At 46.1% G+C, this 260,391-nt stretch overlaps 2 protein-coding genes and 2 long non-coding RNA genes across 7 annotated transcripts; 1 reads left to right on the forward strand and 3 right to left on the reverse strand.

Moving 5' to 3' along the window:
• Window positions 1-5,856: 5,856 nt before the first annotated feature.
• Window positions 5,857-12,440, reverse strand: LOC122459089. Its single transcript, XR_006279553.1, has 2 exons — window positions 12,020-12,440; window positions 5,857-6,493 (listed from the first exon to the last, which is right to left on the reverse strand). It is a non-coding gene; the product is annotated as an uncharacterized LOC122459089 (long non-coding RNA).
• Window positions 12,441-16,799: 4,359 nt separating this feature from the next.
• Window positions 16,800-39,832, forward strand: ADPRH (ADP-ribosylarginine hydrolase). Of its 2 annotated transcripts, XM_043509903.1 has the most exons (5): window positions 17,003-17,051; window positions 20,097-20,262; window positions 31,809-32,154; window positions 34,793-35,153; window positions 38,026-39,832. In XM_043509903.1, the coding sequence occupies exons 3-5, from the start codon at window positions 31,842-31,844 to the stop codon at window positions 38,489-38,491; spliced, it is 1,140 nt and encodes a 379-aa protein (XP_043365838.1). In that variant the 5' UTR covers window positions 17,003-17,051; window positions 20,097-20,262; window positions 31,809-31,841; the 3' UTR covers window positions 38,492-39,832. The 2 variants fall into 2 exon arrangements, with proteins under 2 accessions (XP_038260992.1, XP_043365838.1); XM_038405064.2 differs by lacking the exon at window positions 20,097-20,262 and having other exon boundaries at window positions 16,800-17,051.
• Window positions 39,833-42,047: 2,215 nt separating this feature from the next.
• On the reverse strand, window positions 42,048-207,821 carry IGSF3 (immunoglobulin superfamily member 3). Of its 3 annotated transcripts, XM_038405027.2 has the most exons (11): window positions 207,639-207,782; window positions 206,445-207,218; window positions 157,033-157,410; window positions 99,233-99,643; window positions 94,206-94,595; window positions 92,028-92,429; window positions 87,447-87,851; window positions 59,187-59,597; window positions 55,560-55,967; window positions 47,588-48,019; window positions 42,048-45,103 (listed from the first exon to the last, which is right to left on the reverse strand). In XM_038405027.2, the coding sequence occupies exons 2-11, from the start codon at window positions 206,485-206,487 to the stop codon at window positions 44,853-44,855; spliced, it is 3,531 nt and encodes a 1,176-aa protein (XP_038260955.1). In that variant the 5' UTR covers window positions 206,488-207,218; window positions 207,639-207,782; the 3' UTR covers window positions 42,048-44,852. The 3 variants fall into 3 exon arrangements, with proteins under 3 accessions (XP_038260955.1, XP_038260978.1, XP_043365837.1); XM_038405050.2 differs by lacking the exons at window positions 42,048-45,103; window positions 47,588-48,019 and adding an exon at window positions 50,200-50,801 and having other exon boundaries at window positions 207,639-207,821; XM_043509902.1 differs by lacking the exons at window positions 42,048-45,103; window positions 47,588-48,019; window positions 207,639-207,782 and adding an exon at window positions 50,200-50,801 and having other exon boundaries at window positions 206,445-207,618.
• Window positions 207,822-229,726: 21,905 nt separating this feature from the next.
• Window positions 229,727-231,014, reverse strand: LOC119850179. Its single transcript, XR_005290749.2, has 3 exons — window positions 230,705-231,014; window positions 229,987-230,019; window positions 229,727-229,842 (listed from the first exon to the last, which is right to left on the reverse strand). It is a non-coding gene; the product is annotated as an uncharacterized LOC119850179 (long non-coding RNA).
• Between the last annotated feature and the right edge of the window lie 29,377 nt (window positions 231,015-260,391).

Here is a 260,391-nt window from a genome sequence, read left to right on the forward strand (position 1 = left end):
ATAATGGTACGTTTGTAGCACACAAGTTAAGACCCGGTCATGAAAACATGCAAATGCTCATTTTGTGCTATTGTCGTTGTGTTGAAACACGTTGAAAGTATACACTGGATTTTTTATGATTCTCCCTGCAATATAGTTTCTCACTTTAAATGCTTTTGTGATTTGGTGAGGTGGTTTGCAATTGTCAGTTTCCTCTGAGGGTCCAGAAGTACGCTGCATGTTTTGCAAGAGTTTCCGCCATCTTCAAATACCGGTCCAGGAAAATCTTTTATTCTCTTTTAGCTAGTATATTTGCAAGGTGGGACCTTTGTTATGGCATTTTGAGGCAAAATCGATGAATACTCCCTTGACTCTCAGTGTGATCCAACATTTCTCATGGTCTTTCTCTGTTAAGGGATATTATGCAATATTATGCTACAATGTATGGTCATACATTTTATGCATAAAATTATGTGGGTGCATAATTGCTTAATTCCCCACAGTCTAATAGGAAGTGCCTACACTATAACAGAAAAGCTGCAGCACCATAGCTTTGCTGCTGTAGTGTAAACATGGCCTTAGGCACTTAGAAACTTCGCCTGCCACCCCCACAAAGGTATGAGTGGGTTCAGAGTAGCAGCGTGTTAGTCTGTATCTGCAAAAAGAGAAGGAGGACTTGTGGCACCTTAAAGACTAACAAATTTATTTGAGGATAAGCTACAGCTCAAAATAAGCTACAGCTCACTTCATCGGATGTTTGTTTTCCCCAATTTGCTTCTGAATCAGTCCTGGCTTTCATTCATTACTCTTTGTATACACAATACAGACTTGGACACATTTACTGTTGGTGATTAATAATTTAAAGTATTGCCAAGTGTGGGTGGTCATTCTGTGCACAAACAGGCATGCACAATGCAACACTGAATTCAATGGGAGTTGCACCAGCGGGACAGAGTTGGAGTATGGATTATAGGTAAGGCTAAGATTCAGTCATGGGTATTTTTAGTAAAAGTCATGGACAAATCATGGGCAATAAACAAAAGTTCATGGCCTGTGACCTGTCCATGACTTTTACTGTAAATATCTATGATGACTAAATCTCTGCTCCTGAGGCCATGCTGCTCTGGGGGTACTCTGCTCCAGCGGTGGGGGCTGACTGTCCCCGGTGGCCTGCTGCTCTAAGGCCCCAGGGAATCACTCTCTCAACAACCTCTGGGGCTGCCCTTGGGACTGCTGCTGCTGCTGAGCCAGTCCCCAGGGCCAGCTGCCAGGACTGCTCAAGGGGGTGGTCCCTTGGAATGCCCCAGCGGCTGGCTCCAGGGTGCTGAGTGGCTGACCCCAGGGTGCCTGAGCGACTGACCCTGGGGCCAGCTGCTCAGGCGGCCCTGGGGTCAGCTGTACTGGCTGCTACAGCTGCGAAAGTCATGGAAAATCACAGAATCCATGACTTCCATGACCTCCGTGACAGAATCACAGCCTTAATTATAGGCAGACCTGGTAGCACCACCTATACTTAAGGTTGCCTGATATTTTCCATCATAAGTCCTTGTTTTAAGTTGCTTACAACTTTACCAAACTACCCATTTAGGCTAAAATTTTCTATGCTGTCTGCCTGAGGCTGACTTTTTTTTGGAAAGTTTCAGAAAAAAAACAGTTTATCCATTTCCAAGACCAAGATTAGGAGAAAAAAGACATTGTTTCCCCTGTGTTAAAAAAGTTTTTACATCCATTTCATTGAGAGGTTCTAGTGTGTCCATGGTTTGGGACAAGGAATTGAAATTTGGCGGGGGGTGGGTAGTTTGCATATGCTCAGTAGAGACTTGTTAAGAGTTTGGTAGCCACATTTTCTCAAGATTCTGTCTGCATTGAGCATGCAGTAATTCTGGTATTTCCTCACTTCTGAGTGTTTGAATTTGCAACCTTAACATTCTCTTAGCAGTGTATTTTTTTAATGCAATATACTATACAGTGGACTAAATGGTCAGGACCAGAGTCTGTGCTTGCTGATATAGCCACATTCACAACTCCCTTTGACATGAATGCAAGTGAACCGTACATATGGGAGGGTAAAACATGGTTTTCTGGAAATAGAACACACTTGGCCTCAATTCTTCCTTCAGAAATGTGAAATAAAACTTCAGAGTATCAACCCAGCAAGTTTTCTGAAGGTGGGAGGGGGAGTTTAAGGGAAAAAACTAAGAACCAAACCTGAAAACATGTGAACCTCAGCTTTGTTGTGGTGCTGAGCTTTGGATTTTTTGTTTTTTTTTAAATTTAAATGAAAGTGATTTTCTGTAATCTCAAGCCCTGGGACTTTCTACTTTCTTCATGCATCTGTGATTTGTTTTGGGGACCCTTTAAGAGGCATTCCTGATTTGTCTGCCTAGACTAGTCTGTGATGCTAACTTCCCTGGGAAAGAAACATCTTTACTTGGGCTGTTTCCTACCTGCATTTTGGGAGGCATCATTCACTTCTGAGGAAGGCCAGAGGAATCTGTGCTTTTGTATACCAATGCATCTCTTATTGGTAGGTGTTGCTTGTGGGGGAAGGTAAATGTATTTGGCCCTGTAAGGCCAGATCTTTCAATATACCTCTGTAGTGTCACAAGGCCATGAGATGAGAGAAAAATCTGGCCAATTCATTGTGTGTGTTAACAAGACTGCTCTGTGGGCACCCTGTCCACACTCAAAATTATACAAAATAAATGCCCTCTCTGAAGACCAGATTCTGACTAAGGGCCAGATCTTTCAAAGTGCTGATGAGTGCCCACAACTCCAGTCAAACAGTGGGTGCTCTGCACCATTGAAACTCGTGCCTGAAATGAATATCCTGCAGTGAGGCTTCCCCGTGTGTCTGAGAGACCAAATGACGACTTCCCATAAAAGTATTTCCTCCCTTATGTCCATTCTTCAGGCTCCCCAAGTGAGCCCTGCACTCACTCTGCTGGTCAGTCATCAGTCTATAGCCAAAGTTATTGTACAGTCGGACAGCTTATCAGCCCCTCAGTACACTGCCACATTTCCTTTCCCCCACAAGCATTACCTACCAAGTCCCCACCTAAAGCACTGTATAGCCCTGGAACCTCAGTCTCTGCTTCCATCACCCACTGCCTCTCCTGCATGTTGCAGAAACGTGCACAGATCATCAATTGATTCCATGCTCCAGCAATGTTATTTCTTGGTGGATGCACCTAAATCAATCCAAGTCTCACTGCCATGGTACGATGTCATGAGGCCAACAGAACATTAGCTATGCATATTCAGTGTGTATCAAATACTGATACAGCAGCACTTCAGTAACAGTCATTGGAAAAGTAAAAAGTGGACTAATCCTGCCCTTGGAAGGCTCCGGACACTGGGATGTGGAGCCTTTCACCTGTAGGACATCGTCCCAGTGCAGGCAGATGATTAACAGGATATGGCTAGGTGAGCAAGGCACAAGAACTGGGAAAACAACCTCATCTTAAAGGGTTGCTGTCAAGGCATTACCATTTTACTCTGCTGTTTGTACATTTCAGGTAACTCACTGGCCGAGGCCCAAAGCTCCACAAATTGATCTTGCAGTTTTCTAATCCAAGCTCTAAACTGCTCCGTGTCTTGAATTCCACACTGCATAGGACAGCAAAAACAGCCAACTAGGAAGCTAAAAGAAAAGGAGTACTTGTGGCACCTTAGAGACTAACAAATTTATTAGAGCATAAGCTTTCGTGAGCTACAGCTCACCATCCGATGAAGTGAGCTGTAGCTCACGAAAGCTTATGCTCTAATAAATTTGTTAGTCTCTAAGGTGCCACAAGTACTCCTTTTCTTTTTGCGAATACAGACTAACACGGCTGCTACTCTGAAACTAGGAAGCTGTTACTCTCATGCGTGTCACAACCCTCCAGTTATTCCACAGAGAGGTTGCCGCTCCAACTGATACCGAAACACAACACAACACACACTAAGGCAAAACCTTAACTTGGAGCATATCAGTGCACCACAAATGATGTCAGACAAGAAGTCATTCCCCTTGTCCACTGTTGACCTACACTAACATGGCTGAGGGTGGAGGTAAGGTTTTGCATTACAGCCCAGGCAAGCCTATTTGCGTGGATTGAAGGAATAAGGATTGTGCTGCACTAACTGCAGGCAGCTGAAGCTGTTTCCTTGTGGGAGTGCACATGTACAATGGGCAGCAGTCACTTTGGCTATATGGGCAGCACAAAGTATTGGAAATGCCACATGAAGGGAAAATCCTTCTGGTTTCCAAGGTTTCGTATGGTTGGGTTGTGTCCTGGTTCACCCTTGACTGGGTTTTAACAAGGTGTGCGCAAAGACAGATCAAGGTCTCTAGGGTCCGTGGGCCAGAGCAAGTTGGGGGGCCCCAGAGCCGGAATCGTGGACCTGCCCAACCCCTTCCACCTGCGGCCCAGCCCCTGTTTCACCCCTTCTGCCTATGGCCCTGCCCACAGACCCACCCAGTTCTGAGCTTCCCCTGTGGCCCCACCCCCGTTCCACCCTTTCCTCCACCGCCCTGACACCACTGTCTCCTTTCTGCCTCCACCCCCAGCTGCAACCCTGAGAACGGGGAAGTTTTGTACCCCCTGCCATGGCTTCGGGGCTGCGGCAGGGAGCGAGAACTCCTCCAGCCCCGGGGGCCTGGTGGGGGAGATTTTTCCAGGGGCCCCAAATTGGCAGGGGACCCTGCGCACAGGCTCCATGGACCCGTGCAGTAATCTTCCACTGGATGTGTGGTCTAGGATACAACATTGGGGGTTCCTAGAGCTCAAGGCCAGAAGGGACCATTGTGCTAATCTAGTCTGATCTCCTGTGTAAAACAGGCCATAGAACTCCCCCAAAATAATTCCTAGAGCAAAGCTTACAGAACACCACCCAATCTTGATTTAAAAATTGTCAGTGATCAAGAATCCACCAGTGCCTTAGTAAATTGTGCCACTGGTTAATTACCCATCCTGGTTAGAAATTTAAGCCTCCTTTCTAGTCTGAATTTGTCTAGCTTCAGCGTCCAGCCATTGGATCATGTTATACCTTTCTCTGCTAGTATGATTATTCCCATTTTACAGATGGGGAAACTGAGAATTAGAGGGACTTATCACGGTTACCCAGCAAGCCAATGGCACAGCCAGGAATAGCACCCAGGTCTCCTGAGTTATAGGCTAATGCTGTAGCCACCTGGTCATTCTTGATCAGTTAGATTTGTTTAATCCTAAACAGGTTTCCCCTGACATTGTCACTATAGCCGTCTTGGATGGCTTATGCTCAGTCTGTCAATGACTGAGGATCCTCTCTGACCCAATGTAGAATATTTTTTTGGTGACAAAAGGTAGCTTTGGGGGACAGCAGCTTGTGCCTCTGAGTGGCAAATGGCAGCAGTGGTAGGAGGAGAGAAAGCCTGTCTTTCAGCCAACCTTTGTGGCATATTGAGAAGGCTTCGTCCTGCCGTGAGCATGGGCACCCTTGTGTGAAGGAAGGGGAAGGCTGTCAGAGGGCGAGTGGTGTGCGTGGGATTTGGCAGTGAGTGAGCACATGCTCCCCGTGCAAGAGCTGCTGTGTGCGTTAGGGTGGCGTCATGGTTGAAAAACATCAGACAAACACCTAAATATGGAAGAGAAGCAGGAGGATATTTTTAGGGCTCTGTCAGATTGCTGGATAAAATGTACCCATACAATGACCCTGTTGCATTTGTTCCTCTTCTGGAGCCAACCAGCACTTCCCAATTCTCTGAAATGCACAGCATGGAGCATTCTGTCAAATACAGAAGTACCCGTTCAGGACTGCACCCTGCTCCCTTTTCCCTACTGCCCTTTATTTCCCAGGTGTTCCAACCTTTCGGGCCCCTTGGCTTCTGGTATAAGTCAAACCAATAGGCGATACTACCAGAATCAGTAGCATTTTACAATGAGCCAATCAAGGAAAAAAACAAAGAAATCCTGTCACTTCACAGCATCAGAGAAATCGGGGTGGAATACAGCTGTCTGGTCAAATAGCAGTCAGCCCAGCCCCTGGCCCTCCACCACCAGTGCGGGGCTGTTCTTGATTGCACTGTTTACTGATTGTCCAGTCTCAATATAAATGGCTCAAGCTGTGGGAGACTGTCAGTCCTCATCTGGAAAGGAAACATTCCTAATGGTGGGGTCTAACATCCAGCCTACATTTCTTAGTTCTACTCCATTCCTCCTTGTTCTGTGCCCGGACCCTTTCTAACCACTTTCTCTGCTGCTTGGTGTTTACACCCTTCAGATACTTGCAGATAGCTGGACCAGCCCCACTTAGCTGTCACATAACCAAACTAGATGTAGTGGGCCAAATCCATGCCTATTTTTACTCCACGGATCTCAACGGTGTTTCCCCTTTAACTCTTTTATTCTTTCCTCAGAAGTCCACCCTGGTAATCATCTTTTCTGTTGTGCCTCTCTGGATCCCTCTCAGCTGCTAGAGACCTTTGGGATGGCAGTGCTCACCACTGGCCCTTCCAGGCTGCATCTTTTTACATGGAAGAAAGGAGACTGCCCTGAAAGCAGAAACAAAACTTGGTTAACATTTTGCAACATGCTTTCCCCCCAATGTAGACAGAATCTAACACAATTGCAGTAGTATGATATTAAACAACCACTTAACACCCAGTGTAGCCAGGACAAGGTATGTTTAAAACATGGTAACTGATCATGTTTAAGACTTAACATCCTGTTAGTTAACACATTCTCCACCATGTTGTTTGTCACATAGTGTAGACAAGGCCCAAGAGACTCACAAGGTGTGGCCAAAGGGCATGACTTCAGCTCCTTTTCCAAAGGGCAGAAACAACTCCCATTTGTGTGCGTGTTAGGAGGCAGTGTCTTGACTTCTCTCCTCAAACTCAGTGAGATGGAAAGCCCTGCAGAATGCTACAACTACAAAGCATCTTAAACCAAAATGCCATTTTCTTTACATCATTTCATAAAGGGAAGAAGCTTGCTTGACAAATTTCCTCTGTGGCTTGAACCTAAAGTCCATTGAAAGTCAATGGGAGTCTTTTCATTAACTTTGGTGAGCTTTAGATCAGGCCTGGCAGCTGCAGAAGCAGCTTCCCCTATGCACCAACATGTACATTGTAAACCTAATGGAAAAAGAGAGGAAGGATGTTCTTGTAGTCAAAGGCATCAAACTTGAATTGGGAGATGTGAGTTCAGTTCCTGATCATAGAATCATAGAATCATAGAATATCAGGGTTGGAAGGGACCCCAGAAGGTCATCTAGTCCAACCCCCTGCTCAAAGCAGGACCAAGTCCCAGTTAAATCATCCCAGCCAGGGCTTTGTCAAGCCTGACCTTAAAAACCTCTAAGGAAGGAGATTCTACCACCTCCCTAGGTAATGCATTCCAGTGTTTCACCACCCTCTTAGTGAAAAAGTTTTTCCTAATATCCAATCTAAACCTCCCCCATTGCAACTTGAGACCATTACTCCTCGTTCTGTCATCTGCTACCATTGAGAACAGTCTAGAGCCATCCTCTTTGAAACCCCCTTTCAGGTAGTTGAAAGCAGCTATCAAATCCCCCCTCATTCTTCTCTTCTGCAGACTAAACAATCCCAGCTCCCTCAGCCTCTCCTCATAAGTCATGTGCTCTAGACCCCTAATCATTTTTGTTGCCCTTCGTTGTACTCTTTCCAATTTATCCACATCCTTCCTGTAGTGTGGGGCCCAAAACTGGACACAGTACTCCAGATGAGGCCTCACCAGTGTCGAATAGAGGGGAACGATCACGTCCCTCGATCTGCTCGCTATGCCCCTACTTATACATCCCAAAATGCCATTGGCCTTCTTGGCAACAAGGGCACACTGCTGACTCATATCCAGCTTCTCGTCCACTGTCACCCCTAGGTCCTTTTCCGCAGAACTGCTGCCGAGCCATTCGGTCCCTAGTCTGTAGCGGTGAATTGGATTCTTCCATCCTAAGTGCAGGACCCTGCACTTATCCTTATTGAACCTCATTAGATTTCTTTTGGCCCAATCCTCCAATTTGTCTAGGTCCTTCTGTATCCTATCCCTCCCCTCCAGCGTATCTACCACTCCTCCCAGTTTAGTATCATCCGCAAATTTGCTGAGAGTGCAATCCACACCATCCTCCAGATCATTTATGAAGATATTGAACAAAACGGGCCCCAGGACCGACCCCTGGGGCACTCCACTTGACACCGGCTGCCAACTAGACATGGAGCCATTGATCACTACCCGTTGAGCCCGACAATCTAGCCAGCTTTCTACCCACCTTATAGTGCATTCATCCAGCCCATACTTCCTTAACTTGCTGACAAGAATGCTGTGGGAGACCGTGTCAAAAGCTTTGCTAAAGTCAAGAAACAATACATCCACTGCTTTCCCTTCATCCACAGAACCAGTAATCTCATCATAAAAGGCGATTAGATTAGTCAGGCATGACCTTCCCTTGGTGAATCCATGCTGACTGTTCCTGATCACTTTCCTCTCCTCTAAGTGCTTCAGGATTGATTCTTTGAGGACCTGCTCCATGATTTTTCCAGGGACTGAGGTGAGGCTGACCGGCCTGTAGTTCCCAGGATCCTCCTTCTTCCCTTTTTTAAAGATGGGCACTACATTAGCCTTTTTCCAGTCATCCGGGACTTCCCCCGTTCGCCACGAGTTTTCAAAGATAATGATCTGATCTGATCTGTCTCACACTTCCTGTGTGACTGCGGGAAAGCGACAACTTCTCAATGCCCTGTTTCCCCAGCTGAATATCCTAAAATAAGAGAGTTCTCTCTCTGGTTCAATATTTGTACTCTCCACCGCCACTCCCCACAGTTATGTTCTGTACCAACATGGAGGGGAGTCGTGTCTGCTTGAAATCTGTGGGCTTTTTCTTAGATGAACTAGAGAGGGTCCCGAATTCAGATAGCAGATCCAGGTTCATACCTGAATTCATAGCTCAAACTAATTCCTATAAAGAATAGAATCCAACATTTGGGAAAGTTTGGATCCAGATTTCAGACACCCTGCAAGTTCAGGATATTTCGACGTACTGATTCAGGGAGGCACATCCTGGAGAAAGGAAGTTTGGGCCCATCTGGAATTTGATCCAAGACTTTCTACATCAATGTTATTTCAGTAAATACACCCTTTCCTCATTGAGTCACTTCATGTATAGAGGACACACAGAGTCTAGGATTATAGAGAAATACTTAGCACTTCCACAGAGCCTTTCACCCATGTTGTTCAAAGCATTTTCTAAATATTAATCATTCACTGTTGCCAAGTCTTATGATTTTATCATAAGTCTTGGGATATGCGGTGTTTTTTCTTAAAATCCCAGCTCCTGGAGTCAGGTGATTATCAGAGAATCTCAGCTTCTATTTTTTTTTACAAATAATGTAAATTTCTAGTCCTTATGCTTGCAGAGAGAACTTGAAATTGTGACCCATAAAGGCTCCAAAGCCAGAAGGCAAATAAAAAGACCCCTAAATTGGTTATTTTTAAAATCTCAATTTTGAGGCCTAGCTCATGATTTTTAAATGCATGAGGCTGGCAATACCACAAGCTTCATAATGTTCAGTAAGGCAGGGTATAAGTATCATCCCCATTTTAAGAGATGGAGAAAACGAGGCATAGAGAGCTGAAGTGACATGACCAGAGCGAAGGAATGACAGAACCAGGAATAAAAAGCTAGTTCTGATTCTAAACTAAACTTCTCCAAAACTGCAGAGAAGTGCCTGGTCACATGGGGCTACCACTCTGTTTCCAGCTGCTAAACTGCACTGAAGGAAGCTAAAATACATTAACACATCCCTACCATTACTTGTCCTGTGGCTGTAACTGCCACTGAGCTGTTATGTGATTGGGTACGATAGGGCAAATGTCCATGAGACATTCTCTTTGCTAACCTGTTGTCCACATTAAGTGAAACTTCAGGGATTCCCGATTTAAACAAAGCTATGACCGATGAAGAGGTGTCATTTGATTTGTAATTCTAGATATTCCCTCTGTCCCTCAGTGTAGTATCAATTAACTTACGGCTCCGCTTGTGCTAGAAATACTTTTATGATGTGTAAAAGGCTAAACAAAATAGTAAATTATATTTACGAGAAACCTTTTTTCAAAATAAAAATAAATAAATAAATAGATAAATAAAAGTCCCCACTCGAGAGCTGCAATGGGATGAAAAAGGAGCTCTTCCCTTTCAGTAATTGATACATGTGTATTAATAAATACGGACATGGAACAGAAGGGATACTACCTTTGCTATGGGAAATGATCCATTTGCTTCTGAGTTGCGAAGCACACAGTGTCAGTACTTCTTGGGATAATACCCCATCTGAGTTGTACTTACATCCAGATTTAAGCCTCTCATTTGAAGAAAGTAGCTGTGACTGCTATTCATTAATATTATTATTATTTACTGGCCACCAAAAGAGGAAGTTCCAACTCCTGCCTTACATGTAGGCTGCCAATATAGAGTTGGGGCACCCCCAGAAGTCTTTGCCTATTAAGAAACAAGAAAAAGTGATTGCATATTATTTAAAAAGTGCTATTAAAAGAGATAGGTGTTATTAATTATTAGTACTGATATTAGCACAAATCAAAATGAATGTGCTGTAAGGCACATGCTGATGGGTGGAAGATCCCTTGAAGGGTCAATTTTTAAACCTTGGGCCAAATTCAGAGATGATAAATAAGGTGATGAAAATTAGAATCCCTAACGGTCTCTTAAATTCCTTTCCACTCAGATCTACGGCTATCTAAAGGGATCTAAATAAGTGCTACTTGCATGCTTGAGAGCCAGGAAATGTACAAGTTAAAGTAGCTCCCAGCCTACTGTAAACTGCACCTTCTTCCAGCTCTTTAGCACATAACTGATACTAACTTGAACACTGGTGGAATTAAAGCAGCTCTAGGTGAGTTTGGGTTTCCTTCCCTCCAGCTGATGCAGCAGCTCAGGTACAGGGTGTGTTTGAAGAGAAAACACCATTTCCTTTTAAGTGACACACCAGCTTGATCATGCTTACAGAACTGCTCATCTAAAACTAATGATCATCTAAAAATATTGGCAGCAGGCACCAGCACCTCTGTTGCAAAACAGGCAACTTCTCTTCCCACTGATGCTTCTGGTCGTGGTGACACATACTGTGCCAGATGTCTCTAAAAACCCAACACACAGAGGTGCACAAACAAGCAGCAAATCTTTAAGTGTGCACTCAACATTAAACCACTGAAGTCCCAGGAGGCAGATGCCTGGCCCCTGTGCTGCACTCTCAGTTACCCTGAAATTCCCCAGGGCCCATGTCCAACCCTGCATTCTTAGTTGCCCCAAAATTCCCCAGGGACTCTGCTCAGACCCACTACTGAATTCTCAATTGCCCTGAAATTCCCCAGGGCTGCTGCCCAAAGCCACTACTAGATTCTCTAAGACAGGTGGGGGATTTTTAAATGTTATAGATGCTGATACCATCTCATGTGAATCTAGGTTGTCTTGGCACAAATGACCAATGGATGATGAAGGAGTCTAGTGGCCCTTTATTTGTACAATCAGGCAGAACCCCTCAGCCCTGGGTCATGTCCAACCCCATTGCACTTGAACCTGGCCTCGTACCTCTATTTCCCTCCCTCCTTTGCCTATTCACCATCCCCTGGATGATTGAATCATCATCATCGTCTAAGGTAGCTATTTATAGACTAATTATAAAACCTCTTACAGGTGATGATAATGGCACTGGCATGGAGCCACAATTTTAAAAAACAAGACAAAGCCAAAATAAGTCCAGAGGCACTGGATGGCTTGCTGGTAACAAGAGATGGAGCCCTCTTCTCCAAGGATACTAAACTCAGCACAGCTCAGCATTGTGATGGAGAGCACTCATCATATAATGGCTGTTCAGAAACGCTGGCAGCCCAGGGGGTGCTGCAGAAAACCAGAGACTGGAGGGAAAGATGAAGCCTTCAGAGGTAAGCACTGGAGACCAGGCAGGTAGGGTCAGTGGTCTCAGCCCAGGTCACAGTGGATAAGTGTCCAAAAAAAAAAAAAAAGGCACTGGTGCTAAATGACACACTGCTCTGTGATCTCAGCAGAGATTCCAACTGAGGAGGGCCTGGAAACAACTCTCCCACCCACAGCGCTTCCAGTCAGGGTTGAGAGCTGGTTTCCTTGGCCCAGTCTCTTCCATCCAAGGGAGCTTTGTTTCCTGGAGTTTTTAGGCTCTGCAGCAGCTTGGGGGAAGAGAAAGGCGTGGCAGAAAAGAAGGCCCCAGAACGACTCCCAAAGGCTGCTCCTGGGCAAGGGCAGGGAAAAACCCTGCAGATGGAACAAGAGACAATATGGTCATGGGGTAGACAGGATTCCCCTACTTATGCACATTGCCCAAAGATGATCTACTACAAGCTATTTCTTTCCCACCCTTCCCCAACAATATTTTACTGCCATTGCCTTGGAGTCCAGCAGTATTTGTAAACCAAGTTATCATGTACCATGGGTAGAATATCACACCATCTGGTGTGCACAGCGCTTTCTACAGAGTGAGTAAAGGCAGGGACTCTACCCCAAAGAGCTAAGCAGAGTATGGCAACATAGGTAAGGGAAATAGACAACAGGCACAAGGGGGAAGGAGGAAGGAACATCCAGGAGAGGTGATGGGATGCATAATACAGTGCATGTGCTAAGATTGATATATACTGCCCCATTTTTAAAAAATGTCACAGCTGCCAAACTCCTTCAGTCATTGCCATTAATACCCACTTTGAGTGCCGAAATGCCACAGTTTTAAAACATCTCAGTACCAGTACCGATTGCAAGTTCCCTGAATCACTTTGCTATCAAGAACTCAGGGTAAATTGTAATTTTATTCCAGCTGCAAGCTCAGTTTCATTTTAAATTTTCCTATTATGTCAGCCTCCACTGGGAATCCCTGAAGCCATGGTATCTGCCCACCCATATGGGCACACAACTTCTGCTTTGGGGAGAAATGCTAATCTGTCTCCTGATGAGATGTGTGAAGAGCTGTACCCCAGCTAAAGGATGACCCTGATTACCACTCAGTCTTGTGCTTTAAACACAAGACCGGGAGTCTGGAGACCTGCATTCCAATCGCAGTTCTGACGCTGACTCACAGAGTGACTTGGGACAAGTCTAGACAAAGATACAACCATGGCCTCCTCTACACAAAGAAGTGATTGATTACTATCTGTGGTCACTCTAAACTGCAGCTGATACCTGCTGGTACTACCAATGCTGTTGAAGGTAATTTAGGTGATGACATAAGCAAGACAAAGTCATTTATAATATTCGCAAAAACAAAAGGAGTACTTGTGGCACCTGAGAGACTAACAAATTAAGGTGCCACAAGTACTCCTTTTGTTTTTGCGAATACAGACTAACACGGCTGCTACTCTGAAACCTGTCATTTATAATATTGTTACAGGAAGCATGATTGACACCTACTGACACCGACACCATATTTTCCTTAACCGTGTTTTAAACAGTTTTACCCTATCTACACTAATAACTAGATCATTTTTACTAGAATGTCAGGGATCAGTGGGACCTGTTGCTGAAACCATGATCAGCAATAGTCTCTTCATGCTCTTGGTGCCTCAGTTTCTCATTTGCAAAAGAGGGATAATATATACCCAACCCACTCAGATGTGCGGTTGAAGTGAATTACTTTCCAACAGCCACTCACTATTGGTGCTAATATGTTGTTATTATTTATTATTACAGAAGCACATAGGTGAACCTGTCATGGACTAAGACCCCATGTGCTGTACAAACAGTGAGCTGTTCAGTTGTACAGGTCAGACCGGTAGCAATTTCTTTGATGTTTTCAAAGGCAGAAGAGAATCATAGAAACGCTGGGCTGCAAGAGCCCTTGAGAAGTCATCTAGTCCAGCCCCCTGCACTGAGGCAGGACCAACTAAACCTAGACCATCCCTGACAGCTGTTTGTCCAAACTGTTCTTGACAGGAATTCCCCAGCCTCCCTTGGAAACCTATTCCAGAATTTAAGTATCCTCAGAGTTAGAAATTTTTCCTGATATCTAACCTAAATCTCCCTTGCTGCAGATTAAGCCTTTAACTTCTTGTCCGACCTTCGGTCTCATACCTTTGAAAGCAACTCAGCTACAGGAAAAGGCTAGTTTGTGGAAGTGTCAGTTAGCACCAGTTATAACCGGACCGATCTTCCTTGACATGAAGACACATGGTAGAACCCAGTCTGTCTTTGCAAGATGGGTAACTGCCTATTATTGCACATGTCTGGTGAGGGAATTTCACTGTTCTATAGCTCTAGACCTAGCTATCCTTTGAATAGATTAATCAAAAAGAGTCAACCCAGGTCTTTTTTCCTAAGATTATTCAACGTACAACCTCATAACTCCTTCCCAGTGTCTGGGGGGTGAAGAGGAATTGCAAAGGGTTGCAGAACCAGCCAAAGCGATGTTTTTTTAATCAAGCTGCGTCAGTGAAGGATACACTTTAAGCACTGTCGTAGCAAAATTGCTGCTCCCAGATTCATAGACCCACCACTTTTGTCACACCATGTTAATCACTGCTGAAGGCTGCTGTGCGCTGTCTTTTAGTTTAGTGGAGGCTGTGAAGCTGCCCATCTCAAACCATGCCTTCTGATTGTAGTGCAAGGAAGAAAGAAGCAGATGGAAGTACTGCAGTTGAGTGCACTCAGTCTGAGCTTTAAAATCTATAAAATTACGAGCACACCACTATACGTATTGCCCTCACGCCCTGGTAACTTTGCAACATTCACCCTTGGTATTACTGCCTGGGCAATCCCCTGTTCTATGTGGCTTATAGTGAAGTCATCTGGGCAATCCTGTTCTGTGTGCTGTATATTGAAGTCATCATCAATGCTCCAGGGAGCCTTCCCCCCCTTAACTCAAATTCGATTCCTTAATGTTACTTCACTAAGAAAGATTTCAGAGTAGTAGTCGTGTTGGTCTGTATTCGCAAAAAGAAAAGGAGTACTTGTGGCACCTTAGAGACTAACAAATTTATTTGAGCATAAGCTTTTGTGAGCTACAGCTCACTTCATCGGATACATTCAGTGGAAAATACAGTGGGAAGATTTATATACACACATAGAGAACATGAAAGAATGGGTTTTGTCATACACACTGTAAGGAGAGTGATCACTTAAGATGAGCTATTACCAGCGGGGGGGGGGGGGGGGGGGGGGGGGGGAGGAAGAAAAGCTTTTGTGGTGATAATTAAGGTGGGCCATTTCCAGCAGTTGACAAGAATGTCTGAGGAACAGTGGGGAGTGTGTGTGGGGGAAATAACATGGGGAAATAGTTTTACTTTGCGTAATGACCCATCCACTCCCAGTCCTATTCAAGCCTAAGTTAATTGTATCCAGTTTGCAAATTAATTCCAATTCAGCAGTCTTTCGTTGGAGTCTGTTTTGGAAGCTTTTTTGTTGAAGGATAGCTACTCTTAGGTCTGCAATCGAGTGACCAGAGAGATTGAAGTGTTCTCCAACTGGTTTTTGAATGTTATAATTCTTGACGTCTGATTTGTGTCCATTCATTCTTTTACGTAGAGACTGTCCAGTTTGGCCAATGTACACGGCAGAGGGGCATTGCTGGCACATGATGGCATATATCACATTGGTAGATGCGCAGGTGAACGAGCCTCTGATAGTGTGTCTGATGTGATTAGGCCCTATGATGGTGTCCCCTGAATAGATATGTGGACACAGTTGGCAACGGGCTTTGTTGCAAGGATAGGTTCCTGGGTTAGTGGTTCTGTTGTGTGGTTGCTGGTGAGTATTTGCTTCAGGTTGGGGGGCTGTCTGTAAGCAAGGACTGGCCTGTCTCCCAAGATCTGTGAGAGTGATGGGTCATCCTTCAGGATAGGTTGTAGATCCTTGATGATGGGTTGGAGAGGTTTTAGTTGGGGGCTGAAGGTGATGGCTAGTGGCGTTCTGTTATTTTCTTTGTTGGGCCTGTCCTGTAGTAGGTGACTTCTGGGTACTCTTCTGACTCTGTCAATCTGTTTCTTCACTTCAGCAGGTGGGTATTGTAGTTGTAAGAATGCTTGATAGAGATCTTGTAGGTGTTTGTCTCTGTCTGAGAGGTTGGAGCAAATGCGGTTATATCGTAGAGCTTGGCTGTAGACAATGGATCGTGTGGTGTGGTCTGGATGAAAGCTGGAGGCTTGTAGGTAGGAATAGCGGTCAGTACGTTTCCGGTATAGGGTGGTGTTTATGTGACCATTGCTTATTAGCACCATAGTGTTCAGGAAGTGTCCATCTCTTGTGTGGACTGGTCCAGGCTGAGGTTAATGGAGAGATGGAAATTGTTGAAATCATGGTGGAATTCCTCTGGATACAATTAACTTAGGCTTGAATAGGACTGGGAGTGGATGGGTCATTATGCAAAGTAAAACTATTTCCCCATGTTATTCCCCCCACACACACTCCCCCTCCCCCTGACATTCTTGTCAACTGCTGGAAATGGCCCACCTTGATTATCACCACCAAAGGTTTTCTCCCCCTCCCCTTCCTGCTGGTGATGGCTCATCTTAAGTGATCACTCTCCTTACAGTGTGTATGATAAACCCATTGTTTCATGTTGTGTGTGTGTGTGTATATAAATCTCCCCTCTGTATTTTCCACCAAATGCATCCGATGAAGTGAGCTGTAGCTCCCGAAAGCTTATGCTCAAACAAATGTGTTAGTCTCTAAGGTGCCACAAGTCCTCCTTTTCTTTTTTCACTAAGAAAATATCCTTCCACCCAGCTGGGGAGTTACAAGTAGCACTGTCAGGCGGAGACTCTCCCCTGAATGGAATATTGCTCAGCCTCCCACAAACCAATTTGCAGAAGATGTCTGCTGACGGTTGCTGTGCTTTAGGCTGATGTACAGCATTTTAAGAGCCGCATTTTCCAGCCCCACCCTGTGAGCTTCTCCTTTCCCTCTGGCCAGCGAAGTCTCAGGTGAAACAGAGGTCAGCGGCTGCCTTCAGCAGCGGCTGCTGGCAAGAGATTGGCGGCTGCATCTGCACATCACATCGACCCCCTGGCCGCAGGGACGAAGAGCCCCGCGCTCCGCAAGAGGGCTCGGCCGCCGGACTGCAGGTAATTCCTGCCTCCCCAGCCACGTACCGCGGCCTGGCCGTCCCCAGCAGCGCGCCTCCAGGCAGTTTGTGAACAGGCCACAGAAACCCAGGCTAGCCGAGGGCAGCGCTCGCCGCTCAAATGCCCCGGCCCCCCCGGGCGCAGCTGGCTAATGGCTGCCCGCGGCATGCAAATGCCTCTGCAAAGGCCGCAGCGCGGCCCAGGCCCGGCACGGGCGGACCGCAGCAGGGAGTTCCCCCGTCCCGTCCCCCCCCCCCCCCCACCGGGCATGCTGCAGTTCGGAGGCGGATGAAGGTTTAGTGGGGCCCTGGGCACGAAGAACTTTCGGGCTCCCCACACCCTGGGGGCCCAGGGGCGCCAGAATGGGGGGAAATAGGGGGTCCACCCCCCCTTTTTTTTTTTTTTAAAAGAGAGACGGCTCCGCCCTTTTTTAACATAGGCGTAGTAGCCTCAGGCAGGCCCAAAGCAGCGGCTGCCTGGCCCTAGTGGGGGGGGGGGGGGCTCAGGCTAGCGGCGGCAGGGGGAGCGGTGTCGCATGTGGCTGCTGCCTTGGGCACCCAGCGCAGGCGGCAGCGGGGCGACCCAGCAGCAGGAGCGAGCCTGGCTGGAGCGCAGCGGCCGCCGAGGAGCTCTCTGCCCAGCCCCTCGCTGCCTGCCACCTTCCCACGGCTCCCTCCTGCCTCCCGGGCCGGGGCAGGGCTCCGCTCCCCACAGACCGTGGCTGTAGGCCCGGGGAGGGGGCAGGAGGCCGGCCCGGAGCCCGGCCCCCGAGTCCCACTGCGCGGGGACACGGGCAGGGGGCTGCTCTTGGACACTCCGGCCCCTGCTTCGGGCCGCTGCAGGTTTCGGGGCTCCCCCCCCCCCCCCCGTGGCCTGAGCTCCCTGGGCAGCTCTTACCCCTGCCGGCTCCAGCTTCTCTTCTGGCCTGGCCAGGGGGCGGGGGAGAAGGGGGGGGCAGGGCCACAGTTCTGGGGACAATGGCCCCCCTCCCACTTCTACCCAGGTTCCAGCGGGGGTCCCTGGGCCCGTGTTAATCCGCCACTGCCTGTCGATTAGCTACAGCCCAACATAGCCAAAGAGCCCATAGATGATCATAAAACCAAAGAGGCTGTAGAAGAATTTGAAAGGAGCAAAGCCAAAGGCTCGGGATGAGCAGGCCAACAATGGAGCAGGTCAAAGCAATCTGCCCGCTGGCAGAGGTTTGAAGTTCCCATATGATAAGTCACTTTCACGATTCAGTTTTAGCACTGGAGCAATTGCGTATGCTGGTACAGATTGGTCCTTGCCAGCCTGTTGAGTGTGATACGCCAAATGGAGAGTTTCAGTTTTTCCGTCAAGATGCCATTTTCCTGTCTTCATTTTACAGCATGATAAAAGCATTGCATGAAGATTTGCATGTCAAGTGGTTTAGCAGGCTCATATCTTTCAGATTACACATACTGTCACATTTGGTGATTGTCTGGGGATACAGAAGCTCAAAAATCAACGTGGGCAACAGGTTTCAATGATTGGAAGAATATGCTAAAGTTAATGGCTGTTCATGGGAGGACCAAACAACATCTGCAGTCACATCTGGCAGCTTTACAGTTTTGACCCTTCACAAGTATCAATACATGTTTTGATAAGCTAGCATCTGAAAAAATCAGGAAGTTGCAAGAAGTAATAAAAATACTGCATGACAGTCAAAACTTTAGCTAGTTTAGGTCTCCCTTTTCATGGCCACTGTGAAGTGTTGGAGAGCATCTGTTGTGGCATTTAGTTAACTATCATGAAGCTACTTGCCTGACCTAATACAGCTTTTGCCCGACATATCAGTGACACCAAGAGAATAAATACTTGAGCAAGAAAATTACAGATGAACACATAAGTCTTTTTGCCTCAGAAACCAAGAAGCACATATTTACTAGTTGCAAAGAAGCGAAATTGTTTACTGTCATTGCAGATGCAAATGTTGATCAAATGGCTTCACTTTTTTAATATTGACCATATCAAAGGAAAAGTAGATATAAAAGAGCATTTGTGGCAATAAGCGAGGCAAATGCTGAATCCTTGTGTGACAAGTTAACCGAAGTTTTATTTGACAAGTATTGGATCAGACCCCAAATACATGTCTGGGCAGGATTCAAAAAGTAACTAGATAAGTTCTTGGATGGTAGGTCCATCAATGGCTATTAGCCAGGATGGGCAGGGATGGTGTCCCTAGCCTCTGTTTGCTAGAAGCTGGGAATGGGTGACGGGGATGGATCACGTGATGATTACCTGTTTTGTTCATTCCCTCTGAGGCACCTGGCATTGGCCATTGTTGGAAGACAGGATACTGGGCTAGATGGACCTTTGGTCTGACCCAGTATGGCTGTTCTTGTGTTCTTATGACAGAGATATGTTGGGGTCAGGTTATGGCTGGACCTCGTGGAGAAGTGCAAGCAAAAGAGAGAGAATATCTTTCAGGCAAGGGAGGCAAAGTGCATGCACCATATATCCATTGCCTAGCATAGGCCTGCACAACTTGTAAAACGGCGAGGGCCATCTTACTCAAAAGAAAACAGCTGAGGGCCGAAACTCCACGGCCTTCTCTTACCTCCCCCCCGCCAGCGCTCCCCAGTCCTGCGGAAACAAACTCTCCTTCCCCAGGGCTGACCCACCGAAACAGCTGTGGGCCAAAAAGGAAGGTTGGGGGGTGGGAGGGAGTGATACTTTATTAAGAATTTTTCAATTAAAGCAAACTCTTTTTTTAATTTTATTTTTTTTATGAATCATGGAAAAACGAAAAACACCTGTTCTGGTGAAAGAAAATATGTGTACTTTTCATAATTATCTTGCAAATTTAATGAGAGATAGTACATCTCTTTTCAGCAACAAGCTTGTCGTATTCGGGGGTCATATTTTCATAATGTCTTCCAAATGGTCATCAGTCAGAGCAGAACGGTGCTTGTTTTTATTCATGTTCATGATGGAAAATGTTTGTTCACATATGCAAGTGCTTCCAAAAACGCTGAATGTTTTCAGTGCAACTTCGATAAGATTCTTGTATTTTTCATTGTCCAGACTTTTGTAGAAATCCCGCAGGCTGCTTTCTCTGTGCTTACTTTGGTAAACTGCTGAACATTGAAGTTCAATAACCTCCAACTGCAAATCTAGTGGAACTTCCTCTGGATCCACAGAAAAGGGATGTTCAATCAGCTTCAACTGGACGTTGGCTTCTTTAGACAAAGCAAGTCTTCTGTCAAATTCTTCAATCAAAAGATCGTGCTTTGTGTATTTTTCTTCTAACTCAGCTTGTTTGTGCTGAGGGATACGCTGTGCACAAAAGGGAAAGTGACACATTTCGCCTTTTGATAGCTGACTTCTGAAAAGTTTCAGTTTCATTTTGAAAGCTTTCACTACTGCATACATTTTTAATATAAGTTGATTTTTTCCCTGAAGTTGAATGTTGACTTCATTCAGGTGTGCTGTAATATCACAAAAGAAAAAGAGATCTTGATTCCAGGACTCATTCTCAAGCTCTGGGAATTTTATTGGCCCATTTTCTAAGAATTTTGCTACCTCCTCTTTCAAAACAATGAAACACTGGAGCACTCTTCCTCTACTCAACCATCTCACTTCCGTATGGCAGATTAAGTTGCTGCACTCAGCATCTACCTCTTCAAGAAAGGCTTGAAATGTCCTATGTTTTAGTCTTCTAGAATGGATGTAGTTTACAATGGAAACTACAACTCACATTACATGCTCAAATTTTAAGACTTTGCTATACAAAACCTGCTGATGTATAATGCAGTGATGTTTGGTTTTTTGTCTCCTGATAAATTCTTCAAGAACAGTAACTGCTCTAACATTTTTTCTGCACATAGTTGGAGCACCATCAGTACAAATGACCACCAAGTTTGTGAAATCTAATCCTGACTTATCATTCATGCACTTTATCACTTCACTGGAGATTTCTTTTCCGGTTGTGAGACCTGTCATGGAGCACATGTTTTTCAATAATTTCAAAATTTTTATCAATACCTCTAATAAAAATAAGAAGTTGGGCGGTGTCTTTTAAAGGGAGTAAAAGCAGAATTCACTGACTCTGCTTTAACTGATCACTTAGATTGGTAGAAAAGTCAGCTATTCTTCTCTGTACAGTCATGCGTGATAGACTGACATTCTCAAATATTCCCCTCTTTTCTGGACATAACTCAGATACAGAAATCAACATACACTTTTTTTAAAAACTCGCCTTCTATGAAGCATTTCCCAGCGGCAGGAATTTCCTTAGAAATTTGGAAGCTTACTCTAGTAACTGTATCGTTCTCAGTGCTCACTTTCTTGAAAATTTGCTGTTCTCCACTAAGGCTTTTTACTAAACTGGCTGCTTTAATTACTTTTTCATTTGGGTTCAATTTGGCGAGATTGGGATGTTTAGTTTCAAAGGGCCACCGAAGGTTGTATTCTTTTGAAACGACTAACATTTCACGACATACAAGGCACAGTATTTTGTCTTTGGAAAAAATACATGAGTATTTATTCATCCATTCAGTGTTGAAAACTCTGCTCTGATTCTCTTTTTCTCTTTTCTTTTCACTCATGGTATCCATTATGAAGCTCAAGTTCGTATTGAATAAATTCACACACAAGGGAAACACTCAGTTACACATAAAGAGAAGAGATATCTCACAGCGCATGGCACACTAACAAGGCACTGATGGTGTGTGGAAGCCTGTAGAGGGGGAAAGAAATGGCGTGCATAGGGTGACCAGATCACAGCAGTAAAATAGGACCCGCCCCTGCCCCGCTCAGCCCCACCATCACACCCCTCTACACCCCTAGCCCCCTGCTGGCTTGCTGCGTCCCTCCTAGTCAGTCCCCCACCCACCACTCGCCTCCTTTTGTATAACTTTTATATGACTTTGTATTGAACCTTGGTAATATGATATAGCAGGCCCTTAAGGTAGTATAATTAAGGTAAAAGAAAAATGTCTTTTTGCTAGAAGTAGAATAAGATCTTCCCCCCACTTTGTAATCAATTGCCCTGTTGAATGAATGAGGTGTGAATGAGGAAGGGGTGGAAGGCAGGCACCTCCAGACAGCTGCAACCCTTGGAGAGGTGATGGGAGCCAGACCAAGGACAATCAAACTTGTCAAGTGGGCTGAGTAGAGAAGAGCAGAAATACTGATGACCTCGGGGGTTAGAAGCAAGCACCTTCCTTTGGGAACACCCTCTTTGCAGCACTGGGACAACCCCCAGCCCAGAGAAAAGCAGCAAAAAGGACCAAGAGACACAGTGCCAGATTTTGAATCTGGGAGATTTGCATAAGCGGGAAGCTGCTATAAAAGTGAGGTGTCTTGCAGAGAACCCTGGGTTTCGTCTTGTCAACATCGGAGCATCGATCCGGATTGGCAGAAGCTTGGCTCCACCCCTCCCTCATCTAACTCACCTGGCCGGTGAAGTTAAGGGGAGCAACTCCTTGGTAACAACAGCAAGACGGAGTGTGTTTGTGTGTATATGTGAGTGCATGAGTGTGATATATATCATATGCATATGATAGTGTTGATTATTACATGTAGTACTAATAAATGTGGCGTTTTGCCTTATTCCCCTGAAAAGATCCAGTACAGTACAACACAGTAACAAAAATTAAAATACTGAAAATGGATGCCCCCCTCCAGCCACCGACTCACCGCTTGCCTCCTCAGCCCCCTTCCCCCGCCGCCAGCTCATCTGCCCCCACCCACAGGCCTCTTCACCACCCCACCCATCCACCCACTTACCAGCCGACCAGCCAGCCGTTGGCTTGCCCCACTCCGCCGCTTGCCTACACCCCTTGCGGGCAGGACAGTGAGCCCATGGGGGCCACATGTTGTGCAGGCCTGGCCTAGCACAACAGATTAACCTAGTTTTGGTTCATGCTTCTGAAGATATGGCCAGTCCAGACCTGAAGATTTTCTTCACAGCTTTGCAGGAAATACATAAATATATCACAGACTAGCCATCAATGTGGAAAACCTAATGATTAAGTCTAAAAATAATCTTTATCTTCAAACTCTTGCTTGAGAGAGTACAGTTTTACAAAGAGAAGAGAAACTTGATGATGCACTTTAGGCCCCTGAAGTAGCTGTCAGGACTGATGCAGCAGCTGAAATTGAACAGGCTTCTAAAGAAAGAAGGAGATCTTTATATCCAACAGCACTCTGCAAGACTAGATGGGCAGCTCAAATGAAAGCCATTGAGGCAACTATAGTAAATTTATTAGAATATTATTGAATGCCAAGAAGATAAAATTGTGACTGAATGTAGGAGTAGTGAGGACATATATTGAGCAAAAAGTAACATGTCTGATGGATTGGCTGTTCTACTTCAGTCTGTTATGGTGGCATAGGATCTTCATTATCATGGCTGCAGTCTCCAGAATCCTTCGGTCAAAGAAAATTGACCTGATCCAAGTCCTCCAACACAGTGAATGAGCTCAGCAATCTCAGATCTGAAAAAAATTATGAGGGAAATTGTAAAAAATCTCAGACCAGGTGAGAAGCAATGGGTTATGAAAATACAAACTATCCAAGCCACAGGAAGAGATGTGTACTATGCATGTATGATGCATTTGTACACAATTGTGTGTTAGAAACAAAGGAGAACCATTAAAGGAAATATTTTGAGGTCTTAGATATGATCAGTGAACTAAAATCTCAGTGTGAGGGAATTCAAGAGGTAGCTGCTTGATTTGATTTTATCCATCCCATGTGACTTCAATATAACTTTAGTAGAGTCAAAGTGAAAGGTCTTAAACTCCTGGGGAAATACTCATTTTTCTTTAGATTGGGTTCACGAGATTGTAAAATTATTCATCTTGAAAAACAAAGGACACAGAGGTGTTCAGTTTGTCCCATGGAGTCCAGAGCTACTTGAATTTCATAGTGTCAAGTTATCTCAGTGATGTTTTACCAGAAATGGAAATATTGTGTTGACTCTCACCCTACTAATTGGAGTGCCTTGCGCTGAATGTGAAATGAACACATTCAGATGTGTCAAAAATTATGTGTGTTCAACACTACCACAGACATAGTTGCGTGATCTTGTTCTGCTTCCAACAGAGAAGACAAGACAGCATCATAAAACAATTGGCCAAGGAAAAGTATTGCCATTGGTGCGAGATTCCAGTAACTGAAAATACGCAAGCCAACACAGTTTGGGTGAGATTCCACTTAGGTTTGGGCCTGTGATTTTTGTTTTATTTGTTTATTTTAAGCTTTTTATATTAAAAAAAGCCTAAGGTGATGTGACTATGCTGCATATTTGCTGACCATGTTCTGACCTTTAAATCTGCCCCTAAGTTTGGCCTATCCTGGTTCTGTTTTTGGATGGATTGTGGGTTTTATGTTGTGTTAAAGCACCTAAGGCTTGAGATGGGATTTTTTTAAAAATAAATCTAAAACCAAGTTTCTAAAAAATCCCTTGACTCACTTAGAATGACTAACTCACACAAGCTGATCTGATGCTGACTTCCCGTGTGATTTCTGCCAAGTTGTCAAACTGCGCTGTCCTTGGTCACAGAGTGTCTTAGGTAAATGTCCCCCTAAATTTGTATTAAATTATACCAAGGGTTGGAGCACTAGTGCAGACCGACCGCTGGAATTTTAAGCACAGAATTGTGTAGATCTATCCTGAGCATGGTCAGACAACAGGCTGGGTCATAGAATATCGGTTGAAAGGGACCTCAGGAGGTCATCTAGTCCAACCCCCTGCTCAAAGCAGGACCAATCCTCAACTAAATTATCCCAGCCAGGGCTTTGTCAAGCCTGACTGTAAAAACCTCAAAGAAAGGAGATTCCACCACCTCCTTGGGTAACACACTCCAGTGCTTCACAACCCTCCTAGTGAAAAAGTTTTTCCTAATATCCCAACCTAGATCTCCCCCACTGCAACTTGAGACCATTATTCCTTGTTCTGTCATCTGCTACCACTGAGAACAGTCTAGATCCATCTTCTCTGGAATCCCCTTTCAGGTAGTTGAAAGCAGCTTATCAGATCCCCCCTCATTCATCTCTTTTGCAGACTAAACAATCCCAGTTACCTCAGCCTCTCCTCATAAGTCATGTGTTCTAGTCCCCTCATCATTTTTGTTGCCCTCCGCTGGACGTTTTCCAATTTTTCCACATCCTTCTTGTAGTGTGGGGCCCAAAACTGGACACAGTACTCCGGATGAGGCCTTACCAATGACGAATAGAAGGGAACGATCACGTCCCTCGATCTGCTGGCAATGCCCCTACTTATACAGCCCAAAATGCCATTAGCCTTCTTAGCAACAAGGGCACACTGTTGACTCTCAAAACCCCTGGGCCCTGTCTACACTATTGCTCTAGCCAATGCTCAACCTGCAATAGACTCATAGATATTAAGGTCAGAAGGGACCATTATGATCATCTAGTCTGACCTGCACAATGCAGGCCACAAAATCTCACCCACCCACTCCTGCAATAAACCACTCACCTATGTCTGAGCTATTGAAGTCCTCAAATTGTGGTTTAAAGACTTCAAGGTGCAGAGAATCCTCCAGCAAGTGACCCGTGCCCCATGCTACAGAAGAAGGCAAAAAACCTCCAGGGCCTCTTCCATTCTGCCCTGAGGAAAATTCCTTCCCGACCCCAAATATGGCGATCAGCTGAACCCTGAGCATGTGGGCAGGATTCACCAGCCAGATACCCAGGAAAGAATTCTCTGTAGTAACTCAGATCCCACGCCATCTAACATCCCATCATAGGCCATTGAGCCTATTTACCATGAATAGTTAAAGATCAATTAATTGCCAAAATCATCTTATCCCATCATACCATCTCCTCCATAAACTTATCGAGGTTAATCTTGAAGCCAGACAGGTCTTTTGCCCCCACTGCTTCCCTTGGAAGGCTATTCCAGAACTTCACTCCTCTGATGGTTAGAAACCTTCGTCTAATTTCAAGTCTAAACTTCCCGATGGCCAGTTTATATCCATTTGTTCTTCTGTCCACATTGGTACTGAACTTAAACAATTTCTCTCCCTCGCCGGTATTTATCCCTCTGATATATTTATAGAGAGCAATCATATCTTCCCCTCAACCTTCTTTTGGTTAGGTTAAACAAGCCAAGCTCCTTGAGTCTCCTTTCATAAGACAGTTTTTCCATTCCTCGGATCATCCTAGTAGCCCTTCTCTGTACCTGTTCCAGTTTGAATTCATCCTTCTTAAACATGAGAGAAAACAGAACTGCACACAGTATTCCAGATGAGGTCTCACCACTGCCTTGTATAACGGTACTAACACCTCCTTATCTCTAGTGGAAATACCTTGCCTGATGCATCCCAAGACCGCATTAGCTTTTTTTCACAGCCATATCACATTGGTGGCTCATAGTCATCCTGTGGTCAACCGATACACCAAGGTCCTTCTCCTTCTCCATTACTTCTAATTGATACAACTTATAACTAAAATTCTTGTTATTAATTCCTAAATGCATAATCTTACACTGCTCACTATTAAATTTCATCCTATTACTATTACTCCAGTTCACAAGGTCATCCAGATCCTCCTGTATGATATCCTGGTCCTTCTCTAAATTGGCAATAGCTCCCAGCTTTGTATCATACGCAAATTTTATTAGCGCACACCCACTTTTTGTGCCGAGGTCAGTAATAAAAAGATTAAAAAAGATTGGTCCCAAAACCGATCCCTGAGGAACTCCACTGGTAACCTCCCTCCAGCCTGACAGTTCACCTTTCAGTAGCACCCGCTGTAGCCTCCCTTTTAACCAATTCCTTATCCACCTTTCAGTTTTCATACTGATCCCCATCTTTTCCAATTTAACTAATAATTCCCCATGTGGCACCGTATCAAATGCCTTACTGAAATCTAGGTAAATTAGATCCACTGTGTTTCCTTTGTCTAAAAAAATCTGTTACTTTCTCAAAGAAGGAGATCAGGTTGGTTTGGCACGATCTACCTTTTGTAAAACCATGTTGTATTTTGTCCCATTTACCATTGACCTCAATGTCCTTAACTACTTTCTCCTTCAAATTTTTTTCCAAGACCTTGCATACTACAGATGTCAAACTTACAGGCCTGTAGTTACCCGGATCACTTAGTTTTCCTTTCTTAAAAATAGGAACTATGTTAACAATTCTCCAGTCATACCATACAACCCCTGTGTTTACAGATTCATTAAAAATTCTTGCTAATGGACTTGCAATTTCATGTGCCAGTTCCTTTAATATTCTCAGATGAAGATTATCTGGGCCCCCCAATTTAGTCCCATTAAGCTGTTCGAGTTTGGTTTTTACCTCGGATATGGTAATATCTACCTCTATATCCTTATTCCCATTTGTCATGCTACCATTCTCACTAAGTTCCTCATTAAAGACTGAGGCAAAGTATTTGTTTAGATATTGGGCCATGCCTAGATTATCCTTAACCTCCACTCCATCCTCAGTGTTTAGTGGTCCCACCTCTTCTTTCCTTTTTTTCTTCTTCTTCTTCTTTATATGGCTATAGAAGCTTTTACTGTTGGTTTTAATTCCCTTTGCAAGGTTCAACTCTACATGACTTTTAGTCTTTCTCACTTTATCGCTATATGTTCTGACCTCAATAAGGTAGCTTTCCTTGCTGATTGCTCCCATCTTCCACTTCTTGTATGCTTTCTGCTTTTTCTTAATCACCTCTCTGAGATGCTTACTCATCCAGCTTGGTCTACAACTCCTGCCTATGAATTTGTTCCCCTTTCTTGGGATGCAAGCTTCCGATAGCTTCTGCAACTTTGACTTGAAGTAATCCCAGGTCTCCTTTGCCTTTAGATCCATAAGTGCTTCAGTCCAATCCACTTCCGTAACCAATTTCCTTAATGTTTTAAAGTTAGCCCTTTTGAAATCAAAACCCCTGGTTGCAGATTTATTTTTGTTTATCCTTCCATTCAGTTTGAACTGAATTAGCTCATGATCACTCGAGTCAAGATTGTCCCCTACAACCATTTCTTCTATGAGGTCCTCACTACTCGCCAAAACCAAATCTAAAATGGCATCCCCTCTTGGATTCCTTCATCAAGTAGATGCTGAACCAACATCAGCTATCGCATCTTGGAAAATCTGAGCCCTATTATTACTAGCACTTGTCCTCCAGTCTATATCTGGGAAGTTAAAGTCTCCCGTGATCACACAGTTCCCATTAGTATTTACTTCATTAAAAACATTAAAACAGGTCTCTATCCATATCCAGATTAGATCCAGGCAGTCTGTAGCACACCCCAAGCACTATTCCAGTGGAAGCTCTAGAAGCTTTCTTTCCCAATATGATTTTTGCCCAGACAGACTCTGTCTTATCCATTCCATCACTTCTTATTTCTTTACAGTCTACCTCATCGTTGATATACAATGCTACTCCACCACCTTTACCTTTATTTTGGTCTTTCCTAAACAGCACATACCCTTCAATAACTGTACTCCAGTCATGACTCCTATTCCACCATGTTTCTTTCTCATGAAACCTATAATATCTGGTTTCACTTCCTGCAGCAGTAGCTCTAGTTCCTCCATTTTGTTACCTAGGCTCCTCGCATTGGTGTACAAACATGGGAAGCTTGTCTAAAATTCTTGATGCAGATGTAGCTTCTATGCCTCAATCTGTAAGTTTTCCTACTTGTCCTCTTATTGCGTTTAAGCATCTTCAGTGATTTTGCACAGGTGCAACTGATTGGAACTAAGTATGCAAAGGCCTGATGTACAGAAAGGAATAGGGGCCAGCTCACACTTGCAACTGGGCTGGTTCTGCAGGGATTGCAGAAGTGAAATGTAGCAAAAAGAAGGGGGTTGTCACTAAATTAACAGATCCAACTCTGAATATACACACTGGGTAGATCGGGGCAATAAGGGGTCATTTCTATGAAATTCAATGGCAAAAAAATACATGCCGGCAGAGTAAGGGTTGCTTGGCGGCATGTCATCCCCTTGCAGAATGCTAATCGGAGCAAAAGTCAAACTTCTAAAAACCAGGAAATGTAGAATTAAGGCTGTCCATGCAACCTTAACTCTGCCTTCTTTCAGCAATGCTCTAATATGCCCTATCACACATACCTTTACTCTGCCAACCCCACAGTTGCTGAAAAATTTAAACCTTTCACCTGCTTTTGCAATCCATGCACTCTCACTCGCATGAATCCATCTAATGCTATTAAAGGACAAAAAGGGAAAAAGTTGGATGAGCACTAGCTCCCTCAGATCCTAGCACTCACAGAGGGGGCAGCGAGAGGGATTCAGATACCCCAAAGCAACAAGGCCTCCCACACCTCAGCTCATGAGAGGAAAAGGTGGGGGGCTCAGCTCCCCCCCACCCAAAGGGCAAGAGCCCTTCAGATTTGGGCACACACATGGAAGGGAAGAATGTGGGGCTGACAGGTGCCCGTCTGTATTCTCCCCCAGTCCCATGCCATTCACCTCAACAATTCAGTATCCTGCCCCTCCAATTCCCCTAACCCCCACGCCTCCCTCAACTGCATCCCCAACCTCTCTCCCCTCTATCACTCATCTTCAGGTATCCTTCTCCACTTGCTGCAGCCCCAAACCCCTCTCACCTTGTTCCCCCCACTGGTCTGCCCCTTAATACCCCTCCCTCCCAGGAAGCATTCATATGTTTAATTCCTGCCTCCCACCATCATGGAGTTTGTATGTACCCCATGCTGGCCCAACAAGCAAAGGGTAATACAGGCACTGGCTGACTGGCAGCCTTACAGCAGCTGGGAGGATAAAAGGGCTGGGAAGCAGAGGGGTGGGGTGGCTAACAGAGGAGCGAGTAGACTGGCAAAAGGAACTCCTGTCAGCAAACTGCTAGAGAGGTACCAAGGGACAACACCCCAGGAAGGGTGGAACAGACCAACAGGCTGAAGAGCCTGCAGTGACCTGGGGGAAGGTTGCTGGTGCCCTGAACTTCTTCCTGAGTCAATGAACTCGGATCCTGCTCGTCTAGCTTGAGGGCCCTGAGCTGGAACCCAGTGCAGTGGTGAGCTGGGTTCCCCTACCAACTCCCTGGCAGCCCTGAGAACAGAGAGGTTTTTTCAGATTCCTGGGCGCCAGGAATAGACTGATAGCCCTGCTAATGCTGAGTGATCCAGTGCCATGTCCCACTTGGCCAGGAGGGGGCACAGTTGCACTGCCGCACCAACTCCGCCCTCCCTCCCAAAAACCCCCTGCCACCTATGACTCTCAAATTGTAGCCACTTAGTCCAAACCTTTTGTTTTAGGTGGGGACTTATGATTAACTTATTCTTAGTTATGTTAATTGCAGGGTGACTTCACAGCTGTTTGTCTCAATGAGATCTGAGAGGTACTAATGACTGGATGAATCACAGTTGAACAGTACAAGGCAGAAGGAAATCAGTTTTGGAGGGGAGAGGCTGTAACTCAGCAACCCCTTGGTCAAAAGACCCCAAGTCTGGATCTCTAACACTAGCCTGTGCCCCCATGAGGCACATCAAATTTCAAAGCAATCTGAGTAACTGGATTTTAGAGCCCTTCCAAGCGTCGGCCTTTAAAGCCTATAAAATGGAAGGAAAGGAAACCCTCTAGCCATTGTTCTGTATTGGCGGGTGTGCACTGTAAATAATGTACATTTTCTCAAATCCTGTCCTCAGTTTGTATCCCCCAAAGATTTAGTGGGTGTCACCACTATCTTGGGTAAAACTAGACAGATTGAGACCAGTTTGAATTGCCTCACATCAATAGTTTTAGCTCTAGCTCTGCAAAAAAAACCCACCACCACCAACACAGCAATCAACTGCAGATAGAAACTTTTTGAAAAATGGTTATTTTTTTCAGATCCTAAGTCTTCATAGCCCCTACCCTGCACTCTCTTGAGGCACACCAAATTTCAAAGGACTCTTACTAAGCATGTCAATTTTAGAAGACTTAAAAATGTTGATCTTTAAATGGAAGTTGTAATATAATGTTAACTCTGGGGCGCTGCTGGACCACTATAATTACTCTTCAGAGTGCAACTGGACTTCATTTTTGTTTTAAATCACTTTCTTAACCTATAGCAATTGATTAATACATTAACTTTTCACTTTTTATATGATTTTCTTTTTGCATTTTTCTCAGACAATAAAAATAGACCAAATAATTTCATGTTCAGGCTCTTAAGCATTTATCAAAATGCTACTATAACAAGGTGGCAAATCCTGCAGGGGGATATATGTTGGCTGGTTTTTGAATAAAGAAATGTTGGGTTAGCTTTATTTAGCTACAGATTTAATACAAAACCACCTAACCAACCAACCTGAGGATGTTATATGGATCACACTTTTTTAAAAAAACAAAACCAATCAATCTAAATGTTAATACTTATAAATAACTTTATTCTCAATTGCATCTGTAATTTACCTGGGCTAGGATGGCAGCAGCTGACTGTAGTTGGGAATAAGAATGTGTACTTCGTCAGATCCTGAGAGAAACATGCTATAGGCCAAGGTGTAGAAGTTTGTATGATGGAAGGCTGGTGTGGGATTTACTCTTGGTTCAGAACAGAGAGTTTGAATTTATATTGGTTTCCCAGTAGAACACCGATAGGCCATTCCCTACTCAGAAGCTAAACTAACCCTACGGATTGTGAGGCAAATTGTGCAAATACTGCATTTCAGAGCTAACTTGCCCAACAGGTACAGAAAGGCTGAATGTTCCAGCTCTTAAGACTTTGAGTGTGGCTCTTGCTTGACCAGATATACAATGAAGCACCCTCCCAAACTAATAATTCTTGTTTGATTTTCAGAGTCCACGAAGCGGAGCCACCGTGAGGCACAGCATGAGTTCAGGTCTGATTGAGAACTATGTGGCAGCCATGGTGCTGAGCGCAGTTGGTGATACCCTGGGCTATTACAATAAAAAATGGGAGTTCCTGCAGAATGGCCAGGAGATTCACAGGCAGGTTGCACAGAAGGGAGGGCTGGGAAACATCAATATAGCGGGCTGGAAAGTCAGCGATGACACAGTGATGCACTTGGCTACGGCTGAAGCTCTGGTAGCTGCTGGGAAACAGCCAAGTTTTCCAGAGCTCTATTCCCTTATAGCAAAGCACTACAAGGACTGTATGGACGACATGGCTGGCAGATCTCCAGGTAATCCTTCTGAAATTGTATCTGTACCATATAAAACAACGTTTCCTTCCTCAGTCTAATTTTCTCTCTCTCATTCCTTCTTTAGTTAAGGCTGCCAGAGAGTTGCCATTGTTTATAGTTGCTTATAACTTTACCAAATTAAGTGTTCAGGCTGAAATTTTCCATGCGAGTTGTCTGCATCAGACTGATTTTTCTGGAAAGTTTCAAATAAAACGGTTCTGCCATTTCAAAGAACAAGGTTGGGGAAAAGACATGGTTTTGCTTATATGCTTACAACAGTTTCTTTGAGAAGTTCTAGCATCTCCATGTTTGGATCTGGGACTTGAAATTTGGCAGGGAGGTGACTTATGTCAGGGATATGCCTTTGAAATTCCTGTGAAAAATATGCCCACATATGGCCCAATTATAAGCCTTTTTTGGGGGGAAAAAATGTCACTTTTACATATGCTCAGTAAAGACTTGTAGAGTTTGGCAGCTACATTCCCTGAAGATTCTGTCTGTACCGAGCATGCTCCAGCCCAGGGTGGAAGGGGCTAAACAGGATATGACTGTCCCTGCAGTTGCTGCTGGGAGCCACTATGGGGCCTGGCATCAGACCTGAGAGCAGGAAGCCTTTTTATCCTGTGCTCTCGATACCTCCCCATCCCCACCCTGCTGGCACCCTAGCAGTGTGGAGGAGAAGCAGCCTGATCCAAATGCAGAGTTGACAAGAGCTGGATTGGGGAGGGGCAATGGAGGAAGTAGATTGGAACAAACTGCGCAGGGCTGGGGAGAAAGACTGGAACTGGCTGGGTAAATTGACTGGCGATATAAGTAATATAATCAAAATAAAATATTTCAACATCATCAGTGAAATTTTTGGAATTTCAGTTCCAAGGGAAATTTCAGCTTTTCATTTGGATACAGAACTAGTAGGGGGTTTGTTTGTTGGTTTTGGGAATATCCTGCGAAATTCCAGTGCCCAGGCAGCTGTAGTGACCATGTCATTAAAGATAGTATGATATTGCATATGCACAAGGGGGTCAAATTAAGATTTCATAGGCAACCTTAATTCTGGCTTTTTCTAACTTTTCAGTACTTTGCTTTGCATCCTTAATATTCTTTTAACATACAGTAGAAACTCAGTTACAAACTGATCAGTCAACCACACACCTGATTTTAAACCGGAAGCACACAATCAGGCAGCAGCAGGAGAACCCCCCCCCTCCCAAAGCTAATACAGTACAGTACTGTGTTAAATGTAAACTACTGAAGAATAAAGGGAAAGCAACATTTTTCTTCTGCATAGTAAAGTTTCAAAGCTGTATTAAGTCAATGTTCAGTTGTAAACTTTTGAAAGAACAACCATAACGTTTTGTTCAGAGTTACAAATATTTCAGTGTTACGAACAACCTCTATTCCGTAGTGTTCGTAACTCAGAAGTTCTGCTGTAGTTTTTGGTATGCAGTATACATCTTGTGCATACACATATACACAAAAATAAATATGCAGTGTTAAGGCTACAAAATTTAAACAGATATGATAAGAAATTAAGTACAAGAAAAGAGCCCCATCAAATATTTTTTAAAACCACAATGATCTTTACCGGTAACACCTTAGTTTAGTAAAATCTAAATCCCTTTTCACTGTTCTGCTGTTTAATTTTCTGCATTTTTCCTCAGCAGGACAATGAAAGTACAGCAATCACAGTTTAGCCAGTTTTACTTTTTTATTTTCCCACACTCGTACAATGTTGCACAGTTTGGGTTGCAAACGTTCCAGGGGAATATCTGTATGCTTGTGGAATGGGGAAATGGAGACACAAAAGTTACCACTGATGATTTAGATAGCCTTGCAGTTGTTAGGTTATAAATATGCTTTGGACCTAAACTGAGGAACACTCATGACTCTGGGTAAGCCAAAGGAAATAGCAGGTGCCTAGCAGCTTTGAAAATTAGGCCATCTCTGCTTAGGTAATAAAGTATGGATGGATGTACCTTACTTTAGGCACATTGACAATCTTTGCCATTGTCCTAGGTGGTTAAGAGAAAGAGTCTCTCTGTAGTTATGGCTGTAGCTAGCTTTCTGTTACAAGACTGATATTTTTACCCTTATCTTACATGTTCAAAACTTCAGTGAAGCTATTTGAAATATGTCATGTATGTGCTCCTCTGCCAGAGAAGAAGTTTTTAGGAGTTGTCTGACAAAATCTGTTGAGACACACAGTCTGGGGGCGGTGCTGATGGTGGGGCAATCAAAAAGATTGTTTAACTTTTTAAAATTAATTCTTCGTTTTCACACACTGAATTTGACCTGAAAATGCCAAACTTGTTTTATTTTGTGGGCCTTGACAAGGACTGAGACTTTGATGCTGTCTTATATATTACTCTCTCTCTCTCACACTCACACACACACACAATTAAGGTTAGTGTTGTAAGTGAGTTTGGTTTGGGATTATACAAGTTATTTCGGCAGTTGAAGTAGAGAGACATAGGTAAGTGAGGCAAATTAGGTCTTGATATGAAATTAGGAAAGGTACACAGGAAACCTCCTTCCCTTCCCTGCCTATCCTCTGGCCTTCACCATTCCTCATTCTAAATGAACATTCTGACCTATTGATCAAGGCTTCCCTTTATTAGTCTGTTTCCTTCCTGCACAGGTTTTACCTGCGTTCAAAATGCACTGTGCCTGCAGCCAGACCAACCAGATGGCTGGAGGATTCCGTTTAACAAGAATGAGGGAGGATGCGGGGCTGCCATGCGGTCCATGTGCATTGGACTGAGGTTTTGTCATGCTGAGCAGTTGGACAGCTTGATTCAAGTCAGCATCGAGAGTGGTCGAATGACCCATCATCATCCAACTGGCTACCTGGGATCCCTGGCTTCTGCTCTCTTTACCACCTATGCTGTGAATCGCAAGCCCCCTCATGAATGGGGGAAGGGATTAATGGAAGTGCTGCCGCAGGCTAAAGTCTACATCCAGAAGTCTGGCTACTTTGTGAAGGAGAACCTGAAGCAGTGGTGAGCCGGGCTGGGTTCTGCTGGTGAGATGACTGGAATTTGTAGGCCCCCAAATGTCTGGTTATCAGTCTCCCCAGACTATCAAATGCAAGGCATTCAGCAACCTCAGCCATGGGGTCTGAACGCCGTTCTTTGAAAGGAGTCTGTTTCATGGATCCCAACAAGGAGGGTTCACTTCATGGCCCTTTTAAACTGCCTTTGCGTCAATGAGAATCAGGCCTTAGGATAGGAAAGGTTTCTACCCGATGCCACAGCTTTCCTCTGCTTTGCCCACTCCTGCACGTTCAGGCCTCTCTACAGTCTTGTTGGAAGGTTATGAAAGTGCTTTACACACCCTAACGAACTAACTTTTCTAAACCCCTCTATGAGGGAGGGAAGTATTGCTGTCCCTATTGTTAGTGTCCAGGTGCTGGGGGCCTATGAGATACAGATTAGGCTAGATTATTTGGTGGTCGCTTCTGGCCTTAAACGCTATGACTATGTGACTTTACAGATGGAGAAACAGGGGATTAAGCAACTTGTCATCCTCCACACTTCAATTCTCTAATGGGGCCAAAAAGAGAACCGAGCTCCCTGCATCTCAGCTACAAGACCATCCTTCCTCCCTAGAGCCTGAATGACTAGAAATTGGGGCTGTTACACTAAATGTGGAAAAGGAGTACTTGTGGCACCTTAGAGACTAACAAATTTATTTGAGCATAAACTTTCGTGAGCTACAGCTCACTTCATCAGATGCAGAAATTTGTTTTTCTCCTTTTCTTTTTGTGAATACAGACTAACAGGGCTGCTACTCTGAAACTAAATATGGAGAACCTCAAATAGATTCAGAGCCAAACTCAACTCAGACAAGCCCTCAAGGGTTCTGATGTTTCTTTGCTAAAACCAATCCTAGAGTCTGCAAAACTTATGAGCGAACATGCTTCTCCATGAACTTTCTATTGGACTTCCTGCGAAACAGCCTCTCTGTTCAAACTGTACCGCTGATGTCACACAGAACTAGGGAGGTGATTGAAACAGAGAGGGAGGGAATTATTCATGCTTTTCAGAGTCTAACAAGGTTCTTTCTAAAAAAGAGGTGGCTTTGGGAGGAGGAAGGGGATTTTAACTTTATCCAAGCTAGGTCACAGTGTCCTAATTAGCTTAAAAACCAAACACTTGGGTTCAGTTCCTCAGCTAGAGTGATGCAGATTTACACCAGTTGATGATGATCTTCAACAATAGCTCATTGAATACTAAAGTGGTTTGTGAATATTTGTGACTAAAGAAACAGCACGTTTGGTTCACTATTCTTTGTGGAGTCATTCACTGGCTATTCAGATGGCTGACAACCATTTGTGAAATTTTTAAGAGTCGCACACAATTTTTAACACCAATGTTTAACACATCATTATTCAGAAATTTCCTGTAAAATTTGTCATCCAATCATGAGGCAGAGATACCAATAAATTCTTCAGTTAGGGTGATCAGATAGCAACTGTGAAAAAACGGGACTGGGGGTGAATAGGTCCTATATAAGAAAAAGTGCCTATAAAAATGGGACATCTGGTAACCCTATCTCCAGTGGACACTTCAAACAAACCATAGGCTGAAATTTGGTTGTGTAAACTGTTTGGCAAATACCAAAATTGGCAGTAATCAGGATTGATTCATCTGTAATTCAGAAAAGGACAGGGAGGAATACAGCTCTGTCTGCCATCACTAATAAGCTACCTCAGCTTGGAAGAAAGCAGTCCTGAGGCATCAGGCAAATTTATTTTTTGAGTTGGGGCTGAGGTGGGAAGTTCAGATATACATTTTGAAAGACCCCAGCACATTAGGGTTGGGGGCGGGAGGGGGGGGGCAGCTAAAATATTCTGATATGGATCCTGGTTTGGACTCTGAATCCATTCACACACAGTTTGTTGAGATTATCTGAGTGCAGGATTTTGGTTCTCTACTTATTTTCTGGTTTCAGAGTAGCAGCCGTGTTAGTCTGTATTTGCAAAAAGAAAAGGAGTACTTGTGGCACCTTAGAGACTAACAAATTTATTAGAGCATAAGCTTTCGTGAGCTACAGCTCACTTCATCGGATGCATTTGGTGGAAAAAACAGAGGGGAGATTTATATACACACACAGAGAACATGAAACAATGGGTTTATCATACAAACTGTAAGGAGAGTGATCACTTAAGATAAGCCATCACCAGCAGCAGGGGGGGAAAGGAGGAAAACCTTTCATGGTGACAAGCAAGGTAGGCTAATTCCAGCAGTTAACAAGAATATCTGAGGAACAGTGGGGGGTGGGATGGGGTGGGGGGGGGGTGGGGAGAAATAACATGGGGAAATAGTTTTACTTTGTGTAATGACTCATCCATTCCCAGTCTCTATTCAAGCCTAAGTTAATTGTATCCAGTTTGCAAATTAATTCCAATTCAGCAGTCTCTCGTTGGAGTCTGTTTTTGAAGCTTTTTTGTTGAAGGATAGCTACTCTTAGGTCTGTAATCGAGTGACCAGAGAGATTGAAGTGTTCTCCAACTGGTTTTTGAATGTTATAATTCTTGACGTCTGATTTGTGTCCATTATTTTGTCACTTTGAATCCCTTGCAATGCAATGGGTTATTTATCCCTGTCTGTGCACTACTGCCCTCTCCTGGAGGGAAGAGTAAAACACTTAAGTGTTCCTCCCTTTGCGAGTCTCATCCTCTCATAGCCTTTGTGTCGTGCAGCTAATGTCTCCAATTAGATAGGAGAGGTTTGCTGTTTGGTTTAGCAGGTGGGCTGAGTTCTCTCTCTCTCATGTTTTTTGCTGACAGCTGTGGTGTCCATCTAGTTAAATAGAAGTGCTACCTACTTCTGCCCTGGGACTTTTGCTTACTTTTCTCCCGTTTTGTAGGTCCTACTTTGAAGAATGGTGGAAAAAATACCTGGAGTCCAGGGGAATTTCAGATGGGGTGTCTGTTCCTACCTTCCCCCTCGTATATGGCGTGAAGGAGCGAGATGAATTCTATGTCTCCCTGAGCTACTCTGGCTGGGGTGGGAGCAGTGGGCACGATGCCCCAATGATTGCCTACGATGCCATACTTGCTGCTGGAAACTCCTGGACAGAGCTCGCTCACCGGGCTTTTTTCCACGGTGGAGACTCCGATTCTACAGCGGCCATTGCCGCGTGCTGGTGGGGGGCCATGTATGGCTTTGAAGGAGTCAACGTATCCCTCTATAGAGAGCTCGAATACAGAGAGAGGCTGGAGAAAATAGCTAAGGCCTTGTATGAGTTCAGCCAGCCACAGGGCTTGTCCAAGCGGAGAGGTGGTTCTAGAGGTCACAAGACAAAACTAAGTTGTACAAACTTCCCTGTATAGCTTGGGCAGGGGGAAGAAAGGGTTAGATTGATTTTGGACTGCACTTTACTGCCCATCTACCCCTATCTCCTGATCCACCCAGGTATTGCTTGTGCTTTAGCAGTCTGTCTAGCCAATGCCTATTATTAGAACAACAGGATTAAGGATGAAAGCGTGAGGGGGAAATCTGGCATAGCAGCTATGTTCACTCCGTTTTTTTCCTTTTTTTCTTTTGCCACTTTTAGGAGAAATGCAAATCTCAGAAACACCAGAGAGCAATGCGTGGTCAGTCAGGTTTGGATTTTGTCAGTAATTGTAAAAGAATTTGGTACTGAGTTTGAGTGAAATTTAATATTTCTCCACAGAACAGAACCAGCACAGAGTGCTAGTGCGAGCCTTCCCTTCTCTCACATCCCAGTGCACCTCCCTCAGACACATAGTGAACATCTCGACAGCTGAGAAGGGAATACAGGCTCTAGGGCCCATTCAACCCCGGGTCCTAGGGGACCAATTAGTACGAAGCACGAGGGTGGATTTTCACACCTTTAGTGTAGGGAGACACATTTTTCTGCTTTAAGAGTGGTCGTTTGGCATTTGTTTAAAACCTAATTTCACAGCGTCTCTAACCTATTGCAGGATTTCAAGACCTTTTGTTATGATTAAATAAAAATGTCATTGTTATCTCTTGCCTACTGCAGTTAAGGGGGAAGTCAAATCCACATACAGTCTTGCCCTTCACTTAAAGGTAATTCTAACATTAGGGACAGAATTTGCACCTTATTTCATCAAACTGGATCTCGTTATGAAGAATTAGAAATAGGAAATGCCACTTGCTACCATATCCCTGTTAAGAGCCGAGATCTTCAGAGCTGTTGAAAGATGTTCTTTTCTCGAAATGTTATGTAACTGCTGATAACACCTTTGAAAGTTTCTTGCTTTTCTGTGCAAACAGCTGACTTCTGTGCATCTTACTCCCAAGATGGCAGCTTTCAAGCTGATCATCATTTATCCTAAATTATAAATCATAAGATCCTTTACAAAAGAATAAAATCACTACAAAATGTAATCTGATAATGCAGAACAATTCTGCTCTATGTGAAACCATCTAGATTTGCAAATGAATAGAAGATAGCTGCTGCTTCATCATGTCAGAGGTTTGCTATTGTGCCTTTTGATGAATTTGCAGCAGATATCAAGGAAATGCTGGAAGCGTATGAACAAGTTTCCAAATGAGAAGGAAAAGAGATTTGCAGTTCTGTACCTTTTGCCTGGGGTAACCTCTGGTTTTTAAGTGCTCTGTCTAGAATGAAATAAAAGCATATATTTGGCAAATGGAAGATAAAAGCACTTATTTCTCATATGTTTCCGTTTATTGGTGTTCCATTTTGTCCTTCATTCTCACATGAAGGAGTTGTATGAATTCCTGACCAAACCCAGTGCTCAGGTCACTGAGGGTACATTTATTCTTCCCTCGAAGCGCTGCAAAGTAACGCAAAGAGCTTTTGTGCTTGCATTGAGGAGACAGGACCCCTGTGCCCAAAAGAACAAAGGTGAAGGCAAGGAGAAAATGGACAGATACTGTTAGGAAAGTGAAGGCCATACACCACTCTTTGTTAAGGAACTATGCTGAAGTGACACAGAATATAAACTCAGAGCTGAGGTGGTTTGTTTTTGTAAGGTAGCGCGGATGCTACTCCCCCCCGCCCACGTATTTCTGCACAAGTCCGGTCTCCCATTGCTATAGCAGTCATGGAAGGATGCATCTGCCCATTTATCAAATTCAGACTTGGAAAACTATTTCCTACCCCCAAACCTGTAGAACAAACCTAAACTAGTACCACAAGAGCAACGTACCTTAGTACAGATTCCTTCCTCTCCAGAGTCCTTCTCAAGGGAACTGCTGAGGAAAACTTTAGTGGTGCACTTGGTCCATGGATCCAGAAGCCCTGTAGTTTTGTGTTTCCATTTATTCATCAAAATGATATACCCATAGCCTCTCCTTCCCAAAAGAAAGCAAGGGGCTACTATCACTGGGAAAAGAGAAATGACAAGAGAAGTCATGAGCCAGGGCTGTATGGGGGAGGCCTCTGTCTGAGAGATGCTTTATCCCAGTTACATAGTGGGCAGGGGATAGACACATGCACATGTGGAAAGCATACATTCAGCAGCTAGACAATCTGGACCTCAGTGCCCCCTCACCTGACTCCTCCTGCCAAAGAACCTCAGGAGACATGAGTAGGACTGGCTGGAAAAAGCTAGTATTTCATGACCATTTTTTTAAGAAAGAAAAGTTTTTGTTAAAAAACTTTTTTTTTTTTTTAAACAAAAAATGTACGTTTTGTTGCAGTCGGAACAAAACCACATTCTAACCTCCCAACCTAAACCCCACCTTGTTTCAGTGTAAAAAAACAAAAGTGAAAGAAAATGGGTGTTTCTGCCAACAAAATGAAATTTAAAAACAAGCTTAGCTGAAAACCAAAACATCTCAACCAACATGAATTTTCCAGACATTTCTGACCAAAAAACCCACTTTTTTTCTTTAAATTAAAAAAACTGCTCTAGTTCTGAGTGTTTTAGGGGAAAGCAGCTGCATCCGGACCTCAGTATAGATCTCACTGGGCACATCCACGGTGTTCAAGGAGTAAGCAGGTCTCCAGGCCACATTGTGCAGTCTGGGGACTGCCCAGTGTAGAACTCCCACACGGTTCTCTGCTACACACTCAGCATTGCTCTTTGTCCCACAGACCACTCCCCCTTGCACTTTAGTTGCTACCTCTTTTGAGCTGCAGTGGAGGATCTATCCCCATGGCCCTGCACATGCACCCACCCACCTGTGCATGGCCATCCTGCTGCAGATACTCAGTCCCTGTTTTAGAACATTCCATGCACTAAAGGGAAGAGGAATTTGTAATTGTGCAAACTCCTGAAAATGCGATCCTTAAATGTGTGCTTCAGTTTCCCCGGCCACAGAATGGAGGTGCTGACAAAGCAGTTTTACAAAAGGTTGGCCAGATTCTTAAACTGTCAGTAAAAATTATTTTATTACTGAGGTGCCACCCATGTTCTTTCCGAGATTGCACACAAATGAAGAACCAGGAACACAAGGCCAAAGAAATGGGTGGCTCCTTCCTGTTTTGAACTTTGATGGGATCTGTAGGAGTGTGATCTAAGGCAACTTCTGTATTAGCCAGCTTTCTGAGCAAGTTATTCTGCCATACCACAGTGGCTGTGCACACTGGGACCCAGAATGAGAGCAGAGCTATGTCAGCAGAAAACCTAAAGCCAGAATTCACCTAGAAGTGAGTGGCTCTAGAAAATTCTGGGAAGTCAACATTAGCCTTTCCTCTGACCCCATTATAGCTGCCAGCCTCCTGGGTTGCTTATTACATACTTTCCTCACCAAAACCGTGCCAAATGCACGGTTAGAATCCAAAGGTCAGATTACATCTCAATTTGACACAGCTCAGATGCCATTCGGAAGCTACCTCTTGGCCAGCAGTACGAGTAGGTGTGCATGAAAGAGGGAAAAAAAGCAGGTTGAAAGCCCCTATAACACAAAACCAGCAACAAACATTCATCACGATTTCAACACAGTTTACTACAGCTCTCAGGTGTGTTGTATAAAACATGTAGTGCAACATAATACAAAGCTCTTTTTTTAAAAAAAAATCCCAAACAGGTTTTCCACATCATGCATGGACAGAGTTTTCTCTTTGCTTCTTGGCTCAACAGAAAGTTAAGCAGAGAAAAGGTTGTTTGAAAACAGGAAGAGTCTGGTTTATTAAAAAAAAATGAGGCTGGGCAATATGTTGCCAGCCCAACTGATAAGTTATATTCCAGGTAAACTGTGTAACCACAAACGCTGCTGAGAGGGAAAGCCCATCTCATGGCCCCCAGGAATGCATCTGCTTAAGAGAGCCGAGCCGTGGAAGGGAATGTTTCTGGCCACTGGAGGTCACTGTGGAACAGCTTTCCATGGGAAGAGGGAAGCAATGCCAATCAGAAAGGATGGGGAGAGATGTAGAGGCTCCTGGGTCAATACAGCAGATTTCCAGTGCACAGTTGAAATGCAATGTTCTCTTAGGGCAGGAAAGGCTTCTCTTGATGTCTTTTTTTCCTTTTAAAACTGAAATGAGTTGCACTTCTTGCCCTGAAGCAGTATGTACAGGAGATTTTACATTTATAAAACAATACCCACTGGTTTTGGGGCTGCTGTTTGTTTGGTTTTTTTTGTTTAGTTCTTCATTTCCATTCACTTTTCAATCCTCCCTTCTGAGCAGACCCTCTGGATATCCAAGGGGGAGGAGTGTCTGAGTGTATATTAGAGAGCAATATTATACACACAGTGGGGCTGGTAAGCCATAACAATTTGATGGAGGGAGACTTCAAGAAGGTATGAGTGAAATGGAGCACAGCAAATTCCTTCCTCATAAGGAAAGGGATCTCTTAAAACTAATGTTCGGTGAACTCTCCCTCCAGTTGAGTGAGACTTTTATGCACATGTATGTAGTATAGACACACGCCCCCTCTCCTCCATCTATGGAGAGATTATACATGGTGTAGATTTCTGTGCAGGCTCTTCACCTGCACTGAAACATCAGAGCATCGTGGTTTAACCTACTAGCCCTGCAGAGTTCTCCGAGCGGGGCTGCTCTATCATGGACCTGCCAGCTCCTTCTCTCTTGAGGAAGGATAGCCCTATTGGCTTGCAGAGGGCAGAGGCTGCGGGAATGGCCCCTCACAAACACACAGGGATGGGGAAACAGGGTGTGCGGTATATCCCCACTTGGATTTAGCCACTCCACAAAAGACAAACAACGGCCAGGTTTGCCAGGAAGACATCAAGGAAGACACTGAAAGGCCATCATTCCCCCTTTCCCCCCCGACATACGCCAAGGATGTGTTAGAGGAGGTGGTTTCCTACACCGGATGTGCTGGGGTACTTGGCTCGCTGAGTAATGGAATTTGGGTGCTCCAATTATACAGAACCCCCATTTGGTTTTTAACCGCTGTATCTTTCACGGAAAGAACAGCACTTACTGCCCCAGCACTTGCTTACAATAAAGATCAGGTGACTTTGGGGGGGTGCGGGGAATAGAGTTGTTCTCCTAGAGAAATAAAGCCAAAACAACAGAAAATGGCACAAAAACACACAAGAGAAGGGAGAGAGGATCTGTTTCTTTCCAGAGGGCATAGTAGCATCCGGGGAGCAAATCCCTCCTTGCCTGGTTTCAACTCACATTGGACATTAGTGCAAGTCATTAGAAACAAAATGAAACCTGTCATTAATTCCACACTCCCATTGCCCAGTGCGTGGCTGTAACATACCACCCTTGCAGAATCATTCAAATGTAATGAATCCCAGTAAATGGAGCCTCCCCCTCCCCTACTTCCTAAAGTCATTACTTTGGTCCAGCTGACGAGGTTGGATCCAGTTGTCAGGCCCCGTGTGACTGGAGCATGCAGGCAGCCCAGTGTCAACCCTGTCACCTCTGAGAGAGTGGCAGTACTGTTTAGTAAAACCGAGGGGGAGGCTTTTGTCCCTGGTAAGCTGGGCTGTCTGGGAAGTCTTCTTCTGGCTAGCAGCAGGGCCAGAGTGTCTCATACACCCCAGGCACACACAGTCCTTTGGAGCAAACCAGGCTCTTTTAGTCCTGACTGCAAGTAGCCCGAGCATCCAATCCTGTCCAAGGACAAGACGACACCCCCCAAATGAAGCCCCGCATTCATGCTAAATCCTCAAAGAAAGGAGAAACATTTGGGATGGAGAAGCGGTTGAGCTAGCCTCATCTTCGAGATGGACCTCACCGAAACCCAGCTGCCCTCAAAGCGCAGTTCTGGTCCTGTTCACTTCAGGATGGCAGCTGGCTCAGTTCACCTTGGAGAAAGATTTTGTTCACTACAACATGAAGTCCAAGGAGGGGCAAACAAAATCTATTTCAGAAAATTAATACTTTTACTCCAAAAAGGGCCCCAGGACACCGAGACCAGAGCGCTGAATGAAACTGCTCTGGGAGCTGCTCACGGGGCGATGGGGAGGGAAAGACGACAGTCTTTGGGGAACAAAAGCATAAGCCCAAAGGACAACAACTGATGAGAACAAAAAGAGGAAAATACACTATGTACAGCAAGCACGTGGACTGTCCATCCATCTCTGGACTAGTTTTGTTATCACAGGTGCTTGAGGAAGACTCAGACCCTCCAATCCCAGAGCTGGGGGACTCTGAAGGGCTCAGTCGCGGAGTCAAAGAACAGATGCTGAAACAAACTAAACAAGAACATCAAAACCTCTCCGTTCCTTTGGGTTCCAGGTGTGTCTTTGCCCGTCTCTCTCTCTCTCTCTCTCTCTCTCTCTCTGTGGGTCAGTCTCGGCCTCTCCCCTTTAGTCTATAGTTCCTGGGTGGATGCTGAGGACGGGCGGCTCCAGGCAGGTGGGAGAATAATTGAGGTGTGGCTCTTTGATCCACAGCAAAGGGACCCCATTTTTGCCCTCTGAGTTCTTGCTGGAGTTCCTGCTCTTGAATCGCACCAACAGGATGGCAATGACCAGGATGCCGAAGATGGGGAAGGGGTAGAAGAACACAAAGTAGAAGAGGGCATCGTTGGAGCAGATGGTGGACTGCAGAGTGGAGCCTGAAAGCAGAGACAAAAGAAGGGAAAAAAATACCACCAGTGAACACTGAATCTTGGTCGTCACCACCACTAGCCAGAGAACTGTCAAAGAGACGGTGATAACAGACTAGTGTGGAGATGGGGAAGCATCAAGCTCAGAGTGGATTTTCAAATCTCCCCCTCCGCACAAAGGTGCTCTTTCCCTCAGTAAATGTCAGCTGGAAGGGGCTCGTTTTCCTTGCCTGACATTTATTCCTTTATATTAGACTCATATTCATCTCTGTACTCAAGAGGTGGGGTCAGGTCATATTTTACTCCCATTGTGCAACCATTCGAACCTAGGAACTTTTTTTTAAACGAAAGCTGAGATTTTCACCAAACCCCACGACTCTGGGATCTGGGGCTTCAAGAAAAATACCAAATATTACAAGACTCGGCAACACAAAGCAACAATATCTCAGAGAAAATTTCACCTTTTATTCTGTTCACCAGAATAAAGTAGCTGAAGCCTGCAGCTTTCATCAGGAGGACTTGCACCAAGCTAGTTTAGTATGAAGAGCCTCTGAGTTTGTGGATGCTGGGGTTTGACTGAAAGGAGACAGTGATAGCTCTGCTCTCTCCAGCTCCAATCCCAACGGCTGCACTGATCTACCTTCCAGACAGGGCTCAAATCTTGCTCTACCACCTATTCTGGAAGAGGTTTCTATTTAAAGGGACAGTGCCCCAATGCAATACAAAATCCTATTTATGGAGATTCCTATACGAGTCACACCCATGGCTGGGTGCTCTGCTTTGTCTTGCATGGCAGAGAGAGATGATGGAATAATGTACAGACACACCACAGCACACAATGCAACTGGCTCATCCAATAACTAGCCTGATAATCTTAACTCTGATGCAGGCGCATGATTTGGTACTTGAGGGAGTGATTTACCTAGAGCAGATATTTTTTGGTATATTTATGTCCCATGTATTCCATGCCCAGGTGACAGCAATCCTCCTTGGGGGGAAATGGAGGGGTTGGGGAAGGGATGTGGTGCAGCCACATCTTAATTCTCCCTCCTTACCCTACACATGCATTTAAGTCCCTTATTTGAAGAGACAGACCTTGGTCTCAGTGACACACAGGGATCTACCACTGTGGTGTGTCCCACTTACCACATTCGTAAGTGGCTTTTTTACTTCCATTCCACTGGGAGCAAGAAAGGGCAAAGTGGGTCACCAGCATGAGTGCTTAATACTCAGCCTCACTCATGTTTCCACTTCTGCGATCCATTCCCCGATCTCCAGTGGGTGTGCCCATGGGGCCTCGTTGCATCACATATTCCAAAGGACAGGGATAGCTTGAACTAAGAATCCCCATCCTCAGCTCCGAAACATGTCCTACCGAGGAAATCCAGCAGGGAAACCAGAAAGGATAGCTGGCATGCTCAAAGGGCCCGCCCCTGTGCACCTGAAATGCCAGGGGTGACAAGTGAGCTGTCTGCAGCTCCAAGCACTGCAAAATCCACAGGACTTGCATCCAAAGCCTGTTTGCACCTTCTCACCCTATGCGCTGGAAAAGGAAACTGGAAATGCTGGACAGTTCAGCCCAGTGCACACTGGCTCTCAGAGCAGAAAAGAAGAAAGCAGCATGTGTGTCAAGCTCCCCAAAAGTTCCCAGCAAGTCAGTCAGGCACAAGCGTCTCCCCTACAGAAGACAGTGCAGCCTCCCACTGTGCAGCTGACCTATAGGATGCTGGATTTCATGATGATGTACAGTAGCTTGTCCCCACTGGGAGTGCCTGGGTCACTAGAGATTGAGGAACAGGCTCATCCTAAACCCCTATGGACATTAGCCAGTGTCAAAGCCAGCCACCTCAATTCAGGGCTTCTGGCTGTTGCTCATCAGGGATGCGGGAGGGGTCATGCAGGTCAGTGACAGGCATTACGCTCCCAAACCCCAACACTGCCCGGCTTTTAATTATGTTTCTGTCTTTTTTGGTTGTCAGTGAATACAGTGCGGGTGAAAGGCACCAGGGTTAGACACTCTGATGAACAAGTCCCTCCTTACCCACCGGAAAGGCACAGCATAAGCCACTTCAACTGCACTGTTGCCTCTGCCTGCCTCACCCCTAACCTGAAGGAGCCTCTTCAAGGCAGGACAGGCCAATCCAGTCTCCATGGTCCATTCAATCCTTGGCCTCTCTGCCTTGACTGCCAACAAGGGGGGCCATTGGTGTCAATGGTGGACAGGAGTCCCCTACAAACTAAGTTGAAACCCACCAACTCACAACATAGGGGACACCAGACAGGAATGACTTTGGATTATTCCCCATCTGAATCTATGGCAGAAGTGAAAGGCTCCATTATTAGTCCCCTAGAATGATGCCAAGAATGTTGTAGGGTCTGGGGAGAAAGTCTGCGTAGACACATTAACATCCACTTCTCTGCACCGTCCCATGCCTCAGTCTCCCCTGCGGCCCCGCCACACCTCCCTGTTGGAGCCGTCTGACGTCTTCTCACCTGTGTCCTGCACGTGAATAGTGACAGTGCCAGACTCCTCCTCAGCCAGCCTGTACCACACCCCTTTGGGATCAGGCAGCCACTCCTCCACGTGGCACGAGTAGTTGCCAGCATCAGCAGCGCCTGCCTGCAGCACCGTCAGTCGGTAGAGGACAGAGGAGAGCCTCTGGAAGCGCAGCCTGCCTTCAAAGCGGCCTGCCTCCTGGCCAAACACTGCATCCGGGCCTACGCTTAGCAGGGCCTCCCTCTCCTCCTCTTCCTCCATGCCATGGCTAACCCGGCCTTCTCCCTCTTTCATCCTCAGGTTGTACCAGGTCACAGCGAAGTGGGACTCTTGGCTGGAGCGGGACAGAATGCTGCAGTCCAGCGGGAAGGGCTCCTTCTCCAGCACCGTGAGGTTGGAGATGGCGGTATCCACCTGCAAGGTAGGATCTGACAGTTCGGAGACATTCATTAATGAAAGGGGAGAGAAAAACAGAACAAACACTGTCTGAAATGGCTACCCTTTTCTCGCCCAAGTGCACAGCCACATTGGGGGTGGGTGAAGCACAGCCCCCAGGCTAAACGCAGCCTATCCCTGGCCACTATACCATTTGTGGCCATCTCGTGCACCCTCCGAACAATGCTCCATTTTGATCAGAGGGTCGAAATGTGAACTTTCCTATAGCTCAGTTAGGCCTTGTTTGTGCTACCCAGACAGACCCTGGCAGCAACCTTCTGGAAGAAATGTGCACGTGTGTATACAGTCACATGGAAAAACGGTTACATCACGGTAATTCATTTAGATGCATAAAGAAATAAGGTACTCCAAAAATTACAGTTCTCCTATATTCACTCACATTGTGAGTATTAAGGAACAATGCTGCTCCATCATTAATGTTGCAAATAAACTTACATTATAAGCCTGATTTTTTTCTCCTGAGTTCTAAAATTTACATAAGCCATCATATATTTGGCCTCAATACTGATAAGTCTGATCTGGGGCCAAGTTGATTTTTTTTGAAAAAGCATTAAGTGAATCAGACAATGGGTTCCTAAATCATGATGATCCCCCAAAACAGAGGTGTTAAATATAGTTCCAAGATTCTCAGGCTTATTGTTTTCTGGGTTGGGGTATATTTTGTTTTTGTTTTTTTTGGCCACTTTGCAACAAACAAAGGGGAGGGATAAAGCTAGCTTCACCAGTTCCTCTAGCTGAGATCCAGGGCCCAGGACCTAAATTTAGTTGATTAAAATCTAATTTCAAGAGCAATTAACATTTGATTTAGTAACATCATTAGGGAACATGGGCTCTGGAGAACCTATCACAGTACCCCAAAGAGCTGCTGGAGATCTAAGTTTCCATTTAAAGATTTAAGAATGCAGCTTCTAGCCCTTCTCTTTACACAGACTGACTTCAAAGTGCAACCAACTACAAGGGAATCTTTTCAATAGAACAATAATTTCTCCTCAAAAGCTTGGCCGGAGGTTCCCCCTCCTGGAGACCTCAGCAGGTCCAAAGGAAATAGGGGACTTCCCCTTTGATCTCCTCCTGTGCAAAAATACACCTTTAAGCCCCACTCAGCTTTTCTACCCTGTAGGCCACTTAAGTTCCATTTAAGGGAGCACTGCTCCTGTGTAGACTTCAGGAGGCTATTTTGGCTGGCTCCTGGGTTCAGGGGCTAATTTTGGATCATTTTGGGTGGGAAGCCTGTTACAGGCTGAGTGGGGATCTTCCTGGAACCTACCAAAGTCAGCAGGGAGCCCTTAGGAGCCCTGATAAGCAGCCCAAGGTTCATGGGATCAAGGGAAGTTCTGAGATTCCTAAAGGCCATGTCTACACTACCAAGTTAAGTCGATTTTATGTAAGTCGACATCGAACCTCTGATTTAAGCAAGTTGATCTTGCGTGTCCACGCTATGCTCATTTTATCGGCGGAGTGCATCCTCACTAGCAGGGCTTGCATTGATGTCTGGAGTACTGCACTGTGGGTAGCTCTCCCACAGTGCATGTAGTGGAGTGGAATTTTGGGTTGGGCTTGCAATGCCTTATGGGACCAAACATTTGCGCGGGTGGTTATGAGAAGAGGGTATTAGCCTCCCATGATGCACTTTCCGCTTTCCCTCACTGAAATCAATCGCAAAAAAACCAAGCCTTTTTCACGCCTTTTTTTGGTAGGCCTGGGTTACCCGTGCAGATGCCATAGCACGATAAGCATGGACCAGCTCAGCTGTACACTGTTGTTGTTAGCATTACAAACACCTCGCGCCTTATCCTGCAGTATTTGCTCAGCCAAAGTAGGAGCCGCCGCGTGGAACAATATGATACTGCGTTAGCAGTCCTGCTGGAAGACATAGAGCGGAGCAATTAGCAGTTGCTGGAGACAGTCACACATCATCTTTACATGGTGAAGCGCCGCTGAAACGAGAAGCCAGAAACCAGGCTAATAAGAAGAGCACATTGCGGGCTCTGTCTTCCCGGGAGGCTTTGAAAACCAGTTTCAGCAATGAGCCAGAGTAATGTGACACTTATCTGTGTTCCTTACCAAACTGTCCACTTCATTGCATTTTCTCCCTGTAAATTCCACCCCCCACTAACCACTGTGTGTCGAATGAATAAAGAGCCTTTTCTTCTCAATCTGTTAAGTTTTATTATAAGCACAAACACACAGAGACAGCAAAGAAAAGTAAGATAACCTGGGGCAAAAGGGCTGATAACACCGTGCGGGGAGAAACAAGGACAGCTTGCTTACAGATGCACTGCAACAACAATCAAAGGTGTGGGAATGGGCGCCTTCTGATCCTTGTACCCTCCCCTGGTGTTGAGTGCAAGGGATACCTAACTTTCCTCCCCCGTCTCATAGGACGTTTGGGGGAGGACGTAGAACTGGGCGATGATGGCAACAGGTTCAGCATAGGCTGCAGAGGGACTCTAACATCCAGCTGCCTTTCTTGAACCTCAACCAGATGCTTCAACATGTCTGACTGCTTCTTCATAATCCGCAGCATCTCTTCCTGCTTGGCACGCTCTTGTTCCCTGCATGCTCTCCTGTCCTCCCTGTCGATGCCCACATTCTCAGACAGTGTGATCCTCCATGCGCTGCACTCTGTCTTGTCACTCTCGAAGGCGCGCATTAACTCATGGAACATGTCCTCCTGAGTCTTCTTTTTCCGCCTTCTAATCTGGGAAAGTCTCTGTCCCAGTGTGGAGGATGTGCTGACGGACAAGGTTTCAGCTGCAAGGAAGACAAATCACAAGGGTAGCATTAACAGTGGAAGGCTAATTTTTTTTTAAATTAAAAAAACACCCCTCAATGCACTTCCCTGCAAACCACAACATAATCACAACCACTGGCTACTGCAAGAGTCAGTTTGCTGCTCCAGCCATGGTGAGTAAGGCCATGAGGCATGGGCGAGATGTCTTGTGCTGCAGCTTTTGTGAAGACATCCTTGGGATCACTGGTTGGAACTTGACAAAAGCCCCCTTGCCCCTAGAAACCTGGATGGTGCTTGAGGACAGGCCGCAGCGTAAAGCCTCCCAAATAGTGTTTGTGGTGGTGGTTTTTTTTGTTTTTTGTTTGTTTTTTTGGTTTGTTTTTTTAAACAAAAGTGGCTGGGTTGGGGTGGGGAGGATGGAGACAACTAGGAAGCCATCCTCCCCGCCTTTTTTAAATACCGGTTGCAATACGCAGTGATTCCTTCCAACCACAACTACGGCACGTTTGACAAAGCATGGTTGTATGACCCAGATTTCACCAAATGGGGGGCGTATTACTTGTTGAATTGTTTGTGGTTTAAGGGCTAGCATTGAAAGCTTCCCCCGTTTCCCCTAGGTGACCATATGTAATATCACTCTCCTGAGGGTAACAGAGGCGGCAAGGGAGCAGATGCTGCAAGTGTTTGGGAACAGACCTGGTCCTTATGCTGCAATGATGCCAGCAGAGTTAATACTGGAGTGCCACAGGAAAGTGTCCTACTGTGGTGAACAAAACAAGGCAGCCCTTCCCAGAAACCTTCTGCGAAGAATTGCAGAGTACCTCCATGAAAGCTTCCTAGAGATCTCCATGGAGGATTCCCGGGCCATCCCAGGGCACGTAAACAATCTTTTTCAGAGAGCACCCTCTGTGTAGCTGGAGTGGCCATCGATACCCACTACACCTACCTTTTTGTTCAGATTAAACCTAAAAAATAATAGCATGTAACCCCTACAGGTTGATTGGAAATGTGTACTCACCAGAGGTGCCATCACGCTCTGCCGCTGACTGGTGCTGTGAAGGGGGTGGGCTCCAGGGTTAAAAACAGTTCTTGGGTGTCGGGGAGAATGGATCCTCTACTTGTCTGCCTCACATTTCCCTCCAGCTCATCAACATTGTCCTCCTTGTTGTTGCTTGAGGTCACCCGGGGCTCCTGGGAGGTATCCACAAAGTGTTTTCGGGGTAGTGGTGGGGTCGCCACTGAGAATCGCATGCGGCTCCTCTTAAGAGCGGCATGTCAGTGGGGCAGAACCAGAGCGACTGTTCACCTCCCTTGTCTTCTGGTACGCTTGCCGAAGCTCCTTTATTTTCATGTGGCACTGCTGCGTGTTCCTGGTGTAGCCCTTCTCCCCCATGCCCCGGGCGATCTTGGCACAGAGGTCAGCATTTCTTCTGCTGGATCGGAGCTCTGCCTGCACAGACTGTTCTCCCCACACAGCAACAAGATCCATCACTTCCTGTGTACTCCATGCTGGAGCGTGTTTGCAACCTTGGGTCTCCATAATCAGCTGTGCTGTCGAGCTCTCCACGCTGATCAAACAGGAAATGAAAATTTAAAAGCTCACGTGGCTTTAACAGGGGAGCGGCTGTTTCCTGAGTACTTGGCTGACGTGCAGTGCAGTTGAAAGTGCTCTCCAGAGCAGTCACAGCAGAACACTGTGGGACACCTCCTGGAGGCCAATTCATTTGAATTACACAATGCAGCGTCTATACTATCCCCAGGTCGACCTGTGGATGTCGAATCAAGTGCTACACCTCTCGCAGAACTGGAGTACAGAAGTCGACTTTACAGGCCATTTAGGTTGGCGGAAAGGATTCGGTAGTGTAGACACATACATTATTAAATTGACCTAATGCGACTAAGTTTGTAGTGTAGACCAGGCCTAAGGCTGACAAAGCGGTGGAATAGGGAAGAAAGTCTCCACTACATGTGATCCCCTTCATGGACAATGGGGAGTAGCTGAAGTAGGAGGGACTTTTTCCCCTCATTTTATCAACCCTCAAAGTCTGCCAACTGCATTTCCCTCGCCCCACTTCCTGCAGGCATTAAGCACATAATAGGAATGTGGCTCTCCTACAACTCTCTACAGCATCCTGAGAATCTAAAGAAGTTCACAGATGTGGGACTCTTTTTTGTGGACCTGAAGTCTGTAGCATCAGGACTTCCCTCTAAAGGGCAGCAATGGTGTTTACAGCTAGCAGGATCACCTCCCACTGGCCTCCCAAGCATTGCTGGATCAGGGCTCTTAGGTTTGCAGGAATAGGGCACCTTTCTAGCAGTTCTTAGGTATTTGAGATGGTCCTAAGGAAATTCTCATATAAGAAACTTCATGCAGGTGATGTAAGGCTGCAAGTACATGTCAATGGTTTGAGTTCATGGTCCTTCAGAGAGGCCGCAGGAGGAAATGGAGAAGACAAGCCTTGAGATTCTTGAGATTTCTAAGATAAACACAAGCAAAGCAAATCCAGGCCTCCTCATAAAGCAGCAAATATAGAAATGGCAAAATCCCAGTTTTCCTCCTTTTTGCAAGTTACCTACAAGAGCATTTTCCAATTGCTCACAACTACTGATTCCCAAAAAATAAGAACAAAGAGATTCTTTTTCATGGAAGAATGAGTCACATGCTAAGTTTGGAGCTTTTGTTCAGCTATTTTTGAGTTACTTGTGAGCAAAAAAAAAAGTTGCTTTTCTTTAAACCTAAAACACTGTAGTCCTCTTCCCCTATCTCCCCGCACCCATGCAATGCAACACACACTTACACAGCTCAAACAGGGCTGAAGGGATTTCCTTCTACACTTTGCTAAATCATTCATCTCAGGGTTTAGATCAGGTCTGGGAAGTTTCAGCCCAAATGGAGATTTATAAGTAATCTTAGTTATAGTATGTGTAATCTACATAGTAATCACCTGGAGACATTAGGACCTTTCTGCTCAAGCCATGTGATTTGGAAAAATTTCCAAAGCCAAGATTTCATGAATATTATTTTCATAATCCCCGAGACTGCATTTTCTCCCTTTAGGGCACAAACCCTCTCCACAGGTAATTACATCCCTGCTACAACCTTTCCAGTCTCCTGACATTTTGCCAGAAGCATTGCACATCCCCAGGGAGAAGTCCCAATGAAATATCCTGGGGATCTGTGTAAAAACAATCAATGAATGTATTCCCGGGGGGCTTAAATCCAGAAGGGAATATTATGATCGTCTAGTGTGACCTTTTGTCTAGCACAGACCAGAGAATTTCAATCAGTGATTTCTTCATCAAGCTCAATAATTTCTGGCTGAACAGAAGCATTTCATTTAAAAAGACATTCTGTCTTGATTCAAACACTTCAGAGGATGGAGAATCCACCACTTCCCTCGGTAAGTTGTTCGTTACCCTCGCTGTTCAAAATGTGTGTCTTATTTCCAGTCTGAATTTGTCTGGCTTCACTTTCCAGCCAGGGGCTCTTGTAATGAGTGAAAGGCTTCAGACATACACCTCCTGCAAAGCAGGCACAGGCTCTGGAAAGGCTAAGGAAAGGTTCTGTTCCCACTGTCACTTTGCTGTACATGGCACGAGTGTGTATTTGGCAGCAGCAGGGAACACAGGAAGTGCCAGACCAGATCAGACCAGTGGCCCATCTAGCCCAGTACCCTGTCTCTGACAGCAGCCAGCACCAGATGCTTCAGAAGAAGGTGCAAGAAGCGCCAGAAATGAGCAGTTATGAAATAATCTCCTCCCAGGAGAAATTGCTTCCTAACCCCTTCATCAGGTAGAGGGCCAGGAGTTCTGTTCCCAGACTGGACAAGTCACAATATTGCTGTGCTTCAATTTCTCCATCTGTAGTATGGCGATGATCCATCTTGCTAAACAGCTTGGATAAAAGCTCCGATCTGAATGCCTGAAGAGGCTTTCAACCCATGTAATTATTTCCCATCAGATGCTCATGCAAGATCATAAGGTCCCTTTAAACAGATCATGATGTCACACAAGGTCGCATTTTAAACTAGAACATTAACACCGCGTAAAATATATGCAATGTAAGTCATCTGAAGGATTGAAATGAACAAATATCTAGATATAAATTCCACATTCTCCATCTCCACCCCCTTGCTGCACTTGGGGTCAGGGTGGTGCTGGTGTTTTAAAAAAATTCATAGGCCCTCCAGCAACATCAGAGAGGAAGACAACCAATCCCCAAATCCTATTAGAGGATTGCTGTGTCTGCAGTACCCCTGCGTTCTCCCTCCAGATTAGCATGGTGACTATGAAGGGACACAGAAACATTAGGCTCAAGCTGTTGTTGCTGCTGCCAGCCTTGCTCCCCCGAGCTCAGCTGCAGTGCATGGGATGAGGGAACAAAGCAGAGAAACAAAGAGGGAGTTGGCAATGGGCATGAAAGAGTCACATGGCCACCATTCCCCTCCCTCCCTACCCAGCATGCCCAAATCAGTCCTCAGCTGGTGGATGAACATGCAGGCTAGAGTGAGATATGGCTCCCTCACATGCCCACTGGAGATGGGGCTGCCAAGTGGTCTTGTTTGGGGAGTGCTTTGAGTGGTAGATGTGCCATTATAACAATGAATAGTCAGGTACGCCATTTCTCACTAGGTGGAAGATTTTTGGTTTCAGGGGGGTGATGAGGAGAGGCCTGGCAAGCCAGGTTAGAATCCTCACAATTTGGGAGAGAGAGGAAGGGTCTCTCTCTCTGATGCAGCCCCAGAGCCCGAGGAATGTGACCCAGAGGATCCAGTTACCTGGCTGTTTCACAGTGACAGTAGTCAGCCCAGAAAGGTCTTCTGCCCTTTTGTACCACTGGTTGCTGGGATCCAAGAGCCACTCCTCGACGCGGCAGTCATAGGCTCCGCTGTCTTGCACCACCACATTCTGGAGGGTGAGCAGGTACAGGCCTGGGGAAGGGCTCTCCAAATGTAGTCTGCCCTTCAGGTCGCTCAGTGCTGCCAGGTCTCCGTACTGCAGAGTGGCCTGGCGGCTCAGCCGTGCCACTGCCTCTTTCTCTGGGTGGCCAGATTTCCACACGTACCATTCCACCGAGAGCTGCGAAGTGGGGCTGGTCCGGTTGGTGACGGCGCACTCCAGTGTCACCCACTGGTTCTCCAGAACCGTGATGTTCTTCTGGGTCTGGTTCACCTGTAGATGATTGTCTGGGGGGAGGAGAAAAACAGAGACCAAAAAAATAGCACAATGACATGACTGCAACAACCGCTGTCCTTCCTCACCCCAATCCCTTCCCAGCTGTGTGTGCCTCCTCATTCACATCTAAACTCAGGCTCTCAGCTCCCCAAGAGTTTCCTGTTTGTTCTGTGAACCATCTAACACAATTCTGGGTGTGGTAAAAAAGATAAGGCTAGGATTTTCAAAGAAGCCAAAGGAAGTTTGAATCCCTTTGAAATTCAATGGAATTTGGGCACCTGATTCTCTTAGTGCCCCTTTTTTCTCAGGTGAAATAAATACAGTCACCCAATCCCCATGGTGTGGAAGGCTAGAGACGTACTGGGGAGACAGCAATCCTCTAACAGGATCTGGGGATTTAGAACGTGCCAACAAGACTATCTGGAGCTGAAGAGGTCACACCTGGTATCACTAGATTAGGAATTTCTCCTCAATTTGACCTACAACTTAATTGACACCGAGGGTGGCTGCAATCAGCTGTGTATGCACATAATGTGTATATCCCAGCCTTCTACCAAGCTGCCAAAGCAAACCCTCAGAAAGGGCAGGGTTTGAGCTTCCCTGGTACAATAAATGCTCTGTCATGACAGAACAGAGATGGGCGCTAAAGGGTCTCACATAACACTGAGTGGCATAAGGTTTAGGGGTGTAAAGTCAATAGTGGGTTATAACCCTCCTCCTCCCATCACATATAGGTCCCCAGGCATGTAAGCCCCCTCAACCACCCGTTGAAATCTGTACTTCTCTGGACCAGAGTTTGAGGATCCATGGGGTACTGTGAACAGCTGGGTCTGGTGACCATTTGGCCCTCGGGCCATATACTCTCATCTGTGGTGTTTCATGGCCTGGGTAAATAGACATGTCAACACCTGACCTAGAGGTTGGAGACTTGCTACACTATAGCTGTAGGATAACTCCTCTGTCCTGCCTAGGCCCAGACTGCTGAAATGCTGAAGGACTGATTACCAGTCAAGGATTATGAGCTGAACCTCTCACCTGCATATTATCATCCTTCGGCAGATCTGCCTCCCAGCGGTGCTCTTCCCTCCTCCTCCCCTAGACCTAGAGGCTATTCTTCCTCAGCTGCAGCCACCCCCACAGGGTATTCTTCACATGCAGAGGAAGCTGGAGTCCTCTAGCTGTCTGGGCAAGGCAGGTTCCTCCTCCAGGAGGAGGCCCGGATAATATGCCTCTGGAGTGAGACCTTGATGGGGGAAGCTGTCAGCCTTTAAAGATCCTCCCTCCCCACCCCACTCCATATAAACAGCCCTCCTCCCCTGCATATCTATGGTTGAGGACCACTTTGGCAGAGAGGGGCAGGACCCTGATTAATTCAGTACATCCTTATTACCTCCGTTTCCCATCTCTGCTGATGACATCCTCTGCCATGGAAACCACCAGCAGAGCAGATCTCTCTCTCCCTGGCAGCCAGCTTCCCACCTCATTAAACTCATTACTCATCTCTCGTGCAGAGTGCAAGAGAGCCGAGACACGCTCCCGTTGGGATATTGGCAGAGAGTAAAATCAAATTGGATATGAAAAAGCCCTGCATGCAGAGCTCTGCCAGGCACACACACACCTGTTCCCTCTCATTAGGTGACTAGTTGCCACTCCAGCGGCAGGACACTGTCTCAAACAGGAGTTACACTGAAGGAATTACACTCTTACTTAACATTGACATAGGAGGAGCTGTCCCGTGTAGCTAAGCCCAACCTCAACTTGATCACTTTTCCTTGTCAAGACAAAGCCACCATCAACTAAAGGCGTCTTCAAGCCCTTCTCCAGAGAGATCTACCCAAGGAGAGCTGTGCTGATCCCACCTCTCTCCCCCAAAAATTGATCCTCTACTTTCAACACAATGTAAAATGCCCCAGCCTGTCCACACTTCCCCCTTCAAGGCAGATGCCCTTCCGTTGTGTCCTCAGACACAATCCAGCTTCTTCTCTCCCTAACCCTGCAGACGTGCTCCCAATGCCAGTGTCCATTTTGTTTGTTAATGACTGAACGGCTAAATCAAAACATAGCAGTGGGGAGATGGGGTTGCATGGAGAGTGCAGGCCATGGATAGCGTGAGGTAGGGAACTGTGGAGGCACGGCAGGTCAAGGCTTGTACCAGGCAAGACTACTGCCCACCCCACTTCTGCAAACATCCCCCATCCCAGCATGGTGTCTCTTATCCAGTTTCCTGCAAAACTCCATTTCCAGTTGCCAGCTATGTGGAAAGTAGCCAGTTCTCAAAGGACTACATGGATTTATGCATATGCCTGGAGAGGGTAAATCACACTTCCTTATTCCTGTGCAAGGCTCTGCTGTGGGAACAGGCAGGCTGTGTAATACCCGATACAGAGCCCTTTATCTCCTCCCTTTAACACACCGTTAAAGCTCAGGAGGATGGTAAAACATCTCTGGGTACATTCCTTATCCCAGCAGTCTGCTTCCATTCCTAAAACCCCTTGGGCTTTCCTTGTGTGTGTGGGCGGGGGAAGGGGCAGAGGGAGAACAGCCCCTGAGGACAGGGTCCCCATTTGAAGGGGAAGCTGCAGAGCCCCGCGTGGTTTGGACACAAATCAGTTCAGGGAGGAGACAGACATCACGAATGCAGTTGATACAGATGAGAGTAGAGCAGACTCAGGCTGTGAATGTGATACACATGCGTAAGCCCCGGGTGCTCCTGGGGGTAACAGGAAGAGTGACAGTGGCTCCAAGCTTCAGCATAACAGAGTAAGGCTGAGATGTTTCACTGACTCTAGCCCAATTGTCTGTGGGTGACGGAAACAGGTGTGGAACCTATTAGCTGCCCAGGTCCAGTGGGGAATGAATGACCTTTATGCAGGAACATCTGCACCGCTTGCTAACCACACATCACCCCAACCGGAACAGAGAGACTTAACCGGATTCCAGCACTCTGTCTGGGAGGGGAGGCGCATCCCAAGAGCACGCAACAAGCAGGGGGATGTTTGGCAAAGTGGGAAGAGAAGCCTGGCTTCCAGTCTGGGGACAAAGGCCTAGGCTATGAGGTGAGGAAGGTGTGATTGGGTCCAGTTTGGGGACAAAGATTTAGTGTGGGAGAGGGAGGAAGGGGAGAAGGATTTAGCTCAACAATATTTAGTTCAGCTGCAGTTTTAGGGCAAAGTTAACTGCTGGGGAGAGGGTTTGCCAGGGGAATGCCCTGCCGGTATAGTCCATGTTACCTGGCTGCTTGACGGTGACCTCGGTTCGCCCAGATACCTCCTCCGCCAGCTTGTACCAGGCGTGGTTGGGGCTGAGCAGCCACTCCTCCACATGGCAGTAGTAGCTGCCACTGTCACTGACCTCTGCCCGCTGGACAGTAAGGCTGAAGAGTCCTCCAGAGGAGGATCGCTCGAACTGCAGCCTCCCCCGTAGCCCCTCCTCCTCGGCGTAGGTGCCATACTCGAAAGCAGAGCTGTGGGTTGTCTTCAGGATGAGCTTGCCATCGGCGTCGGATGGCTTGTGGACATACCACAGCACAGCAAAGTGAGAGTCCAGGCTGGTCTGCGATTTCACGGAGCAGTTCAGGGGGATGGGCCTGTTCTCCACCAGGGTGATGCTCCGCTTTGATTTGCTGACCTGTAGCTTGGTCACTAAGAGGAAGGAGAAGGGAGGATGAGAAGTGGTAGGTCATTAACACAGAGAAAAAAACCCCACAGTTAATTTAAAAAAAAAAAAAAAAAGATGACAACCCTCCCCGCACATGCAGTCTCATCCGTTATCTCCTTGTATAAGACTAAATAGGACCACTGATCCACAGGAATTTAAAGACCCCTGTATTGAATCTTCTTCCCAGTTTCCTCCTTCACCTCAATGAACTCCTGAATCCTCCCCACAGCTCCCCCAGCAAGAGGCTTGGTTTCTCACAGCTGCCTCAGGCCCCTTAGAAGGATCCTAGATTAAGGCATCCAGTCTAGCAGGAGATTCACACATATCATCCGTTCTCCAGGGACTTCAGATTCCTCCGTCCCTAGGGCTGCACTTGTTGAATGAACACTTGTTTTTCCAAAGCTTCCTGCACAAATCTCTGTGCTGCTGACCCAGTCCCCCAGAAAGCCACCTGCAGATAGAGCATGTACTTGCCACACCCTGTTCATCTCACTGAACTGAAAGCTTTTTAAAAGGCTATTTGGGATCAGATCAATGTGGACATTAAAACATGAGCAACATGAGAAACAGACACTTGACTGGAATGGAAGAGAAGGGAAGCATAGTCTGGTTTGCAGTCAGAGCCCATGGCGAAAAGTCAGGAGTTCTGTGCCAAGTTCTGCCACATGCTTGCTGTCTGACCTTGGGCAAATCACAGAGACAGTGACTCTCTCAACTTCCCACCATTACCTCCATCAGTTTAGCTCCCCGAGTGGTAGCAAAGGTGGCTGCACTAGTGTATGCAAGGAACAGCACCCACTGATATTTTAGCCCTGTTCAGACCCGCCCGTTTAAAACCCCGGTGCCCTCTTTATGCTGAAACAAGAATCATGGAGTGACAGTCTTTTTATTGTATGTGCATGGGCTATGTCTAATACAATGGTCCTTAATCCCTGACTGGTGCCCCTAGGAACTACTGCAACACAAACAAAATAGTTCAGTGTATTTACATCTGTATGAAGGTACCAGTGCCTTTCCTGCAATTTTGGGGCTGTCTGGGATTTGGCATGCCCTAGATCCTACTGAATGAAGATTTGAAGTGAGGAGCAAGGTCTGAGTAGACACAGCGAGGCCCAGGCAACTCTGACTCAGTCCATCTCCCTTCTTCCCCGGTCTAGGAAAGTGGGGCATAGTTCCCCCTCAGAACTGCTGGCACAGGAAATGGATTGGCACACCCAAGTATTGGTTAGGCCAGGAAGAGGAAGGGATATGGGAAACCAGACCACATAGTCAGAAGGGATTTACCCCAAGTTTCAGCACTGAGGGCACTACTGAATCTCATCACACCACACAAGCTGAACAGGGTCAGACCCATAAGTACTCATATAGGAGACCTCCAGGTGACGCAGGGAGTGAGTGTTGGTGCTTCTGGCAGATGGCATCTTTCCCTCAAAGTCAGCACTGAACTGGTTCCGCAGCATTCAGTTCTCTTTGCTACTGGAAGTGCCATCTTTCAGAGCAGATTTATAAATGCTGCTCCTGATGCTTGTGAAAAGTGCCACTGGTTCTTTAATGGCCACAAGAGCCTGGTACCAAAGTCCAAATCAGATAATTACAATCTCTACCTAAATTTCATCTGCAGTTTTTGTTGCCAAATGATGATCTGCAGGTCTTCTCCTGAATGGCTGTGTAGTGTCGCTGTACATGGTAATACCACTGCTGTGTTTCACTCCAGAAGTGGAGGCATTTTTGTGCTGGGAGAAGGGATTCTGTACACAGTTTTTAAATCTATTATTGAAGTTTACAAAGCATTCTGGGGACAAGAGGCATCACAGAAATACAGGGATTGCAAGTCAGCACAGCTTCATTCAGATCAAAGGCGGGCTGCAGATTTACACCAGCTGAGGATCTGTCCCACAAGTTCTATTGATTAGGATACAATGGGGTCTCTTCTGCCTGGGGCAATGGATCTCCATTTTACATTACTTTTTACTTCACCAAGCTACCACTGAATTCTATGGTCTCACTCGCTCAGTCAGTCAAACTGAATGTGTGTGAGGAGGAGCCTGGGGGAGAGAAGGGTATATACAAACAGCATCAAATGGAAGGAAGAGGCTCCGACAACAACACTTTTCTGCTCTAAGACAACATCTGAAGATATGTATCCTGGTAGCACAGAAAAGTTCCCCTGGAGCCTGTACTGCCTTTGGCTTTAATCAGTATGCTAATAAAGACTAGATAACTGCGTTATGGGATGGCACATTCGGAGCTGGGGGTGGGTTGGGGGAACAGCCCCCAGCTTTCCTCTCTGGGGACTGACTTAATGGAGAGGTTTAGGCTCATGCTGCTATGTTCCTCCTAGCCCAATCCACCAAGCAGGTTGCACCGAGATCCACTTCACCTCCTTGTCTCATTCTATGTGGGAAAAGGTTATTTCAAATCGGAACCAGTCCTCCAGTGCCTGGGATAAAAACCAAGAGAAAAGGAAGGCAATCTCAGCAGCTCTATTTCTCCCCCTTCAGCCCCCTTTCCAACAGTTTATTTTTAATTGGTAAGGGATTATTTTCTGCCACTGTTGCTAAGGAAACCTCAGTTGCTATAGCAACTGTATATATTAAGTTGCTTGCTTATATCTATTAAAATACAGTATACACACATGCTGTGTGTTGTGGGGGCATACTGTATCTATATACACATGCCCTGGGCATATATTGTATCTATATTTAGAAATATGAAAAATCAGAAAGAGATCTTTAAGAATCCCTCCTAATTTTCTTCTCACATTATAGCATTTCAAGGGGAAGTGAGCTGGAAGGACAGAGAAGGGATTTTTTAAGCCTGGTGCTTCTGGGCAACAGACCCATATCTCACATGGACACGATTTATTCCACTGATGTGGCAAAAGTGCACTCCCAGACCAAAATACATAGTGATTCTCAGCACACACACGTACACCCTGATGTTACAGAGCACCAGGGCAGCCCAGAGTGTGGCTGTTCCTGCTTCCTCCAACACCTGGGAGTGTTTCCCAACCATTGCCCTATTTTTCAAAGCCTCTGATCTGTTTCTTACTGCCCTCCCATAATCGAGAAGCCGTACACACTGTAGACTGGAGGGTATGTTTTGAGATGTGTGTCTGAAGGGCCAGACAAGTAGTTCCAGCATCAGGCAGAGAGCTAAGGAGGAGTCTGGTGCTATCCCTGACACAGGATGATAAATCCTCCACCCTACATGCTGGATAGAAAGCAGAAAGTATTGTGGGAGTTTATTATATTTATGTTACCAGGTGAGAAGAGAGTTAAATTTTCCGTAACTGGTTTTCTTCGAGATGTGTGGCTCATGTCTATTCCATAATAGGTGTGCATGCTCACCACGTGCACCGGTGCCGGAAGTTTTACCCCTAGCAGTAGCTGGGGGGGAGGAAGGCGCCCCCCCGTGAACCCTAGAGTGGCGCCTGCCTGGCATGGTATAAGGGGAGCTGCGCGCTCCCCCCACCCTCAGTTCCTTCTTGCCAGACCAACTCCGACAGAGGGGAAGGAGGGTGGGATGTGGAATAGACATGAGCACATATCTCGAAGCACACCAGTTATGGAAAAGGTAACTGTCTTTTCTTCTTCGAGTGATTGCTCATGTGTATTCCACAATAGGTGATTCCAAGAGATATTTTTTGGAGGTGGGTAAGAGTTCACAAATTCCCAGGGCGGAGGACAGCCCTGCCGAACTTGGCATCATCCCTGGTTTGGGCGATGATCACATAGGGCGAGGTGAACGTGTGAACCAAAGACCACGTGGTGGTCCTACATATGTCCTGGATGGGGACGTGGGCCAAGAAGGCAGCCGACGAGGCCTGTGCCCAAGTCTAGTGGCCCTCACAATGGGTGGCAGGGGGACACCCTCCAGCTCATAACAGGAACAGATGCATGAAGTGATCTGATTGGAAAGCTGCTGAGTGGAAATCAGCTGGCCCCTCGTGCGCTCAGCTAAGGTGACAAACAGTTGCGAGGACTTTCTGAACGGCTTGGTCCGCTCGAGGTAAAAAGCCAGAGCCTACCGCACATCAAGCGTGTGGAGATGGCGCCCCTCACTGGATGCATGAGGCTTGGGGCAGAGGACCTGTAGAAAAATGCCCTGACCCATGTGGTAGGAGGAGACCACCTTCGGGAGGAACGCGGAGTGTGGGCACAGCTGGACCTTGTCTTTATGAAAGACCGTGCACAGCAACTTGGAGGTCAGGGTCCTGAGCGCCGAGACTCACCTGGCCAACGTGATTGCAACCAGGAAGACCACCTTCCACCAGTGGTTCAAACGGGGGCCCCATGAGATGAGCCAACACCACGTTTAGGTCCCACTGCAGGAGTGGGGGTCTAGAATATGGAAAAAGATGGTCCAACCCCTTAAGGAACCGGCCAGTCATAGCATGGGAAAATACCATGTGCCCTTGCACCAGTGGATAGAAGGCCGATATGGCTGCCAGGTGCACCTGGACTGACGAGGGCGCCAGGCCATGGGCCCTCAGGTGGAGGAGGTAATCAAGGATAAGCTGGATCGGGGCGGTCATCGGGGAAGACACCCTGATCCGCTGCACACCTAGAAAACCGGGACCACTTCACCAAATAAGCATGGCGAGTGGAGGGTTGTCTAGTTTCAAGGAGGATGCACTGAACCTGCTCTGAGCATGTCCTTTCCTCTCCACCTAACTACTGAGCAGCCATGCCGTGAGGTGAAGAGCCGCCAGGTTGTGGTGAAGGAGGCAGCCCTGGTCCTGAGAGAGCAGATCCGGGCTGAGCGGCAACTGCCACGGCAGAGCTACCGCCAGGCCCGTGAGGCTCTCATACCAATGTTGCCTGGGCCACGTCGGGGCAATCAGGAGGACCTGGGCCTTGTCCGTCTTTATCTTCTCCGGGACCCTGCCAATTAGAGGGAATGGGGGAAAGGCGTAGAGAAGCCGGCCTGGCCAGGACAGGAGAAAGACATTGGAGACAGCACCCCAGAGCAGAACTGGGGGCATCGCTGGTTCTGCTGAGTCGCAAACAGGTCCACCAGGGGAGTACCCCACCTTCAGAAGAGCTGGTGGGCCACTTCCGGGTGGAGGGACCACTTGTGTTGCGAGGAAAAGTCTCTGCTCAAGCAATCCACGCTCTCATTCCGGGTGCCTGACAAGTGGAAGGCCTTCAGGTGGTGTTGTGGGCTATACAGAAGTCCCACAGCCTGAGGGCTTTGCAGCAGAGGATTGGGCCCCGTCTTACCTGTTGATAAAGAACATTGAGGCTGTGTTGTCCATGAGCACTCTGACTACCTTGCCCTCCAGGTGTGAGCAGAAAGCCATACACGCCAGCTGCACCGCCCTGAGCTCCTTGACGTTTATATGTAAGGTCAGGTCTTGAGCCGACCACAGGCTTTGGGTCTGAGAGTTCCCCACATGGGCCCCCCAACCCAGGTCCAACACATCGGACACCAGCTCCAATGATGGGGCCCTGTCCCTGAACGGGACCCCTTGGAGCATGTTGTTTGGGGCAGACCACCCCTGCAGGGAGGTGATCACTGTGTTTGGCACGGTGAGGACTTTGTCCATCCTGTCCATGGCCTGGGAGAATTTCAAGGCCAACCAGAGCTGGAGGGGCCTCATCCTGACGGACCACGTACGTGCCCGCCGACATGTGACCCAGGAGTTGTAGGCAAAACCTGGCTGTTGTCACTGGGAACCTTGTGACTGAGTCCATGAGACCTTTCAGGGATTCAGATCTGTCTGGTGGGAGACAGGCCTTGGCTGACACTGCGTCCAGGAGCGCCCCGATAAACTCTATGCATTGGACCGGGACTAACGTGGACTTGGTGGTTGTTTACCAACAGCCCAAGGTGGTGCAGGTGGACAGGAGGAGTGCCATGTGATCCCCCACCTGCGACTGGGAGGTGCCCTTGACAAGCCAATCTTCCAGATAGGGAAATATCTGGACCGCCACACTGTCTGAGGTAGGCTGCTACCACAGACATGCATTTTGTAAATACCCTGGGGGCAGTGGACAGACCAGATGGGAGGACTGTGAATTGATAATGATTCTGTCCCACCATGAAATGGAGGAAGCGCCTGTGCCCCTCGAATATGTGGATGTGGAAGTATGCATCCTGTAGATCCAGGGCAGCGTACCAGTCCCCGGGATCCAGGGAGGGGATGATGGAGGCCTGGGAGAACGTTCGGAACTTGAGCTTCACCATGTACTGGTTCAGACCTCGGAGGCCCAGAATGGGCCTGAGCCCCCCTTTGGCCTTCAGGATAAGGAAAACAACAGAAGTAATACTCCTTGCCCAGGAACTCTTCTGGCACAGCCTCTACTGCTCCTAGTCCTAGGAGCTGCCCCACCTCCTGCTCGAGCAGAGCCTCGTGTGAGGGGTCTCCCAATAGGGACAGGGGTGGGGGTGGTGGTTGGGTGGGGAGGAAGTAAACTGGAAGGTGTAACCCCGGGAGATGGTGTTGAGGACCCATTGGTCTGAGGTTAGCCACGACCATTCCAGGAGGAAAGCACACAACCGGTTGGAGAAGGGACGCTTTATTGGGGGTGGATCCCTGATGAGGACTGGTGGGGTGCCCCCGAGCAGCCTGTCAAAAACACCTTTTCCCTGCCAGCTTGCCCTTCAAGGACCCTGGCTGGGGGACAGGCTGAGACTGCCTCTGAGGGCATCTCTTATAGTCCCACTGCTTCTTATGGGTGGCCTGAGTGGGAGTCTGCTGTGGCTTGAACTTAGGTTTTGCCGGAGCTGGGACATAGAGGCCCAGAGTCTGGAGGGTCGTGCGGGAGTCTTACATGCCATGCAGCCTTGGATCTGTTTCCTCCGCAAACAGAGCTTTCCCATCAAACGGGAGATCCTGCATAGAAGACCGTACCGCGCCGGACAGCCCAGAGAGCAGGAGCCAGAACGCCCGTCTCATGGACACCGCGGAGGCCATTGATTGTGCGGCTGTGTCCACAGCATCCGAGGCTGCCTGCAGGAACGCCCTAGCGGCCGCTGCCTCTTCCTCTACTAGCACCTTGAACTCCTTCCTATTGCGCTCCTGGAGGGAGTCCTCAAACTTGGGCAGGGAGCCCCAAGATTGAAATCATACCGGCCGAGGACAGCCTGATGATTTGCCACTCGTAACTGGAAGCTCGAAGATGAATAAACTTTCCTTCCGAAAGAGTCCAGTCTCCGAGAGTCTTTTTCTTTGGGGTTGGGGCTGGCTGACCTTGCCATTTCCTGTGGTTGACCGACTCAACCACCAGGGAGTTGGGCGCTGGGTGGGTATACAGGTACTCATGCCCCTTAGCGGGTACAAAGTACTTGCGTTCTGCCTTTTTAGAGATGGGGCCAACAAGCCCGGAGTTTGCCACAGGGCATTTGAAATCTTAGCCACTCCTTCATGGAGAGGCAAGGCCACCCTACCCGGTGCCAATGGGGACAACACGTTAAACAGGAAGTCTGAGGGTCCTCCATCTCCTCTGCCTGGAGGTGGAAGCTTGCTGCCACCCTCTTTAAGCGTTTTTGGTGGGCCCTGAAGTCCTCCTGCGGGACGGAGGTGGGAGGGGCTGCAATCGCCTCCTCCGGGCAGGGCGAAGAGGCCAGTGCAATGCTCTGGGTGTCGGCCGGCACTGGAGGGTCCACCACCTGGTTGGATTCCGGGCACCGTGCCAAGAACGCACGTCCCATTGCCTCCTTTCTCGGGGGTCTGGAGAGTGAGGCCAACAGTGCCTCCGAAGCTCCAGCCACCAAGCGAGCTCCCACCAGGGGCTGCGCAGGAGGCCATGGCGCCCACTGGTATCATTGGGCCGGCCACAATGTTCGGTGCCACTGCACCTGCTGTGGCACCGGCGGGGCCGACTGTTTGGGTTGGCTGGCCTGGCCCACCAAAGGACGGCTACGAATGGCGTAAGGCTGGCGTAAGATCTGCTGCTGTCTCTGGACCAGGAGGAGCGATGGTGCCGGGATCTACGATGGCCACGGGACCGTGATCTCAATGTGGAGGACCGGTACCGGCAGTAACAGCTGCTCTGCAAACAGCCTCAACAGGTGGACCCGTGACGGCGAAATGCTGGCGATCATTGCCCTGGGCTGCAATCTCTTGGCAGAGACTTGGAGTGGGAGTCAGAGCAGGAACAGCGTTGACAACCCTCTCTGAGACAAGGACCGATGGCGATGCCAGTCCCAGTCCTGCAGATATTCGCTCCTTGAGAACGAGCGGTGCCGCAAGTCCCAGCTGGCCAGAACCCAGCCAGACATTCTGGTTGGCGTCAAGGGTGATCCACCTGTACTCTGCCCCGAGCAATCTCTGGGCGGTGATAGGCGTTGGGAATGTTCTCTCGACGAAGACCGGTACCGGACCAGAGGCGACTGTGGAGATCGCAGAGGCGGCTTGCCTCTGGAGTGCAGGGCCGACATCAGCGATGCTCCGGGAACTGCATGGACATAACATCCCGGGCCCCCTGGAGGGCTTCAGGCATGGACGGCATCTGAACATCTGGAGAGGCCTGTCCAAAGGGCCTGGGCTACTCCGTTCAACATGAGTTGGAGGCCTGGGGCCCGGTGAGGATTGAAGACTGCCCGACATGGGCCTAGCCTCTGTCCCAGACTTCCCTCAGTGCCACTGCAAAGAGAGAGTCTTCCTGGCCCTCTTGGTGTGCCCCATGGACAGGGAGCGGTACCAACTGGTTGATAGCACCGGAGGGTCGCCGCATACCGACATTGGTGCAAGGTACCGGTTAGGAGCGGTGTGCTGGGGTCAGTGTCAGCGCCGACTCCATCAGGATGGCCCGGAGCCTAATGTCCCTTTCTCTTTTGGTCCGAGGCTTAAACAACGTGTAAATCTTGCACCTTTCGCTGATAAGGGTTTCTCCCGAGCAACGCAAACAGTCTGCGTGCAGGTCACTTGTTGGCATAGAATGCCTACAAGAGCCTCACGACTTGAACCCCAGGGCGCGGGGCATGCCCTGGCCTGGGCTCACTGACTAACTAAACAGCTAACTACAGGTACTAATGCTGAATGAACAAACAGTTCTGGGGACGAGCTACAGCAAAGCTGGAGCAGAGCAGTTCTGATGCACCTTCACTGGCGGCGAGAAGGAACTGAAGGTGGGGGGAGCGTGCAGCTCCCCTTATACCAGTGCCAGGCAGGCGCCACTCCAGGGGTCGCTGGGGCACGCCCCTACGGGTACTGCTCGGGGAAAAACTTCTGGCACCGGTGCAAGTAGCGAGCATGCACACCTATTGTGGAATACACATGAGCAATCACTCGAAGAAGAAATTGCTCTGATCACCTCCACTCCTGTCAGCCACCACCACAGCAGTGCATAAGGCAACATTCACAAAGCCCTTTTTGCACCCAGAATGGCTTAAAATACTTTTTTTAATGTTTAATTCTGCAATAGCTGATAGGGATGACAGAGAAGTGGTGGCACAGAGTACTCTGGGGTCCTGGCTCAGCTAGACGGAGCAGGTAGATTGTTTCAATACAGATCTGGGCTTTGCTATTTCTTTTGTGGCTTTATGGTTCATCTTTAGATGCGTTTGTGAGACATGGTAGTTGTATTGGCCTGAGATAGTGTTCATGTGGTTAAGGCAAGAGAGCACGGGTCCCAGGCACTGTATCCGCCATCGGCCAAACCTCAAAATCAAACCTTACTCAGGCAGAACTCCCCACTCCTTCAATGAGAGATTGGCCTGAACAGAAAGACAGCAAAGGGTTTGACTCTACAATTCTCTCTCTACAATTTGGCTCTACAATTCTACCTATCCGGGACTATTCTGATGTGGGGAGAGGTGGGGGGGGGAGAGGGAGGTCTGCTGTACTGAACTGCAAAACACCATGGATAGCGGGAGCAATGATGTGAAGACACACAGCTACATAGCATTTTCTGCTAAGCTGTCAAGAGACCAAAGCTCTCTTAATAGGTCTCAAAAACATCTGCTCGGGGAACCCTGGGAAACAGGTGTGTGTTTTGGTGAGATAGCGTAGAGATAAACTGCAAACCATAATCCAGTCTCCACTGGATTTCTCGGATTCCCTGGAAGAAGGAAGAAAATAAAGAGGATGGTAGCTTCATGCACTATCATGCATGGCTGTTGATACAACACTAACACATCATTTACACTGGCAATGAAACCAGTTTAAATCAATCATTGTTAAATCTGTTTCTGCTAGTATGGCTTCCTAACCACCAATGACCAAGCACAACAGTGTAATGTGTGTGAAATGCGTGTTTAAGTGACTTTTTGTAGCTGTGTTCTGTCAAACACAAGCCACTTAGCTCTGGGGTGGAACACAATAGCTATTTTGTTCAACAGCACAAAGCAGCACCACACACACACACACACACACACACAGAGAGGAGCAACTTTTATAACTTTATCCAACTGCAGCTGCAGAGGGAATTTAGGGAAGTTAAATGGGTAATTACCCAAGCTGGAATTTGGACTGGGCACCGGGGTTTAACATCCTTCTTCTTGGGAAGAATATGGTAGAGGAATTTTGATAACCACAAGAGGTCAGCATTTTTCATGACTCATGCAAGAGACACGCCTCCAGCCGCATGGTGCCCTTATACTACTTCCATGTTGGGGCATTGCTTCAGCATCAACTCACAAGAAAGAGCATCATCTACCGAGTCACCAGCATAACTTCCTGCAGCACCCTGTGCTTTCCTTCAAGGTCTCATCTCAGAGCTTCATGACCAGGCCTGACCCTCAGGATCAGACACAAGATGACATGGCTGAAGACGTACAGCACATACACACCACAGAACTGGAAATCATTCCCTTTTCAGCTGAAGCCACTAAGTAATGGATATAAACACAAATATACATAGGGAATGTATGTTTCAGGAGGCAATGAGTCTAGTAATTGCAGCAGGGGAGGCTGGAAAGAGGACTCAATTGGCAGCTTACCACCCCCCCCCCCCGATTTGCTGTGTTGGTTCAGTCAGTTAATTTCTGTGCCTCAGTTTCCTTATCTGCAGAAATAAAAAAAAGTTACCTACCTTTGTAAAGCACTTTGAAATCAACAGATAAAAATGCTCCATAAAGGTGATCTGTCAGCGCTGGTTTTTTTTAAGGCTGTTTAAGGCTCTCCTCTTGTAGAGCTCCCAAGAAAAATCAACACCAGAGTCCCACTGAGGGCAGACAGGAAGCTTTGCTCTTCTATAAAAAATTCTAGGAACCAACCTAATTAACATGGCTGAAAACACTCCCGGCAAAGTGTTCTCTTTTAAAGAGGGGGGAGGGGACATCAGCTAAGAAATGCAACTCTGCGCATTTATGTGAATTTTCAGGAAGTGCAAGTACTGCCAAGGGCATCCCAGGGAGTCCGCTCATCTGCACAGAGAGAGGAGAGGAGTTAAGGACTGCCTGGTCCCACTTTGAAGACTGTCATCCTTGAGGAGAGCTTCTGCAGAAACAGCCTCTCCCGGAGAGAGCTTACAATATATTACTGAGTTTCCCAGTGAGTGCCCTAGTTTTAAAAGCCTCTGATAGAATGTGGCTGTTCTGATGTGAGAGAGGGAAAGGGGAGAGGGTAGAAGGGGAAGGGGAAACAAAACCAAAACCAAAACCAAAGAGGGCTTGTGCACAATATGCTGATAAAAGGTCGATCCACCAATGGAAGTGTGATTGCATGAGCTCATAGTTGATGCCCCACAGGGTCAAGATTTAATTCTTACAAATAGGATTGTTTTAGGAGCTGCCTGTCTCCTCAGAGTGTTAGGCTAGTGGATTGTAAAGGGTGATTTACAGTCTGTGGACTGCTGGAAAGGGTGGGAAGGAAAACGGGGCTGTGACTTGCCTCCTGATAAGATTCCCTGGCTCAGGAACAGGACAATCGGAGCCAGTTCCACAAGAAGACTGTCACGCAAGATCAATGTATCAGTTCCTGCATCAATGGGGCTCCCAGAACTGCAGCACTGTCAGCTGCTCAAGTGCTGTGTGTCATCCAAGGTGAACCCTGCAGAGTGGGCTGAGCCTCTTGCCCGAAGGAAGCCCTGTTACCCCTCTCACTAGTGCCAGGCAGCCCCCAATACTGTAGACAGGCACTCCCACTGGAATCCACTTCCTCCCTGTCAGTTCCTCCAGAGAGGAAGGACAGTTCAGTGGGCACTAGCCTGGGACTCGAGAGCCCTGGGTTCAGTTCCCTGCTTGGGCACAAGCTTGGGCAAAGTCACTCACGTGTCTGTGTACCTCAGTTGCCTAAATGTAAAATGGGAAAAACAGGCCATCCCTACCTTATGAGGCACTCGAGCACTATGGTAGTGGGGGCCAGACAAGTACCTTAGACAGTTCCTGACTCAGGACTGGCAGCAGGAAGATGGGTGGGTAAGGAGGATGCAAGTCCACTGAATTAGCTGGCAGGGAAGAAGGCAATTAAGAACAGATAAAGGAGACGAGTAAAGAAAGGAAATGGCAGCAGAAGGAGTGGTCAGGTTAGGGCGCTTACAGGACGAAAGACGGGCCAGGAAGCAGGAGAAGGTTCTCCAAGGGTTTAAACATTAAATACAAATCACAATGAAGCAGAGACAGAGACTTCACCACGAGGGCCATCTCCCCGGAGATGCAAGGAACATGGCAACACAGCTCCTGCTACTGTTATTCTCTTTTAATAGAACACAATTCCTGCTGAAACTGGATTAGCAATGCTGCAAATTGCATTAGCCAACATGGGCGGCTGGCTGGTGCGATGAGCGCATGAGAAGAGGAAATAGCATTAGGCTTTGCCTGCTATTATTACTGCCGTTATTAACTTGTCACTTTGCTGTACTGTTCCTGTAACAATGAATTATTGCCTGAAAACAGGCCGACGTGATTGAATTACCGGGGAGAACAGCTCCATGGAAAGGTAAGACAACCTCTTTCCTGAGGATCTTTCAGTTGCTGCCCATACTGCCCAACACATACATGACACAGACAGAAGAGCCATTGAAGGTAGTTGACTGGCCATTCGGACTTCAAGCAATGCTAGTTTCAGAACCAATCTCCTTACCGCACAGGAGTTGTTTTAGTGTGTGCTGCACTACACACTGATCTCACCAAGATAAACACCTTATAGTTCCATGACCTTAATCACAAGGCAACAATGATTTGTTTTAATTCCAGTTTTGTTCCTCATGCACCTAGTTGGTGCAGAGACAACTCAGATACTCAGAACCTGATCCTAAGACGTGCCAAGCACCCAGAGCTCCTGTTAGTGTAACATCAAAGGCTCTTGCAGAAGCCCAGTATCGCCTAGGTCCCGGTACGTGATGAGCTATCACCCGTCTAAGGAAGATATACGAGGAACAAATAAGTGTCATGGGACAGTGGTAAAGAATCACAGAAAGAGCTGTTCTGTGTCCAATTCACTGCACATCTTCTTCCTAGAGCCTTCCTCACATTCCTTCTTGCTTCGCTTGTTACTGATTTAAAGGAACAGCACACGTACCTTTGCCGCTGCCCTAATGCATACAATCTTCAAAACAATTAAATATCCAGATGAGTCACTCATGTGACCACTTGTCTAGAGAGAGATGGATCTGCTCCTCCCTTCCCTCCCCCCCCAACAGATAGAGCCCTCTGTTAGTTCAGTGATACGCTCCACTAACTCCACTGTTCTCCATCCTGAGTCTTCCCTCTCCTTGAGAGGCATTGGGACTGGCACCCTCCAGACTATGCTGCAAAGGAAAAATACCCCCCCATCAATGGGATAGCACTGGTCCTCCATTTTCACCTAGTACCATCTCAGGTTCCTTTATAAGTTTTATGAGGTCCCTCTTTATAACCTTGGTTGGATCAGAATGGCTGGGCTTGGCTGTCTCTCCAGTAGCTCCCTGATTCACTTTACCTCTAACCGTTTTTAGCCTTCAAGTTCACATTGCTTCTCCCCATAACATAACAATATTCCCAGATATGCAGTATAAACAATACCCGCAAGCCCCAAGGGCAGCACAGCTGTGGCACTCCCATAGCAATGGGAAACACTCCTAGGATAGGATAGACAGGCGGGAACTGTGATCCATCCCACTTCCCTGAGAGAGAATTAATGACTGACAGACACATACAACAGTGCCTACCTCCAGCAGCATGTTACCCTCTGCAAACCTCGCTGCCTCCTCAATACAGCGAGCATGAGCCAAATACTTAACGTCCATATGTACCAACCTCACCTAAATCCACAGCAAAACCCCAGCTACCCAGACCTCTGCATAAGCATCCACCTCAGCACTGATAATTTTCCAGAAGTCAATTGATTAACATTGTATTTAGTGCCATGACAGTTTGGGTAAAAACAGTTTAAACTCCCATGTTTCTCAATCTTTGCTGCAAAGTGAATATATCCTCTCCCCCAATCCCTCCGGCTGAGAAGTTATCTGATCTCTGTGTGCCCAGGCCAGTTTTGAAAAGCAAGAGCTTCACTAGATAAATGCTAAGCTTTTCTGGAGGAAACTAGTTACAAAAATATTGAGGATAATTATGGTTTGAAAACTGCACATAAATTAACCTTCACCCGCTAAAAACAGAAGCCTTCATGTCATGTCAAAACCTGAAATAAACATAATATAAAGGCCATAGAAGAGGATTCCCAGCACAAGCTGTATCTGCCATCAGAACACAATAAACTGCTCACTGATCACTTGTAAATTAAAATATGGAGATAGAAAAGCTGGAATAGAGAATCTGTAGCAAGCAGCAGACACAGCAGGTAAACCCCATATATTGAGTAATTTAATCAATGCCCCATCGAAAAGGTTTCAAATGAATAGCACTGGCACAAAGAGAAAAACATTTAATTAAACTCTGCACAAAGAGCAAGTTACATACACACCCCTGCCTATTTAATTTTGGAGCTAGTTCATTAATGGTCAGGGGCTCCAAAAGGTGCCTGCATTGCATACACAAACCAGGCAACTGGCTACCTGATTAATATACACTGTTATTTGATTGCACACATCAATATATATGTGATTCAGAAGCTTCTTTTGCAAATGTGGTTTTACATGGCTTATAGACGGATTGACAAATAGAAGCTGGAATTTTGGTGGTGGTTAGAGAATTCTCCTCTCCATAATTAAGAGAACAATTTACCATTATAGGAATAGCTTAGGAGCTGAGAGATCTAGGGCTATATCTATGCTACACTGATGCTACAGCAGCACAGCTGCAGCTATTCACTGTAATGTAGGCACTTCCTACATTCACAGAAGGGTTTTTCCCCGTTGATGTAGGTAATCCACCTCCTCAAGAGGCAGTAGCTAGGTTGACGGAAGAATTTTTCCATTAACCTAGTGCTTTTACACTGGGGGTTAGGTCAACCTAACTATGGCGCTCAGGGTAGAAAATGTTTCACACCCCTAAGCGACGTAGCTAGGTGGATCTAATTTTTGAGTGTGAACCAGGGCTAGGAGGTTCCACTCTCCAGACCGAATAAGTCTGCAGTGTTTCTAGTACTGCCATCCTAGACGGTTTCCTTGATTTTGCTGTCTTGGTAAATCATTTAGTCAGGCATCTAGAACATGTAACAAAACACTACAAATATGTAACTCCCCACAATATATTTATCAGGAAATTATCATCCGAAAAGGGGACACATGGGAACACAGGAACAAACCAAAGGTCCATTGAATCAGGTACCCTGCTTTCCTGCTGTATTATTTTTTAAATGGGTGCCTGAAATTAGGCTTCTAGATTCATTTTTATGCACTTAAACATGGATTTGGGAGCCTAAATAGGTACCTATTGTGACAGATTGATAATATCCTAGACATGCCCTATGGAATTAAGATAAACTTTAATAAATAAGAGTTAATGTCTTTGATTCCACTGAATTAAAAATGCAATTGTATGCAACTTCTCTAGAAGCCTGACTAATGCAACCTCTGGAATTATTATTAGGAATTCCAAAGAACCGTTTGGGACAATACATGTGAAGTGGGAAATGCTAATTTTCCTTCCAAACACAGCCTTTTGAAGCTATGACCTGGGAAGAGACACCCATTGTCTGATAATTACCGGCTCCTGGAAATTCTACATCTTGATCAAAGATGCCCAAACTGTATAAAAAGGAACTAAACCATTCATGGGGGTGCTAGCTCTGAGCTGAGGATGTGTACTTGTGACCACAAAAGAGAAGGGAGGTGGGGGAGGACTCACCCGCCAGAGCCCAGTTGGAGACTGTTTGGGGGAATCTCTGGTAAGCTGATTAGCATGTATGCAGGTTCTTTTAGTGTTTTTAATATGCTTTCGCTGTAATGCTTATACCTTAAGAATAAATAGGCTTGCATAGGAAGTGTTGCATAGTAATTTATAACTATGACAAAAGGAGAAAGGCAAAGCAGGCCTGCTCAGCTAGTCTGACTCTGCTGGTGAATTCACACCATATAATCAGGGAGATTTGCAACCTGGAAATACTCTGGTCAGGAAGGAGAGAGATGTATGTCTCCACCCAATAGAGGTGACAGTCCAGGGAGCCAGAAGCCAGAGAGTGGGTGCCCTTGCTGGATTATAGAGGGGGAATATAAATGCAGCTGTCCTGAACTGTGACATCTTTTTTTAAAAAAACATTGGATCAGGTGCCACAACCAAACGGAGCAAAAATCCAGCTAGTCTAGTACTGTATCGAGCCTCTGACTGATGCCAGATGCTTCAGTAGAAAGTGAAAAGAAAAAAAAAAATCAGCCCTTTACACTTGATTATTAACCAATGCCCTGGAATAATTTAAAAGGAAAATTGCACTAATTTGTTTTACTCGGCACAGAGGTATTAAAGTTCACAGTGTAAAAAACTCGCTACTGGGAAAAAACAGTGAATTCCTTACTTTATTTACACAGTTTTCCTTACAATTGGTATTTCTGCGCCTAGCGTGGCAAGTAGCTGTCTGAGTGAAGAGTAAAGCCACCTGCAACACTCCCAACTACATAAGCCGAGAAGAAAACATTGTGAACCAATGTGTTAAATCAATATTCAAGCAGACTGTAAACTGGTGTCACACGCCAGGATGTTCAGCACTAACCTGAAGGAAAGGGTGAAAAGTATATTGACCATCTGTGCAGAAGAATAAAAGAGAGGGTAACAGAGGGAAACATTCAATGTGGCACAGTGATTAAAAAAAGCAACTATAATCTGCATTGCATATATATGGGGAGCATATTAAAACAAGGGAAAAAGAGTTCTTTCCTTTTACACAGCACTATAAGGTAACAGCTGGTGTTATCAGCTTATGAGTGGAAACCTTATAACCCAGGGTGGGCAAACTTTTTGGCCCGAGGGCCACATCAGGAATGCTAAACTGTATGGAGGGCCAGGTAGGGAAGGCTGTGCCTCCCCAAATAGCCTGGCCCCTGCCGCTATCCACCCCCTCCCACTTCCCACCCCCTGACTGCCCCCCTCAGAACTCTGATGCATCCAACCCCCCCGCTCCTTGTCTCCGGACTGCCCCCTCCCGGGACCCCACCCCCTATCCAACCCCCTCGCTCCCTGTCCCCTGACTTCCCCGACCCCTACCCACAGCCCCGCCCCTAACCGCCCCCCAGGACCCCATGCTCCCTGTCCAACCCCCCATGCTCCCTATCCCCTGACTGCCCCCTGGAAATCCCTGCCCTTTATCCAACCCCCCGCTCCCCGTTCCCTTACCATGCTGCTCAGAGTGGCAAGAGCTTGCAGACACGCCGCTGTGCTCCCCGGCGGGAGCAGCGGGCTAATGGGCTAGCCTCCCCAACCGGAAGCTCAAGGGCTGGGCAGGACGGTACCATGGGCCGGATGTGGCCCGTGGGCCATAGTTTGCCAACCTCTGTTATAGCCTCACATTTAGAACAAATGCTTGGGACTTAGGACACTCACATTCTATTCCCTGTTCTGCCACTGCTTTAATGCATGGCATCTGGACAAATCACAACCTCTGTGGCTTAGTTTACCCCATCTATAAAATGGATGTGAACTTTGCCTCACAGCAGGTGGGGAGCTCTAAGGATTAATGTCTGTCAAAAGCTTTGAAGATGGACAGCACCAAGTATTTTGCACACAATAATTCAGAAGTAATATGGGTGCTGACAGGGGAGAAATGAGGATGATAAAGCATAGGGAGGGAAGAAACACAAGAAGAGATGAGAGGAGTTCAGTATACACAGCCGGTGATGGAGGCTACAGGGGGCTACGATTCTGGTTCTGATGTACATGCTGTAGGCAAGGCGGGAGAAAAACTGCCCATTAGATAACAATGAGAAGAAAAGACGATGATTCTAAAATTAAAAGAGGAAAAAAATCAGTTTAAATAGCAGAAAAAAAAATCAATTTGAGAAAGGAAGCAAGTTCTGGATTAAGGGGTAAAACTAGGGCTGTTGATTAATCGCAGTTAACTCATGTGATTAACTCAAAAAATTAATTGTGATTAAAAAAATTAATTACGATTAATCGCACTATTAAACAATAGAATACCAACAAATGTATTAAATATTTTGAGTGTTTTTCTACATTTTCAAATATATTGATTTCTATTACAGCATAGAATACAAAGTGTACAGTGCTCACTTATTTTTTTATCACAAATATTTGCACTGTAAAAATGATAAACAAAAGAAATAGTATTTTTCAATTCACCTCATACAAGTACCAGAGTGCAATCTCTTTATTGTGAAAGTGTAACTTACAGATGTAGATTTTTTTGGTTACATAACTGCACTAGGTAGAACCCAAGCCCCAGAAATCCTTAAGTCTTAGCCAGACAAGCACCAGATGAGCTAGCAATAAGCCAGGTAGGACATGGACTTAAGTGACCTAGTATAGGGACCTTCTAGCCCCAAGAACTCTGATTCACTCTCAAAATATCCCAGATGCTTCCCAGACATTAAAGGACAAAATTTTGGCTCTCAAACTCCTAATGTGTTTTCCAGACTCCCAGTAAAATCATGGAAGCCCCCCCACATTATTATTGTTATCGATAACTTTATTATACCTGGCTCTTACAATGCTTTTTCACGATCAGATCTTGAAATATTCTGCAAAGGAGAAGTCATTATCCCTGTTTTACAGATGGGGAAATTGATTGAGACAGAGAAGTCATCATCCTGCAGGCCAGAGGCAGGAATAGAACAAGGTCTCCAGAGTCCCAGGCCAGTGCCCTAGACGCTTGACCACACTGGCTCTGCACAGATATCTGAAGGCAGAATTTGGGCTTGTATCTCTAAACACAAAGTGAAGTCTGTGGATTATAGCATATCCTACCAGCAGCATCTGCAGAAGAGAGAGGGCAAAGAGGAAAAAGGACTCAACAGGTAAGTGGGAGAGAAAATGCCAGTAGAGGGGAGATGGGCAGGAGTGGGAGAAAACAGGATTTGATGCATTATTGTGGGGAAAGAGTGTTGGGAGTCCTCGGCCAGGGAGAAGAGAAGTATCCATGGATGGAGGACGGAGCCAGAGCAGGCAAGCTGCATGTGTGAGCTGCATGGGAGGTAGAACTCCCTTCAGTAAATCTGCAGGCTTGGAGGCTGTCTCTGCCGCAGAGGATGAGAGGTATGGAAAAAAAGAAAAAAACTCTTGTACTGTTGACAAAGAATGCAAGGCCACTGGTTTTGTTCTCTTACGAATGAGCTGAGATAGAGCACAATTATGGGTTGCACAGAGGCTCAGTCACTTTATTTTGGCTGTTAAGTGTGAAGGTCACAGAGAAGCAGCAGCTTGGTGGCAGGACAGGAGGTTTTATTACTCCAGTGATTAAGGGAAAGGAGCAAGGCCCTGAGCCTCCAGCAGAGAGAAGGCCATTCTGCATCACAGTTACAGTCACCATTAATCAGCCCCTTCCCGCTGTGTGGAGCCTTGGCATTCACAAGGAGGGGTTTTCTCAAGCATCCTTTAACCCCTTCACCACTGAAGCATGTGTATTGCTGCACACAGCTTTTCAGAATACAGGAGTTAAAAGTGTCCAGAGTAAAATTGGTTTAAGATCAAAGCAGCAGAATTAAGATTGTATCCAGTCATGATGTCAGTTATGGTAAGAGGGCTTCATATCAGCGGTTCTCAAACTGTGGTTTGGGACCCCAAAGTGGGTCGCGACCCGATGTTAATGGGAGGCAAAGTGCAGGGGGACATGGGATCATGTGCCTCACCTCTCCCCCCAGATTTCTACCTTCCATTTAGCACAGAGGTTTTCAAACTGTGGGGAGCACCTTTTTATGGGGAGCACACCCCACAGTTTGAAAACCATTGCCTCCTGCCAGGAGCGGGTGGATCAGAAGCTGGTGGGAGCTGCCTGGCCTGCTTAAGCCCCTGGCTCTTCGCACTGGGGGAGCTGGGGCGCTGGCTGGCTGCCTGCCCGGCAGCCCTCCCTGCCCTGCTCCCCAAGCCAGGCCACCCCTGCACAGCTGGGCACTCCCGAGGGAGGGCGGGCAGCACAGCTCAGAGTTGCACTCCTGAGGCACTCTTGCCTCTCCCCCGAAGGAACCTGGTGCTGGCTGGCAAGGGGCCCCCTGGAGCTGGCTCCCCGAGGCGCTGGCTCACCGCTGCCCTGGTGCTCCTGGCTCTATGACTCCTCCTTAGGACAGAAATGCACTTCAAGTTAAGAACTTTCAATTCTTCAGCTAAAATTAAACCTTTAAGCAAAAAATATTTGTATGTGACTTGTATGGTGGACAGTTACAGCATTTAAAGTGGAAAATCTATTTCACATTTGAAAATAACTGGCTATTTAAACTGAAATTATTATTGCAATGTTTTACATGAAAGCTGTAGACAGTTACAGTCATTAATAAGTATTGATAAAATATAAGCGTCTTGTTTTTTCAGCTCAAAGGACCCGTGATGAGCTATTAACATGAAGTTCTACAATGAGAATTAAACTGGTCCTCAAGCGAATTACTGTTTCTTGTTTAATTGCTGGGTATAAGGTCACACAAGCCGCCTCATCCTCAGAAGTGACGCATGGGGCAGTTAAGTGACCCCCCCACCTTTAAATTGTGCCTCCCCCCATTGAAAACATTGCCTCTGCGAGACACTCTATAGGAAGGCAAACTATTAGTACAGTAGCAATGTGGAATACTCAGTACCTGTCTCAGGATTCCTTACCAAGACAAAGCACAGCTCATCACTGTGAAGCAGGCTCTCAAAGTAACATTAATGGACTAGTTCAGCTCAGCAGCCTCCCCTACCCATTGACGGGTTCATCCTGACAACCCCTAATAAACTAAACTTTATGAGGCAGCCTCCAGAGAGCCCCTGGCTGCTAATTAACGCGCTAATGAAGAGCCTGGCTGTCTTGTTTGCTCGACAGCTCCCTGGTCAATCAATCTGCCAGGGCCAGGCTTGCGAAAGGGACTCCTGGAGACTGCTGCGGTATCAGCCCCCTCCGCCCCCCTCCCACATTCATTGCTGTCAAAACCCAAGCAAAAGGGGGAATTTATAGGGAAGAGCTGCAATCACCCCATGTGCCTGCTTCAGGATTAGTCATGAAAGAACTGGCAGGCAAAGACGGGGTACAGGAGGTGGGAGAGGGAATGGGAAGGGCAAGAGAGGACAACGGTAAAAATCAACCCACAGAAGCAGATGCTGCTGCACTTTTATTACAAGCTAATGGCCCACACGTATTACGGTCTCCAAGTCCAGTCCAGTGGTGGAAAGGGGACATGTGGCTGTCAGAGGGCAAAGGACACCGTTAATGGTTTTTTACTTCAATGACCCCCTATACACAGGAGACAAACGGCAGTTGTGCTTCCTAGTCCATTTTATTATGCAGGGTCACTGGGGTGAGAGGAGGTGGCCAATTATGAATGGATTGATAGCAAGGAGTTTTCTACCACTGGCATCTAGATACCGGTATAGTCAAATGAAAGCAGCGGGCATCAGGAAGTCTGAGCATAGCCGGTGAGAGGGGCGTTCAGGAGAGCAAAGGTCACTTGAGCGCATGTTTGCTGGGACCAGGTAAGAAGAGGCTGTGTAAATAAGAGGAAGGGGAAGTCGTTGGCCACCTCTGCACACCAATCCCCTTCTCAAACAGCAAGTTCCTGGTTAACCCTGTGGCCTCTGCCAGCCTTCCTACAGTTCAGCGTTGCTAGCCTGGATGTCCCCACAGGATGCATTAATGCACTCATGTGCCTTGGGGCAGGCCAAAATTCTCAGTGGGCCCCATTTCTTCCCTTTGGATAAAGGGGCTCTTACCCTGGCTGCTGTGCAGGCTCAGAACTTCCCTTCCTAGGAGGAGAGCAGAGGGCCTTTTCCGCTGCATGTGCACATGCACTTGTGTGACTAAGGATAAGACTGCTAGTAGGCTTGCTACAACCCACAGCCCTGATTTGTATGGATCTGTAGCAAAAACACTTCTTGATACTCAAGTTCTGGGTACTCTCAAAGCCAAAGGTCCTCTGCCAAAGGACCTCATCCTTCAGCCACAGAGGACAAAGCTAAGTGTGTTAATACACATGAGGACTGTGACAATTTAATACCACCACAAGACTGCTGAAACCTTCTTGCCAAGAAGAAAAGGAGTACTTGTGGCACCTTAGAGACTAACAAATTTATTTGAGCATAAGCTTTTGTGAGCTACAGCTTATGCTCAAATAAATTTGTTAGTCTCTAAGGTGCCACAAGTACTCCTCTTTTTTTTTGCGAATACAGACTAACACGGCTGTTACTCTGAAACCTGTCTTCTTGCCAAGAGTCATATTCAAATGTCCGAGCCTGTACAGACTGCAACACAGTCACCCATTGTGTACTGCATGACAGAAACAATCTGCTGTCCTTTTCTGATCCCATAGACATGTCACACCTACATGCTGCTCGGAAATGTCGCACTTTGAATTAACAGTTCCCTTTGCCAAAAACTTGGCGGAAAGTTGCCCAGTTTGACAAAGCAAAGGGAATGGAGCAGAATCTCCCTGTGTCTACCAGCCTTGCCCTCAAGTTCCACCTTGCCTGTCCCGAATCTCCTCTCTCACCCAGAAGTCTATCCACATCTCTCTTCTGCCCCTGGCTGGGTCTTGACAATTTTCACCTTCAAAGTCGCAGGAAGCAGAGGGAACGGAACGGGCTAGGGCTCCACTCATCTGAAGCAAGTCTCCTCAGCAAGTCTAGCTGGGCCAATAACTCAGCCCTGTACTGAGTGCCATGGAACTGCAGGAGGGTCACTGGGGTTCACAAAGAACCTTAAGACTCCTCTCTCCCACTCAAGCCGGAGAGATTCAAGTGTGCCAAAGAACTACCGTGCCTGGGCTCTGTAGGGATGAATCTGCCCTGAATGATCACTTACTGGCCAGCGTGGCAGCGCTGTCAGAGGGGATCAGTCAGCACCTCCTTCCCAGCTGGAAAGGGGCGGAGGCACTGGAAGTGAGTGCATAAAGGAGAAGATGGTGGCTTTAGAATGGAGTGGAGCAGGGAGAGAGCACCTTAAGGGACCTGCCTTTGGGACAGAGAGAACACGTTTCAATAGCAGGAGAGAGCCAGTGACAAGAGGAATGTCCCATAGGAAGGGCACAGGTGAAGAGAAATCCCCACGTGCATATCCAGGGCTTATTTCAAGTTCAGACAGAGCTCTGAAGTCATCAGGAGTGCTGCAAGCTGTCTTCGGGGAAGGAGCTGGCCTTGAGTTGTCTTGTTTTATTGTTCTTTCCCGACCATTGGACAGTGTGCTCATGCCACCGGAAAGCAAAGGGAGCCTTGAGAACTGGGAGGAAATGAGGGGAGTGTTGCCATCACTGGCAACACAGCAATTGCCATAGTGGGTCCATCCTGTCTCTGACAAGAGCCAGAACCAGACTGATTTGAATGCCAGTCTGCAGTGACAGGCCAGTGCTTAGACTGCATTACATTACAGGACCTCTTCTTCTCTGAGAGGGATATCTAATGTCTTAACCTGCTCACTTGACTTGCTCATATGCCAACTGGGAGAGAGTGCATGCACAGGAGTGCAACCTTCTTGTGGCTTTAGATCTCAGAACAGGATTTCCTGGGCTGTGTAATTGCACTGATCCAGCCCAGTTCAGTGAAAGAAGCACAATATCCTGAGTCTATCACAACAGGCCTGTAGAAGCAGGCAGGCCATACAGATGAGTTAATGGAAGTTTCCACTCTACCTGCCAATGCACCCTAGAGCAGCGTTTCTCAAACTGGGGTCTGCAAGGGCATTCCAGGGGGTCCATAGTAGAGTAGTACATGGATGTGTGCATTCTGCTTTCATTATTTAGATACATCGGCTGCTGAAAGCCACAGTGAAGAGGTTTTGCATCTGGGAAGTGATAACCTCCCTTATCTTCTTAGCTCTCATAAGGAAGCTGGGCTGGGCCTGGACATTAGCTGGTTGGCACCATCCCAGGAACATTCAGAGCACTGCGGATTTAGTAGGTGGCATTCTTACCTCTGTCAGCAATAAACCAGTTTCCCAATGTGGGGTTGTAAGGTTCTGAGCTGTTGGCAGGATTATCTTTAGGATAAGACATACATCCCCATCTCCCCAATGAGACAAAAAGTGAGATCCTGACCTCCTTTGGTCATTAAAGATCTCACAGTCCCTTTTTACTCTAACTCTCCTACTCCTGCTAATCACTCACATTCGACTGAACTCCAGGGCTGTCTTCCTGAATTCTCAGGGGGATACAGCATTCTTCACTTCACGTCCCTCATTTTTGTAGCGATTCCATGCATTGATAAACAGCATCCATTATACCTTTATAGCCTTTATCTACTGACTCACATACTAACTATTTAGAAATTGTTTTGAAACAGTGCTGAACGGTAAATTAACACCAGTTGTCAGAGTGGTTTAGAATTGCTGACACTTGGCCTCTAAGAACTGAGCCAAGATCACTTTTAGTCACTAGTGGACTAGCTGGTTTGGATCTGAACTGATGACTTGGAGATTAACTTCAGTGTCACATTATTATTTTGAGCCATCCTGGTTTTGCACTTCCAGTTTTGTGTCCACTAGGCCAGTGGTTCTCAACCGGAAGTACACATACCCTTAGGTCTTCCAGGGGGTACATCAACTCATCTAGATATTTGCCTAGTTTTACAACAACAGGCTACATAAAAAGCACTAGTGAAGTTAGTGCAAACTAAAGTTACATATAGACAAAATAAAAAAAATAAGCAATTTTTCAATAAGTTTCTGTGATTCAAAATCAGACATAAAAGTACAAAAGTAAGCAAGTAGTTTTTAAGTGAGGTGAAACTTGGGGGTACACGAGACAAATCAACCTCCTGAAAGGGGTACAGTAGTCTGGAAAAGCTGAGACCCATTGCACTAGGCCGAGCAGCTCTGCTGTAAAAAAGCTGTTCCTCCATACGTGACCTGATGGTTGAGATATGGCTGTGGATAGCTCACTAAGTGCAGAAACTGCCTGACATTGCCACTTGCTTATAAACGGTTATCATTGCAGCCACACACAAGTTATCTGAGTCTGCCAAGCCCTGAGCAGCAATCAGATCCAAACAGTACATTGCCTAGCTTTCAGCCGTATTGCCTCAGGTGCACACTGCTGATCTCTTGCCTTTCTATAGCACCTCACCTCAACACACTTGACAAATTTATTTATATATTGATCACAACTCCCATCACTGTAGACAGTCACTTTTGGGGGAGGAATGAAACAGCCATTTAGTTTAGGACAGGAAATGATAAATAGGATTTTTTTTTAATATTTAAGTTCATTTTGACAATCTTTGACAGAGCTAGGATATTATGATCTCAGAAAACTAAAGTTCAAGATTAATGCACAAGCTGAAGAATCTTGGAAATACGTACTAGCCAGATTTGTATACAACTTATAGATAAGACTTTAGTAAAAAGCTGCATTAGGTTAAAAAAGAGGATGGTATCCTGTTGAATTTTGGTAAACAGGATTATTTACTTGAGTTAGAATTTGTCCAGGGCACTGTGGCTGATGCCCTCTCTCTTGTACATAAGTAGCCATAGCTCTATTTTACTGTCATCTGAAAGCCAGCACCTCAGCAGTGCAGGTCTCACTAGCAGCAGGGTGAGACATTGGTTAAGTATTGACTGAAGGAAGAGGGCTGCCTACTGAATCTCGTATACTACCTGGGTTTTCTCTGGTTTCAGAGTAGCAGCTGTGTTAAGTCTGTATTCGCAAAAAGAAAAGGAGTACTTGTGGCACCTTAGAGACTAACAAATTTATTTGAGCATAAGCTTTCGTGAGCTACAGCTCACTTCATCGGATGCATGAAGTGAGCTGTAGCTCACGAAAGCTTATGCTCAAATAAATTTGTTAGTCTCTAAGGTGCCACAAGTACTCCTTTTCTTTTTGGGTTTTCTCTGGAGATCATCCAGACAAAGAACCAGCAAGACCTGACCTTATTTAGCTTGTAAGAGTGAATGGAATCACAACACAAACGAATGTGGTTTCAGGCAGTGGTTAAGGAGATGGCTTGTGTCTTGGAGGCTGCCTGAGGCACAGAAATGAAACGTGTAAGAGAATGCAATATTGACACGAGGAGCTCAGCAAGAGGAAATGGGAGAGAAGGGACACGCCCTCCTTCCCTTTATTCCCCTATGGGCCATAAACCCACAAACATTACACAATGCTCATTAGACCAGACTTACAACTTGTCTGGAGGTTTGCCAAGCAGCGCTCCGGCCTCAATTAGGAGATGGGATGTGCAACAGATCACAGACACACATTTCATATGCCCTATTAATGCACTAGTAGAGCTTAAGCGCCGCAGGAAGGAGGTGGTAGTTCCATCATGCAAGGCCTCTAGCTGGCCTTTAAATCTCCCCGTGTGTTCTGTGACATGGGTTTCTCTTCTCGGATGGCATTACTAGGAATTCACTCACACACAGCTGCATTACAGAGAGGTGTGTTACTTCAGGGACTATCTCCAACCAAACTTGCTTCCCAGGAAAAAGAACTAAGAAGATGAGAGTCCCCATCCTGACCTCCGGCGTACCCCCGACAATAAGGCACTTATTACAAGGCAGGATAACAGTATGGGAGTCAAGACAAAAAGGAAGGGATTACCTGCACATAAAGAGAGGGATAGTGGAGGTAATGAGGGCACAGGCACTGCAAAAGCAGACTCTCATACTGCAGAGTGTCTGCCGACTAGTCCATGGATAGCCACTCTCGAGTTGGGGAGGAAAGAGGGAAAACCCCCCACAAGAGCAAGGTGTCTGGCTGCACAGGAGTCTAGGGGAGAGGGTGAATGAGTGGAAGAAATTTCCAGTGCAGTAAGAACCTGGGCCACGATTTTCAGAAGTGACTAGTGATTTTGGGTGCCCAAGCTGAATGAGCCTGATTTTCAGAGGACAGGTGCCCAGCACTTTCTGAAAATCAGGCTGCTTTTTGACAAGGTAAAGCTGGGCACCCCAAAATTGAAGTATTCCGAAGCAATCATCCCTTTTGAAAACCTGGGCCCTGCTCTCGAGCAGAGCTTGGCTCTGGATGCAACATATAACCGGAAAAAGCAACTGCACACCACTCACTGAGAAATGCATGCAGACAAGTCTTGGTGGGTGCGTATACACAACTCTCATAATGTCTGACTCCATGACTATGATTAGTACAGCAATATCTAGGGTTAGAGCCCCACCGTGCTAGAGTAAGATATGAGATGCAACAGGTGGGAATAAACGAACAGAGGGAGGAAGAGTAGCAGTGAGAGGAAGGCCCGGTTACATGCACTGTTGTTATGTACAACGTGCAGGTCTGAGGTGTTTTTTCCTTGACATGTAAAGGGACAGTAATGTTAGTAGTCCTTGCTGGCAGCCATAGCTGTATCATCACATCGTTGTTAAAGGAGTTTAGAGCTAGGAGGTTTTTGCCTCTGCCCTTTGGGGAAGGAAAGAGGGCAGAATTTGAGTCATGAAAGTGAGTTTAGTCCTGTTACTTTCATGAGTTCTAATCCTTCAGGACAATGACCGTCAGGGCTCTTACCTGGCCGCAGGACCCGGATCTCTAGCAGGTTGGAGGTCCTGTCTGCCAGTCGTGTCCAACTGCTGTTGTAGTTCTTCCGCCACAACTCGGCCACACACTGGTACTTGCCGGCCTCAGTGTCGCTGGCTCGGCTGATGCTGAGGCGCACGTTGTTGCTGGACTCTGCTTTTTCAATAGCAGTGCGGGTCCGGAAGCCCGTGTACCTGTCTCCCCATTGGACCCCACCGTCCCGAGTGAAGGTGACCAGGTCGTGGAATTCTGTGGTGCCCGCTGGCTGGAAGCGCCATGTCACAGACACTGGGACCCAGGATGGATAGTGCGGCTTGATGATACACTGGAGGTCAAATGATTCATTGTAGGTCACTCCAGGGGTTCTGGATATGGCTGTGACAGCAAAACCAGCCTCTGCAGAGAGAGAGAGAGAGAGAGAGAGAGAGAGAAATGAGTGAGACTGAAGAGAGTTTGGAGAACTTTGTCAAATGAGGCCTGCCACAATGCTATGAATGAGAAATGGTTATAGCAGTGGTTCTCCAATTACACTACAGGGAAAGCTACTGGTGCTTCTCGTTTCCCATTACTAAGTTACCTTAAAAGCACCTAAAACACTTCAAATTCAGTACTTGCTCCACAGGAACTCTCCACGTAAGCCACTGCTGCAGTGCGACAGGGATGGTATTTCATTTCCAACAGGAGAGGAGGTGGCTCCTACAGCCCTGAATGGGAGGGGAAGTGTCGGTGAGAACCTCTCTTCTAACATATGGTCCATACCAGTGGTTTTCAACTCATGGGCTTCAACCTGTGGGCCACTTGCAGTCCAAGCAGCACACAGCTGTGGCCCATGTGACATCTTCATGGCCATACAGGTAGTAATATATATATTATATATATATATAGTGTAGCTGTGGCCCACATAACACACAGAGAGCTGCATATGCAGCCCACAGTGGTAAATAGGTTGACAACCGCTGATCCACACTACCGAAGTACTGAAGAAAGGAACACTGAGCGAATAGGGAGGAAGCTAGTAATCACGGAGAGCCTACACAATAGCCAGACCTAAACTGTAGAAACTGGATGAATGTTTGGTCACTAATCTCACAGCATTCAGACCTGGATTCAATACCCACCTCTTGGCCCAGGCTTTCCTGCAATAGTAACATCGTTCTTTTGTATTAATAATTTTTCCCTGCCCCCAAATCCAAGCCTACCTCCTGGTGGCACCGAAGGGATGATGGGAGGGGAAAGAAGGGACAGCTTGTTGGCATTTATACTCTTGAGAAGTGCCCATCGCTCTAGTATTTGAGCATCAATATAAAAACCCTGAGTTAGAGTGAGGACTCTCTGATTTTAGTCTTCATGTGACGCAGTCACCTAGGCAGCGGCTTTCATTGTCTCTCAATTATAGCTATATTTGGACAATATATAATTTATATACCCATCCACACCCTATATAATACATATTTTCTGGATTACATTTTTCAGAGTTTTTGTTTTGCTTCAGGGTGTTTTAAAACTAACACATTAAGGTGTGAGGACAATATAGTCTTAATTAACTAGTGTAAATTCTGAATTTACACATTTTATGAAGCCCTCAATGCAGTCCCGAGGATGCAGTCCCATACATGGATCCAACAGAAGCAGAAATATTTGATATGTCAGAATAGATTATCAGCCTACTAGGTGCTGTAAATTACTGCCAAAGAGAATTCTTCATTGCCTTGAATGCAATATCAAGACAGATTACAAACCTACGGAAAACTGGCCAGGTGTCAAAAGGAAGGAATATTCTTTGCACTCAGACTACTCAGGAGATGGTACCTTCTGACCTTAGGGTTAAATAGATATTAATTAACAACAGTAGGCAGTTCAGACATTAATTGCAGTAAGCAGATTAAATTCCACATGCCAGACTTGCCAGAGAGCAGCCACTGAGATCTCTGCACACTTATAGCAAGAGGGCTCAGGAATCCTAATAATCAAAAGATGTCACCATGGCAGGGTTCCAGGCCATGTAATTACTGCAAAAACAGGTCAGCCTTTGGGATTAAAGCTTTTAGAAATGTGTTTAATGATTATCCAGGAGAAGAAGAAGAGGCCCAGTGAGCTGCCCGCATTGCAAGATCTCTGCATCTCATTACCACATAAAATGTGGCAGCCATCCTACACAGGGAAGTACATATCAGGCCCAGTCCAGAGCATTGCCAAGACGTCAGACCCTAGTACTGGAGACTGAAGGTTTAATTTTTACAAGGTCATTTGGTCTTGTATAGTTAGGCCTGGTCTACATTTAAAAATTAAATAGACCAATCTTGGTCACTCAGGGCTGTGAAAAATGTTGTGAGAGCCATAGTTAGATTGGCCTAACCCCCAGAGTAGATGCAGCTACGTGGACAGAAGAATTCTACCGCTGGCTCAGCTATTACTTTTCGGAGAGGTGGCAGAAAACCCCTTCCGTTGATGTGAGAAATATCTACGCTACAGCAGCATAGCTGCACCGCTGTCGTGGCTGCTGTAGCAGCTGTAGTGCAGACATACCCTTAGTCTGGGCAAAGGAGCATTATGAAAGGACTTCTCGACTGCCATGCAGGAATCAGATCTGCATTCTCAGGCTCTCAACTTTCATGTGTTCATTACATCCAGCAAACAGCTTTCTTCTACAGCGACCAATTGCCCTGACTAAATACAAAAGAGGAAGGGGAAGTGGGGCTTCCTTCAATGCCATGTTTTCTCCCCTCATCAGTTCCTGATCCAATGAATGAGCCCAGGGCTCTGTAGAAAGCTTTCCCCCTCTCCCCCACATTGATCTACCAAGAACACCTCAATCCTGGCCTGCAGCACACATGCTATTTCAAGCTCTGGGACTCCTCACAGCTTTCCCTGTGCCCCTTAGCTCCGATAGGCAGCATTTCTTACTATTCCAGCTCTAGGAGCACCCTTAACACAACTCTGTCCGTGTACACATCATCAGAGGACAGCTATTCCCCAACGGCTTGCAGGGGCCAAGATCTCTAGCATTCTGCAAAGGGTGGCAGGACCCTCACATGTTCAGACGCTTTTGGTCTCCTCTGGCTGTAGTAATAAAAAACACTACCCTCTTTAGCATGGGCCCGTCGAGTATCACAAAGCACTTTACAAATATTAAGAGGGGGAAAAAAAAATCAGACTTGTCAGACATTTTCTCCTTCAAATTTTATTGGGCTGTAGTAGCACCTCTTGGTTATATAAACAGGAACTAGTTATGACCTGTCAATCTGAGATTTCTCTGGAAGAGGGAATTGCAGTGGAAGGTCCATTTATTAACTTTTAATTTCATTTTCTGGAACTACTAGGAAGTTTTACACAGCTCACTTTCAACAAGTAGAATGAATTAATGAACGTGACACTCACATTTTAGAACCAGGTCACTCCAATTACAGTCTTACTAACTTCCCCATGCACACCCCACTCCATCCCCCTACTCTTCAATTCTGGCATGAAATTAGCTACCAGCTTCACCAGACTACACAAAGTATAAATTAAGATCTTCAGCTGATTCTCAGCTATGCTGATTTACACCAGCTGAGAAACTGGCCCTAATTCTTCATTACCCAGGAATCTTGCCAGCTTCTATAAGTTCGAAAGCAATGCTTTCTAGCTCTAGACAGAATAACTCTTAAGAACAGGTCAGAACTGAAGGGGAGGAGGGAAAAGCAAGATGCTAATCAGAATGTGATATGATTTTAAAGGTCTTCATTAATACCATATAGCACTGGAAAGCTGCGAATCCATCCTAACTTTCCAATCACAACATACTGCGATTGTTTATAGCCCTGGCATTTTGCATGATATCAGGCTTTCAAGAATAGTTACTGGTTCTTCAGACCTGCAGGGCATTTTTGGCATTGGTCTGGCATTTACTATAGCAAGATCTAGACAAGACCAGTGAGAGTCTAAATCCATGCAGTTCCCAAAATACCCTCCTTTAAACCGTGTGGTTTTTACTGTATTCAACACTCAAAGGGATTAGTTGTGAGAACAGGGCACCAGCAATCAGGACTCCTGGATTCTATTCCCACTTGGCCAGTAGACTCAACTGTGTGGTCTTAGGCCAGTCGCTGAGGGCCTGATTTTCAGATGTGTAGAGGGCAGCTACTGTCGACATCTGATGGAGTTGTAGGTGCTCAGAATTTCTGAGAGTCAAGCCCACAGCCTCCCTGCACTTTACCCTCCTCATCTGGAGAGTGGAGATAATATTTACCTAGTCCACAAAGAAGCCGGAAGGCTTAACATTCACAAGGTGCTACAGAAGTGGCAAGTGCCATTAACCATCCTACTTCCTACTCTGTCTCTCTAATGCCACACACTGGAGTTCCCCGGTAATATGACGTGCTGCACTCCTCCAACAAAGGCACAATGACTCCCACTCAGAAACAAGTTTCCCCCACCAGAAGCATGCCCCTCCCTCTAACGCTTAGCTCTGTAACCACACAGTGCAAGCCAGCAATGCCTGAGACCGCCTCCTGACTTTGCTGTAATCAAAACCCCAGGAGGGTGAGGGGCTGGAAAGCATTGCAGAGTCACCACAGCGCCTCTGGTACTCACCCAGAGCAGTGATGGATATGGGCGTGCTAGCGTGCCGCTCCCCAATCATCTGCCACTCCCCGTCTTGCGTCCGTGTCCACTCAGTCACACGGCACTCATAGTGGCCCTCATCTGCTTGGACACTGTTGAAGATCTCCAGGGTGAAGGAGCCAGGCCGCACCTGCTCCAGCTGGATGCCCCCATAGCTGCTACGTTCTGAGTAAGAGGGACCTGGCTGCAGCGTGCCATCCCGGTCCAGCCGCACAACATCACTGCGTCTGTTCTGCTCATCCACAAGTTGCCAGGTGACGGAGAGATGGCTTTGGGGCCCAAATCCCGAGCGCACACTGCAGCCAAAGCGCAGGCTCTCCCCCTCTAGGACATTGCTGGCATTGTTGGTCATCTCCACGGAGATGCTGGTCTCTAAAGAGACAGAAGAGAAACGTGTCACATGGAGGAGGGGGTTATACTCGTCCATTTGCCAGTATGCAAGACAGACAGACTTTGGAAGCAGTTCTTCCAAACATAGGTGTATGAAACGACACACACACTGGATCCGCATGTGGCTAACTCGTGTGTACAAATATCCAAAGCATGCACATGGCCAAGGACTCGCTACTGGGGAACTTGTGTGCCTAAGGGCAGGGAGGGCCAAACTTTGAAAATCTGTCCCATTACTGCCTGTGAGGAGTCGCAACGTCTTCTGATCACAGGACCAGGACAAGACTGTAGAAGAGGAATGTGCTGAAAACATGGGTGTCACTACTGGTACAATAACTCCTGGTTCTGCCAAAAGGCTTCCAAACCCATTTGATTGACAACCATCACAGAATTCCGATCATCTTGCTATTTCCAATTCCTACGCAGTTTTCGCAGTGTTCTCTCTCAAACTACCAGAGCTTGCTATCAATGTTTTATGCCATCAGAAAAGTGGGATCCTGAAGTTTCCAGAGATATGAAGACTTATGGCTTGATTTTCACAGCTGCTGAGTGCTGGTAATGCCCACTGCTTTTTGTGGGAGTTGCAGATGCTTAGCACCTTTGAATAAAACATTAAGTCCTGTTAGTTTGTTTCTAGCACTGGTGGTTATGAAATCTCACATATGAAATCTGTTATAGTTCTAGTCGAGAAGTGTTACTTTTTAGGCATCAATCCAATCCAGGACTTCTGGCTAGTGTAATTTTCAATCCCAAATGAACAAGAGTCCATGCTAAGAGAGTAAAGGACTACAATTGACCCTTATGTCAGGATAAATGGCTTCAGGACAAGCTGCACCTCACTACAAGATTAATAAATGGGAGGTAAAAATTACATAAAAGCCTTTCTCAGCTACTCCTTTGTTTGCTCAATATATATTGTTGGGTTAACTTTGAGGATACTTGCATGGCTTGTCACATCAAAGTTATTTGAGTTGGAGAGAAAGAGCAAGACAAAGGAAATGAATGAATCAGAGGACTAGCTCTTCTTGCCCTGTCTTTTCGGTATTTATCACACCCCCTCCGACACACAAAAGGCATTCAAACAGGGTCAGACAAGAATGTTTTCACTAGGCTGGCTGAGTGAGGCATCCAGGGACAGAGTTGGATCTTTGTGCTAAAGAGTGAATGGTGGCTTGGGAAGGATGCAGTTGTTTCTGATTCTTGACCCACGGCACATCTCCTCCGATCTGAGGAGCTGATGGGATCTCCTGCAAGAGCACCAAAGCAGGGGCAACTGAGCAGCAGGCACTAACACATTTCCAGTGGCTGGGCTGCTTCCTGGATGAACTGGGAGCTGGTTTAGAACCAGCAGCACTCCCGATTCAGCCTTTTAAGATGGGGTAACCCTTAAAGTTCCCAGCTTCCTGCTGGGAGGTGGGAAGAGTGGGAGAATAAAGACAGGGTCCCCATTCCCTGCTCCAGCAAAGATCCCAAACTCCCTTCTCTGCTATCGAGAACTACAACCTGGGGCAAACACCAAGACAAGGGCCAATTTTTCCAGCCTAAGAACCCGAGTAGTGGATACCTCCCTCCCTGGCTTTAAAGATCTTTTTGGCTGGGTTTCTATACCTCACCAACAAGCCTTCACTGTGCATGAACTTCTCTGGTTGGGGTCCCACCCCAGGTGACAACAGCTAAGTTTCTCAGGCAGTCTCTGCTTTGCATGGGAGGGCACACGCAGACACAGCACCTTGCAGAAGCATGCCAATCTCTACTTACTGAGGGGCAAGACCGTGATGGGCGTGTTCTTCGGCCGCTTGCTCTCCTTGTCAATGAAGTCCCCCATCACCGTCTTCTCCCGCTCCGTCACCCGGCAGTTGTATTTGCCACTGTCCTCCAGGCGGAGGCGGTAGATCTTTAGAACAAAGACATTGTCGCTCTCCTTGGCAACCTTGAGCTGCCCCAGGGCCTCACGCTGGGCAAAGTCACTGTTGAGGATGGGCACGGCGTTGGGCCCCAGGCTGGCAATCAGGGAGCTGTTGAAGGCCCATGAGATGGAGAAGTAGCGTTCTGGGATGTTCTGCGCCTCCAAGATACACCGGAACTCCACAGGCTCACCCACCGTGTATGTCCGCTTCTCTGTCTCCAACCGGACACTGAACTCCTTATCTGGAGAGAGATACACCAACGCGCAGCAGCGTCACTGCAGCACTGCACATATGGAGGGGACCCTCACCCAAGAGGCAGACTGGGCAGCAGGACACTTCCATGCTTCATTTTAACCCACTTCTCAGCCACCCCGCATCCCACATGTACCCTATGTTCATGCCCCTGCGTCCCTCCCTGTTACCTCTGCCATTAACATACAGTCAACACAGTACTTAAGCAGAGGTGTAGAGTGCAAGCAATTGCTGCCTGGGAGAACACAGTGCATCTCATCCTCAGGAGGAGAAGCAGCCAGGTGCTAGGTTTGCAAAAGCTGCAATCACAGTCAAACCAGGAGCAGGGGAGAGAAGGAATAGCTCATTTTTTTTCAGCCTTTTTATATTAGAAGCGCTGTTATAGTCAGAAGAATGACTCCAAAACATACTCTCTCAATAACCCTGACTTCTTATATAAAACTGTACAGATACCCCTTTGAAATGAGTACTAGTTCTGTTTTTTAGAAACTGGGATAGAGGGGTTCAGAGGGTGGGAGGGGGATCAGTGTGGGAAAGCGGGATACCGGGAGGAAGCACAGGCAGGAATGTCTGTGAGGGGAGGGCTCCTGCCTCATACTGGGAATGAGGGGCGATCAACAGGTTATCTCAAGTGCTTATATACAAATGCACAAAGCCTTGGAAACAAGCAGGGAGAACTGGAGGTCCTGGTGATGTCAAGGAATTATGACGTGATTGGAATAACAGAGACTTGGTGGGATAACTCACATGACTGGAGTACAGTCATGGATGGTTATAAACTGTTCAGGAAGGACAGGCAGGGCAGAAAAGGTGGGGGAGTAGCACTGTATGTAAGGGAGCAGTATGACTGCTCAGAGCTCCGGTACGAAACTGTGGAAAAACCTGAGTGTCTCTGGATTAAGTTTAGAAGTGTGTGCAACAAGAGTGATGTCATGGTGGGAGTCTGCTATAGACCACCGGACCAGGGGGATGAGGTGGATGAGGCTTTCTTCCGGCAACTCACGGAAGCTACTAGATCGCATGCCCTGATTCTCATGGGTGACTTTAATTTTCCTGATATCTGCTGGGAGAGCAATACAGCGGTGCATAGACAATCCAGGAAGTTTTTGGAAAGCGTAGGGGACAATTTCCTGGTGCAAGTGCTAGGGGAGCCAACTAGGGGGAGCGCTTTTCTTGACCTGCTGCTCACAAACCGGGTAGAATTAGTGGGGGAAGCAAAAGTGGATGGGAATCTGGGAGGCAGTGACCATGAGTTGGTTGAGTTCAGGATCCTGACGCAGGGAAGAAAGGTAAGCAGCAGGATACGGACCCTGGACTTCAGGAAAGCAGACTTTGACTCCCTCAGGGAACAGATGGCCAGGATCCCCTGGGGGACTAACATGAAAGGGAAGGGAGTCCAGGAGAGCTGGCTGTATTTCAAGGAATCCCTGTTGAGGTTACAGGGACAAACCATCCCGATGAGTCGAAAGAATAGTAAATATGGCAGGCGACCAGCTTGGCTTAATGGTGAAATCTTAGCGGATCTTAAACATAAAAAAGAAGCTTACAAGAAGTGGAAGGTTGGACATATGACCAGGGAAGAGTATAAAAATATTGCTCGGGCATGTAGGAAAGATATCAGGAGGGCCAAATCGCACCTGGAGCTGCAGCTAGCAAGAGATGTCAAGAGTAACAAGAAGGGTTTCTTCAGGTATGTTGGCAACAAGAAGAAAGCCAAGGAAAGTGTGGGCCCCTTACTGAATGAGGGAGGCAAGCTAGTGACAGAGGATGTGGAAAAAGCTAATGTACTCAATGCTTTTTTTGCCTCTGTTTTCACTAACAAGGTCAGCTCCCAGACTGCTGTGCTGGGCATCACAAAATGGGGAAGAGATGGCCAGCCCTCTGTAGAGAGAGGTGGTTAGGGACTATTTAGAAAAGCTGGACGTGCACAAGTCCATGGGGCCGGACGAATTGCATCCGAGAGTGCTGAGGGAATTGGCGGCTGTGATTGCAGAGCCCTTGGCCATTATCTTTGAAAACTCGTGGCGAACGGGGGAAGTCCCGGATGACTGGAAAAAGGCTAATGTAGTGCCCATCTTTAAAAAAGGGAAGAAGGAGGATCCTGGGAACTACAGGCCGGTCAGCCTCACCTCAGTCCCTGGAAAAATCATGGAGCAGGTCCTCAAAGAATCAATCCTGAAGCACTTAGAGGAGAGGAAAGTGATCAGGAACAGTCAGCATGGATTCACCAAGGGAAGGTCATGCCTGACTAATCTAATCGCCTTTTATGATGAGATTACTGGTTCTGTGGATGAAGGGAAAGCAGTGGATGTATTGTTTCTTGACTTTAGCAAAGCTTTTGACACGGTCTCCCACAGCATTCTTGTCAGCAAGTTAAGGAAGTATGGGCTGGATGAATGCACTATAAGGTGGGTAGAAAGCTGGCTAGATTGTCGGGCTCAACGGGTAGTGATCAATGGCTCCATGTCTAGTTGGCAGCCGGTGTCAAGTGGAGTGCCCCAGGGGTCGGTCCTGGGGCCCGTTTTGTTCAATATCTTCATAAATGATCTGGAGGATGGTGTGGATTGCACTCTCAGCAAATTTGCGGATGATACTAAACTGGGAGGAGTGGTAGATACGCTGGAGGGGAGGGATAGGATACAGAAGGACCTAGACAAATTGGAAGATTGGGCCAAAAGAAATCTAATGAGGTTCAATAAGGATAAGTGCAGGGTCCTGCACTTAGGATGGAAGAATCCAATGCACCGCTACAGACTAGGGACCGAATGGCTCGGCAGCAGTTCTGCGGAAAAGGACCTAGGGGTGACAGTGGACGAGAAGCTGGATATGAGAGTCAGCAGTGTGCCCTTGTTGCCAAGAAGGCCAATGGCATTTTGGGATGTATAAGTAGGGGCATAGCGAGCAGATCGAGGGACGTGATCGTTCCCCTCTATTCGACACTGGTGAGGCCTCATCTGGAGTACTGTGTCCAGTTTTGGGCCCCACACTACAAGAAGGATGTGGATAAATTGGAAAGAGTACAGCGAAGGGCAACAAAAATGATTAGGGGTCTAGAGCACATGACTTACGAGGAGAGGCTGAGGGAGCTGGGATTGTTTAGTCTGCAGAAGAGAAGAATGAGGGGGGATTTGATAGCTGCTTTCAACTACCTGAAAGGGGGTTTCAAAGAGGATGGCTCTAGACTGTTCTCAATGGTAGCAGATGACAGAACGAGGAGTAATGGTCTCAAGTTGCAATGGGGGAGGTTTAGATTGGATATTAGGAAAAACTTTTTCACTAAGAGGGTGGTGAAACACTGGAATGCGTTACCTAGGGAGGTGGTAGAATCTCCTTCCTTAGAGGTTTTTAAGGTCAGGCTTGACAAAGCCCTGGCTAGGATGATTTAACTGGGACTTGGTCCTGCTTTGAGCAGGGGGTTGGACTAGATGACCTTCTGGGGTCCCTTCCAACCCTGATATTCTATGATTCTATGATTCTATGATCAGGGCAGGGGGCAAGGGGTTGGGTCACAGGAGGGGGTGCAGGCTCCAGGCAACGCTTACCTCAGGCAGCTCCCAGAAGCAGCAGCAGCATGTCCCCACTCAGGCTCCTATGCAAAGGTGCAGCCAGGCATTTCTGTGCACTGCCCCCACCCACAGGCGCTGCCCCACAGCTTCCAATGGTGCAATTCCTGGTCAATGGGAGGTGCAGAGCTGGCGCTTGGGGCAGGTCCAGCATGCAGAGCCCCCGGCTGCCTCTTTGCCTAGGAGCTGGAGGGGGGATATGCTGCTGCTTCCGGGAGCTGCACAAGGCCAGGGCAGGCAGGGAGTCTGCCTTAGCCCTGCTGCGCTGCCAACTGGACTTAACTTTTACCCAGAGCTACCAGGGTTCCTTTTCGACCGGACGTTCCTGTTGAAAACTAGATACCTGGCAACCCTAGAATGTTCCCTTCTTCAGGATTTCTCAATTATAGAACATCGGTGCAGATCCAAAGCCTCTCTAGGGAGACAAATGCACTCCTGGGGAGGGGGAGGTCTCTGGACACTCCAAGGACAGAGGCCAAAAAGAGATTAGCCCCTTGCAATAGGAAATGTTGAGTGATAGGAAGCCTATTTTTGGAGGCCTCTGTTTGCCAGAAGCTGGTAATGGGCGAAAGGGAATGAATCACTATTACAGCACATCTAGTGACACCTGTCCTTCCTATCAGCAATAAAGCTGTTCTGGTGACCGTCTTGAGAATGTCCTGCCCCTGGCCACCTCAGGTTCCACCCAGGAAACTGTTAATGAGATCACCTCAGATGATTATAAACATTGTGACAAGCACAGGGAGAGAGTTGGATTTTGCGGTAGCCAAGGCCCACAACATTTATGGCTTTCTCCTGTCTAATGTTAAGAATGACTCTGGCAAGAGGGCTTTCATGACTTTCCTAAGGAGACTATTCTGTAGCCAAACCAAACTTCACTGATAGCAGCACACACAGGCAGCGAGGCTAGGCAGGCTGAGCTAGTCACCCAATGGCCTGCTCAGTACCTGAGAAGTCTCTTGTAAGTGGAGCTCTCACACATTCCCCACTCTCTTCCTTATTGCACCACCCACTGCTCCTCCTGATACCAGTCCAAGAGAAAGAAAACCCTGCAGATACCGACCAGTGGCTTGGACGTTGACGATGGTGCCCTCGGAGCGCTTGCGGGTCATGGCGTACCAGGACTTGTCAGGGTCCTGGATCCACTCAGCTGCCTCGCAGTAGAACTCGCCCTGGTCTGATGGCTGGAGGTTGTAGACGGTGAGTTTGGAGGTGGTCTCTCCCACCTTGTCTAGGCGGACATCGCCGGTGGTCTGCCTCTGCGCATAGGTGCTGCCCGCCCGCAGGACAAAGTCGCGGCTCAGGGAGATCACCTCCACTGGAGGCTCGCCCGCTTTCTGGCGGTACCAGGAGATGGAGAGGTGACTGTGTTGGGATGTACTCTTAGACACCTCGCATTTCAGCTCCAGAGAGTCGCGTTCCACTTTGTTTAGTGTCTGTGGAACTGAGGTCACCCTCAAGGAGTCTGGAATAACTGCAATAAAGAGAATGAAGACAAGGAGGAGATGAGAAAACAAATCTTTAGTGGTAGCAGCGTTAAGAAACCTCTGAGCCAAGGGAGCGACTAAAGGCTGGATTCTTTAAAGGAGCACTGGGAAGGTGGTTTCTATTTACAGTTCCAGCGACTCCGACATCAGAGATGGAAAGTGCTATTAGGCCACATCTAGTCCTCCTCAAAGCCCTCAGCCCATGCAGATTGTTACCAACAGCATATTTTCTGGTGCTTTGTTTAGTCCACTGCTAAATGCCCCCAAGCTACCATACAGGGCCTTCTATCACTTCTCTTGGGTTACTGTTGTGTAGCTTAATAGATCCTACTTACTGACAAGGACACTTATCAGATACAGCCTATGTGGTCCTCTTAATTCCATGCCTTCAATCCTTGTCATAAACCTCTGGACCACCCTTAATAATCACTCCCCCGCTCTCCTTGGCATTCCCATCCTTCAAAATACTTGTATGTCATTGCTAGGACCTTTGCCCCCGTAGGTCATTGTTTGGCCAAGTAGACATATTTAAGATCTTATAATTTTCCCTTTAAAAAAAGTCAGGAGACAATTCTTCTCTCCCTTGTTTATGTCTATCCACATTTTAACTCCCTCAGCAAAATGGCGTTACTGCATTTAGAGGAAGCTGGCTCCTCTGAGGGCAGCAGTGCAAACCCTCAATAGTCAATTGCCTGTGTCCTTCTTAGACAGACAGACAGACATCAGGGAATTGGCAAAAGGCTATTAGACACATGTCAAGTTGATATAGCAAATGGACAGGAAATAAATGCCATGTATCCCATTAAGAAATAGGAGTAATTTCCCCACTGTCTATTTCTACAACAAAGATTAGCTATGAAAGGGAAACACACGGAGATCCAGGGAGACGGAAAGATAATTAACAAAACAGGCAAAGAGTCCAACACTTGAGAGAGAAAAATCTGTTTGCACAGAATCCACATCTTCTGGCTACTTAACCAGAGAATTTCTCTCACACCTCCCCTGGCCCTCCCTTCCTTTTATTCCGAAGGATAGGTTGGGGAGGGAGATGACCACTGGATTTGAAGGGGCACTAATGCCAAGATCAAAAGCACAAAAACACGTAGAGCAACGCATCCAGTTACATCTACTTTTGAATTTATTTTTTAGAAACAGACTATTTCAAGTTGTTTTAAAAAGGGAAAGGTTTCTAGACTGTCTGCAAAGCAAAGGACCAAAGATGAACAAAAGGCAGAGTGGTAACAGTTATCTTCTGGAGCCTACAGATTGGCAGCACCAGTGACTCTGCTGCTGCTCATAGTTTTGATAAGTACCAGCAGAGTGAAATTAACATGTCTCTGTCCAGTTCCACAGCCGATACTGTGAGTTGCAACAAGTCAGACACTGGAGCTATTCACGGGTGAGGACTCAAATAATGAGAAAGGGGAGGGATTAGCAAGGAGGTGGAGGAAGTGAGGGACAGAGAACATCTCCTGACCAGCAGGGAGAGGGGAGGTGCTTTCAGTGTCATCAACTATTTACTAGCTAGAGACTGTTATGAAATGGAGTCCCCACAAGAGGGACAGTACCATGGTAGAAATCCCTTTCTTACCAGGTCACTGCCCCTGGATATCAGCAGCAATGCTGATCCTCTTCCCTTTTTCTCCCCACCCGTCCATTATTTTCTCACACATTGCCCACTAGGTAAAGACACTGGAACCTACTCCACTAGGTAGTTGGTGTCAGACACATTTCTCAAGTCCCATCCTACCCAGATGTCCGAGTGAAAGGGTCAGTTTCCCCTGGCCTTTGCTTTTAAGCTCAGCAACGGCCATGACAGGCAGCAAATAACTTATTCACCACTCTTTCCTGATGAGATTTAAATGATCATTTAAAACCCATCTGAATACTTTTCCAGAGCAGCTCAGTTCCTCCTCTCTGCCCTGCAGTCCTGGGGCTCTCTTGTAATGGTTTTATATTATTAAATACATTAAATCTGAGTGTCATCTTGCTCCAGTCTCTTTCCTGCTGTGGTGCCTCAAAGGAGGGTATCTTTGCTACGCTGGCCTCTGTGGGATATAGAGCAAGGAGTGGAAACAGTTTGGAGAAAGAAATAAAAGCATAAGACACTTCTCCACTAACATGACTGCTGCAATACCTCATGTTATTGCTTTCCTGAGTCCTTCCTTCACCTATGTATCTCCATATTTATAACACATCCATCACTGAGATTCGAGAGCTCTACATACCCCCCATTATGACATTCTTGAGTCCCCCCACAACTTTACCAATGTACCTCAATCCTGCCCAGCTAAATACACTGCTATTCCACTCCCTGCCTGTGAGAGCTTGCCTACACTTATGATGCCGTCAGCGTACCTCCCACCTGCCCGCGAAGCAGTAGCTATGTCGATGGGAGAAACCCTCCCATTCACATAGCGCTGTCTACACGGGGGATTAGGTCAGTATAACTGCGTCGCTCAGGGGTGGGGATTTTCCTCATTCCTAAACGACAGTTATACTGACGTAAGTTTGTAGTGTGGACCATGGCTTAGTGAAAGCCACTGCAAATCCTAACATACAGGCGTCACTCATACCGCGAAGTGAGCCAGATTACTCTCAATTAGGGTACATGGGCTGGGTCTATAAAGTTTGGGTCACACTCTCCCCATACACTACAGTAGAACTCCCACTGAAAACAAACAGGAGGCGTGTAAAAAAGATGGATGCTAAACTATAGCTTTTATATTAGTAACCACACTTGAAGCTACTGTTGCATTCAACATCAGTGGGGAAAGGATAATTCAGGGTACTTCTAGGACCATGCATGTCCTTTGTTTATTAAGCCACTATTGCATGCAGTTACAGATTTTCACACACAGTGTACCACTTATGGTCACAAATGCACACTTAAGTATCATATAATTAAGTGTAAGCATCACCATCATTTACAAAATTTATGAAGGATCCTGAAGAGGTGGGCCTTTCAGAGAAGTCAAATGCATGGGGAAATGGGGTTTTTGGTGTTCTGAGGGTGATATAATATTGTTTTGGTCATTTATGGCAAATGGTTAGACAAACACCTGTCAGGGATGGTCTAGGTATATTTGGGTCCTGCCTCAGCGTGGAGGAATGGACTAGATGACGTCTCGAGGTCCCTTACACCCCCATCTTTCTATAGTTCTATGCCAAGTCTCGGAGACCCACTAACGACGTATTATGGATGTTATCCACTGGAATATCTGTTCACCCGACAGAGTGGGCTGGAGTTTATTCTGACTCAGACACCGACTAAATCCCCGGATCGCTTTGGAGTTCAGAATATTTATTAATGATGAGACTGTACACGGCAAAAGTGATCACTTAACTCATTTTAAAAAAGCAAATTAGACTTGCAAGTAACAGAGAATAATGAATAGGGAACTCTTCTACAATGTCACTTTTGAAAGTCACTGTGAGCATGACGTCACACTCACAGGGGCACATTTCAGAAAAACATATTTCGAGCCCGTTTCCTTGCCCAGGTTTGATAGAATATGCTGGATAGCATCCTAAGAAGTCAGAGGTAGTTTTACTTGTCCAGCAGAATGAACCAGGGCATGTTGTTGCTGCAGAGTTAGCTTGAGTGACCAGCCCACAGATTAGCCTACCCTAGATGTGAGCAGCCACACTATCAAGCTATATCTGAGTTACTGTGTCCTCACTAGTGCTGTGTTCACCTGGAGGTGTGGCTAGGACTTCTGGGGGCAGATTCCATGGTTCTCTGTGCTACAGTTAAGATGAACTGCTCTATGATCCTTCCCAATGAATTATGGGAGAACCTGCCTGTCCTTCTGGGCACACAGAGGGGACTTGTGGAGGACTATCAATGCTTTAGCCTGTGTCTTCACAGCCAAGTGGGCAGGTTACTAGCCCAAGTGAAAATCTCACTGGGGCTTTGGCCTATACCCCAGACAGGATGGCTAATCTGGGGTTAAAGCACCACCAGCTCAGGTCAGAAGTTTGTGTGTGTGGACAGGATGAGAGCTGGGACAACAGCAGAGGAAAAGCCTGGGTTAACTTTGCATTGAAGACATGCCCTACAAATCTGGCCAACAGAGCTGTTGGCTAAAGAGTGGCCATTTGAATCCAGCAGGAATGGGTCAGAACACCAATGGACCTGATTCCAACAAGAATGCTGCAGTGAGGAACAGAGGTGAGGGAACGAAGGTGGGACACAGCGACAAGGCAGCTGGGCAGCATGTTAAGAGGAACAGGGAAAACACAAGACCAGGTGGCTGGGCAGTATGCCCAGGAAAGAAAGGCAGCAGAAAATCATGTGCACAGGGAAGAGGACAAGGCCCAGTCAAGAGAGGCTAGGCAGAAAAGAAGCATGTACAAAGGAGCAGGGACAGAGAGATTAATCAAACGGATTGAGATCTCCTACCGCCACTCTGGAGCCAAAAGATGCTTGGAATTGCTAGAGTAGACAGTGTCAATTTTTTTATTGAAAAAAAGCAAGACAGCTAAAAATACAGGGCTCCCTAATATTTTCCACACCCACAGTTGACACCACGTGGTATATAAATCACAGAGAGGAAGGAAGGTGGTCCTTGAGGCACACTCTTTCAAAGGTAACGGTCCACATTATGGAAAAGTTTGAGAGCAAGTGTAATAATAGGAGCTGCCACGAGGTGGCGTCAAGATTTCAGCAAGAATTGTGTTTAGGCAAGAGATTCTGGTAAAGCCCCTCTGCCCTACTGTGAAGATGAGAAATGCTGCTGAGAGAAATGCTTTAGCTTCTCTTGCAGTTGGACAAAAATATCTATCTCTTCCCAATAAATCCTGGAAACAAATTGTCCATTCATAAAGCTTCTAAACATGCCACAAAAGTGTAAATATTAGCCCTCTGTAGGATAAAACATTAACCCTATTTCACAGCTGGGAAATCGAGGCACGGAGAGGTTAAGAGACTAGTTTAAGGTCTCACAACAAGTCAGTGGCAGAACTGGGATTACATACAAGTTTCTGGCTCTACTTCCTGTGCTTAATCACAAGTCCATGGCATCTCTCGGATATTAATCTCAGAAGGGAAGAATATCATGTATTTTGCTACTAACCCCATCTGCAACAGTGTCCCCTTGCCCTGTGCTGATGCAGTAGCTCCATACTGATGGAGCTGTGGCCACCAGAGTGGTCATTCTTCCACATTTTCTCTCGGGACTCCACAAAAGATAAGTCATCTACAAAAGGAGGTGTGACCACGTGAGCTGCACACCAGAGGAAAACTGGGAATTCACCAACATTTTGCGGATTTAGGCAAATCAATAAACCTCAGCTTCCCCCTCTGTAAAATGAGGATAATGCAACTCTAGAAGCAGCGTGGGTTGGTGGACAAGACACTGGACCTGAAGGCAGGTCAGAGGCAGAACCAGACATCGAACCCATATTTCCTGTGGGTGACTGTGGGCAACTCGCATCACCTCTCTGCCATTTTCCCTCCCACACTTTGCCTTAACACAGACTATAAATGGTTTCAGAGTAGCAGCCGTGTTTTTCTTTTTTGCGACTACAGACTAGGAGTACTTGTGGCACCTTAGAGACTAACAGATTTATTTGAGCATAAGCTTTCGTGAGCTACAGCTACAGCTCACGAAAGCTTATGCTCAAATAAATTTGTTAGTCTCTAAGGTGCCACAAATACTCCTTTTCTTTTTTACAGACTATAAACTGTCCAGGGCAGGGACCCTCTCCTTACTGTGTGCATGCAGTGCCTAGCACATTGGGGACCTGATCTCAGTTGGGGGTCTATGAGTGCTATTTTAATACAAATAAACTAACAACCACCATCACCACCTGTCTTTTTCACATAACTATTTAATGTTTTTACAAATCTTCAAGACCTTTGACAAACAGTGTAAAAGTGGTATGTACTCTAGGACATTGTCCCAGGTCCATGGCTGCGTATTCCATATAGTATGGATGGGTCTGAGTTTTGCCAAGTGCCAAGCAAGGACTATTTAGCCAAAACATAACCCTTCTTCCCTACTCCTTGGAAACCATTCTCTGCCTGACGTATATTGCTCTGGATTCTAAGGGGAATTAACTTGAGTTCAATTCCCATCTGGCCCATTACATCCTGCAGCCCCACAGCAATCCCATCTCAGATTCACTAACCTCCTCCCTGATCTCTCAGGCTGTGCTAGCAAGACACAACCAAGCTGTTCAAGATGAACTGTAATGCTAACACCAATTTAGAGAGCACAGTCATGGGCTGAGTCACCTTATTAACCACAGCATAATGCAACTGGCACAAAGATTTAACATTTAGTTCTTAGCCCCTGAAAATTGCTCATCCTTCTGTGACCACCACAGATGTCCCACAATGCAACACTCTGTGACATCACTGATACCAGAGAAGTCTGCAGTAGTATGAGAATAATTGGTAGGACATTATTCCTGGGGTCATTCTGTGCAGAAATCCATGCTTACCTCTGCTCTGAAGCTATCTTTACAGTTTGCCTTATTGGACTTCATTAGCCCTTACCACTCTAAAATAAGAGTCATGAGGGATGGTGCAGCTGCCTTATAATGGCAGAGATTCAGAGGAGACAGGGCTCTGGCATTTGAAGTACATCAAAGTAAGTAGCAGGCATCAGAAACTGTGTTAGTAAAAGCACCTGCCTGCTACTGCCTCTCCTGGACATAATCCATACACCCATGGTATTGATTTCCATTCTACACAGTATCCAAAGTCTTGCGTACATGTAGGGGGGATGGTGAGGAAGGAGAGATACCTAGATTAGCATTGTAATCCTCTCAGCCCTTGTTTCTGGTAATTAGTTGTGTGTGTCAATCTATACCATCTACAGCACAGCAGACGAAACTACAGCTCTCCCTCCCTAACCAATCAAAAGACATACGCACTGCCTACAGCAGTGGGGAAAACACAGCTGCTTACACAGAGAATGCAATAAATTCCCTAGAGGTCATCACTGAGAGTCGATGAGATTGAGCAGAACACTCTACAGGGACATGCACCTGGATTGATTTTTTTGTTTTGTTTTCAGAAGTACAGTCCAACTAAAAAAAAAGATGGAACAGGAAAAGCTGGGCAGTTAAAAGAAAGCATTGTTCCTATTTCTACTGCACTAAAGTAAAATTGTCTTCACATGCAACATGTGGTCCCAACATCGCTTACACTTCAGAACCTCCAATCCAGGGGAGGGCAAACTATGGCCCATGGGCTGGATCCAGCCCGTCAGGGCTTTCAATCCGGCCCACAGGATTGCCAGCCTCGTGGTGCAGCAGGGCTAAGGCAGGCTCCCTGCCTGCCCTGGCCCCGCACCGCTTCCGGAAGTGGCTGGCACCACGTCCCTGCGGCCTCTGGAGGGTGGCGGGGGGGAGGGGGAGGCAGAGGGCTCCGTGCACTACCCTTGCCTGCAGGCACCGCCCCCTTCAGCTCCCATTGGCCGGGAACGGGGAACCGCAGCCAATGGGAGCTTTGGGGGTGGTACCCACAGGCAAGGACAATGCGCAGTGGAGCCACCTGCCCCACCCCACCACCAGGAGCCACTGTGCACCAGAGGCTCGCTGGACTGACATTCCATACCTGTGCACTTTGGAGGTATGCAGCAGCAAGGCTGCCCTTCAGCACATTAGCCTCCAAAGGCCAGAAGAAGAGGAGCGCTACATCTCATGTGCCTCCCAAAGTGCACAAGAGGGGAGCCCAGCTGAGAGGTGTGTGGGACAGGAGCTCCCTTTCTTCACATCTAAGGGGTTGTGTGCCTACCTTGCAAAGCTGTCGGACCTTGGAGTGTTCCTGGACCGTCGTCATCTCCTGCAAACTCCCTCCTATCTGGCCCCAGGACCTATGTGTAAAATTTCATGATTGACTTTTGGTATGTAAAGTGTTATCCATCCATGTGTGACGGCTGCCATTTTCTCTGTGACTCAGATGGAAATATTAATGAGGAATAATGAGGTGGGTTTTGGAATATTTTGTTTATAAAAGCCCAATCTTATGCATGAGATTTTGCATAGAGCTTTTTTTTGGGGGGTGGGGGAAGAGTAGGAACAGTTAATTTAAGTGAACTGTAAGCGAGAGGGAGCCAGAAGAGTGTTAGAAAACAGTTCACTAGAAGTCTGAATGGGAAAAGATGCTGCTTTAAAATAAACCAAACAAACAAAAAGCACCCCACTCACATAAATACTCAATAGATTCTCTTCAAACTCTCACAAAAAGTTCAACTTGTATTCTAAGAGCAAGTGGTGTAATTTTGGTGATGGTCAAAAACTTTGTTTTCATTCGTAGCAAGGAAGATCTAAACCTTGGGTCTAACTGAACCAGCTGAACTATGGAGTCATTACCAGTTCCTTCATTATGGCAAAAAAAGGACTCCACTACTGGGGAACCACCATTACCACTTTCAATAATGTTACTGCAGCATTCCATGGAAATAGTACAATAATGCTGCAGTTTGTTTTTTATTTAAAGGGTAGGGCATTATCTATTCAATTTCTGGCAGGGGGGCAATGGGGATTGAAGAGTGAAGTGAGACAGCAGGGCAATTGTTTCACAGCAGTAGTGATAAATCCTCAGATTACTATAGCATCCTTGTTTGTGCATTAAATATTGGAATGTTTACCTCAATAGAAATGCATCCATCAAAGCAATTGCATGAGTTCATATAGCCAGCAGGGAGGGAAAACAGGAAAAGAAGAGGGGAGGAAAGGATAAGTCAGTGACATTTTTTTTAAACTGCAAATTAGGTCAGTCTTTGACTCAAGGCCTGCACTCCTCCTCACATGATGCACAATCCCTTAGTCATGTACTCTACCTGATCCACATGCTTGTCAGAGACTGTTTTTTACACTCACAGGATTCAACAGGAGACTGCACTGCACAATCTGATCCAGCTCAAGAAATCAGAAGGTTCTTTGCTGAAGACAGACCCATGAGCTGTGCACTCACCTGTTACGGTGCAATGCTGTGACAGAGCAGATGCTCACCTGCCACCAGCAGGTCAGAACACATTGCTATACCTGCCAACTTTTGGGCGGATGGAATGTGGCTACACCTTTACAATCCATTGCCATATTAGACTAGGAGAGCTTGCAACCAGGACAGTGGAAAAACAACAAACAACCAACAAAATTCTCACTGGCACCTAGGGGCCCCAACTAAAACCAGAGTTCTACTGGGTCTGTACCAGGCACCATACATACACACAGTAAGGAACAGTCCCTACCTTAAAGGGCTTTCAATCTAAACAGACCACACAGACAAAAGGAAGAAGAGTTTATAGTCGGCACTTCTCTCCCACATCAATGAATGGCACACCTTCCCAGAGAAGTTCAGATAAAAGCCAGTGCCCCCTTCTGGAGCAGAGTTAGTAATCCTAGCGGAACACTCATTGCTATATGACAGGGATACTCAGGGACCATGTAGGCAACTTATGCAAAGCTCAAGGGCTCTGCATAAACGTTTTTAATAAGGAAATAAACCCACAAAGTCCTAACATCTCTTTGCACGCCCATCTTCCTTGGCAGACTGGCAGGAGCTACTTGTTTAAGTTTCCACCAGATATAAATTGATCAGCTGCATCTACACACTACTGTCATGTGACAAGCTACAGTGGGTGCCCCATGAGCTGCATTTGGCTCATACTCTGGCTTCTCCTCTATTAGTGTGATCACACAGCACCCTAATGCCCTGACAACACAGAGCTGTGCCCTGTGTTTCTCCCACTGATGAGCTATGGCTGCATTCAAAGCTTTGCCCTACTTCCCTTGACTGGCTCCGACATGTAGTACAGCAGGTGCTGGGAAGCAGGGTGTGAAAAGCAACATTTATGCTCAACAGCAGCCAGAGCTTTTCCAGTTTAGTTAACACAGCAGCATCTCACTCCCCTCTTCCCATCTTAGGAAGCTATTATTCCACAAGGAGTCTCCTAGAGGGGGAAAGAACAAAAACCCTCTTCCCTCCTTCTGTGCCCATGCCAAGGGCACCAAAAGAGCATGTTTGGTTATTAAGGCTACTAAGTTGGGCACAGTAGTTCAAATGACCCAATAAAGAAATTTGGGGAAGGAGCCACGGCGAAGGGACAATGTGGATTGGCAGAGGAATCTCTGAATCATCTCTTGCTAGCCAAGCAAAAATAAATTGAAACATTTGAGGAATTAACCCTGAGGCAGAAGCATCCAAATGATAAGAAATGCATGGCAAGCGGAGATTGTCAAAGGGCAGGTGTGTCACCCATCCCTGGGGACACAAGCCTATGGAAGGGGCAATGGCAGAGGTAGGGGTGTGCAAGTAAAATTCACTTAACCCCTCTGAGCTGCACTGAACTGTGAACTAGACCCGCTGCAGCAGGGACAGCATGGAAGCTAGCCTACAGCCAGGATGCATGACACGTCTTTTAGAAGGGAAAGGTGCATGACAATGGCATACAGAGCATCAAGAACAAATCCTAAGAGGGGTATGATACGATTTAATTAGCCAAGCAAAACAGTAGGCTGAATGTCAAGGGAAGGGTTTGCTACCAGAAGAGTAATAATGATCTCTCATGCTGACTGCATTATGGAAAGATGGTTGCTTCTCCAGAATAAAGGAGATGTAAGAGAATAAATGTAAGCCCTCTTCCCAAAACTTCTTAAAAACAGTCCTTTGTGCTTCACATTTTGCATTTATGCTTTGTAGGAATAATTATTAATATACAGCTCTTAGAAAGGCATGGCCCCAATAAAGGAATAACTTGATGAGATTCTAGGTCTCATGTTATACAGGTCAGACTAGATCGGGTTTCTTGAGTGTTTAAGGCTGACAACCCCTTATTTGCAGCAAACATTTTTTGCAACCCCCTTACATTTGCTAGGAAAGCAAAAGTAAAAACTGTCGCAGCAACAACAACACTAAACCTATAGAATGTGTGTGTGCATTTCAAGGGGTTCCGAGAATGCTTGACCTTGAAGGATAAGGGCATGTAGGGAGTGGGGGAAGCGAGATTCTTACGTTTTAGACAGTAATAAAAGAATCATCGTCTCACAACCTGCCACCCATTATTGCCTTATGTGAGCCCTTGGGGGTCACAAGTCACCGTTTGAGAAACATTGGACAAGATGATCTAGTGGTTCCTTTTGGCCTTAACAACCTATGAATCCATATGGCCAGCAGCAATTTATCCTCAAAAACTTAAGGGAGAGCCAAGCTTGGGATACGACATTTGTGAGCATTATTACTACTGATTATTTGTATTACAGCAGCACCCTGAGACTCCAAATGAAATCAGGGACCAATCACGCGAGGTGCTGAACAGATACAGAAGCTGCACCCAAGTGCTTACGTTGTAATTTGATGAGAGACAAAAAAAGATGAGAGGGAAACAGACACAAAAGAAAAGGAGTACTTGTGGCACCTTAGAGACTAACAAATTTATTAGAGCATAAGCTTAGGGTTTTTTCCACCAAATGCATCCGATGAAGTGAGCTGTAGCTCACGAAAGCTTATGCTCTAATAAATTTGTTAGTCTCTAAGGTGCCACAAGTACTCCTTTTCTTTTTGAGAATACAGACTAACACGGCTGCTACTCTGAAACCTGAGACACAAAAGAGGGGAAGGAGCTTGCCCCATGTCACTACACAGGTGAGTGGCAGAGCTGGGAAGTGAACCCACGTCTCCAGTGTCAAAATTCAAGGCCCTATCCACTGACTCATACTGCTTCATAAGCAGCATCACAAAACTACTTTTGTATTGTTCACACAAGGCTAGAGTCCTTTGGAATTTACTGGGCGCTGCTACGTCTTTGGCAAAAGACTGGGGAGCAAACAACCACCAGCATCAACAGACCTCAACCAAGGCAGCTGGACACCAACTTCCCCTGGACCCAGGCAGTCAGTAGGCATGCAGAGGCCCTAAGCTTCCAAGGGAGACAGAGTTAACATGCTGAAGTTCTGCCAGGCAGAGGGAGGGGAGAAAGCGTGGAGGGGATTGGAAAACAGAGTTGAATCTGAACCTGCTTGTCTTTCAAATGGCAGCTAAGGGTGGGTCAGGTGAAGGGGATGGTGAAAATCTTTAAAACTGAAACACACACATGTACTGGGCATTTAGAAAATATTTTACTTCTGCTAATAGTTTTGTTTAAACCTTAAAAATGATTTATAATGTAGGATTCCATGAACATACATCTTCACAATGCAACATACCATTTTCTGAATGGCAAGATCAATGCTTGTTGGAGGGTTTTCTTTTTTTGTATTCCTTCGTTGCCGATTTTGGCAGCTCAAAATTGTTCCTTTGAGCAAACTTCACTGCAATGATCAAAGGGAAAAGTCATAGATGACTCCTTGGCTTTCTCAGAATGGAGTTTTGGCTTTCTCAGTCATAACGAACACATGCTGCGCTACTGCATTAAAGAATTAGGATAAGCACTGCAATCTGACACAGATTCTCAAATAATTGCACCAGACCAAACTAGTGTCAGCTGATGTAACCAGGTGATATTCATCTGGACAAATATATTTTCATGAGCTCCTTTCTGTTGTTTTTCCAGGATTTCACCTTCCCTGACCAACTGATAACAGCCATACTCTTGGTGAAGTTCTTCACTCGTGTATTTATAAGGTGGGGAAAAACCGACATACAGAATGCTCAGTACTTGAAAACCCTAATCTTGCTGCATTCTGACAGTCAGCTAGTTTGCAGTTCACAGCTGGTTGATTTTTTAAATGGATAGGTGATAGAGACCATACTGGGCAGCCTTCATGTATAGTATCCTGGCTGTTCCAAAGAATACTCCCGTCTTTTTCTGACCTTTCCTGAGCTAATTAAATATAATCCCGAAGAACAGGCTTCCATTATCAACTTGTTTTCTTTGCAAAGGGTACAGCCCATGAGGTGTAAACCACACCAATTCTGACGTTTTGTCAACTGTTTCACAGACATACTGGTGTTAATTTCTTAATTTAGAAGACAATGGAAAGAAGCTGCTCCCCTTCATGAGTTTGTTAAAGATTGCAAACAACGGGATGGTTGTCTGATGGGAAAATAGATGGCTCTCAGTCACAGGGGTTTGGAATGACTAAAACAGGCATAAAGAAAAGGAGGACTTGTGGCACCTTAGAGACTAACAAATTTATTTGAGCATAAGCTTTCATGAGCTACAGCTCACTTCACCGGATGCATGAAGCTCACAAAAGCTTATGCTCAAATAAATTTGTTAGTCTCTAAGGTGCCACAAATCCTCTTTTTCTTTTTGTGGATACAGACTAACACGGCTGCTACTCTGAAACAGGCATGTGTAACTATCTGTTTTGTCACTGTCTATAAACAAGTAGCTCTTGAGAAGGTCATATTGGATGACAGCCCCCACATCAGCTAGCTCAAAGCTTAGCAAGGAGCCACTAATGTGTTTCAAGATTTATTTTGTATTAGGTGTCAGAAAAAATTATTAAATGCTCTCTTCAGCGAGTTCTTCCCAAATCAGTGGAACAGGCCTATAGTTAAGTCTTCCTCACCAGACCCAGGGATGCTGGAGTAGCCTGGCAGCTGTTATGGTGGGAGGGGGACATAGTACAACTATCTAACATAAACACACTTCATTCTTATCCAGCACCCAGCTCTTCACTTAAATTCAGTGAACCCATACTGATGCTTGCTTTATCCACAGATAATCCAACCAAGTTCTTCCACAACATATTGTTATACTCAAGTGCTGCATCAATTTAAAAAAAAAAGATTGACTCTGCATTTGTCACTCATCCATCCACTTGTCCCTTCCTCCCTGGTCTCCCACTCACCAAAGGAAATAAGTGCCCAGATGAAGGCAGTAGCAGTGGAAAGCTCAAGGGTCCTTGCAAAGATGGCCGTCCCAAAGGGTCAGCAGGAGAGGTGCTCATATGCATGAGAGTTAAAGCTTTATATATTATTGAGTTAGCTGCAAAAGCCAAATGCTTCTGTCACTTGCAAAATGCTGTAAAATGGTAGGTCTGCTAAGGACCTGGGGAGCCAGGATGCATGCAAACCTGTTTGGATGCAGGATAGATACCGTGTGGAGCTTGTCTCCCAATACCTGCCGTATGCATTTCAAAAGTGCTAAAAACACATTCCAGATTATAAAAACCTCTTAAAATGGAGTTACTGGTGAAAGTACTTATTAATTTAATTTCTTGGTAAAAATAGTATTAAAGTGATGCATTTAAAAAACCCACTTACATGCTGTCAAATAGAAAGATTTATATGGTGAGTGGAGTAGCTCTAACACCAGCAGCTTCTGCAGAATCAAAGCTTTTTTTGGTTAAAGCCTTCAGAATACGAACCATATGTCACTGATGCAATATCATCTTCCTGAGTCTGCAGACAATTCTAGTTGCTTCTGCTGCTGCTCATTTCAAAGTTGCATCAGAGCGCAAAAGGACCAGAATTCTGTCAGCTTCAGATATGCTATCCAGAACCCGGGGGTCAACAGTGAAACTAACAAGCATCAAATATTTCATTCCATAACTGCTTCTTGAGAAAGCTCAGAGCAGCAGCAGCAGCAAAAGACTGGAGTTTTAACTGATGATAGCAATCAGACAAAGGGGCCTGTGCCTCTCTTTTGCTGTGGAAGCCAGGAGTCTGGGGTAGGCTGAGCATAATGGAAACACTTGCACACCCTCCTCAAGTCACAGAAGCCAGAAGGCTCTCGAATGGAAGAGAGGAGAGAAAACTTCTTTTCAGCAGTCAGAAATGCCTGGAAGCATCAAATTTATTAGACACTTCCCAGATTAAAAAGTCAAACTAGTCAAACCGCAATATGGCGGGTCTCCTAAGGAGTACTCAGGGAAGGCACACTAATGGGAATCCCAGCTGTTTGCCAGCGCACTTGCCCTTTGCCTACACCCCCCACACCTCCATCTCGTGCACTGGTAGTTGGCGCTCCAGTTAACACACAACTGGTAAATGTTTCAAGCCCTGAGAGTGCTTAATGTTTTGGGAGATTCAGGACTCTTGTGTTTCACTCCCAGCTCTGTTGTTGACTCTCTATAGCAGTGGTTCTCAAACATTTGTCCTGGTGACCCCTTTCACACAGCAAGCCTTGGAGTGCAATCCTCCCCCCACTTAGAAATTAAAAACACTTAATTTTTATTTAGCACCATTATAAGTGCTGGAGGCAAAGTGGGATTTGGGGTAGAGGCTGACAGTTCGTGACCCCCACATAATAACCTTGCGACTCCCTGAGGGGCCATGACCTCCAGTTTGAGAACCCCTGCTCTATAGGACCTTGGTTAAGTCGTAACTACTCTGTGCCTCGGTTTCCCCTTCCCAACTACCCCAATAAGCTTACAAGCTTTACAGATGCCAGTCAAGTCCAAGATCTATGGCTGAAACCTAATGTATACAAGACACAGAGCGTATTAGGATGCTGACAGGATGCTCATTCCCACCCTCTGTCTGTACTGACTGAGACTATGTCTACACTACGAGCAAGGGGTGTGATTCCCCTGCCTGTACACACGAGAGCTCGTGCAAGTATAAATGACAGTGCAGCCAAAGCAGCACAGACAGTACTTGAAACGGGAGAGCTGGGAAGTATTCAGCTCAGCTGTGCTTCTGCTGCTCCTATCTGTACTACTGTGGCCAGTCACTGCTATTTCTACTTGCACTTCACAATTGCCATTGTTTGTTGGGGAAGTGCTGTTAAAACTGTTGGGGTGAAACCCGCCTGCCACATATTAAATAATTAATAGTCTCCAGCTATTTGCCCCTGCTGCAGCTTGAAGCACTGGCACACACTGCCTTCTTTAATGACAGGTTTCAGAGTAGCAGCCGTGTTAGTCTGTATTCGCAAAAAGAAAAGGAGTACTTGTGGCACCTTAGAGACTAACAAATTTATTTGAGCATAAGCTTTCGTGAGCATCCGATGAAGTGAGCTGTAGCTCACGAAAGCTTATGCTCAAATAAATTTGTTAGTCTCTAAGGTGCCACAAGTACTCCTTTTCTTTTTGCCTTCTTTAAGGAGACGATCACTCAAAGTCACTAATTAGTCACCACCTGCAGGTTGTCCTGTATCGGTTTCCTGAGGCAGTTCACTTGACACAAAAGGCTTTGACTCAAACTGTCCTGAGAAGTTCTTCCCCCTGGCCCCAAGGTCCTCCTCAGGCTATATCTATGCTACGAGCGAGGGGTGTGATTCCTTGCTCATGTCCACATACTCATGCTAACTCGGTAAGAGCTAGTCAGAGATACCAGAAGGCTCTCAGCAACACGTGGGCATGCTCTGAAATGGAAGGATATTCATGGTCTCTGCTCTGAGCAGAGCTAGGTAGCATGGTTAAAATGGCAGGGGCTGCCTGGACCTCTGTCTACAGTTGTGCTCCCAAAACAGAGTTGAGCTGGTGGTACCAACCCTATTAAGTTTTAGTGGGGTTATAAAGTCTAACACAGCCACTGCCGAAAGAAAGGAAGAGGCAGCCTATATGCTCACATATAGGGTCACTTTATACTTGGAAATCTGCTGACATGTGAATACAGTCTTAGAGATTTTAAATTCCACCTGTCCTGTAGGAAAAGAGGGTTTTGTGATAAAACCAAAACTAACCCCCTTGCCCAACTCACTTATTACTTAGTATTCATATTACCATAGCGTACTGGTCAGGATTGGGACCCCTCTGTGCCAGGTGCTATTCAAAAACCAAAAAGGTAGATGTGGTTCCCACCCCAAAGAGGAGATTAATATACTTTCAGGAGTATTTATATTGAGGCATGTACAATACATTTCCAGCTCTCACATTCCATTGTTTTACCCCATATGCAGTACTGGAGCTTTGAAAGGCAAATCAAATTTTAGGCCTTACATTACAGTTAAACTCCCTGAATAGTGACCTTCAAAGGAGGGGTGGGGGGGAATGGGCGCATGTCTTTTCCCACTTTCTGTTGTACAAAAGAGACATGAAAGATTTTTGAGATTTTTCCAAACATTAAGTATTCAGGTTCTTTTCTGCCCTAGCAGACTCAAGGGGGACTGAAGAATTAGTGGAATTATGACATCACAAGAGCCCGAGTAGAGGAATCAATAAGAGGAAGAGTGTTTTAGTCAGACTGTTAGAATGTGGTAGTCTTTGCTTGTTTTTATCAACACTTACTAACACACACTTGGGAAAAAGACCTCTGTTAGAGATTGAACATTCCCAACTCTTTCAATTGAGATGTGAGAAGATTCCCAGTATACATGAGTATATATACCCCAAACAAATCTTCCAGCAAAGCCAGACTTGCCCTCCTGGGTACTATTACTACTGTAAAGAACAAGCAGAAAAAACCCACCTCTTAAAAAGCTTTCAATCCCCTTTTCATCACAGAAAGATAGAGAGCACAAACCCATTTTTCCTCAGAAATTCTTTGCTGATCACCTGAAGGCTTATTTCAGTATTTTAACATCTCACATGCCACAGATGTCCTGGATTCCCTAAAAGCTGGTGTATGCACAACATTAGCAATGGTTTAATGAAAATATGTTTCTAAAGTAATTTTATTTAACCTGATGGAGACAGAAAGTAGTTTACAACTGGCTTATGTCATTTATCAAATTATGTTACATTGATTATAAGCCAGTTGTAAACCAATTGAATTGTGTCCATCAAGAAGTCTGCAACAGTTGAACTAAAGTGACTTTGAAAACAGACTTTTGTTAAAATGGTGTAAATTACTCACAGAAAAGGCCTAAGCCTCACTGCATCACAAGATCTGATCTGCTCCAGTTTCTTGTACAATTTTTTTATTGATTAATTTACTTAATTTTTTAAAACAAATCACTCTCAGATCATCAGTTCAAATCCATCCCAGATCCGTTCAGTGGCTACATGAAATTAGTTTGGGTAAACTCAATTCAATTCCTAGGAGGAGGACAAGTGTCTGCTATTAGCTATAAAATTTTCAAGGTGGTAGGGGGTTTGACACTGCACCCCATATTCTTCACAGTCATATTATGATATGATTATTGCATAATTATGCTGCATTTTGTACAAGATAGGTCATGTGAGGTGTCATTGGAAAAAGTTATGATTTGCTGAATATGATTATCCTATTTGTATGCAAATACTATGAGATCTGGTTGGATAGGAATGGGGCAGCAATATGCTTTAAAAATGTACAGAGCCCAGGTCATTCCTAGTGCAACTCTTCTGAAGGCGATGGAGCTGCACCAGGCTGGATCTGCCCCATGATATCTAATTAGAGCTAAAAGGTAATGACCATCTTGAAAATTCCCTTCATTGGCATAGTCGTCTCCCAGCTCTTATTTACTTGAATAAGATCACAAACGAGCAACCAGTCTTTGTGACTCAATTTTTCCCAGATAAGGAAGGAGCCGCTGAGGATCTGTTGTCTGCACAAAGCATTTGTTATGCCAGATGGTCTCCTAATTCAGCCCTGGTCTGAACACAACATTCTTGTACATTTATGCTGGGATTTTCAAATAAGCCTGGAACGTTGGACCCCTTTGAAAATAACTGCTAAACATTCACAGAGGTGCTGAGCAAACAACACTTCCCAGGGACTAATTCAGAATCACAGGACCTCTGACAAGCAGGCTCTTGAAGTTTATCCTCCTCTCAAAATCCAATAGCTGGGGGCAACTATTCAGAGCTGTTAATCACACACATACACACACACACACACACAATGAATGTGACATTGGTGAACGGTGCCAAAGTGACAGCTCTGTAGCCGCAGCATGGACGGTAGCAGCGCATGGATCCCCAACACTGCCTTGTTAATATGTCTCTGCCCTGCCCCGGAAGAACTCCTCCACCAGGTGTGAGGGGAGTTTGTTCCCTATGGACCAGTCGGTCCCTCACCACTCTGCTAAGACAGCCAATAATGAGTCAATTAGTGCTGAAGGTGCCAGATAGCTGTCTGTTTCATGTCAGTCAGTGAAATGCTGTCATTCTCTACCTGCCTAGGCCTGGATTGGATCTGGCAATTTAGAAGAGAAAGGCTTTGTACCTTGTACCAGGTCAACATGAATTATTAATCTGCTGTCCTCTTCCACAGCATTTATATGCTACCAAGAAACTCTGCCACAATACTGTCCCCTACATTGAATTCTCAAGGCCGCACCCTTAAGGAGCAGAAGGTCTAGCTGAAGAAAGCCCAAATAATCACAAGTATCAGGGGTTAGCAGTGTTAGTCTGTATCCACAAAAACAACAAGAAGTCCAGTGGCACCTTAAAGACTAACAGATTTATTTGAGCACAAGCTTTCGTGGGTAAAAACCTCACTTCTTCAGATGTATGGAGTGAAAGTTACAGATGCAGAAATATTTCAGAGTAGCAGCCATGTTAATCTGTATTCGCAAAAAGAAAAGGAGTACTTGTGGCACCTTAGAGACTAATAAATTTATTTGAGGATAAGCTTTCATGAGCTACAGCTCACTTCATCAGATGCAGACAAATATACTGACACATGAAGAGAAGGGAGTTACCTCACAAGTGGAGAACCAGTGTTGACAGGGCCAATTCGATCAAGGTGGATGTAGTCCACTCCCAACAATAGATGAGGAGGTGTCAATTCCAGGAGAGGCAAAGCTGCTTCTGTAATGAGCCAGCTACTCCCAGTCCCTATTCAAGGCCAAATTAATGGTAAAGCAGGAGTGAGGGTGCTGAGGTGGAGGAAGACACCCCAGAATCCCTAAATGCATGCAACCAGGAGGTGTTCTCAAGCCAGGAGGAAGGTAGCCAGTCACGGCGGCCGATGCTTGGGGAAGGACAAACACCAGAGGAGGTTCCCTGTAAGCAGCTTTTATTTTGGGAAGGAAGTTGTTTGGTGCGTTCTCTTGGAGCAAGGAGGGTTAGGGTTGCATGCATGCCTAGATGCGGAATAGGGCGTTGATGTGCTCTCTCACATCATGGTAATTGGCCTCAGTGATCCCTTCAAAGGTCTCAGCCAGAACTTGGGCAACGCACTTGCGCAGGTTTCTTGGGAGAGCCACTGTGGTCCTTGTCCCAGTAAGGCTAACATGTCCGCGCCCCTGTGCCGTGAGGGGCAGGGGGGACCCATTGCTGCACACAGGCAAGCTGCATATTGGCCACGGCGGAAGCCGCATTGCAGTAGAAGACCCTCCCTTGCTTCCCAAGTCACCCTCAGCAAAGAAAGATATCTTCCAGGACAAACTCCTGTGGAAAATGTGGGGACAGTGTTCAGCATAGGGGCCCCCTGCTGCAGTTGGCTCTTCCCAAGGCACAGAAACCCAGAGGACAGTACAGCCGGGAAACAATCAGTCACGCCTGACCCTGTGCTTACTCACCATTTTGGGGCTCCCGTGGGTTATGTGCGCTCGCTTTGGGACGGGCAAATTATGCAATTGTGTAGACTGTGCTTGCCTTAAGTACGGGGGAATCATTGCTCTGTCTGCTGTGAACAATGCTGCCTCTGTTAAGTGTTGCATTTTGCCTTTACAGATGCAACCTTGAGATCTCAGCTGTCCGTGTTATCACTGGCTGAAAGACTCCAAAGAATCAGAAAGAGGCCACACAGAAGCAAGGAAGACATGTTGCATGAAGTAATGCAGCATTCAAGTAATGAAAATCAAAAAGTGCAGGAGTGGCGGGACAGCGAAAGGAGGATCCGCCAGCAGAATGTGGATTGCCGGCACCAAAGCACAGAGCGGCTGATAAGCATAATGGAGCGCCAAGCGGACTCTATCCAGGTGCTCGTAGCCATGCAGGCAGACTACTACCGAGCCCACTCCCCCCTGCAGCCCTTGTCCCAAAACTCTTTCCCCTGTGCCCCCATGTCACCTCCAACCCACTTTCCCCAACATCCAGGTTCTTACCACCAGCAACTGCCTCCAACACCTGTAGCTTCACCACCCAGCCCTGAAAACTATGACCCTTACCCACTGCACTCAACCTTCATCACCATGCAGTATAGCCATCCTGAAGTGCAGCACTCATTGCACAGCACTCCAGACAGGACATACGCAAATCTGTGATTTTACCGTTCACCACCCCACCCCCTTGTCCTTTCTGTTTCCCAAGCAGTTGTTTCTTTTCAATAAATGGATTTTTTTGGCTTTGAAAACATTTTTTATTATTGCATAAAAGTAAAAGATACCTTAGCCCAGGAAAAAAACAGGCACTGCAAGTCAGCTTAGCAAACACAGATTCCTACTAACATTGGAACCACTGCACTTCGCTCCCGTGCAGGGCACCAGACATTACTGGTGGCTTCAGCCTCAAATTGCTGCCTCAAGGCATCCCTAATCCTTGCAGCCCCGCACTGGGCCCCTCTAATAGCCCTGCTCTCTGGCTGTTCAAATTCAGCCTCCACTTGTTGAACCTCCGAGTTCCATGCCTGAGTGAATCATTCACCCTTCCCTTTACAAATGTTATGGAGGGTACAGCACGCGGATATAACCACATATATCATCATCATCAGCCAGGTCCAGCTTCCCATATAGAGAGTGCCAGCAGTCCTTTAAATAGCCAAAAGCACACTCCACAGTTCTGCACCGACTCAGCCTGTTGTTGAACCACTCCTTGCTGCTGTCAAGGCTCCCTGTGTACGGTTTCATGAGCCACGGCATTAAAGGGTAAGCGGGGTCTCCAAGAATCACAATGTGCATTTCGACTTCCCCTATGGTGATCTTCTGGTCTGGGAAAAAAGTCCCGGCTTGCAGCTTCCAGAACAGACCAGTGTTCCGAAAGATGCATGCGTCATGCACCTTTCCGGCCAGCCTGCGTTAATATCTGTGAAATGCCCACTGTGATCCACAAGTGCCTGGAGAACCATAGAGAAATAGTCCTTCTGATTAACGTACTTGGAGGCCAGGTGGGCTGGTGCCAGAATTGGAATATGCGTGCCATCTATCGCCCCTCTGCAGTTAGGGAAGCCCATTTGTGCAAAGCAAGCCACGATATCCTGCACGTTACCCAGAGTCACGGTTGTTCTGAGCAGGATGCGATTAATGGCCCTGCAAACTTGCATCAACACAATTCCAGCGATCGACTTTCCCACTCCAAACTGGTTAGCGACCAATCGGTATCTATCTGGAGTTGGAAGTTTCCAGATTGCAATAACCACCTGCTTCTCCACCATCAGGGCAGCTCTTAATCTTGTGTGCTTGCGCCATAGGGTGGGGGCGAGCTCCTCACACAGTCCCATGAAAGTGGCTTTTCTCATCTGAAAGTTCTGCAGCCACTGCTCGTCATCCCAGACTTGCATGACAATGTGATCCCACCACTCGGTGCTTGTTTCCCGAGCCCAAAAGCGGCGTTCCACGGTGGTGAGCATGTCCATAAATGCCACAAGCAAACTCGTGTCGTATGAGTTACTTGCGTCAATATCATCGTCGGAGTCCTCACTGTCACTTTGGATCTTAAGGAGTAACTCGACTGCCAAACGTGATGCGCTGGCGAGACTCACCAGCATACTCCTCAGCAGTTCGGGCTCCATTCCCGCAGACCAAAAGGGAAGACAGAACACCCAGTACAAAAAACATTGAAAGATGGCGCCAAATGTGGACGGAAGCACAGGGAATGCTGGGATGCAAACTGATGCATTACGGGGCATTGGGACAGGACCCAGAATGCCCCGCCCCCCCCGCGGCCCCTTCCCACAAGCCACAGTGCCAGAATGGGAACAGGTGCTCTGTGGGATAGCTGCCCAAAATGCACTGCTCCCAATGCTGCTGCAAGTGCTCTGTGGCCACGCCAGTGCGCTGCTAGCTGTCAATGTGGACCGACTGCAGCACTTTCCCTACTGCGCTCTACGAAGGCAGGTTTAACTCACAGTGCTTTACATCTGCAAGTGTAGCCATGCCCTAATACCTACTCTGAGCAAAACTAACAGAGGTGATCTGGTCCAGCGTCCAGCTACGAGTTTGTCAGTTCTTAGCTAATGCCTGCAGCCTGGGCAAGCGCTGGAATCTGGCCTGCCAGCATCACAACAAGAACAATGGACTTTGGCACAAATCCTGATACATGAAGTTTAACAGGACCAAACTTCAAAGGCCTGAGGGGAAAAAAAGAACTGAGAAAACTGTGGATCACCCCGACGAATTAAAGAGGAAATACACACATTTAAGTGACCAACACAAAGTATCTCCAGAAAAGGCAGCGTGCTTTATTTTTGAAATGAACATAGCCTCAGAAGGCCTCCATGATGCTTCTACCCTTGGCCTCAATAGTCAAGTCCGCAAGCATGCACTTCAGCTGCAAGACCAGAGCTTGCTTGCAAAACTAGGTGCAAGGGACTTAGTGGCCCCAGAGGAGAAATATCATGCAAGATGCTTGGTGTCTGTCTACAACAAAGTCAGGGAGAAGAAAACAGAGCAAAGCAACCTAGATAGGCTGTTGCATGGGACTACTTTTGATGAAATAGCATACACAGTATTGCCAACTCCAAATGTTCAAAAATCATGAGTCAGGCTCACCAAAAATCATGAAATTGGCTTTAAAAATCACAAGATTATATAAAAATAATAGATGTGGTGTTCTTTTTATTTCCCTACTGCTTTCGAGCCTTTAGGGTACAGTGGGGTCACATTTTGAAGTTTTCTCCACAGCCATTAGGGCTAGAAACTTACGTTTTCTTTAACAATGAAGGCTGCTGAAATCATCACATATCCACTTGACTACAGGAGCTGGGGCATTAAAGGAAAATAATAACTATCATGATACTCATGACAAAATTATGAGAAATTGGCAACTCTGCATACATTGAAGAGACAAGACTGAATGAAGACATGGCTCCAGTCTTTAAACCTAGCAGATCTCACAAGGCTCTGTACAGCTAGACAAGAACAGTGGGAGGTGACAGTGACTGGGCACATTCACAGCACTAAACTAAAATCCCACATCCTTTCACATATTCCAGATCTCCTAGCACACAAAGAAGGGCACGATGTGCTCATTGCCTTCAACCAGGATACTGGACCTGCCTGTCAAAAAGCATGTGAGGAAGACCGTGACAAACAGCACTTCACTTGCCCCAATCAAAATTATTCAAAGGGACATGTTTCAAATGAAAAACACAGTTTACTGTATCATTTGACCCAGGATGCCAAGCAAAATCTGTACCTGGGTCACTACTCATGATATTGGCTGGTCCAAACATTAAAACTCCGTCAGAACAAACTTTCACTTTGGCACAACTGCTGCAGTATAACATCCATCGACATGAAGGAAGAGAAAGTTTGTACCACAACAAAGCTTGAGAAACACCTTTACCAGTCTACCTTGGTTTGCTACTTCATGCACAGACACGAGAAAGTGAGATAGTAGATACCCTTCTTTAAACCTGGAATGTCCATCTTCTATGACAGGGTGTTGGCCGTCTTTACCAGCATAGCAAGCAGTGCAAGCCAACGCTTTGAGGATGAGAATGGAGCCTGTCCTCTAAGGCCCTGTGGCAGTCTGTTCACCACTCGGCCATAGACAACATGACATCACAGTCCCAGGCCCACCACAGCAACAGACTCCTTTTGTGGAACCGGGATATCACTTTTTCAGCATTCCACTACTCAAGCAGAGGTGGCTGCCCGTGGAATTCTCACCCCAGACTGTAGCATCAGTGAACAAGACTATATCATCACTTCTTGAGTCCCTCCATTGATCTTGAAGAAAACCAGTGCACTCATTCCTGTCACAAATGCTGAAATCAAGACTGGCTGCTAACTGATTACCCAAGCCTTGCAAGAATAATGGAGGTGGCTTGAACAAGGAAGGAAAACAGCAAGTCTGGATACCTTCAATGGAGGTCAAGAAATTTCTTAGGCAGCTCACCATGCCAGCAAACAGCCAGTGCCAGACTTCACCCCAGCCATCACTGCCCTTCTTTCTAAATTTTCCACAGACCTGGAGTCATCTGGAATGATTCATCATGCTGTGGATGTGATAAGGAATGCTGTGCACCACCTAAGCCAATGGAAAGTGCCACTGATCCACCCCTTTCCACCATAACCAGACAGATACAGTGGGCCTGGTCTGGACAAATTTGTGATTATGCTGGGTGGTCTCCACCTGCAAATGGCAAGTCTAAAGCTGACTGGAGATTGGCTAGAAGACAGTGGTCTCCCCAGGAACAGCTGACTCCTTGAAAGTGTCTCAGGTCACACATACTAGGTGCGCTCACCAAGTAACTGCCAGCAGTCTGTTCATCTTGCTCTAAAATAAATACATACAGTATACCCAGTCTCAGGGAAGATGAGGCCCCAAAGGGGTATAATAAATGGTGTGACAAGCAAAAACTAGAAAACCCAATGTTCCACTTCTGGGAAGCCACACTTCATCTGGAGCTTCTTGTATTGACCTATGTGCAAACTTTGCTCGCTAAACTGAATGCCTTGAAAAACTGTCACCCTAATTCTTTGTCACCCTAGTTCGTACTAATTATGCTCATTGGGCACCTGCTCACTTCTGAGATATGGTAAGCCTTAATACAGTGCTTCCAGACACAGCTAGAGTTCCTAAAATGGAACTTCAGTTTGCAAAACACAGCATGTTTTCTCTACAATCGCACTTGGAAGCTCATGAGCAAAATACCACGATAATCAAAGGGGAGGGTGGAGTAGTTGGTCTAACACAAAGTCCAGAAGCCCTTCGGTGCTGGGTGTTAGTGGGACCACAGCTAGCCAGGTTGATTGGACAGCTGCAGCAGAGAAAGTAATCACCCAAAAAAGGTCTAATACAGACCATCATCAGCAGGAGAAAGGTGTCCAGGCTTCTTTTGCATGACATATTAAGGCAACTGTTGAGGTCATAGAAGATATGAGCAAACCCTTCTAAGAAGAGAGAAGACTTGGACTTAAAGTTCAACCAAAGACATTGCAGACCCTACTGTGATTTCCTCCGTTAGGCAAGTTGAGAAAAATATGGCAGCAGCAGTACACCATGTTTTTAATAGGAAGATTGCAAGACAGAACCAAGACATTAACAGAGCCTTCAAGTGAAATAAACTCTCCTTGTCCAGCACACCTCCTGCAAGGGAGAGCTTCAAGACCAAACTGCAGCTCTCCTCCTTGAAAAATGACTGCTTCCTCTTCTCAAAGCTGTACATAGCTTGCCAAACACACGAGAGCAACCTGGATGATTTCTTTCAGCATAAGAACCAGACACCCCCTCTTTTGTTGTCTGAGATGGGGAAATTACGCCTTGGAAAGAAATCTGACCTGGTGGCTATTCTGGAGGGCTATATTCAACCACGCAATACAGCTCCAGCAACTGATGCCAACATTTTTGATGGGGCAGTTCTGGTGAACATGTTGAAACTTCTTGCTAGCAACACAGTTGTTGACTAGGCTATATATTACATACCTCCACAAACAGCTGCATTGTGGTAGAAAGATGGATACAGTGTGGGATGTTTACATTGCACACAGTCTCAAGGTCTAGACCAGAAGCAGGGGAGGAAAGGGAATCAAGAGGAATGCCAAGCCTTACATCCCTCTACCACTAAACTGGCAAGAATTTCTGTGCATCAATGAAAACACAAATGAACTCTTCCAGCTTTGTAATATACTTTGCAAGGAAGCAGAAATAGGAAACAAAGAGGTAATCACCACAGATGGTTGAGATGTACACTGCAGTCCTGCACGTCATAAGACCAGACTTTCCCCATGCAACTACAAGGAAGCAGATACCAGAATGATGCTGCATGCTCCTGATGCATTCCGTTGAGGATGTATTAAAGTCCTCATATGCACAGCTGACACAGACGTAGCACTCCTTGCTGTTACATACATGCCAAAGCTTCAAGTCCCTGAACTGTGGATTGGATTTGGGACAACAGTTAAGATATCTGCTCATGACACAGTTTCTTCACTTGTCCTAGGCAAGTCAAAGCCTTTAGTGGGGTTCCATGCCTAAACTGGTTGCAATAGAGTATGCCTTTGCTGGAAGAGGAAAGAGGTTGCGTGGGAGACCAGGCAGACATTTGAAGATGTTACCTCGGGCTTTCATGGATTTGTCTGTGGCACCACAATTTATAGGTCCATCATCTAGGTCTCTGTTGGAGAGCTTTGTGGTGTTTCTGTATGAAAAGGACCAGTGGCACAAACAGTGCTGATGAGACCTGCAGGCGACTCTTCACACAGAAGGGCAGAGCTATGGAATCCCTCCCACTAACCAAAGCTGCTCTGGTGCAACACAGTATACACAGCATACCAACCACACTGCTCTGGTCAGGCCTTGATACCTGCTCCTGAACTCCCTGGTCCAAGGCATGGGGTTGGGTTGATGGCACTGATGGGTGGCGTCCATTGTGGACAACCCTCCCAGAAGCAAGTGATTATTGAAATAATAGAATATTACGGTTGGAAGAGACCTCAGGAGGTCATCTAGTCCAATCCCGTGCTCAAAGCAGGACCAATACCAACTAAATCACCCTAGCCAGGACTTTATTAAGCTGGGCCTTAAAAACCTCTAAGGATGAAGATTCCACCCCCTCCCTAGGTAACCCATTCCAGTGCTTCACCACCCTACTAGTGAAATAGTGTTTCCTAATATCCAACCTAGACTGACCCCACTGCAACTTAAGACCATTGCTCCTTGTTCTGTCATTTGCCACCACTGAGAACAGCCAAGCTCCATCCTCTTTGGAACTCCCCTTCAGGTAGTTGAAGGCTGCTATCAAATCCCCCCTCACTCTTCTCTTCTGCAGACTAAATATCCCCAGTTCCCTCAGCCTCTCCTCGTAAGTCATGAGTCCCAGCCCAATAATCATTTTTGTTGCCCTCTGCTGGACTCTCTCCAATTTGTCCACATCCCTTCTGTAGTGGGGGGGACCAAAACTGTCTATACACAATATTCCAAGTGTGGCCTCACCAGTCCCAAATAGAGGGAAATAATCACTTCCCTCGATCTGCTGGCAATGCTCCTATTAATATAGCCGTGAACGCCTAAGATGTGGCTGCAAATTGGGGTGCCAGGCAAGGCACAAGTGTGTCAAGACAGCACTGTGTCGCATTGCCCCGTACCAGTGTAGTGGGGAATGCGACATTTGAATACACTGAAGACTGAAAGATTTTCTTGTTTTTTATTTTGTTTTAGGCTGCATGTTTATTCGGGCTGTCAATCAATTGCGGTTAACGCCTGAGATTAACTGAAGACAAAAAGAACACATTAATTTTTTTTTAACATGTTATCACATGCCTCTGGGAGGCTAAAACCCCCAGCCCCAAGGGGGCTTAAGCCCTGAGCCCCCAGCCCCAAGCCTATATTTGAAAGTATAGAAAATATCCAAAAATATTTAAATAAATGGTATTCAATTGTTTAATAGGGCAATTAAAACAGCAATTAATCACGATTCATGTTTTTAATCATTTGACAGCCCTCATGTTTATATAAGGTGCTTTTTCAATCTTTTTGACACAGCAATATCCTGTTATGCACAAATCAATCTGAAATATCCTTATTAGCAAGGGAGAAAATGTAACTTTCTGATCACGAACAGAAACTTGTAAATTTATTGTGTTAATTGTCTATGTAATTAATATTTTAGTAAATACTCTCCGGTGACACGTTCCTGAGCATGATAATTCTTCATATTTTTGTATAATCTCAAGCCATCACAATTCATTGCTTTAGTTTTTAGGACACCTCAGACAACAGGAATATAAACATACAAAAAATAAAAACACACAGGGAAGGTTTAATACCATAAACAAATCAGTAAAAAAAAAGCATTCGGAATTTAAAATGGCCGCCACAGCCAACATGACATGAGTTGGCAATGGCCCCATATCTGAAAATATTTATTAGAACATGTCTTAAGACTCTGGAAAATTTCATGCTATTATCATAAAACCTACCATTCTTTCACAAACCTGGTCGGCTAACTATCCAAATGGAGAGTTCTTTGCGTGGGTGACTGGGTCACTATATAATGTGAAAGGGATCGAGTTCCAGCCAATTGCTGACCCTGTAAGTATTCCAATATTTTGATTTATAACTATTAAATATTTATCTTGAGGCCCTAAAATAAATAAATAAAGCTCTGCAGGCCCTTTATAAACCTTTAGCCCTTGAGTCAATGGCTGTCTGCACTGCAGCTGCTGAGCTACTTTCTAGGACATACTGGAGATTCACTCCATAGTGGGAACACAAAGAATCTTGAGTTCAGGCCTTGAATTTCAGGCTATGAGCTTTCCCCAGTTGTTAGTATAGACTTACAAGGCTTCCTTTCCCTTCCTCCCATCTCTTCACTGCAACTCTGTATGCTAACCTATTCCAAGCCGTTTAAAGTTTTCAGCTCACAGTGAAGTTGATTAAACAGCAGCACTGGGGTGAAAGCCAGTGGTCTTTAATATGTTAGACCTAAATTACTGGAGGCTTCCTACAGTCCTGGCTTATCTGTTTTAGACAGCCTCTGAACCTGGGAGTGCTTCATATTCCTAAGAATGAAAGAAGAGCAGCTCACACAGAGGCGGAACTTGTAAGAATCAGTTATCAGAGAGGAATCAATTATTTCACCAATTCACACCCCCAACCTCACAGTGTTAAGAGTATAATGGTTGGGGTGCTGAGGGTGAACGACAAAGTCAATCACAAAACTTCCTGGACCTCACCTATTACACAGGGATTTACACAATCAAGGTACACTGCAGAGGACTACTATTCCAGGCTTTTAGGACCGCTATTCTAGGCTCCTCCCTTTAGCCGTTCCAGACCCCTGACCAGAAAAGGGTAACAAAAATGATTAGGGATATGGAACAGCTTCTTATTAGGAGAGATTAATAAGACTGGGACTTTTCAGTTTGGAAAAGAGATGACAAAGAGGGGATATGATAGAGGTCTATAAAAGCATGACTGGTGTGGAGAAAGTAAATAAGGAAGTGTTATTTACTCTCTCAACATGAGAATGAGGGGTCACGTAATTAAATTAATAGGCAGCAGGTTTAAAACAAATAAAAGAAAGTATTTCTTCACACAACACACAGTCAACCTGTGGATGGATGTTGTGAAGGCCAAGACTATAACAGAGTTCAAAAAAGAAATAGATAAATATATGGTGGATAGGTCCATCAGTGGCTATTAGCCAGGATGGTGTCCCATGCCTCTGTTTGCCAGAAGCTGGGAATGGGAGATGGGGATGGATCACGTGATGATTACCTGTTCTGTTCAGTCCCTCTGGGGCACCTGGTATTGGCCACTGCCAGAAGATAGGATACTGGGCTAGATGGACCTTTGGTCTGACCCAGTATGGCCGTTCTTATTTTCTTAGTAATGAACTTCTTCACATGGCCCCAGGGAGATACTGCTGCTTGCTACTCATTCATTTAAGCCTGTGGTCAGATCAACCCAAGCTTTATTGCAGTTGAGTGCACACAACTGAATTGGGAGGAAGCTGGTACAGCCATGGGGTTCTACTCTGATAAACTGACACAGTTCATCAAGGAGGTTAAGTATAAAAATTACCTTGAAACTTGATGTGCAAGGCCTGGACCACTAAAAGGCAGCCAGTCGAGGTCTGACCCATTGGTCCAGAAGCAGCCATTCCTATTTACTACAGGCCCCAGGTGTTGCATACCCATCGCTGCTCTACAGACAGACTAAGTTTCACAAATCATTCAGCTTTGGAGGTGCACTGCTCTGTGCCATGAGGCACTCCAGTCACAGAGGTGACCACCATCACAGGTTGAGTCAAGACCAGATATCAGCGATAAACAGATTAATCCCACAGAGGATGACCATCAATGCTAGCAAGTAGTGCTTGTCTCCTTGTTCTGTGTGGGCAACTCTTACGTAGAGTCTGTGTGTGTTAGGAAAACTACTCATACTTGTCACCAGCGGCTTCCCCAACCCCTACTCTTCTACCAAGCAGTCCTGAAAGCAGGATAGCTGTTAACGAGGACAAAACTGTTTTCAGCATCAGCTGTGTGGAGGCCAGGAGGACCTGCTGGCAAGCATTGCTAGCAACAGGTTATTTCCTCACTGCCAACGGACTCTCACTCAGGAATATGTTCTGCCCCCAAAGGCTGTGAGGACGTTCCATAGGGCTAGACAGATCATCTCTCTCCTTAGAGGGACCTGCCTGGATTGTGAGATACCTGCATTGAGCAGCCTCACCTGCCAGGGTCCTGAACTGTTTCTGTGAGCAGATCGACCCAATCGACACATTTCTGGGAGAGAGCTGTGTCCCACCTCAAAATAGCTTTGATTAAATTGCTCCCTTCCAAGAGACAAGCACACTGTGTGTTGTGCTTACAGCCACTGCACAGGGCAGGGCAGCTCCACAAAGCTGCTGTGCTTTAAGAGTTCCTTATTCCACTGCAGCCAGCTGGCATCTAGACTATCAGCCCCTCCTGCAGCTGCCCAGAGCCCCATTGTGCATACTACGAGTGGATTCCTGCTGTTCAAGTCTGGAAGGAAAGTTTAATCCTGCATGCCCAACAGCTCCCGAGGCAGAGCACCTTGGGGACATCTAATCATATAAACATCACCAGCAATTCTCCGTGCTCCCCAATACACAGGGCCAAAACTCTGAGTCTCAGAAAGGCAGGCTCTGTGAACCAGACCGGCCTGACAGAAATACCACGGCGAGGGAGGAACAAAGCTGGAGGAAAAAATACCTTGCACATACATAGATCCTCTCAGAGCACATTGCAAACATCAATTCAATTCTAGGGTGACCAGATAGTAAGTGTGAAAAATCAGGACAGGGGGTGGGAGGTAATTGGCACCTATATAAGAAAAAGTACCAAATATCAGGACTGTCCCTATAAAATCGGGACATCTGGTCACCCTAATTCAATTCAGCCCTGCAGGAGGGAAGTGAGTATTATCTGCATTTTACAGACTGGGGACAGAGAGAAGTAGGGACTTACCCAAGGTCAAGCTGTGAGTCAGTGGCAGAGCCAGGAATAGAATCCAGATCTCCTGATTCCCAGTGAGCTGCTGCAGCCATTCTACAACAGTGCCTCAGCATCAGAGATAGCAACAAGGTGGGGGTGGGGTGGGGAAATACGACATTTTCCTCCAATTATGGGAAGAGCTGTACATTCAAGAAGGATCAGAGGAGGGCATGGGAGGCTGCTTAAGCACTGGCAAATACAGTACTTCAGTTTTTGCAAAGCAAAGACAGCAGGAGAGAAGAATTTTTTTTACTTTTAGTATTTGTTTTATAATCCAGTGTAGCAGTTTATAACGTTTAGATTCCATTACAAATCCAGGAAGCCCTGGACAAAAGATGTGCTTGTTCCTCTAGGGCAAACTACACACCTGTCATATCCTTTTGGATGTTCCTGCTAGAAGCCAGAGTGTAAGCAAAATTTTATTTTGTATCAATTTCACTCCAGCCTGACTAGGAGTTATGTTGACCGTTTGCAAGTACCATGCCACAAGGGACCGTCTATTTGTAGCATGCCTATAGGAAAAGCAAGTATTGCCAGCCCTATGGCCGAGACTGTAACCCATACATATGGAGAGTTTTTAAAACAACTTGAACCCCTTTCTCCACTTCCTTTCCTTAGAGAAGAGTTACCTCATCAAATCTCAAAATGTTCTCTTGTTAACGAGGAAAAAAACACACACCAGTGTGGCTCATGCAATTTTAATCAAACTAATGTCTGCAAAGGAGCAGCAGGGGGGAAGGAGAGAGTGAGGGGGAAGGGGAGATTATGGTGCTCTTTCAAATCGCTCCCATTTATTCCACATCTGCGATCCCTTTGTGCTCACAACAGCAGCAAGGAGTACAAAATGTACATAGCGAACATGTCATGCACACAGAGCTGTCTCTTTGTTTTAGTCACCGTCTGCTGCGAATGTCAGAGAGAGAATCTCCCGGGAGCAACACTTCGCTGGCAGCACGAGCTAATTACACACTGACAAAAGCACCAGGGAAAATAAAATCAGATAACTTTTCACTGGTCTAGATGGGGAGAGGGGCTGAGAATCACTACCAGGAAGACTCAGGGGAACAAGAGGGATATACAAGAAAGACAAATAGTTGCACTCTGAACTGGCTTTACATTTAGGGGTCTTTAGTGGGATGCAGGGGATAGAAGAATCCCATGCACCACTACCTACTAGGGACCGAATAGCTAGGCAGCAGTTCTGCAGAAAAGGATCTAGGGGTTACCGTGGATGAGAAGCTGGATACGAGTCAACAGTGTGCCTTGTTGCCAAGAAGGCCAATGGCATATTGGGCTGTATAAGTAGGGGCATTGCCAGCAGATCGAGGGACGTGATCGTTCCCCTCTATTCGACATTGGTGAGGCCTCATCCGGAGTGCTGTGTCCAGTTTTGGGCCCCACACTACAAGAAGGATGTGAAAAATTAGAAAACGTCCAGCGGAGGGCAACAAACATGATTAGGGGACTGGAACACGTGACTTATGAGGAGAGGCTGAGGGAACTGGGATTGTTTAGTCTGTGGAAGAGAAGAGTGAGGGGGGATTTGATAGCTGCTTTCAACTACCTGAAAGGAGGATGGATCTAGACTGTTCTCAGTGGTAGCAGATGACAGAACAAGGAGTAATGGTCTCAAGTTGCAGGGGGGAGGTTTAGGTTGGATATTAGGAAAAACTTTTTCACTAGGAGGGTGGTGAAACACTGGAATGGGTTACCTAGGGAGGTGGTGGAATCTCCTTCCTTAGAAGTTTTTCAGGTCAGGCTTGACAAAGCCCTGGCTGGGATGATTTAGCTGGGGATTGGTCCTGCTTTGAGCAGGGAGTTGGACTAGATGACTTCCTGAGGTCCCTTCCATCCCTTATATTCTACGATATTCTATGAAAGCAGTCTTCAAAAAGCTTGATGCCCAAATAGCTGAGTTTACTGGAACAGCAAAGCACAGGCATCTAAGTGGTGGCGGCGGGGGTGGAGGGGGAATGCTAGAAGGCACCTGTAGAGATCTGCATCTATGCTCGCTAAAGAGACAGCAGCACTTTCTATAGGAGTACCAAACTTAAACGTTTGGTGGAACACCAGGCTAAAAGCTGGCATCCTAACATCAGGACAAAATTGTAGAGATCTAGGTGTGTCAGTCATGTGCCAGTTATTCTAATGACCACCATTTTCTAAAGACTGACACACAAGGAGGAAATGAACGCCTAATAGCTTCTTTATATGAGGGGGAGGGGGGGGGAAGGACGGGGGGACATGGCCTTTTGGTTAGAGCAGGGAAACAAGCAAGAATTCTGGGGCTTTATTCCTATCTGTCATTGTCATTGCTGTGTGATTCTGCAAGTCACCACCTCTATGCCTCTGATTCGCCACTCTTAGACTGGGGATAACTATACTCATCCACTTCACAGGGGGAATCTAAGGCTTTAATACTGTTTATAAAGCATTTCATTCACCAGACCACCCCCCTGCAACACAGACACACGCACACACACACCTGGATCTCAAGCCTCCCACAAACTCCACCAGCATACGGATTATCAGGAGACTGAAGGTGAGAAGCTGGATTTTCTCAGCAGCGGTTTCTCACCATGGCTCAGTTATTAACCCAAAGTCACTGAAATGCATCAGGGAACTGGCTACGGCTTTTAGACAGGGATTAAGGCATGCAAAATGAGAATTTCAAAACAAGCAGCAGGGAAGCACATGTGTACACCCACAGCAGCAAATAATCAGGTGCCAAGAAGAAGATTAACTCCATGGTACTGGAGGAGACAAAGGAACAAGAGTCATTGTGTTTCAAGGGATGCTGCTCCTAGACAAACAAATCCAACTGGCAGAACAAGGGTACGAGCTACGCAAACATCCTCTAAAATATACATTTATTGGCAAGGAATGAAAGTCTCTGGTTTTATGTAGTCCACAAAAATGATGCAGACTTCCTGCTGCCGGCTGGCCAACAGCTGGCAATACAATGGGGAGCCTGCTAGGCTTCCTACAGAGTACGATCCCTGTACATTTACCTTAGCTAGCAGTAGTTTCCTGGTGTATGTGAAGCTGCGCTTCCTCGTTCCCTGCAGACCAGGGTCATTGAGTACCGAGGTGCCGGGCACTTTGCCTAGAGCATGTTGGCAGAATGCAGGTCACAAGAGCACCATACACTTGCTGCATTGATACACATGCATCAGGGCCAGGAGGAAGCACTCCAGTGAGTGCTCTCTGTGCTTCAGGCAACACCAAACCACTCGGCAGGGACCATCATGCCAAGTGGGAAAATCAGTTCTGGTTCTGCATCAATATTCCACAATTCAGTGCTGGTGCTGCAGTGCCACGGGGGATTAGAAGGGAATGCCCCTCATCAGGTTATTAAAACAGAACATGCCTATCTCTAAGGTCCAATTCAGATGGAAGTTTAAGGTGTCATGACACCTGTTTGGGGTGGAAGAGTAAGAGACAACCCTGGGGTCTTGACCAACATTCACTCATTCAGTAAAAACAGACCCTGATTCTCAAGGCTGCATGTGAGATATTGCCAAGTGCAGAATGGCTTGTCCCTACTTTGCAAACACAGACATTGCCGGAGCAGTGACTGTAAAGACTTTTGCAGAGATATTTGAGAGATGAGGCTCTCGGTGGAATCCATTTGCAGTATAACGACTAAACGAGATTTTCACAGGAGCACATGGCATAAGAGCTACATTCAATGGACAAAATGCACATTGTGATGGGGTTTGAGTGACAAATCCTAATGCTAGTGCTGCTATAGTGGGAACAGTTCCGAGTTAAATGGCCTGCAGCAATATCATCTCAGGATATGATAGTCAGATCTCTTAAGCTTAATCAGGTTCAGCACAGGTTTGTACTCCTGGCTTTATTTGTAGGTCTCCTGTCAAGGAACGTCAGGGAATGACAAGTGATTCAACAGGTGGTTCTCTTTTCTAGTATATCTGTATATCATACTATTTCCCTCACCTGGGTAACTTCAGCTAGGAAAATTGGTGTCTGGGTGGCTCAAGTGACTGGTAATGGGATAGGGACCTATAGGTCACTGGTTCAAATCAAACACAGGTGGGTAGTGACCAAAAGCTGGTAACACTCGATACTTCTGCAGTAGATTATGGAAGAAAATTTGAAGATTTCAGTCTGGCTCCTTGTGTATAAATGACCACATCAAAAGGCATCTCTGTAATGAGTACTATGCAGCTTGCTCATTGCAGTCTTAACAGAGGCACCAAGGACTGATTGGGCCATGGAAAACAGATTCCCCTCTCAAACCCCTAAAGGTGGTCAATGATATAGCACAGAGGTGGCCAAACTGTGGCTCTGGAGCCACATGCGGCTCTTCAGAAGTTAATATGCAACTCCTTGTACAGGCACCGACTCGGAGGCTGGAGCTACAGGTGCCAACTTTCCAATGGGCCAGGAGATGCTCACTGCTCAACCCCTAGCTCTGCCACAGGCCCTGCCCCCACTCCACCCCTTCCTGCCCCCTCCCCTGAGCCTGTTATGCCCTCGCTCCTCCCCTCCGAGCCTCCTGCACGCCATGAAACAGCTGATTGGGAGGTGCGGGGAGGGGAGCTGCCAGTGGGCGGGAGTGTGGGAGCAGGGGAGTGGATGGGGGGCTGCTGACGTATTACTGTGGTTCTTTGGCAATGTACGTTGGTAAATTCTGGCTCCTTCTCAGGCTCAGGTTGGCCACCCTTGATATAGCAGCATACGGAAGCTTGCGCTTGCCTGTTCTTTGACTAGACAGGGAACTTCAGACTGGCAGCTTTCACCAGCAGTGAATTCACTTGAAGTGACAAACCCTGACCTGAGATAGGAGAACCAGTGTTGTCTTGCCAAGGTTCCACTCAATCCCCACACCACACCTTTGAAGACAACCACAAGACACTGCAAAGAGTTAGATCGGACCTTCGGTCGGATCCTCTTGAAGTAGATGAAATCTGATGGGCATCACGCCTCTGAGGTGAAAGACACTGCACTGTCTGCTCTGGCCACAAAAATAATGTGTAAATCATCTAAAATGAACTAAACACTAGTACAGCGGTTCTTAACTTCATTGCATTGCAACCCCCTTATGACAACAAAAATTGCTACATGACCCCCAGGAGGAAGGACTGAAGCCTGAGCTCGCCTGAGCCTATCCAAGTCCTGCCGCCCCCGGGCAGGAGGTGCCAAAGCCAGAGCCCCACCGCTCTTGGTGCGGGGGCCAAAGCCAAATCCCAAGGGCTTCAGCCTCAGCCTGTAACTTGAGGCCCCCCCACCCCCCCCACACTCACTGCTGAAGCTCTTGGGCTTCAGCCCCGGGCAATGGGGCTCGGGCTTCGGCCCTGGGCCCCAGCAAGGCTAATGCCAGCTCTTGGCAACCCCATTAAAACAGGATCGCGACCCACTTTGGGGTCCCAACCCACAGTTTGAGAACTGTTGCACTAGTATGTTACCTATTCCTCCCTAGCCCTTGTTACCAATCAAATCACTTCAGAGGCCTTCAGTATCTTCTTTGGTTTCCCATTAATTCCTCAACATTTTTATATCTGTCTAGATCTACACACACATACATGTGTGTATTAGGGGGTAACTAAATGGCAAGAGACAGCATGGAGGTAATCACCCCACTCCCTCTATTCTAGCCCAGAGGATGGGCTTTGCCAATCCTATTTGAAGTCTTGCCTTAATACCAGGTACAGAATCCAGCTTTGGTCCATTTTTAAATGCGGAAAGGATGCCTGGATACAACTTACCCCACCCATGAACCACTGTCTGAAGGGGGAACTGGTCCCATAGAAGTGGCTCCCAGGTGAGGATATTCAGCCTCTCAGCCACCATTGCCAATAGCAACCCCACTAGTGAGACAACTACTCCAGACACATTCACTTCCATTGCCCCACTAAAGAAATGCTACTTCCTCCAGACCTACATGCGGGGGAGTTCTGCTACTGGACAGGCTGTCTAGAGCTGTGGTGTGCAAACTGGGGTGAGAGGCATTCTCTGAGGGGACGCAAAGAAACTGGGATCCAGTAGGTACTGCTGCCACAATAGAGGGATAAAAATAGACTGGGTAGTGTGGGCAGGATGGGAGCGAGATTTTAAAAAGTCCTCCCATACTACAAACAACATGAATGTCCCAGCCAGCAGCTGCTGCTCTCGGTACGCCTACCTCTGAAGGCGGCACCGCTACCAGCAGCGGTGCAGAAGTAAGAGTGGTGGTGGCTGCTGCTGGCTGGGGCATTCCTGTTTGTGGCGCAGGAATACCATTTTTTAATCACACTCCCATCCTACCCCACACTACCCACTCTGGCATTGTTTGTTGAATTTTTATCCTGCGCCAGCTATTATGACAGCAGGATCTCAATCCCACTGAAGGGTACAGCCCTTGGGGGAAAAAAACAGATAAAACACAATTTCAGATTACACGTAGTGGAGGGGGCATGACAAATTCTGTGAATGGGAAGGGAGTTGCAACTGGAAAAAGTTTATGCACCACCGCTCAAGTGTGGCCTTTGGAATTACTTGTAATGCCTCCATAGTTTTATTTGTTAAACAAGCACTGCGAGCACTAGCCCACAGCATTTGTTTGAACCAAGTCTCACCACAATTGTATGCAGATGGACCCAAAGTGGCATTGTTGTAAAGCTGAAGGATTCCTGGAAGCCCTAATGTTGCTGCATCACTGATGCAATGGGTCCACCCAGTCTTCTCCAAATGCCCCACAACGTCCCTTTCTGGTGACTCTTCTGTTCAAAGCTCTGCACTTCATAGCCTGCAGGCAGCTCCGGCAGGTAGGTTCAACAGTTCAGAGTTCCTTACTTATATATTATGGGCCGTATGAGCCTCCAGCAACTAGAGCTCATGTCTCTTTGTTAGCGTCTTCCTTCATTGAGATCCATGTGTGCAAGCTAGCTAATCTTCAAGGAGCTGTGCTGGGAACTGTGGGATAAGCACATAAACAGGATGAACTGGTGCAGAGGAGCTGCATTGTTGCAATTTACATCAGTATAATTTGCAGTAGTACAGTTCTTCAATGGTTACAGGGCTGAAGAGCCTGGTCATTAATCCTCGGATGAGTAACTAACTTATTGCTTATGTATTTCCAGTGGTTTGTATACACAGCACAAACTGGCAAGCAAATTGGATTTTCAAGATTCTCTCACTTTCAAGAAGAGAAAAGAATATATTTAGTGCTAATGTTTGTAACAGAGAAATAGATGTATTTAGCATTTATAAAGCCAGGTTTCCTTAAATAAATGTGTAACAAACTGAAAGGGTATGTGGGCACAACCTGATCCATCCATGCCTCATGGGCACCCTGCCCTGCCTGTGCTGGCTAAAACAATATTTCCTTTGTATATTTCATAGTTAATAGGATGTTGAATTACTGTTCTTAGTAATACGTAATATTTAATAATGCCCTTTAGAGTGCTGCATACCAGAACATATGCAGCACTTAACTAGCTCCAGAGATTATCACAGCCAAGTTTGGAGCAGCCTAGTGGGAAATTCAGGACTGAGATTTTGAACATGCTGCTCCTGATCACATCAAATTTAAAGTCAGCAGCCCTGAGACACACTTGGAGAGTCTACCAGACCGGTAGGGTCCTGAAAGCTAAGAGTGAAGATCACAGACCTAAATAAAATCAGAGGAACTAGAGGTGGGGCAGACGTTGCAGAAAGGAAAAAGGTAATGGATTGCTCTAACTCAGCCAGTAGCGGACTGTTCTGTTGAGAGGTCCAGTTCAGTTTTAAAGCAATAGATGCTCCATCACTTGACTTTGAAAGACTAGTTCACAGTCTTATATTTGCATCATTATGAGATTTTCCCCCAAGCATTCAGTATGGTGATTTTTGTTCAATTTCATCCCTTTAGTCCTAATTCTAATCCCCTTGCCCTCTCCTGCCCACCCCTAGAAAATTCTCCCTTAGGTGACCAGTACAGGTAGAGTGGTCATTCTACTGTCATTAGGCCAACATGCTAAGGATTTGCAATATTTCACAGGCGACAGGTCAATGTTCAAGAACAGTTCTGAACAGCAGAAGAGTCATGCTAAGCTAGTAGGTGTTATTTATGTTTGTTTACATCCCTAAGGCACTTTTTCTTTATTAAAAGTACACTGAAGAAGGGGAGGAGGAATAGGATAGGGGAGACGTGAAGTTGTTTCTTATAGACACACAGTAAGTTATGTGCTCTTGGAAAACAGATCTGAAAGATAAATAAGGTCATGCTTTGGGCTTCTTGCCGTCAGACATCCTGAAATATAAGAAATCCTGGGAACACTGTTAAAGGAAATTTAGTAGAGAAAGACCAAGGAAGCAGCATTCAAAATCCTTTGTATGGTTTGAAAAAAAGATACATTTGAACAATTTTTCCTTCAACTTTCTGAATACAGCCTGGCTTGCCTGCCTTTGTTTTATGTGGACAGTGTAAGCGGCATGAAAGCCTTAAAAGGGGTTAGATGTGAACAGTGAGTACCATCACCTTTCAAGATGAAAGACACTCTAAAATATCCGAAAGCACTTTTACAAACATACTCTGTACATGTGTATGCGCACACACAACGCACCACTGAAATGCAATCATGTCTGAGATGGAATGTGACAGGACAGTTGTTCCAGTGTATGGTAATACTGCAGAACAACAAACTGAGGAGTTTAAGTAAAGAATACCATCGTGAGAAGTTTGGGGAAAAAATAATGTAATTACACTGAATGGCACGTGGCCAAAATACTACAGTTAACCACCCCTATTCTTAAAAAATGCACCCTGTGATTACTAACGATTCGCTAAGTGGCCAGAGTACTTCACAAAAAGAAAAGGAGTACTTGTGGCACCTTAGAGACTAACAAATTTATTTGAGCATAAGCTTTCGTGAGCTACAGCTCACTTCATCGGATGCATTGGAGGCAGGGTATTGTGGAGAGTTCTCCCTCGGGGTGGTCCTGAGCTCAAGCTCTACTGGTTTGCCTCCAGTTGTCATGGGGGGAGGGCATGCCACTGTGAAGGCTGACATGGATGGGACTGAGAAGAATCAAGTTCTTAAAAGGGGCAGCATTGTGTGTGTGTGTGTGTGTGTGTGTGTGTGTGTGTGTGTGTGTGTGTGCATCCAATGAAGTGAGCTGTAGCTCACGAAAGCTTATGCTCAAATAAATGTGTTAGTTTCTAAGGTGCCACAAGTACTCCTTTTCTTTTTGTGAATACAGACTAACACGGCTGCTACTCTGAAACCTGTCAGAGTACTTCAGCTTCACATTTCATCAAAAGATGGAGCCTACAGCAGCTTAGCGCTTCTAGCACTATGCTGGGTCATTGGTTCACTAGTGAATTATGGGAAGGGACACTCCTACTGAAACATTATGCAGCACTTGAGATTTTCTTGAAATACTCCCTTCCACAATACCTCCAATTTATTAACAGACGGGTGACAGTATTACTAGTCAGCATTTTGTGGAATGAAGGTACATTTATCCACATTGCTGCTTTACTTTCTTTGGTCTACCCCAGATACCTCTTCTTCTCCCTTAAGAGTAGACTAGAAAGCCATAATACCTTCATTTTTATCCAGATTCTATGTTTTTTTAAATAGTGTAAACAATTTACTGATAGCCAATGCAAAAAAAAAAATTAAATACAGTTAAACCCACTTAAAATAAATACTATCTGAAGGAATATCAGCTGGAGACTGCTTGCAGATTTATAATAATCCACCATACCCAGGGAAATCCTCTTAAACCTGTATCAGATAAAGATTGTAAAACTGTTATAGGACTAAGCTGACTGGGCAGCCCCAGTATCAAGATGGAAAAATGTCTCCTCCCAGCCCCTCAAAACCACAAGGCAGCTCACTACTAATTCAGGTCAAGGTTTCTTTCTGAACACCTCCACTCCTAGGATCATATGCTTCCTATATGAAGAGCCCAAGCTCTTCAGTATTTCAGGATCTATAGAAAACACAGGCTTGTTTGGCAAAGCAAGAGAAATAAAGTTGTGAGCGTTAATCATTCAAAATTCATAAAGGCCTCAGAGATGCCCATTGGTGAAATGTGTCAGCATGTGCAAACACTTACGCCCCAAAAAAGACCCCCCTTTTTTAGATACTTTATTATTCCCCCCATTTTACAGATGGGAAGATTGAGACAGAGATATTAAGTGACTTGCACAAGGTGATAGCTCCTAGGTTACTGCTTCAGCCTCTAGATTATGCTCTTCTCCATTACAAATCCCATAATTTCCTGCCAACCAACCTTACCACCTTACTCCCTAAATCACCAGAAATTAGAAAAGTCATTTGAGGACTAGAATCAAAGAACCTTGGGCAGATGTCTCTTGATTTCCGTACAAAACAGCAAGAAATCTTTTCTCCCACCCCCACCTTCTGACTTCCACACAACAGGTAATAAGAAAAGGAGTACTTGTGGCACCTTAGAGACTAACAAATTTATTAGAGCATAAGCTTTCGTGAGCTACAGCTCACTCCATCGGATGCATTTGGTGGAAAAAACAGAGGAGAGATTTATATACACACACACAGAGAACATGAAACAATGGGTTTATCATACACACTGTAAGGAGAGTGATCACTTAAGATAAGCCATCACCAACAGCAGGGGGGGGGAAGGAGGAAAACCTTTCATGGTGACAAGCAGGTAGGCTAATTCCAGCAGTTAACAAGAATATCAGAGGAACAGTGGGGGGTGGGGTGGGAGGGAGAAATACCATGGGGAAATAGTTTTACTTTGTGTAATGACTCATCCATTCCCAGTCTCTATTCAAGCCTAAGTTAATTGTATCCAGTTTGCAAATTAATTCCAATTCAGCAGTCTCTCGTTGGAGTCTGTTTTTGAAGCTTTTTTGTTGAAGTATAGCCACTCTTAGGTCTGTGATCGAGTGACCAGAGAGATTGAAGTGTTCTCCAACTGGTTTTTGAATGTTATAATTCTTGACGTCTGATTTGTGTCCATTCATTCTTTTACGTAGAGACTGTCCAGTTTGGCCAATGTACATGGCAGAGGGGCATTGCTGGCACATGATGGCATATATCACATTGGTAGATGCGCAGGTGAACGAGCCTCTGATAGTGTGGCTGATGTGATTAGGCCCTATGATGGTATCCCCTGAATAGATATGTGGACAGAGTTGGCAACGGGCTTTGTTGCAAGGATAGGTTCCTGGGTTAGTGGTTCTGTTGTGTGGTGTGTGGTTGCTGGTGAGTATTTGCTTCAGATTGGGGGGCTGTCTGTAAGCAAGGACTGGTCTGTCTCCCAAGATCTGAGAGAGCGATGGCTCGTCCTTCAGGATAGGTTGTAGATCCTTGATGATGCGTTGGAGGGGTTTTAGTTGGGGGCTGAAGGTGATGGCTAGTGGCGTTCTGTTGTTTTCTTTGTTGGGCCTGTCCTGTAGTAGGTGACTTCTGGGTACTCTTCTGGCTCTGTCAATCTGTTTCTTCACTTCAGCAGGTGGGTACTGTAGTTGTAGGAATGCATGATAGAGATCTTGTAGGTGTTTGTCTCTGTCTGAGGGGTTGGAGCAAATGCGGTTATATCGTAGCGCTTGGCTGTAGACAATGGATCGAGTGGTATGATCTGGATGAAAGCTAGAGGCATGTAGGTAGGAATAGCGGTCAGTAGGTTTCCGATATAGGGTGGTGTTTATGTGACCATCGCTTATTAGCACCGTAGTGTCCAGGAAGTGGATCTCTTGTGTGGACTGGTCCAGGCTGAGGTTGATGGTGGGATGGAAATTGTTGAAATCATGGTGGAATTCCTCAAGAGCTTCTTTTCCATGGGTCCAGATGATGAAGATGTCATCAATGTAGCGCAAGTAGAGTAGGGGCATTAGGGAACGAGAGCTGAGGAAGCGTTGTTCTAAGACAGCCATAAAAATGTTGGCATACTGTGGGGCCATGCGGGTACCCATCGCAGTGCCGCTGATTTGAAGGTATACATTGTCACCAAATGTGAAACAGTTATGGGTCAGGACAAAGTCACAAAGTTCTGCCACCAGGTTAGCCGTGACAGTATCGGGGATACTGTTCCTGACGGCTTGTAGTCCATCTTTGTGTGGAATGTTGGTGTAGAGGGCTTCTACATCCATAGTGGCTAGGATGGTGTTTTTAGGAAGATCACCAATGGACTGTAGTTTCCTTAGGAAATCGGTGGTGTCTCGAAGATAGCTGGGAGTGCTGGTAACTTCAGCCCCCAACTAAAACCCCTCCAACGCATCATCAAGGATCTACAACCTATCCTGAAGGACGAGCCATCGCTCTCTCAGATCTTGGGAGACAGACCAGTCCTTGCTTACAGACAGCCCCCCAATCTGAAGCAAATACTCACCAGCAACCACACACCACACAACAGAACCACTAACCCAGGAACCTATCCTTGCAACAAAGCCCGTTGCCAACTCTGTCCACATATCTATTCAGGGGATACCATCATAGGGCCTAATCACATCAGCCACACTATCAGAGGCTCGTTCACCTGCGCATCTACCAATGTGATATATGCCATCATGTGCCAGCAATGCCCCTCTGCCATGTACATTGGCCAAACTGGACAGTCTCTACGTAAAAGAATGAATGGACACAAATCAGACGTCAAGAATTATAACATTCAAAAACCAGTTGGAGAACACTTCAATCTCTCTGGTCACTCGATCACAGACCTAAGAGTGGCTATACTTCAACAAAAAAGCTTCAAAAACAGACTCCAACGAGAGACTGCTGAATTGGAATTAATTTGCAAACTGGATACAATTAACTTAGGCTTGAATAGAGACTGGGAATGGATGAGTCATTACACAAAGTAAAACTATTTCCCCATGGTATTTCTCCCTCCCACCCCACCCCCCACTGTTCCTCTGATATTCTTGTTAACTGCTGGAATTAGCCTACCTGCTTGTCACCATGAAAGGTTTTCCTCCTTCCCCCCCCTGCTGTTGGTGATGGCTTATCTTAAGTGATCACTCTCCTTACAGTGTGTATGATAAACCCATTGTTTCATGTTCTGTGTGTGTGTGTGTATATAAATCTCTCCTCTGTTTTTTCCACCAAATGCATCCGATGAAGTGAGCTGTAGCTCACGAAAGCTTATGCTCTAATAAATTTGTTAGTCTCTAAGGTGCCACAAGTACTCCTTTTCTTTTTGCGAATACAGACTAACACGGCTGCTACTCTGAAACAACAGGTAATGTTTTGGATAGAAAGCATCCTCCCTGTAAAGTAGAAAAGAAACAGCAGTAGCCCTAGGCTAGGACTTTAGAACCAAGAGATGAAAGTGACCCATTTAAGTTGGATCTCCAAGTTTGTACCGTTCCCACATTGCTCAAACAGCATCAATCGAAAAAGTACATTAAATTTAAAAAAACAAAAACAAAACACAATCTGATGTATTATTAGAAACATGGTTAGAATTATTTGTTGCTGCAACTATTCTATAGTTTACCTGGTGCCCCTTTAAAAAAAAAAAAAAGGCAGCAAAACTGTAGTCACTATTGAGAGGGAACACTGATTGGTGACCAAAAGGTATACACAAGCAGAGACAGAAGCAGGCTGGTTTTACAATAGGTATTGAACTTCTTCTCCTGCTATGCAGGGATGTGGTTCTTCCTTCACATGGGGAGGGGATCAGACTTATTTTGTGCCTCAAGGCTGACAGAGAATAGCACTGGCATCAGCTGCAAAAACAGCTGCCCCTGCCTCTAAGGAGAAGACAGACAGACAGACGCAGAAAACCCAAACTTAAGAGACTGGCGATGGAGAAAGAATGAAGTAATACTACAGGGAAAATTAATTTAAAAAAAAAAAAGAGTGGGGGGAGGGCAGAAACATAGCAAAACATCCCCAAGAGAGGCAGCAGGAAAATGGGAGATGTGAAACGTGAAATTTTTGCTGGTAAAAGAATAGTGGCCTGCGCCATTATAGGATTTCTCAGAGCTGCATCTGGCTGGAGCTGCAGGGACTGTATTTCACTTTCAGAGTTCACTGAGCAATTGCTAAGGCAGGGGACGGGTGCCATATGTTAGCAGCTGCGCTCACAGTTATCACTTTCCCCACTTAATGCTGAGAGACTCTTTTGAAGTACAGAAGCAGAGAAACTGCTCTCCCCTGCCACTCATTATTCCAGCAAAGCATCCAGAAACACCAACAGGGTCTGTCAGCAAGTCAAAAAACAGGCCACAAGGCAGAAGTTGCCAAGCTGCTTTGACCAATCAACTCCTATTGCACCCGTCACAGGGAAACAGAGAAGCAGAAGAGATGGATGCTTCTCTCCTGCCCTTTGGCAATGCAGCTATGGCTGCAGGAAGTTCAAGAAAAGGGACTCAAATGCTTTCTCTCTGCCAGCTTCCCTCTGATGTCTGGAGACATTTTTACAGAAAGGGACCTAGACTCACGTACCAAACTCTGTTCGATCTCAACATTAGGGCTCACTCACCCCATCACCTGCTAGCCCAGTCTTTCCAATCCTGACCCCTCTCTCGCTCTTTTTATTGTTATATAGCATATTCCATCTCAAAGACCTTTACAACCATTAGAGTGCTGCACAAAAAAAGTTTCCTGCATATAGCAAACAGGGCTTCATCTGAAAGAGCCCCTCATGTACGGAACTCATTTCACCTACCTAGGAAGGATAAAAGGATCAGTGCTGTGGTTTGAAGCAATCGAAGGGTTTATCGACACTGAGACTTTGCGTGCAGCAAGACAGGGTGTGAACTGTACAGCACACTAGCTTGCTGTGCACTAAGTGGCCACATGGACCCTGCTACCATACACGCGCACATACACAAAGTTCTGCAGTGTGTTCTGAGCATTTCAAACAAGAGTGTGTCAAAGTGCAGCATGGAACTTTTAGTGCATGGAAGATGGTGTACACACTAAAATGTATTTATTACAAAAGGACTCCTATTAAAAGAGGTATATGCAGAGCCGTGGCGCATGAGAGATTAAAGAGGGAAGATTCAATCAGCAAAGCTGAGGGAGCAGGCAAGGTGGCTGATTCAGCTGTTACTTCTGCTCCAGAACAAAGGTCAGTGCAAGGCTACAGCCAGTAGACTGTATAGTCCCTCTGAACTGACACTTGTAAGGCAGAAGGGCATGAAAGAAAAGCTAGTTGATGTTCCCAACAGCCCGTTAGCAGCACGGACACCTGCAGGGAGCTATGAGCTGCTTGCAAGAGTCAAGCATTAGTGGAAGCAGTGACCGAGTTCAAACTGATGTTGGTGAAAAGAGCATCATGCAGATGGGATTATTTTAGTGTCAAAGAGATATGTTGGAACTGACCGGTCTGGTTTCGTTATCCAAACTAACAAACAGACATGCAAAAAGCCACAAGCATGACAAGTTCTGAACTTTAGAGTCAAGTCCAGCATTTGGGTTTTCATTTTCCTCCCCATGTCAGGTAAAAAGCATCACAAATCAAACAAGTACAAACTGGCAGAGGGCTTGTTATAAAGACTAAATTATGTTTGGAGGGGAGTGTAACCTGAAAAATCTTTTATTAATTTCTAAAAATGCACCTAACTACTGAAATGTAAAAAAAGTACAGAGATACGCCCAAAAAAATCCAAAACCCCCTCCACATGTTCGCTAAAATTAAAAAATAGCCCTACCCGCATCAGGAAGAATGCAGGAAAATAAATGAAACTTTATAATGTACTGTAAAGGACTGTAACTCCAGGTTCACTGGGGTGGCAGAGGGACAAAAATAGATTAGTTCCACAGTGGAGGTCCCCACACTGAAGAGATCATACCACCAGCTTCCTCCTGCTTTCAGTGGAGGGGAGAGGGTGTGCCAGACAATTTGCCATTAGGAACACGTTCTAGCTGAGGCACTGCAACTTGTTTAGTTTCCTATGTATATGTTGGGGTAGAGGAGGGATGTCAAATCCTAAAATAATAATAAAGTCAGGCATGTAATTCCAATCTGATAGAATAGCATATGGCATACTGCAACAAAAGGTGAACAACAGACTGTTTAAAGAGGAGATGAATAATAGGTACATAATAAAGATAAGCAAAATGAATGAAGCAGAGAAGGTAGGTCAGATGCTCCTATTTACCTTCTCTCATAATAAAAGAGCAAAGGGATATTCAATTGAAAGAGATACCTTCCAGTGTAAAGCTGAAAGGAAGTACTTTAAAAAACCACACACAGTGCACAATTAATCTATGGAACTCATTGCAGCAGGGTATAATTAAAGTAAAGAGCTTAGCAGGATTCAAAATGATCAGCCATTTCAATAGATACCGAACATCCAGTTATGGCAACCGGATTTTTTTTTTTTTTAAAGTTCGGAAGGGATACGAACCCTCTTGCTTCAGAGCATCAGACATCTAAATGATGAGGACGAGGAGGAAACATCCTTTTCTAGAGAGCTACGTTATTCCACTGTTGTCCACTTTGGGGTTTCTTGCATCCTCCTCTAAAGCATCCGTACTGATCACTCTTGCAGACAAGATACTGGACTATATGGACCACTTATCTGATTCAGAATGGCAATTCCTATTACCCTAATAATTTTAAAAAATATTAGAAGATGTTCTTAAGTGGCTACACAACAGTTTCAAGAAACTGGGAAACATGCAAGTAGGACAAGAAGTGACTCTCCATTCAATGTGATTTATTAGGCACAGCAGACACTTAATATTTTTGCTTCTTCTAACACCTTTCATTTGAGGATCCAAAGCCACTCTACAAACATTTAGTTCAAGTCCTCGTAACACACCTGTAAACCCAATTTACTGATGAGGAAACTGTGACAGATGACAAGTGATTTACCCAAGGTCACGTAGCAAGTCAATGGCAGAGACCGGAATGGAACCCAAGAGCCTTGGCCCCCAGCTTCCTCCACTAAAGTGCCAGAATCACACCAAGAGCCCTCTTTTGGTGAAATGATTCTCACAACTGAACCCACTGCAGTTCAGACGTAAACCCATTTGACGTATGCCATCTTTTATCTTTTCTAGACCCAGAAAAAACAGGGACAAAAGATGAGGGTGGCATGTCAGATGTATTTACCAAACGATTAAAACACAGTAGAATTCTGTAAAGGAAGGGTGGTTGCAAAAAAGTCTTGGCATGGATACAAGGAAAGGTTGACAAAGAAGAAAAAAAACAGACTCCGAGGACTAGAGGAGAGCAAACATTAAAGTTCCCAGAGCTCTAATACCAGGATACCTAATACCAGGATGCATCCGATGAAGTGAGCTGTAGCTCACGAAAGCTTATGCTCTAATAAATTTGTTAGTCTCTAAGGTGCCACAAGTACTCCTTTTCTTTTTGCGAATACCAGGATGACGGGGCCATGTAAATTGATACATTACAATAGATATTTTATTAGACCAATTATAAGGGAGTCTGAGAGCACAGGATGCTGAAACTCTGAGAGGACTTGCAACCCACACTGCTGTAGAGCAACATATATAGCCCAATGAGCAAAGTGACCTAGAGAGCTCACTATCCCCTGGAAAGCACAAATTCTAGCCAGATGAGAAGCAATTCTGGACCTGCCTCTTACCAATAGGCTGCTTTGCCTGAAGAACCAAACCTGGGTGTGTTGGGATAGTCAATATTGAAGTAATCAGGAAAGCCCAAAATTCTGTTTAACTGAAGTCTAGGATCCTTTTATTCTTCCCTTCTGTATGGAGGCTCTGTCTATACTACAAATTACTTCGGTATAATTTACGTCACTCCAGGGTGTGAATAATCCACACCCTGAGCGACGTAAATTACACCGACCTAAGCGCTGGTGTGGACAGCGGTAAGTCAGCAGGAGACAGATTCTCCTGCCAACATAGCTACAGCCTCTTGGGGAGGCAGGAGTCAGGGCCATCCTTAGACATACGCAGCATACACGGCTGCTTAGGCACCGGAAAATTTGGGGCACCCCTGGGTCTTAGTGTCCACACTCCTCCTTGCCTCTTCCTATCGCTATTCTAATCTGACCCTTCCTGCCACCTCTTCCTATCACTGTTCTAACCTGACCCTTCCTGCAGGCTCCCAGCACAGCAGGCTGCTGCAGGCTGGTGAGTCTTCCTCTAGAGGGGATCTAGTACTTAAAAGTGAAAAAGCCTTCCCGACCTATTAGCACAACATTGAAACTATTAAAGAGCAATTCAAGTGGTAATGAAGCCATTTAAAATGCATTTGCAACCCCCAGGTATATACTGTCAGTTTCTGAATTTACTGACAAAAACAGTTGTGAATTACTGTAATATTTATTCAGAACATGTTAGTCTACAGGACCTTAGTTTAAAATTTGCTTTAAAATATTTCATTAGTGTGTTGCTGAAGATTATAAAATCACATCTCTAAAAAAATCCTTGCATAGATTTTTAGATGCACAAAGTGAGTATTCATCTTTAGCCTTAAATGCTTGGATCTTCAGACAGTTTTTAAAATGACAGGTTTCAGAATAGCAGCCGAGTGTTAGTCTGTATTTGCAAAAAGAAAAGGAGTAAATTTGTTAGTCTCTAAGGTGCCACAAGTACTCCTTTTCTTTTTAGTTTTTAAAATAAATTCTTCAAAAGATCACCCTTATCTAAAATTCGCATGCGAGCCCGGACTGCCATCGGGCACAGGGGCATCAGTTTAATGATATTGCATAGGGCCCCATAAATCCTAAGGATGGCCCTGGCAGGAGTTAAACCAACAGAAGAACTCTCTCCCATCAGCTTAGAGCAGGGCAGCTCTGCTGCTGTAATGTAGACATAGCCTTTAGATAGAGGGGTTTTTTTAGACACAGTCCCCTGCCCACCCTAGTACCAAAAACCAAAGAGGACTGGGGGGGAGGGAGGGCTGGAGGAAAAAGCCTCCATTGTATTAGCCTGCCCGAGGTCTCATTTTATGCCATTTTACAGCTTTTACTTTAAATAGCTAATTGTCACAAGCTCAGCAATATTTGTTTCATTGTGCTGGAGCCAATTGCACTGCTTCCCCCAGGCATCTGCCTCTCACCTGCACACTGGGGACAAACTCCTTTCTTGGGGGAAAGGCAGCTTTTAAAAAGCCTGCAGGAACCATTCCTGTCCTAAACTGCACACCATGCTCCCCCCTCATTACCAGTCTGTGTTACAGTCCTCTCCAACCTCTAAATCCCCCTGGAGTGAAGCCACCTGTGCCCCAGCTGACAGAATAAAATAAGAGCTACACAAGGCCACAAGACCCACTAGAGCACAGTGATTGCTCAGCCACATGTTAACGAGAAGCCAGGAGATATGAAGCAGGAATACAAGGGAAAGGCACAATTTTTATTTTGCTTTGAGCAGAGATTGACCATGGTTGCATTTCTTGAGGAGGGACAATGTAGAGGATGGTGAGAAATCCATCATAGACGGGTGTGTTCTCTTCCTTTCTCTCCTCTGCCACAACACATTCCTCCCACCCCTACCCCCACTTTCACTTTGCTCTCTGTGTGAAGAACTTGCCTCCCAGGCCAAGGAAAGAGGCCAACTCCCTTCTGTCTAAAACTGACTACAGATGTTTTCAGTGATCAATATGGAGGGAAATGCTAGAACCATGCAAAATGCAAGCAGATGTAAAAAGTGTTTCCCCCGTATTCCCAGCTCAGTCAATGCACCTTAATCCTGCTTCACAGCACACCTCTTATTTGAGTCCTGGGACCCCCATACACAGGTCTGTCTCAGTCCAGATGGGGCAGGCATAAATCTTTAAAATAAGACAGATTTTTAAAATATATTTTCATCAGCTGAAGCGATACATCCCCCACAGTTCCTTAATCAAGTCCCATCTGTCCTATGTCCTGTATGGAAAACACCCAGCTACCTGCCACATTTGATACATTACTAAATGCTGGTCACAACCAATGAGAATCCTAAAGGGAACGACACCAACAGACGAGCCCAAGTGCATTGGATTTCAGCCAGGAGAGGAAGGACAGTAGATCTGTTGGCTGTGGGTGCAGTGTTGGTAGGAAACGCCTTGTCAGGCACAGCAGCTGCGTAGCAAGGCAGAATACCAGGCTGCAGGGCCACCGTGCCTCACAGCTCATTACTTCTGCTCCTTTGCCTGCTTCCAGGAAGCCAGATTTAGGATTCAGTGGAGAGGACGTATGCCGTCCGCCTCACCCACATCTCAACCACGTCAGTGATGCTAGGACTTCAGGAAAAGAGAGCAGCAGGCAGAGTGTGTGTCTCAGCCAGGTGGCTTGTTGCTACAGCTGGAGAAGGAGCCAACAGGAAAAGGAGTAGCCATATAAATGCTGCAGAGGTCTGGTTCCTCCACACCTTTGACCTCTCAGGACATCTCAGTGTCATATTGTGACTTGTGAAAGACAACAGAGAAACCACAGCAACTGGGCAGCCCTCATGGGCGCAGTGATGTAACTGAGTCAGCTTGCTACCCCTAGGGCCAAGTCGCGAGGAGAACTGCGGGGACTGCAGAGACGCCAACAACTGATTGAGCTGTAAAGAGGAGGAGACATCACACACACAGCCCAGCATCAGAATTGGGTGAAGACTGAGAGCAGCAAGAGGAAAGGTATTGCTTTGGTGCTGGCTGGCCAGGGGGAACATGGCACAGAATACAGATTAAGTGCCAGTCTGCACAAGGTGAGCTAGGCTTACTTAGACTGGACTGGCTGGGCAGGAACAAAGTCAATGAGTTGGGGGTATAGCTGGGTTAAGAAAGCTTGTGGGGGGGCCACCAATTCTAGTTAGCCCTATTCCAACCCTGCTAAATTTTCACCTAAATCTGCCCAGCCTCCCAGGAAGGAGAGGTCACCAATACCCCCAGTTCCAGCTCTCTTTAGTATGAACTAGCCAGGTACCCGGGGGCTTTGCATTGCAGATTCTACATTGGAGACAACTGTGCTCAGTTGCTTTTGGTTTTTAAAGTCAGAACCAAGACACAATCTTCAGAATGCCCCTACAGCTCCACCACTTTCAGAGCAGAAAAAAAAAATCAGGATGAAACTAGAGGATGAAGGCATGAAGAGTTCACATAGCTCCTATGCTGTAAGCCTTGGGATATGGCAGGGCCCTGATACGGCTAACCAATCCCCATACATGGCCCCAGATTCCTTTACAGGGCAAAGCATGCCTGCAATCGGGTGAATTCTGCAAGGGATTCTCTTCAATATGCCAAGGGGATCTTCTCAGTTGACCTAGCAGGTCTTTTCCCATCTCTAACTTCTATGAACTGGGAATTAGTGTTGCAGCCTGCCCATTTTCATAAATTCACAGCACCTGAAGATAAACATCTCAAGGCGGTTTTTTTCCCCCCACCAAATGCATCCGATGAAGTGAGCTGTAGCTCACGAAAGCTTATGCTCAAATAAATTTGTTAGTCTTTAAGGTGCCACAAGTACTCCTTTTCTTTTTGCGAGTGCAGACTAACACGGCTGCTACTCTGAAACACGGCGTTTTAGGAGCACCTCAGGTTGTGGGCTTCAAGAAATACCAAGCAAAGCTGAGGGGGATCCAGCCCAATTCCAGATTCCCTATACACACAGAGGAACCCTCATCATGCTGTGTATTGAGCTATAAAACAAAAAAACCATTTCATGATTTTTATTAAATGTGGGAAGGAGTGAACCTTCAAGCCCAAGTGACATGACTTTAAAAATACCAAATCAGTCCAACAGTTAACAATTGAAGTGTCTTGGCTTCATAGCACAAGGCACCTGTTCCAAGCGGGAGAGAACAAACACTACAATAGCTCAGGGTGCAAACAGTGGCCAAAAGGAACAGTTAACAGGATGCATTAGCACAGCAAGAGGTCACTGTGCTGACAAGGAGTCAAACAGCAGCTGTCCGAGGCAGGCTGCACTAGAATCCCACCTGACCTCAGAGCCAGATGGCTCTAGATCCCTCAGACCTGTTCAGAGAGCCTTCCCTGATCGCCAGGTCCCAGAGCCACCTTTTGCAACTAACAGGAACAGATTGTTCAGTTACCATTTACCATGAACCACAACAGCACTAAGTGATCCAAAAGGCCAGACTATGCAGCTTCTAAACCCTTCCCATGCCCCTCTCCGTACCCGACCAGTCCCACATCGTTTTTTTAGCATCTCTATTCTCTCTCTCACCAGCCTCTCTACTGCCAAAAAAAGCCGCTCAACCTAATGAGGGATTTAAAAATTCATAACGGAATGAAAGGAAAAATGGTTGGCTCCACTTTGGAGAAAATGAGAACAGTAATTCACTCAAGACTCAGCAGCTCTTGAATGGTTATGCTTTACTCCTGTGTGGGCTAAAGGAAACGGAGGACACACACGTGTGCTAACAAGAACCCAAAAGGAGGAAACCTGGCTGCAAACCTCATGCCTCCAGTAACTAGAAGCATTCCCCACCCACCCAGCCATCCACAAGGAGTCACTGCCCTGACTCACAGGGGGATTTCTCACATTAGCCAACAGAATCCTGGCATCTTGCAGAGCAGAGACTATTGCATTTCAGGTGGAAAAACTGCCACCAAGCAGAAGAAGAAACAGTTGATTGCCCAACATGATCTGCTAACTTTGCCAACTTCCTCCTCTGGCTCCATTCGTGCAGTTGAGCCCCATACTGCCCTCCTCAGGAAAGGAGCTCAGGGCAAATTTGAATATGCTTTCCCCAAAAAGCAGGATGGGATACAATTGCTGTTTAGTGATGTTTAAAAGGAAGGCAGAGAGAAGCAGCCAGTGTTTGTTAGCCGCAGGTCAAAAGCAGTTAGGTAGGCAACACATCTAGGATTTTCAGGGCAGGTCCTATCGTCTTCTCTTGGAGGAAGGGACAACTTTACAAAGCTAGTGCACTTCCGCTACAAAAAAAGTCGTGAGCCACATTATCCTGTAGGAAAGCAACTTGAAGTCCCAGTTGCCTTTGAAAGCTTTGTCTCCTGTTTGTCTTCTATCATCAACTTCTTAATGGCCAAGCAGGGTGAGAGAAGGCCAGTTGTCAAGGTCCAAAGTATTCCGACAACATATCCCTTCCCTCTCTCATAATCACCAAGTGGAAGCCCTCATCCCAGGCAGAACCTGAACTTTGATCCCCCTTGTGGCATGCCCAACCACCTGAGCAAGAGGGACCAGGTTCAAACACTGGGGTACTTGGCTCCACTCAGTCTGTAAAGAGCACTTAGGCCAAGTCACCTCTCAGTTCTTCACCATCTGCCCCAACCTAGGAGACCGACATCCCTTCCCCTTCACAAAGAGGTTACTTTCCACCCCCATAACCCACTTGCAACCAGTTCTCTTCCACCCTGGCAGGCAGAATGTGTCCCACTCCACACCCATGCAACAGCACATCAGGCTTTGTCTTCCTTCATGGAGTCACCTAACAGCATCTTACTGATCTCTCCCCCTGACCAGATAGCCCTCATGTCTCCATGACACAGCTCCTCCAGTTAGCCATCTTCAAACTTTAGAAACTGGCCAATCCACAAAGTGTCCATCCCTAAACTCAGCACAACATTAGACTGGCCTGCTGGAAAGAGTTTGCTAGTTCAAAAGTTTGCAGTGCCCCTGCTGTGCAGCTCTCCACTTTCTCCAAGAGCTAACTCCCCTCTTCCCTACCAGCAGCTTTCTGCTTTCATCACTATTTCAGATGCAGGAGGCATGCATCTACTCTAAATTCTTCTTCCATCCCATGGACCACTCTGCTCCTTCACCTAGCTCTCCTACTCCTGACTCAGGAGCCCCTGATATCCCCGCCCGCCCCACCCTCCAATCACTGTCCCCTCCCCTATCCACCATCTTCATCCCATTCATGAATGCTTAAAATAATTCAGGAATTAAATAGTTAAACTCCAGGTTAACATCCATAATCCTAAAGGGTTAAAAGCCTTCAGAGAGCTAGTGATTGCTCGTAGTTGGGAGACGGAGACAAAATGATTTGGAAACCAGTCTATTTTCTGAATTTCTCTGCCCTTGTTACTTCAGCTTCTATATTTATGCTTATATTATATTTATATTAAAAAAAACAGTTTATATTAAAAAACAGGATCTACGTTCCTTAGGAGTCCATCTGCTCCTGCTATTTATATCCCCACCAGAGGTCAAAACCCTCTGTTTTACATGGTGACAACTGAGATGTCACAAATATGTCACAGACAGATGAATGCGACTTCTTGTGGGGGAATAAATACCAGGGAAGATGTACTTATATGAAAATAAGATTTTGGTTATTTACAACTGCTCCTTAACATTAAGGAAACGAGGAAAGAAATACACAGAAAACAGCATTGTCCGAAGAGACTGATTTGCAAAGATTCCCCAGAAGACACCTTTGAACACTTTCCTCCAAAAATTTAAGCTTCTAATAAGAGAGAGAAAAGCCTAGTCAAAGCAGTGTTTGCATGATCTCTGACAACTATTATATTGTTATTATATTTTTTCCCCAAAAATATCAATCCCAAGTTGTTTTTCTGAGGCTGAAATCCTCTAAAATGCCAAACTCTGCACATTCGGCTGTAGGGTGAATAAGCAGCAATGCTTTGCCATGATACAGCACTTTTTGTCCCAGGATATCAATAGCACTTGACAAATGTTAATTGATTTGCACGCTCCTATGAGTTAAGTCACTATTATCCTCATTTTACATATGGAAAGACTGAGGGACAGAATTTAAAGTGCCTTACCCAAGGTCACAGGGCAGAGTCAGAAGGAGAACACCTGTGTCCTTGGTTCTAGCCACATGCTCCTTAGCAGAGGACATTGCACCACCCGCTCCAACCACAAAGCTATGCTTATTCTGATACAACCAGGGTGGGTAAGAGTGGATCAACTCTCTACCCACAGCAGCCCCACAGTTGTTATCCCACCCACTTATTCTAAAAGTGGAGAGCATAGTGAGCTGATTACAGCATGGCACTCAGAGTCAGGCTTTCTGGAGTCTGTTCTAGCTCTATTTAAGATTCACTGAGACACCTGAGGCAAGGCATAATCTCTATGCCTGAGCTCCCTCACTTATTAAATTGGGATACCACTGACCTAAACCTGACAGAGGCTTTAATTAAAGTTGGAAAACAACTCCGAGATCTTTTCTCTGAAAGGTGTTAGGAAAATGCCAAAACAAGGCAGCTCTTTCCGATTCATCTAGTACAAAGAAAAAGACAACCTCATCGCCCTCACCACAGGAAGCTCATCCCACTCCTTGTTCATTTCAGGATCCATTTCAACATTTCCCTCTTTGTTTCAGACCTCATGAACCTTGTCTGTCTGATTGCCTTTATGCTTATCTAGCACTGGCTTCCTCTCTTCCCTGCCACACAATTTTGCCCCCTTTGGCATGAAAGCTCTGTTCTCTGTACTGGCATCTGGAACAGGCTTCCTATTTTCTGCACATAAATCAACTCCATGTCCTGCTTTCAGCCAACATTTGAAATGCCTTTCCCACTCGCCTACGCCTCTTGGTTTCTCTCCTCTTATAAGCCTTATTACTGGAGTCTTAATTTATTCTCTTATGCTGTCTTTACACTATTGTTTCATATAATTTATACTATATACATTCTCTTCTCTTGTATTTTTCCTTACTCAAGCATTTTGGGACACAGCATGCATGGAACACACCACACAAGGGGCTTAATGAATTCTAGTACAGTCAACCCAGGATGAATCCAATACTTAGTGATTCGGCTTCCAGCCGACCGAGATAAAGCAAATACCTTACCCATCAGTTTCATCTTGGCGCTGTAACTCCCGAAGTACCTCAAGTCAGTGGTGGGTGTGTGGCACTCATACTCGCCGGCATCCCGGTCCTGGAGCAACGTGATGTGCAGCAGGGCAGAGTCCCCCTGTACCCTCTCTACGTAGATCTCTCCACTCCGCACACGCTGGGTGTAGATGGCGTAAGGAAAGGAAGGATCCATGGTGCTGATAATCTGCACTTCCCGCTCTGGGGCAGATGGCAGGTAAATGGACCACTGGAAATTCTGCTCTGAGGGACCCTGGTAGCCACTGACCTTGCACCAGATGGTGATGTGGGAGCCCTCAGTACGGTATAGAGGGCCTTCCTGAACAGTGACCTGACGCTGTGCCAAGGCCATGCCTGTAAAAAAGAGGAAGGGCAAAAAGTTAGTCCAAAAAAATTAAAAAAGTAGTCCACAGACTTTGCTATTTAGCAAATTAATACTTCATACATCCCTCCCCCCCCTTCACTTAGATACCATTCATTTCTCAAGACAGCCTTAGGGAATGGTTAAGTACCACCCTAACCTACTAGATGGGCACATATATGATGAGTGATTTGCCCAAGATCAAAAAGGGAGCCAGGAGCTGAGCTGTGAACAGAATCCAGGCATCCTGACAGCCAATCACTAGACAGCACTCTATGCCCTACCCCAGTTAGCAATTTTCTTATGCCTGCACCCTGTAAGTCATTACTGATATGAAAATTGTTTAAGAGAGTCTGAATCAAAATGCTTTGGGCTTTGTCACTGCAACCTCCTAGCTGCTTCACAGTTGCTGACCAAAAGTAACGCATCTTAAGAGATCCGTTAAAAGAAGTTTTAGTTTGGACTAAGACCTTTTCCTACAGTGCTAAGACCCCAGACACACGACTATTGTGTTAGCACAATAAGAAACCAGATCAGAAAGAGAAATGCATCACGCCAGGGTCACTGTCCAAGTTGGGTCAAAACTAAAAACAACATCGGAGGTGAAAAGCTAGGATAATGATTTTTTTAATTTTGGTTTTAAACATCTAAGGTATTAACATAGGTGAAGGATATTTTTAGCATTGTTTTTATATTGGCTGTGTCCTTTTAAAGTGGGAGAGACATGGGGAGAAAAAAACAACAGCATTTAGCACAGTGATAGACACATACTGGGGCTAGTCACCCCTTGCTGCTTGGATCAAGATGGAGCATTGCATGGTGGGACATGCGACTCTGCAGTCATCCTCTCTATTCTAAACAGTAGCACGGCCTGCAATCTGCTACATTTTATACCAATTATTTAGGACCTGGCAGCCACAGCATATGGATAGCACAGCCCTCAACGGGCCAGTGTTCAGGAACCTCCAAATTACTGAAATCTGGTTTGTTTGCATCTACATCCAAGGTTCTGGGGTTTGGCGATCAAAGTGGGTACTCAGTTATTGCGTTACCAACAGTACGTACACATTGCGAGGCCAATCACCTTGGCTCCTGTTACTGTTTACTTGTGATCATAAAACATCAATAAGCCGATTTAAAGCAGCCCAGCATAATCATGTTTGCAAATGTTATCCATTTTTAAAATAAAATATAATAAAATAATAATGCTGAATTCCAGAGGAGAATGTAATCTTTTCAAAAACTAACCGCTGCAAGTGAAAGAGGTAGTTTGCCATCTGAGGATTGACTCAAGCCCTCCCCTCCCTGAGGACAGCAGTGTCCAGATATGAAGTTTTCCCAGCAGAAACCTTGGAACGAATCCAGAAGAGACTGTTCTTACCAGCTCTAAAAAAAATTGTGAAAAATAGCTCAGCATATCCATCAGGCCATGCAGCTGAACAGATGGAGTGCAATTCAAACTATTAACTCGGGCTCAGCTCACTGCTGCTCCAAATTATGTTTCTTTTTCCTCTTTATGAAATAATGTGATTTAAGAGGAAGAAAGGAATATCTAGCACACTGGAAGCTGGGGGGGTGGGAGGAGGGGTGGGTCACAAAAAGCAGACACAAAGGCTCCTATGCTGCTAGTCATGCCAGTACCTCCATCCCAATGGTGCCAAGACACAGGTTACACTGTTGCCAATGATGCCAATACCCCAATTCCCTACCCTGTGGAGTCTATATTACATATTTTATTAAAGATTGCACCACCAAACAAAAGTCTTTGCAGGAAAAAAATAATCTGTGACCACGTAATTAAAAACGGTATCATAATGCATTATGCATACACACAACGAGAGAAAGCTAGTATGGCACAGGCAGCCTAATTCTGGCACTTCCTAATTCCAGAACTTCCTAATTCCTTAGGAATGCATCACTTGATTATAAAAAGTTATTTTAATGCAATGCTTTTGTTTATTCTATTTGTTTTAAAGTGTAATTTCCTAGGTTGGTCAGTTTGTTTTAAACAAATTGAAAAACGAGTTCTAGCACTGGTATACCTTTTGACCCCCCCACATAGGTCATCAGCAAAACTGGGAACTTTAGATCCCTAGCACAGACCTCTGCCACCTGAACTAGAGAAGTAACTGCTAGCAGTAGTAGGCCATTATCACCTGTGGACTAGCACTAGAGGAGAATGACAGTCTGTTGTCAGCAAGTATTTGTGAAACCCACTGGCATACGAATGTTGGGGCTCAGGAATCTTGGCTTCTGTTCTAGGTTCTGAAGGAAAGGAGTCTTTACAAACACTTCTTCCCAGGTCATCCTCTGCACCACAGTTGGCATCTTTCGTCCCTGTCCTCTAGTATCTCCCCAAGCCCCACCTGTCCTGGTCTACCCCAGACTTCTTCTCCCTCCCCTCTTCTATCCCGCTTGGTTCCAGTCCACCCCAAGCCTCTCCCATCCTCTCAGCCCAGCCACTTCTCTTACGCTCTGCCCCATCCCTCACCCATCTGGATTTCAGTCAGATGGCTTCCCTTCCTCCTCCTCTATACTGCCACGGCATGAGCAGAGTGAGGCATTGAGAGCCCAGGAGAAAGTTTCCCTTTTCTCAGTTCCAGTGCCCCACATCAGAGTGGCCCCCAGCTAACAAGAGCAGCAATTTCAGATAAAGTCCTACTGAGTATGATCCTGTCTGGAGCTGAACAAGTGCTGTGCTGATGGAGAATGCTCAGAGCAGATGGAATGGTCCAAGAATTTTGCTGCCAGCCTATAACAACAAGCCTCTATTGAACATGTACGAACTGTGATTTTCAAAGTCTTATAGTTTTGGTGAATTTTCATGAGGATAGCAAGTAGCATGCCTCCAGTACTACGTGAAACTCCCACCACCTTGCCAAGCAACAAACCCCTGCTCCAAAGCACAAGGCAGCAGCTCCAGAGTTTTTCCACTGTAGGAACGTTTGTGCTCCCCCCCTCCCACACACACACACCTTTTTCACCCCCTATAAGTTTCCTCTAACCTCATGCTCAGAAACAGCTGTACCATCTTTGCTAAAGCTTTCTAAAAAATTCAGCTTCAGAGACACACCCAACATGGAAAACTTCAGCATCAAGGTTAAAGTTTTGCATGGTTATAAGCAACTGAAAACAGGGCCTTACAACGGAAAGTGTTAGGCAACTTTATATTACAGTAGTGACACATTCAGCTTCTCCCAGTCAATCTAAAAGTTCATCCACTTGGGGCATGAGGTAGGTGTCAAAGTTAGAAACTGTGTTCACCTTCCTGAAATCTGTGCAGAAACATAGTGAGCCATTAGGCTTTGGAACCAGCACGATAGGACTCCCCCAGCCACTCTGGGACTCTATCACCCCAAGTTCCAACATGGTTCTGATCTCTTTCTTTACACCCCCCCACTCCCTCAACTTGTTGGGGATTGGTCAGAGCCCTTCTCTTATTACCTTACCAGGTTCTGTATTAATATGGTATTGCGTCAGGAATGTCTTCCTGGGTAAGGCCGAGAATACCCATGGAAAACCAGCCACCAGCTGGAGTGCCTGTTCCTTTTGCTTATTGTTTAAGTTCTTCCAGAGGATCACCGAGCCTTCTTTTAGGAATTCTTTACTTACCTTGGGAACCGTAGGGAGGCGGTGTAGTTCCCCAGTGCCCCGGAAAGGGACGAGCTCTGCCGGACACCAGAGTGGGCAGAGCCAGAGCACTCTAAGCCCGCCCCCCAGAGGATCAGTGGCCGGACAGGAAGTATAAGAGCTCAACCTCAGAGCTCACTCAAGAGGCAGCTGCTGGAGAGGCCAGACACCTACGGCTCAGCTCCGGCCAGGGAGACTCCAGCAACCAGCAGCAGACCTGGAGACTGGCCTGACCGGCCAATATTCGATGTGGACCAGCGTATGGGAGAGTCGCTGAGCCTACCATCCAGAGCCTAGGCCTCCAGGCTAACCCACACCTGGGGACGATCCAGTTACAGTGCATTCATGGTGACATATGACCCTACCCCAGTGCCCAAGTCCAGCTGACCATGGATGGGGTCACGTGACCGATGGTGGTCAGCCTGGCTCCTCGACTCGCCTACCCGGTGATCCTGGGGCAGGACTGGCCAGACTTCGCATAAGTCCTCTGCTCAAACGCCAAGAAGAGTCCTGCAGTTGCCCCAGTACTGGAAGGGGGCCTCCCTGAGGCCCAGTCAGAGGGGGAGGAGGCACCATACCACAGCGGACAGGAAGAACCACCCGAGAACTCCTCTCCGGGAGTTGCTACTGAACCCCTACTTCGCACCGACTTTTGCCATGACCAAAGGGCAGATCCCACCCTCAGTCATGCTTACAAGCAACTAGTCACTGTCGATGGGGCCGTAATTGACCCACACCGGGGGAAGCAGTGGCCACACTTTGAACTGCGTCAGGATCGGCTCTATCGGGTAGAACGGGACCCGCGCACTGGAGAACCCCAGACCCAACTACTCGTGCCTCGATGTCACTGGAGAGCGTTAATGAAACCCGCCCACGACATCCCTGCTGCCGGATACTTAGGCCACGAGACAACACTAGTCCGGATACTGACACGTTTCTTCTGGCCTGGCATGCATCAGGAAGTGAGGAATGATTGTAGCTCCTGTCCAGAGTGCCAGCTAGCCGTACCGCCCCATGCCCATAGTCAAAACACCGTTCAAGCGCGTGACCATGGACCTGGTGGGGCCCCTCCCAAAAAGCGCCGCCAGATTGCGGTATGTATTGGTCCTAGTAGATTATGCTACCTGTTTCCCGGAGGCAGTACCACTGTGGAGCATCACAGCCCAAAGCATCGCAGGAGAGCTCGTGAAAGTCTTGCTCATGCAGGCCTGCCCCAGGAGATTCTCACTGAGCAGGGCACCAATTTTACCTCCCAACTGCTGCAGCGGGAATGTGGGCTCCTGGGGATCAAGCAATTGTGCACCTCCATCTACCATCTGCAAACCAATGGCTTGGTCGAACAATTTAACCGTACTCTGAAGGACATGTTGCACAAATTCCCCCCAGAAGAACTACGCCAATGGCACCAGCTACTCCCGCCTTTGCTTCTGGCGATCCGGGAGGTGCCCCAGTCCTCTACGAAATTTTCCCCCTTTGAATTGCTGTATGGCTGCTGCCCATGATGCGCGAAACCTGGGAGAAAGCTCCATCACCAAAGCCTCTTGAAATATGTCCTCCAGCTCCAGGAACGCCTCACTCAGGCCAGAGTGCTCGCTTGGGAAAACTTAAGGGTCACCCAGGAAGCTCAAGCACAAACCCTATAACCTAGACACACAGAGTTGCAGCTTTAAAGCTGGTGACTGGGTCCGGCTTCTCCTGCCCTCGAGCGAGTCAAAGCTATTGGCCCGCTGGCAGGGGCCCTACGAGGTGGTCCAGAAGGTTGAGCCCGTCACCTATGAGGTCAACGAACTGATGTAAGAAAACACAGAGGTACCATGTCAACCTCCTGAAGCCCTGGGAGTGAGAACTCCTACCTGCTGGAGCCAGAGCTGAGCCCCTGTGCCACCCTGACCCAGGACCCTGAGGGGCCCCAGCTTGAGGAGACCCTCACTGACGAGCAATGTAAGCAAACCCAATGCCTCTTGCAGGCGTTCCCGCAAACCTTCACCGTCCAGCTGGGTTATACAACCCTGGTTTATCATACTATTCAGACAGAACCTGGGGTAGTGATCTGAGAAACGACCAGGCCCTTGCCATACCGAATGCGGCAGGTCGTCGAGGAAGAGGTACAGGCCATGATAGAGCTGGGTGCGATTGAACCCTCACAGAGTGAATGGCGTAGTCTGGTAGCACTGGTACCCGAGCCAGATGGGACGCGGCGCTTCTGCATCAAATTCCGATGCGTCAACGCTATTTCCAAGTTTGCGGCATATCCTATGCCTCGCGGAGACGAGCTGCTTGGCCAGTTGGGGAGGCTCACTTCCTCGCCACACTTGACCTCAGCAAAGGGTACTGGCAGGTCCACCTTGACCCCGCTTCCAAGGAGAAGACCGCGTTTGTAACCCCAACAGGTCTGTACCAATTCACCTGGATGCCCTTCGGCCTCCATGGGGTCCCAGCCACGTTTCAGCGGCTGATGGACCATGTCCTCCAACCCCATCGAACTATGCAGCCGCCTACCTGGACAATGTGGTCATCTACAGCCGCCACGGGGAGGATCATTTGACACGAGTAGCTGCAGTCCTGAGATCCCTGTGGGCAGCCAGGTTGACAGCCCACCCAAAAAAATGCTGCAAGAATGGATGGCAAGAAACTACTTATCTGGGGTACACCATAGGGAACGGACAAGTGAAGCCCCTTGAGGGAAAGGTCCGGGCTCTGGCAGCCTGTCCGCCTCCCACCACAAAGCATCAGATGCGACAGTTCTTGAGGCTCACCGAAAAAAGAAAAGGAGTACTTGTGGCACCTTAGAGACTAACAAATTTATTTGAGCATAAGCTTTCGGGAGCTATAGCTCACTTCATCGGATGCATTCAGTGGAAAATACAGTGGGGAGATTTATATACACACAGAGAACATGAAACAATGGGTTTTTATCATACACGCTGTAAGGAGAGTGATCACTTAAGATGAACCATCCCCAGCGGGGGGGGACGGAAAACCTTTCATGGTGACAAGCAAGGTGAGCCATTTCCAGCAGTTAACAAGAATGTCTGAGGAACAGTGGGGTGGGGGGGGGAAATAACATGGGGAAAGTTTTACTTTGTGTAATGGACTCATCCACTCCCAGTCTCTATTCAAGCCTAAGTTAATTGTATCCAGTTTGCAAATTAATTCCAATTCAACAGTCTCTCGCTGGAGTCTGTTTTTGAAGTTTTTTTTGTTGAAGGATAGTCACTCTCAGGTCTGTAATCGAGTGACCGGAGAGATTGAAGTGTTCTCCAACTGGTTTTTGAATGTTATAATTCTTGACGTCTGATTTGTGTCCATTTATTCTTTTATGTAGAGACTGTCCAGTTTGACCAATGTACATGGCAGAGGGGCATTGCTGGCACATGATGGCATATATCACATTGGTAGATGCGCAGGTGAACGAGCCTCTGATAGTGTGGCTGATGTGATTAGGCCCTATGATGGTGTCCCCTGAATAGATATGTGGACAGAGTTGGCAACGGGCTTTGTTGCAAGGATAGGTCCCTGGGTTAGTGGTTCTGTTGTGTGGTGTGTGGTTGCTGGTGAGTATTTGCTTCAGATTGGGGGGCTGTCTGTAAGCAAGGACTGGCCTGTCTCACAAGATTTGTGAGAGTGATGGATCATCCTTCAGGATAGGTTGTAGATCCTTGATGCATTGGAGAGGTTTTAGTTGGGGGCTGAAGGTGATGGCTAGTGGCGTTCTGTTCTTTTCTTTGTTGGGCCTGTCCTGTAGTAGGTGACTTCTGGTTACTCTTCTGGCTCTGTCAATCTGTTTCTTCACTTCAGCAGGTGGGTATTGTAGTTGTAGGAATGCATGATAGAGATCTTGTAGGTGTTTGTCTCTGTCTGAGGGGTTGGAGCAAATGCGGTTATATCGTAGCGCTTGGCAGTAGACAATGGATCGTGTGGTGTGATCTGGATGAAAGCTAGAGGCATGTAGGTAGGAGTAGCGGTCAGTAGGTTTCCGACATGGGGGGTGCTTATGTGACCATCGCGTATTAGCACCATAGTGTCCAGGAAGTGGATCTCTTGTGTGGACTGGTCCAGGCTGAGGTTGATGGTGGGATGGAAATTGTTGAAATCATGGTGGAATTCCTCAAGGGCTTCTTTTCCATGGGTCCAGATGATGAAGATGTCATCAATGTAGCGCAAGTAGAGTAGGGGCATTAGGGGACGAGAGCTGAGGAAGCGTTGTTCTAACTCAGCCATAAAAATGTTGACATACCGTGGGGCCATGTGGGTACCCATCGCAGTGCCGCTGATTTGAAGGTATACATTGTCACCAAATGTGAAATAGTTATGGGTCAGGACAAAGTCACAAAGTTCAGCCACCAGGTTAGCCGTGACATTATCGGGGATACTGTTCCTGACGGCTTGTAGTCCATCTTTGTGTGGAATGTTGGTGTAGAGGGCTTCTACATCCATAGTGGCTAGGATGGTGTTTTTAAGAAGATCACCGATGGATTGTAGTTTCCTCAGGAAGTCAGTGGTGTCTCGAAGATAGCTGGGAGTGCTGGTAACGTAGGGCCTGAGGAGGGAGTCTACATAGCCAGACAATCCTGCTGTCAGGGTGCCAATGCCTGAGATGATGGGGTGTCCAGGATTTCCAGGTTTATGGATCTTGGGTAGCAGATAGAATACCCCAGGTCGGGGTTCCAGGGGTGTGTCTATGCGGATTTGTGCTTGTGCTTTTCAGGGAGTTTCTTGAGCAAATGGTGTAGTTTCTTTTGATAACCCTCAGTGGGATCAGAGACTCACTGGATACTATTGGCGCTTTACTCCCCGATTTGCATCTATCGCCGCCCCTTTAACTGGGCTTTTAATCAAGGACAGCCCTCAGCGTGTAGTTTGGACCCAGGAATGCAAAGACGCCTTTCAGGAACTCTGAACGAGTCTCTGCCATGAACCGGTCCTCTATAGCCCAGATTTCGACTGGGACTTCATCCTCCAAACAGACGCCTCAGAGGCAGGACTGTGCGCCATCCTGTCCCAAGAGATAGATGGAGAAGACCATCCGATCTTATATATCAGCTGGAAATTGTTTCCGTGGAAGAAGAACTACGCAGTGGTGGAGGAGGAGGCCCTCGCGGTGAAATGGGCTTGTGATGACCTATGTTACTACCTTCTTGGGGCCCTGTTCATCTTAGTCACCGACCACGCCCTGCTTCAGTGGCTAAACAAAATGAAAGACAATAATACGAGAATACTGCATTGGTACCTGGCGTTACTGCCCTATGCCTTTACGGTTCGCCATAGGGCAGGCAAGGACCACGCTAATGCTGATTTCCTGTCCCGCCTGGGAGGTATGGAAGGGTCTGGCCCTGATGAGCGGGAGCCAGACTTAAGGGGGTGTGTGTGTGTGTGTGTGTGTGTGTGTGTGTGTGTGTGTGGAGGCGGTGTGGGTCCCCGGTGCCCCAGAGGGGGATGAGCTCTGCCAGACACCAGAGTGGGCAGAGCCAGAGCACTCTAAGCCCGCCCCCCAGAGGCCGGACAAGAAGTATAAGAGCTCAACCCCAGAGCTCACTTGAGAAGCAGCTGCTGGAGAGGCCAGACGCCTCCGGCCCACTTCCCGCCGGGGAGACTCCAGCAACCAGCAGCGGACCTGGAGATTGGCTGATATTCAACATGGACCAGCGTATGGGAGAGTCGCTGAGCCTACCCCTCGCCAGCTACTCTGAGGATCCAATGGTGATAGACTGTCCTGAGTACCCCACCTTGACCCAGGTACCTCCAGAGGGGGAGCTGGGAAGCAGCCCGAGAGCAGCCGACCCAAATCTGTCTGCAACACAGCCGGAACCCATGTCAGCGTGTTGCAGCCAGGATTCCCACTGACACAGCAGCTGGCCTTTGGCTGCTGCTAGGGCCCTGGGCTGGGACCCAGTGGAGTGGGAGGGCCTGCGTCCCCCCTGACACCCAATGCATGGGAGGCAGTCTCCCCCTCTCCCAGGCTGCTTGGAGCCTGAACCCTTGGTGTTCTATTTACCTGTGTTTGCTCAGCCCCTGCCTGAGGTCCTGGGCCTTGGACTCTTTACTGCCCCGCCCTGACCTAGGGCCTGGGCTTATTAACTGCTAACAGGTATCTGGGTTTGCTCAGCCCCTACCTAAGGGCCTGAGCTGTGACTCTATTGCCCTGCCCTGACCCAGGGCCTGGGCTAGTTATCTGTTAATTGTTACCTGTGTGCGCTCAGCCCCTGCCAGACAGCTTGAACCAGGACTCCTGCGGCCTGACTGATTCCCCAAGGGGCCGTGCAAGGACTTAGGGAGGCAGTGTGGTTCCCTGACACCCCGGAGAGAGACGACCCAGAAGAACCCTCTCTAAGGGGTCCTAGTTCTCGTTCCTCAGGGTGTGGTGCTGTGATAAAAAGGTTTTCCCTGGCTTTCCAAGGCTTCAGTAAATTTATGGAGTAGATTGTTGTTCCTTTTTTCCCCCCTCCGTTTGTCTGATCAAGTAGTCCACAGTTCCCACTTTATCACCTCATAAGGGCCTTGCCACTTGACCATTAGCTTTGATTCCAAGCTTGAAAGAAGCAACAGAACGCATCTGTCCAACTGAAAGACATGCGTCTGTCCCTTTGTTATACTGTTGTTGTTCTTGTGCTTCCTTGAGGTTCTCTCTAGCATATGCCCCCATAACCTTCAGTCTCTGGCGCAACTTTAACACATACTGCACCACATTTTCAGCTCTCAATATTTGGCTTTCACAGGTTTCCCATACCAAGTCATGTATGCCCCTTGGGTGTTGTCTGCATAGCAGTTTGAAGGGTGAAAACCCCATGGAAGCTTGGGACACTTACTTTTCGCCATTAGATAGGCTGAGAGTAGTTAGTCTCAGTGTTGGGGGGTCCTGGGCAATGAACTTCTCGAGCATCTTCTTAAGGGTCAGGCCATCCATCTGAAGGTGGTACATGGACGTGAGCAAGACTCTGACTTTTAATAGTTTCCACACTCCATTCATCAGCCAGGATGTGAAATTTGTCCCCTGGTCTGCTGGACCTCTTTGGGAAACCTGATCTGTGCAAAGACCTTGAGCAGCATATTGGCAATTGTCTCAGCATTTGTAGAATGTAGTGGCATGGCCTCTGGGTATCTGGTGGCATAGTCCACAATGTCAAGTATGTGCTGATGCCTGGAGGTACCCTTTTCTAGGGGACCTGCAAGGTCAATTCCCACAGTTTCGAAAGGGGCCCCCACCAAGAGGGGAGGTACTAGTGGGGCTTGCAGCATTCCCTTAGAGGCCACGAACTGGCATTTGGAACAGAAGGCACAGAAATTCTCAACTTCCTTGAAGACTCCTGGCCAAAAGTATTGGGCCAGGATCCTAGATTGCATCTTGTTTTTCCTAAGATGCCCTGCACATGGGATTGCAAATGCCAGGTGCAGCAACTCACGGTGATATATCCGAGGTACTAGTAGTTGCATCCATATCTCTTGCATCTGCTTGTCTTGGTCTACACGGTATAATAAGTTGGACTCGAGGGCAAAGTGTGGATACTGCCGAGACCTTGGGGGGGAGGGAGGGATCTACCCCTTTGTCATCCAGCCTGGCATGGCTACCTGCTCGAAGGCTCAGCTCAAGATCTCGTTATTCCACTCCAAAATTTGAGAATCCTGTTAACTTCTCCGGATCCAGTTACAGCGGAGATGATGTATGTAGTCACATCACTGGTGTCAGCTCCAGTGTCTGTGGTCCCTATTATGGTGACAGAGAGGACCGACTCTGCTACCTCCCTCCACTCTTTCCTCACTACCCTTTTTTCCTTCCGAGATTTGCTCTCCTTGGGTCGGAAGGTAAGGTGGTCAAGGACCTTAAAGGGGAAAAGGACACCTACCACCTCTTCTGGGGTGTCTTCCTTAAGCTCCTGGGCTAAGAAAAGCTTTTGCAAGAGCTTGGGGAAATACGGCCCGTCTTGGCCTAATATCACAGGATAAGGTAAGTCAGCAGACACATGTACCTTCATCTGGGTCTTGGTGCCCATCAACAGTCAGTCTTATTGTCCTGGAGGGATACCTTAAAACATCGCCATGGATACATTTAATAGGGATTTCCCCCTTCTTGGGTGTCTCTGCCACCTGGGATATCCACTCTGGGACGAATGTCTGGTCAGATGCCGCATCTATGATGGTTATAGCCTGTTGTCCCTCTTCTTAAACTTGGATTGTGAATTTCTCTGGGCTTTTCCTCCCCAGTCCACACCTGCTTGAAGTTACACTCCACATAAGGGCAGTCTTGAAAATTGGTGCCCCTGTTGTCCACAGGAGTAACAGGGTTATTCTGCCTGTCCTTTGTTTTCTAGTGGCTGTGTCACCTTCTTTCTGGGTGGGTCTTCACTCCTGTTCACGTTTGTAACGAGGAGTCGGTGGGGTGTTTAAGGGTGTGGGTCTGTTGTAGTGGGGAAATCTTACCCATGGACCCTGACGTGCACCCCTATCCCTTATGCTACCCATTGACCAGCTGGCAGCATCGATTTTCCTGGGGTTTATCCAAGAGGGTCCACCACTTTTGGTTCTCCAGCCCATCTCCTTCCCTGGTGTACCTGGAGCCATCGTTTCCTACATAGCAGGTCCACAAATGGCTTAAGCAGCCATTTAGTCCTCCATGAGGTGGGCAGCCTCAGCTAGGATTTCCAGCCAGTGCCTACAAACTCAGTCTTGGCCAGCGGGTGGAAGGATCTGTATAAATTGTTCGAGGACTGAGTTCAGCTGTCTGGGGTCCCGTTTGGGTCTCTGGTTTTAACCAATGCCTGCAGAAGTCCTTAAGCCTTTGAATGAGCACCTGGGGTCATGCTTTCGGGGGAAGGAGGAGGGAGGGTGCTTGTAGTGAAAATGCTGGCAGTAGGCTTCTTTGTCTAGGCCTAACCTCTCTAATATGGTTGCCATGTTGACGAGTCCCTGGTATGCAGCTTGGGCTTCCCTGATGAGGTGTGGAGCGAGGCAGATCACCCACCCATGAGCCTGAGGCCAATGCGAAGCTGTGGCTACCCTCTCTAAGGTTACCAGGAATGATCCTGGGTCATCGTCTGTCACCCTAGGGATCATCAGGGCTGGAGCATTTCCCTGAATTAAGGGGGACACATTTCCTGTAGGGACAGGAATCTGAGGGGTAGCGGCTGGTACTAGCCCTGCTACTCATTGTAACAACTGTGGCTGATGGGCTGCCATCTGTTCGAACAGCTGTTGTTGCCACTGTTGTTGTTTGGTTTGAGAGTCTGCCAGCCATTGCAGGTGCCGATTCCCCTCCTTAGTTCTGTGGCATATGCGGGGGGGGGGGGGAAGCTGGAGGGGGAGTTGGGGTTTTTGTGTGTGGGGTTTTGTTTTTGTTTTGTTTTTTTGCTTCCCTTCTCTGCAGGGATGGTCTGCTGCACAAAATTCCATTTCAGGTACCACATTGTCAACAGTCCTTGATGTAGTCTTTTGAATGATCTCTACTGCCCCTGACTGCTTCCTTTGGTTGTCCCCTGCCCTCTAATTAGGCCTAGGGGTCTGCTCTAGTCTCTTTGGCTGTGTTTCAGGAGGCAACTTGGTACAGGGGTGTTGCCTCTTCGCTGTCCCAGAACTTTCTGCCTCCTCTTCCTTCTCCGAGTTCTCTCCTTTTATAAGAAGTCTTGTTTCCCCCGTTGGTTGCAGCTGGGAGTGTCTGCCTCCATGATTGGCAGTTGCGCCTATAGGCAGGAGAGGTTCCTCTCCACCCCCTTCCCCCACCTCTGCTCAGTATGGGGGTTGTAGACGCCTTTACAAGCTTACAGAGGGAGTTTTTCTAGAAAGCATACGGGACAATCAGGACTGGCATATGGCTGATATTTCATTGGTACAGCTGGCAAGGACTGGTAAAGAAGAGGTAGAGGAAGCAATATAGTGCTTTAAAAAATAAAATAAAAATAGGTTTGGGCAGCTGGTCTTCTGAAAGGTGGCAAAGCCTAGTGACAGTGAGAAAATGCACTGCGCTCCCAAGTATACGCAGGCGCTTTTTACAGCAACAGGCTGATCTTAATGTCTCTGCTAGCTTACCCTGTCTTCCAGCATAGGTTTGTTTTTCCCTTTTGAAAAGGGAGCTGGGGAAGAAAAGGAGAACAGATCAGAAATAGGTGCAGTGATGTGACTTAACCAAAGGTCATACCAAGTGGGCTCAGGTGAGATTAAAGGTTCCAGACCATTTGCTATAAGTCAGATAATTTGGTCTCCAGTTGTTCAGCTTTTAACCCTGAACAGGTTTGAGAAGTAGGATAAAAGGGGCCATTTCAGCTGCTACCCAAGGGGACACAACCAAACGGTAACATTTGGATTCCACAGCCATTCATGATCCCACCTAGCCTCTGCAGCCCAGGTAATGCAGCCCACAATGTGCAATAAATTGAGAACCACTGGTCAAAACTAACATCAGAAACAATTTCCACTCAAAAAAGAAAAGGAGTACTTGTGGCACCTTAGAAGCTAACAAATTTATTTGAGCGTAAGCTTTCGTGAGCTACAGCTCACTTCATCGGACGCATTCCTGAAATTTCCACTCAGACAGTTTAAGGAGTTCAGTGTTTAAAAAACGGAATTTTTATGGTCTGTATTATGGCCATTTGATAGGCTATTACCTATACAAACAGCACTAAATTGTGAGCGCGTGCCTATGTGTAGGCAGGGAAAGAAGAAAATGTATACATCAGATGTAGCGACAACAGATTGGCATGTGCAGTAGACCACAGGCCCTGGCAGGAAGTCTCCAGTAATGAAGACAATTAAGACGCAAGTGATAAAAAGCAGTTAAACTAAACGCAGATTTGCGATGCTGAAAGGATACCCTGAGCTCACATTACCCAACAGCAGGGGCTAGAGCCAAGTGCATAACCTACGATGTCTACCGCTCTTCCCCTGCAGGGCTGAGATTCACTCATGGACTCTCATACAGGAAGAGCAGCACAGCAGCAAACCCCCACCAGCCCATTAGCTCCCTGTTACCAGACAACGCTCCGCCACCCTCACCAACCGCTCAGGGCTTTGTCTCACGGTAAACTACAACAAAACCCCACAGGCGGTGTTTGGCTCCTCTGGCTTTACTGCACCCAGTGCCACAGACTGTAAGAGACTCTAGAAGAAAAATAAAGACAACAATATAGGCTGAAGGGGAGGAAAAGGCCACACTGGGAAAAAGGCAGGAAATACTTGATTGTGTTATGAAATCAGTTTACAGAGTCCATGATTTCTTTATATGGTTCTTACTTAGTGACCGACCCCCACCTCCACGCCCCACTGTTAAGGGTGTTGTGTGAGAAATGAAGGATCAGAGAAAAAGCTGGCTTGTTTTGCTCCCAGCAATAGCTGTTTTTGCTCCTACTCCACAAAGAAATGCAGTGTGAAACTGGCTCACTAAGGGCTTGTCTTCACTGCTTTTTTTTTTTTTTTTTTTTTTAAAGAATAAAAGTAAGTTTTTACTTCTGGGTAACTCATGCATGTAGGCAATCCTGAAGTAAAAAGGTACAGTGAGGACCAGGCATCTGAGTTTTTCCAGGAGGTAAACTTGCTCAGTTCAGCACCATATACCTGCCTAGAGCGGACATTGAGTTAAATTCACTACACAATAAAACTAACACAACTGGTCTTTATTATTTTTTTGTAATTTCAGGATAACTCACATGCATGAGTTACTCAGAGGTTTACAAAGGCAGGTATTTTTCGCAGTGAAGATCACCCATAAGCAAGCACTACAAGGGTAGCAATTAGACTTAATCCTTCCCAAGGGGTTGTTGACCCCTGCACAGTGTCTATCAGAGGGTAAAGCCTGAGGCTGCAACCTGGAGCAGCTTCTTCATCCCATTTGTATGAAAGAGGGAAGAATTCCAGGTCAGATTTAAAAAAAAAACAAAAACCCCAAAGTACTTGGCTTCTAGAATGGTTTTTCCAAGCCCAGAATTAGTCAGTCAACTTTCTCCATTCACGTACAAATACACCACAAAACAGCCACCTTGTTTTCTCTGCAAAATACTGAATTATGTTGTATGGGAGCCCTACTACGGTTGCAAGACAATACCAAAATGGAGACAAACCTTCTACAGCAATCCTGCATCTGCAATTCTGATGAACCTCCAATTAGGACAAAAACGAAAATTAGGCTTGAGCACAATTTCGGGATAAGTGAAATACACAGCAAGAACAGCCTCAAAATTCATTAATCTGGCGGCAGGTTGCAAAGACAATGCCATAAAAATGAACACCTGGTACAGAACTCCATCGTCATTACTATGAAGCCTTATTCTAGTCAGATACTTGATTATACTTGATGGCACCATTTGTATTTTATCATGCCAAGGCAGTTAATTGAATCGAAAAGAAAGACTGAACCACCTGCAGGACATCTCTGCCCCTCTTCTACTTTTCTGCCCTTGTATTTTAATTGCATTGCCTCTCTCTGCTTTATCATTAATTCCCAGCTCAATGCCCCTATTTGTCCGCTCCTGCCTCAATCACACCATTTTTTTCCAGGCCACTCCCCACACATGAAAAGGAGTACCCGTGGCACCTTAGAGACTAACAAATTTATTAGAGCATAAGCTTTCGTGAGCTACAGCTCACTTCATCGGATGCATTTGGTGGAAAAACAATTTTTCCACCAAATGCATCCGATGAAGTGAGCTGTAGCTCACGAAAGCTTATGCTCTAATAAATTTGTTAGTCTCTAAGGTGCCACGGGTACTCCTTTTCTTTTTGCGAATACAGACTAAACACGGCTGCTACTCTGAAACCTCCCCATACATGGAATGCCCTTCCAGAACTGATCCTGGAGGCTGTTAACTTCTCATTCAAATTCCTCCTTAGAAATGAGCTAACTAATGATGGCTACATAAAGTAGCAGCCAGGGATGGTTAATAATAATCAGCATGGAAATATCAAAGCATGGTCATGCAAAACAGGATCAACCCATGAAGTTCTTTGTTCTTCCAATTCAACTCCTCTCACTTCACTCATCTCTGCTAGCTGCTCATTTTCACAGCAGATGTTTATGAATCCTTTACAGAAATGTTTCCACTTTGTGATCCATAAATATGAAAAAAGTGACATTTCTTTTAATCACTATAGTGTGTTCTAGCCTATGACTGGCTTGCCAAATTCCAAATGTGGCAAAGTCCTTGTGCCTCTATTATAGTTGTGTATCCATTTTGACACATCTAATCTCTGCCAAGATCAGAGTTGTTTGTCATCCTTTCGTTGCTTCTCAGATCTGGTAAGAAAATATGCATGTCTATTATACCACTGTCTAGTTTCCATATTGTAACACTGTTACTGGGTAGTCACCTAGTGCTGAGTCCGATCATCTCTTGAGACAACAGCTTTTATGAGCACGTCATTCACTATATGGATTTCACATTCTCCTAATCCATTTGCTTGAGGGTTACTGAAATTATACATGTTAAAATTCATAAAAGTTTTATAGGAATTATTCTCAAACTGCAGCTTATTGTATGTTGTTATAGTCCTTGAACTTTCCTGACATGTAAATGTGGATTTAACGTATTTGATCACAGTTGATTCTGAACTACCTTCAATAGTTATTACTTTTTGTTTTGGCCTGAGATCTATCTACCCAAGGGCCCATCCCTCTCCCCACAATAAATTGTAACTGTTGTGGTCAGGGATGTGCTGATGCTAAATATAATGGGCGGTGGGGACGTGCTACTGGTAGGACATTCTCTGTAAGGACCTCAGAGCTCCGGAATGCCCACTCGGCACTGGTCCAAAATAGCCCAGATTTGGCAACTTTCAGGTTACACCAAAGGGCCAGTACATTTCACCTGGCCTTTGAAGAGGGGTAGGTGGACAGAGGTAATAGCCAAAATAGACTATTGGTAATATTAAAGTACGTGCTGAGGCTTGGTCGAAAGAGTGTGCTGATGTAATACATTTTGGCTTTGTAATTTTAAATAAGTGGCAGAGGGCTCAGAGCCTGTGTATGGGCACTCTTTCTAGAATAATTTCTAATTCTGGAATAAAGTTGCTAAAGTACTCCTGGGCAAACATCAATTCTGACTCTGTTCATATGGTATTAGTTACTTCCCACTGTACATCTCTCTACTTAAGATCGGTTTCACACATGCTCATCACGACCACTTAATCAGAGGCCAGAGTAGGCAATCTATTTCTAATACTTAGTTATGCCAGGATGCCCTTCATAAAGCCTTTCCAGCATGACCCTTATCACCTCGGGAAAGGTGCACAATAGTCATTCATTGACAGCTTATGTTTATATTGCGGACATGCAGATGGAAAGCATGGATTTGCCCATCCTTCACTTACAACTTGTGTCTTCGCTGTTTCCTCTTCCCAACTCATTCCATATTCCTGACAATACTGTAACATAGTCCTTCTATCACGTTTACATGTGCCATTAGTTGAGTGGATAAAGGTCAATGTTTTGTTTTTAATCAATTTTTATTTAAAATAACTTTTTAAAAAATTTAATTAAATAAACCTATTTAAAATTAAATTTGCAATTGTCAAGGCCTAAACTTATAATCATTAAAAATTAAATAAATACTAGCAATATGTTTGCTGCCAGGTTTTAAAGAAAGTTCCAGCAATTCAGTGATTCAAGTCACTGGTTAAACACCTGGAACCAGAGTTTGTTGAAGTGCTAAACCAGCTTTTGACAGCAGTAGCCTCTTCTGCAGGTGCAGAGAGACTATTTTCTTCATTTCAGTTCATTCAATTAATTCAGTTCAAAGCTGAGAAACCAGCTAGGTGTTGAAAACAGCAGGAAAGCATGTTTTCCGCTTCCAATCTATTACTAGAAATTAGGTGAGAGGATGTGTTCTACGAGTTCTAAAATCTTGAAGGATATGGTGACCAGAAACAATCACAATTCACTAACTATAGATAATACTTCCTTAGTTTAATAAATCAGTTTTAAATGCAACTCATGTTTTGATCAGAAAAAAAATCAAAAAGATTACGTATCCAGCACATTTAAATGAAATGATTTTAATAAAACATTTAAAATACTGTTTTCGTGCATTCTAAATTGAATTTTTATCCATATAACTAGGTGTCAAGCCCAACTAAAATGTTAATCTAATTAAGAACTGAATCATTCACCATTTTTATATAAGAAATTTAAAAATTAAGAATCTGAATAAATGTGCATTGATATTGTGCATCTTTCTGGTTAGCAAAATGAAGTATCAAACTGAGTGTGAAGATTATATTTAATTGTAAATCAACATGTTTTAATTACTAACTAACCAACAAGAATCATCCTTTCTTTAGGAAAATAAAGTACAATTGCCAATGTATTTTTCTGCTCATTTAAATTAAAATCAGTGATTTAAAATCTGATTTAAATTGTTTTGATTTAAAAATCAATCCACCTGGCTGTTTCTGCTTGCCCCAGATCTGGCTGTGCATCATCAAGTAGAGCATAAGTTCTGGACAGTACATCTGCAGTTACAAAGTGACATCCAGGCTGGAACGTCAGAGCCTAAGGCAATGATGGGCAACTTGCAGCCCGCCGCTTCCCATAGCTCCCATTGGCCAGGAACAGCGAACCACGGCCACTGGTAGCTATGGGGGGGCCGTGCCTGCAGATGGGCAACATCAGCAAAACGTCTCGCGACCCAGAATTAGATTACACTCATGGGCTGCATACTGCACACCACTGGCCTAAGGGTACACCAACACTGCAATAAAAGACCCACAGCACAGCCCAGATCAGCTGGTTTGGGCTCGAACTGCGGAGCTATGAAATTGCTGTGCAGGTGTCCAGGTTCAGGCTGGAGCCTGGGCTCTGAAGCCCCAGGAGGAGGGTGGTTGGGTGGTTCTCAGAGACCAACCTCCAGCCCAAGCCCCAGCATCTACACCACTGGTTCCCAACCAGGGCCACGTGTACTCCTCAGGGTATGCAGAAGCCTTCTGGGGGTACATCAACTCATCTAGATATTTACCCAGTTTTACAACAGGCTACATAAAAAGCACTAGTGAAGTCAGTACAAACTAAAATTTCATACGACTTGTTTATACTGCTCTATGTGCTATACACTGAAATGCAAGTACAATATTTATATTCCAATAGATATATATTATAATTATATGGTAAAAATAAGCAATTTTTCAGTAATAGTTGCTGTGACACTTTTGTATTTTTATGTCTGATTTTGTAAGCAAGTAGTTTTAAAGTGAGGTAAAACTTGGGGGTATGCAAGACAAATCAGACTCCTGAAAAGGGTACAGTAGTCTGGAAAGGCTGAGAGCCACGGATCTACACTGCTGTTTTAGCCCCACAAGCCCAAGTCAATTGACCTGGGCTCTGAGACTCGGTGCTGCAGATCTTTTATTGTAGTGTAGGCATACCCATAGCCTATTTTTGTTCTTTCCAAAGCCTTCATTTGTTACCTGTCAGCTCTGTATGCTTGGGGAACCAGGGCGCAGTACCCAGCCTGTCTGACTCACAAAATACATCCCCCCCACCCCCGCCCTAGCCTCTGCTTGAACCAAAACTGATCAGAAGACAGAAACTTACAGAAAGCAATGAAAAGGTTATGGGAGACGCACCTAAACCCCTGGGATAAGGATGACAGGATTAAGGAAGCAGGTTTCAGAGTGGTAGCCATGTCAATCTGTGTCAGCAAAAACAAAAACAACGGTGCCACGGGTACTCCTTTTCTTTTTAAGGAGTACTAGTGGCACCTTAGAGCCTAACGAATTTAATTGGGCATAAGCTTTCGAGGGCTAAAACCTGTTGATAATAGCCCACTTTAATTGAATTGTCGCAACCCCCCACTTGGTAAGGCAACTCCCATCTTCTCATGTATTGTTATATATAATTTCCTACTGTATTTTCCATTCCATGCATCTGATGAAGTGGGTTTTAGCCCACCAAAGTTTATGTCCAAATAAATTTGTTAGTCTCTAAAATGCCACTAGTACTCCTTGTTGTTTTTGCAGGATTAAGGAAACTCCCCAGCCTCATTTGCATTGAAGATGGGACAAGGAGACAGCTCCATTAACATACAGAATGGAGAACAGAGATTCCAAGGCAAGAACCGCACTGATTCTGGGACCAGAAAAGCAGGGAAGCACTGCATTATGGGAGATCTCTGCTTGAGATGTTAATGAACCCACGCCTGTACATACCCAGCTCAGTAGTTATCAGACCAATTCTAGTAATAAATCCTTTATTGGTATCCAAAATAGTGGAGCTCCCTAATTGCATTGTGAGCTCCCTCGAAGGACCACCACCTAAAGCCAGGAATGATCCGCTCCCATGGTCTAGCCTGAACAAAACAACTTTGGTATATTCCCTTTTTTACACATAAACAAATCTAGTGTTCTCCCTTGAACTATTGTTGTTTCTCTACAAAAACCCCTATCCAGGCTCAAGTAAGTGTTCTAATGCCTGGATCCAAAATCTGCATCAGTTCTAATGGGACTTCATCTTCTCCTGACCGATCATGCTGCGGGCTCTGCCTGTCTCCAGCACTCCGGACCCATACCACCACCTGGGTCTCCCAAATGATTCAAGATTCATGGAGTGGTGAGAATCCAGCTATATATCCTAAGTTAGATTTATTATTATAGCTGTTTTGTTTGTTTGGCTCTATGATTATTACCTGGCAATAAATAACTTTCACGATTGCTTCTCTTTCTCTCCTCTGCCCATCCCTGTGGGTGTTTTTTGGTTTCCTCATTCACTCTGCAGCAACACTCCTCATACGTAAGCTAAAAGATCTTTGCAGCACTCAAAAATCCTGTGGGGTTTGCTCATCAAGTGGGTTACTACCAGAACAATTGTAATGTGAAAGTGGGGACAGAGACGTGCTGAACCTGGGACATATGAGGGTGGCAAATTGGAAGTGCTGCTTGACCCAGCCTACTGAGTCCAGGGACATACAAGGGGTCAGCCTGGGAATGCGGATTAACCCGATCCTCTCAGACACGCTCCGTTAATATGTGTGTGTGTGTGTGTGTGTGTGTGTGTGTGTGTGTGTGTGTGTGTGTGTGTGTGTGTGTGTGTGTGTGTGTGTGTGTGTGTGTGTGAGATTCTAGAGCTGGAAGAACCCAGCCCTGGGGAACCTAGGTCATACAGGATAGCTCCATTGGGAGAGAACTTGTAGCAGGGAGAAGTAGAGCTCTGTATGAGAACAGAAGTGACACAAGCAGTACATTGATAGAACTACAGAACCTGCCCCCCTCGTCCTAAGAGTAACCCTCATAAATGAGCATACCCCATAGTAACTGGTAAAGCTGTAACACATTACAGTACCCAAGAAGGGACACAGTCAAAGCTTGAGCTTTGAAAGTATGGACCACAGAAAAAAAAAAGTGTAATACAGAGTACTTAGCATATAGTTAAGTCTAGCAGGTCTAATAATTTATGCATATATTCTCTGCTAGCATAGCTCTTGCAGCATATGTTCAGTCTTTCATCTCTAGGAGTACAGCTCCCAGCCCTGCTTTCGAAGCACCTGTTGAGAACTTGATTTTTTTAGTGGGTCAAAAAATTGCAACACCACTGCCAATGTAATGTCAGTACATGCTTCAAATCCTTGAACTCTGATGCTGTGGTCCATGCTGTGAGAGACATGAGGGTTTTTTCCTTAGGCAAGTTGTTAAGAGCTGGATAGTTGAATTATGTTAGCAATTTCATACCCAGCATGCCCTACAGCCTCTGATTTTGAGTGGGAAAGGGAGTCCCACCTGTTCTGTATCGCCTCCTTCTCACAATGTTATTCACTTTATGGTCAATTTCTCTCTTAAGTAGGTAATATCAGTTGTTTGATATTTGGCCTTGTTCATTTTCAGGTTGCTTCTTGCATTTTCCAACATGCTCTGCAGTCACTCCTGCTGTTAAATAGGAGGGCCTACCCAGGCTATTCCAGATACATCAGTGCACACGTTCACTCAGGAGACACTGTTCAGCATGTGGGGCATTGTGCAGTGAAATAGTCTTGATGCCGATCATATTCTGAAAGCAAGACTCAGGGAGCAGTATTTACTAACCATTAAAAGTGCAAGTCTTGGAGTTTTCTGCGTGATGGGGAAGTCTACCAAAACATTTCTGATATATGTAATATACTGAAGAATTTGATTCCTGACATCTCAAACACTTTGTTCCCAAGGAAACTGAAGTGGATATGTTCCTGTTCTGCTCATTGGAGGGAGGCAGGCTCATCTTATGTCCCCTTTACTCTCCACAACTGCTGAACAACAAATCCAGTCTGTTAGTTTCTCTTTCTATACTCATGACAGTTGCCATATGGTTATTACTGGTTTCATGTTTTTTCTACCTCCTTCATCTTTTTATTTTCTGTAAGCTATGATGTTTAGGAGTTGTGTGCGATGTCACTTTCTCTACGGCCTTTATTTGCATTTGTTTGTTCATTTGCATGGCAGACGGATATTGCCTCTTCAAGTATCAAGTCCATGTTCTTGAGTAGCCTTTTATGTACTTTTCAGTTGCTGCATCCCAAAACTATTTGCTCTTTAATAGGAGAGATTTCAAATTCCAAATCCACAAGATAGGTCTTTGTGGCAGTCATTTTGACTGTACCTTTCTTGTTGCAAACGCTTGAAAGCAATGTTGACTGCAATCTGTTGGTTTTTCCCCCCCTGGATTCACCAGGAACCATCCTTTACACTTCTGGTCTCATGCCATATTTCAGTTTTAGGATAACATTTATTCAACTAGCAACAAGAAACAATTTATAAGGTAAACAGAGAACTGATATAGTAGAGCCTCAGAGTTAAAAACAACAGAGTTACGAACTGACCAGTCAACCACACCCCTCATTTGGAAACAGAAGTACACAATCGGGCAGCAGCAGAGACAAACGAACAAAAACCAAGCCAAATAGAGTATAGCACTGTGTTAAACAAACTACTAAAATACAAAGGGAAAGCAGAAGTTTTTGTTCAGTTGTAAACTTTTAAAAGAACAACCATAATGCTATCCTCAGAGTTACAAAAATTTCAGAGTTACCAACAACCTCCATTCCTGAGCTGATTGGATCTCTGAGGTACTACTGTACTGTTATAATCTAGGCTAGCTGTATTGTCATCTCCAATTCTGCAACTTGTTCCTGTGTCTGTGCATAAGCAAGTCTGCAAGAATAAACAAGAAGTGTAGCACTGTGTAATGTTCTGCAAAATGGATGTCAACTTTCTCCAAGTTTAACCTGAATTGTAGTATTTCCAATGAGAAGCGCAGTAAGGAAAGCAACTGAAATACTTCCCTGATTGTATTTTCTAAAAGGGACAACCTACCCTAATTCAGATTGCCCCTCAGTCTTCACTCTGATATATTTTGGTTGTGGAAAGCAAATCTCTGTTCAGCGAGTGATGTACCCAAATACTTGGATATTAGTATTCGCACTGTATTCTTAAATTTATTCACCTAAATTTGGGTTATTGCTGATTACGTCCTATATGTATCATATGACTTTTAAAAACAAACTTTGTATTTGTGGATATTCTAGCTATACCCAGGTGTACACTCTTTTCTTAACCTGTGTATTATACAATTTTAACATTAGCTTTAATAAAATTTTTATTTCTGCAGCAACAACCAGAAACCAAAGTAGCTTTTCCCATGCCCACCACTCACCCATGCACTGCACCAATGAATACTCTCTCAAACGGCCACTCACAGGAAAGAGAAACATTATCTCAACCACCCCTGGCCACCAGAATGGGATCTTCCCATTTATGAGACAGTGACAAGGCAAAACCAAGACAAAGTGGACGCCTTCCACATCACCGCCAATGGGGTTCACAGTGGGAGCACTCTTCTAGGACACAGCACAATTCCACAAGTCAATCCAGATAGCCAGAAGCAGATGTGCATCTAGTACGTTTCTCCAACCTTGCTCTAGGGGTTATGGGTAAAAACGATCCACAACAAAGTACCACCATCAGTAAACAATGAAAGTTCACAACAGCTCAGCCAAAGACACAGCCTGACATTGGCAGAGGAGTTCCATTTCAACTGAATCCTTGAAGTGCAGCAACTAGACAACTGCTTCTAGCCTTTGTCTCTGTTCTAGAGTTTCATCTCCCCGGGGAAAGATTCAACAAGATTTTCCCTTCTATGCTACCCTACATGATTCAGAGTCCACTTACAGGCACAGATTGTGCCTGAAATAGCTCTAGAGCTATTTCTAACCCCCACCACTACTGCCGCCTATTGTTAATTAAGATGAGTCCAGAGATACCACAAGACCTTGGCTCCTTGCAGAATACAGCATGATGTATTAGCCTCCGTTATTGGAGATTTATAGAGATCACTCCTAGACAAGCACAACTCCTATTTCTCATTTTACAAAAGGCAGACAGCTGCTTATTGTGCTAGGAGGAAAGGCTCAAGAAATGCCGAGGGGCTTACATTTAAGTTACCATTGTACTGACAATTTGGAAAAGGTGGTGTATATACCAAGATCCATAGTTTTACCTCAAGTTCAAATAGTATGACCCAGAAATAAAGAAAAAGAAGATGATGTGAAGATTACCCCATGGGGCAACCTCTCTCACAGCTCTTATTTATGTTTTGCTACTGCACAGATAATGGGCACACAGAGAATGGGTAAGTGCCCTGCATTGCTATATGGCTTTTACTGCAGCAGAGTCTAGGATCAACAGTGAAAGAGCAACTTTTCTGAGAACTTTAGCCACATGACTGCTTATGGGGTTCTGCCTGATCATAATAAGAGCTACCTCCTCTGCTTGACATTCAGATTCTGGGGAAATTAAAAGATGGATTTGTAGGCTTCTGCTGAGCTACTCCAGGCATATTGCCCAGCACCCATCAGCCTCCAGAAACAACCCTTCTCTCTCCCTCTACCTTATCTCTGGGAAATCTCATCTGTAAACACAAAATCCAAACAGCTCTACGCTGGGGACTCACAGATCTACTTGTTTTCTCCACACCTGTCTCCTTTTGTCTAAGCTAAAATCTCAGGCTTCTCTTGGACATCTCATAGATGTCTAGCCACCAGCTCAAGCTAAACATGGCTAAAACAGCACTCCTAATTCCCCCACCCCCCAGATCACCAAGTCATTCTCACTACCTCCTTTTTCAATCACTATGGACTACACCACCATACTGCTGGACCCTGAAGCCTGTAAACAGAGCATTATCTTCAACTAGGTCTCTCGCTAGGTCCTCACATCCAGGCTATACCTAAATCTTGCTGATTTCTTTCTACACGAGATCTCAAATTCGGCCAGTCCTATTCATCAACATAGTTAAAATGCCAGTCTCTATTATGGCAGCATCCTTCCCTTTGATTTTGACAAATTCAATCGTGCTCCAATTCATATCCATTTACTGAGCTACCGCACAGATCATTCTCCTAGTCCATCACGTTGACTATGTCCCCCCTCTCTTTGAATCCCTCCACTTGATCTCCCTTCTCTATGGCATAAAACATAAGCCACTTGTCTTCACTTTCAAAGCCCTTCACAGTCAATGCCGACCCCACCTATCACCTCATTTGCATCAAGCTGCTGATGCTCACCTCTGATTGACCTCCCCTGCCCACTTGTTAAATTTTCAAACACCTTCGTGCTTTCTCCAATGCTCCCACACACACTTGTGAGAGGCACTCCCCAAAGATATTTGCAAAACTACCTCATTATCCACCTTCAAATCCCTCCTCACAGCTCTGCTTTGCCATAATGCTTACAAAGAAACATTGACAATTATGACATTGCTGATGTGCAGACAACTTATGCCCATTCTGCTGACCAGTACACTCACTATTTCCTTGCACTACTCCCCCTTCTGTCTGTATCTACCTGTTTTATTACGTAGATTATAAGCCATCATCTTTTTGTTCTGTGTTTTTAGCGTGCCTGTGGCTGGTCTACACTTGCATAGTGTGAAAAAAATCTATACTCTTAAGAGATGTAGCTATGCCTACCTAACCCAGTATAGACAGCGCTAGGTCAATGGAAGAATTCATGACTGAGGTTCCTAGGCACGATGGGAAAGCAAATGCTACCCACACGCCCAGGTCAGTCAATTTATCCTCTGAACCACTCCCAAATAAGTGAATGAGAATTTTGCCTCTGACTTCAACAGAAGCAGGAGCAGTCTCTCTTGAAATATGTGGAGAGATTCACAGGATTATGCTTCCTGCACACTCCTTATTTTATGCATATGGGAGACTGGGAGACAATTAAATGGCAAACAGATTTCAGTTGGTTTTAAAGGAAGACACTTTCCCAATCAATTAAAAACCAAATTCAAAGGGGAAAATCCCACAACAAAACATTGATTGTTCTCTTGTCTAAACTCCCTGATCAAATCATGAACACAGAAGTTTTGATATTCAGCGGCTTGCTTAGTATAGTCTAGTCCCTACTGATTAGGAGCTAAGGGAAGAGCTATGTAGCTAGCAGGAAGAGAGGCTTTTCTATTTATCTGCTTTCAACGTGCCTGAGTTATCAGACTCTAGAGGGATTCATTAATGAGAATAAAACTCTTGCTTGATGCAAACCAGGAAGGTTCTTCTCTGTAAATATCTATGCTCCAGAGACTTTACACTGATTACAAGCCTTAGTGCTGAGTGACGCACGTTAAACTGACACAGCCACCACAGCAAAAAACCCACCACACTTATCGAGGTTGACAAAATCCAGAAGAGTTAGTAGTACAAGATAGGAATGGGGGAAGGGGGGCAGGAGAAGGGGCTTCACTCCCCCAGAAGGGAGACCGAGACAAGGAGAGGACTAATAAAGGACTAAAAGAATGCACAAGATAGATGTTCTCCCCAACACTGACTTGCCATAGTAACTCTGTTCAACAATTGACACTAGTGATGTAAAAAAACCAGTTATTACATCCTCACAGACACCTATACAAGGCAGGTGTGTATTATCCACATTTCATAGATGGAGAAATGGAAGCAGAACGTTTAAGTGACCTGGCCAAGGTCACATGAAGTCTGCGGCACAGCTGGGAACATAACTCTGCAGTTTGGCTGCTGAACCTGCTGTTGGTAATTCTTCCAGGGAGGGGGAAAAACATGCAGAAAGCAGGATTCTCTTCCTGAAGCTGCTGCCATTTTCCAGTGACAATCCATTGACAAGTTGCCAGGATAGGAGGGGTCCAGCCCAGACCCCTTCCAGATATCTGCTCTCCTTCAGCCATAGTAATGCCGTTGCACGTGGCCTGCATTGGCATCTTCATTTTGAGCCCCATGCGCAGTATGCCACCCTGGCCACCAGTCTGACTTGGCCTCTCAGTGGGAGAAGCAGCCATCTGGGAAGAAAGGAGGATGATAGCAAAGTGAACAAACCTTCTGCCCGATCCGCCAGCCACTGGATGTTGTGTTGTTTCATTAGATCTGTGAATAGAGGCCCTGGGCTACACAGTTCACTTCATTCTCTCTGGGCTGCAACCTACAATCATCTATACACTCTTTGCATGTGGCTTTTCTATACACCTGCATAGGTTTCCATACCTCTCTCTGATGATCCTGTGCCTGAACAGTCCTCCCTCCAAGAGAAAACCTGTTTGTCATGGCTGTAAACATCAGATGCTTTGAATTTTCCTTGGGAGAGAAAGGCTTCCTGGCAGCTGTTGAAGTGCCTCAATAAGAAGCTTCTATAAAAACCCAATCTATATTCCTGGAGTGTAATGCCTTAAAAAATACAGTACGGTCTTTCCACATAGTGTTTGTGCAGTGCCCAGGGTTCCTCACCATCAAAGTGAGTATAATAGGGAGGCTACTTTATTCTGGGATTCTTCTTGCTTCTTACTGTGCGTGTTTTGGAGAGGAGACAGTTTCTGAGATGCCAGTCCCTCTGGTTGGCGTTCCCGTAGCAGTGTAGGCAGAAGTTGTCAAAGAAAATTATAGATGGTTTGCCTGGCCGCCTGGCTGGAGACCATAACAAACATTTTAGTAAAATATGAAATGAATAAACATTGGGTGATCTCCTAGGCTTCCATGCCGTGCTCGCTCTAGGTTTTGAATTACATTTCCCTTCACAGCAGGATTTTAAATATATATTTGTGCATTTTTGCAGCGGACTTCTCTGGGTTTCTATTGGCTGTGGCGGACACTGCAGTGGGGCCAGAGTGGAGCTGATGTCAGAGCAGGGCTGGGTGGCGCTCCCTCCCTGTCCCCTTTGGGGGCTGGCCTGGGCCCCACCATGCCCCCCGAATGTTCCTCCATATCCCCCAGGGGGCATGCCCCAAAGTTTGGGGACCACTGCATTTGTGGGTTTTAAGTTGGCCTGAATCTGGTTAAAATGCAGTATGGCAAGGGCATCAACTGACTAAGCAGTTGTGGCTTATCGAATAACAAATATTTAACAGAGATGTGCACTCATTCTTCCTGCCTGCTAATCATCAGTCTTTGGTTATATGCCGTATGAACCCAAAGCCCTCAGTGGAAGGAGTTCTTAGAGAGGGAGGATTTGACAAATAAAAGCATAGTGGGACTGGCACTCTAACCTCATGTTTCAAAAGGAATCAGCTGATTGCCAGTAGGGACCAGGAGGGAATTACTTCCCTTCCCCTCTGCCACAACATCCAACATTGCACAATTTATTGCGTATTATGTCTCTTACCTTACAATGCACCAGGTGTGGGCTATTCCAAGAAGAAACTGGCTCCCATCCCATCCAGTCCAGGAATTCCTGACTCTTTAGTCCTACACATGGATAGTTCTCAAACACAACCTCTACCAAAAGTGCAAACTGCTTAGTAACAAGCCTCTTGTGCATGCCCTGAGACGAGGGCCCAGGAAGTCTCTTGTCAGCATTTTCATCTCTGGTGAAAGATGGTTCTGCTTTAAATGTATCTGTCCAACAAAACTGTCCTTGAACTAAAGGAGAAAAACTAATCTCTGAACCGTAAAACTTTATATAAGCTATTGTAGTTCTTAAAAGTAATGGGAGGTGCTTCCTCGTTCAAGGGAATGTACGATTCCTAGACTGTTACATTTCAAAAAAAATAGGTAGTTACAGCTGTTTCTTCTCCTCAGAGTGACATAGTTACAGAGTGTGATTGCTACAGCTTTGATAAAACCAGCTAATAGGGTTGATGTTGGTACCTGACCAAGCTCTGACAACAGTGCCAGAATACAACTTGGGGGACTGGGAAAGGCAAGATGTGAAAGCACTGTGTGTGCAAGAGACAACCAATACCAGTACTTTGTAACTGGTGAGTAGAATCATTGAGTGTGTCATAAAAACCTTACACTGCCCTTGACCTTTACTCCGTCCTCCAACAGATCATTCCACTTAACCCTGCATGCTTCTGCATCTCCCATCAACACTCCTCCCACCAATCCTCCTGTTTACACACTCAGATTCCTGCAATCTACTCTATCATGGTTACCTATGCTACTTGTTTACAATGTAAAATAAGAGCAAAAAGTATGCCGTCTAGAGAAACTGGGCCAAAATTTAAGTTTAGCAAAAAAAAGGTTTTGCTGCAAGACTTGAGATCAATAGGGCCCTACCAAATTCACGGTCCATTTTGGTCAATTTCATGTCATAGGTTTTTAAAAATCGTATATTTCATGATTTCAGCTATTTAAATCTGAAATTCCATGGTGTTGTAATTGTAGAGGTCCTGACCCAAAAAGAGTTATAGGGGGGTGGTATGCAAGGTTACTGTAGGGGGGGTTGCGGTACTGCTACCTTTACTTCTGTGCTGCTGGTGGCGGCGGCACTGCCCTCAGAGCTGGGCAGCTGCAAAGCAGCGGCTGCTGGCCGGGAGCCCAGTTCTGAAGGCAGAGCTGTTGTCAGCAGCAGCAGAACAGAAGGATGGCCTGGTATAGTTATTGCCACCCTTACTTCTGCACTGCTGCCTGCAGAGCTGGGCCCTCAGTCAGCAGCTGCCACTCTCCGGTCCCCCAGTTCTGAAGGCAGCAGCGCAAGTAGTAAGGGTGGCCTGGTATGGTATTGCCACACTTACTTCAGCGCTGCTGTTAGCAGGGTGCTGCCTTCAAAGCTGGACGCCCAGCCAACAGCTGCCCTACTCCACCACCCAGCTCTGAAGTCAGCGTAGAGTAAGGGTGGCAATACCACAACCCCCATAAAATAACGCCGTGACACCCCTGCAACTCCCTTTTGGGCCAGAACCCCCAATTTGAGAAAGGCTGGTCTCCCCCTTGTAATCTGTATAGTATAGGGTAAAAGCACACAAAAGAAAGACCAATTTTCATGGTCTGTGACGTGTTTTTCATGGCGGAGAATTTGATAGGGCCCTAAATATAAATACCCCTGGAGGAATTCTGCGCTACTCCAAGCTGCCGTTTAAAGTTGATCAGGATGTGCCCTTCAAGGCTCCCCAGCAGGCAAAAAGAATCCTCACTGGAAGCCATTAGAGAAGCCCTCATAGCCTCATGTCTTCAGTGACACAAATCAATGAACTTTAAAAAGCCCACAGACACCAGCAGGACTATTCATCTTGAGTTTTTCCTCTAACGAGATTGGTGGTTATAGCTAGGGAGGAGCAAAAAGTTTAGGACAGTCAAAAGAGGCATCTGGGAGGCAGGCACAAGGGGTTGCCACATGAAAGGAAGGATTCAAAAAAGAGTGGGAGTGAAAGGGGCACAGTAGTAAAGGCTAATCAGAGAAACAGAAAAGGGTTAAACAAACAAAATAGGAAGCAGCAGAGTTAGTTTACATTTTAATATGAACAAAAATTTAAACAGTACATGTCAAACCACTTCCCAATCACTCTGTTTACATTACATCCAGCCTTGCAAAAAAGTCTACCCTCCCAACTCATGTGAGGACAAGATACTGGGGAGGAGGAGGAAGGGAATTTTTACCATCAGTCACCAAACTAAAGGGCAGGTGAGTCGGTTCGAAATGATGAATTTTCATAAAATTTTGCAGACTAGTTCCATTCCTTCCCCTTTTGTCTCCAGAGACAAAACTTGTTAGGGCAGGGACCTGTCTCCTGAGATATGTAGAACACCATGTACACTTTGGGCACTATATAAAACAGAGACAATGGTTTTCTGGGCTGTCCTTGTCTCAAGGGAAGTTTTGCCTGGGCTTGTGCCAGCAAGTTTGAGTCTCTTTGCTCTGCCTGGCCTAGTGGCTACGCAGGGGAAGAGACCTTAAAGAAAAAGGTTCTTCGCTGCAGGAGTCAACCTATTCCCAAACACAGCCCCTTTCTACAGACACTGAAGACAGGAGGGGACTTGGGGAAAGATTTTAATGGGGAGAGAGCCTGTGAGGAATACAAGGCAAGAAGGAGAAACGTGGGGAAGGGAGGAGAACAAGAAACAGGGTGAAAGACTAAACAGATCAAAGAGCGAAAAACAAGAGGAAAACTTTAAGGTTAGAAATTTGGGGTTCAATTTTTGTGCTCTCACACTTTGAGTCAGCAAGGACTACCTAAAAAGAGAGAGGCAAGGGAGCATCCACTAAGCCTGTAGGGAAGGGTGTTAGTCTATATTCCACCTGAGCCTTGGGTGTGAAACATACACCTCCATCAGCACACTCCCCGCCCCGCTTTTCCAAAAAAATTTCCACCCCTGCTTTTGATAGGTTGTGTCTTTTTTGTGTATGTTCATGTAGCACCTCAAGTACTTGAATGGAGAAGCACATTATGTGGACAAGTTCTCTCCTTAGGGGAATCTGTCACCTTTTGCTAGGTTTCCCCCTCCCTCTTACTCCCCCCTCCTCCCCAATTCTTCCTTCTAACCTCCAACATTGGCTCGAACTTCCTTCAGGCCCAAAAGAGCTGGATATGTTGCCATAGCTTCCAAGTGGGCTATAGTTATGGGGAAAGGGAGCATGTGAGGTCTTCTCCACTGCCCCACGTTATTTCTGCAGTATATCCAATCCAGATGCTGCATGCCGATTGCCTACAAGTCAACCAACTACAACAGCACTAAACACCTAGATTAGCTTTTTTAACATCAGTCTATTTACATTAGAAAAGTCAGTGATGTGGGGGTACATCGACTTTTCTTAAATGCTGCTGCTGTTATATGCTCTGGATTAGCGCCGTCTCCCACAGCCCCTGGCACGAGACTGATTTGACACATTAGAACAGCTCCAGATAGGCCAATGATGCAGAGAAGGATGAGATGAATCATAATGTCTCCACCTGAGCTACAGATTAAAGAACCACACTACTGTATATGAGCTATTCCCCTCTAGGTATAGGGAGGTGGGAAGGACAGGGCTACACCATATATACAGAGAAGCACCTTTGCATTGAATTAGTCTGGGGTGTGTAAGACTAGGGAGCAGGAAGTAAGATCAATTTCACAGCTGGAATTAGAAAACAAACAAAAAAAAATCAGAGTACAAGAGCCTCCCACACCTTCACACCACCTCTAGCCCACACCCCATCCACAAACTCTCTAACCCTTTAAAAAGAGTGTATTTTACAGTAAAAGGCAAAATATCAATCCTGACAATAATACAAATATTTCACACTTACATGGCACCTCTCGTTCAAGAATCCCAAAGCACCCTTAATCATGAAGTCTGTAAGGCACTATCCCTATTTTAAGGGAATAGAAACAAGTGAAGTGACTTGCCTAAAATCAAGCAGAGCAAAGAGTATGATCCAGGAGTGCTCTCTCTCTCTCTCTCTCTCTCACACTCACACATACACACACCCACCCACCCCTCTAGACCCTAGACAGCCTTTCAGGCCACAGGTTACACTAGGGTTGCCAACCCTTCCAGGACAGTTCTGGAGTCTCCAGGGATTAAAGATTAATTTTTTAAATTAAAGATTATGTCATGTGATGAAACCTGCAGGAATACGTCCAACCAAAATTGGCAACCCTAGGTTACACGCATTAGCGGTTCTCAAACATTGTCCACAGACCGCTGGCATCCAATGGGCGAGCTGGCAGGTTGCATGGTGCTAGCTGCTCCTTGTTTCCAGCTGCTTCTACAGGTGTCCAAGCTGCGAAGAGCTTTGACACCCGTAAAAGGTGACAAGGAGCCAGTCTCCACCATGGATTGATGCTACACAGGAGAAAAGGAGACAAATCTCCAGAGGAACAGTTGGACTAAGGCAGGCTAACCAGGAGGTGAAAAAGAAGCAGATAGCAGAGAAATGTAAAGGGTAAAAGAATGAGAAACAGCAACATAAAGGGCAGGAGAGCGGGATGAAGTAATGAGAAGGCAGAAAAAGAATACACTATTTCTTCTGAAAGAAAAACACTTACCATATCAAAGAGAGCTAAATATACTCGGATACCTACCTAATATTTTTCCTGTTAAGCAATTACCATAGTTACTATAAGAACGGTGCATAATTGTAAATGGAATCATAACTAGGAGAGGAGATGCCCCATGGATTTATAGGGATGAGGGTAGGGAGAAGATGGCAAGGAAACAGATATGGTCCATAAGATATTTTATTAAAACGCAGTCCACAATGGAAGTGTTGGAGAAAAACTACAGCAGACATGCAGCTAGGCTGTTCAGTGAGAGCCACACACAGAAGTGTTAACTGCTTAGTGTTCAGAAGGGCCTGAAAAACGCAGTTGGCCACTCACCCAGGGCAAGGGCCATCAGCTTCTGTAGTACCTATGCTTTTACTTATTTTTTTTTAAAGCGAAGTCTCTAATCCTTGTGCAAAATAAGAGCCTTCCAAACGTGAGCAATACATAACTGATGCAGGGATGTCTGCCTGAGTCTGCAGTGATAGCTCCAGTGCCACTGCCTCCACCATTAGGGAAAGGACGGAACGTGGTTGTCACCACCGTTGAAGAGGAAGAGAAAGACTGGCAGCTGCTGCGGGCTGCTGCTGCTAAGAGTAGGGTGTTGCAGATGGCTGCCACTCCCACCCCTTGAGCAGGGGTCAGTGAGAAGGCACCTGAGGAAGGCTCTTCACATATGGGGTTTGTCCTCCCCACCCTACAATGACACGCCCCCATTACCCCAGCAGAGGGCTGTATGCATCTGAGGGGCGGGGTGTTGGGGTGGGGCAGAGATTCTTGTCTCCGGTTGTCAGGCTGGCTGGGGCTCCTGCTGCTCCCTGTTTTGGGCCAAGCCAGGGTCCCACCTTAGGAGGTGGCACAACTTCAGCCTCCCTGCAAGCCCAGCAGAGGATCCTGCTTATCGGGGGACCAGTGTAGATTGACTTGTTGAGGGGGTGCAGTCCAGACATTAATTTGTTGGGGGCATAGCACTGGTTGAGTGCCTGGGTACCATGTGTTTGCTGGAAGACAGCACAAAGTAATTACCCGTTTTCTGCAGGCTGAATTGTATTGGGATCAAGCTAGGGGGTATCAAACGTGTAAGGCCTTGTCTACACTACGAAATTAGGTCAAATGTATAGAAGTCGGTTTTGTAGAAAGCGTTTTTATACAGATGATTTTGTGTGTGTGTGTGTGTGTGTGTGTGTGTGTGTGTGTGTGTGTGTCCCCACACAAATGCTCTAAGTGCATGTAGTCGGCGAAGTGCGTCCACAGTACCCAGGCAACCGTCAACTTCCAGAGCATTGCACTGTGGGTAGCTATCCCACAGTTCCCGCAGTCTCTACAGCCCATTTGAATTCTGGGTAGAAATCCCAATGCCTGATGGGACTAAAACATTGTTGCGGGGGCTCTGGGTACATATTGTCAGGCCCCCCTTCCCTCCGTCCCTCCCTCCGTGAAAGCAACGGCAGACAATTGTTTCACACCTTTTTTCCTGGGTTACCCGTGCAGATGCCATACCACGGCAAGCATGGAGCTTGCTCAGCTAACCATCACCGTATGTCTCCTGGGTGCTGGCAGACGTGGTACTGCATTGCTACACAACAGCAGCTTATTGCCTTTTGGCAGCAGACAGTGCAGTATGACTGGTAGCCGTCGTCAACGTAGTCCTGGGTGCTCTTTTAAGTGACCTCGATGATGTCAGGGGCACCTGGGCAAACATGGGAGTGACTCAGCCATGTCATTACCCTTTTAAGTTTCGTCTCATGGCGATTCAGTCCTACCGGCAGTCCTAGTGCACTGTCTGTTAATGAGCAGCCAGGAGGACGATGGCCAGCAATCATACTGCACCATCTTCTGCCGAGCACCCAGGAAACGAGGATGGCTAGCGGTCGTACTGCACAGTCTGCTGCCAGCAAGATCTATAAAGATAGATGAAGTGGATCAAAACAAGAAATAGACTAGATTTGTTTTGTATTCATTTTCTCCTCCCTTCCTCCGTGAAATCAACGGCCTGCTAAACCCAGTTTTGAGTTCTATCCTTGAGGGGGCCATTCTGTTTCTCGCAAAGCCACCCCTTGTTGATTTTAATTCCCTGTAAGCCAACCCCTTGAAGCCATGTTGTCAGTCGCCCCTCCGTCCATCAGAGCAACGGCAAACAATCGTTTCGCACCCTTTTCCCTGGATTGCCTGAGCAGGAGCAGACGCCATAGCACAGCAAGCACAACAAGCAAGCTGTTCACCGCAGCAGTTATGACCATTGTAAACACCTCACGCATTATCGTGCAGTTTATGCAGAACCAGCACCTGACAAGCCAGGCGAGGAGGCGATGGAAGTGCGATGATCAGGACATGAACACACTTTTCGCTAAAACCACGTTCCCCAGCAATTTGGAGATCATGGTGGCAGGCTCATTCCGTGGAATGTCGATTCTGGGCCCAGGAAACAAGTACAGACTGCTGGGACCACATAGTGTTGCGGGTCTGGGATGATTCCCCGTGCCTCTAAAACTTTCGCATGCGTAAGGGCACTTTCACGGAACTTTGTGACTTGCTTTCCCCTGCCCTGAAGCACAAGAATACCAAGATGAGAGCAGCCCTTACAGTTCACAAGAGAGTGGCAATAGCCCTGTAGAAGCTTGCAACGCCAGACAGCTACCAGTCAGTCGGTAATCAATTTGGAGTCAGCAAATCTACTGTGGGGGTTGATGTGATGCAAATAGCCAATGCAATCATTGAGCTGCTGCTATCAAAGGTAGCGAGCCTGGGAAATGTGCAGGTCATACTAGATGGCTTTGCTGCAATGGGATTCCCTAACTGTGGTGGGGCTATAGCTAGAACGCATATCCCTATCTTGGGATCGGACCACCAAGACAGCCAGTACATAAACCACAAGGGGTACTTTTCAATGGTGCTGCAAGCACTGGTCGATCACAAGGGACATTTCACCAACATCAATGTGGGATGGCAAGGAAAGGTTCATGACGCTCGTGTCTTCAGGAACTCTGGTCTGTTTAAATGGCTGCAGGAAGGGATTTACTTCCCAGACCAGAAAATAACTGTGGGGGATGTTGAAATGCCTATAAAAAGAAAAGGAGTACTTGTGGCACCTTAGAGACTAAAATTTATTTGAGCATAAGTTTTCGTGAGCTACAGCTCACTTCATCGGATGCATTCAATGTCTATAGTTATCCTTGGGGACCCAGCTTACCCCTTAATAACCTGGCTCATGAAGCCATACACAGGCACCCTGGACAGTAGTCAGGAGCTATTCAACTATAGGCTGAGCAAGTGCAGAATGGTGGTAGAGTGTGTATTTGGACGTTTAAAGGGTCGCTGGCGCAGTTTACTGACTCGCTCAGACCTCAGCGAAACCAATATTCCCATTGTTATTGCTGCTTGCTGCATGCTCCACAATCTCTGTGAGATAAGGGGGAGACGTTTATGGCAGGGTGGGAGGTTGATGTTAACCGCATGGCCGCTGAATACACGCAGCCAGACACCAGGGTGATTAGAAGAGCACAGCAGGAAGCTCTGCGCATCAGAGAAGCTTTGAAAACTAGTTTCATGACTGGCCAGGGTACTGTGTGACACTTCGGTTTGCTTCTCCTTGATGAAAACCCGCCCCCTTGGTTGCCTCTAAATTCCCTGTAAGCCACCTGCCTGCCCCCCTTCGATCACAGCTTGCTTGCAAAGGAAATAAAGTCACTATTATTTAAAAAACATGTATTCTTTATTAACTGATTATAAAAATAGGGAGATTACTCACAAGGTAGCCCGGGTGGAGTGTGGGAGGAAGGTAAGAGGGAAGGAAAAGGCCACTTTAAAACTTCTTGAATGACAGCCTTCTGTTGCTTGGGCTATCCACTGGAGTGGAGTGGTTGGGTGCCCGGAGCCTCTTCCCCGCATTCTTGGGCATCTGGGTGAGGAGGCTATGGAACTTGGGGAGGAGGGATGGCAGTTAAGCAGGGGCGGGAGCAGCAGTCTGTGATCCTGCTGCTGTTCATGAACCTCCACCAGACACCGGAGCATGTCCATTTGATCCCGCAGTAGCCCCAGCATTGTCTCATGCCTCCTCTGATCTTCCTGTCGCCACCTCTCCTCACGTTCATCGGCCACTGTCCTGTACTCTGCTATTGTGTTCCTCCACACAGCTCTGTCAGTGCCGGACGACTGCATGAGCTCAGAGAACATGTCATCGCACGTGTGTTTTTTTCGCCGCCTTATCTGAGATAGTCTTTAGGACAGAGGAGGGAGGCTTGAAACATTTGCAGCTGCTGGAGGAAAAAAAGGGAGTGAAGAAACATTTTACAGAACAATGGCTATACTCTTTCACGGTGAACAACACTATTCACATTACATAGCACATGTGATTTTGGTACAAGGCTGCATTTTGGGTAAGCCATAGTCTTTCAGCTTCTGCAACCTTCATAACAGCAGCGCCCTCCTTTCCCATACCAAGCAAAGCCCATTGAGTTGGCCATTTAGTGCTGCGGTTTTCCTGTTAAAGTGCCGCAGCAGAAACCAAACTAACCCCTCCCCCCATCCAATTCTCTGGGATGAACGCTTTTGCCCTCCCCCCACCGCCTGGCTGGCATCAGGGAAGATCCCTGCTAGCCAAACGCAAACAGCTCAGCGCCAATGCCCCCACCCGCCACGTGGCTAACTGCAGGGAGGATTTCTTTTCAGACACAGGCAAACAGCCCAGTAGGAACGACCACCTCTGACTGTTCCCTTAATCAAATTCCCCTATTTCAACCAGGTTACCATGAATGATATCACTCTCCTGAGGATAACACAAAGAGATAAAGAATAGATGTTGCTTGAATGCCAGCAAACATCAGGACCATACACTGCCAGGCTTTGTCATGCAATGATATCAGATTACTTGCTACTAGTATGGCATGGTAAAGTGTCCTACATGGAGGACGGAATAAGGCTGCTCTCCCCAGAAACCTTTCACAAAGGCTTTTAGAGTACCTCCAGGAGAGCTTCATGGAGATGTCACTGGAAGATTTCCACTCCATCCCCAGACATGTTAACAGACTTTTCCAGTAGCTGTACTGGCCAGGAATGCATCCCAAGTCCTCAGGAATGCTTAATCATTAAAAAAATGCTTGCTTTTATAACATGCATTATATTTAAAAAGGTACACTCACCAGAGTTCCCTTCTCCGGCTTCTTGGGTTGGGAGGGTATTTCAGTTGGGGTGATAAAAAGATCCTGGCTGTCAGGGAGAATGGTGTGCTGTGTGCTCTCCCCAAAGTGCTCATCGTTTTCCTCCTCCTCCTCCTCCTCCTCATCTTCCCCATCTGCAAAATCCTCAGCCATGGCAGAGAGTACCCCATCAGCGGAGTCCATGGACAGGGGTGGAGTAGTGGTGGCGGCCCCCCCTGGAATTGCATGCAGCTCAGCATAGAAGCAGCATGTCTGGGGCTCTGTCCCGGAGTGTCCGTTTGTTTCTTTGGTTTTCTGGTAAGCTTGTCTGAGCTCCTTAAGTTTCACTCGGCACTCTGATGCATCCCTGATGTAGCCTCTGTCCCTCATGGCCTCAGATTTTTTGAAATGTTTTGGCATTTCGTCTTTTGGAACATAGTTCTGATAGCACGGATTCCTCTCCCCATACAGTAATCAGATCCAGTACCTCCTGTTCGGTCCATGCTGGAGCTCTTTTTTGATTCTGGGACTGCATGATGACCTGTGCTGATGAGCTCACCTGGCCAAACAGGAAATGAGATTCAAAAGTTTCCGGGGCTTTTCCTGTACACCTGGCCAGTGCATCCGAATTCAGAATGCTGTCCAGAGTGGTCACAATGGTGCACTGTGGGATAGATCCCAGAGGCCAATACCTTCCAATTGCGTCCACACTAACCCTAATTTGAAACAGCAATGTCGATTTCAGCGCTAATCCCCTCATTGGGGAGGAGTACAGAAATCGGTTTTAAGAGCCCTTTATGTCAAAAAAATGGCTTTGTTGTTTGGACGGGTGCAGGGTTAATTTGGATTTAATGCTGCTAAATCCGACAAACTCGTAGTGTAGACAAGGCCTAAGAGACTAGGCCTGGATGTTGGGGCTGGAAGAAAAGGGATATTTTTGGTTTGGCATATAGGCCTACTCCTTGGGCTAACTTTTCCAAGCCCTTTTCCTCAGTTAACATTGGTGTCTGGTTCAAGCAGTATGGTTTTCCAAAGCAGGACTTTTCCTGCAACGGAACAAGCTATCAACTCTTACAGACTGAAGTGTACTAGCCTTTATCCACGGTCCAGCTTTACGTTCTCTAGGGCCTCGAGCGTCGGAGGGATGGGGAAGAGTCAGACCAGTTTCCTCCCCAATCTGATGATGCTGCTGCATAGAAAGATCAAGACTTGTCCCAAGAATAAGCTGTTCTCACAACACACTACTGTTGTGTCAGATCAGTGCCCTTCCTTGCAAATGGGACAAATCCTTCCTCCATCCAGGGTTAGTGTCTCACCTCCAAATTTAAAAAGGGATCCCTTGGTTCCCCTTTCTCGGAGCTTAATTTCCAGAAAGCCTAGAAATGGACCAGTCTTGTCTAGTAGCACTGAGAAAGGGGGATATCATGGAAGTGTCATTTTTACTTTTGCACACACACACACAGGCAAGGAAGGATCGTGATAATCCGTTCTGACCATAAAGTCTATGAGAGCATCAGATTTTAAGTGAAAAATACAGTAAGTTCCACATTTGTGTCACCAACATGTTAACTGAACCCTGCAGTGGAGAGATGACTGTACAGCACTATCTCCAACCAGCTCAGTCTCCCTGACAGCCTGCTTTTCTAGTGGCACTAGGAGATTGTGGCGGGGGGGAGGAACACCACTTACGTCATTAGAATGAAACCTGCCACACACAATGGCTCCAATCTTGCTCCACATATCTGTCCTGTGAGTCTCTTTGCAACATATGTGCTGCCTTTAGTGATAAAGCGTTCACTTCTCTACCCTGACTGGAGTCTATTCTGCCCTGCATTTCAGAAGTTTCAGCTCATTTCTGATGGCAGAATCTCTATTGTTGGTGATATGAGAGACTGAAAAAGCATGGTGGGATTTTTCAAACCCAAAATAGAATTGATAGCTCACTAGTTAGTGGGGGGTGGGGGAGGTGAGTAAATCTCTTGGCTGGAGTACATTGCTCTGGAATGATTGAAAAAATAGATATGAATTCCTACAATTCATTTCTCTCACACCCAGAGTCTATTTCATGACCTTACACACAAGCCTTTATCAACAGACCCATATCTTTTAATAAGCCAACACCTAGCTGCTGAAAATTCTTGAGACCTCATCTTTTACCCTCCCACCACTCTTCCCCCTTTTTGTTTAACCACCCATCTTATTTTATTTAGCATTCTATAATCTATCCAAATCACCTCAGCAAGACTCCCCTACGCTCTCCGCTGGCCCTCCCCCTCCCATGACAGTGGTGCACCTGGAAACATCACAGAAACACCAGCCATAGATTAGAATTGAAAAAACAAGAACGTACAGACAATGGGTTCCAAAGGGGGGATTCCAAAAAAAAAAAAAAAAAAAAACAGAACAGCCTCTGTTAAGTGACTGAAGCTAAGATTTATGAACACTAATCAGTTCTTAAGTCATTTCATTGCCTCTAGGCAAAGAAGAGGAATCACAATGACATTTCCAATGTGCCACGGTACCAAGGCACAATGTGTTAACTAATGCTGTGAAAGGACTTTTGTCATTTGGCGGAAACAGTATTTTCAATTTCTTTTGGATTATTACTCGTTTTGGATTATTACTATTATTATTTTTTGGAAGTTATATTTTCATAACTAGAAAGGCAAAAATTTCTTTTATGTCATTGAGGCGTTCCATTCAAACCTTCTAATGACAAAAACTTGCTCACATCCATCATTCTGAAACATGTTCTCTGTGTATTGATGGAAATGGAGTGCTTGGTAAGGTTAGCGAAAGGACAGAGATAGAGATTATATAGAGAGACAAGGTGGGTAAGGTAATACCTTTTATTGGACCAACTTCTGTTAGAGAGAGAGACAAGTTTTCAAGCTACACAGAGCTCATCTTCAAGTTTGGGAAAGGTACTGAGAGTGTCAAAGCTAAATACAAGATCGAACAGATAGCACATATTCTAATTGATGGGACCCGGTAACACACCCATAATCATAGGACTAAAAAGGGGGTTAGTGGGGTACAGTGTTGTAATAAACCATAGATCCAGTGTCTTTATTAAGACCATGATTTTTAGTATCTAGCAAAGTTATGAATTTAAGCTCCCAGGCTCCTCTCTTCAAAGTGTTGTGCAGGTTTCCTTTAAGGATAAGGACTGATAAGTCAGATACAGAGCGATTGCTTCGTGAAAAGTGCTCATCCACAGGTGATAGAGGGTTTTTGTCTTTATCATTTTCCTGTGGGAGCTCATTTGAGAGTACAGCAATTGTCTGGTTTCACCCATATAGTTGTTGGGGCATGTAGTGCAATGGATGAGGTACAACACACGTTGTGAAGGGCATGTGTAGTACCCATGATCTTAGGAGGCGTGTTGTAGGGTGTGTTAATCACTATAGCAGTGGGAATATGTCTGCAGGTTCTGCATCTGTTGTTCTAGCAGGGGTCTGGTGCCCCTTTGAGTTGGTGTGTCCTGATCTGTGGGGAGCTTGCTTCTGATGATGAAGAGCTTTGGAGAGGTTGTGGGGTTATTTGAAGGCTAGAAGAAGGGGTTCAGGAAAGATTTTTTAAGGATGGGGTCCCCATTGAGTATGGGTTGTAGCAGTTTGATGATACCCCATACAGGTTCCACTGTGGGGTGGTAGGTGATAACTAGGGGTGTGCAGTTGGAGGGGAGAGGGATTATTTTTGTATTGAAGCACGTTCTCTCAGGGTATTTGGGTGGTCCGTTCCATGATATGTTCTACTTCTCTGATGGGGTGGCCTTGTTTGTGAAGGCAGATTTGAGTGTGTTACAGTATATAACTTTCCAGTATATAACCTGGACTTTCTCCTTGGAGCATTTTCTATGGTATGAGTGCCAGGCTGCAGATAGCAGATTTCTTGGTGTGTTGGGGTGGTTACTGGATCTACGCAGGTAGGTGAGTGATCCATGGTTTTTTTGTATATAGTTGTCTATAGGGTTCCATTGCTGAAGCTAATTGTGGTATCCAGGAAGTTGATGCTAGTGTGAGAAGCATTCCAGAGGGAGTCTAATGGACGGGGGTGGTTGTTGAAATTGTGGTGAAAAAAAAAAAAAAAAAAAAAATCTATGGAAGAGTTTAGGTTGCTTGTCCAGAGGATGAAAATATCTCCGGTACACCACTGGTTTTGGGTGCATTTGTTCAGAAATTCTTCAAAGTGGCTCATGAAGATGTTGACATATTGAGGAGGCATGCTAGTACCCATGGCTATTCCCATGGTTTGGACAAAGTGTTTGTTGTTGAATGTAAAACTGTTATGGGTGAGGATGAAATGGATGAGTTTGGCCAAGTGTTTAGCATGGGTATCTGAGATTTGTCCATTATCTTATAGATATTTGAGGCAGGCAGCTATGCTGCCATTATGAGGCATGTTGGTATATAGGGAAGAGATATTCATGGTGGCAAGGCTGGTGTTCTGAGGAAAGTTGTTAATGTTGTGGGGTTTGTGGAGGAAGTTGGTTGTGTCCTTGAGGAACTGGCCCTTTGTGTGGTGAGTGGTTTGTGAATGGAATCTCTCTACCACTGCTAGGACAGCTACACAGTCACTGAAATCTAACCATCAGATAGCGACCAAACCAGCAGTCAAGAAGGGCACCATTGTAGTCCTCAACTGTGATGACTACATTAATGAGGCCAACCAACAACTCTCCACCACCACCTACTATGAAGAACTCAAAGAACACCCCATATCACAATTATCCCAGGAATTTAAGGATATCATCAAATCCTTCCCCTAACAACTGCAAGAGAAACTCTACAAACTCATCCCCCATGAACTCACCCCAGAGACCTTCACATCTTCCCAAGATACACAAAGGAACCCAGGAAGATCCATCATATCTGGCCAGGGCACTCTTACTGAAAGAATACTGGGACTCAGAAACCATCCTCAAACTATTCACCACAACTGCAAAATTAATTTTAGATTCTATGCATCAAATGCCTAACACCTCCAAACATTTAACCAGAGACTTATCCCTCAAGAGTATTGTATAGAGAAAGAGAGGGAGAATGCCAATGTCAAAACAAACGTGACAGGTTTGTGTTAACAAAGTCATATTCAGCATTTTAAAAAGCCAGAGGCAGTGGGTTGTATTGCAATTCATTCCAGACAATGACTTGAGGCCCTAAATGCCCTTGATGCAAACAGGCAAGTCAATCACATCACAACAGTTGTGCCTGGAACGCTTTCCCCTTCTTCCCAAACAGCTTTCTGGAACAAGAAGTTATTGAGAAGGAGTTTGCAGATTAGAAATTACTTATCAGGCTAGCATCACTCATTCAGATTACAGCATGGTTCGTGACATATGAGTGCATCCAAGAGAGTTACATTTCATTAGCTTATTACTAGCTTTTGTCATCTTTTTCCAGGGCAACTATTTATACAGATTCTGTGATTTATTCTGTGCAGCCAGGAGAAGAGGGCCAGGAAAATTCTCTCTCTCTCTCTCTCTCTCTCTCTCCTCCCTACCCCCCCCCATCACCCAACCACCTCCTTTCTAAACAGTTTCCTAGCTCCAAACATTCAGTAACTTTCCAGACATGGAATGGATTCTCTCCCTCCCAAAACACACAAACGCTATATTCCCCACACATCCCTTGCATTATTATTTATTCATCCTTGCAATTTATATAATACATCTGTCAAAAGTGTTCTAGGTACATGTATAATTTACAATAAAAAGTGATTTAATAAAGAAAGCTAACTTGACACAACGTCAACTAAATGTCCAACCTGCAAAAACCAAAGCCCTCTGCATTAAAAGCTTAGGCAAATAAGTAGGATATGCAACATGCTCTGAAGTTCAACAAATTTCACAAAGACCAAGGGAGAGGGAGATTTGAATAAAAGGACCTCAGCTGTGAAATCTAAACTCATGCAAGAGACGGTCAATTCAGGTACCACAACTGCCATGGCATAACACCGTGAGAGAGGCAGCTTCCAAGAGAAATAAGCACTCAGATCATAAAAAGCACTATAAATGCAGGGACTTCATCTGCCCTTGGAAACAAACTGGCAGCCAGTGCTGTTTACAGGGCACTAATATAATACACTCACTGAGGGTAGGTCTACACTTAAATCGCTGCAGCTGTGCCACTGTAGTGCTTCACTGAAAACATGACTACGCTGACGGGAGAGCTTCGGTTGGCACAGTTAATTCCACCTCCATGAGACGTGGTAGCTATGTTAAAAGGGAGAAGCCCTCCTGTCGACACAGAGCTGTCTACACTGGGGGTTAGGTTGGCATACCTACGTCCTTCAGGGTGTGGATTTTTCACACCTCCGAGCGACAATTATACCAATGTAAATTTGTAGCATAAACCTGGCCTCTGAAAAGTTCCAAGTAGGTAGCCACAGTCTTTATTAGCTGAACCCCAAGCAGTATAGCCCCATGCAGAGTGCACTGCAGTAATCCAGTCTAGAGGTGGCAAAAATCAGTATCTAAGAGCAGTCACAGTTTTGTGGCCACTCTCAAATGCAAAGAGCAAGCTCATAGACTCATCTGCTTCTGGAGGTCTAGTTAGCAACAGTGGCTGTCAAAATTCTTAGACTGCAAGTTTTGATAATAAGAAGTGGACGAACACCACCTCCGCTATTTTCTCTGGTTGCTTTCACTAACCAAAGAGCGCCCACCTATGTCCTGTCTAGATTTACTTTCAGCCACCTAGCTCTCCTCCAAGCCCCACTCTCAGCCAAACAATCCCAGCTAGCCAGCTCAGTTGAAACGGAGAGTGGATTGTCAGGAGCATACTGATGCTATGGAAACCCAACAGTCAAAAGGAGTGACAGACAAGAAGCCTGCCTCTATAGGAGAAGGGCCTTCGGGGCAGATGAGCAACCATCCAATAGTATCCTGGGAGTCCTTTTGAAATTATCACTTGTTTTTTTATATTGCAGCATGCTATTTACAAAGATCTGAAGTTTCAGGACCTTTCAGTGGCTCCTCTCCCCTCTAAGAATAAAAAAACCCACCCATTATTATGCATGAATGAAGAGAGAGGGAAGATGTATGTGTATATAATATCCCTACAAGCATCTAGATATGTACATATAATGTTTAGACCTCTTTGTGCAATTTACTGCTCTTTGTGCTCACTCACAGGTGGCATTCTTGATACTGTAGAAAGTCAAATGTAAGTGGGGGGGGGGAAGCTATTCATAGACCAGTCACCAATGAGAATAAGTTTTGCATTCTGTAGAAGCCTATTGTATTATGTTTCCTATATACTACATTATAGATATAAATAGTATCAGATTTTGCATCCCTGGAAAAAGCAGGTAAATCTCATAACTACATACAAGATTAGTACTGCCTGGCAGAGGTATTAATAATCTTAAAATGGGGATTATTTACAGTACTTTGCCCTGGTCCCCCATTTTATACTCAATGCGATGAAATGCCACATGCTTAAAACCTGAAAACTGAAATATTGCAGTAAAAGAAAAAAGCAGCAACTGTCTCAAAGTGTGACACCCACATGCCAGCTGTGGGTTTTCAATCCCTTGTTCTGCAGAGTTATTCTGAATTTGTTAATATAAAATAGTAAATCAAATACAAGCTAGTTAAGTTGTCTTTAGCTTTTATCACCTTTCTTTTTACATTCCAATGGGTTTATAAATAGTAGAGCAACATGAACTACACTCCTTTTTAAGTGCACCTATCACCATAGCATCAGCACTATATATTATAGCACGAAAACCAAAAAATAATAATAATACAAAAAAAAATCACTCTGAATCCTTATTTGGAAAGCCAGTCAGAAGATGTGTGTTATAAAACAAGATAAGCTTTTGACCCCCACCCTATCCTTCTCCTCAGTAAAGCAAATCAAGTCTCTAGCTTTCAGAAACACTGCCCTAAAGAATTTGAGTAGCCTGGGGCTTTCAGACAGAGCAGAAGGCTTCAAGGCACTGTCAGATCAGGTGCTATTAAAAAACACCAGTTCAGCAAATATCATGCAAACAGTTTAAAGAAGCCCAAAACCTAAACTCTAGTGATGCATATCAAAATGGGACCAGCCAATTCCCCCATTAAACTGTATGGTTTTTTTTTTTTTTTTTTTAAAAGAAACATCATACGCTTCTACTTGCACACAGAAAGATACCAAAATGCTTTACAAAACTAGATATGCACATAGGATTCTGATGCATACCATTAAAAAGTAGCCCTTCTGAGATGGAAGGCAGCAGCTGTTTGATACCTTGGCAGCTTTTTCACACAACACAGATAGAAAATTAAGAACATTGGATCCAGTTTTAATTGGAGAAGTATAAAACATAATTCAGGTTAACAGAAAAGTAATTGCCAAGATGGAATTTGACCAGGGCACGGGAGATAACACCTAAACTCTTATATATGAAAAGGAGTTGTCAAGATCTGTGTTTTATATCTGATCTGAAAGAGGACTCCTCTAGCAACACAATGCCCCCTACTGCTATGCTGGGGTATCAGTTTAGTATCAACTTTGAAGGAAGAATAGACAAGCACCCACTCACTCCTTATTAGGAAAAGGTTATCCAGAATAATATTGTTCTTAATCCAAGAGGATTTAGTATTCAAGAATGTAAAGTTAACTCAAGCAGTTTCAATTCATCCTTGTTGATGATCAGAATACAATAGATTCAGTTTGTAAATTATACAGCAAAGTAATCCAGGCAACCTTGGTTTCTAAGTGTTTTTCCAGGGAGTGGGGAAGAGAAACCACCATTTTTTTCAAAGTCTGAACCCTATCCAAAATCAGTCCAAAGGTTCACCTCTCTCTCTCTTCCGGAAAAGGAAAGATAGCATGAGAAACACGAAATCGGAGATGTGGAAGCACGGCTGTGTGAGTCAAGCATAAGTGTTGTTTCCAAGCTATCCTGCGCTTGCTTTGCCAGTTCTTACGACTAGACACAAAAGATGCTGCCAGCTCTGCTTCTTTTACTCCCAACAGTTTAGAAATTAACAGAAAATCCTCACTTCCATAAGAGCAAAGGAAGCTTTCACCATTACAAAATATCTCCCTTCACACATAATCAGGTTGTGTTTTTCTGGTGTTGAAACAGTCTGTGTTATCACAAAGATATCCGTTTACTCAAAAATGCATTTTGTTAATACTAGGCTAGACATATGGGCCATCACAACTTGTATTCAGCCATTCTTGAAATTGTAAAGGGGTCTTACATTGCTACAGCATCTCTCTTCCAGAAAGATCCCAAAGCACTTTACAAGACTATGTACATTCACCGACTGAGCTGAGACAGTCACTTGTGGGATGGGACACAACAGCTATTCAACTGCACACAGCACTTCTACAAGACACTAAGGCAAAAATTGAAGAATATCGTATCCAATTGGAACGGTAGGGGGAATTCAGGGAGACAGAGAATATTTACACAAGTTGAAGTTTAGGAAGACACCTCCACTCTAGTAAAAATAGAGATTACATTAAATTAATAAGAACCATAGATTAGGAGGACTTTGGTTTTGTGTGTTTTACATCCAGCAACACAGCCAAGGCACTCCTTCTGTACTTACTAGGAGAGATAAGCACAACCTTACTTATTCACCAAAACTTACGTTTTCATGGAGGTATCCCAGTCCAGTATTAACCAGGCTCAAATGAGTTTGTGAAATCTGACAAGCAAAGTTCAGAGCCAGAAATGGTACAGCTGCAGGCACAACAGAAAAGGACCGTTCATTGTTGCCTTCTCATGCACAGTTTACAAGTTCTGAATGGATCCCAGTACATAGGCATCAGGGAACACCTTTCTGTTCTACGTTTCTATGGCGCCTAGCCTAACGGGGTCCTCACCCATGACAAGGATTCCTAGTGGTAATACTGTACAAGTAAATAATATAAAGAATTTGTTCAATGCTGAAAGGGCCTTAGATATTTTTCTCCCTTCAATTCCAGCAGTAGCAGTTGCTACTGCATTTCTTTTGGAAGAGCACAGGGGACTGGCTCTGCCACTTGGAATCTCTCAGGAAGCTGAATGGGTGTGATACGGTCATATTCCATATAAAATGCACTGCTAAAAAGAGAAATGAATGGTGGGTCAAACTTTTAAACAGATTATTTATATAGACAGGCAGCCACTTACCCAGCAGTAGAAGAGATGTCAGCTCTTGCAGAAGGCACCTCATCTTTGTAAGAGAGTGAAGACGAAGGGGCAGCTCTTGTTCCTTTCCTCCCCTCACCTATTATTTTATCTTCAGCTGTCAGACACCAATTGGCTTATATTTCCAGAAAAATATTTTGTTGGGAGTGAAAGTACAAGGTAGAGGGGAAGCGGGAGGGGGGTGGGACAGAGAAGGAGGAAGGGAAAAAATAGGCGAGGGGAAAGGCTTCGTGGGCAGCGTGAAAACGTCCTCAAAGGATAAATTATCTTCCCAAATTGATGCTACTGCCTTTCCAGATTCTGACACACCGTGTCTCAGTGGCTACTTTGGTTTTCTCCAGGTCCAGTTTCAACAGTGGCTGCGTACCCTTTCCTTTTAGATTAGTGCTCCAAGGAAGAGGAGGGAAAAGAGTAAGGGGAAGCCTTTCATCTGCTCAGCCCGGTAATGCTAGATCCTCCTCCCAGCGCAAACGTGCCTCCCAGAACAGCTCCCAAGAGTCAGCCAAGCTTGGCGGCTGCTGGGCAAGCGCGTGTCAGAGCCGGTGTCTTTGCTTCTCCAGCGAAGTGGGAAGGGATGAGCGTGAGCTGTGCCCCGATGGGCTCCACCCGCCAGCCGGGCTGGGCTCGGCTCTGCCTGACGGTGCAACCGGAGCCGGGATCCCAGCCGCCGCCGCGGCTCTCGCTGCGCCTGGGCTCGGCTCGGCTCGGCTCGGCTCAGCTCATCTCCCGGGAGCGGGCGGCTCCTTCCCGCTCCCCCTGCGGGCAAAGGTAGCAAGGCGTGAGAGGCGGCCTTCCGCGCCCGCCCAGCCCAGCCCAGCCCAGCGCTCCGGGGAACCGAGCCCAGCCCGCTATTGTCTCACCCTCGCGGCTGTTTGGGTCTCCGGGCGGGGCTGACGGCCCGGGAGACGGGGCGCTCTGAGGGGCGCCCCCTGGCTACGGGGCGGGGAGAGCCGCCGCCGCCAGCCCCTGCCGGCTCCGCTGCCCCGGAGCGGGGCTGCAGCAGCGGGCGAGCCGGGCGGCCCGTCGCCCCGCGGAGGAGGGTCCGGGCGAGCGCTCCCCGTGCCCTGGCAGAGCCCGCGGCCGGCGCACGCCGCACACAGCAGCCCGGCTCCAGGTGGCCGGGCTCCCTCCGCACGTCGGTCCCAGGAGCCCCCGCTCCGCCGCCGGGTCACCCACCTGCCCTGCCGCCGGCACCGCCCGGCTTCCCTTCTCCGCTCGAAAAGCCGGCGGGAGGCGGCCGCTTCCTCCGCGCCGGGAAGCCCCGCCCCCGGGCCTCCCGCTCCCTTCCTCCCCTCTGCCCCCGGCAACCCGGCCGCCAGGGGCCACGCCTGGTCTCGGCCGGCTCTCCGGGAAGCAGGCGGGGATGGGCGTCCTCCCCCCTCCGGGAGGGAGGGACGCAAAGGGGTTGAGATAAGCTGGACGCACCCGCGTCTGCTTTTTGAACCGGGAGACGGCTCAGATTACGCCGGGCAGAGAGAGTCTGGTTCCAGCTCCTAAGGCTCCAGAGCCGTGGCTCCCGGGTGACCCCTTTCCCTTAAAAAGAACCGGAGGACGTGTGGCACCTGAGAGGCTAACCCATTTATTTGAGCGTAAGCTTCCGTGGGCGACAGCTCACTTCATCGGATCTGTAGCTCACGAAAGCGTCTGCTCAAATAAATGGGTTAGCCTCTCAGGTGCCACAAGTCCTCCGGTTCTGTTCGCGGATACAGATTAACACGGCTGCTGACCTGCACCCTTTCACATAGCAAGCCTCTGAGGGCGACCCCACCCTCATAAATTAAAATCACTTTTTTATATATTTAACACCATTATAAATGCTGGAGGCAAAGCAGGGTTTAGGGTGGAGGCTGACAGCTCCTGATCCCCCTCATGTAATAACCTTGCAACCCCCTGAGGGGTCCCAACCCCCAGTTTGAGAACCCCTGCTGTAGATCAACCTTGGCGGTCGGGAGAGCTAGAGACGCTTCCCCCTCCTAAGGCTCCTTCAAATCCTTACTGCTTATTCGTTACTCATGCAAGCAGGGGTGTAGGAACAGTTTGTAGAATGGGGGTGCTCAGAGCCATTGAACTAAACTGTAAACCCTGTATACAATGGATATCACTTCAAGTCAGGGGGTGCAGCAGCACCTATCCATGCAAGTGGTGATTGTTTGTACAATCAGGGCTGCCACTTTTTGTCTTTCTGGGACAAAGGCTGGCCTTCCTCCATCCCCTGTGATGTTTATTGTTGTGGCAGCACATTGTTGTGACATATTGGCGCCTGGCAATATGGCATCAAGACAGCTTGGGTGCTGCATGAAAATGTCACTGCGCCATAATGATATTTTGCGGGCTGGGAGGCGATTTGGGTACTTGTTATTAAGGCTAAATTGCTAGATATGTATCCTCCCACGTTACACAGATTAGATGATCATGATGGTTCCTTCTGGCCTTAAAGTCTATGAGTCTATAAAATTAGGGCTCAAAAGTTTGATTGTATCAAGCTGTCTCCAAGTGAGATCTGGAAAACAGATGGTGGTGTAGGTATTGAAAGAATATACCTGTACATTTCCCTTCACTTCTACAGATGGTTTTAGGGTTAAAACGTTATACAGTGTAATATGATTGAATTTGTTTAGTATATTTATATAAAGTACAGTTTTGATCCTGCAACCACTTATGCACATATGTCATCACCTGCCTTTTCCAGGGCACACAGTGTGTTCGACACTGTACTAGTACAGCCCTTTCACCTTTCTCATACACACTATGGAGACTATGTTGCCACAACTATGTAGCCATAACCTGGTAGTGTTGATGCAGCCTACAGCAAAAGAAGAGGTTTTTCTATCAGTGTAGGAACACCACCTCCCTGTACAACAGCAGTTAGGTCGACGGAAACATTCTTCCATCGACCTAGCTGCATCTACACTGGAGGTGAGGTCGGCCGAATTACGGCACTCAGGGGTATGGATTTTTCATGCTCCTGACTGAGGTAGCTATGTCAACCTAATTTTTAAGCACAAACCATGCCTAAACTTCCTTTCAGGACACTTGGTTATGCATCCCCACGAATCCTGGTTTCTTTTCCTAACTCTAAGGTGCCACACGTACTCCTTTTCTTTTTCCTAACTCTGTTTCAAGAGCCCTGAATCTCTCTTCAAAACCTGCAAGATGACTACATCTCCAACGCTTCTACTTCTTATTCCTAGAAGGAAAGCTATTCTTATGAGAGCTCAACAGTGCTGCCCTTGGACCCTTCCTAATCACAGGATAGCTCCCTGACGCTTTCCATGATCCTGCTCTCTCCCCAGGAGCCAAACCATGACCCGTCAAATTCAAACCCCCAAGGTTCCAAACAAGCAGTCTGGGTGGAGCTTCTGTCCAGGAGCCCAAGCCTCTGTGTCCCCATTTATCCAGTGGCATATGTTTTTTTTTATTTTCATCCAACAATGTAACCCATCATACAATTTCACTTACCACCACCTAACCCTATCACATCTCATTTCAAGTTAACACAATCCCTTCTCCCCATGCATAACTTCACCTATGACTAGGGCCCTACTAAATTCACACTCCATTTTGGTCAATTTTAAAAATTGTAAATTTCACGATTTGAGCTATTTAAATCTGAAATTTCATGGTGGTGTAATTGTAGGGATCCTGACTCAAAAAGGAGTTGGGGGGCACAAGGTTATTGTAGGGGGGGTGCAGTACTGCTACCCTTATGTCTATGCTGCTGCTGGTGGCAACGCTGCCTTCAGAGCTGGGTGGTTGGAGAGCAGCAGCTGCTGGACGGGAGCCCAGGTCTGAAGTAGAGCCACTGCCAGCAGCAGCGCAGAAGTAAGGATGGCAGGGTATGGTATTGCCACCTTTACTTCTGCGCTGCTGCCTTCAGAGCAGCCGCCGCTCTCCTGCCTCCCAGCTCTGAAGGCAGCACAGAAGTAAGGGTGGCAATACCCTAAAATAACCTTGTGATTATGGGCAGCGGGTGAACCTCCGCTTTGGGGAGGCTAGCCTGATAGCCACACCCCTTCCACCCAAGGCCAAACCATGTTGGAGCCCTGAACCCACCCACCCATAACAGGAGAAGCCCTGAGGGCCCTCCTGTGACTGGAGGAGCCCTGGCCTGCCCAGCCCAGCCACGACAGGTTGCCCCACCCTAAGCACTGGGCAGAGCCGCCAGCCGCCGTCCTGCACCTGGCCAGCCGCATCCAGCCAGCTGCGGGCCAGTCCCGTCACTCCCCCACCAGATCCTCCCGCCCACTGCTGGCTCGCTGCAGTCCCTCCTCGCTCCCCCACCCCTGAGAAGCAGGGACGCGGCGAGCAGTGACAGGCAGACTGCAGCAGCAGGCAGTGGGGGCCTCAGGGAAGGGGCTGGGCCACTGTGGCCCAGGTGTCTGGTGGCAGGTCCGTGGCAGCTGCGCAAGGGAATGGTTAGCCTTTCCTGGCCTATTATACCTGCCACCCATGCTTGCGACCCCCTTCCCCCCCCCCCCCGCAACCACCTTTTGGGTTGGGACTGGGTATCTGGCTGGTGAATCTTGCCCATATACTCAGGGTTCAGCTGGTTACCATATCTGGGGTCGGGAAGGAATTTTCCTCCAGGGCAGATTGGAAGAGGCCCTGGGGTTTTTCGCCTTCCTCTGTAGCATGGGGCACGGGTCACTTGCAGGAGGATTCTCTGCACCTTGAAGTCTTTAAACCATGATTTGCGGACGTCAATAGCTCAGACATAGATGAGAGGTTTATTGCAGGAGTGGGTGGGTGAGATTCTGTGGTCTGCATTGTGCAGGAGGTCAGACTAGATGATCATAATGGTCCCTTCTGACCTTAATATCTATGAATCTATGACCCACAATTTGAGAAAGGCTGGTCTCCCCCATGACATCTGTACAGTATAGCGTAAAAGCACACAAAAGACCAGACTTCATGGGGGGAATCCAAATTTCATGGTCTGTGACGTGTTTTTCATGGCCATGAACTTGGTAGGGCCCTACCCATGAGTATCTTCACTGGACACTGTGGGGCTACTCATAAGTCAAGTTATGCACCTATTTAAGTGTCTTTAGGATCAGGTCTTGTACCCCAAAATGCTTCAAAGAGTTACAAATAAACAGCAAACAAAATTAGGAAATAGAGATAAGAGAGAAAAATACATTTCAGGCTAAAATTGGAAAGAAATAAAGACTCTCAGTCCAGAGCTTTGTCTAGAAGATCATGCTGCTATGCAACTTAAGATAGGTTTGGGAGCATTCTTATTATGTACAGGTACCATATTAGTATACCCCATATGAAGTATAAATGAGCATAAAATAGTATGCACTGCAAAGTACCAGAGATTCACTGAGCTTTCAGGTTTCAGAGTAGCAGCCATGTTAGTCTGTATTTGCAAAAAGAAAAGGAGTACTTGTGGCACCATAGAGACTAACAAATTTATTTGAGCATAAGCTTTTGTGAGCTACAGCTCACTTCATCGGATGCATTCAGTGGAAAATACAGTGGGGAGATTTATATACACAGAGAACATGAAACATGGGAGTTATCATACACACTGTAAGGAGAGTGATCACTGAGCTTTCACATCCTCCTTTTCTCAAAGCTCTTCCAAGGTATTGCATTAATGCATAGTAACAATAGTATACATAAAGGGACCATGCAAATGACATTATAGCATTATAAAATTAATCCTATTTTAGTCAAATTAGATTATAATAAGCACTGTGTGCTAAAGACTATTAATGGGAAGTTATGTTTCAAAAGCTTCGTCATCTCCGTGCTTGGTTCTTCTCTTTGACCCCAATAATAAAAATAGCTTCACATTCATAATAGCTCTTTTCACTTTCAGATCACTTTACAAATATTCTTTGAGGACAGCGAGGGTATTATCTCCATTTCATAGATGGGGAAACTGAGGCCAAGAATGGTCAATTGACTTTCCCAAAGCTGTCGAAAGATTTGATGTTATAGCTAGATTACGGGGGTCATGAATCAGCATTCACGATGCACTCCCCATCACTACTCGGCCCGGGCTGGGGAAGCTAATGATCCAACTAGCAGATTAAATTTGGTGATGAATCTTGGTCATGTGCCACCTGAGGCCTGTTGTGCATATGTAAGAAGCAGCAGCTAGATTAGAACCCAATGATTCCTACTGCTCCATTCTGGGCTGTGACAACTGGCCACGTCTCTGCCTACAGAAAGGTATTTGTAGGCCTGGTTTACTCACATAACTTACATGGTGACTTAAATAAATACATACATGGGCAAAATATCCTCAAGCCCCAGGTCAGTGTAAAGTTCCAGGACAGAACCGGGCTGTGTGGAGCTCTGCACAGATCTGCATATCCATATTCACTTGCCTCTTCTTCTGCCAGACCACTTTGTTCATACCACTTGGTTGCATGGTTTGGCAGTGGGGATGCCATATTAGCCCGAGGCTGGTGGGTGTACCTCTGATGGTGCCCACACTGCTGCCCACAATGTGGGAATTCTCTCTGCCACTGCCAGTGCACTGCTCAGAACTGCTTTCTACTTTGCTCACCAGAGCCTCCAGCATGTCTACATCCCTGCCCTCAGCAGGCAGAGGTGAGATAGTGCTGGTGGACCCCTGGCATGAGAGAGGGAATGATCCAGCTCACTGCAGTTCCCTGAAAAGCAACTGTGGCACTGAATCAGCAATTCCAACCAAATCCCATGTCTTCCCTAATGAATGGGATTGTACCTGTGAGAAAATTCAGCAGAGTTCAGCATCAGGCTCTCCCAGGCCTTTGTGCAGGAAAACGAAGTGACACAAAGCAGTTGCTGCTTGGATTAGGACAATTAGCAGTGGCTCTGTTACCAGGGGTCCCTTGAAAGAGTGGCTCTTTAAACAAAACACCTTCCACTGGTTTTCCCTGAAACAGTATCCTTTGCCTCAGGAAACCAAAGACAAGTGACACACAAATTCAGTGTCATATGCAGTGTAGTTGTAGCAGTGTCACTCCTAGGATGTTGGCGAGACACCCACCATGTCCCAGAACTCCCGTTCAAATAGGAATTTATTCCCGCCCTTAGAAAGATCTGCCACTTTGCTGAGGCACAGAGGGTTATACAATGAGGTCAGGAGGTCCCCTCTTGTGTGCACATGGTAGATCTCAGCTCTGATATTTTACTCTTCCTACACAGATGCGGGGAAAGAAGAACGTCAGACTGCTATCTAGTCCTGAGAGAAGATGTCTGAATGTAACTTGTCTATGTCTATGGCATAATAATTACATTACTTAGCCATTTCATCTCAAAGTGCTTTACAAACCTTGAATCCAATTGTCATCAGTTACTCTGTTCCTGTATTTGTTACAGAATGGAGAGGGAGCAAAGGTGGCTTTAAATCACCTCTGTAGTCCATATATTCTGGGGCAGGCAAGGTCCTGCCAAGCCCTGGTGTAAATTAGAATAGCCTCTGGGCTGCTCAGACTTACACTCCACTTCCCTTTATAGGAGAAGAGAAGCACAGAATGGCCATAGGACAATGCATAGTCAGAAAGCCCTTACACTACTTCCACCCCTTTAAGCTCTGGTCTACACTAGGCGTTGAGGTCGAATTTAGCAGCATTAAATCGATGTAACCCTGCACCTGTCCACATGACAAAGCCCTTTTTTTCGACTTAAAGGGCTCTTAAAATCGATTTCCTTACTCCACCCCTGACAAGGGGATTAGCACTGAAATCGGTATTGCTGGGTCGAATTTGGGGTACTGTGGACGCAATTAGACGGTATTGGCCTCCGGGAGCTATCCCAGAGTGCTCCATTGTGACCGCTCTGGACAGCACTCTCAACTCAGATGCACTGACCAGGTAGACAGGAAAAGGCCCGCGAACTTTTGAATTTCAATTTCCTCTTTGGCCAATGTGGCAAGCTGCAGATGACCATGCAGAGCTCATCAGCAGAGGTGACCATGCAGAGCTCATCAGCAGAGGTGACCATGATGGAGTCCCAAAATCGCAAAAGAGCTCCAGCATGGACCGAACGGGAGGTTCGGGATCTGATCGCTGTATGGGGAGAGGAATCCGTGCTATCAGAACTATGTTCCAGTTTTCGAAACGCCAAAACATTTGTGAAAATCTCCCAGGGCATGAAGGACAGAGGCCATAACAGGGACCCGAAGCAGTGCCGTGTGAAACTTAAGGAGCTGAGGCAAGCCTACCAGAAAACCAGAGAGGCGAACGGCCGCTCCGGGTCAGAGCCCCAAACATGCCGCTTCTATGATGAGCTGCATGCCATTTTAGGGGGTTCAGCCACCACTACCCCAGCCGTGTTGTTTGACTCCTTCAATGGAGATGGAGGCAACACGGAAGCAGGTTTTGGGGACGAGGAAGACGATAATGAGGAGGCTGTAGATAGCTCACAGCAAACAAGCAGAGAAACCAGTTTTCCCGACAGCCAGGAACTGTTTCTCACCCTGGACCTGGAGCCAGTACCCCCTGAACCCACCCAAGGCTGCCTCCCGGACCCACCAGGTGGAGAAGGGACCTCTGGTGAGTGTACCTTTTAAAATACTATAAAAGGTTTAAAAGCCAGCATGTTTAATAATTAATTTGCCCTGGCATTCATGGCTCTCCTGGATACACTCCCAAAGCCTTTGCAAAAGGTTTCTGGGGAGGGCAGCCTTATTCCATCCATCATGGTAGGACACTTTACCACTCCAGGCCAGTAGCATGTACTCGGGAATCATTGTAGAACAAAGCATTGCATTGTATGTTTACTGGTGTTCAAACAACATCCGTTCTTTATCTCTCTGTGTTATCCTCAGGAGAGTGATATCATTCATGGTCACCTTGTTGAAATAGGGTGCTTTTCTTAAGGGGACATTCAAAGGTGCCCATTCCTGCTGGGCTGTTTGCCTATGGCTGAACAGAAATGTTCCCCGCTGTTAGCCACGCGGTGGGGGGAGGCAAAATGCGACCTTGTAATGAAAGCACATGTGCTATGTATGTAATGTTAACAGCAGGGTTTACCGTGAAAGAGTGTACCCATTGTTCTATAAAATGTGTCTTTTCAAATACCACTGTGTCTTTTTTTTTTTTTCAACCAGCTGCATGTGTTTCAAGGATCACAGGATCTTCTCCTTCCCAGAGGTTAGCGAAGATTAGAAGGCGAAAAAAACGCACTCGCGATGAAATGTTCTCTGAGCTCATGCTGTCATCCCACACTGACAGAGCACAGACGAATGCATGGAGGCAGACAATGTCAGAGTGCAGGAAAGCACAAAATGACCGGGAGGAGAGGTGGCGGGCTGAAGAGAGTAAGTGGTGGGCTGAAGAGAGGGTTGAAGCTGAAAGGTGGTGGCAGCGTGATGGGAGGAGGCAGGATTCAATGCTGAGGCTGCTGGAGGATCAAACTAATATGCTCCAGCATATGGTTGAGCTGCGGAAAGGCAGCAGGAGCACAGACCGCCGCTACAGCCCCTGTGTAACCAACCGCCCTCCTCCCCAAGTTCCATAGCCTCCTCACCCAGACGCCCAAGAACGCGGTGGGGGGCCTCCGGCCACGCAGCCATTCCACCCCAGAGGATTGCCCAAGTAACTGAAGGCTGGCATTCAATAATTTTTAAACTTTTAAAGTGCTGTGTGGCCTTGTCCTTCCCTCCTCCACCACCCCTCCTGGGATACCTTGGTAATTATCCCCCTATTTGTGTGATGAATTAATAAAGAATGCATGAATGTGAAGCAACAATGACTTTATTGCCTCTGCAAGCAGTGATCGAAGGGAGGTGGGGAGGGTCGTTAGCTTACAGGGAAGTAGAGTGAACCAAGGGGCGGGGGATTTGATCAAGGAGAAACAAACAGAACTTTCACACCGTAGCCTGGCCAGTCATGAAACTGGTTTTCAAAGCTTCTCTGATGCACACTGCACCCTCCTGTGCTCTTCTAACTGCCCTGGTGTCTGGCTGTACGTAACCAGCAGCCAGGCGATTTGCCTCAACCTCCCACCCCGCCATAATCGTCTCCCCGTTACCCTCACAGATATTGTGGAACGCACAGCAAGCAGTAATAACAGTGGGAATATTGGTTTCGCTGAGGTCTAACCAAGTCAGTAAACTGCGCCAGCGCACTTTTAAATGTCCAAATGCACATTCTACCACCATTCTGCACTTGCTCAGCCTGTAGTTGAACAGCTCCTGACTACTGTCCAGGGTGCCTGTGTATGGCTTCATGAGCCATGGCATTAAGGGGTAGGATGGGTCCCCAAGGATAACTATAGGCATTTCAACATCCCCAGCAGTTATTTTCTGGTCTGGGAAGAAAGTCCCTTCCTGCAGCTTTTGAAACAGACCAGAGTTCCTGAAGATGCGAGCGTCATGTACCTTTCCCGGCCATCCCACGTTGATGTTGGTGAAACGTCCTTTGTGATCCACCAGTGCTTGCAGCACTATTGAAAAGTACCCCTTGTGGTTTATGTACTCGCTGGCTTGGTGCTCCGGTGCCAAGATAGGGATATGGGTTCCGTCTATGGCCCCACCATAGTTAGGGAATCCCATTGCAGCAAAGCCATCTACTATGACCTGCACATTTCCCAGGGTCACTACCCTTGATATCAGCAGATCTTTGATTGCGTTGGCTTCTTGCATCACAGCAGCCCCCACAGTAGATTTGCCCACTCCAAATTGATTCCCGACTGACCGGTAGCTGTCGGGCGTTGCAAGCTTCCATAGGGCTATTGCCACTCGCTTCTCAACTGTGAGGGCTGCTCTCATCTTGGTATTCTTGCACCTCAGGGCAGGGGAAAGCAAGTCACAAAGTTCCATGAAAGTGCCCTTACGCATGCGAAAGTTTCGCAGCCACTGGGAATTGTCCCAGACCCGCAACACTATGCGGTCCCACCACTCTGTGCTTGTTTCCCGAGCCCAGATTAGACGTTCCACCACATGAACCTGCCCCATTAGCACCATGATGCCCACATTGGCAGGGCCCGTGCTTTGAGAGAAGTCTGTGTCCATGTCCTCATCACTCTCGTCACCGCGCTGATGTCGCCTACTCACCCGGTTTCGCTTTGCCAGGTTCTGGTGCTGCATATACTGCTGGATAATGCTTGTGGTGTTCAATGTGCTCCTAATTGCCAAAGTGATCTGAGCAGGCTCCATGCTTGCCGTGGTATGGCGTCTGAACAGAAAAAAGGCGCGGAACGATTGTCTGCTGTTGCCCTGACGGAGGGAGGGGCGACTGACAACATGGCTTACAGGGTTGGCTTACAGGGAATTAAAATCAACAAAGGGGGTGGCTTTGCGAGAAACTGAATGGCCGCCTCAAGGATAGAACTCAAAACCTCAAGGATAGAACTCAAAACTGGGTTTAGCAGGCCGTCGATTTCACAGAGGGAGGGAGGAGAAAATGAATTCAAAACAAATCTGGTCTATTTCTTGTTTTGAGCCACTTCATCTATCTTTATACATCATGCTGGCAGCAGACTGTGCAGTATGACTGCTAGCCATCGTCACCTCCTGGGTGCTCAGCAGAAGACGGTGTAGTATGACTACTGGCCATCGTCTTCTGCTGGCTGCAAATTAAAAGAAAGTGCACTGCCGGTAGGACTCAATCGCCATGAGACGAAACAAGGGAAATGACCTGGCTGAGTCACTCCCATGTTTGCCCAGGCGCCCGGTTAAAAGAGCACCCAGGACTACGTTGACGACGGCTACCAGTCATACTGCACTGTCTGCTGCCAAAAGGCAATAAACTGCTGCTGTGTAGCAATGCAGGACCATGTCCGCCATCACCCAGGAGACATATGGTGACGGTTAGCTGAGCAGGCTCCATGCTTGCCATGGTATGGTGTCTGCACAGGAAACTCAAGAAAAAAGGTGCAAAACGATTGTTTGCCCTTGCTTTTATGGAGGGAGGGAGGGAACGGGGGCCTGACGATATGTACCCAGAACCATCCGCGACAATGTTTTAGCCCCATCAGGCATTGGGATTTCTACCCAGAATTCAAATGGGCGGTGGAGACTGCGGGAACTGTGGGATAGCTACCCACAGTGCAAAGCTCCGAGAATCGACTGTTGCCTCAGTACTGTGGACACAGTCCGCCGACTACATGCACTTAGAGCATTTGTGTGGGGACACACACACTCGACTGTATAAAAACACTTTCTACAAAACCGACTTCTATAAATTCGACCTAATTTCGTAGAGTAGACATACCCTAAGTCACCTAAGTTGCAATGGGGGCCTCAGTGTAACTGAGAATCAGGCCCATTATTTTATCCTCACAACAATCCAGAGAACAATATGAAGTAAGTATTATTATCCCTATTTTACAGGAGGGGAAACAGATACAAGGGGCCAACTTTGGCTCTACTTGAAATCAACCCAAGTTACTTCCGCTTACAGCAAAATTGAATCTGGCCCAGAGAGATTAAGACCCACATTTTTAAAAATGCCACTGATTGAAGGTGCCTTGGTTTTTATGTGTCCAACTTACCACACTCTAAGTACCCTAAATCAGGCAACCAGAAATTGCATCATCCATCATGAGAGACCACTTTTGGAAATGTTATTCCATATGATTTGTGCAAGGCCCACACTCTGAAAACCAGTGAGTGGAGTGGGTCTCGGAGCTCAGGTTCCAGCTCAAGCCCAAATGTCTACGCTGCTATCTTTAGCCCCATAGTGTGAGCTTGAGTCAGTTGACCCAGGCTCTGAGACTCATTACTGAGGGTGTTTTTTGCTCTGAAGCCATACCCACAGTGAATCAGCAGAAGAGTCGAGACTAGAATTTAAGAATGTGTAAAATTATTCTAACTCAGAGGTTCTCAGCCAGGTGATCACAAAAAGGTATCAGTGGATCACAGCCACTCTGCTCTTTCTTTCCATATTGCTAAACCTGGGGAGGGGGGTCACAGCTAGGTAGTAGGGAGGAGTGTTCCCAGCATGGAAAAGGGATATCTTCCCAAAAAACATGGGTGATATGAGCCACTATCCTATCTGCTATTGAAGAGTGGCCAAACTTCTTGCTTAAACATTCCCAGACCTTTCTTAAGCTGAGAACTTCTACACATTAGTTTCACCCAGTGAGATTTTTTTATTGGCAAGGTTCAAGTCCATTTAAAATGGGTGTGAGAGGTTGTAATGGGGACCAAGACGTAACCCTAACTTCTGTGGCTTGAAGAGTGGTGCTGTCATTGCAGGAAAGCTGGCATCTGTAATTAGTTCAAGTGTTTGGGTTTATTTATGCCTAGTGTGTGCCCTGGGGTCAGTATGCCAGCTGTGGCAGATGCATGCACTGAGATAATGTCCCAGCAGCATAGTTGATGCCAAGGAAGTTCGGTCCACAAAACAGAGGATCAAACTGAGGAGGGGGGAAAAAAACTATTTTAAGATAAATCAATGTTTCCAGATTTTCAGGGCATCTGTCAGCACCACAGCATAAGGCAGTTAAATCCTTTTGCCGATTTTCTTTTAACCATTGCTTGACAGGAAAGTGTGTCACTGGATGTGCAAACCCCAGATCATTCCCATGCTCACAGCCATATTCTGCCTAAGATTGTGAACTGGTTGCAAGGAAGGCTATCACACTACTAGCACAGGAATGGCTATACTAATGTTATGGAAAGATAATATGTGAATAAATGCTTGTGTTAAGCCTCTGATAATGCCTACTGTGAACTAGAGGTTTCTAGAAGCCTAAGCATTCTCAGGCTCAGCTGGGTGCTTGAGCTGTTAATGCCAGTGTCTTCTCTTCAACCAACCTGCCGCCTGAGTACCCATTTCACCAGTCAGAGCACAAACTCTAAACAGGTGGTGAGTGTGATCCAGAGACTCCTTAATGCCACCTGGCAGAGGACACACGGGGTGCATAGGGTTGTACAGGGATCCCCTGGGTCAGATATCTTCACAATGGTTCATCCATGGGTGGCACTTGAGGTCTCTCCTGAGAGACAGTTGCCCATTGATCAGCGTAATCATTGCAAAATGTATGTATGGATCATATTTAAGAAGTTATGTACCTATACTGAAAATTATGCTCTTAATGCCTTGGCGATTCCTTCCAGAGAGGAGGTAACTGACACCTATCGCCCTGTCTGGCCATTTGTGGATCGTATGCCTCTGTAGTTGGCCAGCTGTCAGCCTGGGCTCAGGCATCACCTCTAAATCTCTTGCCCCTTGGCCTTCTCTGGCACCCCCACTCCGGGGCAAGCTCTCGGTTCCCTGCAGGAGTGGAGCTCCCTTCCAGGGTCCTTTCTAAGTCTAATTACCTGGTACTGCTCCTCAGGTCCAGCTACAGGGCACTGATGGAGACATCCAGAGCCCCTCTCAGGGCTGCAATGTTTGTCTGCCCTAATCGGGGGACGGGGGGGAAGAGGGAAAGCTAGTCATTGCCTTGGTCTGGCAGCGTCTCTTCTTGGGTAAACTTCTCCCCTTGGTCTGTGGCCAGCTTCACCTTTTTAAACTCCTCATTCTCCTAGCAGACCATGCTCTTCAGGTACTGCCTGAGCACAGGGACACTTGTTAGGCTTGCTGTCCGTGGGTTGGGCATGTCCCATCAGCCTCACACTGTATTTGTATACTGAGCTGGGTGCGAATTGTGAAACTACAAAATCTATAAGAGAGGAAATCTACAGGAAGACACATACGGCAAGGGGGTGTCCTGCTTATGAATAAAGACAAAGGATTGGTCTGGAAAGCAAAGAGACACGCTGAAATCCTTTACCTCGCCATGTCTGTCTTATGAAAGGGAGTCACAGCCAGCCTGGCTGTAAATCAGTGTGCAAGGATTTTGGTGAGTAATGCTTAGACAGACATAAGAGTACCTTGTTAATCTAGAATCTGCATTATGATTTTATTTTATACATAACCCTTTAGTTCCAATACTTCTAATTGCTACTATTGAATCTCAATGCTTTGTTAAATGAACTTATACTTGATTTCACTATAAACATCTCTAAGTGCTGTGTGTAAAGCAGAGCGGTGATCTGTGGGGGAATCGGGAAGATGGGGAATACTGTTTCTTTGGAAGCAGCAAATGGATGAATACTGTGAGTGTTCACTGGACCAGGGGCTGGGCACTCCAGGGGGACAGTTGGAGGGCCTCAGAGTTGGAGTGTGCCTATTGCTAACCTGTAGAGTGACAGTGGGGCCTGTGAGGCCTAGAGGGGAGTGCTTGTGTTGCCTGTGGCTGATGGAATCAGGGACCTGATCCCTGGCAGGCACAGACAAGGCTTCCTCATGTTAAAGGCAAGTGGTGGCGAGGTGCCTCACAACCCTACATACCCTCGAGAAGCATCATTGTAAGTCTCTCAAGTGCATAAATGGGAGACCTCCAGGAAATACCCAAGTGACATGGGAAGTGCTAATCAATGTCTGGTGCTCCCACCTATTGGTCAGTACTGAATCAATGCCTCCGCTCTGCTGCTGCAAGTGCCATGTTTCATGTGAGATGTAAAACCAAGGTCTCTGAAGGCACTTTTTGGCAGGATGGGATAGTTAACCAAAGCGTACTGTCCAGATTCTGTTTCCTTAAGTTCTCCCTACAGTTGCAAGTGGATACAATAGTCTTCTCCACTTTCCATACTAACCTGTTATGTAACTTCTGACTTTTACCCCAGAGGCAGATAAGATGATACTTGTGTGTAGCTTGGATTGCACTTTGGGTTCCTTAAGCATGGAAGGAGCTAGAATAATGCAAAGGTTTATTTATTACTATTTTTAATGTGCTAACCCAGTAGGATCCAGGGTTTAAGTGGACTAATCTGCAAGGGAGATGCAACAGATAGATACAACTCTCCTTCCTTACTGCCAAGGTGATGTGTCTTAGTCCTGTGGATAAACAGAGGGTTTAGCTTTCCAGAACAACTTCTGACCAGTACAGAATTTAATAGAAACAGAATATATATAAATCTGGTTATACGGGTAGGACTTTTGTCTGCATCTTGTTGTGTGTGTATGTTTCTTTGCATGCCTGCCTGTTTCACTATCCTAAGGTCAGCGGTGGCATGCTTAAACAGGCTACTGATGGATCATCCTGATGAAAAACAGCAGTATTTGAGATAACTCTGAATTAATCTGGAATACCTGCCTGCAGCACTGACGCACAAAACCTGTTGCCTCCTTTGAGAGAACACAGGAGCCGAAGAGTCAGAAACAATGAGTCACTTACTGAGTAGCAGAAAAAGCCAGTGCCTGTCTGGCTCACAACTCCAAACAGCTGTTCAGATGACTGTGCTGTGTGCTCAGATTCTACGTCTGAAGAGAAAAAACAAAACCTTCACGACCCAGCAAATGTCTGTTTAAATTTCATCAGACTCCTTTCAGCATTAGGTAGCAAGACAGAAGTGAAAGATGAAACAGTAAGAGGAAAAGCATAAGCCAAATTCAACTATGACCTCGTGATGAGTAAGTGCTTTGAAAGGAAGAACAGATTCCTGATAAAAGGAAAAGAGGTTCCCCTACCCACAGAACTCTGTGCCTTCTGTGTTTTGTCATAGAATTCACCTCTTGCTCCTAAGCCTAAGCTTTCATTTAAAAAAAAAGTTCTAGTCTTTATGAAAAAAAACCCTTCTGAATGGGAGCTGATGCCGTGCTATCTTTCTAAGTCTTCAAAAAAACAATAGCTCAGAGAGAGGTGTGAGCTGTCCCTATTCACTAAAACAGAGATGTTGACTCTGAAACCTACTGATAACCTGCCTGTTGATATCAAGTCTTTTGCTGTTGAGCATTTTTAGCCCAATCCTTACAAAGCAGATGTATATATCTTTTCCCATTAAGTTCTGTACTGGTGAGAAGTCATTTTGGAGCACAAAGCCCTGTATTTATTCACAGAACACACACAGTACAAAGCTTACTTGTCACACTACCCTTCCCATGCCCCTCCCCCTAAGGTGGAAGAACCACTGTGGATGGGGTGAGAGGGGAGTTCACTCTCTAGGACTCACTCAGTCCTTACCCTCTCTGCTGAGGCTACTAGCAAGGTGCCAATTAATGTCAGTTGAGGTGGTGATTTGGGACAGACACTTCTAGTCTGATTCTCCACTGCCTTGCTCCTCATGTTGTCATTCACACCAACCTGTGCAAAGTGCTACAAAGTCAGAGTGGGGTCATTTTACACACACTCAGCACAGTGACTACACAAGGGGAAGGGCAGTGGAGAATCAGGCCCATAGTCCACTAGAATCAGGACTGAAGCCCAGATACACAAAGAGACTAAGACACCTAAGTCCCAAATTTAGGCACTGCTGTGATCCCCAAAACCTCAGCTCAGCTGCCTCCTAATTCTGTAGGTGCCTTAATTCACTCAGTTCCTATATTTTTGCAGTAAAAGTCCTCTAGACACCTAGGTTTCTTCCTCTGGGCATGCACACTGCTTCCTCAGGGAAGTACCCAGATGCCTGTCACAAGCCTAAGACCCAGCTGGATCCTCAAACCAGGTGAAGATAGGCAGGGCAACACCTATCTCACTTGTGGGCTTGATCTGGTAGGCATGCTCACACTTAACACGTGCAGAATGGCTGGACAGAAGGGGGAGACAGTGGCCTCTCTTATAACCTTTAGTCCAGTGTTTGGGGTACTCACCTGAGAAGTGGGACATCCTGCTTCAAATCCCTCTCCCTCCCTCCCTCCCTCAGATGAAGAGACATGGGGAACCCCTCTTCAAATCCCTTCTCAGCTGAGTGCTCTAACTATGGGGCTATAAAGTGATTCCCACTCTCTTTCTCTGGCCCCAATTAATATTTAATACAATTTGAAACAGCTTCAACTAGCAAGATTAGGGTGACCAGATAGCAAGTGTGAAAAATTGGGAGGGGGGTGTAATAGGCACTATATTAGACAAAGCCCTGAATATCGGGACTGTCCCTATAAAATCGGAACATCTGGTCACCTTAAGCAAGACCACATCAGAATATCCCAGTGACTAGGGCACTCATGTGGGAAGGTATTGAACTGGGGTCTCCAGTCCTCAGTAAGTATCCTAACCATTGGGCTAAAGGCCATATGGGAGGCCATTGCTGCCACCACCTCCTCCTCCTCAAATTGTGCATGGAGTTGGGAAGGCACCGAAGCAAGAGTAGCTTAGGTGGGGAGCTCCCTAGTGTGCTGGGTTTTATGGACCCCAGTCTCAAGTACCTTTCTTCCCCAACATGGCATATAGGAAGGGCTGCCAATTTTGACTGGATGTATTCCTGGAGGTTTCATCACATGACATCCTGGAGGACTGGCAACCCTATGATCCCAAGCACCTTTCTCAAGATTTGTGGTGACTTTTCAAGTGCCTACAAGTTAGGCATTGGAACACCTAAGTGCCTTTGTGGATCTAGGCCTAAGACCCTAAACTCCTTTCACAAAGGCTGCTTCACAGCCATCAGATGATTACAGCTTTCATTCATTACCAATGTGAGCCAATTACATTGGCCATCTATCACTTATAGCAATCCAGATACTCCCACTCACAGTTAAATATGGCTTGAAACTGGGTTGCATGATTTGCGTGCACACAACACAAATTTTAAACCATGTTTCATATGCCAGATTCACTTTCTAGTTCTATCTGACAGATGAATTTTGACAGAGCTTGGTTTCCAGAGGGAAGGGTAGGAGAGCTGCCACATGCCCTAAAATGGCTTCTGGCCCTGTAGCTGGGAATCAGTAACTTCTTTTGAGAAGTTTTTGCAAATACCCTTTAACCTCATTTGAAGAAAAACAATTCAAAATAGATCTAGCATTGCAGTAATGCAGACAGAGTTGAACGAAGAATTTCATCTCGTGCCTAATTCCTTATAGCAAGTCCTTAGATAATAATAAGGAACATCACAATGAGATTGGAAGTGGTATTGGCTAGTGGCAACAGGATGTCAGGATTCCTGAATTCTAAATCCAGCTTTGCCACTGACTTGCTTTTTGATATTGGGTTAGATATTAGATTCTCTATGCCTCAGTTTACTCATCTGTAAAGTGGGTAAAATAAGACCTAATATGATGTTTAAAGAGCATTCAGATGTCAGATTTGTTAAACGAGAAGGTATCACATTTTCATTAATTGCACAAGCACTCAAATCAGTCTCCAATTAAAGTCTGAGAAGGTGCTTAATCCATGTAATCTAAGAAGTATTGGAGTAAAACCAGGAAAAAGCAGACTTGCTATTCCTGGTATTTCTGTGTCAGAAAATAAGCAGAAAAATTACTCAGATGTGACCAACATACACTTTCTGCCAACATGTCACAGAACTATGCTACAGCCCTATACAGATCAGGGCAGAAATATAATTTTGTAACAAGGTTCTAACTTAGTTTGATCCTGCTTAGAAAATCAAGACAAAACTGTGTTATAACAACGTGGTCAAAGTATCACCACATTATAATCGTCTTCTGACAGGAGATAGGCCTTTACATTTATTATCAGAACTTTCCTTGAAGTTGGAAAAGTTTTAAAATAGCATTTTTCTTTAAATGAAACCTTCAGTCTTGAGAGAAAGAAGGAAAATTGACAGAAATGGCCTAAAAGGGCACGATTCATAGATTCATAGATACTAAGGTCAGAAGGGACCATTCTGATCATCTAGTCCGACTTCCTGCACAGCGCAGGCCACAGAATCTCACCCACCCACTGCTACGAAAAACCTCACCTATGTCTGAGCTATTGAAGTCCTCAAATCATGGTTTAAAGACTTCAAGGAGCAGAGAATCCTCCCGCAAGTGACCCGTGCCTCATACTACAGAGGAAGGCGAAAAACCTCCAGGGCCTCTTCCAATCTGCCCTGGAGAAAAATTCCTTCCCAACCCCAAATATGGCGATTAGCTAAACCTTGAGCATATGGGCAAGATTCATCAGCCAGATACTACAGAAAATTCTTTCCTGGGTAACTCAGATCCCATCCATCTAATATCCCATCACAGGGGATTAGGCCTATTTACCATTAATATTTAAAGATCAATTAATTACCAAAATCACATTATCCCATCATACCATCTCCTCCATAAACTCACCGAGTTTAATCTTAAAGCCAGATAGATCTTTTGCCCCCCCGCTTCCCTTGGAAGGCTAGTCCAAAACTTCACTCCTCTGATGGTTAGAAACCTTCGTCTAATTTCAAGTCTAAACTTCCTGGTGGCCAGTTTATACCCATTTGTTCTTGGGTCCACATTGGTACTGAACTTAAATAATTCCTCTCCCTTTCCAGTATTTATCCCTCTGATATATTTATAGAGAGCAATCATATCTCCCCTCAACCTTCTTTTAGTTAGGCTAAACAAGCCAAGCTCCTTGAGTCTCCTTTCATAAGACAAGTTTTCCATTCCTTGGATCATCCTAGTAGCCCTTCTCTGTACCTGTCCCAGTTTCTTCCCCTCTCCCAACCTGTTTATAATTTCTAACAGCCCATTCAGAAACAACCCCAACTAAGGACCTGATCCTGCAAAGACTTATACACATGCTTACCTTTAACCACGTGAGTAATCCCAAAGAGTTCACTGTTACTATTCATATGCTTACAGTTAAGCACGTGCATAAGTCTTGGCAGGATCAGGGTTATATCACAACGTAGCCTGAGAGTAGCAGGATGAGTGTTAAGAAAGAGACATGGCACACAGCTATCCCATTTGCAGTACAGAGAAGGCAGCCCTTTCTGACAGAAAGCAGCATAGCTGGTTAGAGACCCCCAGAAGGAAATTACAGTAAGAATAAATTTTCTGTATAGGAAATCCAAGAAAGATGAAGAAAAAAGAAGCCCTTTATCTATATTTATAAGATGAAGCTTTTCTGACATGAATAAACCTCTTAAGACATTTCCTGGGCACTGAGGTTATATATTTAATAGGTTTTTCTGGTATAATTTGAAAGTAGATCACCACCATGCACTTCATTTTGCTCCCAGCAGCCTCACAAGCTTCCTTCACCTGTGCCCTCAGAAACTAGAGCGCCAGGTATTATTCTCACTAGAAAGCAGATTCCCCCCCCACACACACACACAACACACACACAGATTTTAGAGCAGGGGTGGGAAAACTATGGCCCATGGGCTGGATCCGGCCCATGAGCTGTTTTAAGCCGGCCCGCAAGCTCTGGGGTGGGGATTGGGTTGGGGGTTGCACCACATGGCTCAGCCCTGCTCCAGCCAGGGCACTGGGTTGGGGGCCGTACCATGCAGCTCCGGAAAGTCACGGCATGGCCCCTCTCCGGCTCCTATGTGCTCTGATGGCCCCCTCTGGTGCTCCAATGGGAACTGCAGGGGCAGTGCCTGCGGATGGGACAGCATGCAGAGCCGCCTGGCCGCACCTCAGTGTAGGAGCTGGAGAAGGGACATGCCACTGCTTCTGGGAGCAGCTTGAGGTAAGTGCCACTCAGAGCCTGCACCCCTGAGCCTCTCCCAATGCCCCAACCCTGTGCCCCTGCCCTGATCCCCCTCCCGCTCTCCAAACACCTCAATACCATCCCAGACCACCCTCCTGCATCCCAAACCTCTCATACCCAGCCCCCGCCCCATAGCCCGCACCCCCAGCTGGAACCTGCACCCCCTTCCCACACCCCTGCCCCCATTTTTGAGCATTCATGGCCCACCATACAATTTCTATTCCCTGATGTGGCCCTCAGGCCAAAAGTTTGCCCACCCTTGCTTTAGAGCTCTTTGCTCCCCTTTTGCTGTTCTGTCTTGGCAAGTTCTTGCTTAGGCCTCCATGTTTGCTTGCTTGCTTTCCATTTGTTGTAACACAACAGAAAAAGAATTACCTCAGAAGCTAAAGGAAAATATAAGCTCTAATGAAATCATCCTCCAAACTCTTCATTCAACACCTTGGGTGTGATTCTCAGTTATTCCATCCATGAGCTTGGGGCAGGGATTGAGGAGCCATGCAGGGACCTGGCCAAGCCTCAGTGTAAGTTAAACCAGCCTTAGGGCTGTTCTAACTTATGCTGTATATCCCATGGTCTGCTCTAGGCTCTGGAAATCGGAGAGCAGCCATAGCACAGTGTGCACTCCTGTCATACCACTGAGCCACTCCATATGCCAGTGGCTGGGAACAGAGCCAATGTGGAGCCTTTACACACCAGTTGTTTCCTGGCTGTGTGCACATGGGGTACTTTCAGGGGAACATTTCCACCCATTTTAAGGCCATTTCATGATACCACAGTGGCATAAAAAGACCACAGGCATTTTACGTTCTCATCAGTGTGGCTAATCCAGCACTTATACTGTAGTTTATACTTTAAAGGGATTCACAGAGTGGTAGAACAGCAGATATCTTCCTCATTTCCCTTCTTGGGCTCTGCTCCTTTCTGTCCTTTCCCCTACCCAACCACTGCTGAAGTGCAAGTATTCTCTTCTGCAGCTTTTCCCATTTGGAACCGCCCTTCCTGTGTGTCTTCCTCATCCTGATGCTTCATCACTTGGAACATTTAAAACAAGACAAAATACTGACGAATATACTACAGAGGGCAAGCCTGGCCCCCAAGGTGATACAGTTGTCATGAAAGAACTATACTCAATAAAGCTGTTTAAAAATACTTTTGATCACATTTGACCGGTTCGCCTTTTCTATGCACCCCTCCAAAGCCCCCTCCTTCCCCTCTTCAGTGGTTTTCACATATTTATGCAAAGCATGGGGCAATTCTGCCTTTGAATGCATGAAGAAGTTACTGGGACCCATGCATGTGTGTATCCAAAGATAGAAACTGGCTCTTATGTTTAGGGCTTGCCCTTTGGGAGCCTACACCCCTGCTATGCTATGCTACCACTGTGTTCCTAATTTCTATGTTGTTGACTTGTTGTTTTTACTTTTATCTCACTTCCTTCACTTTTCCATTAAGCTATGGATGCAAGTTTCATTTTGTTTCTTTATCATCTTTTACATCTATATTAGATAAAATAAATTAAAGCTACTGCACTTACAACCATCTCCCAGGAGGAACCAACAGAATTATGGTAGTGTCACACCTACACTCCTTGCTTGTACCTGCGAGAAGATTAAGTCTTTGATAGTTCTCCTCTAGCTCTGGGGGAAATAAATATCTTGTATTTATTTTGCAACTTTCATCCAGAGACTGTTCAAATCACTTCTATCATTACAATAACAGCCAACTCTGAGGTTGAACATTGAGGCAGTTTAATAGCAGCACTACACAGCGGTGTGGAACAGGAAGTAAAGATACTATATCCAGCTGAGACTACCTGTGGAATTAAAGAGAGGCAGAACGTAATTCTCTGAATTGGAATTTAGCCAGAACACCAAGAAATCTTTAATGACCACAAGAAGTCAGAACCATGTTTTTATATCTCATCCAAAAGACAGTACCTGCAGCACAATGCTGGGAACTGCATACTAAAGTACAACAGCTAACTTCTTGCAGCACCTGTGTATTCCTTTTCATTCATCTAGTGCCTAATCCTGCATCTGCTTGCTTGTGAAATCAGATGAGTTCACAGGCAGAAATATAATGGCTGCAGATGAAATAGAAAAAGAACTAAGTCACTGCCCTTTCTCAAGACCCAGACATTCAGATCATACAGTATTAATTCATGTATTTCTTGAGTTGATGCATTCATATCACTGAGAACACTGCTGAGCCCATTCACTTTACTTACATTTTTTAGATGAGGCAGCCTGCACTCTGGTACCTGCGTGAAGATAAAATGTGATAGCTCTCCTCTAGCTCTAAAGGAAATAAATATCTTGTATTTATATAACAACTATGAATCCTCTCCCTCCCACTCCCCCCAAACATCTCCAAGAAGGGGGAAAAAACCCTGCAGAGTTACAGCTGTACCAAGGGTCGATCAGAGAACAGAGCATGACCAGGAGCACACTGAAGTTAGAGGTTCATGCATTTGGTTCCTAGGTACTACTGTGATTAGCAAAATATAATTATGTGGTTAAGATAATACAGATAATTTGGATGTTTTGACCCTATGAACAGTCGGATGCAAACTCCTTCTAAGACTATCAGGAGTTGAAGGTCATGCCACATGTCATCGGAAAGGTATATTTTGCTAAGGCTGCAACAATGTCTTTAATTGGACCTATTATATCGGTGTCATTATTTTTATGCACATAGTATGGTGGACATTCAAACAAATGGGTGATTTTTTTAGTGCCACAGATTTTCTGGAATCGTATCTCCAACAAACAGAACTCAATCATTTTTGAGTTTTTATGTATTACCTGGGCCTCAGAAGTGGAACTTGCTGGCAATAACACTTATGCATCCTTTTGTGCCCAGGGGGCAAAATATGCGTATGGCCTCAGTGTTAAAATGGGCTTTCCAGCTACAGCAGCCCATGTGGTGCAATACCAAACACTTACCATTTAGTGGCAGCAGGAGAACGAGAAGGTGCCCTCTAAAATAGGTAACAGAAGAACAGCTCAAGGTCACTGACATCACCAAGGTATCAAAGCTACACAGAGGATATGCACTATTAAAAACAGAGATCCCAGTCCTCTTCCCATTGAAGGCAATGGAATTTTTACCCTTGACTTCAGTTGGGGAAGAATTAGGCTCAGAAGATACAAACCATGCCCTCAGCCCCTCTGCATCACTTGTCATTATTTATTCACTTGTAACTGTTTCACAGTGGAAAACTCTGATTGACCAAAAGATACTAGTCAGAAATGGAGAGTGACCAATTCATTATACAGCACAAATCAAAATTAGAGTGAATGATTTAGATTTGGAGAACAAAGCCAACAATTCCTTACTGACATCTGTAAGACACCAAACATTCTCATGGAAATGTATAATTCCAAGCTTGCAGCACCACTGTGAAATCTTTCTCATGTCCTCCCTTAATTGCACTGCGACCCCCAGTTGAGGTCTGGGAGACAAAATGGAAAAAGTCTGGCACAAATATTTAACTAATTTGAGATGGGTGTTTCTAATTACTAGCTAATTATTTTATGCCAGTCATAAAAGATTGTTTGGGTCTTTTCAGAGGGTTACATGAGAATAATGCAGTTCAGCCAAATAAATGGGTAAGTGAAACAAGTCTCTGTGCTCATTAATATTAATAAATGATCAAGAACCAGCATCTCTTTGAAAATATGAGATCAACAGAACTCCAAGAGGGATTCAATACAATTAGTGCTGTGATGACGTGTTAAGCCTCTATTTCATACAGCATGTCTGGGAAGTGCTCTCTTGTTTGGGGGAGAAAGGTGGGTGTAATCCCTCCAAAAGTTGTAACTAACAAGGTGATGGTTCCAGATAAATCAGCAGGTAGGTAGGTAGGTATAACTCTCAGAGTTGGCTTTCAATAAATGATTAGATTGCTTTTGGGGGAGGTGCACATGCACAGCACCACCTCAGTTAACTTATTTATCTAGTAAAAATGGTTGGATTGTGGCTGAAAAACCAAGTACTTCCCTTCTGGCTTCCTCTTCCTGACAACCCGGGCCCAGCTCCTTTTTGCCTAGCAATCTACACCTTTTTCAGATGGGACTGGCTGGCCAGTTTCACTCCCAGTCCTGAATGATCCTGAGCGGTGTATCCTTTCTCTGTACCCAACAGCATTATTTCAAAGCTAAGACCAGTGTCTCACACTCCCATTCTGTCTCCTTATCACTCCACCTCTTCCCTGCTAGGATGAAACAGCAGACTTTCTTAAGGGCCTGATTATGACTGTCAGTGTATGTGAATGCAGGGTGTGTGTGTCATAGACTCTACATCTAGGCAGGCAGGTGTGTTGTATTGCTCTGTTGCTGTTGCGCAACTGCCTCAGAGGGGAGGGCTGCAGGATTCAGATTCCTCACCATGGCTGTGCAGATCCTTGCTGCAAACACAGGGAGAGCTGGGATTTAGCCCCAGATTTATACACGCTGGGCCAAATTCTGCCCTCCCTCTGTGTAACCCCACTGAATTTGTTCCAGTGATTTCTCTGAATGCCCCTTAGAGGCTTTTCGGTCTATGCTCATAAGTGACTGGCCATCATCCAACATAAGCTAAAACCTCCCTCTGTGTCTTGAAAGGCAGAGAATATGGAGATCTGGGTCTCCCACTCCACCATTGATGTGTTCTCCTGCCTTCACCCAGGGCAGCTTCTCTTCCTTTGTCATCTGTTTTTCGCTTGCCTGGTGTCAACCTCCTCCTAGCCCTGGCCAAAATGGCCATCTACAAAACCAGGGAGAGGAGGTTGGCTGACGGGGTTTCCTGCGACTGTGGAGCCTATTTCTGCTCCTCAGTCTGTTCACGCATCCGGGCAGAGTTCCTCTGGGCAGCGTCTGCTGACTCCCCTTGACACTGAGGAGCAGTGGGCACTGTCCGGGGTTCTCTGCTCCGTGTCCCCATCAGGTTCCCTTCATTTAGCCCTGTGACCTCGCTCCCATTCCTGTTATCTCCTTAGTTGTTCCCCACAATTATTTGAAATCCTGGACCTGTGGATCCTACCCTTAGGCTGGGGGGAGGTCCTTTAGTACTTCCTGGATCCCAACAGGACTAGCTGATAAACATGTCCTTTTCCTTAACCGTCTTTCTTGGCTAGATCGTCTCATCCTTTTCCTGTAATGTAATACACCATCTTTAGAGGATTTGTCTCTGCTAGAGCTTTTTAATACTAATTAATTGATTGACTATTAATTTGAGTTAGCTAACACAGTTGTACATGCTAGTTTGGACATCACAAATACCTAGGGTTAACCACAAACATTTGTGTCCTGCCACAGATGTCGGTGGAATGTTTAGACTAGCGTGTACAAATGTGCTGGAGAACACAAGTTAACTAGCAATGAACTAGAGTTAAAAATATCTCAGGGAGGCATACCCTTAGCTGCAGGATAAGGCCGCCTCTTTCCCTGTCAGACACGGAGCTGCTTCCTTCGTAGTTTGTGTTAATAGTGTGCCTGTCTTTTCCACATGTAATGTCTTTCTTACTCATGACTTTAGACTGTATCTGCACTGGCAAAAATGGGACCCATCATTCACCACCAGTGCAGCTCCACCTATTGTAGCCATGACACAGAGAACCCTTGGCAAAGGGTCCCCTGCAAACAGCTCTCACCTCAGACCTGACAAGCTCACTACCCCAGACAAGTCTTACAGGATTGTTATTCATAAGAGTTACATGGACGGTATCTACAGAAAGCTCATTACTTGTCAAGACTCATAATCATTGTGAGATGAATGTACAGGTAATATTTAAGGAATAATGTATGTATATTGACAGCATGCTTTATGGACTTGGAGTAGAAGGTGGTCAGCAGGGGTGATGTGTTTAATGATGACCTGTTCAAGCCAGAGGGTGTTGTTACTCCAGCCTAGTCAGCCAGCAAGGTAATGCAAGGTTCTATAGCAGTGGTACCCAAACTTTTGAGGGTCATGCCCCCCTTACCTCTGTCCGTTCCTCCCCTCCTCCCCCCCCGGAGCTGGGGCTGGTGATATGGCTAGTGCAGGGTGAGGGGGGGACGCGGACAGGGGTAAAGGAGCCAAGGCTGGAGCTGCAGCTGGGAGTGGGTCTGGGGCCAGGAGTCAGACCGAGGTTGGGGGCGGCGGTAGGAGTGAAGCTATATATAGGGTTAGAGGACAGGGAAGCAAAAACTCCTGAGCCCTTTCTGCACTATAGCTGCAAGAACATCGTTAGAGCTGCCACCAGCGGTGAATTACAGGTCCTAGTTCCCCAGGTTGTGGGAGGGTCCCAGAACTCGGGCTCCAGCCTGAGCCCAAATGTCTACACTGCAGTTTTATAGTCCCACAGCCCACACCTCATGAGCCCCAGTCAGTTGACTTGGGCCAGCCGCAGGTGTTTTATTGCAGTATAGACATACCCTTAGCTAATCTTCCCCAGGGAAATAAATGGTGTACAAAAACAACAGCACAGCTCGAATGATTTCTCCCTTTTCTACAATCCTGAGATTTTATAATTGCTCCCTCCATGGCCATTTTGCTTTGTAATATGCAGAGTAAAGATTTCCATTATAGTTATGTTTATTTAATCACTATCATTTTTTTAAGTGAAGTTAGAGCTGGTGATAGTGCCAGGCTGCCAGCCCTAAAGAATTTAATCACAGAATAGTGATGTTGAAAGATTCCCCACTACAATCCCTTGCCAGTGTGTCTCAGTCCTGAGCTAGACGGCCCAACTCTAGGAGTGAGAAAGATACTCAGTATCTATGGTCCAGTCAGTCCTTGGCCCCTCTTTTGACATAGGTTGGAGCAGGGCAATTAGCCCGAACTTTAGAGGTGTTTTTGGTGATATGGAAACCTGCCCACTTGGCACTGGATTGAGACCCACCAAATTTCAGCAGAACAATTAATGAGTCCAAAGTTATTTCAGATATCAGCACACTGTATTGTAAACGGCAGTGTAGTCTTCCCAACAAGGTTACATGGAACATTCTCCTCATGAACGCCACACCATCCTGGCATGGATATTTAATCCTGCAGGGGAAATACAGATAGGTTTTGATTCCAGATGGTAGTAACTTTCAGATGACCTGGGTCCAGACTTGAATTTGTGAATTAGGACTGAAAGGCTCCATATCCTACGCCCAACCTCCTGAGCCATCCAGTCCTTTTGTTAACCTACATTTAGAACTTTCAAAGACCAAAGCCCTTAGCTTTTATTAAAAGAGCAAAGGATGATTGGGACACAAAGAAGAAATGAGAGGAAATATCACTGCATGAAGCTGGTAGGATGCAGAAACTTTCTCCCTACATACGCACAGCATCACCTTTCAAGGAGGGGGTCTAACCTCAGAATGTTCAAATGGTTTTCAGCATCAGTGTCCTCCTGACCTTTCACTGTTTCTGTGTGCCCAACTTCCCTGACTGGGGAAAAGAAACTCAACCCTACACACTCCCAAAAAAACCCGTGCCTCTTTTCCCTCTATGGATGGCAAGATGACTGCACTCTCTTGAATTTGTTATAGTCTTGGCCATCATGATCCACACATTTTTCACCTCCAGTCTTTGTTATTGTAATTCTCTGTACCTAGGAATAAAACTGCCACTATTTTTTTTAAAAAAACAGTACAGTTGATTCAGTATGCAGCAACTTATCCGCTTGCAACACACACCACCAAAACACCAGCACCACGCCACGTGGAGCTGCACTATCTTCACTGGCTTCCAATTGAATACTAAGTCAAAGTCAATGGTTTGGTCTCATCTTCAAAGCATGAGTGGGCTGATACAAGTTACCTGGGAAATCTCGTCATCCTACCTGAACATGACCTCCCATGACAGCGAAGCTTCACTAGAACAATGGAACTGTCAAGCTCCAAAATGCAACTTGTGTGTGCCAAAGATTGACCAATGGATCTTGGTGATTGGCTAATGGATTTGGAACTCATTTCACTCCCAGAACAGATGAGGTAGACCATGAACCTCAGCTTCACAGAGCAGGATACAAAACCTCCTCCTACAAATTAACCTTTCCTGTAATAGCCCAATCACCATCACCACCAGTAAGAACAAATGCCCCTGCAGAATGCAAGGAAGAGGGATTGAGAAACAGGAGACACTTCATAATTTTGAGGCGCTCTAAGATTCCAAGATAATGGAACCTAGTGCGTGAAGAGCTGAAGAAGATCCTACATAGACAGGAAGACAAGGAACAAATAAATTGATTGTTTTTGTATTATAAGGGGAGGCTTCTCTGTACCCCTTGTATAAATAACTGTAACTCATTTCATACTTTATGTTGCTATGAATGTAATTTAGTCATTTCAGTAGGGTTGTCAGACCCGTGACTGGTCCCTGAGTTGACAGCTCCAAGTTTTATCCTCCTTCCCCAGTGAGAGAGATTCAGGATGCAGACAAGTTTAATTTTTCTATTTGCAGAAACAAATCTGCATAATGTGAAGTTATCACAAATTTTAGTGAACAAGTTTGCATTATGTGGTGTTGAAGGCAGAAGGGACACAGGATGAATCCAACTGCATAGACACCGCTGCTGTGAGGTCAGGCTGGAGGATAGTTGGATGGACATACGCATTTCTCATCTACAGAATTACTGTGGGTAATAGAGATGGGTCTGGGAAAGCTTGTGGTCAAGGCTACATTTGGAATTAACACTTTGCACTTCTCTGCCTTTGCTCAGAAGATCTCAAAGCACTGTGCAAACATGAATTAAGCCTCCCCAACACATCTGTGAAGTGGGAGTAGCATTAACAATAAATACAGCCCTTTTATTTTCTTCTGAATTAAATACTGGCTGAATGGTGTTTGACTGACAGCCCTGGAGCCTGAAGTCTTGTGTCTCTGTAGGAGAAGCAACAGTATAAGTTTCTTCCAGATTGCCCAGCCAATGTGCCCTGGGAAGACAGCCCGTAAAGATGAAAGGCTAGTTTATCACCCAGGCCCATTCAGTCACTGGCCTTTCAGGTGGGAGAAACAACAAGGGGACCAGTTATCACCACTTTGTAATAGTGGTTTTGGTGATGGGGACATCTGTCCATTATGAACTAGATAGAGATCCATCAACATTTTTGACATAGATCACCACTCAGTCACCACATGGGAACTTCTTTTAGTCATTTCTGTCAGAATATGACAGAAGGGGAAAGCCTGGAAGGGAAAGTCTGTTTATCTATTATCAAGCCCCTGTGCTATGCAGCCCCCAGCATGAGGTTCTTCTGGATAAGCTTGAAGGCTACAAACCCTGATCTCAAATATGTTGGGCACATCACTACAGACAGAAAATCAGCAGCTGCAAATGTAGCCATATAATGGGTTTCTTTCCATTGACTTCAACGGGCTTTAGCTCTAGCTCATGTTTAAGATACAGCAGCAATTCTGAGCCCTGAATGGGTAAGAAGATGCCACCATCCTCCTCCACTTCCATGGCCCCTCTCACCGTAGTATTTGAGCCCTTTCCAAGTATTTATAAATAACCATAATCTTTTTTTTTCCTTCCTTCTCAGCCTGTAAGAGAATGAGCTCGAGTAGTTTGTAGTGGGCGTTTCGGTAAGTTTGTCTGTAAGAGAGCGAGTGGGTGTGTGGCATGTCTCTATGTGTGAAGAAATTACTGAGGGAAAGTTAAGTCAAAGAGAGGAGTTCTACATGGAGTTCTGAGTTTGGTGCAGTCCAGGGTCAGTCTAATTTCCTGCAGGAGTAAATTTCATAGTCTAAACGCAGTTGTTGTGGTTTTGTTATCCAGTGGAATGTGGCTGTCATGGGAGGTCACGGCTGGGGATGGAGAGATGACCACTTGGGTAGCTATGACCAGTTCCATCAGGGGCTTTGAACTGGTCCCAGTGGCCAGTGACGAGTCTGTGCAGATAGCAGAGCACTGGGATGCCATGTTCACAATGGCCAGTGCTGCTGGCCAGACAGACTGTTACATTTTGTACCAGATGGTGCTTTTTCAGGGTGTGTGGCTTCATGTAGGTGCAAGACAGACTTCAGACATCCCCAGGCACTGAACCCTTTCAAAGGAACTGGATATGAGTGTAGATTAAAGAAAACTTTCACTCCTATTGTTATGACTATAATAATTACCTGTCATATAGCATATCATTAGAAGATTGTATTGGTATACTGGAGACTTGTCACAGGATAATGGTCTCCTGCTGCCACAGCAACACACAGGCCAAGTGTTAATAGTTGTTTGCAAAAGAGCAGACGCTGTTCCTATGACATATTCTGAGCCAACAACTTTCTCCATTACAATAATAGTGCTAACATCATTTTATCAGCTAGATGCATGTGCAGTTGGGAGTGGCAGGTGCTTACCATATTGTGTGCATTCCAGTTGGATTAAAGAACAGGTTGCTTGGTTGCCTGAGCCAGTTACACACCAGACTGTCCAGAAGAGGGTACTTTTTAAATGGTATACTCTGCTTTTATGAATAATCAGCTTTCCCATTGGTTGAAATGCCATTTCTCTTATTCACTAAATAATAGAGATGAGCACAACCCAAATACCAAGATCCAAACTCAGAATGTATTTTAAGCTATTTATGGAAGCGGGAGGGAGAGGAAAAGAAAGATTAGTCCCAAGAGAAAATGTTCCGGGGTTGTTTCTCGCCCTCTCATCAGTCAGAAAGGACTGAACACAATTGGCTTTCCAGAAATTGTCACCTTTCCATAGAGCCCAGGCATGGGAAATTTAAGCTGCCAAGGAAAATTATTTAGAAAGCTATGAGTGAGTAAAAATACAGGGCTAAAATCAAAACTGATTTGCAACCTTCACTATAGCAAGTGCAGCTGTGACTTGTAAAATACATTCCAAAATTCAACAACAGGCATCCTTATTTGGTTTTGGTGAAGTAATAGTGGTTATGCTTAGTTGTAGCCCTGGCCTATGTAATCGGTCCAGTCCCTCCAGCAGGATTGGTCTGGGGATGGATTACTCACGTCAGTGCCATTTAAAGGAGAAGTAAACTCAGTGCCCCCTGCTGCTGCTTGGTATTTTGCCTTATTACATCTACAACACTGATGAACCAAGCTGTGCAGTTAAAACAGCCGAATAATGGGAATTAGAGAGTCATAAAACAAGACTTCTGCTTCAGCTGACTGCTACCCCAGCTGCAAAAGTTGCTACTATCCCAGCAGGCCATTTGGGAAGATGTGCAGCTCCTGGTGGTTTCACTTCCCAGGAGTTTCTGACACAGACATTTTCTTTTATTTCAATCCGTTTAGCTCTGTACGCCATACCTCCAATGCAGAGCTAGCTTCACTACTGCTGCCAAACCTGCACCACAGGGAAACCATCGAGAACCAGGACCTTGTCAGGGCCAGGCTGGACTTTGGTGCTCTTGGTCCAGCACAGTGGAGGGTGAATGGCTTTGTGCTGACCAAGAGCTCTTCACAACTTATACTAGAGCCCTCTGGGGAATCAGGACATCTTCCTCCTTTATGGGGCCTTGACTGGGACATACTGCAGGCTCCCCTCTCCTCTGTCTCCAGTCACCAAACAGTTTTCCAGCAAAGCACATGCCAGCTCTGGGCATAGTCCTTGCTGCATCCAAGCTTGTTAGCAGAGCAGTGTGGGACAAGTTGAGAGGTGGGAGAAGGTTGCACAAGCAAGCCCAGATTTTCTGGCTGAGGCAGATCAACAGGATATTCAGCTGGTTCTGGAGCTAGTTCAGTCCTCAGTGTAAGTTAGAGCAACCTCTGGGCTGTTCTGACATACACTCAGCTATCCATATCCCCAAAAGACCTTTATGGGAACCAGGAACAATTGGAGTGCACAGGCTCTGCAGCTACTCATGCTCTCCCTTAGCTAAGCTCCCTACACCAAGGGTTGTGAGGGGGTGGCATAAAGCCACAATGCTGACCCCATGCCACCTAGGGATTCTCCCTATGCTGATGGAATTCCCAGATAGCTGGCTAAGTTGTCTTTGCAGCCCCTTTGTGGCACCAGAGAGTGGCAAAAAGAGGCCAAGTCATAACAGAGAATCAGGGCTTTGTACTGAGGATGTAGAGGGTGCAGTCCACGGATGTTACAGGAAGCCACCAGCTCCAATGTCCCCTGTCTCCAAGTTTACCCTTGGAGTTTCAGGAAGTTCAAACCCCAAATCTCCTTATGATAAATCTCAGGGCGACCAGCCAGTTGGAACAGGAAAGGGCTTTGCACACCTAGGAGACGTCTGAACACTGTCCTAGAGACTCTCCACCATTCTTTCCCCAAGCCAGTTTTGGTACAGTGGACATGGCCAGAGAGCATACAGAGGAGGAACCCAGAGTGATCACTTAAGATAAGCCATCACCAGCAGCAGGGGGGGGGGGGGGGGAAAGGAGGAAAACCTTTCATGGTGACAAGCAAGGTAGGCTAATTCCAGCAGTTAACAAGAATATCAGAGGAACAGTGGGGGGTGGGGTGGGAGGGAGAAATACCATGGGGAAATAGTTTTACTTTGTGTAATGACTCATCCATTCCCAGTCTCTATTCAAGCCTAAGTTAATTGTATCCAGTTTGCAAATTAATTCCAATTCAGCAGTCTCTCGTTGGAGTCTGTTTTTGAAGCTTTTTTGTTGAAGGATAGCCACTCTTAGGTCTGTGATCAAGTGACCAGAGAGATTGAAGTGTTCTCCAACTGGTTTTTGAATGTTATAATTCTTGACATCTGATTTGTGTCCATTCATTCTTTTACGTAGAGACTGTCCAGTTTGGCCAATGTACATGGCAGAGGGGCATTGCTGGCACATGATGGCATATATCACATTGGTAGATGCGCAGGTGAACGAGCCTCTGATAGTGTGGCTGATGTGATTAGGCCCTATGATGGTATCCCCTGAATAGATATGTGGACAGAGTTGGCAACGGGCTTTGTTGCAAGGATAGGTTCCTGGGTTAGTGGTTCTGTTGTGTGGTGTGTGGTTGCTGGTGAGTATTTGCTTCAGATTGGGGGGCTGTCTGTAAGCAAGGACTGGTCTGTTTCCCAAGATCTGTGAGAGTGATGGCTCGTCCTTCAGGATAGGTTGTAGATCCTTGATGATGCGTTGGAGAGGTTTTAGTTGGGGGCTGAAGGTGATGGCTAGTGGCGTTCTGTTCTTTTCTTTGTTGGGCCTGTCCTGTAGTAGGTGACTTCTGGGTACTCTTCTGGCTCTGTCAATCTGTTTCTTCACTTCAGCAGGTGGGTATTGTAGTTGTAGGAATGCATGATAGAGATCTTGTAGGTGTTTGTCTCTGTCTGAGGGGTTGGAGCAAATGCGGTTATATCGTAGCGCTTGGCTGTAGACAATAGATCGAGTGGTATGATCTGGATGAAAGCTAGAGGAATGTAGGTAGGAATAGCGGTCAGTAGGTTTCCGATACAGGGTGGTGTTTATGTGACCATCGCTTATTAGCACCGTAATGTCCAGGAAGTGGATCTCTTGTGTGGACTGGTCCAGGCTGAGGTTGATGGTGGGATGGAAATTGTTGAAATCATGGTGGAATTCCTCAAGAGCTTCTTTTCCATGGGTCCAGATGATGAAGATGTCATCAATGTAGCGCAAGTAGAGTAGGGGCATTAGGGGACGAGAGCTGAGGAAGCGTTGTTCTAAGTCAGCCATAAAAATGTTGGCATACTGTGGGGCCATGCGGGTACCCATCGCAGTGCCGCTAATTTGAAGGTATACATTGTCACCAAATGTGAAATAGTTATGGGTCAGGACAAAGTCACAAAGTTCAGCCACCAGGTTAGCCGTGACAGTATCGGGGATACTGTTCCTGACGGCTTGTAGTCCATCTTTGTGTGGAATGTTGGTGTAGAGGGCTTCTACATCCATAGTGGCTAGGATGGTGTTTTTAGGAAGATCACCAATGGACTGTAGTTTCCTCAGGAAATCGGTGGTGTCTCGAAGATAGCTGGGAGTGCTGGTAACGAAGGGCCTGAGGAGGGAGTCTACATAGCCAGACAATCCTGCTGTCGGGGTGCCAATGCCTGAGATGATGGGGCGTCCAGGATTTCCAGGTTTATGGATCTTGGGTAGCAGATTGAATACCCCAGGTCGGGGCTCCAGGGGTGTGTCAGTGCGGATTTGTTCTTGTGCTTTTTCAGGGAGTTTCTTGAGCAAATGCTGTAGTTTCTTTTGGTAACTCTCAGTGGGATCAGAGGGTAATGGCTTGTAGAAAGTGGTGTTGGAGAGCTGCCTAGTAGCCTCTTGTTCATACTCCGACCTATTCATGATGACGACAGCACCTCCTTTGTCAGCCTTTTTGATTATGATGTCAGAGTTGTTTCTGAGGCTGTGGATGGCACTGTGTTCTGAGGCTGAGGTTATGGGGTAAGCGATGCTGCTTTTCCACAATTTCAGCTCGTGCACGTCGGCGGAAGCAGTCTATGTAGAAATCCAGGCTGCTGTTTCGACCTTCAGGAGGAGTCCACCCAGAATCCTTCTTTTTGTAGTGTTGGCAGGAAGGTCTCTGTGGGTTAATATGTTGGTCAGAGGTGTGTTGGAAATATTCCTTGAGTCTGAGACGTCGAAAATAGGATTCTAGGTCACCACAGAACTGTATCATGTTCGTGGGGGTGGAGGGGCAAAAGGAGAGGCCCCGAGATAGGACAGATTCTTCTGCTGGGCTAAGAGTATAGTTGGATAGATTAACAATATTGCTGGGTGGGTTATGGGAACCATTGTTGTGGCCCCTTGTGGCATATAGTAGTTTAGATAGCTTAGTGTCCTTTTTCTTTTGTAGAGAAGCAAAGTGTGTTTTGTAAATGGCTTGTCTAGTTTTTGTAAAGTCCAGCCACGAGGAAGTTTGTGTGGAAGGTTGGTTCTTTATGAGAGTATCCAGTTTTGAGAGCTCATTCTTAATCTTTCCCTGTTTGCTGTAGAGGATGTTGATCAGGTGGTTCCGCAGTTTCTTTGAGAGTGTGTGGCACAAGCTGTCAGCATAGTCTGTGTGGTATGTAGATTGTAATGGATTTTTTACCTTCAGTCCTTTCGGTATGATGTCCATCTGTTTGCATTTGGAGAGGAAGTGTCCACTTCCTGGACACTACGGTGCTAATAAGCGATGGTCACATAAACACCACCCTGTATCGGAAACCTACTGACCGCTATTCCTACCTACATTCCTCTAGCTTTCATCCAGATCATACCACTCGATCTATTGTCTACAGCCAAGCGCTACGATATAACCGCATTTGCTCCAACCCCTCAGACAGAGACAAACACCTACAAGATCTCTATCATGCATTCCTACAACTACAATACCCACCTGCTGAAGTGAAGAAACAGATTGACAGAGCCAGAAGAGTACCCAGAAGTCACCTACTACAGGACAGGCCCAACAAAGAAAAGAACAGAACGCCACTAGCCATCACCTTCAGCCCCCAACTAAAACCTCTCCAACGCATCATCAAGGATCTACAACCTATCCTGAAGGACGAGCCATCACTCTCACAGATCTTGGGAAACAGACCAGTCCTTGCTTACAGACAGCCCCCCAATCTGAAGCAAATACTCACCAGCAACCACACACCACACAACAGAACCACTAACCCAGGAACCTATCCTTGCAACAAAGCCCGTTGCCAACTCTGTCCACATATCTATTCAGGGGATACCATCATAGGGCCTAATCACATCAGCCACACTATCAGAGGCTCGTTCACCTGCGCATCTACCAATGTGATATATGCCATCATGTGCCAGCAATGCCCCTCTGCCATGTACATTGGCCAAACTGGACAGTCTCTACGTAAAAGAATGAATGGACACAAATCAGACGTCAAGAATTATAACATTCAAAAACCAGTTGGAGAACACTTCAATCTCTCTGGTCACTCGATCACAGACCTAAGAGTGGCTATCCTTCAACAAAAAAGCTTCAAAAACAGACTCCAACGAGAGACTGCTGAATTGGAATTAATTTGCAAACTGGATACAATTAATTTAGGCTTGAATAGAGACTGGGAATGGATGAGTCATTACACAAAGTAAAACTATTTCCCCATGGTATTTCTCCCTCCCACCCCACCCCCCACTGTTCCTCTGATATTCTTGTTAACTGCTGGAATTAGCCTACCTTGCTTGTCACCATGAAAGGTTTTCCTCCTTTCCCCCCCCCCCGCTGCTGGTGATGGCTTATCTTAAGTGATCACTCTCCTTACAGTGTGTATGATAAACCCATTGTTTCATGTTCTGTGTGTGTGTGTGTGTGTATAAATCTCTCCTCTGCTTTTTCCACCAAATGCATCCGATGAAGTGAGCTGTAGCTCACGAAAGCTTATGCTCTAATAAATTTGTTAGTCTCTAAGGTGCCACAAGTACTCCTTTTCTTTTTGGAAAATCTTATGGGGGGCATTGCACCAGCCTGGTAAGGCAGTCATGGGGCTAAAGTGTCATCTTGTCTGAGCTCAAAATCAGGATGTGTGAGGCTGGAAAGCTGCTGTTTAGTAAGTGCAGGTGTCAGACAGTAATAATATATCACACTGAGGGCCCAATTCTTGAGTCTATTATATTTCCCTTGCACTACTCAGTCTCCACACAGGGGCCTAAAAGCCATCTTAATGGAGTACCCAGGAACTCCCTGGTATGGATTAGATTTAGACTGTAAACGCCTTGGGACACAGACTGTCCTTTTGTTCTGTTTGTACATCAATAACAACATAAGGGAAATGTGCGAGTGGCACAGAGCTGTGTTGGGTCTATACCCCACCCTCTCACAGCCACTGTTGACAGGGAAATACGGAGTCCTCAACAATTCAAGGTGTTCAGAATGGCCGCTTGGAACTGTGGGAAAATGGGCATAATTGAAAGCAACCCTGAGGTCTTTTAGTTCCTCTGACTTACACTGGCAGCCATAATGGCCCCTGAATCAAGACGCCATGGAGGTGGTATAAAATTCTCCCCACCTGTTGAACACAGCTCTCCCAGACCCAAGAATCAGGGGGTGTACCTTGAAATAAAATGCTGGCAGGTCAGGAGCAGAGGGAGTAGACAGGAAGACAAGCAGTGCAGGGTGACTGCACTGGGAGATGCAGATGTAGGAGGAGGACAATGGCCAGAAGTGATTGCTCAGAGGAGAAGTAGCTAAATGCACATCCTAGACCAATAGAACTGAATTCGGGAATTTAGTTCATATCATTTGCTTCACTTCATTTAATCTGACCAGATCTCAGTGAAGCAACTCACTAACAATTACCTCCCCGATCCAAATGCAGGTTCAAGTGCAGAGGAAACAAACAGAGGGTAAAGGAGGTAACACAGCTAATTCTCCCCTCACTTACACATGTGTAAATCAGGAACATAGATCAATGCAATATAAAACTGGTGTAAGTGAAATGAGAGGCAGGGCCAAAATGTGGAGTGTAGGAACATAGGAATTGCCACACTGGATCAGATCCATGGTCCATCTAGTCCAATTCTCTGTCTCCAATCAGCACCAGATGTATCACAGGAAGATGCAAGAAATCCCACACTAGGCAGATGAGGGATAATCTGCCCCCTCCAAAGTTCTCATCCTAATTCCTAATAGCTAGAGACTGAATTAAATCCTGAAGCATGAGACTTTTTATCCCTTCCAACATTTTTGTTAGCGTTTCCTATTATAAACTCTGAATATTCTTGATACCCATATAAAAGTCCAATTCCTCTTTGAATCTTGCTAAATTCTTTACCTCAATGACCTCATATGGCAATGAGTTCCACCGTCTAATTACATGTTGTGAGTATTTTTTAAAGCAAAGAGCAAAAGAGTGTAGAAATCCTTTACTCCATAGGTTCTCAACGGGGGGTCGCAAACCTCTCCAAGAGGGTCACAGATGATATCAGAGGATTACAAAGATCCTGCCCTTTCCATCCTGCTAAATGGGGGTGGCGAGTATCCTGGTATGGAAAAGGAACTGCTGTTTTTCCCTTTTAAGAATCACTAAAAACATTCACTTAGATTTCCACCCTGAAGGAGATCACCCAAGGCTGTGCAGCTCCAGAACCAAGGCTTTGTAATAGCAACAAAAAACACAGTAGCCATCAGAGTGCTCTAGCCAGACAGGACACAGGACTTGCCCCTGGCTGTTATTTTAACTTTCTGCTTTCTTCATTTAGCAAACAGTCTTTGTAATACTAGTCATAACTGACACCTGAATATTCTTGATTCCTTCCCATACCCCTCAAAGATGCTCCTGTTTAGCTTTAGCCTGGATTCCTGTGAAGGAGAAGTTCTGTCTCATGCTGCTCTCTGGTTCAGTCTGCAAGAGGGAGGTCATTCCTATACCAAGTCTAACCTCTAACAGGTATTCAGTTAAGTAGGGTCCCACTGTATTTAATGACCTCTCCCCTTGTAATCTACTTAATACTTTCTATAAACTCATCATGCTGGTAATATTTCAGTTGTATGATAGCGGCTCCAAACAGGGTCATGTGGCACCAGAGATTACAAGAAGAAGAGTATAGAGCAAGGCTCTGAATTTCATAGTGGAGGGTAGTGTACCAGGAAAAAAGTAGGACAGTTGAGATCCTAGGGATGGCAGACAGGGGAGAAGGTCTGAAGTTCATTGGGTAGCTTGAGGTGCCACAGGAGGACCTGGTTAACATCAGGAGCATTAACATCTGGCAAGGTAAAGGTAATCCAGTCAACTCATGATTCTTTGGGTCTTCTTCATGCTACCCCCTTGTCATAAATATAAAGGGAAGGGTAAACACCTTTAAAATTCCTCCTGGCCAGAGGAAAAGCCCTTTCACCTGTAAAGGGTTAAGAAGCTAGGTTAACCTCGCTGGCACCTGACCAAAATGACCAATGAGGAGACAAAATACTTTCAAAGCTGGAGTGGGGGAGAAACAAAGGGTCTGGGTCTGTCTGGATGATACTTTTGCCGGGGACAGAACGGGAATGGAATCTTAGAACTTAGTAAGTAATCTAGCTAGATATGTGTTAGATTATGATTTCTTTAAATGGCTGAGAAAATAAGCTGTGCTGAATAGAATGGATATTCCTGTTTTTGTGTCTTTTTGTAACTTAAGGTTTTGCCTAGAGGGATTCTCTCTGTTTTGAATCTAATTACCCTGTAAAGTATTTACCATCCTGATTTTACAGAGGTGATTCTTTTTACTTTTTCTTCTATTAAAATTCTTCTTTTAAGAAACTGAATGCTTTTTCATTGTTCTTAAGATCCAAGGGTTTGGGTCTGTGGTCACCGATGCAAATTGGTGAGGTTTTTTACCAAACCTTCCCCAGGAAGGTGGGTGCAAGGTTTTGGTGAGGATTTTGGGGGGAAAGATGTTTCCAAACGGCTCTTTCCTAATAAAAAAACCCAGTTAGACGTTTGGTGGTGGCAGTGAAAGTCCAAGGGCAAAAGGTAAAATAGTTTGTACCTTGGGGAAGTTTTAACCTAAGATGGTAAAAGTAAGCTTAGGAGGTTTTCATGCCGGTCCCCACATCTGTACCCTAGCATTCAGAGTGGGGAAGGAACCATGACATCCCTATTGTCTGGAACTCCTTCTCCTTCCCCAGCACAGCCTGCAGCTATTTTCTCTTTATTCAGGTCCCTCCTTGAAAGTGACAGCTGCTGTGAGGCCACATCATGCCAAACCCACCTCAGACATGGTCACTGCTTCATTACTTAGCATTTTAAAACAGAGGTGCAAAGGTAGAATTATCCTCTGGACATCCCAGTGCATTTTTGTATCTGATCTCAGTCTATTTCCGCAGTAACCTCCTTGGGACAGGGACGGTGTCTTCTTTGGTATCTTGCACACAATTGTAGTGCTTAATAATAGTGAGGGTGTAGATTTATCACTGGAAGGGTCAGGAAGGAAATTCCCACATACACAAACTTTTATTGGCCAGAGGTGTTAATAGTTGTTTGTTGTTGGTCACCTTCCTGGGAAGCAACCAACACTGGCTTGGGATGGAAGGAGGATATTGGCAGGATATTCTATGTGCTAATGACCTTGGGTGGTTCTGATGGTACCACACCCTGCACTTAATTGGTGTTTAACATTGTACATCTAAAAGTGCTATAGGGCTTCCCAGCAGACTATTATCATCTATCCTGGCAGAGGTCCGTAGGGTACATTGTAGCAAAGGCAGATATTTCTACAGAGATGGTAGAACTGAGATAGAGAGAAAAGTGCAACAGCTACATTTCAGAGAAATTAATTGAGGGTTGGAGGCAGGATCAGGGAGCATTTGTGACAGTGGTGAGAAAAGGCAAGGAGAAAGAGATGGAATCTGGAGAGTCAAGAGATGGGGTAATGCAAGAGAAGGGTTTGCCACTCGGGAGGTGGGGAAAGGATGGGGACAGAGAGAAGAGGGGTATTTCATCCTCACAATGCTTTAAAAGGAATACAGTGGTGGTTAAAAGTGCTGGATCCATTGCCATGGAGATGAAAGCTTCTACTTATCTGCAGAACAGGTACAGTATAGGAAGTGGCAAGCTAGGTTTCCCTACACTGGCTCCCAAATATGCCTCAACCCTGATCTGGCAACGACCACCCCAGGGATGAAAAGGGAGTTCAGTCTTCATTGCCCAGTCAGTCCTGCCCTCTCTTGCTGAAGCTGCCACACCAAAGGTGTGTCTGGACTAGGATCAAAGGTGGTTTTCTAGCCCTAGGGCAAGTTGTATTTCAATACAATAGCAAGTGGAAGTGACCCTGAGGTGGAACCTGTTATCTCCCCTAAAACACAGTGTATCTTAGTCTAAATGGTCTTTAAGAGGGACAAAAAATAGCAATATTTTATTTTTTATGTGAACATTGGTCTACTGGGTACTGCATTGAGATCCTGGACTCCTTTCACACAGGCAAACAGCACACAGATGGAGCTCAGCAGGAAAGGACGTGTAGTCACTGACCTGGGCGGGAAGGCTCTGAATCTCATTACCAACATGCTGAGCTCTCTATGCCCCTGAGTCTGCCCTTTGGGGTTAGGCAGGGAACAGGTGAGAGAAGCCGGATGGAGGCAGTACAATATGGGCATTGCAGAGCAGAGTGGGCCTGCACAATGCATTCTGCTCGACTCCACACAGAAGAATCCCCTCATGACAGAGGGGGATACACAGTCAGAATGGCTGGGAGGGAATGTGCTGCCTGCCGCCTTCCCCTCTTAAAACGGATCTGTATTTAGAGGCAAATTGTGAACAAAGAAATAGTGAGCTGCTGGCTACAAATTATCCCCTTGAATGGTTTGCAGAGTGGCTAGAAGACATTGAGTGTGTTTCCCTCCAACATTTGCCAGGTCCCACACACCCCGCCCCGCAACCTCACCCCCGCTCCACCTCCATAATCGGCCCAGGCAGCATGAATTGCCATTTAGCAGATGGTTTCCATGGGTTACCTCAGTGCACCACAGATATTCCCTTCAGAAATAGTAACATGAATTGAAAACGGGGCCCCGGGACTGTCACTGCCAGGTTTGCTTCTACAGCAGGATCAGATCCATCCCAGGTGAGACAGTCGAATTGTGGCAAGCTAACCACTACGCTCACGAAAATGATTTTTCATCACCTCTCCAGCCAAGATGCTACTGCTCTCAGAGGGGCAGCAGAGCTGGCTCTTGATCTGATAACAGGGTTCAATCTTCCACCCTAAATGCTGAGGGTGGAAACTAACCTGTTTTGCTGAGTACTGTGGGCTGGCACAGCAGAGAAACCTGACACTCAGTTACACCTTAGGAAGAGAGCGGAGCAAGGAGAGTCAGGGGAAGGAAGTGGACTATATTCCCAGCAGTGGAAGTGCACAGCAAATTGCTCTGGCTTGTTGTTCTTCCTATGATCTCTACCCCTGCTTCAAGTTGTAGGGTACATGCATTGCCTGGAATTCAGCCATTTCACATGGTGCATGATGGCCCTGTGTCTCTTCATAGCTACCCACACCAGCTTTCTCATTTCCAGCTTCCCTCACCCCCAACTCCTTCTTCCCACTCCAAGCTTCATACTTTGCTCCTACTTCAGCTCCTCCAAAGGATTCTGGTCCCCTTCTCCACCAGCCCTACGTCCAGGCTCCCAGCTAGCTAAAGTTGCTCAAAGCCCATTCCGACAACCTGATGCGTGGAGAAGTCAGAGAACACCTGAGCAATTTTGCCATCTACTTGAAAGCATGGTCAAGCATTTGATAACTATAATCTGAAATGGGGCCTCATTACATAGGTCACCAATACAAACACATAACGAGGGACAGTCCCTGCCCTGAAGCATTTGGAATCTAAACAGATTATATATATATATAGCATAGGGGCAGTAGTGAGAAAGGCAGAAACTTGCCAAAGGTCACACATCTGAGAGTTAGTCAGCGTGCCTAACTCCTAGTCCGATGCCCTAGCTCCCTACACCACACTGCCGCTAATGAGACAGCCCTTGAGAAATTAATTTAAAGTGGATTTTCAATGATAACTGTCACATTGATAAAGAAAGTGGCTGAATGATCCTAAGGCCAGAGTCATGATGATTAGCAAGGTGTTAAATTAGGGGAGGTATTTACTGGGGTGTCACAGGGATCAGTGGTAGTCTCATCTTGTTTTAATCTACACAAATACCTTGAAGTGGGAGCAATCAATATGTTTGTTCAGAGATCTGCTTGCATAGGTCAGCTTGCAGAATCAGTGCCTAAAATTGTATCTTGACTCTTCTAGAATTCCTGAATCTTTAACTCCCCTCAGCCCCAAACCCTAGATCCTTTATATGAGAGGGTCTCTTACTTTTTTTTGGTCTTGTGGGTCACTGAGAGATCTGTTCATGGCCCATTTCCTCTCCCAGCACCCCACTATCCCATTTCTGTAACCTCAACGTGTTTCTACTCTGCAGATCGCTAGGAAGGTCTCCAGGAACCTCTCTTTAAATGCTCAAATTATTCTGGGCTTGTCTTGATGTAGCGCTTTAGTGAAGATGCTACCATGCTGGGAGAGCTTCTCTCCTGAGCGTAGATAATCCCTGAGGGGCAGTAGAAATAGTGCTGTCTACATAGGGGGTTAAGTTTGTGTAACTATGTTGCTCAAGGACGTGGATTTTTTACACTCCTGAGTGACATAAGTATACCTATATAAGGCTGTAGTGTAGATCTGGCCTCTAACAGGCTGTTGAACAGTTCTTTGGGTTCTTGAAGGGTTTCTTTTATGCTGAGCTTGCACAGAAATCCTCTGTACTTCATTTGTGCTCAGAGCATGCAAACTTGCCAACAGATTGAGAGCTAGAGAACATTAGGGTAACAAAACCATATTGTATAAACAAGTGCCATCACAAACATAACTACCTTTAACATTTGGGTGAGTCTCGTTGTCACTAACCCAAAGCAAAACAACTTTGTGGTGCCATTTAATAAAGCTAAAAGGTAACAAAACCATGCTCTTGGAGTTTTTGCAGTAACTCAGTTATGTACTAGGTTAGGAGGACGTTGATAATGCCAGGGAAACAAACAGTAATATAAATAACAAAATGTGATTCCACTTGGAGACGTGAAAAAAACCCATCCTTCTGTTCTGGAAAAGAATAATCCAAAATACTTATTGAATGTGCTTCATTCTCCCCCCTCTTACACGCTGTGTAGCACTCACACTAGGGCAAAGTGGGTGTGAAAAATGGTACCGAATCAGAATGGGAGTCCTTTGCATAGGTGTAAATGATTACACCAGGCGCAAGGCAGTGAAGAATCAGGCCTTTGGAAAACAGTAACGCTAAAGGAAACCTAGGGTGATAGTGGACAGCAAATTGGAAAGGAGCCTGTAATGCAATGTGGTAACACAAGAGTCAGTAGAATATTGGACTTCATGTCACAGAATGCAGGTTGATCATTCCTTTCTGAATGCATGTAGGGTACCACCGACAGTCTGTGTATCACATTGTCAGAGAGATGTTAATACATTGGAGAACTGAGAGAAGGGTTTGATTTAGCAGAGATGAAAAGAACTAAATGTATACAGTTTGGCCAGATGACATGGGATCCCAGCCTACAAGCATCTTAAAGATGTAAAGGCCAAAGAGGGAGAGGAATGGTATAGAATGGTCCATGGTGATATCACTAATAGGATAAAATCAAGTAATAGAAAATGGAAGAGGAATATAAAGAAGAATTTCCTAACCGTAAGATCTATTAGGCTATAGAATGATCTCTCAAGGTCAAGGTAAAGGGTGAAGCCCCATTGCTTAGGACATTTAAAACCGGATTAGAGAAAGCACTGTAGGGAACTGTCCTGAACTGGGTGCAGACTACATGTGAACTAATAAGTCCTTTTCTTGATATTATTTCTCTGCTCCTTTGATCGTCTCTTCATTAAGGTAGCATTTTATTTTTATTTCCCACAATCACTGGCAAAACCAGCGCTGGATTTCCATGTTTAGCTGGTGAGATGCTGGACTGTGCGTGCACCTGGCAGGCAGCTAGTGGATTTTAGGGGAAGTAGCCAGACCTGACAGTACAATATTGCAGCAGCATCAGTGGGACTCTTTCACTCGCTGGCAGATGCAGGAAGCACAGTTTGGAGCTGTGAGCAGAAGGGCTATTGCCGATCTGCCTGCTGGCTGGATGAGTGAGTGAGTCTTATTAACAAGGATTTATCAGGGCTGCTTTTAATAATTCAGAAAGCATTTGTCTCTGGGGATGCTCCACAGCAAAAACTTACATTGCCTTTGTACTTCAAATACAAGTTGCATGACAGGCTTCCACTCTGACAAAGTGATTTGGTTACTTCAAATTAAATGGGTTAGGAGCTTTACCAGAAGCATGGCTCCTACCACGGTACAGGGACCCAGCCTGGAACCTAGTGGGGCTTGCAGGGACCCTGATTTTGAAGCTGCTTTCACAGTGTGTGTGACAATGGGCCCGGGGTGAGCGGGAAGTGAGCTACCAATCTCTCACTGAGACAGGGGGCACTCTGGATTGTCATGTAGCGGGTTATACCAGGTCCTGGTTTGCTAATGATTTCAGTGCCTTCAGGCAGCAAACAGAACCGTGGTTTATAATCTCCTACCAAGCTGTCCAGAGGTCCCAGTTTATAAACTCCTCTCCAGGAATGTGAGAGTGGTCCAGGCTATTGGCCACAATCCTGAACTGCAGTTTAGCTAAACTGGATGGAGTGGAATAAAGATGGGTGTTTGTCACCTTTATGCCCCACCTACTCTGGGGCTGGCCAGGGACCAGTATAAACTCTGGTGAAAGGACTCATCCACCAGGCATTCTTGCAGACAAGAATAGTAGAAGCTCAGTAGCTCCTCTGGCCCTGCCCCCTTTCCCTGAGCCAGACCCCTACATTAAGGGTTGCGAGGATTGGGGGGAAGCACAGAGCTGTTCGGCCAGTTCTGTGTCAGGCGGGGGGGCCACTTCCCCTGGCTCTGAAGTCTCTTTACACCAGTTCTGTCAGCATAAAAGGTGCTGCAGTTGGGGCCAGAATCCCACGTGCTTGAGGCCCTAAAGTTCTAGTCCATTAGCAGGGAGCAGGTTATAATTCCCCACTGGAGCATGTGAAGGCCTTGGTTTATAATTATAACCACTGATTACAGTGTGCAAGGTGGGGATTGATTTATAGCTTCATATTGGGACTTCCACATCACGCAATCTATACTATTGATCCACCTGGTTCTGGTCTATAATCTCTTATCCTGGTGGGTGTCTTGATGATTTTATTTAACATTTCCTCTTGCAACAATGAGCTAAAGAAAATGCTTCGTTTTGGAATCCCGAAGGAAGGAGAAATCTTGAAAGTGGGCAGCCTGATAAGTGCAGTAGCAAATGTTTGTCCTTCTGCCACTGTAGGTTTTTCTCCACCCTGAATGCTTTGGGTACTCATAGCAATATCATAAAGAATTAATTGCCTGGGGCTATGCCAGTGGCATGTGCAGCCCTCGGAGTTCTCTGGAAAGCATTAGGAAGGGGCATTAACTTTCAGCACAAGCCGTATCCTCTCGTAAGAGAAAATCTTTCATGCCAGCTGAGATATCACCATCTCCTGGGAGGACTGAGAACCTTGGGAGATGGAAATAGGCCAGGGGGGTTTCTGCGTGGCTGGGATCTGATTGTCCATGGGGAAGGGAAATCTGATTGTGGTGGGGTTGCAGGATGGTGCTCTCTCATTGGGGTGTGCGCGCACACCTGTTTAAGAGAAGTGATCTAGTGCTAGGAATATTACAGACTCATAGAAAGCGGATTTATCCTTGGAGCGATCTGCCACCATCAGCAAGTGTAACCAGTTGCCGCAGCCAGTTCTTATCCAGGTGGCCAAATGGGTTAAATTTAAGATTCTCACCGTCTGCTTCTCCCTCCTTCCTTAATTGGAGCGTACACCCCTTCTATCCATACCCTTCTTTCACTGCTCCCAAGGTACATTTGAAAGAGGGGTCCCTAACACTGCATCCCACAACCTCACAGCTTAAGGAAAAGGAACGGATTCAGTTTAACAAACAGTTTGATTTATTCATCGACTGTAGGGTCCTGGGGCCTGCTCCATTTGATCCCTAGGTTCACCACTTGGTCCCTAGAGAGATCAGAACTCCCGCACAGGCCCGCTTGGGTCTACAGCCCTCAGTGATGACTCATATGAGAAGGATATGGATTGACTGGTTTCCTGTAGAGGGCCTGGAGGCTGAGTAATCATATGCCAACTTGGAGACACTACCCAGCAGATGGAGTTTCACAGGACTTTGGCTTAGGGACCATAACAACATTATCCTATTCTCACTGGGCTGGGCAGCTCTCCAAAGCTGTGCACCCTCCCCATCTTAGCCTCTTATGAAGGTGTCAGTGTTTGCTCCGGTGATATTGCAGAGCATCTATAGCCCTCGACTTTCAGACAGAGAGGGGTGCATTGCTCCAAATCCCTTCATAGGCACTAAAGCTTTGTAGGATGGGAGACAGAGGTGGAGCCCTGTTCTATGACCCAGCCTCCAGTTACCTTCCTGCCATGACTGTTTCATACTGTTAGATAGGAGTTGTCTAGAAGTCAGTAGTCACTAATTTGCTGTGTGGCCTCACTTAACCCCTGGACTTCATCCTTCCTCTCTTAAGGCACTTGCCAAGGACTTGGGAGCCCCAAGCTCAATTCTCTGTGTGTCCTTGGGCAGGTCCATATCTGTCACTTGGAGATAACAGCACTGCTCCACCTCATGGGGTGTTGTGAGGATAAATACATTAAAAACTGGGAGGCACTCACTCAGCTACTATGGAAATGTCTCACTTTATACATCCTATGTGGCCCCTCTTACTAAAGAAACAATGCCATCATACTTCTCACTGGTGAGACCTCAGCTGGAATGCTGTGTGCAATTCTAATCACCCAGGTTCAAGACAGATGAGTTTAAGCTGGAACAGGCACAGAAAAGAGCTACAGGACAATCAGGGAGCTGAGAGCCTGTCTCGTGAGAGGACTCTGCAACTTGAGCTGCACAGCAGAGAATAAGGCAGCGAGCAGCAGCTGAGGTCGGCCAGCTAAACGGGGACAGTTGACCAAAAAGGGAAGTGCCATCACTAAAAGTAAGGTGCTTTTTCAGTTCTCCTCCTTGGGCCACAACACTTACCACAGAAAGCTCTCCTTGCTTTCACAGGTCTTCTTTGAGGAAGGCGGCCATGCGGGACTGCCAGTTATGAAACCAGAGAGATGCCCCTTCCTTGTTTTAGGAGTACCCTTGCCCTGCCTCTCTGTCTGTAAGCAGTAGTGGCTGCCCTCCCTATTCCATGTCTGAGTCTACACCCCGCCATTCTTTTTTCCCCTCCAATATTGTATGCTCATTAAAATAAGAGGCTCCACTCCTGCACCATCCCTTCACCACAGCCCTGCCAATACACCTCAGTTCTGACCAGCCACACTATTCCAGTCTTAAAAACCTCTATCACCCCCAGATTGCTCTACCAATACCTCAAAGTCAATCATCCCTAGTGTAGAGACATTAAAAAAATCCCTGTAGCAGCTGCAGCAGCCAGAGACCTGAAGGCAATTTCTTTACCACCCCAGTTAAAGAGAGGGGAGCATGGGACGGAGCAGCTCCAGTTAGAGCCTCTGGATATTTAGAATTAGGAGCCTTGTGTAAATCAGAAAGAGCATGTAACAGAAGATAGACTTTTCCTTGCTCGATACAGAGAGCTGGACTTTTTGATACTGAGGCAGAGCTCAGAAACCCCAGTCAGAATAAAACCCATTTGTGCTAAGACTTGACGTCCACAGAGGCTTCTGCCAGCATGAGGAAGAACTGGGTTACAGAGGTCTGAGCAGAGGCCTGAGAGCTAGAAATTCAGGGCCAGATCCCCAGCAGACATTAATTGACATAGCTCCAAATCGGTCTCAGAGATTTCTACAGTTTCTCTTTCTGCTCAGGTTAGAGATCCCCATAAGACCTCGCCTTTTGCCTTAGTATTTCAGCATTCCAGGTTCTGAAACAAGGATTTGTAGAGTCCAAGGCCAGAAGGGACCACTGTTATCATCTAGTCTGCCCTCCTGCATAGCACAGGCCAGAGAACTTCCCCAAAACAATGCCTGTTTGAACTAGAGCATACCCCTTAGAACAACATCCAATCTTGATTTTAAAATTGCCAGAACTGGAGAATCTACCACAACTCTTTATAAATTGTTCCAAACATTAAATTACCCTCACTTTTAAAATCTCACACTTCATTTCCTGTCTGAATTTGTCTAGTGTCATCTTCCAATCATGTGCCAGGGCATCAGTGAAAATGGAAAAACAACACACACACACACACACACAAAAACCAAGCCTCTCCTCCCCAAAAACAAAACACCACAACATAAAGTAACCTGAAAATTTCAGAACCCTCCTGACAGTTCTAGGTTTCTTTGGATCCGGATACATGTGAAGCTTTGGAGGAAGGGTCTTGTTTGCCCTAAAACAGGTCTACTCTCCCTTACCAATGGAGTATTTCACACCCCTTGAATTCAGCCACTTTTTCAGCCCTTGAAACAAAGTCAAATTTCCCCCTGGGATTTTCCAGTTCAATTCCAGGAGGAGGATCCAGCCAGCTTCCTGATTCAAACAGGCCCCTGGCATTCACCCCCTACACCAAATAATGTCCATGAAAGCAAAGCAGACTTCCCTGAGGAGTTTTCCAGGTCAGTAGCAGGAAGTGAACTCTGCTGCTACTGGACTTCACAACCACCTCTAGAGCAACCAGTGAGACACACAAAGCACAGACAGTCTGCCCCCACCTAACACCACTGCTGCTTGGAACCGTACATGTGTCTTACAGAAACCAGATGCTGCAAGGCAAACAAAGCTCTCTAACAGTTATTTTAAAGCTCGGGGGAACCTCTTCAGATAAACAGTCTAAATTAAAGATAAAAGCGTGGCAGGTTTGTCAGCAGCATCCCCCCTCGATGGTGGATAAACCGTCGCCCGCGTCATACAGATGTTGAGCTGCCAAATTCCATACATCCCTTCAGCAGATTTTAACCCTATCTGGGCAGTCTGAGCAGGGAGAGAAACCCACCTCTCACCCCACTCGGCTTCCTCCGAGCTCACCTGTTGCGATGTTTTGGGACCATCCCAGTTTCCATTTTTAGGGTCGCCTGGGAGAATGTGAAATCCAGGCCAGTGCTGGTGGTATTTAAAGTGACTGTAATTCACATGGATTGGGCCGTGGTTATAAACTGAATTACATTCCAATTTAGTAACAGGGATTAAGTCTCTGCATTTTAATTTATTAACTCGACCCAAGTTAGACGAAATCTCTTATCACCACGCTGCTGAGCTCCAGCACAGGAGAGTGCATGGCTGCATGGGCAGGCAGGGGATGGGTGAGGCATGGTCTCAGTCAGGTCAGCGGTGCACTGAAGCTATTGCCCATAGGCGGCAGTAGCTCTAGTGAAATGGAAGAGCACAGAATGGATTTCACCCCTGATTTTGTATTTCATCTCTGTAAGGGGAAGACTTTCCGGTGGGGGCAACAGACCCTCCCCTTCTCTCTGCCCCAGACAACATGGGGTGTGTGATAAACCATCACATTACAAACACACTGCTCTGGCTGTGTAAAGGGGGCTTTTAAGTGGGTGAGTGGCTATGCATACCCACCTGATGGCCCCTTTACATTGCCACGTAAAAGGGTCATAGTGTAAATGAGACTAAGCCCTAATTATCTCCCTCTTTGGAAGTCTCAGCAGAGATGCCAAGAAAGGGGCCACGGAGACTGAATTCCCCCATCCCCACCCCTCAGCAGTGGTTTGGTCCAGGTCTGGGGAGAGGCACATTAGGAGGGCAGCATGAGGAAGATTCTACATCCTTTCCACAGCATAACCTTCACCTGTTCTCATTGCAAAGCGGGGGTCCCCTTCTGTGGGGACCCAAAGGCATCACCATCCCCTCCTTTATTGCAGGGGGTTCACCTCAGCCACTCCAGAGGTAGCTTGTTAACCTACTGGCATCTTTGTGTTGGAATCTGACAGCCAAAAGGAGAGCAGTGCTGCCATACTCCTGTAAACGTCTCTCCATTTAATATTTTATGAAACCCCTATGTAACTGTCATGTCTGTTTCTGTATTTCCTTTCCTGGTGCTGCTGACTGCTACGGTATCTGTGTGTAAACAGCCTGTTTCCACTCAGTTGCATCCTCCAGCGTAGAGCCTGGATTCTGATTATTCAGGACAGTCCTGCTGAAACCAATGGGACTACTTGCAGAGTAAGGATGAGGAAGAGTATCACAATTTAGTCCCAAGAGATTGAGTGATGACATAATCCAGAGTTTCTGACATCACATCCACAGTGATGAACTCTGACATCACAGCCACAGAGTATGACAACCACACTTCCAGAGTGAGGAAATGACATCAAAAGCCACATCACTCTCAAGTACGGTTGCCAACCCTTCAGGACTGTTCTGGAGTCTCTGGAATTAAAGGTGAATCTTTTAATTAAAGATTATGTCCTGTGATGAAACCTCCAGGAATACGTCCAACCAAAATTGACAACCCTACTCTCAAGTCTGGGACATCACAATTCCTTCTTGTCAGGGAAACACCACATTGGATTGTGGCATCATACTCTCTTCCCTGCTGAACTGTCATGTCATAGATGCCTCATGTTTGCTCCTATAGTAATGAATTGTGACTAGAGCCGTTGGAAAATATTCCTGTGCCAAAATGTTGACTTTTTTTTTTGTTTAAACTGGAAAAATCAAGCTTGTGAAAACTAATGAAAAAAATCAAAAGTTTGAGGAAAGCAGACACCTGCAAAATGTGTGTGTGCACGTGCGTGCATCAAAAAAAACAATTTTCCATTAAAATTTGGTGGAAAATTTCCAACAAGCCACAGTTGTGACATCACAAGTACTGTACTGTGAGAGCACTGAATGATTCAGGCAGGAGAATGAAGAGGTGGCCAGTCAGAAAGGAAAGGGCTTGGATGGTGCTTTTGGCCACCCACCAACAGCAGTGCATGCTGCCTCTTGAAGGTCCCAGACTGCTGTTTCTTTTGACTCGAACTAAGGAGGATGGAGAAACGTTGAGCTCTTTGCAGGGGAAGGAAAGAAGGTATTCACATCACTCTGCAAGGAGCTGTCTCCCTCCCTGAACCGAGAGTGCCATGAAAGGCAGTGCTTCGAGCCCAAGGGAAGGAACTGGGAGCACCTGGTGTTGCTCTGCACCAACCCCTCGGTTCTTTGATCTCTAGGGCACAGGGACAGATGGACCTGTAGAAGCTGTGAACCTCTCTGCAGCTGATCTCTCTAGCCTCTTGGGCCCAGATCTGCAAAGGTGTTTAGATACTTAACTCCCATTGAATTAGGCACCTAAATACCTTTACAGATTAGGGGCTTGTTCCCTGGACTGAGTGGGATAAGTCCCTGTTGGTGGACAGGAAGGGAGTGCCTCAGGTCAACTCCCAGCAACCCTTTCCACCAACCCAAGGAGAGAGTACCCTAGGAGCTGTACCTACCCTCCCCCCCTCCTACCCTCACACTGTGCAGGGTGGAGAACTGCTGCAATATGGAGCTTCTGTGCATGTGTTTGTACAGCAGTTTAAAGAGACAGAGAACTAAGGAATGCCTGTGAAGGAAGAGCAGCTGTGCCCAGAGCACCTAGGAAGTGCTTAAAGACTGAGTGGCCCCCAGGTGGCTTCCGTTCCCTTGAACTCTTTGACGGGAAGGCTCTGCATGCAGGTTTAACTCCACTGAACCACAGAATCCCATTAAGGAGGAGGAAAGTTGACACATGCTAGTCCGCCTCTCCTTCCATGTGACTGGCATTCAGAAGCTCAGCGTCTTTCACTCACACAAAAATGATGGCAATCCTGTCCCCCACTAAGGTGCTATAACTTGGGGAAATGGATGGCTTGGGAAAAGGGGGTGTCTGGGACAGAGACCTTTCATCTCTAGGTCATTGCTTCCAACCCTCTCTAGGGCCAATACAAACATCACTCACCTAATGGCTGTCCAGTGGGGCTGACTGAACTGAGCGGGTGGTCTCAAGCTATTACCTAGCATCAGTGCTTAATTTGCAATGGAAGAGGTGCTGGGGCGCAAGCAAATTTTTTTTTTTTACATTCATAATGGATGCAGCAAGCCCAGAGGTGCCAGGACTGTGAAGTGCCATGCCCAGAGGTGCCTAGTAGCAAATTAAGCACTGCCTAGTAGACACACATGCATGTCAGAAAAAAACCAGCAGAGCAGAGACTAACCAGCTCCCTTGTTGACAGTCTCAGCCCACGAATCTTCCTCCAGATTGTTGCTGCAGGGTCAGGGCTGAGGCACATGGTCAAGGCGTG

The sequence above is a fragment of the Dermochelys coriacea genome, chromosome 1, assembly GCF_009764565.3.
Source record: "Dermochelys coriacea isolate rDerCor1 chromosome 1, rDerCor1.pri.v4, whole genome shotgun sequence".
In the NCBI taxonomy this organism is placed as follows: Eukaryota; Metazoa; Chordata; order Testudines; family Dermochelyidae; genus Dermochelys; species Dermochelys coriacea.

Excerpts from the sequence above, each read along its gene's own strand:
- ADPRH (XM_038405064.2), top strand. The coding sequence starts at position 31,842 with ATGAGTTCAGGTCTGATTGAGAACTATGTGGCAGCCATGGTGCTGAGC. Across the intron at positions 32,155-34,792 it reads CATGGCTGGCAGATCTCCAG|GTTTTACCTGCGTTCAAAAT; the intron begins GTAATCCTTCTG and ends CTTCCTGCACAG. Across the intron at positions 35,154-38,025 it reads AAGGAGAACCTGAAGCAGTG|GTCCTACTTTGAAGAATGGT; the intron begins GTGAGCCGGGCT and ends CCCGTTTTGTAG.
- IGSF3 (XM_038405027.2), bottom strand. The coding sequence starts at position 206,487 with ATGAGGTGCCTTCTGCAAGAGCTGACATCTCTTCTACTGCTGG. Across the intron at positions 157,411-206,444 it reads GACATCTCTTCTACTGCTGG|GCATGGCCTTGGCACAGCGT; the intron begins GTAAGTGGCTGC and ends TCTTTTTTACAG. Across the intron at positions 99,644-157,032 it reads CGCCAAGATGAAACTGATGG|TTATTCCAGACTCCTTGAGG; the intron begins GTAAGGTATTTG and ends TCTTTATTGCAG.